General features: G+C 39.8%; 1 protein-coding gene across 6 annotated transcripts; it reads left to right on the top strand.

Moving 5' to 3' along the window:
• Nucleotides 1-79759: 79759 nt before the first annotated feature.
• Nucleotides 79760-239944, top strand: STOX2 (storkhead box 2). Of its 6 annotated transcripts, none has more exons than XM_016144008.2 (5): nucleotides 144014-144093; nucleotides 212864-212983; nucleotides 224149-224301; nucleotides 228031-230296; nucleotides 235632-239944. In XM_016144008.2, exons 2-5 carry the CDS (start codon nucleotides 212959-212961, stop codon nucleotides 235825-235827), a joined length of 2640 nt encoding a protein of 879 aa, XP_015999494.2. In that variant the 5' UTR covers nucleotides 144014-144093; nucleotides 212864-212958; the 3' UTR covers nucleotides 235828-239944. The 6 variants fall into 6 exon arrangements, with proteins under 6 accessions (XP_036084568.1, XP_015999491.2, XP_015999494.2 ...); XM_016144006.2 differs by lacking the exon at nucleotides 144014-144093 and adding an exon at nucleotides 203950-212578 and having other exon boundaries at nucleotides 212664-212983; XM_016144007.2 differs by lacking the exon at nucleotides 144014-144093 and adding an exon at nucleotides 203950-212757.
• The last annotated feature ends 48414 nt before the right edge of the window (nucleotides 239945-288358 follow it).

Raw genomic sequence — 288358 nt, 5'->3', positions numbered from 1 at the left:
AAAAGGTGCCTGGGGAGCTCATTTCACTCCACTTTTGGCTATGTCTGAATATTTTCATGATAAAAAAAAATGAAAGATTCAAGGTAGAAGGGAGCCACAGTGGCGGTGATTGTAGGGTGTGAGTGAGGAAGCAGCAGTGAGGCAGGGCTTTCTGCAGGAGCGACGCTGGAGCTATTTCCATATTCGTAATAAAATTATCCTGTGTGTTCCTTGTATGGGAATGCATTTCCATCATCCTTGAACAGATGATGTTATTATGAGCCGAGTTTCGGAGGACATATAAATGTTCGTAGAATAAACAAATCAAGGAAGGGCTTTTCAGGTGATGAAGGTTATGCTGGCTGGCACCCATTCCTGCCAGCCCTGTGGCATGCCACGTGCTTGTACATAGACAGACCTGTCCACTGCTGAGTAATGCTAGTGTTGTTGTTTTTCCTACCTGCGATAAAAGAATTAGGAGGGGGATGAAACTCATTTAAAATTGAAAGAATGTTTGCTTCTGTCTCCACTGCTGTTTCTGGAGAACAGAGCTTTTTCTGTTGGAATTGGAGGATTTGGGGATGAAGTTTGTCTTCTGATGATAATGCTCATCAGATTGGAGAATTATTGTTTGAAAAATGTTTGATGTTGGGTGATAACAATCATTGTCTCAAAGGACTGAATCCCAAAAGCCAAATATAACAGGAGAAAATAAGCCCTATCTTGAAGCTGAAATACTGAATTTTTTAAGCACAGGACAGGAGGAACCCCAGGATGGCTCATTTTTATCAAAAGTGTTAGATGCTGAGACTGCATTTACAATATTCTCTCCACTTCTGATTGCTCTCCTTTATTGCATTTTACATTTTATTGTGAAAATTTCCAAACGTACACAAAAGTAAGGACTGTCACACACTTCCACGCTTGTACTCAGAACTTCAGGAGCCATTACGTTGCCATCTCCAGTCTTGTACCCACATCAGTTCTCCACATCAGTTTTACCCATAAATAAAAGGACTTTTAAGAAACATAACCACAATGCATTATTAATAAGTTACTAATTATTCCTTAAGATTGTCTGATGCACAACATTAAATTTTCCTTATTAAGCAGTGTTTTAACAGTTGGTTTTTTTGAATCAGCATCCAAATAAAGTCCATCATTATATTTATGTCTCAAGTCTTTTTAAAGTTTCATTTAATGTAAGATAGGCCCCCTTTTTATCCCTTATCACTGAAGTCAGTTGTCTTATAAAATATTCCACATTCTGCTGTTGGCTGATTGCTTTCTAGGGTGCCAATGAACGTTTTTTTCTGTCTCCTATATTTCCTATGGACTGAGAGTTAGAGTCTTGCCTTTTTTTGTAGTTATATCTCATAGATCAGCGGTCTCAAACCTTTCTGGCATCAGGGACCGGTGCTCGTATGAAAATCTAACACCTGCTCATCTGAGGCGGAGCTAAGCTGGTGATGCTAACGCTGGGGAGCAGCTGCAGATACAGATGAAGCTTCACTTACTTGCCTGCTGTATGGCCCGGTTCCTAACAGGCCATGGACCAATACTGGTCCGCGGCCTGGGGTTGTGGATCCCTGTCATAGATGATATGCTACACATCCTATTTGCCACACATAGTGTCTGGTTGCCTCACCTTTAGTGATGCTAAGATTGATCACTGGATTTGAAGGACGGCAGCCTAATTCCTTTATTATAAGGTTCAGCTAAACATCCATCTGACAGTTGTCTGAATCAATTACTTAATTAGAAGTTGCGAAATGTAATTTTAAAATTGTGTTTTTATTGGCTAGAGTTATCTCCTATAGGAACTTTCCCCTTATCCATGAGGTCTATTTAATTACCCTAAAATATAGTTCCTATAGGAAAGAATATTTAATAACAATTCTTTTCTATAATTTTCAGAGTAATGAATTGGTGCCTTTAGCGATCTCTAATGTTTCTGAGGAGCTTTGGTTTTTGTTTTGGTTTATCTTCACCTTTTTTCTCCTTATTACAAATAATCATGTAATTGAGAGGCTGAAGGACAGGATTGTCAAGTCGGCGTGACGGCTTTCTGCCGTTTTTGGTAGCAGCTGTCGAGTTCTCCAAAGGAGACCAGTGCCCGGCCCATCCATCTGTGCCTGAACGGGCTACACACGCCAAAGCCCACCTGTAAACAGCTCCTGCTCTGAAAAATAAAGTTTATAAGGAATCATCCACTGTAAAGATAAAGCCAGCAAGATAATTTCTACAGACCGATGATGTCAGACTTTCACTCCTGCAAACTTTTGTCAACCACATACTTAATATTACAGAAGTTCTGAATGATTACTTTGGGAAATTAGTACAAGAGCCTGACGTGAAGGAAAGATTAAATTATGTTTAATGTATTTTATATATTTTGAAAACAGGTCATCATTGAATGATGGATATTTTATCACACACACAGTTAAAAATTATTCAGGACACTTGTTAAGGACGGTGAGGCTGACTTTACTGGGAACTCCCTCGGAGGGTGGGGGGTTGCCGAGAGAGATGGGACTCGACTCTGACTGTAACAGGGACTAGTGGAGGTTTATAGCCAGGAGCAAGGAGGGGTCAGTGAATGGGAGGGAAATGGGACAGAGGAAACATCAGAGACGGTTCTCGCTGAAGTCAGGCCCAGCGTCTTCCGAGACCAAGTGTGGGGATTTCCTCTGAACTGATTTAGCAGGATTCTCGCTCAAACCGGATTCTCCAAGGATAGAGAAGGAAGCCCAGGTGGCGCCTAGTGGGGCAGAGGGCTCAGAGGAGCCTGATTAAAGTTTGGTCAAAAAAGAGAGTCTCTGTCAATACACGGAACTATTAACCACAACATTTTATATTTCGTGTTAATAATTCCTCCGCCTCTGTCAGGTACTTGCCCGTTCTGAAAGTCAAGTCTGAGCGTGCTGGTAGGCAGAGCCTTTCTGTTCGAGTGTGTCTTCCCTCTCCCTCATAGGAAACGAAGGCAGGCTGCCCCCTTTAGAGAAGCTGGGTGAAGCTCCCATGCGTGCATAACACCAGCTCACCACCCAGTACGAAGTGGGTTGACTGAATGACTCCAGGTTCTGTGGAGCAGAAAGAAATTTCTTAAGTGGTCAGACAGGCTGGGTGACTTCAGGACAATAAGCCTTTATGGCTGAAAATCAGAACCCAGCTGTGAAGGAAAAGGTTTTCCTGTACTTACTTAGCCGGAAAAAAAAAAAACAAAAACCGAAGCCGGTGCTGGTTGAGTGCGTCCCTGCTCCTGCCACCCGGGGTGCAGCTTTCTTCTAGTCACGCGTCCCAGGGCCCTGCCCGCTCCACCCACGCCCGGGCCACTGGGCTGTGGTGACCCAGCCAGCCGCTGGCGGAGGCAGCTCCACTGAGCGGCAGTGAGATCACAACCCTCAAGCACCTCCAAGGCACACGTTTGCGCTGCCGGCGCCTGCCTCGTCTTCAACATGGTGCAGTAACTTCGGGAAAGCTGTCCCGGCTGCAGTTCTGAGAGGTCTCATGGCGGATCCAAGGCATGACACAAAATGCCTTCTAAGGATTTGGCAAAGCCCACGTACGAGGTGAAGCAGCATTATGTTTACCGTTCTTTTTCAGAAGGAAACGTGGTCCAGAAAGAGACAGAGTGTGTCTACCTTAGAGCCTCTCACCTTCTACAGGTATCTGAACACCCTCCCCTCAAGAGTTCCCCTCACCACCACCGGCCCCAGATGCCCAGCTGAACGCAAGTGAAGAAACTGTCCAGAAGACAGCGACAAGCGTCTGAAACGCAGACAAGGGGATGAGAATGGCAAGCGGGTTGCAAGGCCTCCGGGCAAACTCGGAGGCATCTCTGGCATTTCACTCACCTATGTGGCTGGCCCACGACCCAAAGCCCTTTTCTGCGTGACTTGGCAAATCTTCAGAGCTCTCAGTGGGTCCTGATAGACAAATCTTTCTTTGTAGGAAAGGCCCCCACTGCTGGTGAAATCACCTTTATTCCAGGTATATAGATTTGGCTGTAGAGAAATATTTAATAACATGGGGAAATGGTTGCTATGTACCGTTGAGGAGAAAAACAAGTTACAAAATGGCATGTGTCATAGGATCTTGTTCTGTTAGACAAAACAAAACACACAGACACATACTTAAAGGAAAAAGACCAGATGTATTCACACCAAACACTATTTTTGGATTATTAGATAATAGGTGATTTTAATTTTCTTCATCTTACCTGAAGTGTTTTTGTATAGTAAATGTGTTTTTTCCTAACAAGAAAAAAATAATGTTATTTTTTAAAATGAATATATCAGCACCAGTAGGAAGAGTCAGTGGATGGGTTCTCTGCATGACCTTGCTCCTCCGTGACCTATGACAGTCACCAGGAGATAATAGTGTGTGACAGCTGCGTAATAATATTCTAGGGTGAGGATGTGATTATCTAGTTTATATTTGCACACTGAACTCTTTCTTCCTGTTTGAGAAGTTCTACTCAGAGGAGTTAACATGAGCAGTATCATTTGAAAAGGTTGTACACATCTAGAAATGTAACCCTGAAATTTTCTTCGGGTGAAAGTATCGTTCTACTCAACTCTGGCACAGATATGTCTGCTCGTGAGCTGTGACTGCAGAGATCTGCCCCCTCCCCCACCCAGGAGCACGCTGTGTAGGTGCACGGCCGGCCGGCCGGCGAGGCGGCCACTGGGGGCAGAGTGTGCAGGGATGGAGACCAACAAGAAAAGACGAAGATACATTTTTGAGGGCTCGTTATTGTCCCTCTCAAAGGCCAAACTTAGATGGTCCACCTACATTCCAGTGGCCAGTAGAGGCAGGGAACTGCCATCTTTCTGAGCCCCAGAAAAGAGAAATGGTGTGATAGAGACACAGAGCATCTTCTTTGCCACAGGGTCCCTAGAAGGCTCAGCTGCATGTCCGCGTACCCCACCACAGTCTTCAGGGGGTGTCCTGTGATCCTCCAGACTCCTCGAGCATTTTCTGTATGGGCTGTCTATCCTGTGACTTTTTAAAGGACACATTCTATCTCCCAACTGGATGGAAGCTCTTTGTTCTTCACTTCTTTCCTCTCTAGTGCCTAGCACAGGGCTCAGAGGGGACACAGCTGTAAATTGCCAGGGGGTGACTTAGATGCTCACAAGAGTGTGACTAGTGCTGTCCTTGCACGTGACTAAGAACAGACAGTTATGTAGATGGAATACCAAAGCAATCAACCAATTTCTTGTTAACTCAGTGATTGAATTGGGTATAGAGAAGAGAGGGAATCCAAAAATAGCTATCTGATTGATTTAGTGAGTAGGAAGCAAGCACTCTCAACCAGAGCACCCAGAAGTCCAGCTGGATGCCTTGAGGAACCTGTGTGCTGGAAATCAATGGGTCATGGATGTAGGTGTTTTGTCAATGATAGTATTGCTTGTTAGAGTTGAACAAGGATTTATTTACTGATTAAGCAGGATTTTTTCTTTTTTTAAAGAAAATGTAAACATCCTGCCAAGAATGGAATTAAAAGGCAGCTAATCTTTGTAGTAATTGCTGATTCTATGCCTGAAAACAAGAAATATAAAGATGAGCTTGGAACATTTTGTCATACTGGAAACCAAGGATGTTACCAAATATTGCTGGGGTCATGACAAAGTGTCCTACGAGCCAGCCTGAAGAGGCTCCCAATGGATCCATGAGTTCGTAATGGCACTCAAAGAAACACACAAACTTTATTGGCATAAGATGTTAAAGAACCATTTTATTATATTTAAAACAGAAAAATGAAATATTTTTCCTGCCGTTTTTAAGTAAATTGTGCCTTAGGTTAACCAAATAGTTGATAGAATAACTTTTCTTTACAGGAGCATTCCAGCTCATAATGAACCTTAGCGATGATCATTAATAGCCTGTGACATCAGAGAAGGAGAGACAACCTGACACTACGTGCCGCCTATGGAAACACACAATGCTATGAAGTTATTTTGCCAAAAACTTGAACATAATTCTGATAATGCTTTTAAATCTAACTACCAATTTATATAAAATACTGGGAAGTATTTAGTGACACTCTTAAGAGTATTATCAGCAAAATAAAGACAGTAGGTGACTTCAGGGTACAAACGATCCTCCAACTGTGGTCTGAAAATATTAAATAGAAAATTCCAAAAATAATTCCTAAGTTTTAAATGGCTCACTGTTGTGAGTAGCGTGATGAACTCTTGCACACCCTGGTCTACCCCACCCGGGACGTGATCATCCCTTTGCCCAGCATCTCCACGCCGCAGACGCTCCTCGCCCGTTAGTCACTGAGCAGCCATCCTGGTGATCAGATCCACCGTCCTGGTATCTCAGTGTTTGTGTTCAAGCCACGCTTATTTTACTTAATAATGGCCCCACATCAAAAGAGTGGTGTTGCTAGTGGTTCAGTTATACCAAAGAGAAGTTGTAAAGTGCTTCCTTTAAGAGAAGAGGTGAAAGTTGTCAATAAGGAAAGAAAAGAATCATATGCTGAGGTTGCAAAAATCTACAGTGAGAAGGAATTTTCTATGAGTGAAATTGTGAAGAAGGATGATGAAATTCATGCTAGCTTTGCTGTTGCACCTCAGACTGCCTAAATTATGGCCACAGTGCATGGGAAGTGCTTAGTTAAGATGGAAAAGGCGTTCAGTTTGCAGGTGGCGGACATGACATCATCATAGTTCAGTGATTCTCCTGAGAGATCATCGGAAGGTCTGTAGTATCCTAAAGCTATGTCACAAGGCCCTGTCATTCACCTCCCTTCATCTCATCATGTCGGTCCTGTGTCATCTCACATCATAACAGGTGTACAATATACCTGTAACAGTCTAAAAACAAGAATACCAATAGTACTAAAACACTACTAACTATGTTTTTTGTGTCCTAGATAATGTACAGTAAAAATTCTATTTTAAAATCCCACTTAAATAATTGCTTTCTATATATGTTATGCCTCCCACTTTATATGTAGTCGCTCATTGTTTCAGGATTTTTTCCCCATTTTTTGATTTTGCTTTATTTTTGATGTTTAAATTATGTAAATCATTTGATGTTTCTTAAGTTCAAACTATACAACATGGCAAATTTTACATAAGTCTCGCTTCCATTCCAGTCATCTCCAATGTTCCAACCTCTGCCCAAATAGGTAACCATTTTTATTAGTTTTGGGTTATTTCTTATTTCTTGGTTTTTGTTTTTACAAATTTAAGCAAATGTATAATTATATTTATGCTCCATTTTTTATACAGTTTATAATATTACTTTATAATATGTAATATAATAAAAATTATATACTTTCACAATGCGTTGTGTTTTTTGTTTGCTTTTAGTATCTATATTGCTTTTGATATTTATGAAGGTTTGCATTTTTGTCTAATTGTTATCTTCATAATAGTATCTTTGTTTAATATGATTATGGCCCTGTTTTTTAGATAGTGTCTACTTGTCCACAACTACAGGTAATAACAAAATTAACAAATATAACTTTTTCTCTTTCCTCTCCCTCTCATCCAGCACCCACATTAAAGTGAGATTTTCTTGCAGTTAATATTTGTGACCAACTTACTGAGCTTATTCTACTTTCCAAGCACTTTGTTCATTCTCTGTTTTTTATTAATCATATTATATCTGTATTGTCAGCTTAAAGTATTTGAAATATCTTCTTCCATTTTTATTCCCATTAGTTCTTAGTCTTAGTTCTATGGACAAGTATATTTAAGGCTCAAAAATTGTGTAGTGAAGCTTCTCATGATTATTTTGAAGGGTTGTCTAAAGCTCATTTGTATAGATTGTTTGGAAAGTCATGTAGGAACAATAGTATCTGAAGTCTTGCTTGTTTATGACTGTCTGTGACCTTTATTCTTGAAAGATGTAAAATTTGCCTCAGTGCAAAATCTTTGGCTCACATTTTCTTTCCTCGAGTCTTGTAAATATATTGTTATGCTGTCGTCTGTTATGAAGTGTTTTTGTCAGCAAGTCTGATACAAATCTAAACTTTTCTCCATTATAATTGATTTCATCCCCCCTGGATACCCAAATGAGTTTTCTTTATTCTTCAATTCCAGTAGTTTAATTAAAATGTGTTTCCGTGTGGACCATTCTGGCTGAGTTTTTCAGGTACATAGTATGACCTTTCAATATACGGATTCAAGTGCCTATTTATTTCATGAAAGATTTCTTGAGTTAGCATTTGTTCTGAACTATTGATTTGTTTTCCTTCTTCAGGAAATCCAGTTGTGAGTTGTTGGATTTTCTTTACCAATTTTCTACATCTATCTTTTTAGAAAACCTTTTTTCTTTATTTTTGGTTGATTTCTTAATTTTCTCCTTTCTAATCTCAATTTCCCTTGCTCTGCTTTCTGTGATGTCTATTTGTTCCTAGGTAACTTCTAGTGTAGTCTTAATTCATAAAATAATATTTTTAAATTTTTTTCTGAGTTCTCTCAGCTCTTACTTGACACATCCCTGTTGTTTAGCTTTCTAATTTCTGAAGTTTACATATCATATTCATGCTACGTTTCTGCAACCTCTTCCAGTTTTAAAAATTATTTTGAGTTCATTTTATATCAGAAACAATTTTCATCTGCTTTGTGACCATGTTTTTCTGGTGTATCTTTTTATCCGTTGATTCAGTATTGAGTTTATTTATCTCTTTTTTCTTAAAATATTTTTTATTTTGGGATTTGATTACATTTCTTTTCTAATGTTTATACTTATGTCGGACTGGTTTTTCTGTAATGTAAAAACGATTTTGTCATGTCTGGAGTCGGGGATAGAACACGGTAGCTTTTTAGCTCACAGGTTCCCGTCTCTGTTGTCACTTCAAAGCATTCCATTCCGTGTATTCCTCCACAGTCATAAGATCCTCGTTTGCACTTTCTCTCTATTTACACCAGAGCCTTGTTCTGATAAATTTAGATTCTACTACCAGAAGTTTTGTATACTCAAGGTAGGTGTTGTTCCTCCTAGAAGAGAGTTTTTATTGAGTACTTATGAGATCCTTGAGGAGTGAGGTCTCACAGGTTTCCTCTCACAGTGGAGTCCTCTTGCGCTTTAAGGCTCTTACAGTGGTTCTGAGGTTCTGATCCTAAAGCTCTCAGGTTACACTGGCTCCTAAGACTCCACTGTGGGTAGCTCTGCCAGGTCTGCAGTAAGTGACGTTAACTATGATGTAGCATTTATACCCTAAAAATCAGCAAACACTACAAGTCAAACTAGTTTCTGAGTTTGTTTTGTTTTGTTTTTGAAGAGCTGATTTACCAGCACATCACTGGATCCTGCACCATCAGAACACCTTTCATCTGCCCTTAAGATTCCTCATGCACGGTTGCTAACCCTCCAAGCCTTGCAAGCAAGTTTCATTGATAGTGGTGGTTTGGTCCTATCTACAGCTATTCTGCGTTTCCTAAGTAAACCTTGTCACCTAATTTTATTTAAAATATTGTCTGAGGGTTTTTTAAATGTTAGTGTCCTATTGCTGTGTGGATTTGGAAATATTTATAATGGTTTCACCCTGATGGAAGGCTCCCGGAAATGCTTTTTAATGTTAACAATGTTCACGTCTTTATTTAATAGCACTTTATAGTTTACATAGAGTTTTCATGTAATCCCTTTATGAGATAGAGTGAGCACACATATTTTTATTTTGTGGATGAGGAAACTGAGGCTTATGAAAGTCAAATGATTTGTTTATTTCTAGCTAAAACATGGCAGAGCTGGGGTTCAAACTTGGGTTTTCTAACTCAAATTTAGTGATCTATGTTAAAGTGTAAACACATTTGCTGAAAATGCTTAAGGTGAGCTATGTCGTTAAAATCTAGGGCAGTATTCAGATCTCTGACCTCTCAGGGACTAAATATCCAAATATTTGATTGAATTGTTTCAGTAGTCATCCTTACACGGAAGCAACTTCTCTCTCTAGTTTCTCCATTTCTGTAAATTGTGCTGCACTCTCCTGGGCACTCGAACTTAAAACTAGGAAGTAGGGCAAAGAGGTGTTCCCGCCACATAAAATTCAAGAATGCCAGAAAGTTCTCTTCCCCTTTCCTCATGCCCTCAATACAAATTCCTTTTGGTTCACTGATGCCTGAAATTCCATAATTTATTGTTTTGGCTTAATGCCAGATGAAGGAAAAGGGTGTAAATCTCTTTTCTAGTGCTGACTATGTGCCAGGTACAATCTTATTTCCTCTCCACATCAGTCTTATTCACTACACTCTTTTATAAATGAGGAAACTGAGAATCAGACAAGGTCACAAACCAGGTAAAGATAAGAGATTATAACTGAACTCAAGTTGGGGGGATGCCAAAAATCTGTGATTTATCTACTACTCTAGGCTAATATTTATGTTGATGTAGCACTGCATTAAATATTTGTCTCATTAGATATGTATTTTGAGAGTAAGTAAGTTTATCTGTTTAGCACCCAATGCAAATACCCTACCTGTATCTTCTTACACCTTATAGTTAGTTATAGCACACTCTGCAGGACTTACGATGCTTGGGTTCTTCCTTCGACTCCAGAGCCTGTCTCCCTGAGAATGTTAGTATGGCAGACTAAAAGTACAGGAGAATTAACTCCCTCACCCCAACCCTGGTAGCCCTCAACCAATGACTGATAAGAATGGTGTACGAAAGCCCAAGCTCCCTTGCTCCTTGAGTGGGCTAACCGTACAGTGACTCCCAGAATTTTCCATTGAGATTAAGGTCCAGTTGTCCACAAAGTGATGTGCTTGATAATAAACTCCTACCCCCCACCCCACACACACTTTTTTTTTGGCTGCCATCTTTTCCCTGTCTCAGTTCGAAACTTACAATAGATGTTTCCTGGGATCCTTTCCAAAATAAACTACTTGCACTTGAATACTTGTCTCAGGGTTCCCAGACTCTGCTTCCTTGGAACCCAAACTAATATAATCAGCAACTGTCCTAAATACAGATTTTTATAAAGAGAAGAGTCGGCAGACCTTGAGATCCTCAGACATCGGAAGGAACAGAAGAACCATGCCAGCTCTTATTTGTTCCCAAGAATTCTTTACAAGGGCAGATATTTATTCCTTATTTCATTAACTATACCCAGGGAGTTGGAGTCATATCTATCTATGAACAAATATTATGCCAGTTCTAGGCAATAGGGATAAAGCAGTGAATAAAATGGATAAAATTCCCTGCCCCTTGTAACTATATGGAGGTTATATTCTAATGGCTGATTTTTAAAAAGAACCAAATAAATCTTCTTGAATTAAATAATACATATCTGAAATAAAACATTTATTGGGTACACTTAACTGCAGAAGAAAGGATTGGTGAATTTGAAGACAGATGGATAGAAATCATTCAAGCTAAAGCAAATAGAAAAAAGGACCTTTTTAAAAAAATGAACAGAGCCTTAATGATTGTTGGACAGTATCAAGCTTACCATCCCAGAAGTAGAGGAGAGAGAATATGGCAGAAAAAATTATTTGAAGGAAATAATCACACCTTCCCCTCAAATTTCTAAGCCTGATAAAAAGTATTTCAACCTATAAACCCAAGAAGTTCAGCAAATCCCAAGCAGGATAAATTCAAAGAAAACTACTGTTAGGCAAGTCATCAACAAACTACTAAAAACTACAGATGAGAAGCCAAAGAAAAAGGCACATTACATATAGAGGAATAATAATCGAAAACAATAGAGGCAGGAGACAATGGAAAAACATCTTTAAAGTGCTTATAGTGGGGAAAATCCTGTTAACTTGGTATTTCATATCCAGTAAAAATATCCTGAATTATTGAAAATGAAGCTAAGTGAATCATTTGGATTGTGTGATGTATGAAAACACTGGTTGGACGATTTGATCTGCTCCAAAGTACATTATATGGGCAATGGTGAGTGATTCTGCAGCCAACCTGCCTGGGCCCAATTCTTAACTCCCAATGCTCACTAGCTGAGTGAACTTGGGCGAGCTCCTTAACTTCTCTCTGCCTTATGTTATCATTTGTAAATGAAAATAAAAGTAACATACACCTCACATGGTTATTGTAAGGATTAAATGAATTGTTTAATTCCCAACTATCTGGGGATTTTTTAGATATCATTCTTTCTGTTATTGATTGCTAGTTTAATTCCATTATGGTCCAAGAACATTTTGCATGACTGCAATTCTTTTAAATTGTAAAGGTTTGTTCAGTGACTCAGGATATAGTCTATCTTGGTGAATGTTTCAAGTGCAGTTACAAAGAACGTGCATTTTGTTGTTGTTGGGTGGAAAGTTCTATAAATGTCAAGTTGGGTCCAATCGATTGATGGTGTTCAATTCTTCTAAAGCCTTGCTGATTTTCTGACTACTAGTTCTCTCCATTATTGAGAGAGGAGTGTTGACGTCTCTAACTAAAACTGTGCATTAGTCCAAGTGTCTTTTAAGTTCTATCAGTTTTTGCTTCGTATATTTTGAAGCTCTGTTGTTAAGTGCATATTCGTCTAACCTCACCATCGCACGTGAGCTGTGACTTGGAAGATAAGATGCAATTTAAACTATGCCAACAACAGGAAGAACGTTTCAGAAAATAGGAGTAACTGTTGCAAAGGCACCAATGAATAGCATGACATGGTCAGTGAATGAATGACAAGTATCATATTGCTAGAGTAGAAGGTAAGTGACAGAGAATCACCAATTAACCACAAAATTCACATTTTGTTTTGCCGACTTTTGATCTGAATTATCCGCAATGAAGCTAAGTGAATTATTTGGATCATTTACTCTATGAAAACAACTGGTTTGGATGATTAATGTCTAAAGTGTATCACATGGGCAGCAGAGCATGATTCTGGAACCAATCTGCTTAAGTCCAATTTCTTATTCTAACATTCACTAACCAAGTAAACTTGAGCAAGTTTCTTAATGTCTGTCAGCCTCATATTCTCATCTGTAACAATGGAGCTTCAAAATTTTCTCATCACAGTACGATCCACCTCAGAAGGTTATTGTATTGTAAAAATTATGTGAGTTGACATAAAATGCTTAGAATGGGGTTTGGAAAATGGTAATCACTCAACAGACCACCTCTACTTATTTCAAAAGCTACTGTCTAAATCGATTGAATGAACCAGACAGAATGGGACCTTGTATTATATTTTCTGGGGGTGCCAAACTAACTACCACAAACTAGGTGGCTTTAAACCACAGAAAGACACTGTCTCAGAGTTCTGGAGACTGGAAAATCTGAAAGTGAGATGTTGGCAGAGCCATGTGCTCTGTGAAGTTTCCGAAGAGGGTCCTTCTTCGCCTCTTCCTAGCTTCCGGTGTTTGCCGGAAATTCTTGGTGCTCCTTGGCTTGTGGTGGCATCGGTCCAATCACTTGTCTTCACATAACTATCTTCTCCCTGTGTGCCTGCTTCCAAATTTCCCTCTTCTTATAAAGATAGCAGTTATGGAGTAGCACCCACCCTAATCCAGTACGACCTCAGCTTAATTTGGTTACATCTGCAAATACCCTATTTCAAAATAAGGCCATGTTTACTGATTCTGGGAAGACATGAATTTTGGGGAGACACTATTCTATCCAGTATGGACCTCAATTGTCCACACCTCCTGACAACTTGTTGTAGATAACCAAGTTTCTGGGTTGTTTTTTTTTTTAAACTTTGTTTGAACAAAATATTTACAAACTTCCTTGCTTGCTTTTCAACATTTTAAAATCGAAGTACAATTTGCAATTGTACTTAAAATTTTTTAAAATTTATTTATTTTAATTAGTTTTAGGTATACGGTATGTTGGTTAGACATCTATATAGTTCATAAAACAGTTCCCCTAATTGCTCCCTCCATCCCCTGACCCTCTGCCTAACCAGTGTATTAATGCTAACTGCATTCCTTATGCCATGCTCCCCATCCCCATGACCATCCATCAGCTACTAATTTGTACTGCTTTAACCCTTTACTGTCTTCTCCCAGTCCCCCGACTCCCCTCCTCTCTGTCCATCACCAAAGTGTCCACTCTATATGTGAGTCTGTTTTGGATTAGTTTGTTATTTTTATTCCTTAGATTCTGTATATAAGTGAAATCATATAGCGATTATCTTTCCCTCTCTGGCTTAAATACCTTCTAAGTCCATCAAAGCAATATCTTTTTCCATCCTTTTCCTTTTCATATGTAGGGGTCTTGTTTTCTTATCCTTTCAGCCACTCTATCTTTTGGTTGGAGCACTTAATTCTTTTCCATTTAAGGTACTTATTGATAGGAATGTAGTTGTTACTATTCTTTATTTCTGTTCTTGATATATGTTTTTTCTTCTTAAAGAAGTCCCTCCAGCATTTCCTGTAATACTGGGTTTGTGGTGATAAATTCCTAAATTCCTTAGCTTATTTTTGTCTGGGAAGCCCTTTATCTGTTCTTCGACTCCAAATGATAGCTTTGCTGGATAAAGTATTCTTGATTATAGATCCTAGGTCTTCATCCTGTCGAATATTTTTTGCCAAGCCCTTCTCTCCTGCATAGTTTCTTTTGAGAAATAAGCTGCCAGTCTTATGGGTGTTCCCTTATAAGTAATTATCTGTTTTTCCCTAGCTACTTTTAATATTCTTTCTTTGAATTTAAACGTTGGCATTTTAATTATGATGTATCTCTGTGTGGGCCTCTTTGGATCCCTGATATTTAGAATTCTCTGAGTTTCCTGGGGTTTTATGTTCATTTCTTTCACCAGGTTAGGGAATTTTACCATTATTATTTCTTCAAACAGCTGTTCATCATCTTGATTTTCTTCAGTCATGCCAATCGGATGGATATTTGGACCCTTAATAGTGTCCTTTATCCTCTTTAAATTATTTTTATAGTCTTGGCATCTTTTTTCTTGACATTCTAATTGAGGTCCTTTGCTTGCCCATCCTCTAGGTAGGGCATTTGATCCTTTTCTTTATTCACTTTGTTTATTCCATTTAATATACTTCTCATCTCAGATAATGTGTTCTTCATTTCATACTGGTTCCCTTTTATAATTTCCATTTCCATTTTTATGTTTTTTATCTCTTTGTTGCAGTGCTCTACACCTCCCAAAAGTTCATTGAGCATCTTTATAACCAGTATTTTGAACTCTGCATTTGTTAGATTGCTTGACTCCATTATTCCTGGATCTCTGTTCTGTTCTCTCATACGTTTTCTGCTTCTTTATCTTCCCATTTTGGCTGCCTTTCCATGTCTGTTTCTATGTACTAAGCAAAGCTCCTAAGTCTCCCTGGTCTTATTAGTGTGGATTTGTGTAGTACGTGTGCAGTGGCACAGTACTGAGAGGAGTTCAGCTGCAGGCCAAACTTAACCCAAGCCTCTACTCCTCTGGGGCGAACTGTTAAGATTTAGCAAGCAATCCACAGATGCTGTGCTTATAGTTCCCTCAAAAGGCCACACCAGAAACCGAGGCCAGCTGCCTCCAGTGTGAGTCTAGGCACTACTCTGCAAGGAGCACCTGACTCACTGAGGACACACCTGGATGTGACTTGGGTGGGGCTTTGGGTTAGGGAAGGCGGAGTTTCAGGGAATCCTCTGGATGGAGTGACCTCTGTTATCTGGTTTGATAAAGTCATGGCGGTGCTGTCTGTGCACTGGGAAGGGTGAGGGCTCAACAGGGAACAATGGATACCACTGGCACTTCTGTACAGAGCGAGTCTCTCCTAAGCCCTCACTCCAACAATGTTTCCCTGTAAGTCCCTGGTGTTCCCAGAACACAGCCAAATTGGCACTGGTGCTCAGAGTAAGCAGGACCATCACTGGGAAAGTACACTCGCGGATGTGGCCTCTTTAAGAGGCATCTGCTGCTGCAGCCTCCATCTCACTCAGCTGCTGGAGACCAGGCAGCCCCACGTCCTCACCCTGTCCTGTGTCCTCGCCCCATTCTACCTTCTGCCATTGCATGGTGATTTCCTGGACTTCTCCCTGGTTGTATGGCTTGTTCATCTTTATCCCCAGGCCATTTGTCCTTGCTGCTGGTCCTTATTACCATCACAACTTTGATTTGGTCACCAGAGGGATGAACAGAGCCTCTACCATGTATGCCATTTTTTTCCTCCCTTGCAATTGTCCTTTTTTTTTTGGTAGACTTTGGCCATCACTGGTTTGTTACAGAGGTCTGTGATGAGGTTTGAAGTTGGCTGTGCTCTTTGGTTCTTGGGTTGGCACTTTAGAGATTACTTATTTCCTCTCCCCTTATTGTTATTACCTGTCACTTCTTGGTGATGTTAGCTTTTGTGTTTGTATAGATCCTCTCTCTCTTCTAACTTCTGTAAGCCAGACTCCAAGTTTGTTGTATCTGTAAAATTTAGCCTTAAACAGTCATAATAACAGACCAAGGGACTTGACACTCTGCCTATCCGGCTGTATGTTTCTCTGTCCCCCAGCCCCCAACCCAAGCACTGTTTTCCCAATGCTTGTAATCTTCACCCCATTATGAGGCCCCTTTTCTGCTTTCCCAATTCCCGCTTATGCATTTGCTGTGTAGTTGGATTATAGATGAGTGAGGTGTTACTGTCTTGACTTAGTCTGATAATGTGTAGAAGCTCAAGTGATAATGGAATGTATACTTCTTCTATTCCCGAGCCTTGGCTTCACGAGTCCATTAACCTCTGGCCCCTTTCCTGGCAGGATTCAAAAAAGGAGAAGTCAAAAGTTGAACTCTGGAGCAGGAGGAAATTGACTGTGTAGATGTAGATTCTTCTAGGCAGTAAATGAAGGCCCTAATGCTGACCCCATCGCTGTCATTTTCTGAGAAGAAAGTTGGTAGGCTGTTTTCATTGAGCATATTTTTAGACCCTTAGCCGTTAAATCCAGTGTCAAGGTATAGACCTAGCTCTAGGTAAATCTGTAGTTATGGTCAAGTTTGACTTTGCCACCTTCACAGTTCGCATCTGATTCCTCCTCCTTCTGGACAGGCCCTTCTCTATCCCAGGCCCCTACTGAATCTCGCTCCCTTATGCAGCTCCTCACGCTCCAGAACTTCCCATCTCTGTGCTACGTCCTGTTTCCTTGGGGCTGAGCTAGACACTGAATAACACGACACAGAATTCTACAATTTTTAAGCTGAAAGAATGCTAGAAATAAATTAGGTTAATTTATTGAGAGCACGATAAAGGATATATATATATAGATATATAGACAAATATATGTATATACATGTATTCATGTACACATAAATATATGTGTTTCACACCCAAACACACATATACAATATGGAAATAATATAGAATAGGGGTGCTTTTAGGGAATTCCCCCCAGTCACTCCCTCAAAAGACAGCTGAAATTTTCTTATCTCTTTGGGTCAATGAGCTGAACCCGAGATATTGCATTATACCAAATAGAAGGATTTAGTGAGCCATTATCTTCCTCAGGAATTGTTCCAGTGAGAGTCACTTTTATTCATAAAGCTACAAGTCTCTGTAAAATTTTGGAATTCAGTAATGTTCTTAAATTAGAATTTTTGTTTTGAGATAATCACATGCAATTTTAAGAAATGCATTCAATACTTTTTTTTATAGTTGAGGTATTATTGACATATAACATTATGTTAGTTTCAGATGTATGACATAATCATTTGATATTTGCATATATTGCAAAATGATGACCACAGTAGGTCTAGTTAACATGTATCACCACACTTAGTTACAGATTTTTTTCTTATGATGAGAACTTTTAAGTTCTACTCTCTCGCCAACTCAAATATGTGATACAGTATTATTAACTATGGTCACCATATCTTCTATTACACCCTCAGGACTTATTTATTTAGATCTCGAAGTTTGTACCTTTTGACCCCTTTCACCCATCTCCCACCTTACATACTGCAGATATGTTCAATATACAATCGTTGATGGATAGACTGATAAAATAACTATAACTCGTGTCTTACAAGTGATCTCTTCAGGGAAATATTGTTGGAAATTACTGGGCCCAAGGATAGAAAGGAAATCTGGATCACTCACTGGCTTGTGTTTTGTTCTTATGCATTTCTCATTTTTAAGGATTTTTTAATTTCGTTTTTACACGTACAGTATGTACTTCGCTTCATTACGTGTTGCTGTCGTTAGTGAACGTGATGGAATCTAGCTTGCGAAAAGCTAGTCTGTTCTTCACTGTGTTGGTCAGGAATGAGGAGCAAGCAGAGGAGTGCAGTGTGGGTAGAGGCGAGACCCGCAAGTCTTCTCTGGTCCCTGCACATCTGGGAAGCGGGAAGCGGCGCGGATGGAGGGTATCGTTCTCACAGCACAGAAGGAATCACACTTCCTTTAGATCAAACCTACCCACTGTGAATTCTATTTATCATTCTTTCATCCCCTTCTAGAATCCTGGCAGGCAAGAATGCTGCCCCAGGGCTGCCATGCGGCAAAGGATGACAGCCGCTCTCAGGGAACCATAAATATTTGGAATTTGAAGTGGATTGGGAATTAAACAAAATAAAACTTCTTAAGAAACTAAAGTTTGGGAATAAGTTAGCCAGACCCTGGATTCCTTGAAACGCATTTGATAGGCATTGCATTAAAGCTGACCTCTTTGCAAGACTTTCTGAAAAATGATGGTTAGTGGGTTTTTTTTTTTTTCCTTTTAATGTGATAAAAATGCACTTTGCCAGCTGAGCATGTACTACCGGGGTGAGGGCAGGTTACTTTCTCTGTGGGAGAGAGAAGTGTTAGAGTGAGGCCCTCTGGGGGAGTTTGTGGTGCTGGCTACAGCTTTGACAAAGGCTTAAGCTGAAAGACACATCAAGTTTGAAATACATATTTTACAAGCAGAGGGTGTGGGACGGTGTCCTGGATTCCATCAGGCGTGCACAGAGCATCCTGTCACGCAAGGCAGAAAGAGAGGCTGAACTTACTGCTCAAATCCCATGAGAGGCAAGACCTGCTCTCTCATCCTCAGGAGCAAAGTCCCGTAACTTCTCTCAAGAACTAAGATAATCAAAATTTCTAATTCTGAGGAAGGCAAAGAATGAAGTTGCACAAAGAAAGAAAGAACAAAAGAAAGAAATTATTTGGCTAAGTTGTTTGCTGAGGTTTTAAAGCTTTCTCCTTTATGATCTAATAGGAAAATCCTAGAGCAGTTACAGCAGTGGTTTATCATGCATAGATCAGTGTTTTTTTGAGGCCATGAGCAGAATGGACTATAAGGGCAAAGGCAGAACCTTGGATCTTACATCACCATGCCCTTGAGGGTAGCTAACATGAGTAGGGATGGCAGTCAGGGCTGGGGTGTAGGCAAGGTCGGGTCTGGGGCTCGGGGTTGTAAAGAGCAATGTTGGCAGATGTGAAATCAAGCTCTTTGGACTTGTACAGTAAAACTGCTTTGTTTCTTCAAATCGCATTCTCCTATCCCAAGACCATTATCACTACCAAGGCCAGCCCAGCCTGAACTGCAGGTTGCAGGCTAATCACACTGTATTACTTATCCTTTCTTTCTAACATTTCATAGAGGGAAAATCTGGGGACTACCAACATCGAGGGGAGATCTAAAAGGAAATAGAAAGGCAAAAGGTAGCATAAAGGCCAACAGGTACAGAAGGCAGACGTCCAGCTCTGACTCTTGGATATTTGTGTGTTTTGTGTATTTGCCTATTTCAGGTCCTTTTTACTACCAACTGGGGCACCAGCTCTTTCTCCATCCTTTACCTCTGACTTTTGTCAGCTTTTCCTCTAACTCCCCCAATCCTGTTCCCTTCAGGATAGTTCTGACACCGGGTCTCCAAATCCAGAATGGCAAATGCTGAAAGTACCAATGAGATATAAGAATTCTAAAGAGTGGCTCCAGGGGTCAGTTTAGACTTGAGTCTGGGATTAAAGGACAGTCCTTGGCCTTGTACTAGGCAAAGTGATTCCCTTCTACATTGCCTTATGATTAGGGTCGCCAGATTTAGCAAACAAAAGTACAGGATGCACTGTTACATGCTATAACATGGATGGACCTTGAAAACGTGTTAAGCAAAAGAAGTCAGTTACAAAAGATCATATGTTGTATGAGTCCATGTACATGAAATGTCCAGAAAGAGCAAATCAGTAAAGACAGAAAGTGAATTAGTGGTTGCTCAGGGCAGTGGAATACAGGGGCAGGATGGAGAGTAACCGATAATAGCAATGGGGTTTCTTTTTGGGGTGATCAAAATATTCTAAGATTGGATTGTGGTGATAGCTGGAAAACTGTGAATGTACTAAAAACCATTGAACTGTACAATTAAAGTGGTGGAACTTTAATTTTAATATATGACAATCTTAATAAAACTGTTTTAAAAGTACAGAATGCCAAAATAAATTTGAATTTCACATAAGCCATGAAAAGAAATTTAGTATATTCTATATAATATTTGGGACATAGTTATGCTAAAAATATTTTCCTTGTTTGTTTGAAATTTAAGTTTAACTTGGACGTCCAGTATTTTATATGGAGATCCTACTTATGATTCAGCTAAATGCCTCAGAAAACACTAATCCACAGCAAAAAAGTAAAAAGAAATAGCTTATGAGATGTCATTTAAATGAGATTTAAGGGGACCCTTACATAATTTAAGTATCAAAATGCTTAACAATTAACCAAGACCAAGAACTTCTTGATTTAATGATAATTATTTTTAAAAATTTAATTGTAGCTGCCAAGGCAGAGAGACTCAGGAAGAAAAGAAATAGTGTTTAAATTCTATTATTAAAATTTTCTAAAAATTATAGAAAATGTTTCAAAGTGAGAAGAACTGGATATTTTAGAAGAAACTTCTAATCTTTACATTTTATGAATCTTGCCATTTAATTAGAATATTTCGAGGGAAATTCACAAGTCTAAATCTTAAACATTTTAGACTTGTTCAAGTGTATAAGAAATTATTATAAAACGTTTATGACATAACGATTGCTACACAATGAAATTTATCATAAAGATTGTCATGCTTTATAAAAGAGAATGAGAGCACCTTTGAGTAAAGGTGATATATGTGTGTGTGTGTGTGTGTGTGTGTGTGTGTACATATAAAGGTGATATATACACACACACACACACATTTCTGTATTTGTTTTAAAGGGATGTCTCAGTTTGCAAATTCTGGTAGGCAGAATTCTTTGTACTTGCATAATTGTTATCTTTACAGAATGACCACACCCCTGCTTAGATACAGGAAAATCAACATAAAATTGCCAAAGTAACATAAATCAGTGCAGGATTATTAAACAGTTAAGTAGCAGGGCGCGCCTGCAAAGCTCTGTTCATGCTCTTAGTAAAATGGTAATAGCAGTCAATATTATCTTTCTTTTTTTTTAATTTTACAATTGGAAAATATAAAACTGCAACAAATTGCTCTGAATATAATAATTTGATAAATTGGGATTAGTATATGTTGGAGTTATATGGTATAGCATTTAAGTAAACTTTAGATTTTTTTAGATTAAATATTTCAAATAAATAATAGGTATTTAATTAACACCCTCACAATTTTATAGCCCAATTTTCTCACTATGATATTGGTGCGATAAAGGATAATTTTTTTGAAATAACAATAAAAGTTATATATTATAAGAAATTAAAATTAAATAAAAATGGCAAGTTCCATGTAAGTTTAGAGAAAGAAACCAAATCTTTCCCTTTGAATAATTTCAAGGAACATGAGTGATGTCAAATAAGCAATGAGTGTTATACATGATAAATGTTGAGAAGGGACTTTTTTGGAACACCTGCCTTTTTCTATTTATACCTAGACTTAGAAAAAATTATTCATTTAGTTCTCACAATAAAACTTAGAGTCTTAAGAGGCCAATGCATAATTGTTCTCCTTTTGAAAATTTCTCTTTAAGGGCTAAGATCTTAAAAAGAAAGTATGTGATTCTTTTTTTCAAAATAACAAGCAGGATTTAAGAGTATGAAGAGCATTTGGGGACTGAATCTGCTTAAAAAAAGAAAACTTCAGGTAGCTAACTTAATTCCTTAGATTCATGAGGGCTTAGATTTCGAGGACTGAAGTGTTTCTGGGGACAGGAGCAGGGAGAGTGCTGAAGCTCCCAGAACTGGCACTGAGCTCAGGTACCTTGTTTGTCTAGTGTTGGCTGATACAGTCTGCTGGATTCTGGCCCCGTCCGTGCTAGTTAAAGACACAATACAAATGAAGAAGTTCAAACTTTCTTAGCACACAAAGACAGGGAATAGGGAATTTGGTGTCATAACTGAAAAGTCCCAGAACTGGTGGATTCTATAGTCCTGAGAATGGAGAGAATGTTTGTTGGACTCCCAAAGGGACTACTTGGTCCTTGGGAAAGAGAGAAGCTGGAAGGAGAGGAACGTTTTCGTGCTTAAATGGCTAAATGATTGAATTAGAATATCTCATTAAAATTAAGCACATCTCCCAGACTTTAGTAGGCAAGAATATTTGCAAACTGTAAATGGTATGCAAAGCCAGGGATAAAAATGACCCATGATGTTCATAATTGGAATTAGTGTGCAAAGCAGAGATTAACTTGACAAGAGCCGAGTCTCTCAGACCCACGTAAGAAAACAACCCTCTCTTTTTCATTCCTTCTCTAAGACTGAACAGCTTTGAAACCAGTAATCTTCTGTTTATTCTGTACCAGAAGTTTTCTCTTTGCTATTTCTTTAACATTTTAGTGTCCCTACTTTTGGGTCCAGGTTTCAAGCAATCAAACAAAGAAAGTGTTCGAGCTGCTCCCAGCCACTTGAGCTAACTTGTTGAATCAAGAACACATTGAATCTCTGTTTCGATTTATATCCTACAACACACATTATTAGATATTTATATAAATAAATTTAACCCAGTCCGACACTATGTTCCTTCCACTGTGATTTATTGTCTTTGTTGGATTCCCAGACATGTCCTCCAGGTTTCTGTTGATGTAAATTTGTTCTTCTGGTGTATACAGCATCCTCATAAGTCATATTTTGTACCTGTTGGGGCCTCCTGGAATTGTTCAAAAAAATTTTTAAGTTTATTTTTCAATTACAGTTGACATAAAATATTGTATTAGTTTCAGGTGTACAACACAGTGTTAGACATTTATATAACTTATAAAGTGATCACTCCAATAAGTCTGACACTGTACATAGTTTTTACAATATTATTGACTATATCCCCTCTGTAGTATTTTACATCCCCATGACTAATTTTTATAAGTGGCAGTTTGTACTTCTTAATCCCTTTCGCCTTTTTTACCCATCCCCTCAACCCTTCTTCCATCTGGTGACCATCTATTTGTTTTCTATATCTATGTCTGTTTCTGTTTGTTTGTTCATTTGTTTTCTTAGATTCCACATATAAATGAAATTATATGGTATTTGTCTTTGGCTTATTTTACTTAGCATAATACTCTCTAGGTCCATCAATGTTGCAAATGGCAAGATTTTATTCTTTGTTTATGGAAGAGTAATATTCCATTGTATATACGTCCCACATCTTTATCCATCCGTTGATGGACACTTAGGTTGCTTCCATATCTTGGCTATTGTATATGTTGCGGTAAATATAAGGGAAGACAATATTGGAAATACAATTCAACGTAGCAAAATTGATACAGTAAAGTAACCATAGCAGCAAAGAATCAGTACTCTCTGTTGTTATGGAGTTTACATTGTAGTGAAAAAATTGATTAAAAATAAATATATTACTCAGCCATAAGAAGAGATGAAATGCTGCCATTTGCAACAGCATGGATGAACCTTGAAATAATCATACTAAGCGAAATAAGTCAGACAGAAAAAGTTGAAAATCACATGATATCACTTATGTGTGGGATATAAACCTAAAAGCAACAAATGAACAGGACAAACAGAGACTCATGGACATGGACAATGGACTAGTGGTTACCAGAGGGTGAGGCGAGGAGATGGAAGGAGGTAGATGGGGAAAAAAATTTAATAATTTCTTCAAAAAAAATTACAAAAATATTGCTTAAAAATAAATTAATTACAAATAAATTAAAATATATAAATATACATATGTGTGTATTATTACAACTCTTTGGGATAAGTACTTGTTTTATCTTCATTTTACAGATGAAGAAACTAAGGCAGGACAAAGTATTTTGCCCTAGGTCCTAGCTCTGGACCAAAGCGGTTTGCAATCAAAGCCCATGGCAATGACTGCTACTTTCTTTTGTTTATGTTGCATAAAGCCCTCCTCAAACACTTAAACATTGTTTTTAGTTGGTAGCTCGGGTTCTAGCACTTTTTTGCATATATGCTGTTTTGTCTTTTAACTGTGTTGTACTTATTGATAATTATCTTCTTCAGTAGGATATAAAACTCTTTGAGAGGTAACACGACAGTTTTTTGCATGCTCATTTCAGCTGCCAATGATGTACATTCGGCTGGCATCTTGTGACTTCCTGTTCTGTTGACTTAATCCCTTGGACAAGCGTGTGTACCTGTGGTCTGAGCACTATTAAATCTGAAAGAAATCTATTCTAAGTTGCTTCTGTCAATTCTTTGAAATGTGCTGAAGAAAAGAGAAAGCAGTCAAGGCTCCTTGGAAGATCCCATGTGCTGGCCTGGTGATAAACCCGTAACACAGACAAGTGAGGGCAAGGAGCAGTTGAGAAGAGAGAGGGATCAGCGCTGAAGCCAGTCAGATGGCGCTCAGCAGCATTTAGATCTGCTTCGAAGGAGGATCTTTCCAGAGGATTATTAAATGAATTCCTGTAGTTCGTTCAGCCGATGGAAGGTCTAAAAGACTTGAAACTTTATGCCTAGATCCTGTGATTTTTTAATGCCCCAGAATGAAAAGGACCTTTGTTGACTTTCGTTTAGCTTTATTTCACGTTCAGCCCACAGAAAATGGAAGGTGGTGTACCACACTGAAGGGAAACAGGCCCCCACCCACCTCCCATCATTTTGGCATTACCTGTTATGGGCTCTGATAAAAACATTGGAAGGGAGTTTGTTTTGTGGTTGGGTTTCCTTTCTCGTTTTTTAAAAAAACATCATTACAGTTAGATCTGCAGTATTTCCTCAAATATGTGAGGGGAAGGGAGCGGTAACTTCCTAAAGGAAAGTATTTATATTTTTAGACTGAAATCTGCTTTTACAAAGCTTTTCTAAAAAAAAAAAAAATGCATAAAAAGAGAGTTCTGACCAATGTAAAATATTTATTAAACTGTAGTTAAGTCATTTTCACTTATAAAATATGTTTTAATGAGAAAGAGATGAGCAATTTTGTTTTAAAGGATGACCAAAAAAAAATAATGCTTTTGGATTTTAGAATATCTGCTTTGACTCCACTTCCTTCTGAACTTTCTTGCTTTATGCTCACATGTCAGCAGTCAGGAGAGCCATTCCCTTTGGAACAACAGGATCCAGTTCACACTGTAAATAATAGGCTGGGAGGAGGGAGTGTGAGTGGGGAGAAGGCAGAGAAGGCATGGGAGAGATGCTCTCCTGTGATGACACAATCCACACCGTTTTGTCAGTTCTAGGGAGTTCTAGGAAGTCCTAGAGGTCATCTAGTCCTGTGTCTCTCGTGCGTTGATTGCATATGCCAAAAGTTGGGGCCCAGGAGTCCACATGCAGCCCAGCTGAGTTAGTCCAATGCACAGCTGGTACAATGGCCTATTTCACAAAGGAGCAGTCAGTGATCTAAGAGGTAATGGCACCCAGACCAGCGGCCAGTTTAAAGCAGAACCCATTGGAGACATGTGCTTGTAGAGTGACCCTGTGCTGTGCAGATGTGGGTGTAGACAGGTAGACATAGCCTCCACGATTAGTGTTTTGGGGCTTTCGGGAGACATCTTTCTTATTTCTCCATCCCTCTCTCAGGATTTCATCCCAAAATCCATCAAAGAAAACACAAAATCTTTATGTCGCAGCTGGAGACAAGAAGTTAGCACAAATATATCAAAAGCTAAGGAGATGTGATAATTTCCAGGCAAATTTTGATATTGAAGAAGAGGTGTCGTGAAATTGCATAGGACCTGAAAGAGAGCCCTGGATGGAGGGAAAGTCACAAGTCGACCAGTGAAGACTAGCTGGAGGATTGGAATTTTGCTTTCTAATTTTTCGTTATAAAAGTTTTCCAACATTCAGAAAAATTAAGAGAATGATATATCAATTACTCAAATATCTACCATTTATATTGAAAAATTTTAACATATCCCCACATTTGCATCATCTCTCTGTATATCTTTGTGCGTGTGCGTGCGTGCGTGCGTGCGTGCGTGTGTGTGTGTGTGTGTGTGTGTGTAGTCAGGGATGAGCGTTTCTCTGCGAATACAGAATGCAGGATAGGGAAAACGACAAGATGCACTGCAGAGGGGATTAGAATTTGCTCCAGGTCATGGAGTCGGAGAAGAGGCACGAGACCTAAGAGTGTGGGCATCGCAGACTCTGCTCTTTCCACTGTACAGCACCTCCTGTTACTAACTGCGATGATTCACGCCTGACACTTTGATCGCACTTTTGAGTTTCAAGTTGCTTTCACATAATGCATATTATTTTCAGTGTCATTCTATCTAGTGTTAAGGAAGGAGAAATGAATGGGGAAGGGGAGATGACAGAGGGCACAGAATGTCCTGAAAGCAGAATATTTCCAAGCTCAAAAGATGAAGTGTTTTTCTCATGCTGAGCTGTAGGTTTCTTTTGAAGTTTTGAACAAGAAAATTTGGAAAAATTAATTCAGGGCTTCCTATTCATAAAGAAGAGCCACAGTACTTCTCAGGGAAAGAAATAAAACAGTGCCATCTAGCACCCGTGCTTCCTGTCCTCTCACATCGGCCTTGAGGAAGATTTACCTGCTTACACTCTTTGTTTCAGCCTTTTCTCTCTGCCCTAGGCTTCTGTACATGTTGTTTCCTCCTTCTAGAATACCCTTTTCCCCATCTTTTCAACTAGGGGTGTCCCTCACCCCCACTGCCAGTCTCTGCACCCCCACCCCACCTAGGGCTTAGTACTGTGGTTGCATTTTCACTCTGAGTTATAATTTCCTGTTTATTTATTTGTTTCCCCAGACTGAACCTCGGACTTCACAGTGGCTGAAACTGTGTCTTAATTGCCTTCGTAGTCTCAGGACTGCCACTCGTAAACAAACAATAATATTTGTTGAATGGATGACCAGAAAACATAAACTTACAAAGATTTGGTGTAGTAAGTTTTAAATGAAGGTGGAATAAAGCGTAGCAGGATTTGCTTTCATTTTATTTTGTGGTTTGTTTTTCAAGAGAGGCAAGTGAGAGAGTTTGGCAGGTATCTGAGAGGACGAGAGGAAACAGACCTCGATGTGGTTAAGACAGAGGCTTAAGCGGGTTGGAAGGTAGCCTAAGGGAATATTTGTGGAGCTAATGACCCAGTCTTGGGGACAGAAAATATGGATTTTTTTTTCAAAAAAGGAGTTTTCTGAGCTCTGTGCTATGGCCAGCAGGGATGAAGGGTACAGCAGATGGAGAAAAGGACCAGGACCAGAGAGGAAAATGGGCGTGGCTACAGCCCTGCTCAGGGGCAGCCATTGCAAAGCTTGGTTTTCGCAAAGGGCAAAGGTGAGGAGTTCAAAATAAGCTATAACTCCATGTACAGCCGGAGCAGGTCTTTGCTAGTCTCCAAAGGAATCTGGCTTCCAGAAAATTTCTAAATATGCATTTTAATTTAAAATATATATAATGTAAAATTTATCATTTTGCTCATTTTAAAAATGATTTTTAAATTACAGGGAAATAAACATAACATAAAATTTACCATTTCGAGCATCTGCTAAGTGTGCTGTTCAGGGGCATTAGGTACATTCACGTTTGCTTTCGTCTCCAGAACTTTTTTCATCTTCCCAAGCTTCGCACCCCCTGAACACTAGCTCCTCATCTGCCCCTCTCCCCAGCCCCTGGTCACCACCATTCTACTTTCTATCTCTATGAGTTTAACTACAATAGGCATCTCATATAAGTAGAACCATATGGTATTTGTGCTTTGGGGATTGCCTTATTTCACTTAATCAATAATGTCTTCAAGGTTCATCTATGTTGTAGCATGTGTCAGAATTTCCTTCCTATTTAAGGCTGAATAATCCTTTATTATATGCAAATATCACATTTTGTTTATCCATTCATCTGTTGATGGATATTTGGGTTGCTTTTTGGCTATTGTGAATAATGTTTCTATGAGCATAGGTGTACAAACATCTCTTCGAGAATCCACTTTCAATTCTTTTGGATTTATACCCAGAGGTGAAATTGCTGGATTATATGGTAAATCCATTTTTTAATTTCTTGAGGAATTATGCCATATTGTTTTTCACAGTGGCTGCAAATTTCCACCAGCAGTGTACAAGGGTTCCAATTTTTACATTCTCACCAACCCCTGTTATTTTGTTGTTGTTGTTGTTGTTTATTTGTTTTGTTTTTAATGGCATAATCCTAATGGTGTGAAGTGGTAACTCATGGTGGTTTTGATTTGCCTTTTCCTAATGATTAGTGATGTAGAGCATTTTTTCATATGCTTATTGGCTATTTGTATATCTTTGTTGGAGAAATGTCTATTCAAGTCCACCCACTTTTCAATCTGGTTGTATTTTTGTTTGCTTAATCATAGGTATTCTTTATATTGCAGGTATTAAATTTCCAGAAGTTTTAACCAGTGTTCTCTCAGTATTGCCCAAGGGTTGATCTTGATCAGTTATGTCCATTTCTCCTTTTTGCCCAAGGAATAAGTCTCGGCTCATCAGTGGGACATTATCAAGCCTTCCATGCCGACTTTAGTCACACCAGCTACTCATAGATTCCTGAAGATGTTTGCATTTTCATTTATCCAAGGCTCTGCAGGGCAGCCTTCCACCTGGACCTCCTTTCTCCAGCCAGCTTCACCCTGCCACGTTTGACTCACTTTTCAAAATCCATCTCGAATGCAAGTGTTCTCAATATCCATTCAGAATTAATAATTTTTAAAGTTTCCGGAGTAGTTGGTCTTTAAACTTTTTGATAAAACAACTCCTGAAAAGATTTTGGAAAACCATTTAGGCCCAATTTCTTAAAGTCTAAGTTTAAATAGTTGCATAAGATTTAATTTCCTGAGTATTGTAAAACTGATAGTTTAAAATGCAGCGATTATATTTCTCTTTTAAATGTGTTCAATGGAATCTAAATAGCATTGCAATTTGATCTCCACCTTTAGCCATTAAAAAAATACAAGAAAGAGTTTTTCCTTAATAAGAGTAGGATGAAAGCGATAGAAAGCAATGAGTGTAGATTTTGGTCTGGGGCAGCAGCAAAACCCAGACATGTTTGTGTGTCAGAGGACAGAGAGAAGGGGTTCTCTGCTCTTCTGGAGATTCCCTGCCCTCCTTGCACCTCAGGAAAGCCATCAGATCCTGGAGAAGAGATGGCTATGAGATGGGTTAGACAGTGGCAAATAGTTTCCTACACCCCAGCACATGCCACAGAACCAGTGGAATGATTCCTGGGTACACACAAAGAGCCTGGGGTTCAGGGAGAGAACCCCCAAACCAGAAGGAGCAAGTGGATTAAAAGAGAACTTTTTCTGTGATTACCTGTGTAGACCAAAGACCAAGGGCCAGGCAGGCAATGTGTGTTTAAGCAGATGCCTGTGTGGACAGGTGGCAGAGTGGGCCTGGTTGACTCCCCTCCCCTCTGGCTTCCTTGGCATCATACACAACCCCTGCTTCCCCCACCAAAACCTAGACACAGCCTTGGGCAAAGGGTTGAAGGAGATTTAGTTTCTACCACTCTGATGTAATGGTAATGTTGTAATGAGGCAATGGTGGCTTGAAAGATAAAATACTGTGGGTTAAAGAAAAATAAAGCTTCATTTCTTATACATCTGGAGGTGCCAGAAAAAATATGTCAAGGTATAGACTAGTTACAAATGTATAGAATATTTTATTCTTGCTCGTCTAATTAGACTTACCTTGTTCCTGATCCTCTAATTAAACCTAATTCTGGCTCCTAGAATGGGAATTGTATCTGTATTAAATGTAAAATTAAGTGCTTTGCACACTGTATTGATTCTGGAAAACTCAACCAATATTTCTACTATTCGATTTGATCAATTCATGCCTTTTTGGGTCTTATTTTGGAGTCACACTTAAAACTCCTGCATCAGTATTGGGAAGAAAGCATTTTTACTGAGGAAACAATGAATTTAGAAAGTAAAATAAATGGAAAAAAATTGGAAATTAGAGGAGATTGAGCAATACTAATGAGAATGAAGGAATTCATGAGAAAGATTGCTACCATTTGAGGAGACTGAAGGAAGTAACAGTTCAGCTCAAGTTCACTGGGCCATCAGAGAGCCGCCCGGAGAGCAGCCAGACAGGTCTCAAAGCAAGCACAATCCAGGAGTCTAAGGTTCTTAGATTTAAATGCATTTCATAAGTGGGCCTTCAAATCCAATTAAATGGGGCCAGAATTATAACAACTTCAAGTTAAGCTTTTAGCTGAAATTTGAGGCCTGAAAGTTGACTTATTCATGTGCTTTTGATTAAAGCATTAGACAAAGCAAAGCAACAATAAAGCAATTTTATGACTTTAGAATCCTTGAGCAGGTGAGCTTGGCCTGCCTGGGGTGAAATTATTTACAATGCGCCAACCTCCACCATTTGTTCTCTCAGGTTTTGAGTTTCAAGAGAGCACTGTGCAAAAGCGCCGTGTAGAATACTTGAAATAAGGTGTAGGACTGATAAGCATCCTTGTGTTGGAAAGGTGCCTGGGCAATGCAAACAGAAGGAGAACGCACTCACGGGCTTGCTATTACACTCTCACGGGGTCCAGGTGATGGTAAGAGTTTCCTCCACCAGGAGAGGTGAGATGCCAACAAGTTCCTCAATCACCCACAGCTTGTGCTTCCTCAGATTGACTCAGAAGAGGCAAGTGAGGTTCTGCAAAAGCGTCCAATGAGAACCGGTTACAAAGAGGTTTTCTGGGTGTCCATTTTCTCTGTATTGTAAATGATGTAAGAGCTGGATGGTAAGGTAAAAGAACAGAATGAATTGATATAAATTCTATGTAGTTTGTCATTATTATAATGATCACATTAAGGGAAGGTGAACTGATGTACATATATGTTGTGGTCAGTAATGTTAACATCAAAATGATAAAAAAAAATGTAGAGGATGTCTGTAGTAGATTTTTTAAAGTCAGAGTAATCAGTTCTTTTCTCTAAGGGAAGATTAATATTAGGTGAATGTTTTGGTAACTCTCTGAACATAGGCAGTGTAATGCAGGAGCTCCAGGCTAGGAACCTGCACCTGGGCCGCGCATATTCTGAAAAAAAAGCACCTGGAGGGCCAGCAGAGTGAGATGTGCAGTTTATTACTCACAGTACAAGGAGGCTTCAGCAGCCGACCAAGAGCAGTCATGGTTTTATATGCAAGCAGAGGGTAGGGGGATCGCCTCATCCTGGGGAACTAGGGTCTTCCCCCGCGGATGAGAGCAGGACGTGCTGCCTAGCTAGTCCTGGGGAGGACCTAACAAGCGGTGTGTCCTCGAGCGGAGCAGGGAGATAATGTCCATGGGAGCCAAAGGGGCAGATAGTGCCCATGGGAGCAACGGGAAGTGTTCTTGGGGGCAAGCACAGCCCGGGAACGCTTTGTTCGTTGTCCTCTTTGGGGCTGCTGACCCAGAGTCCTCTTTGCCTCCTATGTCTGTGGAGCGGCTATGTTTGAATTAACCCCACAGGCAGCAACTCATTTCTGCTCATCCCAGTAGGAGAAATATTGGTTTAGGGGTTTTACAACACTAATGTGAAAGTGTGTGACCCTTTTTGGTGCGGTTGTTGTTGCCGCCGTCTAGAGTGGACTTCTTGCCTTTTTCCATTTGTATATAATCTATAGGAGATCTTCCCAGAACCAGGTCTTTTTAGAATGGTATGTGTCTGTAAGACTTCTTGTATCCTTGTCTGTCTTGTGAATTATGTGGTAGGCTGACTTTCTCCAAAGAGCATTTTTTAGTCACAGAGCATCATCTGCCCCCAGTTGACAAGACATTTATTTATTCATTGCTTCCAGAACCAGGTCCAATTCCCTCTACTCAGCTCTAAGACTTTCTATGGTAGAACACCAAATGTAATTCCTGGTCTTGAGTCACATTTTGGAAAACAATAGTCAAGACCTGGAAGACCTGGAAGTTGTCAGGTGCTGGTGGGTGGATATATAGATCATCAAGGTGCAGTGCAGGTGCACTATCCTCCAATGCTATGAGAGTTCGGCTCATCTCCTCACCGGTCCAGCTGTGTTCCTACTCACCATGCTTCCTTCATGCGAAATATCTTGCCCTGTCCGCACTGCTATCTTTATCCCTTAGGACCTAGCAAATGTTTCTCTTTGTCACAAAACTTCCTCTGGCCACTTTAGTCCTCATTGAAATTTTGTTCTGAAGTTTGAAAGTAACTGTATTTTCCTCCACACAATTAAGCAAGGTCATACCATCATCTTTAATGTTTGCTTTTATTTCAAATATATTGATCTCATATCTTCAATATAAATTGTAAATCCCCTTTTCCAACAGTGCTGGACCCGCATTAGACATTTGTTTGGTGAGTGATTATGGAAGACGCCTCTTTAAAGCAATCAAACAACACTTGCTCCCCTGTCTAACGAAGCAGCATTTATTCCTCTTCTTTACTGTAGTTTTAGTGAGATTTGGGAAAGATGTGTTCACTCAACCATCTTTATTCTTAAGTCTAGGTCACCTTTTCAACATTACCAGCTTTTAAGTGGTGGAACCAGGACCTAACCTGATATTTGGATTCCAAGTTTAGTGTTACTTCCAACACAGCACATATTTTAAACAGAGTGGTTTTGGGGAAAATCTCATTCAGGTGTACTGGAGTGTGGATGCTTCACTAAATCTCCAGCAAATACATCTTTTCAGAATAATTTTTTTAGAGCAAATAGTAAAATATTATACCGTTTAATTTATTTATCCTCGGCATCAATTTTAAAGTTTTTTTTTTCTCGTAAGTCTATACTTAGTGATGAATTTCAATTTTAGAGACTGAAAAACAGATTTTTATCAATATAACACAGGTACACACACTTCAGGCAAGTCTTTATATCATATAGAACAAACCTGCCATGTCTTCGTCTGAACTTCTTCCCATAGTGACAAGAAATAGGTACATACCCTACATGTGTTTTATTATGAATGATATTATTTATTTACTTTTAGCTTAGTTTAGCTTGTGTATATATTTAATTACCGAAGTAATACTTACTCATTTTACAATATAAAAACAAATGCGGAGCAGGATGAAATAAAATGTCAAACCTTTATCAATTCTTCCCAATTTCACTCACCAATGGTAGCTTCTATTAATTGCTTGGCTCTTGGCAGAAAAGAGATGGCACTCTCAGAAGGGGTAATGAAAGGTTTTATGAAGGAACTGTTTACAAGGGAGTGGGCAGGGTTCAGAGACTCTCACAAGGAGTAGCAGAGCATCCTGGGGACTCCGTACTACTCTCATAGGCCTCCTGGAGCAAGGTCAGGGAGTGGCTGCCCACCCAGCAAGACCGACCATTGTAGAAAAGGGCCAGAGAGGAACCACGGCCTTGGGGTCGAGGAATACACTGTTGTCCATCCTGGAGTCTGACCAGGAAAGCTGGGGGAATAAGTACCCCATTCTTTTCTACTCCTGGCCTCTACGTCTTGCCAGTTTCTGCCGTTGGCCAGATCTAACTGTATGTAAAAGGGCAAGAGAAACCTTTGACGCTGTCAGGCTCTTGGGTGGACAGCAGGACAGAGGAGAATGGAGGAGTGTGGAGCTTACCCACAGCCTCATGGCTCCCAGGCAAAGTCGGTGCATTTGCAGATTCCGTGGGTTTCCTCTCAGAGCAGGGACAACCTCTGTGGAGGAGGAGGAGGGCTGTGGGGTAGATAGGCGCCTGGGGATCTGAGCCTCCCAAACAGTGAGCCTCCCAGCCACAAAAGGACAGATCTGAGCAACAGATGTTGCCTGCAGCAATGTTTTAATATTTAGAGTCTGACTCATCAAATCCAGGTGGTAATCACTAAGATCCTTGGGCCACCAAGCAAAGATTTATGAAAGAGCACTTAGCTCTTCATTAATGAATGATTCAACAGAGAAGCGTTTTCTCTTTCTGGGAACACAATGCTTGGACTGGTCTGACCGTATTCAGAACCACAGCATTGCTTTTGTCTGTCTGTAATACCTTCCCCAACGTCACCATGTTGTAATAATATTATATAAATACCAGGCAATTCTGTATAAATGCTGAATTATACTAAAATTTTGACCAAGTAAGTTTATTTTTCAGTTTATTGTTCTTTAATTTTACCCACAGAATTGATTAGGGTAGACTAAAGGGGTTAGTGATTTATAAAATGGACCACAGACCTGTATGGTTGAGTTCCAGGAGTCAGGAGGTCAGCAGTGCACCAACAGAGAAATCACATTTTCATAGAAAGCGTTCATCCCAGCTGTGGCTAGAGTAACCAACACTTGTCTGTGGTCTTCGTGGAAAAAGATAAATCACAGCCTGGGTTAGGAGAGGAATCAAGACAGTGATTAGAGCATTCTGGAGGATGTGGAAGTAAATTAAGTGTTATATGTTTTCAGCTTGGAGTTCATACACTTAGCTGTGCCACGACTCCCAGAAATCCTGAGTTAAAAAGATGGCCCCAACCCTTTGCAACGGAAAGGCACAATGCAGCTGCCATCAGCATGATTATAACTTTTCTAAACCCTATGCATTTCTCCCACTCTCTTCTTCAGGATCCTTAAGCCAGTCACCCACCTCTCAGTGCTTGGTTCCTAGAATGAACACAGCATTGTGTGTGTAGTCCTACTAGTGACAATGGACAGGCTATTGCTAACACAAATGGAGACACTCACCACACACTTAGCTATTCCAAGCTAATAAACTATTAAAATATGTTCTAAGAACATTATTCAATTATTTTTATCTTGTTTTATCTTCATTTTTAATTGCATCATTGAGATATAGTTTACATAGCATAATGTTCATCTTTTAAGTATAGATATTCAAAGAATTTTAATTTATTTACAGAGTTGTACAGCCATTTCCACAATCTAATTTTAAAACATTTTCATGACCATAAAAAGAAACCTCTTGCTCAGGAGAAGTCAGCTCCCCATTTCCACTCTAGCCCTAGGCAACTACTAATCTACTTTTTATCTCTGTAAATTTTTCTTTTCCGGATATTTCATATAAATAAAGATATATAATATGTGATATTTTGTGTCTGGTTTGCTTCACCGAGTATCATGGTTTTGAGATCCTTTTATTGTTAAGCATATATCAATACGTCACTCCTTTTTATCACCAAATAGTATTCCATTGCATGGATACACAAGATTTTGTTTTCTATTCACCAGTTTATGGACACTTCAGATGTTTCCACTTTTTTGGCTCTTTAGGTGAATAATGCTGCTATGACCATTGTGTACAAGTCTTTATGTGAACATATGTTTTTATTTCATTTCTCTTGGGTAGATAGAGGTGAAATTGTTGGGTAATATATAAGCCTGTGTTCCATTTTTTGAGAAACTGCTAAACTGTTTTCCAAAGTGGCTGTACCATTTGACACTCCCATCAGCACTATGTGAGGGCTCCAATTTTTGCACATCCTCAACAACACTTGTAACACTTGTTATTGTCTGCCTTTTTTTTTTTTTAAATCATACCCACCCTAGTAGATAAGAAATGGTATAAGGTGTCTTAAACCCATGTATTAGGTTCTAAATTCAGAGATTTTACTTTCCATTTTAGAGTTTCATTTATTTTTTTAAAAAAATTCTCTTTTCTGGTAGCATTCTGTTGTTTTGTTTTGCTCCATCTTTTCCTTTACTGAACATATTATAGTTATGTTAAAATTTTTGTCTGCTAAGGGTCCGTTTTTGTGTGTGTGTATATGTGTGTGTGTGTATGTGTGTGTGTGCATGCGTGCGCACACATGCGTGTGTGTTTTATTTTCTGTAAGGACTCAATAGACTTGATATAGTCCTTTTTTTGAGATGCTTTGTACTTTTTAACCGAATGCTGTGCATTGTATATAAAATATTGGAGAGGATCTAGATGATATTGTCTTTCTCCAGAGATGAGTTTCATCCTCTTTGCTAAGCAGATTGAGAGGGAGTGGATCACTTTGGTTCAGTCTGAGACTGAGCAGATTTGAGTCTGGGTTGCAGCCTGGCATAACTCAATTTACTTTTGGTTCATCCCTGATGTCCTCTAGGGCGTTCAACTGAGAATCTGATGTGTGTACTGGAGCTCCTCTCCCTGGCCAGTTATGAGCTCCAGTCATTGTCTCATCATTACTATGCGGCTGCCCAAACTTTGTTCTGGGTTTCTGAGGCTTTTTACCCTCCCATCCTTTGCAGCTGCCTTGAAGGGAAAACTGTCTTTGTGTGAGAGCTTTCAATTATGTCACTCTAGCTGAAGAAAACTGCCCCAAAGTCTGCTGGTTTCTCTAACAATCAGAAGCAGCTCTCTACTTGGGCAAAGCCTGGATTTTTGGCTTCTTGTTCATACCTAGGAACTGGGTTAACTGATTTTCCTTGTGAAGTGGCTGCAGAAGGTCAAATCACTGCTTCATGGGGCTCCACTCTAAAATTTTATTACTCTTTTTCCTTGTTGCTTCAGCAACTATGTGATGTCTTTAAGCAGGCAATGTTTATATTTTACCTAGCTTTTCTAGTTATTCCTGGCAGAATCCTTGGTCTACGTAAGAGACTGCATCCTACCTAGAAGCATAAGGCCAGTGCTAGAGTCGGTATTTTTTTATTTACATCTTTTTAAAGTGCGTATATTGAGAAAATTTTAGAATATCTAGTGTGCTCTATTGCTAGAAATGGGAAGACTAACTGTACTTTTTTCTTGATAATATGTTTTCTGTTAAAACACATTGTCTTTACTATATGTATATATTTAATTATGACATGAAATATTATTTAGACGTGGTGCTTAACTAATCACTTTTTCAAATTCTATTTATACTTTTTAAAATATTTAAGCAGAATAAACAAATTAAAAGCAGTGACCTGAAAAGATACCAAGATTTGCAATAACTGTTACAGACAGCAGAGAAGTCTTGTTGATGACGGGCCACTTAGTTTGCACTTCTAAATTACCAGGACAATCTCCACTGACAGAATAGGGGAAATGTGAACAAATCGCAAATAAAACTATGTCTAGTTTTCTTTTGGAAAATAAAGACATCTATATTGTTTCATCGAAAACAAATAGACCAAATATTTAGAAGTTAATGACTTTATTTTGAATCATCAGGAGTAACCAACTACATATCACATTTTTCTAAACTCTTTGATTAGTCACATTTCTAAAGCAATTAAATATAAAATAGCATAAGAATTTAATTTCATTTATAATTGAATGCCCAATATAGATTTTGAAGTTCCACCTTTTAACAACTACAACATGAATTAGATCACTAAGTTTTCTTTTGTGAATGACTTTTTCTGCCATTTAAAATGTTTTGATATCTGCATGTTTCAGATAGCAGTTATCTGATTAACCAGAACATTTCCCTAAAACTCTATTTTTAGCTGGCCTTTCCTTTGCCTTTGGAGATCTGCCATCTGCAGTGATCTCAGGGGAGGGAGGGCCTATTTACTGGAGAATTTGTACTTCGGGCAAGATGGCAGGGTCCTGGCAGCTTATAATTTCCACTGTTGGGGATCTCAGACAGTCAGCATCCGCTTCCTTATTTTGGAGGAGACATATCCAAGGCTGGAACTTGGTAATTAGAATTTGTTCTTTTTTTTTTTTTTTTTTAAGTCAACAGATAATGAACTGATTCCATTTCAGCGAGTAGGAGAAAATAGATGTAAATGGTTTGTTTTGTCATGTTGCTTTGTTATTAATAACGGCGATTGTTATTTCTCATGAAGTAGCAACAAGGTGTTATATATATTCACCCATATACTTATAAAATTAACGGCAGTATATGTTTTACAGCAGCACTTCATCATGTCCCCCGACCCCCACCATAGCCATCATGAGGCAGGCCCTCATTTTCATGAGGGACACGGGCCTACAAATACTGGCTGGCTGGGGAGTTGTGATTCCATCCCTTTTCTTTTGTATCTAAGAAAGACTAGCAGTATGTAAAGGACTAAGAGTAAACTTATTGGAGGAATTTTAAATCTACCCTAATTTAAAAATTAATGAAAGGAATCAATCCCAAATTGATACTCTTTTGTTAATAACCATATTTTTTTATATACTTCCGAGAGATAGATACTCACCAATGGATCGTGTCTCTTAGGTTAGAAAGTGCTGTATATAACACATCAACATCATGCAATAAGTAATTATCTTTCCATTGTTAGCTCATATTAACCACTGCATGAAATTTTATCCCATTCTCAATGTCACCCACATAATGTACCACTCCTTCCTTTTATCCCCCTCCCTCTTTTGTGCTCACGTGTAGTCTGCACATGATTCAACCATTGCATGATTTCATTTTGGGGGCGATTATTTATCTCCTCTTACAAACTGTAAGCTCCCTCAAAGTAAGGACTATGTCATATTTATTTCCTTGTGTCTGGTACTCAGCCTGCCACCTGGTATATAGTAGTTGTTTGATATATGATCGTTAATGAACAGGAGCAAGATTTATTAACCTACAATCACTCAGAGTGAAACCCTGAGGCATGCGTGCTAATGACATGGGCATCTAGTATTGTAAAACATTTAATAAAAGAAAGACAATAATTTGGTGGGGCTGACGAAATTTTTGTTCAAATAAAAATGAGTTTTAGCATGAAATTTGGAGTGTGTTGAGTTGGGTTTACAATAACAGGCAGGAAACGAGTAAAATATTTTAATGAGGAAAAGCATTACTCTAACCTGGTTTCTATTCTTAATTGCTTCCATGCACAGCTACAGGAATTGAACACAAACGAACCACTAACAGAAACATAAGACCATATATATGACTTTATCTTGAATTATCAAGAGTAACCAACTACATATATATGTATACATATATACATATATATATATTTGTACATTGCTCTCAATTATGATGGCAATATTCAACTTTGTCCTAGAAAAGCTAATTCTTAGGGGGAAAGCTGAGTGAGAAATCCGAGTAGCATCTAAGAGCACTTTGAGTCTTTGAGGAAGTGTTTTAGGCAGTCGAAGATTTTCCCTGTAAGAAAGATCAATATAGATCTTGACTAAGGTATCTTTGGTAGGCTGTCAGGAGAAGTGGAGTATGTGATGGACTTTTTCAGTCTTTTCAATATCAGATTAATTCTCAACCATGAGATAGAGCCAAGAGTCTCAAGTAAATGATTCACACATGTGTGGCTGCAATAACAAGAGGGTCACTAACTCTTTGAAGAGGAGTGTAGGGGCCATGCTGTGTAGTTGTTAAAAGCTCAGGCTCTGAAACCAGACTGCCTGGCTTGGTGACTTAACATTTGTGACCTTGAGCATGTTGCTTACCTTCTCTGTGAATCAGTTTCTCATCTTTAAAGTCAGGATAGAAATGGTATCTACCCCACAGGATTGTTGTATGGATTAAATGAATGAATATATATAAAGTGCTTGCACACTACATGACACATAAGAAACACCATATAAATGTTAGCTGTTTTCATTATTAATATGGCATAAGCAATAACAGACATATAATTAAGGGCATCAATAATCGATGTTATTCTTTCCAGCTAGCAGGTAAGCATGTAGTCATAAGCATCAAAATAAATCACTAATACTGCATAACTGATGTGACACAATTAGGAGTGTGGTTGGATCATCCCTGAAAGAATCCTTTATGAGGCTTTCAATTAGAACAAGTGGTAACCCCATAGAAGCCCCGTGGAAATTGTGGTCTCCTACTGCAGCAAGGTGTTATTGAGTGTTGTGCAGATGCCACCATTTCTGACACATTAATCAATAGGTGCCTTGAATTATGGATTTATGAGTCTAAATCTACATATAAGATTTGCGATATAAAAATAACAGGAGGACATTTTTTTTTTCTTTCTTAAGTCGACTTTCCAGAGATGCCACAATCAGGATGCTGTTGAAATACTATTATTCACCTGGATTCTTATTCATTAGACTTCTGCAAGAAGCATGCGAATATTGCAAGGGCAACAGTGGTCCAATTATCTATTTTTTTGCAACCATTTACCTCAAAATTTGGTGATGAGAATTGGCTTCCACTTGACTATACTCACAATTCTGTGGGTCAGGAATTTAGGCAGGGCAGAGTGGGGATGGCTCGCCTATGCTACGCAAAGTTGGAAGCTTCAATTGGGGTGACTTGAACGTCCATAAATGTCTGGGGCAGCTTGACTGGGGATACCAGCCTGGGACCTCAGTTCTTCTATCCTAGGTGTTTTCTGGGGCTTTACTCTTGTTTCTGGGCAAGGATGGCAAGAACAGCTGGGAGTTGGCCAGCACGGCTCGCTTGCTCTCTCTCTGTTTCTCTGTCTCTCTGTCTCTCTCTCTCCCCACACCCTCTCCGTGTGGTTAGCTTGAGCTTCCTCACAACATGATGATTTCAGGGTAGTTGGATTTGTTACATGGTGGCTGACTTCCAAGAGGCAGGAGGTAACACTATGAGGCCAATAAGGTCTATGACTAGAACTGGCTCAGCATCACTTCAGCTCTATTCTATTGGTCAAAGCAATCCCAGGGCCTGACCAGAGTCAAGGGAGTGGAAAGAGAGACTCTGCCTCTTGAGGGAGGAGTGGCAAGGTCATATAATAGAAACGCATGCACATGGGAAATATTGCAACAGCCATCTTTAGAGAACACTATCTGCTCAAACAGAAATTCTAAACTGAAGGCCCTTAGGCTGCAATGTACCTTCCTGAGTGATGATTGTCTGAGTTTCTGCTATATCCCAGAGGACAACCAGCAATTAATAAGCTTGGATCAAAGCAAGTTTAGCAAGCCCTCTTTCCCTACAAGAATGACAGGCAGTTGATTGCAGACAGTGTGGAGAAATTCTGACACAGAATTCTATTCACAGTACTCTTTCATTCTGCACAAAATTCCACTCAATCTTGCACTTCGGTGCAAGTGTACTTGCACTGAAGCAAATGTACTTCCCAGGGTGTTTGAGTTGAGTTTAATGGTTTCTTCTTTGATTCGATAGTCAAGAAGTTCTTCATTGTTTCTCCCGAATTTCAGTAAATTTATTGTTTCTTAGTAAATCGATGCAAGAATGAAGATAAACACAAGTTTGTCTTTTAGGTTCTTAGTTTCTTTGGAGGCTGCACTGTGTGCTGAAGAATCATGGGTTCTGGAGTCACAGATCCAGTTCAGATCTTGGGTTTTCAGCTATTAGTTGCTTGACCTTGAGAAAATTACTTCCCATCTGTGATCTTGGAAAAATTAGAATGATAATTGTTCCTCCTTATTAAATTTTGAAAGAGTGAGGAATTTGACTATTTTTCCTTGGAAAATAATCAGGAAATCTTTCTGCTACTTGGGTCAATATAAAGGCCTTGGATACCGAAACTAGGGAAGGAAATACTAGTTCTTTGCCAAGAAACATTTGCACTTTCCTTTGTGATAATATACACAGCTGCCTCTCTGAAGGGGATGTAATGCACAGCAGTTTTTCTAGTGACACCAACAGTGTGACATTGCAGTCTTGGTAAGTTGGGCTCCTACTCATCCTTTGGTTTGGAGTAAATGTCCCCTCCTCTGAGAGGTCCTCCCTCAGTATCCTATCTAATGTAGGTCCTCCCTGCTTTTTTCTGTCACTGTACCTGTTGGACGCCTTCAAGGTATTAATCTCATGCTATAGCTATTGCTGTTTATTTGGTTATTCCTTCTCCTATATTTATTTTTCCCTGACTAGTTTTTATTTTATCTTCATAACAGCATTTGAAGGAATGCTCAATTTATCTCCGTGCTAACTCCCTGCTACTGCAGCAGCTGGGGATGAGGGGCTGCAAGAGGACACTGGGCTCGGGGAGGTGCGATGAGAGGGAAAAGAAAGCTATATTCTTGAGAAAATCTTGGCGAACTGACATGGAGGGGAAACAACTGAGTCCATGGATGGAGGGTTCTGTGGGACAATGGGAACTGAGGATTATTGAAAATGAAAATGTTAGCTTATGTATCTCAAAAATATATTGTCATTATATCTATCGTCTGAAAAAAGATCACGGATAATATCATCTCATATATAACGTTCTTAGCACACTGCCTGGCATTTAGTGAGTAGGCATTAAATGGAAATAAAGATGTTAATGAGGTGATAATGTAGATGATTGTTGGTACAGTTTCATGACTGGTTATAAATGTTGTGGTAGAAAGCCTCTAAGATGACCTCAAATGACCCCTACCTCCTTGTCTTCAAACCTTTGTACACTCCTTTCACTTTAAGGAGGAGTTTGGCTTTAGTGACTCACTTCTTGCAAATAGAATCAGCAGAAGTGTTGGGATGTCACTTCCAAAATTAGATTGTAATTTCTGACTTGGATGATCTAAGGAAAGCCATCTGGCATGTTGTGAACCACCCCGTTAAGAAGTTCATATTGCTAGGAACAAGGCAGATCTCCAGAGAGTGAGGAGCTAAGGCCCTCAGTCCAACAATGATCAAGGAACCAAGTCCTGGCAACATCCATGTGAATGAGCTTGACAGTGAATACATGCCCAGTTGAGTCTTCAAATGAGACCGCAACCTTAGATTGAGAGACCTTGAGCCAGAGGCACCCAGTTGGATTGCGCCTGGATTCCTGACCCGTATAAGACAGTGAACTTAACTGATAAATGTGCATTTTCCGAGTGCTCCATCAACATGCCATTCCCAATTTTTCTCCCTCTCCTCAGGCCTCCCTATTTCCCAAAATGCAATATGAAATTAATTCCACAATGGCCTCTAAGTGTTTAAAGGAAAGAAAGAGTTGCATGTCTCTTACTTTAAATCGAAAACTAGAAATGATTAAGCTGAGTGAGGAAGGCATGTCAAAAGCTAACACAGGCCAAAAGCTAGGCCTCTTGTGCCAGTTAGCCCAGTTGGGAATGCAAAGGAAAAGCTCTTGAATGAAATTAAAAGTGCTACTCCAATGAACACATGAATAATAAGAAAGCAAAACAGCCTTATTGCTATGAAAAATTTTTAGTGGTCCAGATAGAAGATATAACCAGCCACAATATTCCCTTAAGCCAAAGCCTAAACCAGAGCAAGGCTCTAACTCTTTTCAGTTCTGAGACAACTCAACTCAGAGGTGAAGAAGCTGCATAAAAAAAGTTTGAAGCTACCAAAATTGGTTCATGAGGTTTAAAGAAAGAAGCCATCTCCATAACATAAAAGTGCAAATCAAAGCAGCAAGTGTTGATATAGAAGCTACAAGTTATTCAGAAGATCTAGCTATGATAATTAATGAAAGTGGTTACAGTAAACAAGAGATTTTCTAATGTAGATGAAACAGACTTATATTGGAAGAAGATGCTATCCAGAACTTTCATAGCTAGTGAGAAGTCAAGGCTTCAAGGCTTCAAAGGACAGGTTGACTCTCTTGTTAGGGACTAATGCAGCTGGTGGCTTTAAGTTGAAGCCGATGCTCATTTACTATCCTATAAACTCTAGGGCTCTTAAGAATTGTGCTAAATCTACTCAGCCTGTGCTGTATAAATGGAACAACAAAGTCTGGATGACAACAGATCTGTTTACAACATGGTTTACTGAATATTTTAAGCTCACTGTTGAGACCTACCACTCAGGAAAAAAAAAAAAGAAAAAACTTTCAAAATATTACTGCTCATTGACAAGTTACCTGGTCACATAAGAGCTCTGGTGATGTACAATGAGATTGATGTTTTTATGCCTGCTAACACAACAACCATTCTGTAGCCCATGGATCAAAAAGTAATTTTGAATTTCAAGTCTTATTATTTAAGAAATACATTTTGTAAGGCTATAGCTGCCATCAGTAGTGATACTTTTGATGAATTTGGGCAAAGTATACAGAAACTCTTCTGGAAAGGAATCACCCTTCAAGATGCTGTTAAGAACATTTGTGATTCATAGTCAGAGGTCAAAATATCAACATTAACAGGAGTTTGGAAGTGGTGGATTCCAACCCTCTTGGATGATTTTTAAAGGTTCGAGACTTTAGTGGAGGAAGTAACTACAGATGCAGTGGAAAGAGGAAGAGAACTAAAATTAGAACTGAAGCCTAAAGATGTGACTGAATAATAATAACAATTTAATGGTAAGGAGTTGCTTCTTATGGATAAACAAAAAAAATATTTCTTGAGGTGGAATCTACTGGTGAAGATTGATGAGATAACAATAAAGGATTTAGGATATTACATAAATTTAGTTGACAAAGCAGTGGCAGGGTCTGAGAGGATTGCTTCTAATTTTCAAAGAAGTATTACCTGGGTAAAATGTGGTCAAACAGCATTACATGCTGCAGAGAAATCAATCATTGATGAAAGGAAGAGTCAATGGATGTGATAAGCTTTATTGTTGTCTTATTTTAAGAACTTGCCACAGCCATCTTAACCTTTAGCAGCCACAGCCCTATCAGTCAGCAGCCATCAACACTGAGGCAAGATCCTCCACCAGCAAACAGATTAGGACTTGCCTAAGGCTCAGATGGTGGTTAACATTTTTTTAGCAAGGAAATATTTTTGAATTAAGGTATATACATTGTTTTTTAAATGTAATATTATTTCACACTTAATAGACTACATTATAATGTAAATAACACTTTTTATATACACAGGAAACCAAACAATTTGTGTGACTTTTTTTTTTTTATTGCAATACTGGCTTTATTGTGGTCTAGAACTGAACCCTGAAACACCTCCAAGGTATTCTTGTATAGTCCTTCTCAAAGAAAAATAAGCAAAACAAAGTCTCGTAAAGAAAGAAGCAAAGGAAGGTGGTTGTTGTTGTTTTTAAAGCATAATCATGATCTTTCCTGGTAAATTTCTGCATCCTCTTCCAAAACTGGGTGTTGTACAGACAACGCTGGGAATCTCTGGGTTTCTTCTATAGCAGGAGCACAATATTGGAGATGCGAGAGCAGAGTTCCATAAGTGTTTGGAAGGAGGACCTGATAATTTTTTCGTGGTTGACTAAGTTTTTCAAAAAGCCACTTCCAAGGGCACATCAACCAGTCAGTGAATCCACTTGTTCCAGCAGGAGGTGGGAGGAGGAGGTGGGGGTGGAGCGTGGGGAGGAGCGACACTCACAGCCGGGAATCGGTGCCTTTCAAGTGTCGCCCTGCGTCGCCCACGGCCTCCAGGCCTCCCCTGAGCCACACCAGCTAAACGCACCCCCCGCTTGGGCCATCTGCGCCGCCTTGATCACCTCCTACATAGGACTGCTGGGGGTTCTTTAGCCGAGTTCGGCCAAGAGAGTTCCCGGGACTCGGCGCAAACTGCCCGCCTCCTCCCGCGTCTCCGCCCCTTGCCAGGGCCGCTGTGCGCCGACGGAGGCGAGGGTGCCGCGGCAGGAAAATGATTGGTGCCCGGAGCGTGGCCCGGAGCTGCAGGTAACGCGCGCCAGACCTGGGTGGGAGCTGGCCGCGCACACCTTTCGTTTCCCCTCTTGGCGAGTCCTGCGCCTGTCCGCAGGCTGCGCCCAGGAGCAGCGCGGTGCGTCCGGGGCGGTTGGGGCGCAGGACGTGTGTGGGGGTGGGGGGCGCGGTGAGCCCCTGCCGTGGGGGGTGCACTAACGCTCCCCGCTTGTTGCACAGCGACGTTCCCGCGACAGTTCCCTCCAGCGGCGGGTGGCAGCGGCTGCGGTGAGCGGGGTCCCTCGGCCGACGTCGATGCCTCTGAAGATGGAGAAATTTCTTCAGATCGCGCCTCACTCCCTGGCAATCGTCCTGGGCCCGGCCGAGGGGTCAGCGGGAGAGAAGTCCAGGGCCGCCCAGCCTGCGCCCTCGACCCCGGCTCGGCAGCTTACCCGGCACCACATCGGCTACGAGATCTTCGCCGACTTCAAAGCCGAGAACATGCAGCACTTCTGGAACAAGAAGGTCACGGCCGCGGTGGCCGAGACCTTCTTCCTAGGCTGGATCGACGAGCAGGTCCTGCTGATCCAGGGCAAGGAGGAGCATCTGGAGGTGCTGCGCGAGGGCTGGACGCGCCGGGCGCTGCGGCCGCCCTCGGGCTTTCACATCCGCTGCCTGGGTGAGTCCGGCCGCCGCGGGACCCCTGTCCCGCGCGGAGCCCGCGGCAGGCACCGCGGAGGGGACGGGCCGCTCCCCCGGGTGCTGCGCGCCTCCCTCCACCTCCGCGCCGCGGCCGGGGGAGGGGCCGGTGGCCCTCTGCGAGCGCGAGACCCGGGAACTTCCTGGCACCTAAAATGGGGATTTGTGCCTTTCCCCACACGCCTCCCGGCCGGCCACCCGAGCCTCCTTGACGCGGGCGGCGCGCCCTGGCGGGGCGGTGCCGGGGGCTGGCCAGGTAGGAGGCGGCGGCGGCGGCGGCGCGGGAGGCTCGGCGGGTTCGCGGCAGCTTCGGGGTCTGCGAGTCTCATCTTTTGCGCAGTGCTCGGGCCGGGGCAATGCGTGCGAGCCGGAGAGAAGTCGAAAGAGAGGATTCAGGTAGCATCAGGTGGCAACGGGCTCTACCGCGGGAAGCGGCGGCAGCTGGCGTTTCAGGTGCTTGGCCGTCCCCGGACGTCCTTTCCAGGGCGGACGCGTCCGGCGCTCTGGTGCTTAGTTGAGTTTTAAGCCGGCGTTTCTGTGCAGAGCAGAGCTGTAGATTTCGTTTTAAATATCCTGCCTAGAGCACTTCAGGTCATTTTGTGCGTTGAAGGAAAGAAGGGACAGGAGGAGGAGGACAGAAGAAAGTCTGATCCTCAACAAAAGAGAAAACAGTGTGCTGGAGAAGAGGGCTCGATAGGCGCGCACTCCCAGTAGTTCTAGACTAGTTATTTGTTATTGCACTAATTTTTACATATTTTCCTTAATATGTTTGCATCTCTTTTAGAACATACTTCTTAGTTTTGTACCTTGGACCCGGTGGCTAAACGCGTATATAGTAAATAGTGTTTTATGAAACGATTTCAAGAAAGCATTCTTTCTAGTCTCAAGGTTTAGAAATTCTTTCGTGACATTTTGGGAGGAGGTCAAAAGTTCAAAAGCTGAAAGACTGTAAGCCGCCTTTTTCGTTACCCACTGTTGCTATGCTGCCTTCTTTTGAAGGATTAGCTTTACCTGCTAATGTGTCTTCCTCTATGTGTATGACAAATTTAGAACATTTTTTATTTTGTTGTGTTTTGTCTGTTTTTGCATAGCAGAAATCTTTACAAAGCTTCTCTTGAATCAAATAGACAAAAAATAGTAAGACTTGCATCTTTTGTGTTTTGCAACCTGTGCTGAATTTCAAAAGGTGCCTTAATTCCCTCTTTTTTTTTTTTTTTTGACTTTAGCAAAAACTTTAATGACATCTCTGTAATTAAGCTGCTTTAGTAAAGGGCCAAGATAAATGCCTCTGAGACTTGATCTGCTTTTGTACTGTGGGACTACAACACATGAAGTAAGAATATATTTAGTCATCTCTATGTACTCTGTAGATTGCATTTTAATTGTTTTCTTTTAAACTTGACTTCATGCTTATTTTTTACTTTTAATTTTGGCAAATTTCAAACATATACAGAAGTAGTATAATGCAACAATATATTGAACTCCCATGGACCCCTCCTCCAACTTCAAAATTTATCAGCACATGGCCAATCTTATCTCATCTATACCCTTGTCCCCCCTCCACCATTTTGAAATTCTAGACATACTATTGATATCATTTGATTTGTAAATATTTCAGTTGTTCATATATATTTTTTCATTTTAGCAGAATCGGTAAACTCATAGGCATTGGTGACCTGTCTGTCATATTAACCAAAAAGAAGTATTTTGGCAATCTTAAAGGTTCCAAATTGCTGTAGGTGATTAACTGTTGCCCTGATCTGGTTAGACAGCCTAAGGTCTCAAGATGACCAGCAGCTTGTGGGTGTGGCAGCTGTATTGCCCAGCTCAGCCGTGGTAGGAAGCAAAGGGACTACCCACTAAAGTGGAGGCATCAGACAGAGGAGAAGGAGTGAAGCCTGCTGGGATCCAAGTGGTAACTTTCTTTTGAACTGCCTTGGGGGTTCAGACTATCTACCAGAATTATAATTCTGCTTCAGTAATAATGGTCAAAATCTGAGTTGTTTGAGAGAGTTTATCTACCATAAAAATTTTCTAGGAGAACTTCGGTGTCTGCTGTAAGGCTTCCTAATTCTTTCTTGCAAGATCTTTTATTGAGCTTTGAAATTCCAAAGTGTGGGAGCCACTGATGACTTGCTCACGACCTTTTATTCTGAGCCACAAAAGATGTGTTGACAAGTTCAATGGTATATTCAGAGAGTGCTGTAACTCTGAAAAGTGAGTGGTATTATCATAGGAGTACGCTTGAATCTGTCTAATTTATATGTGAAAGCAGGAATCACTGTCTTTGTCACTTTATTATTAGTAATACATTTCTTACGGCATACCTTTCGACTGATCCCTTATACTAGTACTACCTATACTACTGTCAGGTACTTTTGTGTTATTTTGTGATTTTGGCCAAATAATTTCATGAGTGAGAAACAGGCAGAAAACCAGACACATAGATAAGCATTCCAGAAGGCATTGTATTCCCACTTGTTGAACCTGAATTAAAGTCATCAGTCACCTGTCATCCTCTTAAAATAACTCGTAGGCAGATGCCAGTTTAAATTTTATTCTTATGGTAAGTAAGAATTCACAAAATTTGGTTCTTTTCAAGGTGGTTTCTTGGAGCCCATCTTAGAGGGTGGCAATAAAATTGTTCCGTTAGATCCTCGCAGTGAAGGAGGAAGAGGAATGCCTTTGAGTTATTTTCTCCTGGGCGTGTGCTCCAGCATAAACCCCAGAGGAGAGAGGCGTGGAGGAGGTCTGTGCTGGGCCCTTTTCTGCCTGTGCTGCAGTGCAGCGGGGACAAGCCTACTCTCCCACAGCAGGATTAATAAGACTTGGTATTTTGTTTTGTAACTTGAAATATTTATATCGACGCTGCAAGCATTTTGGTGACTGTAATTCCAAAAGTAGGTGATTAGAACCAACTGTAAAGTTTCAGGTGAGGGTTGGACAGTGAGATGATTACTGGATTCAACAAGAAGCAGGGACTTAAGCGACTCAAAAAGGAAATGGAGTTTTGATTTGGAATATTCAAATCCACTACTTTGGATTTCCAGGACCCTCAAAAGGGATATATGTGTGTAGGGAACTAGTAATGGTTTAAAGTTGCACTGTATATTTTGAGTAAATATCTTAAGTTAAATCCCATACATGTGTGTTGAATGTCTACTAGTGCCAGTCTCTGTGTCGCGCTTCTGAGATTATAAAGACTGATGAGGCATTCAGTCTCTTTTGGGATACCTACACAAGAACTGAGAGTGTGCTAAGTGCTTTGAGGACAGTAAGCAAGAAACAGTTACTTCTGCCTTGTGAGCTGGTAGAGAGGTTCCTGGACATGAGGCTTGAGCTAGGCCTTGTGCAGATGTGGGTACGAATTGTTCATTCAGAGCAGGAGAGCTTTCGTGCCCGGGTTAGCGCATGAGCAAAGTCCCAGGGAAGGGGTGTTCTTGACATGTTTGGGAACTGGCTGGTTTGGGTATGTCGGGGAGAACGGTGTGGTAAGACGATGAAAGGGGAGGCTAGGGCCAGATGGGAGAGGAGTGACGTGATTTGATCTTTGGTATAATGAGAATTCTGGGACCAGTGAGGGTAATGGATGCGACAGAGCAGGAATTAGACGCAGGCGTACCAGCTAAAAGTCTATGGAAACGGTTGTGGGAAGAGATGAGAAGTGCCATATGAAAGCATTTGCTCTCTCGTGACCGTGGGTACATCCTGCCATCAAGGGTTATTACTTTAAGGAAGATTCTATTGCATCCAGGTTGAACCATAGGCCTCTGTGTGAGCCCAGGTCCTCCTCCCTCCTGGGGCTTACGGGGCTTCATGACCATCAGCCTTAGACTGCGGTCAGCCTACATAAGTTCCTCTAACTCAGGTCTCAGAAAGCATGGGTTCGTGTGTCTGTCCCCTACAGTGGCTCTTTTTTATCCTTTTCCAGTTTATCCTTCGATATTTAAATACTTAGGACAAAATATGCTTTTTAGACTTGAAATCAGAACTTAAGTTTTACATTACAAAATTGCTTAGAACACATGGGCATCAAGACTTTATTCCAATATCTTTATTATTTTCATTAAAAAGAATTGTTTGCTTAAAGTGGTTTCTCAAAGTAGTAAAATTTTAAGAGGGAGTTGTTTATTTAAAAAAAAATGTGTACTCTAAAATATTTTGCATGCACTCCCCAAACAGTTGACTTAGTTACCTTAAAATTGAATGATGTTCTTAGACTAATGTCTGGAATTGCTAAATGAATGCTATATAGGGAGGTAGATAGGGTAAAAGGGGTCAAATATGAGGTGACAGAAAGAAATCTAACTATGAGCGGTGAACACACAATACAATATATATATGCCTTACTGTTGAATTGTAAACCTGAAACTTGCTGGATTTCATTAACCAATGTCACCATAATAAAAATAATGTTTTTAAAAAAGCATTTGAATTAATGATATTGATTTATTAAACAACTGGAACACCTACCATTTTCTGGGATTTGTTCTGGGAACTGGAGTGGAGAACAAGTCAGACAGTCTTTGTGCTTTTGGAGGTTGCATTCTAATGGGGCAACAGACATTTCAAAAATTAAAGGAATAAGAATATTAGATAGTTATAAGTGCTATAAAAATTAAGCAGGTTATAGAATAGAGAGTTGGGAGAAATGAGATCATAGCTGACTTTTACCAATCATTTACTATTTTCAAAGTACTTTATTTTTATAAACTCATCTTTAAGATACCTATACTATTTAGGTATCATTCCTTTACCCATTTTACAAATGAAGAAATTAAAGGAACAGGAGGACAAGTTCTCCAAGGGCATCTAGTTAGTAAATGATAGAGCTGGTATCTGGACTCGGGCAATGAGGTGGTAGAGCCAGTGCTTTGAGTGACCGCTCAATAATAGCTGGTTTCAGGTAGCACTTGACTGATGTTCAGTCGGCCAGCAACGACCAAGGAGCAGATGGAAATCAGCTTGTCTCCTTGGAGGAACAGAAAGGAAAGTCAGGGGCCTGGGGCTTGTTGAGCCAGCAGAAGAGTGAAAGGTGAGACAGGGGCTGAGTTTAGAGGGGCTGACCGACTGACTACAGGTCATGTGGGGCCTCATGGGATTTTATTCTGCCGTAACAAGGCATTGAGTATCCAATAAATATGGAGCACTGGGTTGATGTCTGTAGAATATCCAGAGAAGTGTCAGACATAGGTCTCACTTTTAGAGAAGCGTACTTTTCATATTAAAATCTCAGAGTTAAATCTAAACAGTCAATAATGTTGCATTTAAAATTTTATTAATTTCTAGCCAGTCTTAAAAATATTTTTACGAATTACCTCACTCTGGCTCAAAGATATTTCCAGTAAAGGTATGTCAGTTTCATTGTAGAAATGCATTTAGAATGAACTTCTGAGATTCGAGGCCTTGTTGTGCTAACTGAGAGGCTTTGCAAAGATTTATAAATTTCACCTCGTCTGGCTTATTTCTGATCTTGAGCACGTTTGTTTCCCTCTCCCATTAAGAAGTAAATTTACCGGGTATCACCAAATTCTTTTTTAAGGGGCATAGAACTGAAAGGCTGTCTGTCCGTGTCTCTTGTGCTGTAGCGAAAGCCCTGGGGTGCTCTTAGTCCTGACGTCAATCACGTATTTTGGGGTAAAAAACTCAGAGAGGTTTGTTATATACAAACTACTTGCTACAAATAATTTGAAACATTTCATTCGGCTTAAAACATCTCACATAGTGATGTGCGATCACCTCGAAAATAGAATTTTCAGTAGATGCGGTGGGCTTTAGCGTAGGCGTTGGAAGCTTGGAGGTTGTTCTTGCGTCGCTGTTCTGCTCACTTTATACATTTGTGAAACACGTTTCGAATGCTGCCGTTCTGTTCATAGTTGTACACACACTATAATTGCAGACCCTTCTCAATTGGGGAGAACTAGTTATCTGATTTATAGTTTATCTCAATGAGGAAGTTAAATGGATTATTGATAAGATATAAGCTGTGAATATATGTATATGTGTGTGTATATATATATATATGTCTTTAAGAAGGTCATATACAAAGATCTTTTTAACAAACTTAATCACTCTGGTGTCAGAGGATGTTTAAAATAGTTCTTGATAATTTGATATCAGTCAATCTCTTTTGATAGAGGATTGTGATTTTGGACACTGTTAAAGGCCAGAACTAGAGGTATCTCTTTGAAGAATTTGAAAAATAACAGAGATAAAGAGGTAATGGGATTTGTCAGAGTCTTTGGCAGTGAAGGTGACGGTAAACGCTCGTAGGAGGGCAGATCCAGCAAATGACAAGTCCATAGGGTGGTGTGGACATCACATGGAGCAGACATCAGGTTTTAGGATGTCCGTGTGATAGTAACAATATGAAAGCATACCTCTGTGTTGTTGATTTTACTTTTGAGCCTCAAAGAAATGCAACGAAATTCCTCTATTTTCTCAATTTCTTATGAAAGCCATACATTATGATTTTCTAAAATGAGAGCCTGTCTCTCGATATAAAATAACTTGTCTCTGAAACTAGGATGCCCCCTCCCTGCTCCCAAATGCCGAACACGTGGGGGCGTATGAAGTCCCTCAGTCTGCATGAATGCGAGCTGATTAGTAATATGTACAGAATAACCCCATTCTCATGAATCTGGGGGTATCTGCAAGTCCCTGAAGTCTTACCATTGTCTTTAAGGGGTGGAACTCAGTCTAGTGAGATCCCATCTTCCTGCCCCCTCAGCTTGCCGTGGCCTCTGTCTTCACAGTGAACCAGGGTGCTGAGAGGATGCTGGCTCAGAGGATGGCTGCGAATGCATTGGTCCTCTGCTTACTTCCTGGGGAGCATTGCTGTATCTTAGCATTTTCCTTCTGTGGCTGCCACCTTTCCTCCAGTGTTGTGTCAGACATCTTCCTCCCTCCTTCCTTCTCCCCACTTTCCCTCCAGGGTTTGGGCAATTTTTCCTTTGCGATTTTTGCAACAAAGATTATGATTATATCTCTGCCTTTGTACTTCTAAGTAGTTTCCTCCTAGAATTTCTTTGGAAACTAAAGGTGTTCTCATGTGCCTATTTCCAGGATAATAGAGCTCAGCACCTGCTCTTCTAAGGAACATTATCTTCAGAGATCCCACGCTACCCCAGTCATCACCCTACCGTCCTTGGAAGTGACTTTCATGAATCCAAGATAGTTTTCTGACATCTTCATTGTGAAAAAAAGGAGAACCTTCTACCTATTTAATTCCTTAGAGGGCACACCACTCAGATGTGGTTTTCAAAACAAAATCTTATTTACAGATATCCCCAAAGCTTTGGTTGTTGCTCCTTTAGGCTGCTTTCTACTCTGGGCCAGTCCTGCAGTTCTAAGCCACCTGTCAGCCGAAGCTGCTGGCAAGGCCACCCCGGGGAGCGGTCAGTATCTGCAGCTGCTCCTGCACCCGTTCTCCTTTTCTGCCCCTTGAATTCCGCTCTAAGTGACACTTTCTCAAGGTGGCGGTTACGCTTTATTCACACAGTCACAGACCCACCAACCTTCCAGCTCAGTTTCCTAGTGCTTCCTGCCTGTTTCTAAGTCCTCAGTGAGTGGAATGAGCTGAGGGAAGCCGAGCCTGGGCAAGGCGCGATGCCCAGTGTGTGTGACAGAAGGCGAGTGAGGGAGGAAACAAGGTGGGAAAGGACGCGACTGACACGTGAAAAATGGCAAGGGGGAAGGTAGAAGAGAAATAAGGCGATCGCTTGGAAGCATTGGAAACTGTCTGAGTTATGTGAGGCACAGGACGGTTTCTCACTTAGAAAGTCTTTCTGCAAATCAGACCCTATTCCTGGGAATTCTGTCTACTTATCCGACAGGGTTGGAGGTCAGGCCAGGGCTGAGCTCTGTGCTCTCTCTGCAGTCTCGCCAAGGCTAGGAGGAGGGCTTCGGGACGTAATGCGTGGTCCTGCAGTAGAGGGTTTTTTCCCTGCTGTGGGAAAAGAGCATCCATCTACTCTGAACAGTTCACCTTGTGTTTTTGTATCTGGTTCTGGCCCACCAACCAGGTCCTCTGGACCACTCCTGAGGAAGCGAAAGGATGATACCGCTCAGTGAACACTGTTACCTTCTGGAAAGAAATTCTAGTTCTTTATCTCATCGATTATAGTCCCATTGATGCCATAATCTCATTATCACAATCACACAGCTGTATCCCACCAAGTGAATATTGCCAATATCCACCCAGATCCTTCCTCAGCCCTTCTTCCTCCAAAGCATCCTCTGGCCTGCTGTGCCCTTCCCCCTCACTTGGTTCTTTAGATTTGGGTCTTGATAAGGCTGGGAAGAGTTGGAAAGCTTGCTGACTTTGGAGTTAATATAGAATCTCAAGAGAGACATGAATGATTCTGTTTTTGTTATGGGGGACTTTGCGATCAGCATAATTTGTCTAGGTTGATCACTTTCTTTTCATCAGAGTCTGGTTACTAATTTCTTAAAAAAAAAAAAAAAAGGCTTTAAGTCAGTAGACTGTGAAGCACTGATGTAGAAAAATGAATGCGGTTTTTTAAAGCCTCCGTCTCCGGACGCTCCTAGGTAATGGCGTCTTTCTCCTACTCTTTCCCATCCATATCTGTACCATTTCCTCTTATACTGAAGAAGGAGCAAGCAGTCTTTATGCCATATCTCCTTCATTTTATTAATGTTTACTGGCTTTCCTTCAGTTTGGGGGAAGAGTGGGTGGAGAAGGGAGAGAAGGAAGAAGAAGAATGAACTTTTTAAAATGTCTACTGTACGCCAGGAATTTTCTAAGCACTTTAATATATTGTCTTATTGAACCGTAACAGAGGTAGTGCTGACATTATAGTGAGTCCTCAGTCCTGAGATGCCTAGAAGCCTTAGGAACCTAACTCTTGTTTATATCAATTAGCTCATGTTAAAATTGGTTGCCGTTTATGTCGTTTTTGTTTAAAGTTGTGTAATCTATTGAGGACAGCAATTGAGGATTCATCATATTTTCCTTTTGTAGAAGAGGAAGCTGAGGTTCAGCGAGGAACCGAGGAACCGTGTTTGAATAAGAGATCTCCAATTTCAATGCAGCAATCTGACTCCAGAGTCTGACCTGTTAACCTTTGTGTTTGCAGATTCAATGAGTGAGCAGAGTATTAGCTCTATTTTACATAATCTAATTTAAAGTCATTGCTTCTTCTTGTCAGTTATTTTTATTCTCCTAGTCAGGTAAATAAAAGTTACACCAAGAGTTACACCAAGAGTCTTAGGTCTTGAATTTTCCTAACTTAAAAATTAATTTGATGTGATACAGTATGTTTTAATTACTTTTGGCTATGGTGCCAGCATTTTTCTTTTTTCTTTTTTAAAAAAATTAACAACATAAGCTATTGTGTGAATGAATATATTGAGTAGTATGATTTATATAGAACATGTGTGATCGTTAACATATAAAATTTTCACGCTATGAAATTGGAGTGCTGTTGAACCGTGCATGCACAAGAATGCTACACTAACCTACCAGACAAGGACATCACTTTTGCTCACTGTCATCGTCCTCAGTGTGTGTAGCATATAAACCCTTCCCTGTGCTCAGCATCTACCTTCTTCAGTCCTACCTTTAGAGCCTGGGAGACGTACAGGTGCTATAGTGCTTCTGCTGCTGAGTTGAGAATCAGTGTCCTTTTTTTATCTTCTGTCCCTATCCCCTAGAAGGTCTTAGATATTGGTGGCCTAAGAATCAGCTTATTAAAAACACAGATTCCCTGGCACCAGCTCTGGAGATTTTAATTCAGGTATCTGGGTTTTTATCAACCAAGCCATGTACTTCTGATGCAGGACATGTGAAGACCTTCCTTGGGAAAGGACAGCCTTGCTTAGGGAAGCTTCTTCCCAGTAGGGCAGTGGTGAGTAACTCCAGCCAGAGAATTCTACCTGAGACTATGAGTCAGAAGGGGCATTGCAATAAATGTTTTTTTTTTTTTTTCCCCCTTTAAATAATAAGGGCTTGCATCTAAGAGTTCAGTGTAGTGAGCGTGGAAGCTTTTGAGAGCATCATTCAAAACATTGGAGGTCCCTTGTGGCAAGCCAGCCCTATTGCTGGGGATTGCAGAGAAGCAAAAATGGATGCTGCAAAGCTGGGTATGGCCTAAGAAGCACAAACAACTGTATCCTGAAGGGCTTTGCCATTGAGCTCCAAAAGAGAGGAAAACGAATTAGGGAACAAAAAGGAGGTAGTTGTTAGTGCTTCAGGAGAACAAAGGTAGGTAGAAGGGCTGGAGGTGGAGGCAACTACTATTTACATATGTCCTCTTCACGCTGTAGAGTGTGCCTGTGCCCCTAGCCTGGAACCCGCCCTGCCGCTCTGTCACTGGATGGCCCCATGGGGAGCAGAGTCTTCTGCACACTGGAGACAGAGCTGAATGGCTCACTGTTCTCTCTGGCTTTCCACTGAGGGCTTTCCTGTTTGCTCCATCTGCCTTCACACCGGATTGCTCAGCATGCTGCAAAAGTGGCAGGTCCTTTAACTCTGGACAGTAGCATGACTCCTTGAGCTCATCAAGGCGGCTACTTGGCCTCAGTTTTAATTTTCTGCATCTGCATTCTACACTTAATAGTAAAGCAGATCATTTAACTGTATTCAGACGTTACTTTATGTCTATTTACTTACGTAAAAAGATAGTAAGGATAAAGGATGAAGAAGTACAAATTAGTAGTTATAAAACAGTTACAGGGATGTAGAGTACAGCACAGGGAATATAGTCAATATTATTTTAATGGCTGTGTGTAGTGCCAGATGGGTGCTAGAGTAATTGGGGTGTCACTTCATAAATTATATAAATGTCTAACCATTGTACTGTGTACCTGAAACTTTTATATATATATATAAATATATATGTTAAATATATATTATATATTAAAATATATATATATTAAAAAAAAGAAAAAGAAAAGAAAAGTTAGCTCTGTGGTTTGGAAAATGTCATGCCAATAGATAGTAGTGCTGTAGAATGAGGTAGATTCTTCCTCATGGAAAAGAGAAGGTGAGGATGACTCTTTAGAAACAATAGAATCAGTATTCAAAAAATGAAATACCCTAAAACTATTGACAAATGTAAAAAAAAGTGGCTTGTTTTCCAGTCTGGAACTCAAGATTTTAAATAAGGAGTTCTGTATGCAAAGATGACATTATGAAGCTGTGTGGCAGAGGGATTGTTGATTGCTTTGAATAGTTTTTCTAGTGATAGTGATAAGTCTGTGCTAAATTCCCAATTGAACCTATTTGTAAACAATAGGGCGCATTTTAATTTTGTGAAATTAACTACTACATGCATCGTAGAACTGACTTTTATTTATTTGAAGAAAACCACTTCTGGAGAAATTTGGAGATTTGTACCTTACTTATATACCTGACTTTCTAGAAAACAAAACAGAAAAACATATATACTTTTAACATTACTGTTGTAACATTACTGTTGTATCTTTTCCCTCAGCATACTTTGCATTAGCTATTTTTGATAAATTATTTTAACGGTTAAATTTTTCCCTCTGAAATACTTTAAAAAATCAAATCGCAAGCATTTTTTATTCTCCAAAAAGTAAAAGATAGCTTTTATGTGGAGGATCATACTGTATCAGCTTATTATAAATCACGTACTTTAAACCGAAGTAGTGCCGTGTGGCTGTCAAGTGGTCTCTGCCGTTTTCACAGATGAAGAGCCAAGTACTTGCTTTGCCGCTTTTCTGTTGACCTTGTATGTAGAACAGTGGTTTGAAAATCTTAATATTCTCTAAACTTAGTAAACCCCAAATTCTCTACCGTTGACCCTAAGGAAGTGAAGTGGAGAAAGAGCCGCAGCTACTATCTTGCAGTTGCGGGGAAGGAGCCAGCGTAGACATGAGTTGGTAAAATCACTTCTGTGCCTAGGCAATTCCTTGGGACAGGGTTGATTTGGAATAGATGCTGTTGAGGATGCTCCTGTGTGATCAGGCCTCAGGACAGGGAAGGGTGATGGAGAGCACACAGCAGTGACACCCATTTATTCTAAGGAGGCTACATCAACGTCATTTGGAAATTGTATTTTTGATTTGTTTTGTCTTTTTGTTTGCCAGTTTATACTGTGTGGGTACGGTTGGCTCTCCCTATGCATGGGCGTTGCATCCACAAATTCAACCAACTTTGAATCAAAACAGTATTTTTTTGATGGGCCGATGGTATTCATTTTTCTATACCATTTTATATAAGGGACTTTAGCATCCTCGGATTTTGGTATCCTTGGAGGTCCTGGAACCAGTGTCCCCACAGATACTGAAGGAGGACTGTGCAGGTATACCTTATTTTATTTGATTTATTGAACTTTGCAGATACTGAGTTTTTTATAAATTGAAGGTTTTTGGCAATCTGCGTTGAGAAAGCCTATTCGTACCATTTGTCTAACAGACTCAGATGATGGTTAGCATTTTTTAGCAATAAAATATTTTTTAACTAAGGTATGTACATTTTTTAGATATAATGCTGTTGTATGCTTAATAGACTACAGAGTGCTATGAACATAACTTTTTCATGCACTGGCAAACCAAAAATTTGAGTAACTCATTCTGTTCCAGTGGTCTGAAACCAGACCCAAAATGTCTGCGAGGTATGCCTGTATCTTACATCCAGGATCTAAAAGCAGTAAGGTGAGGGATCCTGACAGTTTTACTGAGTTAAACTGGCTCACAAAGCAAGCAGCATTCTCAGGCAGTTCTAGAAAGAGATTTTAAAATGTTACCAGCACCAGGTCTTTGGTCCAGGCCCAGGCTGTGGAGTGTGATGCTGTTCCCTTTGGGTGACAGTTTTGGTTGTCACTCTCCTCTCTGTTTTAAACTTCCATCCCCTTCATGTGGAAGAGATTGACTTATGTTTGAACCTTCTCATGCCAAAACAAATAAATAAAGGCAGAAAAGAATAGAAGTTTCTTGGAACAGAAGCAAATCTTCAGTTTGTAGTCCATGAAGGCAAAATTGGGTGGAAATTGCTGATGGCATTAACTTAGCAATATAGGACTAATTTGATATCAAAAGTTTCCTAGGAGAGAAAAGTTTAATTTGATATATTTTTTCTCCTTTTTCTTCTTTAAAAATGAACATTTTATATATTTCTTTGACACAATGGAAGACACAAATCTCAGAAAACCCCCTAATTTTGTTTTTTAAGATAATAGCGGTTTTTTTTTTTGTCCTGCAGTATGTAGCCATCTTTGTAGTGAGAAATGTATAAGCAAATTTAGCCAGAAAATTTACATGTAATTTGTGTACATTATATTTTAAATGTTTATGTATTCGAACTGATGATTAGTTGATAACGTACATTGTACAGAATACCTTTTAATATGCCTAAACTACTTAAGTGACTTTAGATCTGTAAAAAAAAAATGTTGTGCCAAAATAAGTATTTCTTTTTTTTTTAAATGACTTTTTCTCCTCTCCTCCTCCCCCATTAAAATTTCTGGAAATTTATTAGTGGAAGAGAAAGGGATCAATCACATACTAACAGGATATAACCTGAAGTTGTTTCTAAAGGGTGGTTTGGTGTGAATTGGTAAATCCACGTAATTTCAATGACTATTTTTAAGACTGACTCCCCTTTAGAATGTAAATCTGCACTGAACAATCTGAGGGTCAAGAGTATAATCTATTCAAAAAACACTTTTACTTTCAAGGAGAGGGATTTAGAGTATGTACATTTGTGCAGGGAGAGAATGTGAATAGTTTTCTCTAAGCTTGACCCTATGTACTCAAAAGTTCTGATGACTCAAGCATGTGAACTGAAATGAGTAAATGTGGTCCTTTGTGATATCGTTAGCATATTTAATATTCCAAGTAGGTAGGTCATTGTGCTGACTTTGTCCTCATGCCAAAAAGGTTGTCCAGGCATTGTAATTAAGATATTGCCTTCTCAAGTCGCAAACATTGACAATGATTACCATTTATTTGGTAGGAGATATTTATTATATGCTCCTTCTTTTAAAAAGTCCATTCTGAGGGTGCCAACTGGGGAAAGTAGAATTATAGCCAAAAAAGGCATTATCTTGGCAAAATATTACAAAATATATCAATCTAATTATGATTACAATTGTTAACAGCATATGTTAGATTTACTTAAGTTACAACACCGCCTTTAAGACTTAAACTAAATTGAAAAAAGTTAGATGGTATATTAATTATATTTCAATTGAAAAATAAATAATTTGGGTAATTAAGAAAAGCTGTGGAGAAACTGGTCTGTTTAGCTCTTCGACAACAAGAGAGAAAACCATGGTCACAGAATATTTTCATTGTCAAGGAAGGGGAAAGAGTTCCTTTTTTCTCATAGTTAAGAGGAAAGGGTGTGAAATGAAATCATAATTACAGGAAATAATGGACGTTATTGTTAACGTTCAACCATGTGACACTGGCTTGGAGAGGCAAACATAGGACCTTTTAATCAGGTCTCTGTAACACTGCAAATTGCCATGTTGGGTCACCGGGAGGCAGGAATAACAATGTGGTACTTTAACGTAAAAGCAATGCTGAGAAGCTTCTAATTTTTAGGAGGGCAGAGGAAGATGTCAAAATTAGACAAGTTGTATGTTACATGCATTGACTAAAAAGAAAGTGTTCAAAATTTACATTTTTAGTGTAGATTAGATTACATGAAATTATCAAAAAGTTTGCTTCCATGATTAGATGTCTGGAGTAGCCTTAGCCTCAAATGCTCAGCTTCAACAATCTTCAGAAATCCTGGCTCAGTACAGAAGATGAATAATTTTATGAGGTGTGTGTCACATGTGGATTCATAAGTGTATATTGTAAAGAATAAGATGCACGTTGTATATAGTTTTCAAAGCTGAGTAGTGATGTCATTAAGCCTTACTCATGAAAACCTTATTTAAAAAATAGTGAAATTTTTTTGTCTGAAAAATTTATTTTCTTCTATACATGCGATCAGATGGAACTGAAACATATTACCAGAAATCCACAAAAGCTGTGAAAGTTTTTTTATTAGACAGTCTCTTAATTGAAAAGAAAAACGTTCCTATTAAAGATATCTCATGAAAACCAGCATTGTTGCTTCTGTCAAAATTTCTTAGAGAGGAAGTGGAGAAGAAATTCCATATAATGTCTTTGTCCAACTCTAAGGCAAGCACTGAACTGATAACTCAGTTAAAGCTATTGACTTTCCAGTGTAGCCATGGATCAAACGTCACTTTGGCTGTCAGTTGTGATAACCAAAAGTGTATTTTCCTGGTCTGGGTGCAATCTATATCTGAAGTCATAGTGGAAAAAAACCGGCTGGTACTGTTTTCTCAAGGTAGAAGACCACCACTAAAGCTTCGAAATGGCGTCGACATTCTTGGGAGCTAGTGAACTGAATCGAAGGAAAAAGAAAACCTCCAGCTATTTGGGGGCTGAATTTCAAAACACTGGATTCCAAAACTGCTCCGTAATCTAGGAAACATCAATCCTTACTAGGTGGTTCACTGCATCCAAAGGGTGTGCTGAACACCAGAGGATGCTCCTTGCTTTGTTGACCTTTGAATAGTGATTACAGGGTCCATCCTGGGATGGGTCAGCAGAGGGACAAATGCTGGATGGATTTGTGACTAAAAAGACATAACGGCCCTACTTTGGGAACACCAGAGAAAAGACCAACTTCCTTGTACTTATGGACAGTTTTCAGTTGGAGGATTGCAAATTTGGTAAAAAAAAAAAAAAAAAAAAATGGAAACTCTGAATACACCAAAATTGATACTTGAAGGGATAAAGACCAACATGATAGTCCATACATTTATAGATAATTTTTCAAATTAAAATCACCTCTTTATTTATTTATTTTTTTCTTGGATGACATGCTCACGACTTCCTGTAAGTGATTTATAAGAAGTTACATCACATGCAGTCCGCTGAGTGAATTAGGCAATCTGCTCTTGATACTGGTGGGAAGTCACATCTGTGAACTTATGAGGAGAGATCTTCCTCCCTGGTGTTCTTGAGGAGAGAACTCTGGAGAGGCCTTTGGAAAAGGGATTTGTTTTGACATACTTTAGGGATGGATCACTGTGGCAATCTCCTTATTTGCATTGAAACAGCAAACATGCTTTTCTGGGTATTGTCTTATTTCTTTTATTTACATTAGCTAGTCTGTTTTTTTCTCTTCACTTCTGTCTATGAAAATAAACAGCAGAACACTCGATTTTGAAATGACTATCACTGTACTTTTAAGTGAACAAGGGTCTTCAGCATTCTTTAAAAGTATTATGTGATGAAGAAAAAAATATGTGTATTTCAAGGTTACTAAATTTATCTTTTGAAAATATCGTGTTGATATTTTTCATTGCTATATTTGATTTTGAAACTTCAGGTAAAATTAAAGAAGAGCCTGAGACTTTTATGTTTATCAAAATAAGACATGAGTTGAGAAAGCTTGAAAAATATTGCCAGAGTAAATCACAAGTAGGAGAATAAAGAAAGATCTTCCTCCATTAGACTTGCTAACTGTGTTTTTTCCCCATTCAAACTGCCCCTGGAAGAGAAGGTGGCAGGGTTATGCTCTTAAATAGGGTAAGTGAAGGTTCTAGAAAATAGTTTTGCAATACAGTTGAGATTCGGAGTGCTTAGAGAATGTGGATTATGGCATGATAAGTTTCAGAATTAAAATGAGACACCAACCGATAATAGTGATTAAAAATTATTTTGCATAGCTTCCTCATTATTCCGTTTTTGAGGTGTGTTTTAGTTGCAGTTAGTAAAATCTGAAAACTCCAGGTTATTTTTATTTTGTTACTAAAAGGATGTTCTCTGTTCTTGAGGCTGATAAACTGCTTGTGCTTACGTCTCTCATTCCAATTTTTTTTCTTTTTTCTCTTTTTACCACTCGTCCGTATTATTGGGCCTTACCTAATAAGGAGATGGATCATGATCCCTTATGTTATCGCTCTTTTCTACCCTCTGCGGAATGACTTCAGTTCCTGGGCGCAGTCCCTGGAGCCCTGGATTGGATGGAGGAACGCCTCTGCCAGAGGATCCACCTGGGTGTCCTGTCAAGACCTCTGGGTGCATTTGCCAGCTGCGGGGTCTCAGAGGTCCCTGTTCTATTGGGGGATCAAATGAAGTAAAAACATAAATGTTACCCTTTATTCTTTATCTTTTTTGGTTCTTTATTTGTTTTTGGCCTCTTTATATATAACTGCATTATTAGGTTATCACGTATCTTGCGAAGGACTGAATTTTTCATACTTGGTTTTAGAGTAAGCTGATTGAGCTGTTGGTAGAGTAAAATTTGGCTAATTTTAATTGTGGTTTTTGAGATGCTCAAAGTAACCCTGAAACTGGAAGATAAAAAAATTAAGCTAGAGTTTTTTTCTGCTCACGGCCCTGTTGGCATCCTGGCCCTCCTTTCCTGACGCTAATCCAATATAGTGTAACGACCTTTTTTTGCTCTTGAATTGTGCACAGAGGCTTGGGTAGAGCCCTCCCCTGGCTGGATGCCCATGTGTAACCATATGGTACTTCATGGAATGCAGATAATGGCTTCATTTTCCTCTCCGTTTTAATAGATGGAAACCTGTGCTAGCAGGTAGAAGAGCTTTTATATAAAGTACAAACGAAAGCATTACACCAGTATTATTCATGCCAGAGCAAAGCAGACTGTTAATCTGTTCGGAAAATTGTAATTCTCTTCTCACCACCTTCTGGGTATTTTCACCCCTGACTCTGCAGAGAATTGAGGGTGATCCTGACTCTAGCGTTAAAGGTCAGAGGTCACAGCTTAATGCATTTCTGTATCCTTTCCTTTGAAGTCACAGGTGTTGGGCCTGGGGCCTCTGAGAGAGGCCCGTAGGCCAGGATGAGGAGTTTTGGCGGTGCCTCCTCACAGCTGCAAGGCTGCAGTCCCCCAGCTCAGTACCCCCTCCCCTTGTGTCCAATCCAGCCCCTGAGTAGAGGGAAAGGGAGGCACCCTGTTCTCTTCAGGCAGCCTCTGCCTCCACCTCCATAGCGGGCAGAGCACCCCCTCCTCGTCTCTGTCAGGCTTGACTCCACTGTTGCTTCAGGGGTCGTGAACGAGTAAGCCTGAGGTCTAGGTTACAGAGTGGAAGCTTAGGGTGTTGGACCCAGACAGGAGCTTAGGACTCAGTGGTCCATGCCCCTAACCCGACCCGCTCCTGCCCTTCACCAGTTGGGCACTGTAGTGTAGATCCTGTAGAGTCTCACAGTCAGGGTGTCCCAGAACCAAGGCCAACGTCCGGGGTCAGCTCAGGACTCTTGGCTTTGCCCTCCAGTGTGGGATGTTCCTCCGACTCCCTCCCCTCCTGTCCCAGGTGGCCTTTCAAGCTCTGGACTGGGGTGTCTTTGCCACCCACATGCTGGTAGTGAAATGCTTTTCCAACACTGCTCTAGGTGGGTCAACTCCATACACTGTGAGCCTGGAAGGATTCCCCGTGCCTTCCAGAGGTGGCAGGCCCCGTCCTTGCTTAAGAATGAGCTTGAAAAAAGCTATTATTAACTGAATACTTGCTGTATGTTGGATTCTGAAGTAGCTCATTTATATTCACGACTGTATTTAATATTCACAGAAACTCAACAAGGTTCTTCTTCTTAACTCTATTTTACAAGAGGCTGAAATTCAGAGCAATTCAGTGTCAGACAGGTAGAGTGGCAGTGCTGAGACTTGAACCCTGACCTACTTGTCTGCACGGTGGAGTTTTCACTTCAGGGCCTCCCGCCAGGGTCCATTCCTTCTCACACACTCACCTGCTTCTGATCAGGCCACTCTTGTTATCCTGGAACTTTCAGGTGCTCCTCAAAGCTAATGCGATCAATTTTTTTTCATTCAATATAAATTTTAACTACAATAATCTAGTAGAAGCCCTCTTTCCTTTTAAAACTATTATCTGGAGGCAACGGCTGTCTAGAAGTAGATCGTTAAAAGCAAATTGTATAATAAAAGGCTTTCCTTCCCACCAGCCTATAATATTTCTTAGTTTCACAGACCTGGAAGATGAGCAAATGTGGAATTATACCTCTCTGGTCTTTCCTTCCTAACCATGTTGTCAGACGTTTGACCCATAAGAGGTTACAACAAAGCAGGTATTCATAGTTCTCAAACCAAAGAGACAGCCATGCCTAAAGGAATTTAATGTCCCCAAGTCCGTCTGGTGGACAGCTTCAGCCAGCTTGAAAACTTGCCTGATGAGCAAGCTTTTCAATTTCAGTGACTTCTACAACTTTCCTGGGGTTTTCCCTGGCTTTTCCCATCGGTGCCTCCAGACTGTAAATGCTCCTGGGCAAAGATTTTGCTCTTTGGCACATTTTAGCTATTGTAAAGGGCGGTGTTCACTGTACATTAAAAAGGGCATAACAACAATACAGGCTTGTCCTTCGAATGCAGCCTCGGGTCTCGATCTTTTTCCCAGATATGCAGACATGTATAGCCATGTATCTTGTAAAATCGACTACCACGCTTTCCATGAGAAGTGGTTTTTAACAAGATACGTTTTGCCGTATTCTTGTAAACTCGAGAAGGCATCAAGTCTTAAAGCAATAATTTGACAGTTTTCTTTTATGGTTTTGTTGTGCTTCATCTTATAAACTGCCACCTACTTAAAAATTATTTTGGATTAAAATAATCATATAATAAATTCAGACTGGCCTGGTTAGGCGAATTTAAGCAGGGACACTCTCATATTAAATTTTAACTTTTTTTTCTGGGTCACAAAATTTATAAAATAATCTTACCACCTCCCAATGTTCTTCATATTTTAATATAAATTATTTTTCACCTACATCTTACTTTCATTTAAACTTATTTTATTTTCCTTAGCCATGGGAATTGGGTAATTTTCTTAGATAAATATGATGTGAAAAAGCATACTAGAAAGAGTTAAATGGACAACTAACCATCTTGATAAACTTCAACAGCTTCTCAAATAAACAACCACAAAAATATTATTGCGTGATTATTAAAAAAAATTTCTCAGTTCTTGACGAACTGGTTGACAGAAGCTCCATTTATTTGACTGGTGATACAAACTTTAGAGGAAACAAAAATGTACATTTATGAAAATAACAGTATTTTAACCAACTGAGCGTTTATTTCATGCATATTATGCAATGCACAGACACTAGGCACCTTAGGAGAAACCAAGACGGCACGCATGTGTCTCTAGGGTCTTGTGGCGTCACTGGGAGCACTTGGAACAGTGGACTGGATGGCGGTAAAGAGCCAAAGCCTAAGTTACTGGGCAAGCCCCATGGTTTCCTGGAGGGGGATAGGTCAGTACAGCTGGACTAGGGTTCTTAACCCTGGACTACTGAGTATGGGATCCCAGGTAGGCTTCCTGCCTGGCCTGCACATCCAGAATGCTCTCCACGTCCCCTCTCTCCTCCCGTGGCTGTGGCTTGGGGACGAGGAAGAAATGTGGTGGATAAACCTTGGTTCTTGGAGATCAAGGAGGATGCACATCAAAGACACTTGCTAAGGAGAGGCAGGGGTTGGCCTGAGGGTCCAGGATCACTCGACGGTGTCGGGGGGGTTAGGGGTAGATAGTCCAAGGTAGCTGGGACATTCTTTGCCACCTTATGATGCTTCGAAGATCTTAAGCTAATTATTTGTGGAGGTGGAGAGGCTGTTGGGAAGGAAGAAGGGGACATTCTAAAGAGGGAGCTGAAGTTTGCAGAGCAGTGGGGAGCAAGGCGGTTCCTAGGGGCAGCCACATCCTTCTGGCTGTGTTACCCTTGTGTTGGGGATGGCAGAGGTCAGCTCCCAGCATTTACTAGCATCCTTGTCTCAGTGAAATGTGCTTGCATTGGGCATCCAGGGCACCTGAGGTGGAGGGGGAGGAGGCTTCATCCCTGGGCTGTATGTCTCCTTTGGGGGCTGTCAGTGCCAGGTAGCTACCTTCATTTTGCAAGTGCGTGTATTCCAATGCTTCTGCCCTGCTAGCATGGGTTGAAAGATGCCACCCTCTTCCTTTTTGTCTTCCTTTCTCTCCAGGCCTCACTGTAAAGCCCTGAACCCTTGCTACCATTGCTGTTCTCTGAGGAGAAGTTGAGGAATAAGCCTCGTTGCACATTAAGGAGTTAGGCAATTGGAGGTCTATGGGGCCTGACTTTGTCGAGGGCGAAAGCAGGCTGCGGAGTTTTGTTTGACTTGATGTGGTGAGCAGCAGCAAGCTGCTCTGGGTGCCTAAGCAGAGGTGGGGCATGAGAAAAGCCATGTTTGTGGATGATTTTTCTGGCAACAAGGTGACAAGTGATGCATCATTGGGCGTGAGCTGAAAACTGACATCATTTTCAGTCACCGAATCCTTTGGGTAATCTTTGATTTCTCCTCGGAGGTTTGCTATCTAACCTAGATGTTCTAAGTTTTCGTGCACAGCGCACTCACCCAGGGAAGGTATTAAAAACACAGATTCTGGAGCCCCACTCTTGGAACTTCGATTCAGTCAGCCAGGAGTGGCCCGGGGATCTGCATTTTTAGTTTGCATTCAGGAAGACTAATGCGGTGGATCTGAGGACTGACTGACTGCCTTTGAGAAAACTGACCCAGTTCATTGATGTCGAATTTGATTTTTTTTTTCTTTCCTGTTGAGCCCTTCTTTCTGTTCTCACTGCCACTAGTTGTCCTGACCCTCAGCTGCTTCCTATAGTCTCCGCGCTCACTATTCTCCTCAGCGAGCCTGTGCCCATCAGAATGGCTTGCTTCTTTTCCCCATGCATACCTTGGGAATCCATCTCATGCCTCTGTAAAGTAAGTTGGACAGAGGAAAACAAATGCCATATGATTTCACTTATATGTGGAATCTAAAGAACAAAATAAACAAACAGACAAAACAGAAACAAATTCATATACGCAGTGAACATTCTGATAGTTACCAAATGGGAGGGGGTTGAGGATGGGTGAAAAGGGGGAAGGGATAAAGAAGTACAAATTAGTAGTTACAAGAAAGTCATGGGGATGTAAAGTATAGCATAAGGAATATAGTCAGTAATATTGTAATAACAGTGAATGGTGTCGGATGGGTGATAGATTTATCAGGGTGATCACTTTGTAAGTTATATAAATATCTAATCACCACGCCATACACCCGAAACTAATATAATAGTGTATGCCAACTGTAATTGAAAAATAAAAAATTATTAAAAAAAAAAAAGCCTTCCTGCCCCCATCACTGGCCCTGAAGACTCAGCTCTGTTCCTCTTCCCGAGAAACCTGGCCTTCTGAGCTGGGTGGGTGGTGACCGCCCTTCTTTCCGTTTCTGTTATCTACACGACTTCGTTATGAAGAGGTGGAGGCTGCCAGCTTGTCGAAGGAGCAAGGGCTTTGAATCAGGTAGCCCGGTCACCCCGGGCAGGTCGCTTCATCTCCTTCAACTCCGCTTCTCCCCGCTGTAAACTCTATCCTGTGGAGTTGGTGAGGCATGAGTAAGAGAATAACACTTAAAGAGACTTCACTCAGTGTCTAGTAAATAGAATGTTTAGGTAAAATTTTTTTTTTCCTTTCTCTTATGTGTCCCGAATCTCCAAAAGACTGGACCAAAAGACTGTCAAAAGAGAAAGACTGTGCATTATGTTCCTCTTTTTAATGCAAATATATACATACATATATATATATATATATATATATATATATATATATAATAGTAGTGGAAGTAGTAGTAATAGCAATAGTAAATTTATAATGTACTTGTGATGAGCCAGACATTACATATAACTACTCATTTAATCTCAACAAAGCTTGTTGTCCAAAGTCACCTAGCTGCTATCTAGTAAGCCAGTATTTGATCTCAGAAAGTTTGGCTACAACCTCTGTATGCTTATAGCACTTAGATGAGAGAAAAGCCCATTTTATTATTGTGAGAATGTTTATCATATGCAGAAATAGAAGGAATGATATAATGAATTCCCATGTAGGCAGCTTCAGTGATACCAGCACCTGGCCCATCTTGTTTCTTCTATAACACCACTGGCTCCTCCATCTCCACTTTGGGTTCTTTTGAAGCAAATCCCAGGCATCATATAATTTCAGTGTAAATACTTACCTCATGTATATACCTCTAAACAATGGCTTTTTGAAAAATATGATCACAGTGCCATTATCACACTTAAAAAAAATATTGTTGGTTGTTCCTCAATATCAACTATCCAGTTTGTGCTTAAATTTCTCTGATGGCTGCACAAACATTTTTTTTTATAGTTCGTTTGTTCAAATCAGGATCCAAACAAAAGATAGATTATTTTGAATAATGATTTTTAAAACAAAGTGCCTGAAAATATTTATCATGTGCCTGTGTTTTGCAAGGCACAGTTTAAGGATGATGAAAGATATTTCCAAGGAGCCGTCTTGGTGACTGACTGTGGTGACTAACTGGATTCAGAAAACGGCAAAGGGTGTTTGCTCATTTTGCTTCCAAGTGTGAGTGACATAGAAGTAGAGATCTTGACTGAGACAGGGAAGGTGGAAGGAAGAAACAGCTCCATGAAAATATGATGGGTATAGATTGCGTTTGTATTTAGGAGCTAAAATCATATTCTGTCCTATGTGTATGTGTTCTGCATTCCATTCTTTGTCTCTACTTTTCTACTTGATTATTCTTTCAGTGGCAACTAGAAAGTCATTACGTTGGCTTTTTTTCCTTTAAAAAAATTGGTAGAAATTTGAATGTGTTTAATGATGACAGTGTTTGAATAAAGTAAATAAGTGTGGTGAGGTAAAGCTATGCATTTTGGTAGCATAATCTCAGTGGTGACAGATGTAAGTTTTAAGATATATGTTTTTATTGTTCTGCTTGGCACTAATGTACTGGAAAATGTCTTGTCAAATGAGCAAGTATTCAGAGAACTGGAAAAATGGAATTTTGTGAAATATTTCTGTTTGCTTTGAAATTATTTATCCCTTTGTTTTGGGGACCTTGCTAACTTCAAAGTAAAGTGTTGTGATTTACCTTGAGTTTGATGGAATTTTTTCTGTATTTAACCAACGCCACACTTTGAAACTAGATGGAGAATCATGTGTATGCTATAAAAATCTACAGCTGAAACCTGCCGCTGCTGGCATATGAGTTCCATCAGGTAGATTTGAGTTGCAACAGGCATAAGAAAGCAGGCGATTTGGCCTTGGTGCCAACCAGGAAATTAGAGTAGCAATTTGCTTATTTCAGCTTTTTTAATAGCAGCATTTATAAAGTTGACTAATTTCTTCCACAGATATTTTGCCAACTAATGTTAAGAAATTAGAGATTTTAGAAATAAACTTATACTCTTTTCCTAGTCAAAGAGGTAGTTTTCAGTTTTTTAAAATCTGTTATCTTTTTCTTTGGTCTTAGGATTTTATTTATGCCTGAATCATTTTTTTGTGCTTCTTAAAGATTATTTTCAAAACTGAGTCATGAAATTACTAGTTTTTTGGCGAGACAGTTGCTTAATCTGCTGTGCTTTGAACTTCAGACATACAAGTTCTTATTTTCAAAATTTAAGAAAATAATCTATATTCAATGCTCTTTAATACTACTGTGCTCTTAAAGACTGCAGGTGGTTACGAGACTCATTGTGGTGATCACTTTGTAAGATATATAAATGTTGAATCACTATGTTATATACCCGAAACTAATATGATACTGTATGTCGATTATAATTAAAAATAATCAAAAGACTGCTGTGGGATTATGAGTTGTAGTGGTAGCAGAGAGAAAAGAAGAGAAAACATGGAAAAAGCCTGTTTTCATTACCTTTCTGTTAAAACGTTTAGTCCATTGTCGTTTTATTGCCTATCTTTCTCACTGTTATAGATCTTTCCAACCTCTAGAACCCACCAGTGCTGTATATAACTAGAATATTTCTTTAAGCGAGAAATTATTTGTCAAATTGTTTCTCATTTTTTTTCTTGTATTTTTGGAGTAAGCTGTAAAACGCTAGGGTAAGTAACAGTACACGTTTTAAATCTTGGTCTCTGGTCACGTTGTCTGCGCCACTGGGTCATGCCTGCCCCAATTTCGGCCCTGCCTCTGGAGTCTGCAGTTTCGGCTAGCTTGACTTGGGTTTTTGTTACTTGCAACCAAAAGAACCTAACTTACTCTAATTGTAATGAACTGTAAAACAGGTCTTCTGTTGTTGAAACAGAGTAATTCTCCTCTCTGGGCCAAGGAATTTATACTTCCAAAGAGACATGAAGAAAATGAACAATTATTGAGCACCTGCTGTATGTCAAGCACAGTGCCTGTTTACCTGCACAGTAATAATGTCTATATGTTCATGCAGTTATGAGTGATTTAGGTGGAATTGCAAGTCCCGATACGCTTTTCCCATAGCTGCTGGAGTATACTGACTGTGAGCTGTTGATGGATTTTTAGCTAGTGTCTGCATAAGAAGAACTAAACTGGCTTATGCCCCTAATAAGGTAGGTAGGGCCGCCTGGAGCATTCTTATTCACTTTTATACCAACTTGTTTTCTTTGCACATGGTAGAATATTGGGCCAAATATAACAATGTTCTGACTCACATTAAAAGATTTTCCTTTCATTGGTCAAATGTAAGCAGATGTGGTTTATTAAATTCTCATTTGGCCGAAGTACATTCTAGATGCACTGAGAGATTACTACTATGGGTGATGATATTGTTTTCTAAATTCTGCAGGGCAGTACAATGTAGCAGTCTTTGTCTGCTTCCTATTCCTTTGAGAGAGAGGAAGATGTCCGGTGAAGGCCTAAATGCCAGGGTTGGGAGAGGCATTAATGATGGATGATCCTCATGCTCTGACCTTGGAACTGCTTGACCGCACTCTCTCAATGTGTGTAGTGCTAGTCTGGCCTGGCCATTGGTCATTCCTCATGTGGAGGTTAGATGAGGGGATTTGAGGGTGATATGGGGCATATCTGTTGGTTGAAATTAGCTGGAGTGGAAAATGTATCTTTCACAGGCCAGTGGCTCATTGAAAAGAAATTAGTCACATGCTTCATCACAGCTGAAAAGCAATAATTAAGGGTGCTGCTCCAAGAATAGGAAATTTGTTATGGTTTTAATGTCACCCGATCCACCATCAACACATTGGGGAAAGTCACAATGAATAAGAATGCTCTGTAAAACATTTTAAAAGTTGCTGTAGCAGGCAAGTCTGCATGTTTAGAAAATATTTCTTTTTGTTGTTAGCTGCACATAATTAAATTGTTTTCATTTTTGAAGTTATACTCTCTTGTGGTGAGATCATTCTTAGGCCGACCCTAGGAGAATCATGGGCTCTAGGTCAGGCCTTCTCCATGGAGATGCCCAAAACCATTGGCTGAACTTCAGGCCTAGCAGCAGTTTGGAAGGTGTTGGCTTTTTTTTTTTTTTTTTTTCCTGGTGGAGGTGGGCCGTAAAGGGATGGTGGATTTCAGTGGGAGTTGTTTGCTGCTAGAAGTCGACAGGAGAGAAGAGGATATGAGAGGCAGGATACAGAAGGTTGCAAAGGTTGTCCTGTAAAAAATACACCCACAGAAAATTATACAAATGTAAAAAAAATGTTTGACAGGAAAGGTTTTTTTTTTTTTTTTTTTTTTTTTTTTTTTGCCTACATTCATTTCTGGCCCTGGTTCTGCCTTGAAATTGGAATCTTTCTTTACTGTCATTGCCAAATCGCAACTCCTGTCAGGAAACAGGTGGTTATACAAATAATCGTGTGGGTCATGAAAATTAGTTTTTAATGACCCTGATGGAAAATTTAGAAATATGTAATGTTATGTAAATATTAAGTTTAAATTCTGGGCAAAAACATGGTCTAGAAATATATTGTGAGATGTTGGAATTTCGTGGGGCAGTGAAGAATTAATCTGGTCACATAAAAGTTCTACAGTGTTGTAAAAACGAAAATTTTAATAAATTACGTTAATCTCATTTTTTTGTCACTTTCTCTCTTTATGGCCCCAAACACCCTGTCCTGACTTCTGAGTCCTTGCTCTGCCTGTTTCTGTACTGCTCTGCCCAAATCCTACACATTTGCCAAGCTTTAACCATTTTCTCATTTCTCCCTGAAGCCAACTCTAGCAATTCTGGAGCTTGCTGATTTCTGTTTGTTTCTGAAAGCAATGGCTATAATTATCACTACCACCTGTTCTGACATTTAATCATCTTCTTTCACCTTTTAGAGAAGACTCTACTGAAATTATCTAAGGAGTATAAGAATTTATCCAGTTTTTTAAATTCCAGAAAACTAGATTCTGTAGCTCTTTAGTAGTCTCTTGCTAGTTTATTACCTTTATTATCATACTTTTTTCCCTCTGAATCTTTCCTCAATTAAAATGAAGAAAAGGTAAACTTTATATATAATACCATTACATATATTTAAGGGACAGTAATAAGTCTTTTTTAAACTTCACCACTGCAGACCAAACACTGTAGCTTTAGTTACTTAAAACTTTCTGTGATGTCACGCTGCCTTTTTACAATCTTCAATGACTTTGGAATATTAGTTCATTATTAAGAATATTTTGCTAATTTGTTACCAAATTTAGATTATCCAGCGTAATGGTGTACCTAACTCCTCTGAAGTGAATGTGGTTCAGTATGTTTTAACACTGATAAGCTTAGTTCTCAATACGCTTTCTAAATTTAGCTAAACTTCTTTTTGCTGCATATAATAACCGGCTGCCAAAGTCAAGTCCAGGCTAAAGGGCCAAAATCCATTTTTGACTTTAAGGGTGCTTTGTAACCTGGTACATGTTTATAACATGACCTATCAGGACTGTTTTCATGGTTCCTCAGCAGAGCACTCAGGTCCAGAATCATCAAAACAAAGTCAAAATCTGTTTTGGTGATGACGAAGCCGGTGGGTTTGTTAAATTGTTCTTAAAAAGTTGTCTCCCCAGGTAAGTTCACAGCATGGGTGTTTTTTCCACAGAATAAGATCTTTCGTCAAATGCTCCTTAAACTCTTCTCTGTAACCCAGCCTTTAAAACCTTCAGGTTTTGTAGGGAATATCTTGAAGAAGTCCGAATACACACGATGGTGTCCCAGGGAGAATTGTTCCAGGGTGCCACAACGGAGTGCTATCGCGTGGGGGTGGAGTGAGAGCTAATGAAAGCCTCGTAGGCAGAGGAGAATCTTGGCATTTCTATAGGATCTTTTTTCATTCCAGGAGTACAGCAGTTTGACCAAGGCCGGTAGGAAGAACATGAGAATGTGTCGTCACAAGATCCAGGCACGAATGTACTTCCTCCCCCTCCGCCCAGCTGAGCCTCCTCAGGCAAGCCGTTTGATCTCTGCAAGTCTTAGCTTTCCCATCTGCGGAACGGCCGCAATAGCGTTATTTGCTGCGCAGGAGAGGAGCACTTACTAAGCACTTAAGCATTCACTGGCCTTTGTTTTGTTTCCCTGTCATAGCCTAGTGTGGTACCAAAATGTAATACTCAATGTATATTGAATTAATGGGTTTTTGAATACTTCAGATGTTTCCTACGAGCCGTTTTGGATCTCTGAGGTTTTCTACAGTGAAAGCTGTTGTCCAACCCGTGACTCCTTTGTTTGTGGTTTATTCCGTCTGGGCCAGGAACAGCCTGGATTAGCTGGCAGTCTTTGGGGAGAGAGGCTGGCGTGCTTCCTACAGTCTGCATGCCAGAGGCAGAGTGGAACCGGGGGAAGTGGTGGAGCTGCTGTGTCCACCTGTGTGAGTTAGCTGCATGAACATCCAGGTCCTGTGCAGTCACACAGAACAAAGGCCGGTGGCTGTAGAATTTCTTACAGTCCCTCATTGTCTTTCGAATGATCATGAGGATCTTGCCGGCTTGTCTTACAATGACATTAATAGAGGGCAAAGGGAACACTTAGTCTCTTGAGCATTAGCTGCTTGCTGTGAATTTCAGTTTGAGACTTCATTCATTCATTCATTCATTCATTCATTCATCAAACCATATTTAGCACTTAACTCTGTGTCAGGCACTGTGCGAGGGGCTGAGGACCCAATCTCAAGGAACTTCGAGTTTATGGTAGAAGAGACAGTGATGAACCCATGGACGAACCATGTGTCTTGAGGTGTTAAGGCTGGGGTGGGTAGGAAGCATGCACAGAGGAACTGATCTTCAGCGGTTGATGCAGCACAGTGGTGTGGAAAAGAAACGTGCACCTAGAAGCAGAACATAGCTGAATTTGAATTCCGCTTCCCCCTCTTAACAACTGCATCACCATCAAGCAAGTTATTATTTTTTGAACCTCAGCATTTTCATCTGAAAATGGGCAAAGAATATAATAAAGACCTTGGCACAGCATTTGGCAACCAATAGGCTTTTAATATATTAATTAAAAACTAATTAATTAATGTTCATTTATTCTTGCTTCCTTCCTCTTACTGTCCTCGTCATTACTGGAGGAAAATTATTATAGTAGAAAAAGCACTGGAATTGGTAGATTGGCGGTCCTGGCTCTGCCACCAGCCTACTACTGTGTGACACGAGGGGTGTGGGGCCAGTAACGCCCATCCTCAGAACTTCTGTGGGATCTGTGAGAGTTGTTTCCACTTTTCCACTATAATGAGCATTGCTGCTATGAACATTTATGCACAAATTTTTCTGTGGACATATGTTTTTATGTCTCTTGGGTCTGTCCCTAGGAGTTAGAGCACTGGGTTGTATGGTGACTCTGATTAACATTTTGAGGAACTGTTTTCCAGAGTGTCTGCACCATTTTACATTCTCACTAGCAATGAACGAGAGTTCTGATTTCTCTACATCCTCACCAATACTTGTCTATCCTTTTGATTTTAGCCATCGTAGTGAGTGTGAAGTGTTATCTCACTGTGGTTCTGATGCTGAGAATTAATGATGCTGAGCATCTTTTCATGTGCTTATTGGCCATTCATATATTGTCTTTGGAAAAAATGTCTATTCAAATCCTTTGCCCCTTCTGAGACTCAATGATCTTTAATATCTGTAGGCAACATGGCAGATCCTGTTCTTCAAGTTGGTGGATCTGGTGGTGGTATAGGGCCCCCAAGAGCAACAGTGCCTGAAGACTCTCAGAAGTCAGCACAGGTAATGTTTCTGCCTCAGTCAGTAGGCTTATTATATAATGAAGTAACACACGATCCCAGAATCTCTGTGACTTAATACTTTCAGCTTTGTCCACCTTCATCTAAACTCCATAATCCAGGCTACTTCAGTCTTATGGCTCTACTCTGCTTTCCATTCTACTTTTTCTAGAAGGTTGTTCAGAGACTTTTCATTGCTTCACCTGGAAGTGATACACATCAAAAGCTGTCGAAGAGACCCATCATACGGCCTAGTCCAGCATGGAGGGATCTCAGAAGTGTGGTCTTCCATGTCCTAGGAAGGGGAGACCCAGTATGAGCGAACACCAGTCATGTCTGTCCCACAGTCACCAGCTCTCATTCCATGCAGGAGTCCATTACCTCTTGTCTCATAAGATGAAAAAGGGGGAATGCTTTTACATTCTAATATTTTCTGAAAATATCTTAGTTGACCCAATGAAACTAGATTGTTCTGGGATGTTTGCTTCTGATTTGATCAAGCAGCTTCACTAAAGCTTTGAATGGGCTGCTTTTTCTGTCTTTCATGTAATCATTTCTGGAAAACATTTCCGTGAGCATCTGCTATGTGCCAGATCCTGTGCTGTGTGCTGGAGACATGGGGATTGATTAACGCTCATCCCTGTCTGTTAGGACTCATAGTGAAAAAGTAGAGACAAACATATAGTCAAATAACTATGCTGTTGAGTGATGGATGGTATGTTTGCTTTAGTAGCAGGAGGAAGAGCCTCTGAGAGCAGAGAGGAAGGAGTCCCTGGTGGTGCCTCTGGGGTAGGGCAAAGCATCCCGAGGCACTCACTTTTTATTGTGATAAAATATACATAACATAATATTTATCATTTTAATACATTCACAGTGTCGTTTAACCATCACTGCTATGTATACCTAAAACTTTTCATCATTGCCAACAGAAACTCAGTACCCATTAAACACTAACACCCTCCCCACCATTCCTCTTCTCCCAGCTCCTGGGATCCCTGTTCTACTTTCTGCCTATGAATTTGCCTCTTCCAGGTACCTCACATGAGAGGAATCATATGATATTTAGCCATCTGTGTCTGTCTTATTTCACTAAGTGTAATGTTTTCAAGGTTTATTCATGTTGAAAGAAGTGTTAAAATTTCATTCTTTTTATTGGCCAAATAATATTCCATTTTATATATACACCAAATTTATTAATCCATTCATCCGTCGAGGGACACGAGTTGTTTTACTTTTTGGCCCTTGTGAATATGCTGTGAATATGGATATACAAATATCTGCTTGAGCGGCATTCACTTCAGAGAAAGATAAATATCATATGATTTCATTTATATGTGACGATCTAAGGAACAAAAAGAACAAACTAATCAAAAACAGACTAACAGATATAGAGGACAATCTGATGATGGCCAGAGAAGAGGGACGTTGAGGGGCTGAAAGATTAGGGCGAAGGGTTAAAGAAGTACAAATTAGTAGTTGTTAATGGTCACAGGGATGGGGAGCACAGCATAGGGAATGCAGTTAGCATTAAATGTAATGGCTAGGTGGGGAGCCAGAGGAGAGAAAGAGCAATTAGGGGAATAGCCATGTAAATGTCTAACCAATGTACTGTATACTTGAAACTAATAATAAAATCAAATTAAAAAAATAAAAATATTTTAAATTATGAAGTAATATGTTCACTGTGGATCATTTAGAAAATAAAGACAAAATTAAAATCACTCATAATGTCATTATTCAGAAATACATTTAATGACTTTTTTTTACATTTAGTGATTTTTTTACATTAAAAAACTATTAAATTTTGTATTATGCTTTTTTCTTTGGACATTTTGTGATCATTAGAATTTAAAATACTTTTGATGACTAAAAAAGATCACTTTATGGGTGTGTCAACTAATTTCATTATTTTAGATCACTTTGAGATTTAATATAAGTTACATTGAAAAGAACATCTGTATAAATCTTTGCTGATAAATGTATTATTTACTTAGAAGTAAAATTGCTGCATCAAATATGAACATTTTAAGGAGCTTATAAATGGCCAGATTGCTTTGTCAGGAGTTCTCCATAGCCACAGCAGAGTGTGAAGAGACCCTGTCTCTTCAAGGCCAGTGCCGGTAATATTCTTGCTCAAGAATGTTCAGAGGGTTTGGCCTCTCTATATGCTGCCCCCACTTGGGACAGCCTATTGTTGACAAGTGCAGACTGACTCATAATGGAGATGGGAAGGACAGGCACCTGTTTAATTGTGTTATATGAGAATTGTTCTCAAGCTTTTTTCTGCCTCCACCCACTTTACACGAGTTACACACTCTCATCCTCATGTCTCATTACTTGCAGAAATCTTTACTTAGAGAGAGAGGTACATGAGCATTTTCTGGGAAGCATTCGAGAATCACTGATTGCACTAGTTAGGGTTCTCCAGAGGACGTGTGGATATGTATGAGTATATATAGGTGCATGTATATATATGTATACATATGCACATGTGTATATACATATATGTACATATATAAAGAAAGGTTTATATATATATTTTTAATTTTAGAAATTGTCTCACACTATCGTAAGGACTGGCATATTGAGATTTTGCAGGGCAAGCCAGCAGGCCAGAGACCCAGGAAAGAGTCGAGGTTGCAATCTGAGCCTGAAGGCTGTCTGGAGGCAGAATTCCTTCTTTCTGTGGGACCTCAATCTTATTCTCTTAAAGGCTTCTACTGATTCGATGAGGCCACTCCCATTAGGGTAATCTGCTTTACTCAAAAAATCTGATTAAATATTAATCTCATCTAAAAAATACCATCACAGCAACACGTAGACTGGTGTCTGACCAAATATCTGGGTGCCATGGCTTAGCTAACACGGCACGTAAAATTAACCATCACACCGATCTAAAAAGTTTGGGTATTATTGAGTTTAACGTTCTCCTACGTACATGCAAAAATAAAAAATTTAAATCACTTAATTTTTCTTGGGAGCCACTAGGGGGCACTGTGAACAAGGGAAATGGAAGATGTGGCTCATTTGTTTTCATTTAGAAAAACCAACACCAACCAGCACTGCAAGGAACCCTGGGGATTCCTCCATTCCAGTCCTTAACTTTGCAGCGAGAAAGCTGCTTTCACCGTGAACAAGTTTACACTGCAAGGTTACATGGCAAATTCATGATAGAGGCTGGAGAAAGAACTGCGGCCTTTTGACTTTGCATTTCAAGTTCTTTCCATTGTAGCGCATTCTAATAGTTTATATTAATTATATAATAATCATTATTTTAACCATAAACAATGGATACATTAATTATATAATAACTAATATATATTAAATATAAATTATTATTAATGAGTTAATGGAAATAATTTGAAATATATATTTTGGTCTTATAAAATAGATGAAGTGGTAACTATATATGATATAGATTGCATGAGTAAAGAGTCCATGTAACTTCGAAGTATGAATTATGAAATGATAAACTTTTTGGATACCCAAATTGTGTTGATAGCTGGTCCATAGCTAGTTTTGGTGAGCACTGGAAGGTTCTGTTTGTTTTTTTTATTTTTTTGTAAACTATTGCCTTCAAGGTGAACACAGAAGAGTCTTGTGGCACATGAAGACTCAGCAAGCAAAGATTCTTTCTTCCCTGGTGTGTGTGTGTGTGTGTGTGTGTGCGCGCGTGTGCGTGCGTGTGTGTGTGTTTGGGTTGGGGTGACTAGGGGAAAGGGGAGGGGTGCCAAAGATAATTTTACTTTTGGAATCAAGTCTTTTTGTACCTAGATTGGAATGTTCTAACACCTTATTGTTAGAAGTAGGTGATGTGTATGAAAGGCTGAATTTTTGGAGAATGGATGGGTGATTTAAAATCATAATTCCTAACCTCTGGAAAATTCTGCGTTTTGTTTACAGCCAACTCTTGTTAGCTAAAGGATGAATTCTCTGACTCTTTTTGTCTCCCCCGTGCCGGTTGGCTCAGGTTTCGTGTCTCCACCAGGGGGCAAGCGAAGAAAAGCAGAATCAATCTGATTTGACTTGGTCACTGCAAATGTTTGGCAGTGACACTTTCCTAGCTTGTGCATAGCAATCAGAGGTTTTATACGTGAGTGTTTGTGTGGGGCTAGTGGGTGGAGGAAGGCATTATTTACTATATTTTGATTGTGTGAAATTGCCGGATTTTCCATTTGGCCTTTTAGAAATCTGTTCAAAATGATAACATAGCAGTTTCAATGGAAGTTCTAGTGTTATGGGGTTGTTTAATATGCATATTCCAAACTCGCCTGAGCCCTCTTTCATGCTCTGAGATTGGTCTTCATCTATTTATGTGGCTACAAGAATACTTAGGAGTGTGATTATGGTATGTTCTTAGAGACATTGCATACTGTAGATCTGTGGGAGAGGGATTTCAACATAATATTATGAAATAATCGGAATCCTATAAAGCATGCTGGCTCCTCCCCAGTCTTTTACTGGCCGACGTGCTTCTTATTTGAAGGTGAGGTTCTTTTGGAAGTTGCCTTGCTGACTATTTTAGAACATATAAAACTTATTTATTTAGTTTATTCATCTATTTATTTTCAGTTTTATAGAGATCTAATCAACAGAGCACTGTCCAAGTTTAAAGTGTAACTGAACTTGTACATACTTGTCACATAACTTCACATGCATACAGTGTGAAATGTAGAACAACTTATTAGAACAAATTAGGAGTTTAGAAAATAGGGGCAGGAAAAATATATGACTCATTAAGGCATTCCAAAATATATACCAGATGATTGTAGAGAACAGCTCTACAAATTTTAAGAATTTACTATTGGACAAACACTGAAAAGAAACGCAGAGTTGGTCTTGCGTTAATCAAGGTACTGAAAAATAATGGCTAAGAGAAATACTTAACGCTGGGAATTTTATTTTCCCACAGAGTCATAAAATTTCAGAGTCATTCACATGGAAAAAATTGGGCTGTGGAATTATGAATACTTGCATTGCTTTCAGCAAGTGCTCTATTTTTGCCAGTGTGTGGCTTAAGTAATTAATTTCCTCATCTAATCCTGGTAAAAAACTTAGGTGGATAATGAAGTCACTTGATATTTTCATGCTCATTACAATGTACGTTCATTAAAATATAACATACAGGTAATTCCCTATTTCCTTAGCAGTTCTTGCTGCCTTTATTGACTTGACTGTTTAAGGAGCCAGCCTTGACTGCCCCAGGCATTCTGCAAGACTCAGTCTTCTTATGAACGTATTAGAGCTGCCTTTTAGATGGAACCTAGCCGATATCGGTTTACTAGTTCCATGCTACATGACTAAACTAATTTTTCAGATGTTTTGAGTGGAGTTTAGAAGACTATTGCTTTACTAAAAAAGCAAACGTGAAAATTCCAAGCCTTACAGTCAGCTCCTATCAATTTCCTTTTAATTACCCCTTGAAGTACCTGTTAATGGCTCATTACTTATAAAAATAAATTATAGGTACTCTGCAACCCTGTTTGTAGAGTTTTTGATTTGGCTACCACCGGGAAAATGGGTGTGTGACAATAATATGGCCATATGAATCAAATTGCTTTGTAATTTTATATATTTAATGAAGTATATTGCAGGGCTATGTGCAAATGGGGTTAAGCTGAGGTGGAAAAAGGTGCTTTATGACAAAAATCATGTCTTCTTATAACATACCATGTCAGCTACCTACATTCTGTTGCATACACATATGCTTAGCAAATAGAGCTGACTGATTTTCAGTCCTGGCTTGTGGGGTTTTATTTCTCACAGATCACAATGAGTTTCACTCTTTTTTTTTTTTTTTAAACAAAACCCATTTTCCGATAAAATTACACATGGCATCCCAACATATAAGTATGAAAGCGAAACTACTCTTTTTGGGAGGAGGGGTAAGAATCTTAGAACCTTGCCCAAATATCTTCCAAAGGGACACCACCCTGGCCTATAGGACTCCCCAGGATTCAATGTGAGAAACACTGAAACGAAGACGAAATTGTTTCTGTATTTAAGTACTACATATTTCCGCTCACTTTTTATGCTGGTTCCGTCACCGTGTGTACAGAAGCATTTGTGTGCCTTCGTGGGAACTGAACTTTAGATCAGGGATTGGCCAACTTTTCCTATAAAGGGCAAGATAGTAAATATTTTCAGCTTTATGGGCCATATGGTCTCTGTCACAGCTACTCGGCCTGGCCATTGTAGTGCAGAAGCAGCCTATGTAAATGCGTGAGCATGGCTGGGTTCCAATAAAACTATTTATGAACGCCAAAACTTGAATTTCACATAATTTTCACATGTGATAAAATATCATTGTTTTGATTTTTTTCAACCACTTAAAAATGGACAAACAATTCTTAGCTTACGGGTCAGAGCTGGGAGGTGGATTTGGTCTGTGGGCCAGAATTTGCTGATTCCTGCTTTAGTCATTCTATAGCTATTCTTTAAAAAAAAAAAGAAAGACAGACAGACAGAAAGACAGACAGACAGAAAGAAAGAAATTATATGTGTTTAGCTGAAGTTTACATTGGGCGTTTGTAATTTATTTCAGCTTCTCTGAAACCTCTTCCTCTTTTCCTCAGACTACTGTATAGGTCTGCTTTGTGTCTCAGAAGCTGCTAATTCCTGATACAAACGTTCTCCAGAGTACACTGTGCTTAGAGGCAGTTAAATATAGACTACCATGATAGGCCACCGACTTAGGTTACAGCAAGGCTAAACTGCTGTGTGTAACATTAAAAAGCTATTATTTTTGGTTTAATATTTGATTTCCTCCCAGGGTCTTATGTTTCCTTCCTAATAGGCATTTTCTTAGAAATAGATGTCAAAACCCAGACTAGAGAAATGTATGTTGTGGTCTCCTAGGTGTCTCTCCCTGGCCTCACCCATTCTTGTTAAAACCAGTGCGTAAGAGGTGAAGATGTGTGAGAAGAGAAGGAGATATAGTTAACAACAAAGTGCATGAGCGATAAACACAACAATAAATCATGCGTTCGTGTCCCTTGAAGAAGCCGTGTCAGGCCTCTCCTCCCCGTCTTTTCTCTGCTGTCCTGGAGCCCTTCTCTGTTTGAGAGTGTGAGGGAGGAGGAGAATGAATGCCTGAGAGAAGATCGTCTGTGGACAACCCGGCTTCCTTCATTTCCTTCCTCCTCCTCCCTTTCTTTCAAGGGCTTCCTCTGGGGAAGAACAGTCTGGAGAGTGTGCAAACATAGAATGAGAAGTACTTGGCGACCCCGAGGCAGGGCGGCCTCCAAATGAGGCACAAGGAGTTACTGGTGGAGCCTGGACAGATGCGCTGTGTCTGACTAAGGGGAGGAGAGTGGTGGCTGGAGGCCTTGGACTTTAAAGTGGAAGTGATGGACAGATGGGAGCCACTGTGGGCTTTTGAGCATGGGAGTGACGTGAGGAAATAAGATCATGCAAGGAAACGGATTCTCCTGGTTCTTAGGAGATGGGTTACAAAAGCAGGAGGCACGAAGATCAGGAGGCTGTTTTTGTGACCCGGTCTCTATTAGAAAGAAGTTGTAAGTGAATGAGAGGATTTTAAGAGAGAACGGGAGAATCACAAGAGGAAGAAGAGAAGCCCATCTGGAGGCTGCCATGGCTTTCTCTTTTCCAAGTAAAGACAACTTCGTTTTCTGGAGCGGGCATTGTCTTTGAAGTCAGATGCTCTAAGATCTCATCCAGCTCTGCCACTCACTTTCTCTTTATCTATAAAGTGGTGATAGCACAGCTACCCGCCTGCTGAGTTCCATGAGGTTTTCAAAGATGTCAGCAAAGGGTATGCATTTCACTCTGCCCTGCCCTGGGCAGAGGTGGGCCCAAATCTCTGCATCCTCACACTGGCAGTGCTTTGAGCATTTAGTTTCTCCCACTGTCCAGTGGGGGAAATGATGCTACCTCATAGAAAAGCCATGAGGGTTAAATGAGATGAAATTTTCAGTGCTGTTGGTAAATGCTCGCTGAGAGGCGGGTAGAGAGTAGGAAAAGCATGGGGCAAGCCGTAGGCTACGGATAATGCCAGACTCCTCCCCTTTGAATCTTCCCTGTTAACAATGGCCACTTTAAAGCTTAAAAAAAAACCCAAACAAACATTTTCTATTATTTTTTTCTGCATCGTATCTCTATTATTTTGCTTGAGCTGCCATAACAAAATACCTTAGACCGGGTGGTTTAAACAGCAGAAATTAATTTCTCACAGTTCCGGAGGCTGGGTGTCTAAGATCAAGGCGCGGGCATGTCCGGCTCCTGGTGAGGCCTCTCTTGCTGTCTCGCAGAGGTCCACCATCTTGCCGTATCCTCAGGTGGCAGGAGAGTGAGCTCTGGTCTCTCTTCCCCTAATCTCATCATGAGGCCCTACGCTCGAGACCGCTTCTAAACCTGATTACTTCCCAAAGCCCGGGTCTTCAAGTACCATCACCTGGAAGGGGGAGTTAGGCTTCAACATATGTATTTTGGGGGTCACAAACATTTAGTTCATAACACTCCAGTTTCCTTATTGCCATTTTCATGAGAAGAGCAAAATAGAAATTAATACTCTCGGCGGGTTAGTGAGTTCCTGTATTTTTTTCTTGCCAAGACTCCAAATCACCTGTGGCCACAGAGTCCAGTGCCCATTTTTCTCTCTCTGACCTGAGCAGCGGGTTTTAAAGACTGTAAGAGAGATTGAAAAGAAGACACAGAAGCTAGGAGAAGAGCTCAACTTAATGAAATGCGGGCTGAAATACTTTACTTCTTCTGTCATTAAATACCCATGCCAAATTTTGCCTCTTAATGACTTGTTATATATTCCTCCTACCAAACCATCCCAAGCACAGTGCTATATTCCCATAATGGCAATGATTGTTCTCAGTTGTGTAACATATATGTGCACGTGTGTGTGTGTGATAATTGCTTATTTGCTTATTCACCAACAACCCTGTAAAGTCACTTGGTCAGTGTCGTTATGGTGGGAACCTTGTGGAGATTAAGGCCAGAAATGTGAGGAGTTGAGCGCACTTGCCCAGGATCACGTCACAAGTTAGTGACAGAGCTGAGATTGAACCTGGGCCTGAAACTCAAGTCCTGTGTGATTGTCACATCGGCTACTTCCTACAACCTCCTGGCTAGTTGAAAGCACATGTCTAAAGCTTATCTTTGAGGCTCGATAACACTCCTGTTTCAGCTTCCTGTGTCCTGCAGCTCTGTCATATTTGATTAGTTTGCTATTTTGTGTCTCAATTTAAATGTTGGGGGAAATTTGAGGGAGTAAATCCTTTTTCCTTTTTCTAGGGACCATTCTGTCTTAGTGATTTAATGCTAAATTCTCTAGGATGTTAAAAACAAGCTTATATATAGTTAGGAAATTAAAACTGATTCTTTGGTGCATTGGACGGATTTGTCTAAAATAAAGGATTTTAAAATTTAAATTTGCTTTCTCAAAATACTGCTTGAGACAGAAACTTGTGTAGGAGAGTAAAAAAAAAAAAAAAAAAAACCAAAATGGCTGATAGAAAAACAATTTCTTAAAAAGCGAGAAATGAACAAATCATTTTCTAATGACAGCAAATATTCAGGATAAGTATTCGGTTCTCTTTTAAGACTTGTATCTCAAGAATATCTTCACATTTATGAAAGAATTATTTTATTGGGCTGTAGCTTCAGACAGCGGTTAGAGTTTTGGAACTGCGTTTGTAGAGCTGCTTCCTTTGGGTCAAGTGTCTTTATCTCATCAAAGTTGGAACAAGGCGTCTGGGCACTGAGGTGGCTGGCTGGCTCCTGCAGTTTGTTACAGGGAAAGACAGGGAGATACTGGTTTCCTTGGTTTCCATGAGCTGGGAAGCTGGACTACGTGTAGGCTTTGCGTTCTTCTAGAGGTTCTAGGTCCATAAAAATGGTTGATATGGGTCCCTAAGAATTGATTAAACTTCCTGAAAGAGGACCCCCTGGGCAAACGACAGTCCTGGACCTAGATTTTTTTCAGCCCTATCACTCACTGCCACTTATTACATGTAATCTTCATTTTTTTTTGTGCATGAAATGAGGATGATAGAATCTGACAAAAGTTTGAGGATCAATGAGAACATTTATGCATTTCGTGGTGTGGTGACTGGCACAGAGTAGCTGTTCAGTAAAAGGCAGTTCACATTCTCCTTCCTCCCCATCATCTCTCCGCCGTGATACCGGGCTAAAGTGGCCCTCGAGGACAAAGGAGGCCAAAAGGCCCCAGCACTGGCCAGTGAGCCAGGGGCGTGGGGTCAGCTGAGTCGGTACTGGTCCATTTCTGCCTTCTGAGGTGGCGCTGGATTTGTGCTAAACCCAGATAAAGTCACCCAGTGAGCAGGAAAGTTGCAGGAAACCTGCCACAGAAATAAGTGACTGCCTATATCTGACTCTGGGCTGGTCCATTAACATTGCGAAAACCAGTATTTAAATATCTAGGAGTTATAAAATTAGACGCCAGTATCACTCTACAGGTTTAGTACCTGATTATCATTCTTGACTATAATTGCTTATTTAATGGGCTATCCTCCCATGTGACTGTAAACTCTGTGAGGTAAGGACATGTTAATCTCATAGAGAGACGATCGGTGCCTTGTAAATAGTCATGGGGATGCCCGGTGGGTGAATGAGTGCAGGACGCATGAGTGCCCAGAGCTGGGAATATAATATGGACTCAATTAATGCCCGTTGAATGAATACCTTTTTTCTTACTTTTTAATTGTGTTTATTTAAAATTTGAGGGCTGACATAATAGTGAAGTACATAAACTGCACTAACCTTAAGGGTACGGCTCAATGATTACATATATACATGTATACACACACATACATATATATATGTATATGTATATATATATACATATACATATATATATGTATATATCCATCCATATACCCATATAACAACAAACCGAATCAAGATATAGAAATTTCTGGCACCCCGTAAAGTTCATTTTTAGAGGGAAGTGTCTGTAGTATACATTCTAATTTTAACATTAAAATTAATTTACTCAGCTATATTTTCTAGAAGACTTACCATGTATATAGCATTATGCTACATACCAAGGTGGATACCTACAAAAAATAAAATACAGTCTGCCCTCAAGAGCTTTCTGATCTGGTTTGCAAGACAAGACTAAGGAGGAAATAATCCAGTAACCAATCGTTTGCCAAAATTAGCGCTATAGACCCATGGTTTCTGGATTTTATTTTTATTTATTTTTTCAATAAATTAAGACTTCAAATTAAGACTTACCTGGAGCCTAGTATATAAAATAAAGAAGCACGGGAGTGTTTTGGTTAAATTGGAGTAAGGCCTCCCCCCACCCCCCCATCCGAGAAGGGCCTTACGGCAACCACCATGAGGAGTTCAAAGCAGGGAAAGATGGCTGTGGCTGGAGCAGCTGGGGAGGAGCCCTGACACTGGAGGTGAGTGGTTTATATCCGGGGGTGGGAAGATGAGGGTAGTTGGAAGGAGGAAAGTGAGTTCCAGCCTGGGAGAGGAGAAGCACAAGAAAGCGGTCGGCTTCCATCACAATAGCGTGAGAGGTTGGTGCCCAGGAAGGGTGCTGGGCCCGGGGGTGGCGAGGACCCAGGAGCTGTACCTGGAACAGCTGGTGTGAAAGGAGAAAGGGTCTCGAGGAAGAGAGTTATTCCTCGCCCAACATTACATTAGGCTTCCTCATGCATTTCATTTAAATTTTGCTCCAAACAGAGAGACATCAGCTATTTTTCTTTAGATAGCCAGACCAGCCCTGGAAAATAACTTAAAGGAGAAAGAAAGTGAGTTACATCAGTGGTCCATGGTGGGGTAGAGAATCTATAATACCAGGTGATACCATTTCCTTGAGCCGTTTGGAGACTTCAGGATTCTGAACAAATGGCTTAGGACTGTTTAAAATGGGAATTGCAAAGAATGAATGCAGAGACTAAAAAGAAAGGCAGAGGAGATGCATTTATATTTATAGAATCTAATGACACAAGTGATGGTGTGAGTACTGAGAGTACTCTTAATTATAAATAGGAAGGCTGTTAAAAGGCTCAAATGTACTGAGTCTTTTTCTACCAAGGCAAAGAGAGCTATTGTTCACCTCTTGGAGAGGCATTTGCTCCCACAGGTGAATAGGTTGTCATTAAGTGCAGTTAAATGACAATTTACTAAATGGATCCTACTACCTAAAATAGTTGTACTTTGCAAAGACCCCGGTATATCGCCAAGTTGAGTTATCCCACGCTGATTAAATGATGCTCTATCTGGCTCTATAAAAGAGCCTCCGAGTTTAAGAGATTCAGCTTTAGAAAGTACTCATGAAAACTAATCTTTTTGTTGTTGTTGACAGCAAAATTGATAACATTTCTATTTGCAATTCTTTGACTGCTAAATTGAATCTTTATGTGATTCTGTTCTACAGATTCAACAAACATGTGACGAACATTTATTGAGTGCCAACAGTATACCATGCACTTTACTGTGAGGCAGAGCACAGCAGTGAACAGAATTGCGAAAGTTTTTGTTCTTCTGGAATTACATTATCATGTGATAATTCCAGTGTTTTCCCACAGTCTTAAGAAGGCAAAAGCAACTCATTTGGCTGAAGTCTGGGTGGGTTTTTAAGTATTTAAATTTGGGGAATGTAAAGATTTTAAGAAAAAAGTAGATAAAAAAGTGAAATCCAACACAGCATATCAATACTCAGAGATGTCTACTATTTAAGTAGCATTATAGAACTTTCTCTGTCTTACTATTCCAAGATAATTCTTTTAGAATTATTAACAGATATTTTTAAGTATTGCATTTCATGTGGAAAATAAATATAATTTGACAGCCAACAGCCAAAGCCAAGTACATAAGTGGACAAAGTATATAAATATCAGTGATGAGAAGTTTGTAATCTGAAGACCAAAAAGATTTTGGGTAGCTTTCAGATTAAAAAAAAAAAAAGTGTTTCTTAACCATTTCTTTTATGTTTAGCTGTTGGAGTAAAGATGTATCTGAAACCACTAAACATAAGTGACATAGGAATGTCGCTGGGCATTGATGTTGTGGTCCAGTGGTTAGATAGATATTCTTACTCTTCTGATTTCTTGAGGATAGTGAAGGAGCAGAAACACATAAGCAAATGAGAGGAAATATGTCTCGTTGGGACACTCTACCTGAAGATCAAATAAAGTAAACATATTAAAATAATCAGAGCACATGTTTCTCATTTACAAAAAAAAATGATGCTTAGAGAGGGTTATTTTAAAAAAATGATAATCTTTTCTATAAATAGAAAAACACCAATATTAGAAAGAAAAAGAAAAGATTAGTTTCCCAATGTTTGTTTTATTTGGAGTTTTACTTTAAACCCAAGAATCCTCGATTGTTTCTAAACTTGGGGCTAAGGAATTTTCCTATTCCAAATTAAAAAACACAAACCACGACTTATCAGTTCTTTCCATACTTCTAAATTTAAATTCTAGAAACAATTTAGAGAATAACAGTGCAAATAAAAGGCAATAACTGTTTATAATGTTAGCAGAAGAAAAGTAACATTCCTAAAGGTTCCCTGCAAATATATTCATATTATTTGTATTCAAAATTGGGCACAGAATGCTAATGCTGTCTATATTCTAATAACTGTAATTACAGTTGACCCATAGTTCTGTACTTTTGTTTTTACTCGGTTAATGCCTTTATGTATAATCAGTTTTGCATAGTGTGAGTATAAAATTTTTGAGAATTGTTTAGTTCTTTAATCTCATCTATACATAGTTTCAATTTCTTTTTCTTTACACAAAAGTCAAGATTTAAGAAATTAAAGAATTTTTACTAATTCATCCAGATCATTCTTCAGTGAAACTGGCATATATTTCTACTGTAGTGCATGATGGGGAAGAATGTGATGACTGCTAACTTATGATTTGGTGCCACTGCCTTAATTTGTGCTCAGGCATCGGCAGTTTTAACCTGCCATTGCTTTCGGGCTTGTGTCAGTGCAAAAGTCAACCAAGTGAAAATCCAAATACTATCTTAATATTTTTATGAAAATAATTTTTCCATCTTTGATCATCTGAAAGGTTCTTAGGGATCTCCAGAGGACCAAAGACTGTACTTGAGTAAACACATTTCCAATTTCTAATCTAAAAAGTTTTGTTTTGAATAAAAACACAGTCGTTATTCCATTTGGTTAGTTTGTATTTCTTTGTATTCTGAAACGTAAATCTCTGAAAAAGACACACACACATACACATGTCCTCACAATTAGTTATTAGGATGGCAGTCATTTTTTTCTCTGATTCTTAACATGGTCTTGGAGAAATCTCATGTTAATATTTTGGTGCTGAGAAATGTCTTCATGGAAAGCAGCAGTTGATTTTACAGAAAAATAAATCTGTGATCTGATTTCCCTCTTTAGGTTGTCTGACATTTGTAGATGAGTGAAACCAAAGTGATTAATTGTTTCTTTTTTTTTATTGTAAAATCTTTACAGTAGTTTTACTCACTTAAACAATCTTTTTGCATTAAGAATCTTTTAAAAAATAAAAACTGGGTATACTTTTGTTATACCTGATCAAACGGTTTTCTTTTTCTCACTTTTGACTATTCGAATTATCAAATTATGAAAAATAACCTGAGTTCAGAGAATTCGTGCCTTGACGGATACCAAAAAAGTCATGTTAGTAGTAAAATAATCCATTACTTGTGTTAAAACTAAAGACAAATCATTTAATTGCATTCATTAAAAAAAATCTCTTATTGTTTATAAACTGTGGTAGAGATTGTGGATGAGATGCTAAGATCATTAATAAAAATGCTTGTAAATTATTTTAAAGTATTCATCTTCATCTCATACAGAGTTAGCACATTTATTCATGTCACAAAAATTTACTGAGCACCCTGCCTACTATGTGTTGAGTATTTTGTTAGATGTACAAATGTGACTAAAATATGGACTCTGACCTCAGGCTAAAATGTTACTTCACAGTGCACTGAACTTTGCAGATAACACTGTTAAATTCTCATGAGAATCTCAAGCAGGTATTGATTCATTTTTTAAGTGATGAAACTGAAATGTAGAAAACAGTCTACGCAAGGCTGTCTTAAATGCAATTTCTTAGATTTCCAGTTAGGTGATCTTTCCAAGCTCTAGGGATGACTCCCTGATAATCTAAAAAGAACAATAAAAAATGTTCATCCCAGCTAAATATGAAATAGAAAGCAATGCCTACAATCGAAGAAGAACAGCTAAAGTGGTACAGGATTCCAGATGAGGGAGAGATGGCTTCTGTGAGGGGGATGAATAAAGGAATGTCACTGGAATTGAGCTGGATGGACTTTATACTTATAGAGATGGGGAAGGTTATTCCATCCAGACCTGGAAAAATGTCAGTAAAGCCTCAGTCGGGTAGGGGATGGATGGGAAGATTGGAAATAGGACTAGTCAACAGTTCAGTTTATCTTAAGTGTAGGATGTTCTACACGGAATTATTAGAGATGAACCAAAAAAGATGTCAAAGAGACCCATATACCAGGTCTTTGATACCAGACCAAAAAGTTTGAATTTTATTTGCTAGGAAATTGAGTACCATTTGAAGATTCTAAGCAGAAATGTGATTAATCTGGCAACAATTTTAAACACAAGAGTTGCAAACCCAAATGCCTGTATAGACCAAGCAGGTAGCAAGCAGAGTGGAGAGGATGTGGAAAAAACAGGATGTCTTTTCTTGGTATTGTCTTCTAGGTTATTGTTGTCATTTAGTGCTTTAGGAATGTGACCTTTTACCCTACTGCAGACTTATTGTTCTCTCGTGTACATGTGCTTTATTGTCACAAATTACATTTTTATACCCCGGGTGCACATTGACATAGAGTTATAATTATTGTTTTATGTAGTTGTCTTGTAAATCATAGAAAAAATAAAATAAATAAATATACATTAATACTTTTATTTTACCTATGTAGTTACCTTTGCCAGTATTTTTACTTTTTTACATGGATCAGGCTATTGCTAGTGTTTTTTATTTTCACATGAGGGACTCTCTGTAGTATTTCTTGTAGGGCAGATCACTAGCAACAGACTCTCCCAGTTTTTGTTTGTCTGGGAAGGTTTGAATTTCTCCATTTTTTGAAGGATTGTTTTGCAGAATATAGAACTCTTAGTTGATAGGTTTTTTTTTTCATTTGGCACTAAAAATCAAATTCCACCTTCTGGCCTCCATGGTTTCTAATGAGAAATCAACTATTAATCTCATAGTGGATCTCTTAAATGTGGCGAGTCATTTTTCTCTCTCTGCTTTCCTGATTCTCGTTTTGTTTTTTAATACTTGATTGATTACAGTGTATTCCAATGTGGACCTCTTTGAGTTTACCATACTTGGAGTTTGTTGAGCTTTTTGAATATGTAGATTAATGCTTCAGCCATTATTTCTTGTGTTCTTTATGCCACTTTCTCACCTCTCTTTCTGAGGCACCTGTTAAGCATATGCTTGGTGGTATCTCATAGTTCTCTTTTGTTCTGCTCGTTTTTCTGCATTCTTTTTTTTCTTTCTGCTGCTAAACATTGGGTATCTCAATGGACTTATCATAAAGTTCACCGATTCTTTCTTCTGTCTGCTTAAGTCTGTTGTTGAACTCTGTATTTCAGTTATACTTCCTAACTCCAGAATTTCTATTTGGTTTCTTCCTACAATTTTTGTTTATTGACATTTGTTCTTTGGCTAGACATTATTTTTATTGTTTCCTTTAGCTCTTTGTACATGATTTCCTTTAGTTTTTTGAGCATATTATAAATAGTTATTTAAAGTCTTTGCCAAGTAAGTGGAGTATTTTGATTTCCTCAGAGACAGTTTCTATTAATTTTTAAACTCCTGTATATGGGCCATATTTTCTTGTATCTTTACATGTCTTGTGATTTTTTTTTTTGGTGAAAACTGGATGTTTCGAATACTGTATTGTAGCTACTCTGGAAATCAGATTCTCCCTCCTTCCCAGGGCTTGTTGTTCCTGACTTTTTGGTTGCTTTTATTAGTTTGTTCAGTGAGTTTTCTGATCTGATTTTGTTAAGTCTGTCTTCCTTGTCATGGACGACCACTGCAGTCTTTGTTTGGTTAGCTTAGTGATTAGCTGGTGATTTGACAGATATTTTCTTAAACATCTCAAGAAGAAGAGGGCAGGGATGGAAAAGGGGAATGAATAAAAGAATAAAATCAGAGAACCAGTAGGCTTGGGTGTTGGGTCATGCATTCATCACTCATGCAGCTAACTCTGCCTTAGTCTTCACTTTCTGCTTGTGCAGTGCCTGAAAGTCAGATGGAAGTGAAAGATTAGGGCTTTCTCAGGTCTTTTCTGAGCATATACCCTGCTCTGGGCATGTGTATGAGCTTCTAGAGTCCCAGAATTAGGTGAGAGCTTCACAAAGTTCTTATTCCTGAAGAATTCACTGCGAATCTTTCTTTCTACCCTTTCGTATATCTGTTGTTTGCCCCAAACGGTATTCCTTTCCCCAAGTGGCAGCAGATAATTCATTAGCTTTTAAGCATTTTTGACAAATGCCTCTTGGGTACTCACCTCTTCAGCCAAGGAGAGTTATGAATTATTTGGAATAAAGACAAGCCCTTTGCACCAGTCTTTCAGGGAACTACCAGGCAGGTCAGAACAAATAATCACAGTTATTTGAAAGGTCTGCTCTGCTTCTTCCAGCACCAGGAACTGTCACCAGGGAAGTGGGTTGCTGTCTTCAACACCATTATCGATCTGGGCAGTGGGGGCATGGGATCAGGCTAAGTTAAATGCCACAAATCTCTCCTACTGATATTTAGCTGCCTCTTTCTTGATTATGTGTTCGCTTGGTTGATGTAAACCTTTAACGAGTTTCCAGATTTCAGACAATGTTGATTCTGACAGTTTTTGCCAGTTTATTAGCTGTTTTGTGGAGGGGCCGGTCCATGGAATTCCCTCTTCCACTATTTTCACTGACATCACTGTGTGCAACGTGTGCTTTAAAAATACCATACATGTGAAAGAAAACATATGCATGAATAAGTGCAAAACGCTACCTTTGCTGCAAAGCAAAGTGGACAGGAGAGAGATTGAATAAGAAGGGAAAAGGAAATGGAGAGCTATTGATCTGCCCAACTTCAGGCACCGAAACATAGTACAGTCTTCTAAGAAAGTTATGTTGTTCGTGTGTCTGTTCGATTAGGCGAACAGTGTTTGGTTGCCTGTTACATAAACCTTGGCTAATACTGGCTCAAACACGCAGGAATTTATTTGAATCACATAATAAGAATGTTGGGATGGACTGGAAGGGGCTAGAGAAGTAGCCCAATGATGCTGTCAAGAACGCCAGCCCTATCTGTCTTTTTCCTTTCCTGTCATTAGTGTAGTGGCTCCTCTATGCTCTGTTGTTGCCTTTTGCTCTCAAGATGGCTGCTGCAGCTCCAGATATCTCCCGCACATCAAGGCAGAGAATGGGCAAAGGATTTTTCTTGGTGATTTTTTTTTAAGTTGGCCCAGAAAACCCTCCTCATAAGACTTCTTATATTTAATTAGCCACGAATAGGTTACATGGTCACTCATGTCAGTCACTGGCCAAAAGAAATGAGATTACCATGAGAAGTTGTGGTTCCTTTCTTAGGGCTAAGGAAGTACCTGCCTTCAAGAGATCAAAGGATCAGGTTCTGTAAGCCAGGGAGAAAGAAGGAGGATAGCTATTAGGTAATGGACAGCGGAGACCATAGGCAGAAACTAGGAGAGATGGCAGATAAAGGTGGAGGTGGCCGCTTGGAAGGGTGCCAGCTGGTGGTTTTATCCTCAACCTCACCCAAATGAGATCAAGCTGTCATTATTGGAAAGGGGGGGGCAGGTAGAAATGAGGGTCAGAAATATATTATGTACAGTCATACAATAGAGGTAAACCAGAATTGTCAACTGAGAGCCGAAGTAAGCCAAAGCCTATGGCATGTCCAAAGCTGGACCAGGAGCACAGAGCCCATGTCAAGGCTCAGACAGAACAAATAGAATTATGCCTAGTGCCTGATTTCTGGCCCTGGTTTTTGCCTGGTGGGAGTTTACATTACATTTAGAGCTGGCAAGCAGTTTCTGACAGGTGTGGCAATCTCCAGGCCCTGAGACAACTGGGTTACCTGTGGGTATGGACGCAGTGTGGCAAGGGATAGCAGGTACCAGCATTGAACTGGAGGTGAGGGAGAGGTTTTTCAGGATTGACATAGGAAATTGGCAAGTGTCCCATACCCAGGAGGAGCCCAATTTACTTAGCAATTACCAAAACAGGAGCTTGGGAATAAGGCACAGCAGTGAAGCCCTGTTATTTGACATTGGAAAACAAGGTAGGATTAGAGAACTAGGAGCTCTTTGATTAAAACTGGGACTTGAGGGAAGGATTAGCAGTCAGTGTTACCTGATGTGAAACCCCAGTGTGGAGTTGGCACAGGTTAAATTAAGGGTCTCCTGTCTCGGAATGGGATCGGTTGTGGGAATTGAAGATGAGGCTGAGCCTACTGCAGATGGGGATCAGGTAGTCCCAGCTGGGGAGGGAGAAGGAAGGATGTGGCCTCATAGGGGATAGATACAAGAAGTATTTTCAAAATAGCATTTAGAAGACTTGGCAAGAGGAAGACAATGTTGCGGTTTAAGCCTAGGTGGCTGGTTTTGTCAAAAATATGGAATGTCAAAGCAGCAATCATTTTTGAAGCTAAAACCGCTAACTAACATCTCGGTAGGGGTGTCAGTAATCGATTATATGAGACTGGGCTTGGGAGAGAGAGTACTGGTAGAAATCAAGGCTGGAGTCATCCACATCAGGATGATGGGCTGAGATTGGGTAGGAAGAGGGTATGGGGGAAAAGGTTCAGCACAATGTTTGTTTCTGTACCGCGAAAAAGAAGCCATTTCCTCAAATGGTTGTGTTTGTTTCCTATTCATTTTATTTCCCCATGAATTCTTGTTTCTAGATCCCTTCTATTTCTGGTTGATTCTTCTTTCCTAAGGTTCTCAGTTATACCCAACATCCCCAAATACATGTATTTTATTATGCCTTAACGGTTTATTTAGATTATTCAAGGACCAGCAAATAAGAAACCAAAAAATGAACACCATCTTCCCCATCCCCTAGACATAGATTTGTGCTTATTAGTCTTCATGATTTCCATTTATAGTAATTAATATTTGTGGATAATCCACAATATTCTTTAGAGAGTTCTCTTTAAAAAAGTTCAAAAGAAGAATATGTTGTAACTTTCACCTTCATTCTGTAATCATGCAGTAAATGAGATAAAGGCAGATGCTATCTCGTTACACTCACCACAGAATTATTCTGGATTGAAGCATGTGCCCCACCCCCCACCTTGAAAGGAGCATTTCTTTAAGTCAGGAAGGATTCTTTCTTCTGTCTTAAGTTAGAGGAGGGTTTTTTTTTTTTTTTAAAGATTTATATTAATAAGGAACGAGAAATAATTAAAGACTATATGATAAAATGAATGGTTTCTGAAGTTGGTGTAAGAACACCTGAGTAACACGTAAGAGAAAGATGTACGTTCTTAACAGTCGGAATGCCTATGCAGTTATTTGAACCTGTGATTTTGAGGGTAGAGGTGTCAACTAGTTTTTTAACACGCATGGCATACGTAAAGAACTTTCCAGATGAGGTCAGAGCTATAGATAAGATAGCCAAGTACTGATAAATCCAGGACACTTTCGAAAGTGAAAGGCACTGTTAAGAATAATTATGCCCTGGGACCGCTCTGGGTAAGACGGGCCTTCTGCTCACCCTGATCCTAGACCTCAGTAGTGGTTCACAGTTTACATCCTTCAAGGTGAAATGAAATGAAAGTAAGTCATTTCCTCCTTGTTCTGGCCTCTATGTTGAAGTACTGTTTTGTTGTATAAACTGCCGGTGGTTCAAGGGGCCAGAAATGCCAGGATGAGATCGTCTAAGTTGTTAGGCTTTTCTGGTTGCTTTTCAAGTCAGATGAAGGTGCTTGGAAACTGTGCTGAGTGGATTCAGGGCCCAGCCCTGTAGGTACTTAATGACTTCAGTGTGGGTTTTTAATCTTCCTGCCCAAGTGTTATCTTACTTGCCCAGACAAGCCCTTCATCATTACAGGAGAGTGTGGGAAAATTAACACTGCCTGAGCAACCAGGGAGGGAAAGAAGTGTCTGAGGGTAGAAATGAATTTCATTAGTGTTTATTTTAATGCAGTCTGGAAACGTACAACTTTAAATCTCTGTGCTGCTTAAGGAGAGCCCAGCACCTTTCCATGGAGGGAGAAAAAAGAAAAAAGAGGATTGAAAAGTATACAGAGCATGGCTATCTTTAATGTTGAAGTTAGCTATCAGGAAACCTAAAATGCTGAATGTAATAAAATGTTGACAGCAGTTTCGCTTAACATGCGGTAACTCTGGAAGAGAACGACGTCTTTGGCATTAAAGGAAATCAAGAGAATAAAAGCAGCAGTCATCAGGATTTGAAGCAAGCCACAGATTATTACCATCTGTATACTTTACAAACCTTTGCAAAACCAGAACACCAGAACCCAGACTGGAGAGTAAGTATATTGAACTCTGGGGTACGTTGTTAGACAGAAGAAACTGGTGTGAATTTCTAAATATAATACTTTATAAAACCTGACAATGATTTTCTGGCGGCAGTGGTACTAATGGTTCGTTTGTCTACAATCTAGAACGTCCAGCGTTATTTGTGTGCCTCATGTGGGAAATACTGTTACCATAAACTTTTACTATACCAGGCCCTCAAACTTTCATGATTTCTCTGTAAATGGAGAATTATTTGTAAATTGCTCTCCAATTTCAGATTGTTCTTATACGACGTTTTTGTGTTCTTTCCAGAAACTTGTGAAAGGGTCATCTCAAAACACATCTAAGTGTTTCAAATTGGCTTTTCACTGTCATAGATAACTTAGCTTGGATTTTTTTCTGTTTACTATCCAAAGGGAGGTACTTTTGGGTGAGCCTGCATTAAATATCTTTAGATTAATTATTTTCCCTGTGTTTGATTGACATTATAATTTTGGCTAATAGCTAGATTCTCTACAGTTGAGATTTATATAGAGACTAAAAACAGAACACAAAAGTTTTTATATGTGTGTGCTTGAATCAGGGCTTATATTTGTCCAGAGATCTTACCTAAAATTATAACTCTTGCCCTTGAAGAACTAGATTTACTGGGGAGCTAGGAGTAATGCTGGGAAGAGGGGATATGATATTATTCTTTTTTTTAAAAAAAGAATATATGTTTTAAAATAACAAGTAGTGAATGAGTGAGGCCCATTTATCTAAAACGTTTACATAAAAAGAGTTAAATCCCATATAAATGGGACCATTAGGTAAATTATTTGACATCTCATTGAGCAATAGAAACTTTCTTATAAATGAGTTTGGTATAGAGCACTGAAAATAAAATGTAATGGGGTAATTTTAACTTGAAAATAGCAATTAATGACAGATTGTGAAGTCAGCCAACTAATTGTCACTTAACTGCTTTTCTATCTGACACATATGGAAATTGTTTATAAACAAGGAATGCTTTTTTAGTATGCATACGAATTTAGTATCATACTTGGCAATTGTTGGCTAGTTTGGCAACATTAAAATCTTAGATCTTTGAAACTTAGACTAGTCTCCTGAATATGGAATGTTCCATGAATAGACTTGTTCTTTCCTTGCAAGCCCAGAAATCTTAATGTTTAGCAAGAAACTCTTCACCCCAACATTTTTCTTTGGTAACTTAAAATTCTCAGAATAATCCAATATGTAACACTTGGCCAAATTGAAATGAGGAAAGGTGGAAATCACACAACGAATTCCCACACCTGTTGACCACTAGGTTAGCAAGTAAGTTAAATTGCACACATTAGCTTAAGTGTTTAATTCTGAAAATTCTTCACCCCAACTGTTCACTTTGCAATTAAAGCATGTATTCGCGTCTTTCCTACTGCAGGATGCTCTCCTGTTAGTACAGCCCATTCCATTTCTTTAATTAATGATGCAGAGCCTTGGTTCTTAGACTAGTCTTGGGGGAGTAATTTAGTGTATGGGAAAGGGGCCATGAAGCTTTCTGGACACTTGGGTCCTGTTTGATAAATTATTGCTTCAGAATATTTAATGGACCCCAGTGTCCTAAAAACGTTCATATAATTTCCACATGTTCACTTTTTCTTGCTGGAAAGTGTAACTTATGGCAGGAGTAGCTTGGAAATCCAAGCTCATTACTGAAGGAAAACTAATGGTCATATGTTTAGCATATATTTTGAAAATATCTCAACATGGAAAAAATCTTTGGTGAACTTTATTATGCATGTGTTTATAATATAATTTTTTATGTCTGTTGAAGTATCTTAAAGCTTGAGAAAAAAAGTGCTAAATAGGCGTAGTCGATTTCTCCAATTGCAAAGTGTATGTGAGCAAGCAAGCAACCGGGTTTTATTCAGCAAAAGGTATGGTTGGAATTCCGTATTGAGGAATGTTAATGGTTTGTCTGGAAGTGTGTGGAGGTAGCGCAAATGCGGGCCCTTTGCCTCCGTCCTGCCTTCTTTTTGAAGCGACATTTGGCATTTAAGCTTCATTGCGGTGCCCGCTTGATAGGAATCTCGAGTTCATCACACGAATTCTGAGAATGCTGTGGTCTCAGCTGCTCCGGCGTGGGTCAGGAGCAGGGCAGCTGCGCTGAGGCCAGCAGCTGCCCTGGCAGGCCTGTTCTGAGTCAGCTTCTGGTCTGGTTTCATCCTTCGTCTCACTGGGGGCTCCCTGAGAAGCTTCAAAGCCGTCCTGCTGCAGGGATGTACCTCTCACAGATATATCCTAAGTGCTCACGCTGGGATCCTGACCAGGCCAATCACAGATCAGTCTCCATCCGAACTAAAAGGCAGCCCCAGGATCTGCCAGAAAAGGCCTTGACTGAGGCTTGGCTACTGCTCTCAATCCCCTCCCCGTGGCCGACTTAGCTGATAGTAAGGTGGTCCATGTGAATGTTGCCTTGCAATGAGCTGGCCTGGACTCTGGGGATGATCTCTTCCTTGCCCAAGTATAATAGGGTGTTTCACTGTGAGGGAGAGAGAGAAAGGAGATGTCAAAGTGCTACTTTAAAAATAGTCTCTTTTGCAGTCGTGTCTTTTTAGAAGTTGTTGCATATGTGTTCCTGTCTGTAGCTGTATTCTCTTTGGCACTTATTCTGTGGGATTTAAACAGTCAACTACCAACTCTCTCTGAGAATTTACTTGAGAAAATCCCAAAGGTTCGGGCCGTGCCATCTAAATGAGGAGCGAAGACATACGAAGCAGCAGTGAATGATGTGAGTTACAACAATTAGAGCTAAATTGTGAGGTACAGGCTGGGAGTGCTGCAGGGGTTGGAGGACAGGGAGATCAAACGAGCCTTCCTCTTCCTTCCGAAGGGTCCTCCTCTGCCTCCCCAGAGTGGTTATCCCTCCGAGGCGAGGCCCGCTGCGCCTTAGACTCCGCCTTAGACTCCTCGCCCCCTGCTTGCTGCCTTGCGCGGGTCCCCTCCCTGATTCTGAAGAGGTTCTGCCCCGACTCGGCTCCTCCCGAGCCTTGTCGTTTTACCTCTTTGCCACGCAGCTGAAAAGACTGTCCTGCTTTCATTCATTTTGTTTTCCTCCTGAAACTGTTTTCTCCCGAATCATCAGGATTCTAGTAATCGATGAGCTTTTCTTTCAGCCCTGTCTCTTCCAGCTTCCGGCCTCTTCCCTTCCTTGGTTTCTGGAAAGTCGTGTTGTCCTTTCTGTTTTGCATTTGATTTGCTGGCCGTGCTGCTCCCTCCTGGGCCGCCCTATGTCCCAAGTGTCAGTCGCTGCTCCCTCCTTATTCTCTCCCTCTGATGCCGCATCCACTTTTCCTACTTCAGCAGCCTCCTCAGAGGATTCAGTAACTCACTCCTGTTATGCACCGGGCATCGGCCTAGGGGTTGAGGGTGGGATGATGACCGGACAGATGGTTGTCTGCCGCCTGGAGTCAGTGGTCTAAAGCCTGAAATCTGCCCCACTAGGAGGAATACACCTTCTGTGGGAGCCCATGGAGAAGCATCTAACCTGGCCCGGTTTTGGGGTGACTCCTAAATCCACAGCTACCTCGAGCCCTAACCTTGAACTTTATTCTCTCTTGAAGGTCAGTCTCTCTTGGATGACCTATGAGCACTTCAAACCGATAATGTCTAATAGGAAATTATCTTTTCCTCCAAGCTGACTGCCCCATTTCTGGCAACTTAGCTAGCATTTCCCTCACTTACTTGGGCTGAAAATCTGGGAATCACATTAGATTTCTGATTTCCCATTAAATCCTCACCCAGCAGTCACCTACTTCTGTCAGCTCTTGCTCTGTAATTGCTCTCAACTCTGCTTCCTGCTTTCTGTTCGTGTTGCCACTGCCTGCGGCCAAATCCTCGCCACCTCACTGCTGCACTATTTAATATTTATAAATGGGCGATTTACTTATTCAGAGGAGAGATATTTAAAAATTACCCAAGTGGTTCATGTTCATGGTAGAAAAAAATTAGAAGGTACAGATAAAGAGAAAGAAGGAAAGAAAGAAGGGAAAAATTATAATTTCACCACTTAGATAACATCCCTATTAACACTCTGATATTGAGCCTACTGAACATTTCCCTATCCATCTAAATATATATCTAAATATTCTCATATATAAAAATGTGAAAATATCTTACAAATTGTAATTTTATTATCTATATTGTTTTGTAGCCCACTGTTTTGAGCTTAACCTATAAGATTGCTTTTCCACATTCATAAATATAATTATTTGTAATAACTTTTCGTGACCGCATAGTAATTTGGGATAATTAGTACTTTAATCTATGCCATTTCAGTGTATTTATACACTACTGCCAGGTAATCTTCTTAGAACATTTTTCATGTTTGCTCTTCTTCTGTGGAAAAAACATCAGTGGCTCCCTATTGCACGTGTACACACTCGTATGTCTTTCAGGGGCCTTGGGGTGATGGAGGGACACGGCACCTTAGGATGTCCACAGCACCTCGCTTGCCCTCTCTGTCCATTCTCTCTTTCTCCACATTGCTGTCCAGGTGTGACCAAGGCACCTCCAAGCTCTGGCTTCAGCAGTGGGAGAGGGAGCCGGCTGCGTGAACAGATAAAACGCAGCAGGGCCACCGCGCTGTGGGAGCAGAGGCTCCAGAGGGGTGACCACGGGGCTAGTCTTGAAGTGCAACCTTATTAAGTTGGCAGTGATCAGAAAGGACAAGGGCGGGAAGTCCACAAAATGGGGTGCAATGGGTAGCCTTTGGAAGGAAGGCGGGGGCCAGGTGGAGAGTGTTGGTGTGGCCGTGGCAAGAAGACAGGTGTCAGGTCCAGCGGGCGAAGGCCTGTATGGGGAAGGCTCCCTCTACCCAGCAGACAGTTTCGATCAGGCAAAGTAAATGATGACGTACGTAAAGCCAGCATGGTCCTTGCTCCCAGGAACCCATAATCGAAACCAAGATAAAGGTCTGTGTTTTTATGATTTTTATATTATAAGTTAAATTCTGAAACCCAGATGTTACTGGACAATCCAAATTATTTTATTGAACCGAATGGATTTTTTTTCTTCCAGTGTGCCAAAAGACAAGAAAGCCTATCTGATATTAAGGACTTTATTTTCATTGTCCCAATATTTCTTCTATCAGATTAGCTCGTGTCAGTTACTTTCACTGATATAAAGGCAGATTAGAATGTGTGAGTGTATTTACATATTTGTCAACATATTAAAGCAAGGCAATAATATAACTGTACCTCTCTAGGGAAGAAGCAAAACACCTTTTTGCTGTTCAAAGGTAATACATAATTCCGCAATTAAATATCTGTGTTCCTTTAAAGTTGCATTCCTTTCACTGATATTTATACTTATTTTTTACTTAGTTCATTGTGAATTTTTAAATCAAAGAACATAACTCGCTCCAGTTTTTGAATAAGGGGGCAAGGAATTATTCGAGCTTCACAATTAGAATCACAGGGTTTTATACTTTGAGAGACTTTCCATTTGGTGCAACCTCCTTATTTCGCTGAGAAGGAATTTGAGGCCCTCAGAGGTGATGCCATTTGCCTAACATGACACAGCTAATTAGCAGCTCAGCTGAAACTGAATCCAGGACTTGTGGCTTCCAGTCCTGTGACCTTCCTACCACTCTGTGTGGCCATCCTAGTTAAGAAACAAAAGAAAAAGGAAAAAAAAAATTGGAGAATTGAGCTGACATTTTGCTTTAATGCTCCTATTTCTTTATAGAGAGGGGAAAATCCTGATGTACTTTAAAAGAAACATTTAAAAATGTATCTAGACTTGTAAAGAAGATCAGGAATATTTGTGATATGCTAATTAGAAAGTATCTCATTATGCAAGACACAGGAAACTTGGCAGAGGGAGATGCTATTCAGAGTAACTTAAGAAAACTTCAAAGGTAGGACAAAAGAGTGTTCTCTTTATTTATTTGATAATGTGTGGCTGCCATCAAATTTCTGATAGGGTCTGACACCTTTATAATAAACCCCATAGAAACTGGGGGAATCTGTCAGACACATGGAAGGAAAAGCAAACAATTTCATTTCCATCTGAGTTTCCTTGGGTGTAAGTCAGGGCCTTTCCCGCAGTAGTTGCCTGCCAAACTACTTCCTGTAGAAACTTGTCAGTGCCACCATTAGCCCTGTGCAAAGGGATCGTATTTTGGCAGCCATGCTAATCATTCCAAGGTGACCCTTCGTTTGGAGAAACAAATCCTTTTCAGTTGTCGTTACAGTACACTAATCCAGTGATGCAAGCAGTTATTTTGGGGAAAAGAATCAAAGTGTATTTTCTCCCCACTACTGCTTATTCCCCCAGATCTCTCCTAACCAGAAGTGCTCTTTCTTCCAAAGAAGTTGTAAGTGACATGGGGAAAAGCACCAGGACTTGGTCAGGTTGACTTCAAATTCAGGAGCAGACACGAGCCCCCGGGTCAGCAATGAAGCTGCCCACTGTCTGCATTTGTACCGAACTAGACTGTTTCTGGTGTGTCCACTGCAAAGATGAAGTTTGTCTGGCCATAGCATTCACAGGGACCTGAGAAGGTTCAGAGTAGGGGGAAGCATTCAGCCGCTCTTAGCCTGTGACAGCCCCTAGGTAGAAAAGGTCATGGGGAGAGATAAGGGTACCTCAAAATACCAGTCCTGACTTCAAAAGTGACTTTTAAGCAGGAATTTTAGTAGAACACATGTGAATTTTAGAAATACAGCAAACTGGTTTAGAGTCCCAGTTTTGCTTACTAGTTGTGTGAGCATAAACAAGTTACTGTTCTCTGTGCACCTCAGTTTCTTTAGCTGTAAAATGGGTTTTGGTGATTACTTACAGGATTTTTTTTTTTTGAGGGTTGATAGAATGGCATAGATGAAGTGCCTAGCAGGGTATAGACCTCATCGTAGGTTCTCAAAAATAGGAACAATTATTCTTTTTGCCATATTCATGATTATATGAACACTAACACATCAAAAACCATTTTGGTTTGAATAAAGACCTCAAAGAGAGCCGAAATATAAATTTCCAGCTCGATGAATTATCACAAAGTGAACAACCCATTAACCACCATCAAGTAAAAATGAGAATATTAGCAGTATCACAGGAGCCTCTCCATTCCTTCCCAGCAGCATGACCCTCTCCCCCGCCCCCATCAAGCTTCTCTAAACTTCTGGCACTCAGCAGATGTTTAGTGAGGGTCTCCTAGATTCCAGGCATTAGAGCACAGGTCCCTAATCTTTTTGGCACCAGGGATCAGTGCTCTTCTGAGAATCTAATGCCTGATGACCTGAGGTGGAGCTGAGGCAGTGAAGCTAGCGCTGGGGAGCAGCTGCAAATACAGATGAAGCTTTGCCGGCTCACCTGCTGCTCACCTCCTGCTGTGCTGCCTGGTTCCTAACAGGCCACAGTTGGTACTGGTTCTGGCATGAGGGTTGGGGTCCCCTGCATTGGAGGACAATGAACAAGGCAGCCAGGGTTCTTGTTCTCATTCTAGAGGGAGGAGCTAGACAACAAAATATATATGAATAACTTAATAAGATGATTTTTGGGGGGGTTACGAAAGCTCTTTTATAAAGCCATTTTTAAACAAAAGTTTACAAAAGACAAAAAAGATACAGAAAAAGAATAACTTGCTTCGTATGTCCTCCCCCCACCCCCCCCAAAAAAGGAAAAAATAAAGGAGACAATGCCAATATACTCAACAATAAAGGGTTTTCTTATTTTTTTTAATACAAAACACAAGCTAAGGATACACATACTTAGAATAGAGCTCAGGAGCACTCAGTCCTGGAAACCTTTCAATAAAAGAAAGTTGGAGTTTATATTCTAGAAGCAGGAGCCAGACAACAAAATATATATGAATAAATTAATAAGATGATTTGAGATAATGCTAAGTGTTATAGAGAAAATAAGATAGGTTAATGGGCCGGAGAATGTCTATCAAAGGGTCTTTTTGAAAGTGTGGTCAGGGAAGGCCCTTCCTAAAGAGTGACATCTGGGAGGCCCATGTTGGGACAGCTCATGCGGCAGTATGAGGGCTGGAGGTAGGAATGAGTCGGGGATGTGTTCGAAGAACAGAGAAAAGGCTGGAATGGCATCAGAAAGTGGTCCTTGAGAGGGCAGGGTTCACATCATGAGAACCAGATAAACTATGGGAAACAATTGGACTTTGTTCCAATCGAAATGGGTTTTAACATCGACTGTAATCAGTGCCATGAGAGAACAAAGTGCGGAGGAAATTAGAAGAGGCAGAGATTGCGACCACTCCTCTCCCTTCTAACAATGTCCTGCTGAACACTGAATAGCGTGTTTTCCTTTTATAGGGTCCCCTGATACCTCGCAACCACCCTGTGAGGTCCACCAGAAAGGTATGATCACTTCCTGTCAGAGGTGCCACGATCGAAACCATGCGGGCTTAAGGCTCGTTGCAGGACCCTCTTTCCCACACCAGGAAGCCCACCCAGCCCCGCATGTGGATTATCGATGTCATAATGGCTCACAGTCTTCCTGCCTAAGAAACTAATTAACTCTTGCAGGGGTCAGGTAGTCTCATATTTTCGAAAATGGTATTTGTGGAACATCAGTCAGGTATAATACTCATGCAAGAAGGGGTCCCAGTTGAGTAAATGTGGACATAGTGCACAGCTTCTTAATGTAAAATATTGTGAAGGCTCTGAGAAACTCTGCAGAAATAAAATATATTAACCTCACCATTTCCCACAGCTGGCCACGGAACCCTTTTTATATATAGCATTCTTTGACATCTCAAGGAATATAAGTTCTAGAAATGCCATTTCGAAAATACCAGCCCAGAGAGTTGCTATTTAGTGTTTACTAAATGGTCTCTTGAAAGAATTAAATTATTAACTGAGCCTGAAACGCCTCTCCATGAAAGGATTAGAAACCACATTTGTAAAGCACTTCCATATGCTTAGCATGAAGAACCTGGATAAATGGAGATTCAAAGTGTGGAAAATCGTAAGTCCATTCCTGTTTTGAACACTAATGTTAATTACTTTGCCCTTCGAACTCACAGTGTTTTCATCATAGTGTGCCATGATTGGCTTATACTTCTAGATTGATGTCCAAGATGCAGGAACCAGTTTTATCTGGTTTAAAAGATAAATTCACTAAACCACGCATGGCTTTGATTTTAGATCGTTATCTACAGGGCATATATTTACATAAAAAAGAGTCCATTTATAGATCACTTGCAATCTTCCATACCTGTGTCCATATGGATTCCTCTTTTTTTTTTCTTGCTCTTACCTAGGGATTCACACAACTGTATCTGAACTTGCAGGAAATGTTTTTGATAGGTGTTCACAGAACTCTCACTGAACTCTGGCAGAGTTTGTGGAAAAGGGCCCGATTCACTACTAATGTCAACTTTATAATTCCTCACAGATTTTCACATCTCTTTAACGCCTTAGTTTCTCTCCATTTCCTGGCTCCTGCTCCGTCTGTGTGTTGTCTTCTTCATTTTCTTAACTCTGTGGTCTACACTTTTTAAAATGTGAATGCTACTTTATTTTAATATTCTGCATTGCCTGGAGTTCAGCGTTTCCTAAGTTAGGTTCTCAAGACAAAATTTTCAAAATATGTGGAAACAGAGGTAAATGGGGCTCTTTACTTCAGGAGTTCTCAGTGCCATTTTTATTCTAATATGCATTGTTCATCTTCGGAAGGGAGATAAAATAGTATTTTGCAAACTTATTTAACTAGCACAACTCTACATCAACCTCTCTGATAGCAACTTGTAGGAACGTTATTCTGTAAATCCCATTTTGGAAAACGCTGTCCTAGGATCAGACCCAAACCTCTCGACCTGGATTTTCCTTAACCATTCCTCCAGCATTATACCCCATTTGGTTATCTGTTCCAGCAATTGTTTATAATTTCCTAAAAAACTTTTCATTTCCACACTTTCAACCTTCCATGATATTCCCAGTCTCCTATTCATGGACCCAGTGACCTTGCCTAGTAACTCTGGAATGCTGTATTTTCTTTTGCCTGCGCCTGAATGAGAACCCAATTCTTCAAGGCCCAGCTCCTCTGGGAAGACTTTCTCGACCACTGCAATCCATCTAGAACCTCTTTTATCTATACCACACCTTTAGCCGGTGATGGATTTTGAATGTTTGCTGCCATTTTGTTCACCGTATATATACTCTTTCTGCTTCCGGAGGTTAAAACCTTTGTGTGTGTGCGTGTGTGTGTGTGTGTGTGTGTGTGTGTGTGTGTGTGTGTACTTAATCTCTAGTTGAGCTCTGTAAGCATTAGAAACTCCGCTGAATGGAAAGGATAGTTTATATTTTGTTTCAAAGGCTGATGATTCGTCCTCTCCCTTCCTGGATACACAGAGTGGAGTGGGGTGGGATTGTTGGTTTACCTGCCTCTTGGTCCTTGAGATGGACGGAGGCTATAGCAAAGGAATGATCACTTGCTGTAGAAAATGCAACAGACAAACATTAAGTGCACGGAAGGCGCCTGGCTCTGTGAATAGAAAGCACTGTTGTTTTCCCTAAATGAGTTTATGATCTGTTGGGGGAGATATACAATTTAATGAAAATGCTAGTCTTACCCAAACCATTATAGGAATATAGAATCAAAGATGGCTAGTGTTGGGCGAGGAGGGCTGCAGGAAGGCAGGTACAAGGAACTTAAGGGATGTAAAGAAAAAGGTTTACTGAAGAGTAGAGATGGTGATTTAGGTGGAAGCTATAAGAGGAACGAGGTGTTTGGAAGGCTGAAAGGAAGGAAAAGAGTTCGAAAAGAGTTCCCAAGCCGGGGAAAAACACAGCATAAATGAAGATGGGCAGGCAAGAAAGCCTTGCAGTGTGGGCTGCATGGGAAGCATTGTGGAGACAAAAGTAGAATTTTGGGGGACCAGATTATGGAAGGCTTTTAACCATCTAGACAGTGGAGTGGCCATTAAAGTTTAAGGCAGTAAGCGATGTGACCAAATTTGCTTTAGGAAAAATGAAAGAGGGCGTTGACCACAGACAAGAAAAATGAGGGCATGGATTCAATTATCTTGTTGTTCCCAGCAGATGTGGGTATAAAGAGTGGAGAAAACTTCCAGCCTAGTTGGAGGAGAGAAGGACACGCACACATTCTTTCAAGGGGACTTCGGTTCCCTGGGTGAAGTCAGTAGTGCAGGTTTCGCTGTCTGTCTTCCAGTGGCCACGCCTGTGAATGCTCAGCCTCTTCAAGAGGACAAGCTAACCCTGAGCATGTTCCTCACTCGCCCAAAAACCTGACTGCCGCTTTCCCCCACGGCCTTTCTCTCCAGATTTCTCTAATCAGCAGCCTCCAAGATACCAAAGCAAGAGAGGAAAGAATGTTCTCCATGGAGAACCTGTTCTGACACTGTTAAGATCGTGTTTCTCCTGGTGTTATGAGTGGGATGGTTCAGTCTTCAGAGCTTCAGGGCATGAGTTAAGAGCCATCTGTTCGAATCAGGCATTTTCTGCGATTTATGGAGACGAGGAGGATGTGGGGGGAGGTAGCTAGAGTATAGTATATTCTCCTAATTAGATCAGAACTATTGTGTAAGTGCCAGAGGCCCAGGCAAAGATATGTTTGTATTATCTGATGTGTTGTTGTTTTTCCTTTAATTGCTCTTTAGCTTAAAGTTTCGAAGCCCCTTGTTAGTGTTTCTAAAATTGTAACAATTTGTATTTTGGAGCTCTCAGACTTTGGTTTTTTTACATAAAAATTACTGAGTCTTCCTTACAGCATTTATTTTATGCATATATGACATCCCTATGTGATAAAAATAGTTCACTGTTTTATAGCACTTTACCATGTTCGAGGACTTGTCCTACATGCACTCATATACAAACTCATCTAATTCTCCTGGTAACCCACTGAAGTAGATGCTGGCAGTGGTACCACCATAGTACAGATCAGCACACTGAAGAAGAGAGGTCATGGTCACAGAAGTGGTACCATTGAGGTTTGAACTGGGTAGTCAAAGGTATGTAGTCTAAGTATGCTGTCTGTGCACATAAGCATGCATTATATTACCTTTCCTCAGATAATTTTCACATTTGCTGCCATGTGGAAAGATGCTGCTAGTGCCAGTTTTGTAAAAGAAGAAATATAAATATATATTAACGTTCCAGATAGGAATGATGTCTTTCTCACTAAATATATCCCATTTCTTCCCAGAAATTCTCGTGGAAAATACAAATGACATAAAAAGTCACAAGATGATCGTGATCCTTTGGACGTGATAGAGTTGGTGGGGTGACTTGAAAGTCAAAAGAAGTGTGTTTCAGTTTTAGCATTGACTCAGACGAGCTGTGGGACCTTGCACAGGTTACTTTTTGAGCCTGTTCTCTACGTGTAAAATGATTTCAGCATTAAAGTTCTATGAAGCCTTAACACAGTAGAGAGAAAGGTTTTGGCTGCCTTTGAGAGAGATGCAGAATCAGGGCTGAACCATCCTTTCAGGATGATGAGACCTTGTAAAACTTTGCTGGAAGGTGTGGAGCGAGGTGGAGCAGGATGGAGGGGTCTCCCAAAGAAGCTTCATCTGTCCCCCCCCCCACCCCCCCGTGTGTTATTTGTTATTTTCATAGAATTATGTTTTTTCCAGATTATGAGTGACTGCCATTTGGAATTTTACCACCGTTTCTTATTAGCACAAGCATAATGATCCCTAACGGAAGGAACAAAGGTTAAAGGAGTTTACATTTTTGTGTGTTGTTAGTTTTGTTTATGAATCAGATTTTACCTGAGCCCAACATCTCGACAACACTTTCTGTTTAACTGATTGCGCTCAATGACGAGAAGGTTAGAGTAACTCTGACTTTTGAATCAGATTGTTATTCCTGTGCTAAATTTAATATTTGATAGGTAAGATTTCTCTTTGGTTTTTCATAGCATTGTTGACTGAAACATGTTTCTGTACAAAAGGGATTTGAGAATTTGATATTATTTGCACCAAAAAGACTCATTTTGTCGTATGCCATTTTGCACCTTCTTTGCAACCCCTTGCTTATTGCTCATTCTAAGTTTAATTTTTCTTTGTTTGAAAAATCTAAGAATAGATTAAAATTAAGGCATGTGTAAGCATTGAATCACCTAGGCCTAATTGTCAGTAGTAGAAGTCTTTGAAGTTCGTTTTCTTATGGCTGGTATATTTGGGCTGCCAATTTGGTTATAAATTAAACTTTTCTCACTGCTGACTTGATGAACTCAAATATTAGGTACCAACAGCTAGGGGGAGGTGAAATAGGGAATATAGATCTAAATATAGTATACAAAATGATTGGTATATTTTATTTTGTAGGTCGACATGACTAGAAGTTGAAGTGACTAATTTGATATCTGTAGTATAAATTAGAGGAAAGAAAAAAGCTATTTTTTAAATTGACAGTTCCTTTTCCCATGACTGGGGGCAATTTTATGTGTCGAGGAATTAGTGGCTAAACTTTCTGCCACTGTTTTTCACCCCTAGAGCTGCCTAGAAACAACAGTGTAAATTTGAGTAGGTGGAGACATGCTCACCGTCCACACGTATTTTGTGTGCATGTTCCCCGAGTGTTTAGCAAACAGTTTTCCTCTAAACTTTCATTTTCATTTACTGACAGTACTTTAGGAAATTTCATGAAAATTCCCAGATTGTCTTTAAAACTTACTGAGGCTATTTACTGGGGGTTTAAAGAGAGATTCAAAAATATGACATAGGAAGAGAGTGTGAAAGAATGGAACTTGTTGTGCTCAAGAGCCCCAGGAGCAAAGGCCATGATGGTGGCATGTCACTTCCTGGACAAGGCTGCTCAGGGTCGTGTTGCCAAATGAGCTCTCAGTGAGTGCTATGTCTCAGTTTTTTCTTGGTTGGATCATCATTAAAAGCAAATCGACTCACAAACAAATTTGAGGAATGATCCACAATATGAACTGTGTTCATCAGAAGCCTATTTCTTGGCCACAATAAAGCCTGGAATAAACGCATCACAAAAAAAGCAGCAAGGAAAAGCAATCAGTCTCCAAGACTCCCTTAGACTGAGAGAAATAATTTTTAAATAGCTTATCAATGGCTTCAAGAACTTCCAAAGAACGGTCTCTAAAGTAGCTTTAAATAGTCACCGATTGTTTCTATTTATACGATCACATAACCTAACGAGCCTTTCATTAAAAATAAATCTTTTTTTTTTCTTTTCTGCTCTTGTCCATGAGAATGTCTTTATTATAATACAGTCAATACCCTAGAGTCTTTTTTTTGGTTTATTTGGTGTTTCGAGGATTTTCCCAGGTTCGCTTGACTTTTCTGTTAATCCTCATGGTAAGACATGAGAATGAAGCTCTCGTAAATTTAGATTGGTTTCTGTAACTTTAAATACTGATTATGCGTCATGTGCTAAATGAAGGTTCTGGCTAATGAAATTAAAGTTTACCAGTGCAGTGTGATGCAGGCTGTTTTTAGCATACACGACAAACGTAAGAAAGCAAGCTCTGCTACCTTATGCCACAGTTTGCCACCAAAAGGAAAGAAAATGGACAATATAGAATGGGAACCACCACTTAATCCTGCTGTCGGACTCATTAAATGGGACTGGTCACGTGCCATCATTGAAAAGTATTCAGAGTCCGCGTCTGTTATCAGTGGTGCATGTGGGCTGACGGATAGAAACCTGTTCTCAAGGTTTTTCTGAGTTCCATATTGACTGTAACCAGAGGAATTCCATGAAAGGTTAAAAACAATTACGTATCACGTTTTCAACTTACTAAGTTATGTTTTCATCGTTGGAAGTATTTATATTTACCACGTGATTACACAGTTTAAAAATAGGAAACGTTTTCATTCCTTAGTTAAATAGTGAAGGTGAAATTCAGCATAATTGTCAGAATACTTAGAATAGTCATTTATCACACTATTAACTTTATTAACTCAGGATTTACCTTTATTAATTTTTGTCTCACAAATTTTAAATTTTGTATTTATTTGGATAAAAGCTGGATTGACGTCAATTACCATTTATAATATTGTTTCTTGAGACAATTCATTCTATCGTGGATTGTGGTTTATGAATTTTTTAAGTTGAAGAACACCTGAGTACATATTTGAATTATAAGAATGATAGTAAACTCTAATAATAAGAATCTTTATATTTACAACTTTCAGATGATTCTTACAGCATTTCTATTGTTATAAGGTCTTTCAACATCATAATTGTGAATTTCATTTATTACGCTGAGCAGGGTAGTAAGAGTTTCAGTTATTACTATTTTGAAGGGGAAAGTGCTAGTTAATAGAAACTTGTTTGTTGACAGAACTTTATCTTTAAAAATACAGAAGTGTATTTTCTAAGGGGGTTCTTTATTCCACAGTTTTTATGAATTCCAGGAATACTTCCTCTAGCAAGCCCACATTCGTGGAGTTTAGTGAATTTAAAAATGTTCTTGCTTGAAATCTTATGTGATTCCATTCTGAAAAACTGAAGGAACCTAGAAATCATACAGATATTGGTTATATGCGACTTACCTGATGATTGCCTAAAACTTATTCATGAGCTTTTTATTTCTTTGATTCCCTTATCTGCTTTAACTTACATGGGGTCACGGTGATTGTTATTTTGGTGAGTGGACACCGTTCCTGGCTGAGTTTAAGAGAGGCCATCCTCATAGGAGAACCACAGTCCTTAAACCTCAGAGTCAGATCTGTGCCAGGCATGCCCACAGTTTTTTGGGTTTGGTTTTTATTTTCTTTTTCAAATGTCTTTCTTTCTTCAATGACTGTGAAATCTCTTTTGGGAATAAGAAGTCTTTGCCCTCTTCTTGGCGGCCCTTCAGAGGGCATGCCTTTTTTAAGTGCTTCTGATAGGCATTTCCTATTCTGTTTTCAAATCTTGCTTAACTTGAAAAAGTTTTTTGAACCTTGAGAAATGTGTATCCTGATCTACTTTCAGTACTAATGCCAATGAGTAAAATTACACTAATTGCTTTTAATCTCCTAGTCACTTTAGTTTTGGTATGAGAACATTATGATATTTGTGAACAGGCTTGTGTGCCAGAAAAAGAATATAAAACCATTGCTCAGAAAAAGAGTGCCATTAGGAGCCATCAGCAGCACATAATAATAGCAATTAATGACAATCAGGGGCCAACTTACTGCCTGCCATATCTGACATTGTTTTAAAGAGGAAAGCATATGAAGTTTATTTTATTATTTTATTTTTTACTTTGTGCAAGTATTTTTACATCTGCTTGTGATTATTCTGCCTTGTAACTACCACCTCAGGCCCAGTTCTTTTTAGGAGGAAAAAATGAATTCCTCATGTAATAAGTTATCGTTTGGAACTTTCTCTGACAGCCCATGAACTCTTCTTATAAAACATTCAATAGAAAAAAAAGCAGTACAGCTATAATTCACTACAGAAATATGGGTTTATAATAGAAAGATAGTAGATCTTATGTATCCATGTTAGTTACTTTTGTAAGGATGAAAATTTGTACCTCATATATTAATGTAATAATGTAATATGAAGTGTTGCAGGATAAAAAAAAACCCTATCATATGGATAAACTCTAACTCGTACCAAGACATCATGGCATCAAGGGGAGCCATTTGGATCTCATTCAAGATGACTTATTAGAAATATCTTCAGTTCAGGCTTATACTGAAACATGCACTCTAAAGGAAGAGTTATAGTCAGATTGCAGAATTCCAGAGTACATAAAAATATTATATGTACTTTAAAAAACACTAACACATTAAAATTTTTTAAATAATAAGGAAGAGCTATGAAGGCTATGTGTCAGAGACTTGAAATAGCATATTTAACGTTAATAACAAAAGAGACATCTTGCAGATTGTGAAGTGATAGTTTTTAAAATTAGAAGCCTGGTATATTGTAACCTAAGAAGCATATGATATAGCTGTTGCTAGGGTAGGGGTATTGCTTTTTCCAAAAGCTCAGTAAACAAACAAAATAAACCCACATAAATTGATGGCTCTGGTCCTCATAACTCATTGACCATCTGTTTATTTTATTTTTTTAATCCTGTGTTTTCTCACCCTACAATATCTATGTATCTGACACTTTAGAATTCAGATCTGCTATAATGAGATTAGTCAGTCATCTTTGCAGTTCTGCTGTTTGCTTTTCAGCGAAAGTTTGAAGAACCACGAAAACCCTGGAATCAACCGTAAGACGTAAAAATTTCAGAAAGTCACGTTCTGAGACTTGTGTATAAGCTCTGACTGTTACTTCTCAGATTTTTTAAGTGTTGCTTATTTTTTTTCAGAAGCTGTCTCTTTTAATATAAAGGGAATTCTAAGTCCTTTCTCTACATCCTGTCGTATCCTGTTGGCACATTCAGATCTGTCTATAAGCATTTTGTATTGTGCACACATAGAAATTTGGAGGATTCGTTTATTTCTTTGGGCTCTCTGTTCTAGATTTCTAGGAGGATGTGGATGACTGCTTTGACAACTGTTAAACAGTGACTGCTAGTACCACATACGGCATGCAACCTTTCTTCCGAAACTCTGTGGTTTGGGACATTGTTTTCATAGATACTGCGAGTTTGACAATACCGCCCTTTGCTATTGCACAGGTATGTTGAAAGAAAAAGCAAGACAGTGTATGTGAACAGGCTTTGAGTTCCTTGCAAGAGAGGTATTTAAATCAGGCATATAATCAGTTACATCACCATTATCATTTGTGCTTTTCCTAACAAGTGCCCAGGGACGGTCCCCCATAATGCGTTGTTGTTGTGAAAGCACATAGCCACCAGGGCTGCCCGGCGTAGAAATGGCTTCATTTCCCCAGATTGTGACTGCAGTGCTGTGCCGTGGGCGTGAAGTGACATCTCAAACTGGAGTGCGTGGATGTACTCTGTCCCCCCGGCTTGCTGTCCCCTCCTACTAAAGTCCAGGCTTGTGCTTTTCGTTACACAGGAGCCCACTTTTTCTTCCATGTGGGCCGATGTCTGAGACTGTTTTGCTTGTGGCTCCTATTAAGTAAATGGCGAGTGGACGCTCATCCCATCTTTCTTAGAGAAGGGTGTTCTGACTCAGACGTGTTCGTACCAATGTCCTAGCAGATGGCAGGTAACAGATTGCAGAGACTTGCAGGAAAAAAGATGGCATGTTTGGAGCGACAGCTCCAGTTGAGATATTTCCTCATCACTGACATTGTGGGAAAGTCTTCAGCCCCTGGGAAAAGTGACCCTTTTGTAAGTCATTTTTCTTTGAGTAAGCCCGAGTGTTTTACTTTTTTTTTTTTTTACCCCAGCCCTCCTTGTAGCTGGAACTCAATAACAGAGTATTTTTGCATTTACTGTCTCTTAGAGGCCAGGGAGAGCCATGTGGCCTGAGCTTAGGTTTCCAGAATTCTCTTTAAGCAGCTGCGCTCTTGAGTTGACTCCTGGAAAGCTCAGAGAGTCTCAGGAGGACTGAAGATTATTAATCTTCAGAGCTTTTATCACTTTGTTGAGTGTTTTAAAATGTACTTATTATTTGAAGCAATTGTACAGAATGCTCTCTAATAGCATCTTTTTCTTGATTTGTAGAACTGTGCACACACATGTGAAGAGACTTGCAGTTTTACAGTGTAATTAAATCGGCATGTTGTGGGATGGCTTCGGTTTCTGTGCATACTCAAGGGCGGAGTCACAGACCCGTTCCTCAGACTCCGAGTGGTCTCTGCTGTCTCTCGCACTGCAGAAACGTTCTCCCCAAAGCGATCGTCAGCAGAGCCAATATTAGGGGCTCAACATGACAGGGATTATGGAGAAACTGAGCTCCAACTCTGCTTTTAGTTCTTACTCTCTTAAAAACACCAAGGTTCTTCCGATCTCTTTCCTTCTTCTCTTCCCTTTCTGTGGATTTCGGTCTTAGGTAGTGGTGGGCACCGTGGTCAGGTTTTCAGAGGGTGGAGCAGAGGAAGAGGCATCGTGTTCTGTTTTCTCCTCCTTATGGATCGCACTTTGCGGAGGCTCTATCGCTTTTCTTGGGAGGCTCTGCGTTTGCCCCAGGCCTGCCCCAGGTTGTGTGCTGTGGAGCTGTGCTGCCGGAGAGGTGCCCTTCGCATGCCCTGGGAGCCTGTGGCCCTGGAAAGCCAGGCTTCCAGCCTCCACATCTGTTGGCTCTTCCCTTGCATTTCACACAGCAGTAATGGTGCCTCTTTGCAAAGCTCTCTGAGAAATTTGAGTGACAGGATGCATTTTGTCAAAAGAGGGATGATGAGGAGGGTCACCTTAAAACCCAGCTCTTGAGAGAGATGCAGTCTTGCTGATTTTAGTTTTACATCAATACTTCAGATAAGTGTTGACCCAGAGAACCTGAATCGGCTAGAATTTTTACAGGAGCTTTTTGCCCATGTTCACCTTGAACTTCAAGTGCTTCCCTAAGGGTACAGACCTCCTGTTGACCCTAGTTCTGTTTCTTGGGGATACCTGAGCCCTGTCCCTGATGCACACACCTCTTTGACAGAGACTGTGTCTATAATTTGAACATTAAAGGGAGACTCCAAGTAGTCCGAGTCATTACCTCCGACTTGGCCAGGCCCCAAGCTCTTGGCAACCTCCCAGACGTGCCTGAAGAGGCTGTGTGTGCTGCCCCTCCGAGAGCGTGCGGCAGGCCTGGCAAGCCCGAGCTGCATTTCCTCTGGGGAAAACGCCGGCTTTGGCTCAGCAGCCTACCTGGTTGGCTCTGACCAGTAAGTGGATAACAAATAGGCGTCTTGGTGTTTCTTGTTTATAGTATTAATAACCAGAAATGGAGCTCCACCAGAGAAGAGATTTTTTAAAAATGAAAGTAGTTAGTCACGTTAAGCTGGGATGAGGAGGAGAGGTTGCCAACGCAAAGTGATTTGAGAGGTGCTGGAAGACCCCACCTGCATGAAGGCAACCCCCTCGGGCCATCTGCCCAGCTGTGAGCAATTCTCAGCATCTCTTAGGGAACCTGGGGCCTCCCCTTCTCTCTGCTGACCAGCTTGGTCTGAGCCAAGTTGCTAAACTGCTGTGCTCCCCGCCCCCCACTTTCTTGTCTTTAGAGTGAGTAGAGCAGATCAGGGGGTGCCAAGCAGGTAACGTAAACGAGTAAAGTGGCCAAATGGACATTCCTGTCTTCTCTTTCTTGAAACACATGGCCCTCTGAGTACCATTGTGACTTGGGAATTGAGAACTGTACTCTAGGATGAGAAAAGCTTACAATAACGCATGCCCCACAGTGCACAGCCACTGACATTCGGCCTTCGTGTTGGGGAGGACCATGGAGCACTGAGGCAGGGAGAGTGTGTGGTCCATCCATGGGCCACGGCTCAGCTCCGGCATTCGTTGCTACTCAGGAGTAAAGGCCTGATGCTATGATAGCTTCAGCTTTTTTTTTTTTTTTGATGCTGGAAATCTGTAAAATTTTCCCAATTTCTAAAAAACACTATGAGGACCACAATAAAAACAACTGCGTGTGAGCTGAATTTGATCAGTTTTCCATCTTTGTGATAAAAACCAAAAAATCTCTAAGTTCTCTTTTAGCTCCAAGTTTTATGGATCTTTGATTTTTGTCACCCCTGAACTGGAGCCCTGCTACTCAAAATGTGGTCTGTGGACGAATGTGTCAGCCTCTCCTCTGCGCTGGAGAAAAATGCACAATCTCAGGCCCTTAGCCCCTTGCCACCCCCTCCCTCCGCCCCCCAGACCTACAGGATCTGCATTTTAGCAAGATCCCAAACATTACAGTCTGAGAAGCACTGAACTAAAATATCATTTTAGAAAAGGTCTTACTAAAATGTGTTGAACTAGGGGAACATGTGAATATTCACCACTGTGTCAGCATGAATCTAGTCTTTAGATTAATTACTGGCAGAAAGAATGAATGGGTCAAAATATGTGGCAGTTAGCACTGATGAAAGGAGAAAAATAGGGCCTGTGATTTAGATTGTGATTTTGTTTTGCGTTCTCTGGGCAGTGTAGCGGGATGCATGGAAGTGTTGAATTTCTAGTTAAGGAGAGAAGGTTTTTTATAAACTTTAAAAAATTCTAAGCACCTACCTGATGCCAAACTTTGCTTAATACATTCACATAATTGATTCGATTCAGTCCTGCCAAAAATATTTTCAGGTAAGAATTATCACTTGAATGTTTCAGATGAGGAAACCGAGTTGCAGAATGCTTAAGAAACCACACAAGGCCACCCGCTAACAGGAGAAAAAGCTGTGTTGTCACCCAGGAGAGCTGGATCCCCAGAGACCTGTCCAGTTCACGCTTCTTTTACATATCTTTGCCACTGTTGGAGACATTGTCAGAGGTAGTGACCCTGACTGCTAAGGTGCCACTTGTAGAATTCTCAGGAATGAGGAAGGCTAAAATGCAGGCCTTATAATGCTGCTTCAAATTTATTCGTTTGTTTTAATTTTTGATTGTTTGGGGGAAAGGCCAGTTCTTAGATTTTCGCTGGTGGGTTTGCCCCCCCAAAAATGAGAGCAGCTCCAAAATGAGAAATATTTGTTTCGTCATAAGGACCAATATTCTGTTTTAACAGTTGTTTTCTGTGCTTAATCCAGGAAGTTGGTTCCTGATTTTGATTTTGAATTAGAATTCAGACAATAGCAAATTGGGGAATATATATGCAGTCTCGGTGTTGAAAGAAAACTGAATGAGCGTGAATTTAAAAAGCATGTTTATGGCGAACCTTTTATGAAAAATTTTCTCTATAACGACCTCTTCACTTTCGTATTTAACATTTCAAAGGATGGTGAGTGACTCTGCCTTCTCAAAAGTTGCCAAGGGTTTTAGCTATTGTCATCATTAGACTTCAAAGCGAAACTGCAGGCTATTTGAAAGCCAATGCTTTTAATCCTAACATTTGTATTGAGATTAGGAACAGAAAGGATAGCCCATAGGGGTAAGCCAAAATTTTTTGTTTTGTTTTGCTTTTTTTTTCCTCCGAAGAGTTACAAAGAAAGCTCCACTCTCTGGAATTGTCATTTACTCATTGATAGATTTTTTTTTTTTTTTTTTTTTTTTTTTTTAGTTCTTGACTATGATGAAGTCTGCACAATGGTTTCTGTCATTAGAATAATAGAGTAATGAAAAGGCTTGGAATTTATAGATCCACTTTGTGTGTTCACAGCCTGTTTTCATAAAAGATAAAGAGGCATAAATCGCTCTCAAATTATCTTATATGTGGCATTATTTCAGTGTTTGAAGGGTACGTATGTAGATGGGGGAGGGGTTGGTATGAATTAACAGTAGTGCCTCAAGCAGCCTCAGCTCAGCCTCCACTGACGCTTTGCCCAAGAGCCCCTGGGAGAGCAGCTGCCATCTCCACTCATCCTTTCCCACCTCCAAGGGCCCTGCACACACCACCCACACACCTTCCTCCTCTCAGCTAGGACATCAAACGCGAACGTATTGCATAGTGTCCCCACAGAACAGACACTCCCCAGAATCATACCGTGAAGGAAGCCGCAGAACTTCCTCGCTGGGTGGTTTCACAGCATGCATGAGTTGAAAATGCGGCTGGAGAGTGGGATCACGTTAGAAGGTTAAAGCCACTAATGTCAGTAAGGCTTGTGTAGCCAAGTTAAAGCGAGATATGTCTCCAGCCACAACCTTTCTCCTCGGCAGTGTTGAACCCCTTACATTCGTGCAGCACTTTTCACCATTTTCCCACGGACAGCTGTGTAAATCTGGGGCACGGTTCTAGGAGTTGAGGGAGAGGTTAGTGGGAACCATTCCAGGTGTGCAGCTGGCACCACAGGAGGCAGGGATGGGAGCAGGATGATAGGGAGAACAGGGATCAGTTATACTTGAGAAGAATGGAGGGTCATGGAAACGAGGGCTGTGGAAAAGTGTCGCAGGACATGGTACAAACAGCACAGCCTTGGAAGTCAGGGACCTGGCGCCTAGTCCACTTTGTGCTGCCAACTAACTGCATGGCCTTGGGAAAGTCATCCTGTGCCTCGCCTTTTTTTTTTTTTTACCCGTATAATGCACGCGTAGCAGCAGATACTTTTAAAATAAGTTTTCTCTTCCAGCTGTCAGACCGTTTGATTCTAAACTAATGTATCCAAACTAGTCTACCAGTCACCCAACAACCAACCAACCAACCAAACCAGCCAAAGGTCTGGATGCGGATGCGAAAATACTGTGCTAATGTTGTGGCCAGATTGAGCACAAAGATAATTTTGCCACATCTACATTAAATATGTCCAGAAAAATCTGTTTGGAGGCCAGGAAAATGGAAAAGACAAGACTGAAATGTTGAGGTTAGAATTTACTTGTTGCCTCTACCCACTAAGGAATAGAGATGAGGAGAAAAGGATAGGTCCAGAGATTGTAAAAGAGACAACGGAAAGATTTGACAACATCTCTGCTCGTTATTTTCCACTCATTTAAAGATTTGAACAACCAAAGTGTGAAATTTTAGCATCTTACCTCTAACAGATAAAGAACGTCATAGGGTAAAATTTTTGACTCTTGGGTGACTTATTTCTAAGTAGGATTTAGTGTTTGTTGTTGTTGTTGTTGTTGTTGTTGTTTCCATCCGTGTACAGATTTGCAGGAGGAAATTTTTCCAGCGAATACATGTTATTGTTGGATATTTAAAATTTAGGACACTGTATATAACAGCTTTGTCTCAGTGGCTGGGTTATTCATTTTTCAGACACCAAATGAAAGAATGAAGGTGAAAACATTCTCTAAATATAACAAATGATACTTTGGGGATGGGACAGGACTCTAAGATCCTTTCTGCCTTCAATAGGACTAAAGTAAATTGTCTTATCTGCACTCCGAGGATTGCTTAAGTTACCTATAAGCTCAGAGATTGTCCAGAAAAGAAGTACAACCTCAGGCATCAAGAGGGAGAGGAAATCTTAGACCCAGTCGTGTAGAACAGGAAAAGGCTTGGTCAGTGAATTGAAAGGACATCACTGTGGCACATTTTAGGCTAAGTATGTGTTAACTAAGTAAAATTGTTGTTTTTTGAAAACTGGAATTCAACATAAATTATTATCTAGGGTATATAGAAAAAGCCAATAAAATATTGAAATCTCTGTGTAAAGAAGAATTTTAAGCAGAAATACACAAAAGAATAATTTTTCTATGTTTAATTATGTTATTCTGATCCCCACTCAAACCTATTTCATACTATGATTTAAATTTTTTATCAAACTTCATTCTTTGTGTGGCATGTGAGTCATCATTTGTGTAGCTGACATATAATGACCAAAATTATTATAGATTGAGACATTTTAGGCATCCTCCATTCTAGAGGTGGAACTTAATTTGAACTAACAGCTTTAAAATAACTTAATTTAAACTGGTTTGAACTTGAGCTGACCTGGAACTGAACCGATTATATGTAATGAGGGCCCCAACTGAAGTACCATTCTATAATATGCTTTATGACCAACAGTACTATGCGAGAAGGATGGGTAAGTGACAGACATTAAGACTTCAGGTCTAATGTACATAAGTACCCAATTCATTGTTCTAAAAAATTAAAGTGAAAATATTTGTTGCAAATATTACAAAGACTGGAATTTGGGAAACTGAGTCCCTGAGATAAAATGACGTTCCTTCCATCCCAGTTACACCCTTCTTTGTTTTTCTGTACGTAGAGTTTTCTGTTCTTTGACTCTTTACTCTGCATACACGTTGATCTTTATGAGTTCCTGAGTGTTACGTTCTCTCTTTTTAAAGCAATTATAAAAGAGAAAACGGGGCATTTCCCAGACATAAAACTCTCATTTCCCAGTGGGTCATTTAATCCTGGGATATAGCAAGAGTTCAGTGAAACCTATTTCAATTAAATTATACCACTTTATTCTATCGCAGTTCTGGAGTACACCTCTGGCTGCATAAAGAGGAACAAAGCCAAGACTTCGGATGTCAGAAAAATATCTTTCTTTCAGCATTTAGGTGGAACGCTTAGTTTTGGTAGTTGAACAAATGGGCTGTAGAATTTTAGCAGCTGTTAGGATTTACTATGCCTGGGTTGCACTTAAAACTGCTTGTCTGACATATTTTGCTGCTTATTTTTAAGTGGGCTTCATATTTCATAGAATCTCGTAGCTGGAAGAGACCTTGGAAAACTTCTGGTCTGACCCATTTGTTTTAGAAATGAAGCAATGAAGCCTGCAGAAGTCAAAAGACTTGCTTAAGGTCATAAAGCCATAATGACCAAGCCAGGCTGGAACCCCAGTTTCCTAACTTCTGCTCCAGTGTTTCTGGTCACTTATTTTTGAATAGGATTTAGTGGTATTTTTCACTTCTGTCCAGAGTATGGAGGACAGTTTCTCAAGGAATACATGTTATTGTTGGGGATTTAAAACTTATACCATTTTATGCAGCTGTTACTTTTTTTCCTTTTTGTTATGCACAATTTCTAATGCATACCAAAGCGAAGAGACTAGAAATACAAATCCAATAGCCAGTTTCGACAATTACCAATTTATGGTTCATCTTATTTTATCTATATCCCTACCTATTCTTCCACCCCAGATTATTTTGAAGCAAACCCAGACATCATATTATTTTACCCATATATATTTCAGTATGCAGCCGCAAAAGATTAAAATACTTTTAAAAAAACATAGGCACAATAAGATTAACCTAAATAAATTAGCAGTAGTTCTATAATCTTTTAAAAATCTACTATAACAATTATGTGATCATTTTATTTTTAAATATATTTTCCCCCCTAAGGGAGAAACAAACTCTGCTAAGAATGGTGTATATTTTAGGTCAATGAAAAGAGAGAGGAACCATGAATCACTGTGAACATTGCTGATAAAATGTACCACGACTTCATTGTCACTGAGGAAGTTACTAGACACTCGCTCGATCTTGCAGTGTTTTAATTCTCCTTTCTAGCTAAACTAGTAAATTTTAATATGGTGTTTTCCAGAGACATTGAAGCTGTTCTTTTTGTATCCCTTTAAGTTAAATATCAGTATATTAAAGAAACTCGTCACCACAGAGAAGGAGAAAGTCGTCATTATTTTTGGTGGCAGGCCTGTAACTGATTTTTTTCCTTCATGTCAGCAGATGTGAATGCCCTGAGCTCCTAGAGCTCTAGTTTACTAGCACGGGATATAAAATGTTTTATGTTAGAGATATGTTCTATTCATTACAAGTTATATTCTAGGAAGGGAGAATGGAGAAGGGAGAAGGGGTGATCCAATTTCTTTAGTGATAGCAGCCAAGAGCAGGTTTTAAGTGAATATTACATCTCATTAATACATCCAGATTGGCATGGAATTTCATGTTGCAGGATATAGAGTACAAAACAAAAATTTCCTTCTTCCTCGTCTGCTGTAATGAGAAAGCTGTGAAATATATCTAGCTGGCTAAAACCAGCAATGTTCACAGGAGACATTTTCTTCCTTAGATAAAAGTTAAGGGAGAGTTGGGTCCTGAGAGTGAGAAGCAGGAAGCAGGATTTTCCTGAGAGCAGCAGTCATTAAAGTGAACACCCCAGTGGATAAGCCAGCTGGTAAAAAAAGAAAAAAAAAAACGGCCATGGAAGCATAGCCGAGTGCTGGGGTGCTGTCTCATGCCATCTCAGATCCAGAAAGGTGTGATCTGAAACTAATTTGAGACTTGTTCTTTCTAGGCCAGCCTGACTTCTGGGACATCCAAAAAACCGGTGTCCTGTGGTGATTGGTGCCACGGGCACAGCTTGTGATTTGCTTAACATTTTTTTTTTTGCCACTCCCCCATCACAGTCATTAGTTGTCTCCCCACAACCTTTCCTAATTTGGGGAAAGTCCTTCTTCCTCAAATTTCATGTAGTGCTTACTGTTGTATGTGGTCGTATATTTTATCTTTTCTCTCTGCTATTGCTTGTGGTTGATCTAAGAAACACAAGTGTTTCAGGAAAATAAAAGAGAAAAAGGAGGAATCACATAGCTGACACATCCTGCATCTGGAACAGCTGTTTTGTGACTCGGGTTCAGCACTTGGATCTCCAGAGGCTGGCTCTCTGTGATCATCACCTCCTGTCTGCAGCCTCCTCGGCGTGTTTGAGTTATGGTGATTCTCGTTTTTGTGTGAGGAGACAAATGAGGCTTCTCCATCTGTAGAGCTGCACTGGGGCTGGCTGAGGAAGGAAGAGGAAACGCCTCAGCTTCTGGAAGCTAAACAATGTGGACATCCGGCCTGATGGATGAGTAAAGTTTCTGTATCTCCCTCACTGATAGTCTATTTATCCAGAGTCCTGCTCTCCAAACCTGCTGGTGGGTAACTCTGACTGTGGGATTCGTAGGAAGACCTCCTTTAAAATTGCTCATTTCTTTGAAGGTCATTTATTATCATTGGCTAATAGCCAAACCAATAGAGAGCCCCCTACAAAGGGGGAACCGTTGCCTCTTTCTAACAATGTTTGCCTGGAAAAGTGCTTTATGAGTTCCCATGTGCGCTTCCCTGGCCCCAGAGATTGGGGCCCAAGTGACAGGGTGGACATAGATGATTCTGGAAGGCAATAAGGAACAGGGGGCAGAATCAGGGAGTCATGCAGAGTGTGAAGGCCAGAAGACCGTGACGGGGTTTCAGATAGCTGCCAGACAGATACAAGAAAAGGATCATTAGAATTGATTGTTGCAAAGCAGAAAAGTTGGAATAAGAGAAGGCATCCTTGGAGATGGGCCTCGAGCCTAAGAGATGATTCGTAGATAGAATACTTCTAACTGGGACACTGCCTGGAGTTTTCAGTAACACAGACTTTGAGAATAAATCCTGCCTGCTGTCTGTGAGTCCACTGAGGATATTTGGGGACACAAGAGAAACGGGACAAGAGCTAATGCTTGGGCAGTTATTTTGTGTCGGCAGCTCTTGGCACTCTGTCGCAGTACTTCCCAGGTGTAGAATGAAGGGAGAACCAGACCGGAAGTAATCAAGTATTAGGAGGGCAAGATACATAGTAAAGGGGAAGCAACAACTCAGTCTTTTTCTTACAACCATCTTTCTCTCAAATACCCTTTTATCCTCCAAACAGCACTTCCCCATCTACCGACATCTCATCAGTTGAACACAGAACAATCACTAATGACAACCCCACACCACTGTGAACCTCCTTTCTCCTCTGCTTCTCCTCCTTCTATAAATATTCATTAAGTACCTTCTATGCGCAAAAGTGATGCTAGGTACTTGATGGACACATTGCTATCTGTGTTGAGACCCTTTTCTATGTCTCGTCACCTCAGGACCACTCCATATACAGTCCTGCCCTATACAGGGATGCCATAGCCAGAGGACATCCTTCACGCCAGGGGTTTATACACCTGTACGACAGCTTTTGGAGAGATGAAGTAATGTGTCCTTAGAAAGGCAACTTTCCCTAGTTGTCATGAAAGCACTGTATAAGTTGCTAGAGGCCCCAAATCTACTTGCTTTTCCTCCTTTTTTAATCAGACACATTTATACTAATGGTTGAACACTTAAGTAGTAGTTAGCGGCCACCCTGCTGAGCACTTTCCTTATGTTTTCATATTTATTCTTCACACGACATGAGGAGAAAGCTATTTTTCCCATTTTACCATGGAAGATATAATGGCTCAGCAGAGATTTTGGATTTTGCTCAAGGTTATACATCTAATAAATGTTAGATCCAGGCTCTAAAGCTCAGGTTCCTTTTAATTCCTTAGAATGGGAGGCAAATACCTTAGATCCACCTGTATCCTCCTACCCCAAGGGAGAAAAACATGGTATTTGATACTTCCATTTCTCTTTTATTCCCAAAACTTCATTTTTCAAAGGGCAAGTCTCCAAGCAAGACCCCCCCACCCCAAGCTTATAGCCCCACCAAAAGTAATAGTAGTAGCTAACATTTACTGTGTTTACTCTGCACCAGGCATTGTTCTAAGCAGTTCATGTGTTTTAATTTATTTGAGCCTTACAGCAGCCCTAATAAGAGTTCTATTATTACCCCCATTTTATGGTTGAGGAAATTGAGACAGAGGGATGCTCAGTGGCCCAGTGCATTTCCCCTGAGCTGGATGGCTCCAGGTCTCGGAGGCACTGCCTTTCTGACGTGCAAGGTGCATCCCAGGTGTTCCTGAGGCCCCACGCTGTTCACTTTCTCTGGCCTTGGAGGAGCCTGTGCTGCCTTGTGAGTGAGGCCCGACTGCGGGTCTTGAGACAGCACAGCTAACTGAGATCGGGACGTGTTCTCTTGTCTGCTCTTTGCTAATCTTGTGGTTGCTTCTGGTTTTGACTTGCTTATTCTGGGCCCCTGGGACTTGGCAAGGAAGAAGCTAGAGGTTCACACAGTCTGCAGAGGAATGAGACAGTTCTTGCTCCTGTTAATGAGAGCCGAACATCTCTAGTGCTGCATTTCTCCCACCCCTTTCCCCACTTCCTTCTTTTGGACAGTGCTCAAACCCCGCAATTATGCCAGTGGCCAGAGGCAGAGCAAAGTTACCGCTGTTCCTTCGGCTAATCTGGCTCTGTGTCAGGGGGAGAGGCAAGCGCTCCCTTTTTTTACAGCATGGAAGACAAGTTGGCTTCTTCTCTGTGTAAGTGATATGCACAGGTTTACTCAAAAGGGAGGTTGTGATTTAATAAGCTGCCAGAGGAATTCTTGAGGTATTGTTGGGCCATCTCTCAGAGTTTATTTTTTTTCTTACTGAATCCAGCTTTGGTTTAGGAGTCTGAAGGAGTCAAAGGATTGTTGCCGACACCTCTGTTACGGGGAAAATCATGTCCCCTAGATTCTTATGTTGAAGTCCTTAGCCCCGATACCTCAGAATGTGACATTACTTAGGTAAGGAGTTGTTGCAGATGTAATTAGTTGAGGTCATACCCAAATAATGTGGCCCCTAATCTAACATGACTGGTGTCCTTATATAAAGGGGAAATCTGGACACAGAGTCCCACACAGGGAGAATGCCATGTGAAGATAGGGGTGATACAGCAGAAGCCAACGAATGCCAGGCATTGCCCGTAAACCACCAGAAACCAGGAGAGAGGTGGAAACAGATTCTACCTCTCAGCCCTCAGAAGGAGCCAACCCTGTCAATACCTTGATCTTGGACTTCTACCATCCAGAACCCTGAGACGGTTTCTGTTGTTTAAGCTACTCAGTTTGTGGTATTTTGTTATGGCACCGTTAGCAAACTAAGACAAATTCTTACCTTAAATGAACAAAACAAAATAGTAGAAATGAAAACATAAAGTTAGCAAAGTTCCATGGACCTGAACCCTTTGGAAAATAAACTTTTCTCTCAGAATAAGACTTTAAGTATTAATCAAATAAATACTTAGTTAAAATCCTTGACTTTGCTAAGTTTTACCCCATTTGCTCATCTTTGATGGCAGGGACTTCCTGGGTGTAAGACTAAGCTAAGATCTTACATGTAGTTTCTTATTTAAACTTACCAATAACGTATTAGTGTTCTCATTTTTCAGTTGAGAAGACTGAGGTTTATAGAGGTTAAAGAGGTTAAATCATTTGTCCGGGAACACAGAGGTAGTCAGAGGCAGAGCCAGGACTTAAACTGGGATCTGATTTTAAGTTTTTTGTTTAGTGTGGAACTGGCATAAGCAATAGTGTCAAATTTAGCAATTTGGAGTTCCTAAGGATTTTTTTTTTTTTTTTTTACTATTCCTGTTGTTCCAAAGTAAAATTTTACCATGACTTGTTGTATTATTATTTCAAAATCACAAAGAAACGGAAAACGTCTTACTCTTTATTACTTCAACTCTTCTCTATAACAGTGAGGTATAGTGCTTTGCATAGACTTCAAAGTATGTTTATATTTATTATCTCCTAAGAACATGTCATAGCACTTAAGGGACTTAGCAGCTGTCGAGTGCACTCCCCACCTTTGCTAACGGAAGATATCGAGACTCATAGAGGTTTTGCGATGGACAATTAGGAATCCTTAAAGTCTGGCATGGAACTCAGGTTTCCACAATTCCACTGTGTCGCTCTGCCCCACGCTTAGTGTCCCACGCCAGAGCCCTCATCTTCCCCAGGACCTCACTGAGGCTAGTGGTGAAGAAACGCAGGTTCGGAGAAGTTCAGTGACACTTGCTGAAGATGGCAAAGGAAAGTAGTAGCAGAAGTGTAAGAGCCCTGATTACCGGCCTGGCGTGCCTTCCGTCACTGCCGCCCCATCGACCTAACGCTTGGCCTCCTCTGCTGCCGGAGGCTGCCCTCTCTTAGGTCTCCGTGGCCATGTTGCCTTAGGCATTGACAAGGAAGGGAAGGTGGGATGGGAGAGGGAGAAAAGAAGGGGCGAGAGATTGAGCTTGGGCCATAACCATGCTTTTGTTCCATGAATGCATATGTGTCTCTTTCAATGGTGCCTATTTTTCTTTTTCTGATGAAAAAAATCGGATTTTATAATAATTATTTCTTAAGAGATTCTTCCTGTTTAGAGACAAAAAGAAAAAATTGAGCAGCTTGCTTCCATTTCCTATAATATAGCAGACTATATATCCTGAAAAGCCCCAGATTAAAAAACAAAAAATCTCTAAATTTCCAGGTGAAATATTTCATAGTATTTCTTGGTTCTTCAGTCTCATAAAACACAAATCCAGCTCCATTCACCTTTCAGTGCCATTAAGCTTGAAACTCAGACCTAAGGGACGAGTGAGGAAACTGGTAAACAGAATGAGTCTCAACAAAGTTTGACTATTTAAAACAGTAATGAATGGAAGGAAGGAAGGAAGGAAGGAAGGAAGGAAGGAAGGAAGGAAGGAAGGAAGGAAGGAAGGGAGGGAAATGGAAAAGAAGTAGGAGGATGAGGAAAAGGTGAAGAGGGAAGAGAGGAAAGGAAATAAAAGACTGGACAAGAATTACCTGGGAGCCAATATGTGTTTGTACAGAGTTGAGTCATTCTAAGTCTTTGTGCTGTTTGGGAGAATATGGAGATAGGGAATAATTTTAGAGCATCTTGAACAATGTACAAATTTCTGTTAAAATATCAGGATGATCAATGAAAGACTGGGAGGAAGAGATAAAATTAAGAGAGTGCTTGAAGTATTTAATGTGGCACAATAAAGAAATTATCTTGGCAGTCAGTAGTTGTCCGTGTGTTCAGCCCTGGATCAGGTAGGTATAGGATGCTCATTAAAAAAAAAAAAATTAAATTAACATTTACTGAGCCACTAATTGCCAGACCCTATGCTAAACTCTTTACATGTATCTCATTTAATCCTCAGGACAAGCCCATTAGGTTGGTGCTTTTATTTCCCTTAGAGTTAGAACGGATGAAAAGAGCATTTCTAGGACGTTCACGTTTGCTCAGCTGGGAGGTAGAGATGCTGGGATTCTAACACTCACAAACATATTCTAGAGCCTTCACTTTATACTCCTAAACCATATTGCCTTAGCAAAATCCTTGCAGGGAAATCCTTGCCTTAGCAAAATTATGGAGGGGGAGTCAAGAGAACTTTGTCCTTTGAGATGGCCCAAAGCCTCTCCCTCTGTTCTCCCGTCCAAATGAGAACAGTGTGGAACCCTGTGCCTTGATTTATGGGTACAGCACAATGCTTCAGTTCTTGAACTCTGATCATTCATGAACTCTGAGTGCAAAAAGTCACTTTCTCCTAGACTTTTATATTTTAGCTGCTGAGGTTGTGGTGGTGATTATAATAGACTGTAATGACATGTAAAAGCAAACTGGATATTTTCATCATTGATGTATACTTAGGACATATTTAACTTCTCATCCAAGCCAGTTATTTTTCAATTTTTACAGGATCTAAATATAAAATATTCTTGCAATGCTACCTAGTCAGTAACATTGAATACATTTCTTTGTCAGTACTGAACATGGATAAATTTCCTTATGCCAAAAGCTTAAGTAATTTAGGGTTAAAAATGTATAGTGACGCTGGAAATGTCTGCAGAAGACTTGCCTCCAAGGACTTGGGAAGCTTAAACACACAGTGTCTGGAGCCGGGAAGCCAGGTCAGACATCCTCTGGAAATCAGTCCCTGAAATTTTGGAAGAAAACTGTGTCACGAACTGTGTCCCCTACCTTATATCTGGGTTCAACTTTCTCCTTCCTTTATTGTCTTCTGTCTCTTTCTCATAGCTTCTGATTTGGGTCTGGCCTTTTCCCATTTCTAGGATATTTTCCCTCCTTTCTCCTGAGAAGCCACAAAGATAGAGAGGTAACAGCTTCCTGACTGGCACAGTGGTGTGTTCACAGGAAACCCAACTGTAGGCCGAGACTCGTGGTGGACTGTTAGATCTCATCTAGTTTGTGCTCGGAAGTGCTTTCCATGTGTTAGGACTTGGCGCTTGTCCCTCTCCTCTGCTGCCAGTGTCCTCAGTGGACTAGAGGGAACCACCACTGACTTCTTAAGAATGTAATCCCTCATTCCCTGTGGGAGCTGGGGAAGTGATAGGGAAGAACAATCTGGGTAATACAAGTTATGCTGGATTTCACATTCTTGTTACAATGGGCCTTTGCCGTCATATGCGATTACCTGAGCCAATTTTATTTATTTATTTTTTGGTAAATGGGGTCAGAGCAGAACCAATTTAATATAGATCTTCTCCAAATTCAAACTTTTGCCGCAGATCTTTGAATCTTCACATCTCTAGTCAGAGGAGAGAGAAGAGCAGATTGAGATACCCCAAAATATGACCGTCTTACATTTAAAAATGTCTGATCTTACTGGAAATTTTTCTTGTCTCTCCACTTAGATTTCTTTGTTCCTATTGTGAAGTAAAACATATTTTTGATGAGCCTCCTACCACTAAAAGTAGGGTGACCATATGTCCCCATTTGCTCAGGAGGAAACTGCTTTAAGTGTTTTCCCCTAGTGTAATCAATAGCATCCTTTTTAACTTTAAAAAGCATCCTAGTTGCATGATGAATAATATGGTAACCCTAATAAAAGCTACTGCAAATTATTGTTAGGGTATAGCTAATCCCTCTGTGTTTGAAATAGAAGTTCCACAGCACCTTTAATATATCAAATGAATAATAATAGGAAGATTAAAGATTATTATTCTTAAGCCTAATTACTTAAACTCCTAAATATTGAAAGAAAGTTTTAAAAACCCTTTCAAATGGACTTAGTAGAAATTATTAAGTAATCACATCTGTGTATTTCGCATTCAATCTGAAAGTTAAAAATGTTGTTAGTAATTTTTAAATTATGTCACATAAAAGTCTTATAATTCATTGGGGCTTAAACTAGTTATTCTTAAATAGAGTCTGGAATTTAAATATTTGGGGCTGTTTCTCTCTCTTTTTTACAATTATTTTAATTTGATAGAATAAGAAACTATTGGAGCTTCACTTCTTTTTTTGATATATGATTTCAGTTGTTCATGTATAGCATTTTCTTAAATTACAGGAAACCACATGTTGGAAAAAAGACCCATCCTTGAAAAAGCCATCTGTGTTAAAGTATGGCTTTCACTGGCTTGGGAAGTGGGTCTGTGGTGACCTGCAAACAGAATTAAGAAAAGAAAACTTTCAAGATTGATTAGTCTGAAGGAAGCATGTGGATTTAACTCTAAATCTTGGGCACCATCTGTATAAACCCACCGAAGGAGTAGTTTGAATCATCTGAAGAAATTCGTCTTCTAATTTACATGCACATATATTCATAAAATATTAAAAAGATAACTTAGAAATTTGGGGACCATTCTAGCAATATAAAGGTTTATATAAACTTCATTCATTCTACACAAAAGCAATTAACAAATAACCCTAAATCTGCTGCTATCAGTCATTAGAAAGGCGGCGGGTGGGACAGAGAAACATCTTGGACCAGGAATCTCAAGAATGGAGTTCTGGTTCTTCCAACTCTGTGTGACTTTGGGCAAATCACTTACATATAGCCTTTGAGCCTTTATCTTTTTCTTTTTTAATTATGGTAACTCCTGCCTTGCTGACCTCAGATCTTATGAAACTCAATAAACTGTAAAGTCCTAGGCAAACATAAGGCATTATTTATTATTTCTTAGCTGCAAGTGGATCTGAGAGAAAATGAAGTAGATATAATGTTAGTTCTTTTACTCTCCCAAATCACTTTATAAATCTATGGTAATTTGTTGTGCTTCTGCTAGGAACACAGTACTGAAGAGGGCCTAAAATTAGCACATTGTGCACACATATATCGAAGGCCTACTCTTGGAAAGGCACGGGGCATCAAATGATTAATAAAGCAAAGTCTTCCCTGGCCACCCATTTTAAATCACAAACCTTCAGACTCAGTCTTTCTTTCATTACACTTATCGCTATTTTATCTTCTATATAACTTACTGATTTATTTGTTTATTGTTATATGCTCCCACTGGCATGTAGACTCCTTAATGACGAAAGATTTTGTTCTTATTGCTGTTATTTTGTTTTGTTTTTAAATTTTTAGACTCCAGAACTTATGGCCATTATTAGCACATAGCAAGTGCTCAATGAACATTTGTTCAGAGAACAACACGGCCTTTGATCTGAAGGAGCACACAAGCCAGGGAAGCAGCTGGATGTCTCTGTATGGCATTGCATGATATTACCATGTGGAAAGGACGCCTATTATGTAGATGGAACAAGGACTTCTAGTGCTGCAGGAGTATGGAAGGGCAAAGAGAGGGAGAATGTGGGATGTTTGTTAGAGTGCTGGCTGCTACTTGCATCTTGAAGGATGAAAGAGAGTTTTTCAGAAGGACAGGAGATGATAGGCATATTAGGCAAGCAGGACAGCTTCTAAGAAGGCCTGGAGATGGGAAATGACATTGCTGAGAAATGGACAGAGTACGGTAAGTTGCGTACATGGCAGTGAGTGCCCAAGGTGATTCGTTGGGCCATCGGGAAAAAGCTCCCAAATGAATGCATTACATGAGTGTGTCAGGGCCATGTGTCACTTGGGGGTGTGTGTGAGTACACCAGGTGGAAGCCATTTCTGTGTGCCCCTGTGCTGTGTTTGACTTAGAATATGACTCCTTTTAGTTTATCTGTGCTTAGTAAGTGGATTTTCAGCTCACGTAATCTGCACGATTTTGACATGAGATGAGGAGTAACCATGAAAATATTTTCTACCACATGAAAAGTCCACTGGTTATCTTGTGGCAAATATTTCAAGTTGTTGTTCAATATAAAGATAAAGTATGCATTTTTCTTTCTAAAATGATGAAATTTACAATTTTGCTAATCTTTTCTGAATGTAACTTTTCTGAGTCACTGAAAACTGAGAAACCCACCAATACTGGGGTTTTTAGCTGGTCTTTTGTGGTTAGTCAGTTATTAGCTGAACAAAGACATTCATTCATGGAGAATTGTCTTAAGTTGTGGCTGAGACCTGGGGTGGTCCAGTAGAGAATTCCTCTACCTAGTGAAGCTTGGCAGTAGAAGCAAAAGTTACTATTGTGTACACAGGGTCAACCTGAGATATACACGAAAAATGGAAAAAATTACTTAATGAATTAACGTGGTCATTCTTGTAAATCATAAAAATCTAAATTTCTGCTTTTCTCCCCTCAACTTGGGAAGTGGTTTGGTGATTCAGTCAACTATTATTTAATCTGAACCTTATTGGATTTCATCTGAGGAAGTCCATTATTCATCTTTTTGGGTTTCAGAAAAATATTGGATCCTTTTAGATGAAGCATATTCTCCGTGAGGTTGTGCCTGGTTGCTCCTGGCTTTGTAAGTGACCATGTTTTCATGCTATTCAGTTACTTAAAGCCTTCTGAGTATAACTTTAAGTTCTTCACATGAACAAATATGGCTGCAACAGGTGCTAATTTCCGAAGCCAGTTTTTCAGTGCAGATTAAAAGAGGAGATTGCGAAACTGGCCTGAAGTGCTGCACATCGAGGTTGTGGTGAACTGGCTTCTGTCAGTTGATTGAACAACCTCATTAAAACTCTTCTGATTTTACTGAAATGATTTTAACCATTTTGAAGAGAGACTTGGAAGCTTGATGAAAGAGCCTCGTGGGTATTTTCCCAAAGAAAAAGGCAGTGCATAGTACTAAATATGTGGTGTATCCAGAATAAAAGCAGATTCTGAGGTTTACCTTAGGAAACGAAGTTTGTCGAACAGAAGTCAGCTACTTCATTGCCAGTGTCAAAATCTTGTGAGAGAAGGTGGTTAGATATTTTTATTATTTTTAACTGCATTCACTTATGAATCGAACTTCTCCATGGTACTCACTATAAAGGCTGAAACATATAATTTTATTATACATCATGATTTTTCCTTGAACTACCTAATATCGAACCAGATTACTAATTATTAATTTCTGTTTTTTAATTGAAAACCTATTTTGAAATATGCATTTAAACAAATTAATCAGACCTAGGAGTACATGCATTTTGTTTTAATTTTTAATACCTAATGTTTATAACAGTTTTTTTTTTTTTAATTTTTTAGGTTACTCTTTATGTGCCTTTGGCAAGTGACATTAGGTTTTCTGTTTATGGCTACCCTCTCCTTCCTCAATGCCTTGACTCAGGCCTTCAGGATATATAGGAAGGCAGTAGAAACACAAGAATATGGTGACTAATTGAGTGTGATGATGGGCGTGGGGTAGATGGCAGTTGAGCAGCGAGAAAGAAGAAGCAGATGAGGACGATTCCTAGGTTTTTGCTTTGAGAGACTGGATGGGTGGGAGTGCCTTCACTGGAAACGTACTTCAGCAAGCCCAAGGTTGGGAGAGTGGGAATAATGATGATTAATTTTGTGTAATGGGCAACTTGAGTGTTTGTTGGTGGAGTATCTGGAGTAAGATGCAGTTGGCATTAGGAAATAAGGATTTAGAGATCAGGAGAGAGGTCCAATGGTGAGAGTTTTTGGAAACCTTTAACTTAGAGGGGTTGAAACAAAGAGTGGATGTGGCCGAGCTAAGCCATTGAGACTGTGGACGTGAAGAAAGGGCAAAGGGGGGTGGAGCCTGGTTCGTCCCCATATTTAATGGGCAGAGCAGGTCTGAGAGGCAGGAGGAGAGCTGGTGGGGAGGGACCATATAACAGCCAAAAGAGGGAAACATTTTCAGAGGAGAGAGTAGGCAACAGTGGCAAGCAAGAAACCAGGTAAGGGCTGAGGTCTTCAATGAACTTGGCAATGGATAGTCAGTCTGTCAGTTGTATCAGCAAGTAGAAAAATGTGGGAATTATTTTATATCGGACAGTATGAGAATAAGAGCCACAGTAAGAAGCATAAGTAATAAGTATTTAAAAATTCAGAAAAGGGCAGGATCCAGAATTAAAACAACTCCCTGGTGTCTGTGTGTGGAGTCCCCAGCCCACCATCAGTGGGGACATCTATTACCCTTTCTCCTTTGTCTGCCCTTCTTGCCCATCCTCTAGGAGAAACTGTAGGTCTACAGGTTCCAGCCCGGCAGTGTTTCCTGTCCACTTCTCCATTCTCTTTGCTAGAATTCAAATTCCGATTTGCATCATCTCAATTGCACTATTGCAATAGTGTCCTGACTAGCCTCCTAGCTCGGGTCTCTTTTTTTCCCAGATCATCTGCCACTCTGTGGCTGGGTTCATTCATTTTTTTTTTTTTAAACAGTGTTATTGAGGTATAATTTGTATACTATAAAACATATCCATTTTAAATGCTCCATGTGTTTTAATAAATTAAACAATTGTGCAGCTATCTTCACAATGCAGTTTTAATAACATTTTTATCACCAAAGAAAGCTTCCTCATACGTATTTGCAGCCACTTCCCACTGGATTAAATTTTCAAGTACATACTAGGTCTCTCCTTTGCTCAGTAATCCCAGCACCCCTTCTTCTTTTGAATTATACACAGATTAATTGGCTTCAAATCCCAACTACTCCACCAACTATCTAATATACCTTTCTAGCCTAATTGCTCCCTATTCCCATACCATTTCCTGAACCTTCAGCCAAACAAGACTATTTAGGGCTCCTCCATTGATTTCTGCCCACTGTGTCTTTGCTCAGGCTACTTTCTCCAGCTGGTAGAAGCAAAGTGTTAAAATGGAGTATTCATTAAGGTAAATTTTAAAAAGCAAAAACTTCAATGTCTGTAATTTTTTTAAAATATTGAAATTATTTTCTTTAGATCTTTACAAATTCAAATGCATCCTCGAAAGACCCATTTTCCAGTACGTGGGTGGAACCTGACCCTGCCAGTTTGCTTTAGATAGAGCTTGGTTTATGTTCACGGTCTACCTGTTATAGCCTTGGTTTTTGGGGATGATAAAGGAGAGGACATGTGTACCTAGCTTGTGCAAGTAGAAAGACCAGCTCCCAAGAGCTTGTGTTCTATGCACTGTAAACATGGCTGTGGCCATGGCTTTGTTTCTTGTACTCTATTCTTTTTATTTTTTGAATTTTGATAAAATATACTTAACAGATACTATTTTAATTATTTGAACGTACAGTTCAATGGCATTAAATGCGTTCTCATTGTTGTGTAGCCATCACCATCATCCATCTCCAGAAGGTTGTCATCTTCCCAAACTGAAACTCAGTTCTCGTTAAATACTAACTTCCCTTTTCTCTCCCCTACCCCCCAGGCCCTGACAACTATGATTATACTTTCTGTCTCTACAGATTTGACTAGTCTAGGTACCTCATCTAGTGGAATCATTCAGTTTTTGTCCTTTTGTGTGTCTGGGTTATATCACCTAGCTGAATGTCTTCAAGGTTCATTCACGTTGTAGCATGTGTCAGAACTTCCTTTCTTTTCAAGACTGACTAATATCCCACTGTATGTATAGACTAGATTTTGTTTATTCATTTGTTGATGGACACTTAGATTGTTTCCACCTTTTCTGGACTCTATTTTTGATCCCAGTGATTTCTTCACTTTAATCAAGGTGTGCTGGGCACCACTGAGTGCCAAAGCTCCTGGGTACACTCTAGCTGGGCTGTGTGTTTTTTTCTTCTTTCTGTTTTTGAAACCCAGTTTATGGATGCTGTATACTTTGGTCATCCAACTCAATAGCACCAACAGTGTCAGTGTTGCTAACTGGTAGTATCCTCGGCCTCCACTGGAATTCAGCTTGTTTTGTTATTTGATACAAAGCAGGGTTCATAGGTTAACAAAAGGATCTAGAAAGGATTCAAGGTTTTGAAATGTTTTCCTAACCTTAGTGATCAATGGTAATAATAAATTGGCTATTTTTTATTGATGTCTTCTACTTGGCAGCAGTGAACTGGGACATTTATATATTTACCTCAATTCCCTACTACAACTCTTTAAGAGAGTTATTATTACCATCACAATTGAAAAAAATGGAACTCAAAGACTAACTTTTCCCAGGCCTTCAACAAAGATATGAGTGGAGGTCTCCTTGGCATCAATCACCATACCTCTCTGCCCTCTATTGCTCTGACTGTGATTAGTCTGGCCTGGAGATGGATGTCACGGTCCTGCCAACCTATGGCTCAACAGTCTTGGAAGAAACTCAGGCCCCTCTTGAGTTATTTCTCCTTGGGGAGTCTCTCCATCCCCCAACTTTGCTTTCTTTGGGCGTAGAATTCATAGACGACCATTACTCATTACAGCCCTATCTGGAGTGGATTATAGGCAACAGTGTACCTTAGTAGAGAGACTGAGAAAAATTCGACTCAGATTTTATAGAGATGAAAAGAACAATATATGTGCATTCTCATCATTCTTAGGAGTTCTCTTAAACTCGTCATACCCTATGGATTTATCGTCACTCAGGCTGTTTCAGTCGCCACCTGTCTAGATCTGTTTCCCAAAATGTGCCCCAGCAACAAGTGGTCCTATGATTAGAGCTTCATTAGCATTTTTTGGTAGATTTACAGGGTAGATTAGCACATTAAAGGCTCTGAGAAGTCCAGTAGTGCCTTTTAACTTTAACATATTTCCTAAACTTCACTATAGGACCCTCTTTTCAAGTCACATTTGTTAGCATATCTCAAAACAAGTGTTCCCCAGAGCACATTATTGCTAGCTGCAGATCTAAATGCTGAGGCAAACACACCGGTGGTCTGCACAAGGAGAGCACATCTTCCAAGAAAGACTGTAAATGTTGGAGCTTTCTGATAAAACTGCAACTAGCAGTTGGGAGGCTGGGTTAAGGAAGCCAAATGTATTTTCCTAAGTGCCCTGGGGACAAAGCTTTGGTCAGCTACTTCAGTTCGCAGCTTTTGGAGGCCAGAATATCCCAGGCCATGTGGATGTGCATGAGTATATACATATGAATAAATGAGTGTAGACGTGTGTCACAAAAGAACTTCCCCTAATTTTCTACCTCACAAGGCTCTGAAAGTGCTAGTCCTCCAGGGACATGCTCTTTTCCAGAATCCGTTTAGCTCTATAACCAGGGCCACATAGCCGCCCAACTTCAAGGTGTGTGTGTCTATGTGTATTTCTTTTGACTAATCAACATATTTGTCAAATCTAACTATTCATATCTTTTGCAAATCATGTTTTAAGAAGAAACAGAAAGATAAATTACTATCATACTCAGAATTATGATTTTTATTTAACAAATAAATTTTTATTTTAATCACAAAGTCTGATGTATATATTCCATATATACATAAATACATAGACACCTATTTCTCTTCTGCATATTTAGTTCTTTTACCATACCAAAGTTATACTTTGGTAGAAAAGTCAGGCCATGGGCAACTTCGGTTGTAGTTTGAATGGAATGCCCCTGAATCTGATGAGTTTAACATACTGATAGAAGTTGCCAGTATCATATCAATGGGTGTCCCTGTATCCCAGGATAATATGTGCTTAGGAGGTCCTGGATTAAAATCCATCTTCTCTAGGCTAACAAGGTCAAGGCTCAGGCCTGGTACCTCTCACATTTAGATGTTTACAATTATTTTTCACTCACAGCAACCTTTTCTTTACTCATTTCAGTCATTTGGTTTCTCTGATCCATTACATCCTTCAGTCTATATAGTCAGTGTGGGCCTTTTAATGTCCGAGGGGGGCTTTTTGTGCACAGCAGAGATCATTTACAGATATTTAGGTCTTGAATTAATGTTAGAGATACCAATTCAAAATACCAATTTGAACAATCAAATTTTCCTTTACTAGAGATAAAATTTGAAAAATCAAAATTTCCTTGTCTTGAATTCAATTCATTCTATTTGTAAATTTGGTATTTTTAAAATAAAAACTGTAGCTCTCAGGAGGGCCTTTGGAAAACATTTGATCCACTCAAGTTGAAGACTAAAGTCCCTTGTGTCAATAGTTAGATCCATTTTGAAACACAGTTAGATATATCCCTTTAAAAACTTAAATTGCATTTGTAAATTTGGTATTAGATTTAAAATGTAAAAAGCACTAAGTATGTCTGACTGAGAAGGCTTCAAACCCAGTCTTCCAGAGTACTTAATCAGACCTTATTAGTCATCAAATATATGCCAAGCATTGCTAGCTACTTGAGATACAACTATGAAAAAGAGCAATGAATGGCAATGCCAAAACCAGAAGATATTCCTTCCCTTCATGTTGTTTACATTCTTATAACTCAAGTTTATTCAACTCTCGTAAATGTAATAAACCAAAGTTTTAAATGAGAATTTCAAAGTCAAAATTCTTTTCCATTTCAACTTAAAATCACAAGTCTAAAACCAATTATACATTTGAATTAGAATCGCAAAGCAAATGTGTCTAATTAGTGTCTCTAATCTATCTCATATGTAAATACCAAGTGTACAAATTATTCTTAAGCCTGATTTAAAAATACTAATATTATAAAATTGATTTGCTTTGTCATTTTTCTATTTCATTCTAAACTTCCCTAGTACTGAATACTGGGATTGTACAAATGAGTTTCCTTGATGGACGGTTTATAACCCAGATACATGATTGTTTCTAGTAGGTTGGGAAATTTGAAAGTAGGAGTAGGGACCTAGGGGTTGCATGTTTCCAGTGAATTTTCCCATAGGACAGATGGACACATGGAGTCTGATTTTAACAGTGGCTATAATAACAGGAAGTTCACATCCACTTTCTTCATATAAGATTGGTCTCACAAAATGCTATTTGCTAGATTTAAGCCTTACCTTCATAACCTCTTTGGATATCATCTGATTTGGATGGATACATGACTTAACTGCTCCTTCCTCTCCTACTTTACTCTCTGATCCAATTCGGCTACCCCAAGCCATTTATTGCCTGATTCTTTTGTGTCTGGCTTTTTGGCCTTGGTGCCAAGGGCATCTGTTGAGAGTGTGGGCACTGGATGATATCAATCCCCTGCAAAGCCTTTGTTCAGAGGGGCTGAGTGGAGGTGTAGCTCTCCTTCCAAAATATCTATCACCCTCTCTTCCCTGCCACATTCTTTCATATGAACAAAGTATTTTCTGTTTTAAGTCAAGTGCAATTCAAACTTACTCTGCAGAAAATTACTGGCTTACTACCCCTTTCCCTTCAAACAGATTCCTTCCTTTAAGCCCTTTTTATACAGACATTCTAAACATTGATTTTTTTTGTTGTTCTTAAAACCCTTCAGTGGTTCACACTGCACTTAGGACAAAATACAAAACCCTTAACATGGCCTGTGTATCCCCGCATGAGCTGGCTCTCACCTTCTGCCATGACCTCATCACACACCTTTCTCTTATGCTCCAAATCCATCATACTGACCTTCTTTTACTTCTTCCAACAGAAGCCAAGATTCCTTCCTACCTCAGGGCCTTTGAGTGCACTGTGCCCACTTTCTGAAATATAATTTTCCCTAGTCTTTGCTTGTATGACTCCCTTGTCCTGTAGGTCTCAGATTAACTGTCATTTTCCCAGAGATATTATTCTTCTTTGTAGAACATAGCACAATTTGTGCATTTATTTGCTTACTACTTAGACCATAAGCTGCATTGGGGCCATGTGGTATTCTGTTTGCCCAGCACCCATCCCAGTGCTGGCATATACTAGACAGTCAATAATTATGTGCTAAATGAATAAATATCACAGTTGCCACAGCAATCACCATTAGCCTTCAGTCATAACTACTGTAATCATTCACAGAACCACTTTAGGCTCATGGGAGGTACTGACTGTTTTTCAAATTGAATTGAGATATCTAAATGTCAATATCTTATATATTCATTAACACAATTTTTTTTTTTATTACCTTTGTTTCTTTATACATTTAGTCTTCTATAGCTACTAAAGCTGTGGTCTTTCTGTTCTTAGTAGTCATCTTACAGTGAGGAAGACATTTTGACAAAATGTGCCTTTTGGAGGGACTTAGAAAGAATCACTGATGTGTTATTAGCTAATTGGTTTATAGTCAGTAATAAATTTTGATTAGTGTAAATATAAGTTTCATATAATACTTAGTGATTTTTATTTGTTTGCTTTTATACCCCCGAGTATCCCAAGAGATAGATTAGTTACACTAGTCTCAGGTTACAGAGGGCAGCCTTGATCTATTGAATGGGAACCTCAAGTTCTGGATTCTATGCTGCTGTGGCTTAAAACCTGCCCCCCTCTGCACGGTTTCCGGAAAACCTCCCTACTCCACCCCCCCAACCCCCGCCCCAATGAATTCAGGCCTTGGGATAGTACCGAATTGTGCTGGAACTGAATCTTAACCATTTAGAATCCGCTGGTTTTTTGGTTGTTTTTGTTTTGTTTTGTTTTGTTTTGCAGTATCAGCTTGATAAGATCATAGCCCCATACATTTTGTTTCCTCGTCTCTGCACCATGGCACCTGAGAGTATGAAACAACGGCATAAAAAAAAATTTTTTTTGACGTTGCATCATCACACATGAAAAAAAAGCACAAAAATGTAAAATAAAGTACAATGTCGAAAAGAGAAAAACCGGGTTTATTTTTGTTGTTTATAACACCAAAGCATTTTTGGAAACCTAAATGAGGAGATAAGCGTTTTTGAAGAACGAGTAGCAGCTCAGCATCTCTGGGGTTCGCAGCAATGTGGCCGCGCGCCTTTAACTCGTGTGACCTCCGGGTCCCAGGCCCGCGTCCCGGGCCTGCGCCTCCGCGGGGGCGGCGCAGCGCCCCCTCCTCCCCTCCCGCGTAGCGCGCATTGTTGTCCTTTAGCGATTGGTTGTTGGATCAGAAAGAGCTGTGCAGAGCCGTGCTGTGTCCAGGAGCTGTGGACCTGAATGCAGGTTAGCCGGCTGGTAGTGACTCCTACCGCAGGGTTCAACGAGAGAGGAAGAGACAAGGCCACCTCCACTGCGTTTTCCAGGCTGCGTAGACCAGGTGCCCGGTGTTTGCGGCTGTCTGAGGATCTCCCGGTGGTGCCGACTCTAGCCGACTTCGGGGTTGATGCAGGTGGGAGAGCAAGGCACCGAAGATCTCCCTGTTTCCACCGAGGGGTTTCTCTCCTTTTCAGTGAGGGGGAGGGACCATCCCAAAAATATGTAAATATCCAAGCGCTGACTCCAGGCTGGGGCACGGGCCAAGGTCTCAGCGACACCGCAGAGCGTTTCACAGGAAAATGAGAAGCCTGATGGCATCGGCACTCTAACTTAAAGGCTGCTTGGTGATTAGCATGAGACTGAGAGGCTGCCCTGCTTCCTGCCCTTCAATAGCCATTCCGCTCGCTGGCGACAGAGCTGCGGTGCCACCGTGCGGGTGTTGATCGTCAGGCGCCGCATCCTTGGCAGCCATGGCTCCCATCGCCGCCTTGGCCAGTAAGTAGGAACATGCATGTGTAGGGGGCACATGCGTGTCGGGGCACACACACACACGCGCGCACACACACACACGCGCAGGCACGCACACCACCCCGAGCCTCGGAAGGAGCAAGAGTGACGAAACGCTGCAGCCGCGAGGACTCCTCCAGCCCGGGGCAGCTGCTGTCTGCAGAGCCTGCTCGGATCCCTGTGCACACGCGTCCCCCATTTGAACCTCTGTAATGAAGACTGCCTCCCAAGGACTGCAGGGGAGGCAGAGCCCGCCCGCGCCTGGGACTGCGGGCCGTGCGGCTGGTAGGCCCAGGGGGACACGACTTGGACACTGTCATCGCTACGCCTCGCGCTGAGCCGCCTGGTGCGGAGGGTCTGCCGCCGCCCCTGCGGGTTCCCGGGCGCCCGATCCCGGGTCAGCCCTGCAGGCCTCGGCTCCCTCATTTGTTTGGGTCTTTTGTGCCGGGGCTCACAGTTGGCTAAACACTCCTGCGCTGAATTGGGCCATTGTCTGCGCTCCCATTGCTTTCACGCTGCAAGTCTCGGCGCCCCCACCCCGCCCGCCCCTCCCCACCTCCTCCTGGCCGGGGAGCCTCCTAACGTGCCTTTCCCCCCAGGAATCTGGAAGCTATAAGCCGGGCGGACTGCAAATGAAGTGTAATGCATTGTGGGACGTGTGTAAAATCGGAGCCTTCGCCGTGGGGGTGTGTGGGGGCGTGGGGAGGGCCGGACCCGCCGCTGGCTGTGTAGACGCCGACGAGGAGGGGCTGGGAAAATGTGCGCAGAGTCAGCCCGGGTCGTGCCCGCCGTAGACGGATGAAGCCGCGCGCTGCGCCCCGGCGCTGAGGCCCCAGGATCGGGGCAGCAGGTCGCCCTCCTCACCATGAAGAAGACCCGGAGCACAACCTTGCGGCGAGCCTGGCCTAGCTCGGATTTCTCGGACCGGGCCTCGGACCGCATGAGGTCCCGCAGCGAGAAGGACTACCGCCTGCACAAGCGCTTCCCCGCGGCCTTTGCGCCCCAGGCTTCACGGGGCTATATGACATCAGGTTGGTAACCGCGTTGCTGCCCCCGAGCCGCGGGGCGTGCACGCCGCGCCGTTGCCGGGGTGCTGGCAAGGGAGGCCGGGCGCTGATGGATGCGATAAGTTATGGGAAAAGCAGGAAAAAATTAGCTCACATCCACCATTTTGTACCTCCGCAAGATCCACAGCAGGCCCTCTCAATATGGGGTTTGAGAGCTATTAGTTAGGTAAAATAAGGGAGGGGGACGTGCCAGGCATTTGGGCTGCAGGGAGATAAATGACTGCAAGCTCCGCGAAGCAGCTTCCTTGAGGGAGAGCCTGCGTCCGATGTTGCCTGCAGTACCGGGCTTGCTGGCGCCTGCATTGTGACCAGTTATCCCAGTGGGCATTTACACAGCCCCCTTTTCTGAAAAGGGAACAGGTTCTATTAACAGTTCTAGATGGTTTGAGTCAGGGAAGAGCTCTGCATGCATCTCCGACTTGTCCGATTTGTACACAGAGAACTCTGTTGGAGCTCAGTGAATGCATTCTGTGGGGTAATGGTGTGTATGCGGATTGAATGCTCCCATGATTCGGTGTGGATTTAACATATGTTGCTCCGAATTAGGTTGTATGGAAAGAATGGAGGCTGTATCGTGTATTTGCATGTCAGACAGGAAGGACAAACAAAACGGTAGATGGAAACGAAGGCCTCATCTCAAAATGCAGTGCGATTCAAAGCATTTCCGAAGGAACCAGCTCCCCTTGGAAATACAACGGGATGGCTTTGGTGTGTAACTTGGGAACCCAGGAATAAAATACTGGAGGAAATGCTGAAGGAGAAAAAGGCTGGCACGCTTTCCTTGTTTTCTCCTTCCTTATTGTTGACCACTTGTATGTAATCATGCGTTAGACATCAATTTTTGCTTGTTTTTATCCTGAAAGAATTTTCTTCTAAACACAGTATAATGGAAGAACCAAGATTATATGTGAGAGAGCACATACTATACCAAATCATTCTAAGTCCTGTCTTAACTGGGAAGATTGCTTTAAGCTTGCGGTTGGTACTTATAGTCTAGCACTACTATCTTTCTCCTAAAACAGCAAGTTTTAAAAACTGAAGCCAGTGTCTCATGCTTTAAAAATGTCTTGTGACCACATTTCCATGAATATAAAACCTAAATAAAATAACCATCTTTTTTTATTGCAAAATCTGGCGACATAAGGGTGTTGTACTATTTTGGCAATAAGGCGCCTTTGATTTTCTCTTTCATGAAAAGCCAAATTTGTAAAGGAAGTGACAACTACAGTTTATATTTCAGTAATTTAAGTCAATCACGGCTGTGGTTGCTATATTCTTCAGACTTGTACAGTAAATTTCGAAAGACACCTAAATCCAAATCTAACCTCAAAACACATAAACCTGTGTGTGCACAGAGTGTTCAGATAATCCCAGGTTTCGTATGCTTAGAGTTAGAATGTCTTAATTCCACACTGAATAGTTCCCCTCTTTTTTGCCCCTCTTCAGTACAAGTGCCAAGCTATAGGAGGTCAGGTGGCCACAAAATCTTCAACAGACCTTCAAGACTGTGATGATTTCAGGCACATTCCCATGGAGCCTGTTTTTATCTGTCTTGGCATGGCTTCATTTTGATCACATTTTCATTCTCTGCTAAAGAACTTCTCTGTCATCGCCAGTTCTGGGAGGTATTTTTGAGAGCTTGAGGAAGCTTTTAATTTCATTTGATTCTCTTTTCTATTTCATTTCTTGACCTATGAATGGTAAGCTTGTCTTGTGATATTGAAGGATAAGCTGTTTCAGGCTGTTGATTTTTCATGTAAGTTTAATGTTCGGTTACTACTGAGAACACCAAAAGGGAGGGGGGTAAGAAGAGCTATGTTCTTCATTCAATATTTTGTGGAGTGCCCCCGAGAGCAAAGTGCCTCGCAAGATTCTCATAGGGCTACAGGATTAGATATAATATGACTTTGTCCAGGAAGGGAAGACTGTTATTTCTTTATTTTAAATGTCCACTAATACATGTAATAAAGAGGTTGGTACCAAGGGAAGGAAATAGTAAATGTTCAAACACCTGGAATGAACACTGGGAGAGTTAGGTGGAATCTTTTTCATATGCATCTTTTTGGGGAGGTGTGGGGGTAGGTTATCAATTTCCTTTTCAGACATGGCTCCTTTCCAATTATGAGTGTTGATTAGAATAGGAGGTGTAGTGAAATACTTTGAGATCATTTAATGTAGTTCTCTCCCTGCTAAATGTAAAGGATATCCAGTGTATCAAGTTAGTGACTCTGGATACAAACAGAGCCTTTGTCACATAAAATGAAATAGAAAATGAAGCAGCTTAGAAACACATGGAGCTTTTCATATTTCTTCTTTCTGTTTGTCTAGTCATTTGGCATAATAACTACTGGTATTATATACTTTATTTTAAGTAAAAAGAACTTTTTGTTGTTGGGTTCAAAGGATAAGATAAGCCTCTTTGGAGATTTTCTAAATAAAATAACTTCAGCTGAGACTACTTTTAGAAATTACTACCCCCCCCCCCGCAAAAAAAAATTATTCATAAAAATAATGGGGAAAAACTTCTTTTAAAGCCTTTAGGAAAAGAGAGATCCTTGAAAATTTTATTGATAGCTGTCTTGTGGTTTGGTGTACCTATCACACAGTGGGTACTTCAAGTTTTACTCTGTTTATTAAGGCAGAATTGCAGGCATTCCATACTAGCTTTCTAACGAGACGGCACACTTTGAAACAGTCTTTGCTCCACTAATAAGTAATTACCAGTTTGAAATGTGATTTGCAGCCATAGCCTTGACATTTAGCCTGGGCTTTTTTCTAGACCTTAAGGATAAGCTACCCTTAAGATCAAGGTTAGAATAGGCATATTTAAAACTTAAAGAGATCCTGCAAAAGAGAATTCTGAAACTTTAAATCTTGAAGACCATGCCTTTTATGACTGTGTAAGCCCCCGATTGATACTCCCAAATCTAAAATAATCCTGAGAATTCACAGGCTTCCTGGCAACCAGCAAGTTCACAGGCCATGAGATGAGTTCATTGTTCATCTTGAATATTAATTTCCTAATGGTAATTTCTGGGCAGTAGCAGGGGGCAGGGGAACTTTGCCTTTTGTTCAGATCAAGATGAATAATAAAATGTGTGTGCATTATCTGAGGAAAGAAGAGAAGGGTTAGACCAAATGGGTGTGGGATCATCCTTATTTTCTAAAGCTAGAAATTATAATATTAAATAACTGGAGATAAAACTCTCCACAAAGAGGGAAATATCTGTATAATCTTTAGTGCTTTATACATGAAAACATATTCATGTACCTTCATGAAATGACTTTTGAGGCCCCCAATTTTTGTTGATGAAGCTATCAGAGCCTTTTCAGTTAGAACTGTGTGAACTATGACCTCTTTGCACAAATGATACTACTAATTTTAATTTTCTTCACTCGCCTCTTCCCCAGCCCCGAGGATGGATTCTCCTTTATGTTCCACATGTAGTGCCACCAAATTTGGGCATTCTGTTGATCAAGATTGGAAAGTAATTTTTTCACTATAAAGGTTCTACAGAGCATGTTCATAAAAGGTGTTGCTTATGAATGAGACATCCCCAAAGTCATGGTACCTTTAGTGTGATACTTGTCACTTGAATGAACAGTGAACCAAACATTTTTAATAATATGGCTTTAAAGGATTTAAAAAGAAAGATAAAACAAAAGCCCCCAATTTGACGTCTTGAGAAAATTTAAATCGGTTTTATCTGCCTATCTAACTAATATAATCAGTAGGGAGAACTGGCCAGCACACCTACCTTGATTAGTTTACTAGTTTTTGTTTTATAGAAACTAATTCTGGGACACAGTTGGATGTGTCCCAGTTCGTTATGTTCTGTTATTTTAAGAGACGTCAAGAGTTTTCTGGGAGCAAAGAATGGACACTCGAGGTTCTAATCTGGGCCTGCCACGAACCAGCTATGTCCTTGGAGAGTAACATGACCTCTGTCCCATCTGTAATGGGTCCCCTCCTGGTCCACACTTCCGTTACAGAACTGGGGTCCGCAGTGGCTCTGTAATGAGCGAGCGCAGGATATTCGAGCACTTACACAGAAATCGTTAGAAAGGACCTTTGCCCTTTCTACTTATTGGAGTCATGTGCTCATTTTGCAAGCGAATCCTCTTTCCTGTCATCCCCAAATGTTACATTAAATGTCTGCATCTTAGGGCTTGTCCTAGTGACCAGAGTGATGGGGGCGGGGAGACGACGGATGAATACCTGGCTAGTTATCATCACACGCAAGTTTTAATAAACGGCATCCTGTTGCCTTCTTTTCCCTCTTTGCAGAGATCCGTTTTCAGCGTAGCTGCTCCAACTGTGTTTTAATTTGAAACTACCTGTGTCGATTCCTTTCAGCAGGCAAGTGGAGGTGAGGAATATTACACTTGGTGGTGAATGACTTTATTCTTTATTTCCCAGGAGAACGCGAATGTGCTTACCAAAGGTCGCCTCTCTTGGTATTTCAATATCTTTTACACTCTTGTGAACGTTTTTATTTGAAAAAAGGAATATGAGTATATTGTCTAAAACCCTTAGCATTTTTACACCTCCAGAGCAATTCTGGCTTGAATTCCTTGTACTCCAGAGAATCAGGACAGTTCAGACAGTGGTATAGTCTTTGCTACGAGATTGCTTATGTTGCGTGCAGATCTAACTGAGGAGCAAAACACAACTGGTTAGACCCTTGCTGGTGGGATAATATGTGGACTCTTGAATTTAGGACAGGCTTTTGTACACTAGTCACAGAAACTGTGCGATGCCTAATCTGTAAGGTGTACAGCAGAAGTTCTTGTAGTTTGTTAAGAATATAGACTATGGTCAAATCGAAATTAACCTTAGCCACAATAATGTAAGAAAGAGATGACGTGGATAATTTTTAAAGTAAGTAATAAACTTTCCTTAAGTAGTTAATCCCTAGACTACTTTTATTTGACATCAGAATGCACAATCAGTTGGTCAGAAAATCCTATTGATGTCTACCTCCTAAATATTTCTAAAATCTGCCCCTGCCTCTTCATCTCTGTTGTTTAAACCTTCTATTCTATTAACAGTATCTTCTAATGTGATCTTTCTTTTAGTCTATTTCACTCTCCATGTGTTTCTAGAGGTTTTTTTTTTTTTTTTTTAATCTCTCCTAAAGCAAAGCTTGTCCTCTTACTTCCCTTTTCAATGTCTCTAATGCCCATGGATGACGACACCCTTAGCCCAAGGCTGTCTATGGCATGACCCTCCCTTTCCACCACCTCTTCTGTTCTGTCCCTACCACCCTGTGCCCCAGGCTCTGGGGACTCTTTACCTTCCAGAACCAGCTCACACAGCCCTTCTCTTAAAGTCTTCCTCTAGATCCTTTTTAGAGTGATTCACGCACATGACATTAGGTGGGAACTTGTGTTGTGGCACCATGGTCTCATTGGGTGGCAATGAGAATTTACATGTGTGCCTTGTGTACTAGCTGACAAGTTCCTCAAGGGAAGTTTGTGTTTTATTCACATTTCTATTTTGCCAGCAACTGTAGAGCTCGGCACATATCAGGCACTTGGTAAATGTTTATTAGATGCGTGAATAAAATATGGGTTCTCTTATAAAGTTAGATGAAGACCTGTTTTGAACTCCTAATATAAGTCGTCCTTTAATAACTATGGAAGATGTGTGTATGTGTGTGTGTGTATCTTTAATGGAAAATATATATGTATTCCTGCTCATCAAGTACCTCTTATCATGGTAGGTAGACAGGACTAGCTCTCAACAGTTGACCATTGGAAAGCAGTAAGTAATAACATACAATCAAGAGTCAAGTGAGGTGGTTGATGTGGTTAGTAGAGGTGAAGTAGGACTTCAGAGAAGAGAGGGTTGTCAATTAGGAAGGCTGCCTGGAGGGAGGACTTGCTTGCATCTTGAAGGACTTGGGAGGATTTGAAGAGACAGAGAAGGAGAGGATTGGGGGAGGCTGTGGAAGCAGTACGAACCCATGCATGAAGCTGGAAGTGAAAACGTCTATGTGAAATTGGTCCTGCTGGAACTTTGAGATGTAACTAGAAATAATGCATAGCTAGGCCAGGCAGGATCTTGAAGTACAGGTAGAATTCAGAGTTTAGGGGATAGGTAATAGATTGGAAAGTTTGGGAGATAAATGATGAAAGGAGCATTTTTGGAAGAGGTGTCCAGTTGTGGTTTGCAGGGTAGATGGAAGACACGAGTCTCAAGGCCAGGAGACTAGGGAGGTGGTGAGGGGGCAGGGTAGCGATCAGGCAGCAGGTAATGAGGGGTCCCCACAGAGCGACGTTCCCCAGCACTGCTAGGCGTTAGCATACTTCCTCGGGGTTTTCTTAACCATGTCCATGTACCACCTGTACTGTTATATACTGTTATTTACTTCATATTTTTCTTTAACGTGACCTATTTTTATTAAAATGAATTTGAAAGATAAGTTTATCTGTTATGTGACATTATGGGTTTCATTTGATAATTATATTTTCTAATCCCATTAAAATTAGCATATTACTCTTTCAGTTAAAAAAAAAAAATCAACCAGGTACCACCTAAAATGACCTCATGCACCCGAGTGGTACTTCTGCCACATAGGGGAAAATCTGTATTAGCCGAGGAAGGAGGGAGGGGAGTGAAGGGGGCAGGAGAATCTCAGAGAACAAAGGAACTGACTATTCCTTGCAGCTGACTGGATTTAAGAAGTGTGAGAAAATGAAAGGTGAATCAGAGATTCTTGCTGGAAGGATGCAATAAATGACCAAGAAGCTGGGGGGGAAAGGAGCCTGACGAGTTCCCTTTTAACGTAACAGGTTGGTTGTCCCAGCAGAGGGATTCTCTAGGCAAGTGAGCAGTGAAGCTTAGAGATATAGTTTAGAGGCCATCCATGTATCAGTGTTAGTTGGGAATATGAGAATAGCTTATTTTTTTTGTATTTCACATTCCACTTCTGAGAGGGGAGCAGATGACTGACTCATTTTATTTCCAGCAGATGGAGGGTTGGTTAGATTCCCTTAACTTTGAGTCCTAGTTGGGTGTCTGAAAACCCGACAATCAAGGTTAAGATTGCTTGGAGATCGTCTGCTCTCCTGTTTCTAAAAGTAAAGTGCTTTTTAATTCTTGGATTTGTTTTATCAGTGTTTGCATTTATTCAGAGGCTATTGTGTTATTAATAAAAAGGATATGCTTTTAATATCTATAGTCAGGTTTGAAAAGAGTTAGAGCTATACAAGTAGCAGCACAAAAGACTAGACCAGCTATGTAAATAATGTATATTTCAAACATCTGTCACATACCTATTTAGTTGAAAAATTATGGCTTAGGTAACTCATACACACAGTTAAAATCTCCATTTATCTTTCTACTTAAATCCATGATAGGCCCCCCAGGCCAAGTTTTCCCTTTTTGAAGATAAAAGAGAGCATTCGAAAGATGCCTGTTGGGCATGAGGGGGAGAAGGTGCCGTCCTTCTGATGGGTGTGGTGTCAGAGGGAGGCACCATCTACCTTTGCAATTAACCACCCCCACTGCACCCCAACTGCAAATTCCTGTCTGGCAGATTCCCCTAAGAAAGCTATTAGACCTTTATTGCTTTCGGCATATCCAGGATTTACTTTGAAATCACTTCATTGTTAGATGAAATGAAGGCCCGCATAACGATTGAGACACATTGGATAGTTGTCATTTTTTTGGCTGCCCATCATCGGAACCTACTTCCTATGTCTAATTTCCCACTGACATGGGTTGACTATGTCCTCCAAAAAGATGTTTAAGTCCTAACTTCTAGTACCTGCAAATATAACCTTTTTTGGAGATAAGGTCTTTGCAGATGAAATTAAGTTAAGATGTGATTATCCTGGAATGGGGTGGCCCCTGAATCCAATATGACTGGTATCCTTACAAGAAGAGACACAGATACAAGACAGAGGCAGAGATTTAGTGACGGGTCTATAAACGAAAGACGACCAGGGGTTGGTTGCATGCAACTATCAGAAGCTGGGAGAGAGGCAGGGAACGGATTCTCCAGAGGGAGACACTCCTGCTTCTGACTTCCAGCCTCCAGACCGAGAGAATAAATTTCTCTTGTTTTAAGGCACTTAGATGTGGTACTTTGAGTCAACCGCCCTAGGGAATGGATGCACCCACCTTACGAACTCTGATGAGAGGCAGAAACCTCGTTTTTCTATGTAGATGCCGAATGTGCCAGGGAATTGCTTTTTGGGTCACCTGACATTGTGGGCATGGGCATGTGACCTAGGTCTTACCAGTTACACCCTCCGTTCTAGATTTTGAGTCGGGAGCTTGTAGGGCACGGTAGTGGGGCTATGAGCCATATTCCATGAGGTGATGGTGGTGCTGCAGGAAGATGGCATTCCAGAGGCAGTGGGGCCAGCTGGTAGGGGGTGTCCCATGTGGCAGTGTTGATGGTGCCAGCTGCAGTGTTCGTGCTTTTTGGTGGCTGCCAAGGAGTCCTCACTGAAGCGACTCTGCCTGCGGAATTCCAATCCTGGATCTCCAGGCCTCCCAGCAATCTTCTGAGTTACTTATACTTTTCAGTAAGTCCCTTTCCTGAGAGGCATGTAGCATAGTAAATCAGAGCAGAGACGCAGGCCAGATGGCTTCATCACTAGCTGAGTAAGCTTAGACTTATGACCTATTTTGTCAGGGCTTCAGTTTCCTTATCTCTGAAATGGGAATAATAATGGTACACACGCATTAGATTTTGGGTGAATTATATGCATTAGTATATGTAAAGCACTTAGAACAAAGCTTGGCACATAGGAAGTATTATATTTGTATCACTTGTCATTAGTATTATTAAAAGAGCTAGCATTGGTGTCCGTCACGTATGACTAAGAACCCCAAAGGACACAAATAAAAATCTCGACAGGATCTCAGTGGTCATCCCTTCAGAGTGTGTGAGGAGTAGATTGCACGTGAGCTGCACAGGAAGTGCAGTTGCGTTTTGCTTTGTGACCATGTCTCTTCCGCTTTGCGAGCTTCCAGAGCCCTTTGTTCCTCCCTCTGCAGGATGCCCAGGGTCCCTCTCCTTTGCGTCCAGCCACCTCCTGGTGGAGAAACCCAGCTGACTGGTTAGCTCTTGAGGAAGCCTCTTTGGCCCGTTGGGAAGACTGAGCGGCTCCTCTGTGGTCCTGCAGCACCCTTTGTCCGTCTCTGAGATAATTTACACGCGGGTCTTCATTTTCTTGTCCGGTCCTCCCTCTAGATTGGAAACTCTTTGAGAACATGGCTCAGGTCTCCCTTGGTTCTGTTCTAGCAAGTGCCACCTGTGTACTAGGGACGTAGTAGGAGTTTAAACGTGCAACTGTGGAGACCTGTTGTCTTGCTAACATTCCTGATAGTATCTGTGAAATATCAGTTGGACTTCTGTGTTTCATTTCTTTCTTTAACCATATTCAGAGTCAGTGCCCTGGGGGTTGATGATAAGAGGCCTCCAGGGTAATTGTGGCTGATCAGTAATCTTGATCCATTTACACTGAGCCAAAGAAGTGAACTGGAGCAGTTTAGATATACACAAGCTTGTACATATATAAGCTTCTGTCTTAGGATTTAAAAAATTCCAGCATGGATCTTTGGTGAAATTATAAAATAATAGATAGCTTTTTGGATCCCATCAAAATTCTAAGATTAATCACTTCAGATTAGGTGCTAGAGTTTATGATTATAGTGGGGTTTCCTGTTAACCTAGTGAAATCATTTCAGTTATCATTTTGATTTGTTTTAAAATAATGGACATTTTCCCCCCATACTTGCTGATTGGTTATTTATAATGCAGATGATGGACAGCTGTTGATAAACTTTAAAAAATGCTTTTAAAATTTCTGTTTAGTCACAGAGTGAACATTTCTGAAAGAGTTGAACAGTGAGAATGGTCATGGAATCAGATGGGTTTTTCTACATTTGTCATGATGACTTCAGCCTCAGGTTCTTCAGTGCCTTTATATAGCAATAGAGCATTGTGACTTAGGGCTTGAAGGCAGATCATCATCGTACGTTGATGTCTTGGCACCCACTTGCTGGCTGTGATATCTTGGCATTTTATGTGATCATTCTATCCTATTTCTCGTCTGTAAAATGAGGATAAAATTATATTTTGCCTATAGTTGTTATGTGGATTAAATGAGCAAATGCATGCAAAACAGCGTGGTGCCCGTCATGCAGTAAGAACTCAGTGTTTGTTATTATTATTTATTTTGGGACATAACTGCAGGATTGACTCATTCTTAAGTGTTTTACATTTGAGGATATAGAAGAAGGAAGACAAAAGCCAAGTTGTCCAGGTCAGGTAGAGTTAAAAACAAGTAAAGTCAAATCTGATTTTTAGTCTTGGTACTCATTTAGTCAGAAATCAAATATTCCATTCCTTATTGATTTAGGTATGAGATCTTTTAAGAAAGCTACAGAATTATTCATTCACTTAAGTGGGCTTGCTTGTCCTTGAATTTCCATCTTAGTAAAAATGGTAGAGAATCGCTGTGAATTCAATATTCCTGTGAGATATAAATCTAAGAGAACTTGGTGTCACCGAAAATCAGGGAAATAGAGCTCTGTATAATCAGACACAGTTTAATCTGAGATTCTTATATCGACATTTCAGTTGAAGGTACAAGAAAAAAAAGCCTCTTTGGAGCTGAGGGTTGAGCTGTGTGTTTGTATGTTTTCGTGAGCACGGTAAAAACGCTGTCACTGAAATGCAGCATGAGAAAGGAAAGCTGCAAGACCGAGGTCTGTCTAGAAAGCCCAGTGGCCTCTCCTCAAACCAAGTGCGTTTCCCTCCTTCGTAGCGATGGCCCCATGGCATCTCCGGTCGGACTGTCCTTCGGGTTGGGTAGGAGATAGAGGGGTCTCCTTTTCACGTGTTCCTGTTTCAGCAGCTATTTCCCAAGAGCAGATGGTTTGGCAGCAGGACTTGAGGCTCTGGGACAACAGCCTGAGCTGGGGGAGGAGAAAGAGCTTCCGTCCTCCGCAGCTTTCAGAGCTGCTGCCACCTCTGTCTCACCTCGCTTTCCAAGCAGAAATGGGGCCGTGGCCAGGAAGGATCTGGGAACTGGAAACTGCCCACTTTTCCTGTGTCCACTTCCGAGTTTCCATTTCACCTATTCATGTTCAACACTTCTCTCCCTCCGCATTGTTCCTTCATTAAAGTCAAAGGAAAAGTACCTGAAGAATAACTAAAGGGTATTGAGTAGTTTGCTTTTACATCGTTATAGCCAATAATTGAACTTCAAAAGCCTCCTCTAATTGTCATTTCAAAATGCAACAAAAACACTGGCGTTTGTTGGTTATGGTATAACTTATGGAGACTGCAGGTCTCGTTTCCCCCTATGTTGTACCCTGCTTGGTGTGCGTGATTTAAACAAGTGGAGAATTTCAAAGAACATTTGCTTCAGATGCCAAAGGCATGATAGGTGGTGGTCAATACCATCCTGATCATAAGAGCCAGAAATGGAAGTTTTCACTGTCAAATGCGGACAGAGGTGTGAAAGCGTGTTCTCTCCTCCTCAGCCCTGTAGCGTGTCATTGGACTGGGATTGTTGCTGTGGACTCGTGAGATGTGAGGTTAGTGGTTGCGCGGTGTTTGTTGTGTAGTCAGGCCCTGCCGGGGTTCTGCTCAGCTTGGTGGTGGGAAGCCAGAGGTCAAAGGGCTTGGGACATAAGCACAGGTTTCCTCTCTGTCTGAGAATGTGCTTCCTAACAAGATAACAGAGTTCCCGTGTGCTCCTGAAATATGGCTATTAAGAAGGAGCCGTTTAACCCTCAATTCCCTTTCCTCCAGGGATGGGAACCATTATTTATTAAGCATGTACTTCATACCAGCCAACGCATAAAATGACTTCATTCAGCTCTCAGAACAATCCTGGAGGCAGCTAATTAATATTTTAAGTGGCACAGTTGACAAAACAGATTCTTTACACACACTCACACATACACATACTTTAAATCACATGTGTATTCGACTATCAGGCTATATATTAAATATTAGTAAAGTTACTTTCTGATTTTTAAGCAGATATTAAATTTTTTTCCTCTACTCCAGGGGTTCATCTTGTGCTTACACTAGGGACTCCACTTGAGATGTCTATATTGTACTGAGAAGAAAGATTTTCAAATTCCCTGCATATTTCTCACAAGTCCAACCTCAAATATTTGTGTATGTTATTTGAAAATAATCTCTATCAGCTGAAGTTCTAAGAGTTACCTTGCCTTGCCCAAAGAACAATAAGAGTCTTCTAAAGCTGGCGGGGGACTAAGGGGTCGGGGTGGGGACTATTGCTGGAATATTTCCTTGCCACTGTTTCTTACCCTTCTCTTCCAGTCACCTTTGAGTGGGTTTCTCCAATGACTCTTATGAGCTCCTCAACTATCTCAATAGGCCCAGTGTTATCAGGAGCTGTCAGTCATGCTGTGAACAGCCTTGGTTCTTAGAGGAGATGAGATAGTTGAGATTGCACAATTCCTAGGGCTTAACTTGTTTGGCACAAAGGTGCCCGACAACAAAGTTTGAAACTTCAAATGGAAAGAAGTCCCTCACATAAACATAATTTCGTTCATTTGTAAACCATTTTCTTCTGTTGACTCATTTTCTCTTGTATTCCTCTTTAATTTTTTAGTTATGAAAAATTGCTGAAGAAACATTGGACTTAGTTGCAGTCTAACTTTTGCCATCTGTTGTTTGAAGAGTTTAGACTGAATATTATTCTGAGCATAACAATGGGCCGGGATCCAAGTAATTGAATGTGACAGTACCCAACACAATAATTTTAAATGATGGGATTTGGGGACAAAGACGGAGGAGTTATATGGGTTTAAATGGTGTAAAATAAGATCAAGTACAAGGTAATCAAGAAATTAATGAGCTAGGAATTTGTGAATATGATAAAAAAAAAAGTATAGAGTGTTAAAATTGGGTATGGACTCTACAGCTTCGATAAAATCAGTTAACCGGTTTGGAGTACACCAGATATGTATTATGAAATCTTCAATTTGGGGGAAAAAGAAAAAAAATGTGTTCTTGCGATTCCTCAAAGGAGGGTCACTGTTTGAGAAAATCCTTAACAGTTTCTTCCAGTTTTTCCGTGGTCAAGGAGGATGCATTCAGTAACCCATGGCAACGTAGTGAGTGTGAATAACATGAAAAACGTAATCTTCATTTAGTACATCTGCCGGTAGGAGGTCTTGCAAAATCGAGCACCCACATGATCCTTGTAGCGTATAACATTTAAAATAATGCAGATAAAGCAAACTCCTCTTCTTTAGAGCATTTAACAATAGTCACAAAGCTTTATGAGATACAGTGTATTTTAAAAAAAATTGCTTTTAAGTACTTCGTAATAGTTAACAATTATATCTCTTATGAACTCTGTTTTGTGGCTAGTAACTAGCCAACCCTTAACTTCTCTATATATACTAGACTTAAAAATACTAAAGTATAACACAAAGTTGCCAGCTCCTAAATTAAAAAATGTGATTTGTAATTTCTCGGTATTTTTAACTTTAGAATCAAAGCACCAAAATAGATAAACTCGCAGAATGAAAAAGGTCAAATTCATTTGAGTGCAATTTCCTAAGATTAGAATTTCTTAATATTTGCACAATTGTTGTTTTAACTTCTTACTGCCAGGAAGGCAGTCTGGGAGAGATTTGGTTAGTAAGTGGCTTCTTAAAAGAAAAGGGTTTAATAGTATGCAGCAAATTAAATGTATGGAAATTACATTTATTTGAACTAGAAGAATTTTCACAAATCCATTGTGCCCTACTACTTTGAGAAGATGAATAGTTTGCTCCTCAGGTACAAGTATATTGAACTCTATAGGCTCATTTTTAGTCATGTATTTTTTTTTTTACCTGTTTTTCCCATTGTGGTAAGGTACACATAACATAAAATCTACCATCTTAATTATTTTTAAGTGTGTAGTTCAGTGGCATTAAGTGTGTTCCCACTGCTGTGCAACCATCACCGCCAGCCGTCTACAGAGCTCTTTTCATCTCGCAAAACTGAAGCTCTGTTGTAGTTAGCATTAACTTCCCATTTCCCTCACCTCTCAGCTCCTGGCCACCACCATTCTACTCTGTCTCTGTGAATTTGACTATTCCAGGTACCTTGTATGAGTTGAGTCATGTAATACTTGTTCTTTTGTGACTGGATTACTTTACTTAGAATAATATCCTCAAGGTTCATTCATGTTGTAGCATATGTCAAAATTTCCTTCCTTTCTAAGGCTAACTAATATTCCACAATATGTATATATGTACCACATTTTGCTTATTCACCCATTTGTTGATGGACACCTGGGTTGTTTACACGTTTTGGCTTGGGTGACTAATGCTGCTATGAACGTGGATTTACAAATATCTGTCCCAGTCACTGCTTTCAGTTAGTTCCTTTGGGCGTATACCAAGATGCGCATTCGCTAAATTACATGGTGACTTTATGAGGAACCACCGTGCCATTTTCCACAGCAGTCGCCCCTTTTTCCATTCTCACACGGGTTCCACTTTTTTTGCATTCTCATCAGCACTCATTCTGTCCCTCCCTTCCTCCCTAAAGTTGGAAGGAAATTGGAGTGACTTCTGTGTGGTCATGTCCTCCGCAGGGACATGTAATGAGTGTTGGAGTCTCTCTTTATGAGAAGACCACAGTCTCCTGGTTAACAAGCACAAGCGAAAGGTAAAGGTAGAACTAATACAACAAAAAGGTTCTTAGGTTCTCGTGCTTTTATTTGAATACTATTTTCTTATTTTTTCCCCTAATGAGAGACATACTTCAGTACAGGTAAAGTCAACTTCTAATTATTTAAAGTTATTCCTGTTTGCAGTGTATGCTGTGAGGTAGTACTGTGGAATGTCAAGATTTGAGCCCTTATCTTCGGGTTGCTTAAAACTTACTTGAGAGCCCAGAATATACTGGGAGGTCCACTGCAGAAAACAAAATGCTGGACATATACAAAGTCACAAGCCCTAACCAAGGGGTAATGAGAGGTGTGGCATGAAGCTGTCATGTACATTTGGCAGTATGAGCATTGAGTTGTTACTGTCCTTACATTGTAGATGTACTCACCCAGAGGCAGCCAGGATAGGAACATTCTGTGTAGACTGGTTCCTAGACACCATCTGTGGACCAGGGTTGACTTGGTTCCTTCTGCAGAATCATCCAGGGAGCTTGTTAAGCAGATATACTTCTTGGCCTCATTCCTCAGTATTCAGATTTGTAGGTTTGGGAAAAGGCCCAGGATTTTGTGTTTTTAAAAACTCCCTAGGTGATTCTTTTGTACAGCTAGGTTTGGTACCCACTGATTTTGCATTACTTACCTTGGACAATGAGCCTCTCAGTTTATTCATTTATTTACTCACTCACTTCCTCTCACATTCAACAAACAGTATCAGTTGTTTGTGTGGAGGCCTCAACTTGTTTTAGAGAATTAAGATCATTTTTGCTTACAAGAATCCCTCAATTCCTTGGAGTCATATGGGAAACTGTAATGCAAGTTGTGATGAACCGAATAAGGGGTGCTGGGGTACAGCAGGAGTGCCTAACAGAAACCAGGGTGATTGGCAAGGACTTTGGAAGAGATGCAGTGAGCCTTGAGTTGGCTCATCTAGGTTTATTTAGAGAGAACCTTCAGCTGGGCAGGGAAGAAGAGCTAAGAGGAGACAGGCTGAGGAGAAAGGGGTCACAAAGGCTGTTCTGCCCCTCTGGAGCCTAGTTGGAAGTGGAGAGAGATGATGGCAAAAGAAAGTAGGGGCCAAGCTCTAGAAGGATCTTAAATGTCAAGCTGAGGAGCCGTAGTTTTATTCTGAAGATAATGTGTCACAGAAGAATTTTAAGCAAGGGTGTGATGTGCTGGGATTTCCATTAGAGAGAGATCATCCTGGCTCATTGGAGAATCAAAGTTGAGAAGAAATTGATAGAAGAGTGGATATAAATATGCGTATAAGGGTAATGGACCAGAATGTGCAGAACCTTCAAACCGACGGTGTCTGTCACCTCCTTGAAGCACGTAGTTACCATCCGTTATGAAAGGCGGAAGTGGTGACAGGCAGATAAATAGCTGTATTGGTACTAGAAGAGGGATGTGTAGATGGATTGATGAGCAACTCAAAGAGCCCAGCTGAAGACAGAGACCATGAATTTGTGGTGGCATTTAATTTTAAACTTAATTTGACTTGATTGAGTTATTTTCGTAACTGATACTCTTTAATCTGAATGCAAAAGTAGAAAAAACAGACATTCAGATTTTTCTAGGATTAGCAGTTAGCCAGGATCAAGAGTAATAAGGAAGTTGAGGTCCCTTTTCTCCTTGTGTTATAAAGTGGGAGTGAAGCCAGAGCTGGACATCTCATTTGGGGTTGTGATCTTGATGGAAGCGCAAGTGTGGTGGCTTACGAGAAGGTGACCCATGGATTCTGCTTAATCTTCTGGATAGTTCTCTGATGGTAGTATTCTGAATACTAAAAAGGTGACTCTAAATTAGAAAGAAATACAGTAGACAAAAATTGGAATCTTGTTCTCAAACCAAGTCATCCAAAATTCACTTTTAAAGTTTTCTCAAGAATAATTCAGGTCTGAGTATAGAATCATTAAGATTTTTTTTCTAAAGGACCACCAGAGTTCTTCTGTAGCTCTAGTCAAGAAAAATTGATCATCTAATTAGGCCTTTGTCAGTTGGGACTTGCTATGTACATAATGTTCCACTAGACAGTGTAATAAATATAACTAGAACTAGAATTGCACTAATTTGGGATAATTAGGAGGAAGACTTGTCTAAATAAGTGAAAGATTTAAATTTTATAGAATGTTTAATGAAATGGAGTCATTCCTTTCATGTCCTTAGGCAATCTAAGGGATGGATAAATTATTTATAATTAGCATATCAATTGTTGCAACATAAGAGATTGCTCCTTTCGTATTTGAAAACAGGTTTTTTCCTTCTTAAATAATTGATATGGTCTCTTGAAACCTTATTTATGCTACTTATTTGTAATAACCAAAGATGACCTTCAGCCTAGCCCTATCTATAATCCCCAAACTCCAAATTGGTAGAGTTCAAATTAAAATGAAATTTTGTTATATGGGAGATAATTCTTCATCCTTAAAGACATCTTGGGTCTTCAGCTTTCTTTCTAAAAAGAAATATATATTGCTACCATCTATATGAGAACAGATAGATTTTTTTTAATTTATAAATAATACATTAGAAATCATAATACATACATATTTGAGATAAATAAATGATCCAGTTTAAAAAATAAAATGAAAAAATATGATATTCAAGATAAAATTAAATAATATAATTAAAAATAAGTGACATATTTAAGATAAACATTAAAAAATGATAAATATCCCAGAAGAAATAAATAATGAACATTATTTTTCCCAAAGAATATTTTAGAACTTATCATAATAATGTTCTTCATTAATCAAGTGCCTCTTAGATGCCGTTTACATTCTTTCATTTACTACAACAACCAATCCCATGAGGTTCGTGTTATCAGTTTACTGATGAGGAATCTGAGGTCGAACATTACATAGCTAATAAACGTCAGAGATACCATTCAAATCCAGATCTTGCATTTTCTTATTAAAAACCTTTAGCATTTCATCCTTCAGTTTAGAATCAGAATAAAGCGAATCGCGTTTTTAACCAAATCGGTAAGAGAAGTAGGAGGTGGAAACCAGACAGGGATCAGTGTACTATTAACGGAAAGGAAAAGAGTGGTATTAGTGCAAAACTGCAGTGTCCCGTGAGGATCAGAACTGTACATCATGACGAGTATTAATCATTGACCCCGGTCTTTTTCTATCCAGTTATCAATTCTTTGCACACACAGACTTTTCACTTGGTTTTCAACTGAAAAAAAAAAAGTAGAGTCAATGCCAACTATTGACTCCGGGCCCAGGTTTGGGAGGGACCTGCTGGAGTCTGATCACAAGCTCTACTCCGCTGAGTAGCCTGGCCTCTCTGTGTCCCATGTGTAAAATGGGATAATAACAGCACCTACTCATAGGGTTATTCTGAGAATTAAATGCCTTAATAAATGTAAAACCTTGAGAATAATGCCTGGCACGTAATTTGTGCTCAGTAATAGTTAATAGTCATTATTATTAATAATAAGCTTATGGTCTGAGTAGGGCAATAAGCATCTTTGGGTCTCTAAAAAAGGGTCATTTATTTCTTAGAACTATATCCTGTTTTTTTGTTTTTTGGTTTTTTTTTTTTTAGTGGTAAGAAAGGCTTAACTGCCAGTAATTACCATCCCCATGACCTCTATAGGGAGCAGTTTTAGATAGCGTGTTTAAAATAGATTGGTTTTGCAGGAAAGACATGGTACTTTTTCAGTGCACGTGTTGCTGATCTGGAAGTAGCAATTAGGACTTAATAGTCATAAGGTTGCCAACTGATGTTTTTGATAGGAGGTAGGAGTGTGCGTGTGTGCTGGTGTGACATCCTAATTATTGCCTTGTTTTGCCCTTTCTGGGAGTTACCCAGGGCTCTACATCTGTGAGGAGCTACCATCAGTCTGTTCTCTCTTCTCCCTGAGGAGATACCCTATATTCTATCTGCAGGTAAATGAACAGACCCCTCAGCAGGGCACAGGCTTCCCACCCGGTCTCCTAGAAACGAACTTGGCTCTGTGCTTCTCCTTGCTGTTGCCGGATCGTCTTGCAGAGGATGTGGTAGGAGACCAGTATGGCAGCCATTGTATTCTACGGAGAGGATGAAACTGCATATTTGTTCCCTATGGACCCATGGTGTATTATTTCAGTGGTTTCATTTTGTACCGTTTGCTTACCAGCTTTGTGGCAGCTTCTTTCTGACAGATTCTTTTTCAGTTCAGGTCATTTACCTTGAGCGCCTTTGCTTCGTTTACCGGGGTTAGGAAGGGAAGCAGCTCCAACAACGGGACAGTTTTGTATCTGGTGTTGCCCTCCTGCTCATCGCAGCATCTTCGTAGTCGCCCACTAGATAGTCCCAGTTGCTGCCTTTGTTTGCAGAAGACAAGCCTTTGGGATTAACAAAAACAATAACAAAACACATAGATGTAAGGCTGTTTCAGAGCCTGAAGGAGTTCGAATTTTTTCCTCCTAAGAGTTTTGAGAAATTTATATTTCAGGTAGAGAGTGCTGTGGAGAGTATAATAGAGGAGAGCCGTGGGGTTCAGAGATTTGTTAGAAATTTTAGTTATTAATGGGTGATCAGGAAGAAGCTCTAGAACAAACTTGTAATTTTGCTGAGGCACAAATTTTAATCCTGCATCCTGTCATTGTGGGTGTCGGCTCCCAGCCCAGTGAGTGGGCTGAGCCTATCACCAGCGTCCAGCGCAGTGTGGCACTATAGCTCTATTCCTAAAGTTTCTGAGACAAGAGGGAATTAAAAACTCGGTGTCCTTTTGGAAATGGTCCTAAAAAGAATGCCAATGACTACTCTCAGCGATAGGAATTAAAAGAAAACGAAGAAGTCTGAGAAAGCTGGAGTTCTTATCCAGAGAAAATAAGTTTGGATAAAGTGTCAAGTACAAAATTTGGTAATGGTTTGGATCTGTGATTTAATTTAGGCCCAGAAAAAGTACCCCCTGTAACCATATTGAGAATGTCCTCAGGTGAATATATTTTAATTACTGTCTTAAGTTTCCTACAGTCTTTAAAGATTTAAAGAGGTAACTTAACATTTTTAGTTATTGGGAAAATTACATGGAATATAGCTATATTTGAAAATGTAGAAATTTGCTGAAATCTGGGGACCTATCCATTACTAATGATTAGTTTCTTTTGTAGAACATATAGGGTGAGATCAAAAGTCTACAGAGCTGTAACCGGTATATCAAATAACTAGCTATAATTAAGTCAGATATTTTGTGCTATTTTTTGATGCTCTAGTAACATTTGCCTCTCCTCAAATAATCCAGTACATATTTAGGTGCAAATGTTTTAGGAATTCAAGGAAAAGAATGGCGGGTTTGGAAGAAATATGTATTCTCTACTTATACTACATTAAGTGAAAATGTATTGGGCCGTTGCCTACTCGACTGTAATATTGAGATATAATTAATGTATATCAATAATCGATTGTTGAATATATTTCAAGTATATTAAATAGAGTCTCTGGCCATAGATTGTACCAGGTTCTTCTGAGCCTTTTGTAAACATGAAAACAAATGAACAAAGAAATTCTTGCTAAGGATTCATAACTCTCAATTCTCACTCCACACCCACATGTACCCAAAAAAAGACCATTTAGCAGCACTGTTGGGTAGAGGGCTGTGGCATTGATGAGCTCGTAGTTAAATGTATTTATGAGGTACAACAGCTGTCTTATTGGCATTTTGTTCATTGCTACCTGATTATTTTTATATATCTATTTACAACTAATTATCCTAGCTATATAATGTTTGTTTTTAAAAAGGAAATTTATTTTCAGTAAAAATTTTTAAAGCTTAATAGAATATTATGAAGCTATATATTTTTTTTTTCCTTCTCTTTGGGAGGAAGAGCCATTTTTCTAATGCCATCACTCAGTATTTCTGAAAACATGGTTCAAATACTGACCTAGATCTGTTTTCTTTTCTTTCTTTCTCTCATTTTTTTCTGCATGATAGTCCAAGAAACATATGTGTTTTCTATATATGTCTTCAAATCAAAGACACTGAGCATAAGCCATAAAATTCCATGAGAGGATAATGATGTGTCTTTATTAGTATCAAAATAGCCCTTAAATATATTCATCTAGAAACTAGACTTTGTTGTTGAAATGATTGTATTAAACCCAAACCCTAGCTTGCTGAGTAACTCGTCCTTTTAATTTCTCTTGAAAGATTTTTTTATCATTCTACAGTATATTTATTATGGAGCTACCATATTTCTGGTACTCTGTTCTCTTGGGTTATTCAATGATATCTGATGTCTAGATGTAAACAGTATACTAGGCTCTAGGTATCTAGGGATAATAAAATATACAGGCTTCTGTTCTTATAGAGTTACAGACTACTGGGAAAGCAAGAAGCCAAAAAAAACTTTACTACATCTGGGAGGAAGTATGCAAGGTAAGGAGAAACCAGAACTGAGTTTGGAGAGTAAGGCAAATCAGGAAAAGCTTTACATGCAGGGTGACCCTGTAGTTTATCATCCTAACTTGAACACTGGGGCCAGTGAAAGGGGGGCACTATTAATAAATACACCAGAATAGCAGGCAGAAGCTGCAACTATCTCAGACAAACCAAGACACATGGTGACCCTACTTAACAGGGTTAAGGAACTTGCATGCTATTCAAGAGGCAGTGAATAAGGAGATGTGCAAAGTTTCCGTGTAGAAAATGATGCGATAAAACTTTGCATTGTGGAAGGCAAAAGGGGAGGCTGGAGACTAAGTAAGGCTGTTCCAGGGACCCAGGCTTAATAAGGTGATGACTGGGAGCTTGTGATGACAGTGGAGAGGTAGAGGGGTGGACAGGTGTGAGATATACTTTGGAGACTCAACTGACAGATCTTGGTGATCTATCAGGATACAGCAGATGAGCAGGGAGGAGAAGGCAAAGATGACACCCAGGTTTCTGGGTAGGAGGGTAGCATCATTTACTGAGATGGAAATGCATGAAGGAAGAGAAGATTTGGGGTAGGGGATGTCGGTGAGTTCCATTTTGGATATATTGTGTTGAGATACTTATCCAGATGATAAATAGAGATGTTTGATAGACATTTTCCCCCTTACGTGTTAACCTGAAAGTCAGCCCACATAATATGGTGCTTGCGTTATGTATGACTTTTATTCCCCATAAAGATATTGGGTGCAGAGATTTGCCTGGTTTCACTCAAGGGATCATGTCAATCTTGAATAATCTAGTTACTGTTTTGACCCTTCAGAAAAGCAGTATGGCTGCTCCTCGTGAAGCAACTTAAATTTGGCTATAAAGTCGGGGAACCCAGCTTCCTACAGCAACAGAGTTCCCCAACTGCCTGTCAGAACCGTAGAAGATGTGGGTGTTCTGCAGCTTTAGAACTAAAGAAATGTCCTACATGAGAGCTCCTCATTTGAACAATATTTATAGCCTCTTGCAATATACTACTTTAAAAATGCCTTTTATTTATTTATACAGCTCTTATTCTAAAGAGCTCGCCTATATTTTTCTACATATTCTTAGAACTTACGTATGAAGTTGGCAAGAAGCAGGTTCACTTTCTAAATGACAGTGAAAAAAATATAAATATGGCAGTACTTTCTGAATGCTTTCTTGATTAATGTTTATATTATTCTAATATTTATATTTTGCATGTTGCATCAGTTAAAGTTTTCTCCTTAAGATCCTGGGTCATTTCAGAAGTGGACTATTTGGTTCCCAACCGACACTTATCTGAAATTGTGGACAAATACAAATATCATACCTTTCCCCAATGTATTTTAAATGATAGCGATTAATTTTAAATTTAATACTGTAGATTTAGCAAAAGACATAATTGGAAATGGCTTTTCTTAAGTATGTTTAATCTTATTGAAATTAAAGTGATTACATGAAAATCTGTACAAAAATACAGGGAAGTTTTATGTTATAATACATTGTGCCCGACTTGGGTATTACTAACAATTTCTGTTTTGAGTGCAGTAGTTAAAATTGTATCTTATGTTTGGAAAAGCATTTGTTATTTATTTATACTACATCTCATCCTCCTTTCCCAAAAGAATTTGAGATGTCTTGGGTAGATATTTAAATATAATATAATTTAAAAATTAAAGAAATGGAAAAACGGACAGAGGAAGAATAAAAGGAGGAAAGTATGCTGAAGGTAGGGTGTTTAAGAATTCAAAAGAAGATGTAGCACTGGAAGCAACAAGAAATTCAAACTGGATTCCAACCTATTTAAAGATTAAAATATAAATAGGCTACTTAATTGAACAATCTCTGCCTCCTTCTTCTGAATACCTGCTCCACTCCCATTCTCTTAAATCGGAAGACTTATTCAGGCACCTTGATTTAAATATATAGTCATCTTTTATTTTTATAGAACCTATTTTTATTTCCGTCTCCTTTACTGATTTATGCAGTTATGCAGAAATTAGTGACAGAGTTAATTAAAACAAATACTGTATCCACATTCTTTAATTTAGCAATTTCTTGATTTAGAGCAGCGGTTTTCAACCCACTTTGCCTCAACAGACCTCCTTTTTTTTTTTTTTTTTTTTAATAACAAATACTTTGGTAATGCTTCCTTTCCTGTCCGGAAATATCATCTTAACCTACACACGTAGTTTCAAAAAAGTCAATGTGTTACCTCATTGTAAAATAAGTGGGACGTAAGAAGAATGTTATTTATAATAAAGTAATGTGTATTTTAATATATAAATGCTAGGATAGGGCTTCATTAGAATATATGAAGTCATCGGATGCCTGTACCTATCAGGGGCATCACCACAGGTGCAAATGCAGGCCAATCGAGCAGGGCTTCATGGGTGGCTCCCGCAATAACCACCATTGCCACTGGAGACGCAGTCTTCTGAAATGAGCAATAGCAATGCAGCGTTTCAACAAAGCCGAGTTTGTTCCCTGTCTAGTTATAATCCCAGAAAATTCAGTGTTTATTAAAGCTGAACAAAACAGTGTGGTGTTAATACGTAAAATGAAATTCTGTTCTAAGTGCAAATAATTCCGAATAAATATTTCACAAAGTGCATGTTCTTTAGGACATTGGGAGGCCGGAACTCGCATTCCGGGGTCTGCCTCGTGCACTGCAGAACCTCCAGCAACCCCGGAGCCTCAACCATTGGCTACAATGGCACCCTCTCAAGCGTTGTGGCAGACAAAATTGGCCTCACAGATGTCCAGAACTTCTCTAATTGGTGTCATCCTGCTGAGCGAGAAGAAGAGGAAGATGCAAAGAAGCAATTGCAAGTTTATATTTAGGGTTGTCTTTCCTTTGGGCCTTGAATGTAGCATTAGAGAATTATAAGGGTAAATAAGTATGTGTCCCTGTTCCAGAAAAAAATAGAAGGGAAACTGAGATGAGGGGTCAGAGGCAGGGCACAGAAGAGCCAGAGTAGTTTGGTAGCTTGAAGTCAAACCAAACTGAATCCTAGCCCTGGCACTTGGTAGCTGTAAGGTCTAAAATGATCTTTTTAACTTTGAGTCTCTTTCTTCAGCTGCCTCACAGCTTCTTATGCCTCATTTCTAGGGTGGTTATGGGAATTAATGGGTCAGTAATATATTAAAGTAACTGGCATTATGCCTGGATCCCAGAATGTACTTAAGAATTGCTGGGTTACTGTGCTCCTCTCTTCCCCTACAGAGATTTATAGTGATGGTGTTTGCATTTCCAGGGGGGATGTAAGAGTAATAATTAGGTGAAATTTTGTCTAGGTTTTGACTTTTTAGGCTCTTAATTTTCAAGGTAGAAAACCTGATATACCCTGAAGCATCCTGAATTTTTGTTGAAAAGAGCCCTCTGCATTTCAGATTTAGATTTTACACTTTGAAAATTCCTTAGCAAAAAAAAAAAAAAAAAAGTTATTTTAAAAAATGACAAAAGAAATTCTTTGCTGTAGGAATTTCAAACACTGCACTTGTAAATAAACTGGAAATCCTCAACACCCCAGTCCAGCTCTCTGAGGATACCAATGCTGACAGAACTTGAACTTAAGAACTGCTGCAGTCATCCTCCTCACCTTGGCAAGGGCTGTTCTTCCATCTGGAGTCTCTCCGCTCTGTTTCTGCAAACCCTTCTCATCTGTCTTCTTGAACCATCTGAGAATAAAATGCCCACCTGATTCTCCTCATTCAAGTTGCCCCAGCCCAGCTCTTCCTTGTCCAGAGGGCTGTGACTGCTGCATATTGCTTCATATTTCTCCTGTAAGGGTTTTACATATCTTTTTCTTTCACAGTGGATCATGACTTTATTGAGTAAACTATTTTACTTTATTTCATTGTAAGGCCTAATGGTGTTTTTTGTTTTGTTTTGTTTTGTTTTTAACGAGATAGTTGCTCAAAAATGGAAAATCTGGACCAAAGCATTGAAATTGTAGTTTTAGACGTGACATTCTATGGTCAGAACTGTGTCTGAAGACCATTAATGAAAAACACTAGATTATGAGAAACTTTTTTTTATTTACACTTAATTGTAAATAAGTTTATTTAAAGAATAAATATAGGGGCATGAAAGTCTAATATTTAGCATTACCAGCCTTCTTATATTCCTAGAGATGTGGGATGAACAACTCTGGACTGCACGACAGTTTGTCTTATTCCATAACTTCATGCAGTATTCTCTCTTATAGTCACTTACGTGTTATGTAATTGCTGGGCCCCCTATTTCTGTTATAACTAATGATTGAAAAAGCTTTGTAAGCATTATAATTCTTAAAATATTTAGAGATGTAATTTTGTGGCCAGAGGATTGATGCTTTTGTGTTTTATGAGTTTTCTTTACGAAGGCTTTATTTTATTAATTTTAACAGAATTTCAATAGGCATGATAAGTAGGGAGGGAAATAATCACAAAAGTGTCTTCAATTTACGCATGCATATATTTTCGCACACTCAGATTGAGGCGTGGGTGTCTTTGATGCACCTTGGTGGGAACTCTGGTCATCTCCATTCCTTTTGATGGACATTTATTGGACTTCTTCTTCCCTGTGACACAGAGAAACCTTAGTAGCATGCAAGGAAAATCCTTGACACACTTTAACTATTTAACCTGTGTGATGGTTCAGCTGAGATAAAAATGTGTCATTTAAAAAATTATTAATCCAGAATTCTCCTAGTTAATTTCAATCCCCCATTTAGACATAGCTGTCTGGAAAGGCTGTAATAAATTCTTCGTCTGACAGAGTTTCCAATGGAGAAAGACCCTCCTCTTGCCTTACTTCCCACACACAGGAAGCCGTATCCCCTTCCTTCACTGAATGAGGCCATGGCGTTTGCTCAGGGATTGCTCAGCATTGGTTCGGGAACTGCTCAGAGTGGGGTTACTGACAGGTGGGTGAGGACTTACACACTCAGGAACTGAGAGTAGGCATGTCAATTGTACCTCAGTAAAGTTGAAATAGTCATTTTTTGAGAGCAGAACTTGAAATTCTGTTAAGGCCATCTGAAACAGTACCTTATCTCTTGCCATATATATAACTTTTTACTCCTTACTTTGTGAGTTACATGCCTACAAGCTTGAAATCAAAGTTATAAAAATATCCATCACCTAAACAAGTTTCCTCCAGTCCTCTTTATCTGTTATTATTTTATATGTGCATACTAAATATATAATATAGAATCTCCCCTCTTGGCAGATTTTTAAGTATATAGTACAGTGTTGCTAACTATAGATATTAGGCTGTTCCATGGGTATACTTATCCAAAGTCATCAAGTTATATACATTACATACATGCAGCCTTTCGTATGTCAATCATACCTCTCTCTCTCTCTCTTTCTACATATATATATATTATTTTATATGTGTATTATTTTATATGTGTGTGTGTGTGTGTGTGTGTATATATATATATATATATATATATATATATATATAGAGAGAGAGAGAGAGAGAGAGAGAGAGAGAGAGAGAGAGAGAGAGAGAGAGAGGGGAGGCATCTAAAAGTTAATAGCGAATTGGACGTTTGAGTAAGTCCAAGCACGTTATTAGTGGGCTGGCTGTCTCTTGGGTTCAGGTGTAGTGTGAGCTGCAGATAGTGGGACGTCATTATGACATGCTCTGTTTCAAGATTAGTTTCTGTAACCCAAAAGGCTATAAACTCTGGAAACTATTTATTTTGTCAATAGATGATTTAAACTCAGCTCTAACTTTACTGGATAAATTATTAGCATTGACTACTGATGAAAGATTAAATATGAATTTTGAAAGTGCAGCATCTCTGGCTTTATTTTGAGTAAAAGTTAAAAAAAAAATGCAAAGCTTGCTGAAATTGGTTTAAAATCTTCTTCCATTCTCATTAACATACCTTTTGTGAGACTGGTTTCTCTACTGTGACTGTTATTAAAGCAAAACACAGAAGCATTTTAGATATGCATTATCCCTTGCAAGTAGCATTGCCATCCATCAGTTTAGATTAGTAAATTAACAAGCAAGAAGCAAGCTCATTTGTCACATTAAAAACTTTATTGATATACTTAGTTTAGTCAGGGTGTGTGTATAAACATTTAATATGGTGAATACTGTTTCTCATAAATTTTGTTTCATGACAATTGCAAAAAGACAAAGAATTACAAGTATAATAGCATTACTCTAAATTAATTGTCTGTGAACACACTTTCAATGAACGGTGTGTAATATCTGCCTTTTCTTTTTTTCCTGTTTTATTTTTTCTGATTATATTTATTGAAATGTAGTTTTATATCTGCATACAATAATAAAAATTTGGAAAAATGAAATAATTTAGGTTTGCTTTTTTTCTTTCCTTTCCCCCTAGTAATTCATTTTTATTATATTTTACAAAAGTAACCTTTGCCATAGGTAGTTTGAGAAGCAGCAGTACAATTAGCAGACATTTATTTGGTTTATAAGCATATCTTTAAAAAATTTTTTAGTTTTCAATTATAGTTGACATTTAATGTATTAAAGTGTACAGCATAATGGTTAGACATTTATATAACTGACGAAGTGATCACCTTGATAAGTCCACTATCCACCTGACACCATGCATAGTTTTAAAATATTGACTATATTCCATCTTATAAACATTTCTTTCTCTAGGAGTTTTAGGTGAATGCTTGTACCTTGTGATTTTCCTATAACATGTATGGTCCTACCATTTTTTTTTTTTTAAGATAAATTGTTTCCTTTCAAGTTATTTTCCCGTCAGTTTGTTTACAGTAAGAATCTATTTTATTCCCAGGGTTTGTTCTTTCAGATGCCATGACTTTTGTGTGATAACTTTGGTTTCCATAATTTACCGTTACCTCGGAGACATCATTCTGCCTAATTTTCGGTTGAGTGCTGTGAAGTGCATTTTAGATTTTTTTTCTAGCCTTCAACTTGTAATATCAGTTACTATATTATATCAGCTCTGATTAAAAATGCTAGTCTCATAATAGGCTAGTAAGTATAAATATTTTTTCCTTAAATGAATTATTCTTAAAGTGAGAACCGTGTCATAAAATTGATCAAAAGAGCCAGCTCCTTGGTATATATTGGATAAAAGGCTGTTTTCAGATTTTGGACTTGTAAAAGCTATCGGTGGTTAACCAGATACCATGGCTTTTTAACAAACTTAATTACTCAGTGACTTGGACCTAAGGATGGTGTATTAGTTTCCTAGGGCTGCTGTAGCAAAGTACCATCAACTGTGTGGCTTACAACTACAGAAGTTTATTCTCGTATAGTTCTGGAGGTCAGAAGTCCAAAATCAAGGTGTCTGCAGGGCCTTGCTCTCTCTGAGGGCTCTCAGGCGTGACTCCTTCTTGCCTCTTCCAGCTTCTGCTAACTCCAGGCCTTCCTTGCTTATGGCTGCATTACTCCTATCTCTGCATATCTTCACATGGCCTCCTCCTTCCCTGTGTTTTCTCCTCTTCTGTGTCTTGCAGGACACTTGTCATTGGATTTAGGATTTATCCAGCTAATCCAGGATGATCTCCGCATCTTGAGATCCTTAACTTAATCATGTCTACACAGACCCTTTTCCAGATAAGGTCACATTCACTGGTTCTAGGGGTTAGGACTTAGACGTGTCCTTTTAGGGGTCACCACTCTATCCACTACAGATGCTAACAGATTTTTTTTTATTACTGAGCATCTTTTGAGTGTTGTATGTAATGTGTTCTAGTGGTTGCTGAGAGCTTGATCCGTGGTAGAGCGAAGAGTGCCAACTTAGGGGTAGACAGGCCTGGGCTGGAATTCAGGTTTTGGTGTTCTTCTTCAGCATGTTTCTTAACTGCTCTGCATCCCAGCTTTCTCATATGCAAGATGACATGACAAAGAGATGTTAATATTCCTGAAAATTCTGAGCAATGTGATAGATGTGTCATAGAGATCATAATTATGGTGTTCCCCTTTTTGAAGATGTACATTTTTATCATTTCTAAGATCAAGGTGCCCCTTGAAATCAACCACCGGTTCCTTGACTTTGTGGATTCATGGTCCCTTTTATGCCTCAGTAAGTTTTCATGACACTCCTAAGGCAGAAAACCCCAACCAAACAAAATATCCACCTTGTTCTGTTTAATAATTCATTAGGTTCAGATGACTAAATAAATATTCAAATGATGTCCTAAAAACTTAGTAGCAATTTGAAAACTATTTTATTCTGAAATAACTCCACAGTTGCTGAGGAGATGGCGTGTGTGTGCCGGGCTCCGCCGACTTCACAACCCTCGGAGTTGGGCGCGGCGCGGCCACCCTTCTTCATGCTCCACACTGAGTCGTGCTCAGCGCTGCCCTTCGTCACAGTGCCCACCTGATGGATGTTGCCATTACCAGGAATGTAGCGCAACGTCATCTGAAACTATACAGTGACCCAAGCTGGTTGTTGGCATGATGTCTGACAGAGGTCAAGTGTTGTTTTCTAACTTGGTTAGACTAAATGTACTCCCTGATCAGAAATGTAAAGGTCTGACTTTAGTTTTCTTTAAGAATTTCCTTGCCCAAATTAACCAAAATAGTTTTTTTTTTTAATGTATTGCTTCGTCTAAATTTCCAACCTCATTTTTATGTTTCAAAATTTTATTTTATAATGCCTACATACAATAGTTGTTCTGTAGATGCTTGTTGATGAGTGCCAAGTCAAAGAAAATGACTTTTCATTCAAACTGACAGAGATGAAACATTCAGGAGACACAAAATTTGCTGTATTGTTTCAATCTGGTATGGCTAACCAGCCTCTTTTCATATAACACGCTGTGATCTAGCTGCTTTTACATAGGCCATAGACAGGGATGATGAGTTAGTAAAAAAAACATTAGGTCATCTTTAGTTTGTCTTTTCACGAACCAAATTACTCTATAAGATGACTGTACTGAACTATGGACTCAATGTACTGATTGAGTCTTTGAGTAATATGTTCTTTGTTCATAATATTCATTCTCATCCATTCTTCTGGTTCTCCTCCTACTCTTCAAATCTTTCGTTGATTCAGTAAATAGTTTTCAAGCACAAATACTGGGGATTCATGCTTACTGCGTATGCTGAACATATGGTGACAAGCAAGACAGACATCACATGATGTGCTTAAACTATTCAGCACAGCACTCGACATATAGTAAGTCATCAGCAAGTGGTAGATAAAATTAATATATTAATATTATTAAGTGTACGTATTATACATTAAGAAGTTCTGCCAGAAGGAACATAGAGATGAAATATAAATCAATAGATCGTGACTATTTTATTGTAAACTTTGGCTAGAGAGAGAATGCAAGACTTCAGTATGACAAGAGACAATGATTCCCTCATTGACATTTGTCACATCATCATGCCTGGCAACCCATTATTGCTCTTCAGTTATTAGATTGCTCATGTGTTGAAGGATCTGTCCTCAACCCATTAAAAAATACATATGGTCCTCAAGGGTATTTAGTACATCAAAAGTGTGTAAAGCCCTCAAGGATTAGTAAGTAATTAGCCTACGTGCCTGATGTGTAAATAGCAGAGGACTCTTTGATTTGGGCTCAGTCAATGTAATTTTGATGTTAACAGATCAGCAGCCAACAGTTAAATAAACTTTGACACTGGGAGTAGACATATCAACAAAGGCACAATCCAATTTATTATCGATTGATCAACCAGCTAATTTCCTTTTAGTTTAGACATTTGTAAAACACTTTTCCTCACCTATTTGTGATATGCATATGTGCAAAGCTTTTTGCTTAAGAAAACTTAGTTAACTTAAAACTTAGAACACTCAAGACTCAGCCCAGAGTCTTGTTAGATCTGCATTTCATGTATCAGAGGCTTGTGTATCTGAATGTGTATCTACAAGATATTTAACTCTTTCCTCTTTCATTTTTATAATCTACTTACAACCACTTCTGGTCCTCCAGGTCCCCTTCAGTTATATTCCTCATTTTCTAAAAAAATTTTGCATATTACATAATTTACTTTTGTAAATTGACATTTTAGGCACTCCAAAAAGAGAAATAAAAAAAGCTCTTATTTGTAAAAATATGAGTCAACTACTGTTTCAACTTGAGAAAACAAATCACAGTCAGGATCTTTGTAGAACTGCAAAGCTAGTGCAGATTCGAATGGAGAGACAGATGCCATTTATAAGGATTTTTATCACGTGGTTTAATTTTTTTAAAATAGTTAACTTTTGAAAGCAATTCTTATGGACCTGAAATTAGTTATAATTACTTTTCTCATCACATATTTTCATAAAGAAATAGGCCTGTTTCTTTGTATTTTGATAAGTAATATTTAACAGTTCATCTAATTGCTGGGGTTTTGAATTCTAATTCTGGCAGTAGTTAAAACTTCTAGGAAAAAATCTGGGATGCAGTCAGCTTTTAGAATGGTATACAAAAGAAACCGTGAGATTCCAAATTTAATAAGATTTGTTATTTCAGATGAAAGTTTAGTCTGGAAGAGTACAGTGAGTCTTCTTTTTTTAAATATACTTAGTCATATAACTAGTATTAATTGTTGATATGGGATATTATGGGACAATGACCCTTCCTGTATTGGCAAAGGTGACAAATCAGGAACACTCTTCATGAACAGGACCAGTAGCTACTTGTTCAATTGAAAAATTTAGCTAAAGCAGGGAGTCACTTTTTTAAAAAACCTGAACTATTTTAACTGAAAACAGCTTTTTGATGTAAGGCCATAAACTCTTCTTTGCATACGAGTTTGTATAGTTTTCTTGAATAAATCATGTCTGTAATATATCATCTATGATTTCCAGTTTCGATTTCTGTAAAGAGGGATGAAATGAGTTAATTATGAGGGCTTAGGGATGAGTACTTGGATGTTCAGTATACTATTCTGTCAACTTTGGAATATTTAGAATTCTTCATGCTAAAATTATTTTAAAATAAAATTGTAGAGAAATAATGTGATCAAGAATTTAAACCATATGAGGAAAAATGGAAGTGTGGAATTATTCTTGAGTTTTATAATATTTTAAAAGTCTACCCAGGAGTTCCACTTCTATAGCTACTACTGAGCATTGAACTAAGTGCTGTGGATTCAAAGATGTCTAAAAATCAGTGCTACCTTTGAGAAACTCATGGTTTGGTATACAGAAGGCAGACATGTAAGCCTAAACAATTACGCTGCGGTGTCATAGATGCTCTAACAGAGCACATACACAGAGAGAGGAAAGAACTAAACCTCCCTAGGAATTTGGGACTACATCAAAAAATAGTTGACAATACTAAACCAGAATGAAGTAGCAGCTCTGTGTTAGTTCATCCCAGTTGCAAAGTGTGGTAGCCAGGATGTGTATAATGACAATAGGACTGTCCCTACTCCTCCACATCCTGGGAAATAGCCCTTTCTTTGAGCACCAGTGCTTAACTGGAGTAGTTCACATGTTACTGATATGAGAGTCCGCCAAACGTTAATGAATACTCAAATGCTACATTAAGGTTATCTCATTCCTCATCAGGTATTTATTGAACATATGTTTATTTTTTTAATTTTAAAAACTTATTTATATTAAGGTATAATTGACATTAACAGTATTTTTAGTTTTAGGTGTAAACAGTGATTTAATATGTACTTACATTGCAAAATGATCACCACAAAAAGTCTAGTTAACATTCATCACTTCACATAGTTACATCATATAAAAAAATTTCTTTCTCGTGATGAGAACTTTTAAGATTAACAGTTTTCGAATATGCAGTACAGTATCGTTAACTATAGTCACCATACTGTGCATTACATCCCCAGGACTTATTTATGTTATAACTGGAAGTTTATACCTTTCAACCTCCTTCACCCATTTTGTGCGCCTCCCACCCCCTGACTCTGGCAACTGCCAATCTGTTCTTTGTATCTATGAGATTGGTTTAGTTTTTGGTTTTGTTTTTTTCAGATTTCCCATATAAGTGAGATCATGCTGTATTTGTCTTTCTCTGTCTGACTTGTTTCCCTTAGCATAATGCCCTTGAGGTCACGATTTTATTCTTTTTTTATGGCTGAATAATATTCCATATGTATATAGGGAATAAAACTTTTTTTAAAAAAATCCTTTCGTCTACTGATGGACACTTAGGTTATTTCCATCTCTTGGCTATTGTAAAGAATGCTGCAGTAACAAATGGGGTCCATATATCTTTTCTAATTAGTGCTTTCATTTTCTTTAGATAAATACCCAGAAGTAGAATTGTGGGATCATAGGGTAGTTCTACTTTAATTTTTTAAGGAGCCTCCATAATGTTTTCCATAGCGACGGTACCACATTCCCACCCACAGTGCATGAGGTTTCCCTTCGCTCTACATCCTCATCAGCTTTTGTTATCTCTCCTCTTTACATTCTAATAGGTGTGAGGTGATATTTCATTGTGATTTTGATCTGCCATTTTCCTGATTATTATCCATGTGGGGCACCTTGAGAATACATTTAAAATGGGCAAAAGTGATTTAAGTTTAAATTCTCCATTCGCGTTTGAGTACCAAGTCATCTACTAGTAAAGAATGTTTGGAAGAATTTGTTTAGTCAGCAAATTATGAAACTGCCCTATTTTAAACCTAGCTTTTCTTTATTCAACAAATATGTATCTAATGTCTACCATGTCTTGACCTTGTACTAAATACTGGGCGCATCAATAGAAAAGATAGACACAGTTACAGAACAGTACAAAATATGATACAATTTAGTAAAATCTTTTATATTATACCTAAAAATACCAAATATCATTTGCGCATAGATTCACATTTGCAGAACTGTTTTAAATGTATTGGAAGGATTGACATCAAGTTCATGAGAGTGATTTCCTCTGGGTATGGAGACAGTGAATGCATCACCTTTATCTGAAAGATTTCATTTCTTCTGTAGGAAGATCATGACAAAATTTTAACAATTGTCAGTTTGAGGTAGTGGCTATGTAGGTGTTTGTTATTTTTAAAATTTCTTTCATATTTTTAAATTTAAAAAAATGTTTTAAATATTTAAAATTTTTATATTTCCAAAAAGAGGAAACACAGGAGCATCCTTTTTGCAGAATTTGGGTAAAGGAGATGGGAAGACAGAAGACAGAGCTTGTTTTAGCTGAAGAGAGAGCTGTGATAGTACAGCTAGCCATTCACTGATGAGAAAGTAAGAGCAACATGACTTGCTGATTATTTATTGATTAGAATGTTGTTGTTGTTGTTTTAATTTAGAACACTATGTAATTTTGTCCTTTAGATTTTATAGATCTTTTCAAGTTACACCTGCATTTTGAACAAAAGTTAGTTATGCTCAGGTTAGGGGCATAAGGTGCTGTGTGTGCCAATAGGTCTGCATTTAAAATGGAACCCGTTGCATTTCTCTGAAGGAGTTTTGTGAAAGCAAAGAAGGTTCAGTTTTCTCGGGGGATTATGAATGTTGCAAAAGGCTGAGGAAAACCATGTGTAACATGTACAGCAAAGTTGTTTTACATCCCTGAAGTCAAAGCACAACATCTTAGTGGCGACTAAAGGACACCGTAATGCAGATTCTAAGACTTTTAGAAATGATCTCTTGTCTTCCTTCAGTAGTGTATTCTCTTTTATCTTTGGTTTGTTTTGCTAGGACACATCATTTCCTCTTTCCTTGCTTAAGAACTTCAGTCATCTTATCCTCTTTTTAGTATGTATTTCTTTAAGCTCTTTAAAAAACTTCAGTCATGAAATGCTTAATGTTCTGAATCTGAGTGATATTTTTTGAAGGTAGCTACATAGCTCCATTAGGATTACAGTTTTTTAAATGGAACAGTTTAAAATATTTTCTATGTAAATGGGCACTCAGGGTGAGTGATTTTGGTAAGAATGCAGTAATGTTTCCCAAGTATGACTAGTCTTGTTCTAAAACAAATATGAGGTATTGGCTGAATTCAAGGTAACAAACAGTTTTTAATTGTTTCAAATGACCTGCCATTGTTTAATAAAATAGCAGGGGAGTGTAGTGGTTAAAATGAAGGGCTTTCTAGACAGACTGACTTGATTTCAAATCCTGAGTCTGGAGTTTATTTGCTGTGGGACCTCAGGAAAATTTCATACCTTTTCTTAGCCTTAATTTTCTCATTATAAAACAACTATTGTAAGAATAGCTATTTCAGAGATTATCGTTGTGAGGATTAAGATTATGTGAAAAGTGCCAAGCACACGGCAAGAACGTAATAAGTAATACCTAACTGCTAGTCTCATCATTTACTGGTATGTTAATGGTGCAGTTAGTGAGGTGGGCCTGTCTTTTGCTTCTCATACAATATACATCCCATAATATACCTTTTTGCCTTAGTTCTTTGCTTAGACAGAGAACTCTACTCTTCCACTAGCTGCATACATTATTTAATTATTTCTTTGTGCTCCTCTTTCCCAGTCTGTAAAAACAACAATAATAGTACCACTTTGTTGGTTTTTGGGAAGATTAAATAAAGTAATAGTTGCTTTGCTCTATTTTTTGTACTATTCTTTCCTTTGCTCAAAATGCCTTTCCACTTGACTCCTTGGTTGGCACCTTCTCTGTTCTCCCAAGCAGAGCCGAATGTTCCTCCTTGTGTGTCCCAATACCGTTTTGTACATATTAATATTATAGCAGCTGGTGCATTGTATTATAGTTAGTTGGCTTTTTACTCGATTCTGTGCTGCCCTAAGTTGTTATAACAAGGCTCTGTCATAACGAGCTTACATTTAGGAGTAAGTAGAGAGTGATTATAACAAATATGTGGGGCCTTGTTGCCTTTCAAAAGTAGAAGCCAATAAATACACTGTTTTTAGGTTACACGTTTATCATTTGTCCTTAAACTGATATGCACCGTTTCGAAATTGGCAGGTTGTGTATTTTCCAATTTAGCTCCACATTAGTCAGTTTAACACATAGTTTGGGGGATAATCATTAGGCAGGGGGCCAGGTGCTCTAGGATTGTTTCTCTAGGGACTGTGTGGCCTCTGGACAAGCTATCGACATATTAATGCTTGATTCTTAAAACTGAGATAATGAGACGTTACTTGCTGCGTTGCTGTTAGGATTAAATGAGAGAACATCTGAACTTCTGTCCCTGGTACTTTGGTGGTGCTCAGTGAATCTTAGATCTTTTCTTGTCCATATTCTCAGTTTATCCATCGAGGAAGTAAGGTGCTAATTTTCAGAGATCAGGAGAAACATAACATAGTTTCTGGCAACTAAAGCTCAATGCAGTAGTGGCATTAGAGTTTAGATAATTTTTTGAGTGTCCTAATGAGGAAATCGAAGTTACTAGTGTCATAGTTGGGGTGAAGCAGTGTTCACAGCCACCAGCCAGACCTAAAGATCAGGCACCAGGGAAGAAGAAGAAACGTAATGATGAGGAGAGAAGGAGAGCTCAGAAATGATCTCAAGTCATAGGAACTCAGGAGCCAGATTACTAGACAAATGCTCAAATAGGCAAGTTTTAAAAGAATCACAATATTAATTTTTTAAGGATGGGAATTCAAAGCTATCATTTTACTTCTGTTCTCCTTTCTCTTTAATTTTAAGAAACTGCCATTATAGTCCTAGTATTTTGGATTTATGATTTGCTATACCTTCTTAATTTTAATATCAGATTTTTATATTTTGAGTCGTATTTCTTTATTGAGTTCTTGTTGTTTCAGGCTGAGGGTCTTAGAAACTTAGCCAAATTATACTTTACACTTTGAGCTTTCATTTTATTTATCATGTATGTTTCACCTCTGGCCATGTTGCCTGTCCCCACTTTTCTCACATAGTGTACCTCTGAGGGGTTTAAGGTCTCCCAATGATAGTTTATAACCTGAATTAAAAATCATAAAATTTTCATTGTAGGCATGCTCATTTCACCATTGTACAGCATTTTTATGATATTTGATTAATGTGCTAACTGCATTACACCTATTAAATCGCATTGCTATTTCATAGAAAGGATAGCTAAAGCTGAAATTCTTTTAGTTTTTGTTTCTCCAGGTAGATTAAAACGCTTAAAAATGAATTCACTCATATACTCAGCACACCTTTATGGTGACCCCTTACAGCCCAGGCAGTGGTCTACATGCTGGGCATTTATTTCAAGATATCTGCTGATGAGCAAAGGCTCTTCGTGGACCCACAGTTTAGTGGGAGAAGGAGAGACGGAATCGAACATGAAAGAAACTAAACAGGCTGTTATGAAACAGAAGAAGGAAGCCTGTCCTAGGCAGGGCACAGAAAGTCTTGGGAGGGCCAGTGTGGCTGGTACTCACGAGGGCCCCGTGGAGGCAGGATGGAGAGAGGACTGAGTGCCACGAGAAATCACCAGTCGTCCTCAGCAGGCAAGGGGCCTCCTAAGTCCGAGTTTGTAAAAGATCCCTGAGGAGATGGAAGGGCAGGCAACAAGATGGTTGGGGTCATGATAGTGAGTAAGACCTAGTAACCCGAGGAGCTTCCAGTGCCTGGGGAACCCCAGACAAGTAAACCAGCAGCCTGTGGAAGGTCCAGAGAAGACTGATGTCAAGAGCTCAAAGTCCTGCAGGAGCACGGGATGGGAGGAGAGGATGGCTATGAACAGATGTTAGCTGGTGGCATAGCATAAAGCACTTAACAATCCTCCTTAAAGAGTTTTTAGTTTTAAGAAGAGCAAAGGGGAGGAGTTGAAAGGCTTTTCTCAAGAGTGACATGACCATACTGAGGCAGTTCAGGAAGTCACTTTTCCTTCAGTGTGGAGAAGGGACCTGGAGTGACGGGTGAGGGAAGAGGAGCAAGACCGTTGAAACAGAAATCACTGCTGTCTCGTCACAGAGTTTTCGTCAGTAATTTAGAGGAAGGTAGTCTTTTATCCAATTTTTAAAAAGCAGGGCATTGACCATTTTCGCTGTCCAAGGCTTCTCCTATAACCCTTTTTTCTTTTTACACATTAAATAAGTTTTGTGTTCTGTGAGGTAAACAACACTGGATTTCCAGCCTTTTGCTCAGAAAATTTCAGTACTGAAAGAATGTATTTATGAGATTTCTCAAAAGGCAAGAGAAGCAAGTGAATGTAAAATAATCCAAGTCATGCCTGTTTCAAAACAGGAAAACTGCAGGACCCACGTGCTCCTTTTTTTTTTTTAAGGTGTTTCTACAGGGGTCTTAAGATGCAGGTTCATTATATATACTTTAAAAGCTGTAACATCCCATTTCACAAATTAATCATGATTCATAGTATCCTTCTTCTATATACAAGAGTAAAGAATCGATTGCTGATTTTGCCTTTGTTCTAAAATTTTTTATTGGAGCTTTTTCTTGGTTCTGAATTATTTGAAATCAATTATATGATCATTTTCAAAAGTATATACGGATCTCATCAATACAGAGTCCCTTTCAAAAAAGTAATTTAGTTAGTGGAGTTTCTATTCAATAATATTTTGGCTGCTTTAAAAATTTGTAAACTTTCAAAAGTGTCTAAATAATTGGGGTATACAAAAAGGGAACGTAAAGGACTGAACTAGGAGGAGCAGAAAATGAGTTTCTTCATCTTGACAGTTTCACGATCTATGGCAATAGTTCCCAGAGCCTGCGTGAATGGAGGGCTAGTTCTGTGACAGTTTTGGTCCTCTATGGTCAAATTCATTTGGGAAAGACTGGATTAAACAAAGTTAAACCATTTTCCTTATTTTAGGAAGCTTAGAGCCATAAATATGCTAATGTGAGCTGTAACTCTCCCAAAGGGGGTATAACTTGTAGTTTCCCAGACTGATATGACCACAAACCTTTTTTTTTAATAAGTGTTTTCTGGGACGAGTGTTTTCTGAAGTTTACTTTGGGAATGCTGATCTTTCCTGCAGGGGTGCTCAGGGGAAGTGGGGCACTTGAACGTTATCTCCTGACCCCATGCGCCTTTACCCCTTTGAGGCCTTACACTGTAATTGCCTATTTATTGCCAGGAGCCCTGGAAGGCAGGACTGTCTTGATCATGTGGTTCCTGAGTAGCAAGCCCAGGAATGAGTAATGGTTTGCTTGATTGAGTACTTTTTCTGTGTCACATGCTGTTAGTGAGATGTGTATGTATTATTATACCTATTTTACAGACGAGAAAGCTAAGACGCTAGAAGGTTAAAAACTCGCCCAAAGTCACAAGCTAGTAAGCACTGGGCCCACAGGAGATACTTATTCTAAAGGTATGACTAATGAATGATTTCTGCCCCTCCCCAGCTTGCACTTTTCATTAGTTTTGTTGTTATAATATAATTTTCAATTTTTACTTTTACAAAGGTAATTATGTATATGGTTTAAAAAGTCGATTATTGCAACTCTTATAGTAAATACACACCTGTACACACACACACACACACACACACACACACACTCTTCTATCTGACGTAAGGAAAAGTGTCAGTCAGCTGTCACCTCCATCCCCCGTCATTTCTGAATCCCACTTCCCAGGGGCAGTCACTTTCAGTTGTTTCTTCGGTATTTATTCATTTTCTAAATAGTGTACTTGAATGCTGTATCTTGATTTATCAATTTTGGATTTTATCTGTTGCTCTCCCAGTAGGGTAAATGTAAATTTAGCTTTCCTTATGTAGTCACTTCCCCTGCCCTTATCCTCTCAATGCAGTTATATAAGAATTTAAAGATAAATCAATAATCAGTGTTGATATTCTGATGACTATATAACTTCTGGTTTTTAGAGGACCATATATTTTATTATGAGTACATTAACTTTCTTACATACCATTTGTTTTGCCTGGAGTTAATGATTGTCTTATTTTTTAAAATTTTATAGATTGTTATGTATCTTTAACTTTTTTCTCCAAATGCTCCATCAGATGTGCCATATGCCCACCACTATTTATTTTTTCAAAGAGCTCTAATATTTCAAATAATCGACCCATTCCCCTATTTTCTTGGGGAAGTTCCTTTGGAAGCACCCTGCCTTCCCTGTCTCATCTGGACCAATTTCTTCTAGGCCAGCTAACAGCTGTTATCTGAGTGTTTTCTCCTCATCGCGCCAATGTTGGAACCACTGTTTTCTAGTCTCTATGTATGTCTTTATAGTCCTTGTTACCTCATTTTGTGCTGGGCCACGTCTCCACGAGCTTCCTGGGAATACTAATTTTAGAGGCTTGGTTCTTCTGCTCTGTGCCTTGTCTCAGTTTCTTTAGAGTTCCTTTTCTAGTTTGTGTTTTGTTTCAATCTCTAGAGGTGCTAACATGCTATGGGGAGGTTCTGTGGGGGATGGCACTTGTCCCCCGTTGGGCCTTTCCGCGGAGCGATCTGGAAGGGCCACAGTGGGCCTTCTCCAACAGTTTGTTTCCCTGGAAGAGGCTGCCAGTGTCCAGAGTGGCTGCCAGCATTCTAGAAGCTGAATGAGCTGTGACACTTTTTACATAATCCTGTTTTATTTAGTACCTTATTACCTCCTTCAGCTATACTTCAGCTCCCCAAATTAAAAAGCTAACTCATTTAACCTTTCTGGAAAGTAAAATTTCTGTTGTCTGCCTAGGTTGAGAGGTAGCTGTATTAGATAGAGGAGTGGGACTGAGTGCCTAAATTCTTCTCATAAAGTTTTTTTTTTTGTCCTTTACATCATCATTTTTTTTTCCTTATAGAAAATTACCCAAATTTGTTTCTATTATTTTTTATTGCAGTCGACATTCAATATTATTTTATATTAGTTTCAGGTGTACAGCATAGTGGTTTGATATTTATGTAATTTATGAGGTGATCCCCCTGATTAATCTAGTACCCACCTGGCGCTATGCATAGTTATTACAATATTATTGACTATATTCCCTATGCTACACTTTACATCCCTGTGACTATTCTGTAACTGCCAATTTGTCCTTCTTAATCCCTTCACCTTTTCACCCAGCTCTCTAACCCCCTCCAATCTGGCAACCATCAGTTTGTTTTCTCTATCTATGAGTCTGTTTCTGTTTTGTTTTGGTTTTGGGGGAGTTTTCTTTTTTGGTTATTTTGTTCTTTAGATTCCACTTATAAGTGAGATCATATGGTACTTGTCTTTCTCTGCCTAACTTATTTCAAACAATAGTCCTCTTTCAGTCTGTTACATATCTCACCTTGAACAATACCTGGGTTCTAGAGACTATCTAGATTTCTCGCCCCTCTCCAGCTTTTAATTTATTTCTTGCAGCTGTAAAAGTTATACAGTAAATGAAATGAATACCAGTATATGCTTCACATGGACTTACTAATTGTTAACATGTTGCCACATTCGTTCCATCCGTTCATCGTTCATCCATCCATGTATCTTCGGCACCATTTGAGAGAGTAGGTGCAAATCATGACACTTCACCTTCAGGGGTACAATTCTCAAGAACAACGATATTCTTTTACATAATGAAATTAGAATTACCAAATTCAGCTAGTTGAACATTGATATAATGCTATTACCTAATGTACAGTTTATATTTAATTTTTTTTCCTGTTATCCCAATAATGCCATGTTTTTTCAAACTCTTATTTGTAAATTCCCGGCTCCATTCGAGCATGACATGTTTGTTGTATGTCTTCAGTCTCCTTTAAATTGGAACAGTTTTCTAGTTCCCTTTTGTCTCGTGATATTAACTTTCTTAAGTATTACAGGCTGGTGGTTTTGCAGAATATTTCTCAGTTTGAAGTTTGTCTGGTTATTTCTTCATGATTAGATTTGGCTTAAACATTTTTGGCGCACCCATAGATTATGTTGTGTTCTCGTTAGTACACAACATTGGGAGACACCCTGTGGCTTTTTGACTCTTTGGAGATGCTAAGTTTGGTCTTTTCGTTATGGTGGTGTACCATTGTCTTTTTCCTTTGACAGTTAAAAAAATAATCTACTTGTTAGTATTTTGAGCCTGAATGAATAGTTTGTTTCCCAACAATCTTTTACCCTATGGTTTTATCATGCATCAATAATTCTTGCTTAAATCATTTTTTATTACAATGGTGGTGACAAATGTAAATTCTAATTATGTAATTCTTCTGAAGTTTTGGGTTGACATTCATTTGTGGGGGAAAAAAGCACAATCCTTCCGCACACCTTGTATTTTGTCGTCGTTGTTTTGTGTCACAGTGCATGCCTGAATTCTTTTCTAGTCAGCGTGTTTGGTGTTTTGCATACGTGCTGTTGGACACTCACCCTATTCCTTGTTTGGCCCTGGAAACACCTTCATTCTGGTTAACCTGAGTCTTTCAGGTGTCCCCGTCAGGTTTTGAGTCTTTTCTTGCTTTTCGGCACAAAAAAGATGTTCCTGGTTCACTTACACCTTTTCTGCATCAGATCTGGAATCAGTAATTTCTTTAAGGGATTTTTTTTTTTCTTTTCGAGGAGTAGCATTTAGAACCCAAGATCATGAATTGTGTGTGGGCTCATTGCTGCTGGGGTCGCATAGCTTCTAGAGATTTTGAGGAGACAAAGCTAGCAAATCAGGAGTTACTGGTACAACAGGGTTCTCCCTCCTTTTCCAAAACACATTTGTATATTCCTTCTCCCACAACATATTTACTAATTTTCTCGATCTCACCGTACACACAACATTGTTTCAGAATTACTACACCCACACCACCATCCGTGCTTTGCTTTTCCCCTTGTATGTATATTTAAACTTTCTTCACTCTCTTAATTCAGCTCCCTCTCATCCATCTGTTTTTCCAGCTTCTAGAATTCTTTGGCGGTTCATCTGGTTTCATCTTTTCTCTCATTCTCTTCTTTTTTCTTCCTCTTACTGTCATTACAGGGGGAGTCAGGAGGTACTGTTTAGAGTCTATTATGTTTAACCGAGAGCCTCCCCATAGGTGTTCCTTCTATTTGGTGACTTGAGGTGAGAAGACAGGAAGAGAGTAAACACCATTTACCCTTCATACCTCGAATAGCTTTGCTGGTCATCTCTCCTTCACTGTTGCGGGCCAGCATTCATCCCAATTCCCTCACAGGCAAATCAGAATTCTCTATGCTTCTTTGACGTTTCTACTTCAAATCGTCTCACAGGGTGGAACTTCTTTTCAGTGGTATTTGGTAGTAGACCTGAAAAGTCAGAGATGTGAGAAGTTCTGGAGGGAATATGGCCTGCTGTTGTGATTATATCCTGCACTGTGCTTGAGGACTGACCTCTGCAAGTCAGGCAGTCCTGGATGACTTCAGACAGAAAAATTAGTAGATCCGCCTGGGGTAAGCAGAAGCCAGGCTGCTTCTCCAAACCCTTTTTTGATATCATATCTTGTTGTTATTTAATTGAAATTAGTACAGATTTTTCCCATAAACTGTAACACTTGGATTTTTAAAACCACTTTGATGTCTGTTTTCTCTACTTATTCACAATGAACATAATTTCAAAATTTTAATTTCTTTCTACTCTGTGAAATAGGTTAAGTGCAAAGCTGAAAAAAAGAGAGAAATTTTTACCTTAAAATCCTAAAGATGCCTTTGGTTTCAACTCCAGTTACAGGTACAACTGGGGTTATAACGGGCATTTTTTAAAGGATGGTATATGTGAGGCAGCCATCATCTCTGAAACCGTTTGAGAGATTTAATTGATTTCTCTGTGCTTTGGTAAACAAAGGCTGGCATTTCCTTTCTGAGGGTTTTCTACTGCAGAGCTGCTGCTTCCGTCCTGCCCAGCAGTGGTCCATTTTGGTGGTCAAATCTAAAACATATGGCAGGTTCACAGGCATGCTTTTCTCTGGCACCTCTTTTAGCACTTGCTATATTGGCAGTTTTTATAGGATCTTTTTCTCTGTGCTTTATTTAGTTATTTATTTATTTGCTCTGCTTGCGTTGTGGAATTATGGGTAAAGCTGCTTTAAATCAGAATTATGTTAAATAAAAATATTTAAGGAACATTTTGACCAGGAATAATGCGAATATTTCAGCATAAATCATCTATGCTGATTGGCTTATATATTTCAAAACAGGAAGAACATCTTTAGCGATGTTCATGGTTTGGTTTTGCTTTGCTGCAGATTAGGTTTAGCGACAAATTCCATCTGGCTGTAGCTACATGCAGTCTCTCTATTGATTGGTTATATTGGGACTTCATGGGAGTGTCCTTCAAATCGCTTTTCCCAGCATTTTTTAAAGCTCCATTGAAAAAAAAAGAAAGAAAAGCGAAAAAGGACCCTGCATTGTTTCAGTTTGCATCCAACATGCAAAACATGGTCCTAAATTTTTAATTAGCTAAGTGAGTGGTGAAAAGGAAAAGTAATATAACAAGCCTCGGTGAGCAGCTGGGATGTGTTGCCATGACGACAAGTTCAGCAGGCTGCCAGCAAGCATGTCAATGGGTAATACTGGGAGAGGGCTTTGAAACAGTGCCTGCTAGCCACAATGTGATTGGTCACGCCTCTGTTGTCTTTGTGTGAACCAGAGGATGCTGGGTAAGACCTAGAGTGAATGCTCAGCTTGTCTCAAGGCTGCAATGAGGTAATGCTTCTGAATCTTTGGGGATTATGAGCTCCTGCCTCCAAAAGACTGCAGTCTAGAGTGTTTTCATTCCTATTTGCGTTAATTACTGACTAAAACATATTAAGAAGTTTTACAGCTGCTTTTATTCATTCTTCTATACGTGCATGTGTATATTAGAGATAACTTAACACGTGTGTATGTTGCATATAGAATCTCAAGCGTATTCTAAAAAAAAAGAGATAACCCACCATATTAGTCATTCTGCTTAGAGTCAACATTTCTTTTGATTGCTGGCACCAGTGACAATAGCTATTGATGGATAAATGATATATTAAAGTGCATTTATGTTGGGTAAGCAAACTTGTTCATTTCTACAGAATGTTTTGGCATTGATTACTTTTTAAAGTCTTTTATTTATGATAAATCTTTTAATAGCTATAAAGGGGGTTGTAAAGAGTATCGGATTTGCTCGGTCAGGAGGTTTAGTTCATTTTAGATTTCTTGAAGTTGGCCGATTTAGATCCTAATATTGATCTTAGATAGTTTTTCATTAATTGAATGTAATATTTGACTGCTCCAAAATTATCTGCCAAATAATGGTTTGACAGTTGAAACTTAAAGCTCTAAAGAGAAGCTGTATTTACCGATGCAAAGGTCTAAAAATGTGGGTGGGTGGTTTGTGAAACAAATATATCAAGGTGCTGATGTGACAGAGACACATGAGCTGAACCCTAAGCCCTAACTCTGGTCCTCTGTGATACGGTGACTTGGATTCTCTCCAGGGTTTTTTTCGGGTGGTTAGAGAATGTTTCATCACGTTCATGAACAGTAACCTAGTGCCCTGGAAAGGTTAGGGCATCTCCAGATGCTGTACGGATGACTAGGGGAGAGGCCAAGTGGATGACCTGGTTCATCCTGTCACAAATGGAAAGCTTGTGAACTAGCTTTTAGACAGAGCTTGTCGAGCTGTCATATTGCCATCCTGTTGTATTTACCTCACAAAGAGTTCATAAAAATTTATAAGCCTTTAAATGGATAAACAAAGAATAAAAACACCTTGAACAATAACGAATGGTTTCTGCTGCTGCTGCATAGTCCAGTGAACTCTGCCAGCTAACCTTGCTTTATTTGAGGTCAGGCCACAGGCAAGTGGTTGAAACTGGAGGATTGACCAGGCCAACCATCACAATTCACAAAATACGAGGCCATGCAGCAAGAGTCGGTACCTGGTCCTGCTGCAGGACCAGGTTCCTTTATTCGTTTAAAGAATTTAAAGCCTGCTTTAAATTTACTCATCTGTATGATTTCCATTTATAAGTCTTTGTAGAGAAAGACCTTACTGAGGATAAATAAATATGATCACGTATCTAGGTTTTAAATAATTGATTCAGAATACTTGTGGCACAAATAGGATCTTGGGTTGTGACTTTTCACCACCATGTTGATTCTATCTAGTGACGTAAATGTCAGAGGCAACAACCTGCAGTTACTCCATGAATGGGGAGGCCCCGGGAGTAAGCTGGCATCCTTTGTCTAAAACAAAGCAGAGGGCAGTGACCCTGTGAAGAATGCAAAGTAAAATCCACCTGTTGGTAAGACAGACACTTTTCCTCCATGAAAAATTGCATGTTCTGTTACCTTCATTTCTCTGGGGAGACATTGTTTAGTTTCAAATCTCAGGCATTCCTTGCTAATTTAAACAGTTTTCAGGTTCATTAATGATTCAGTTTTCATAAGATCGGATACTCCGTAATATAATCTATTTGTTACTGTCAGGATTTGTTACATTTGTTTTTTTGCAGGCTTTAAAAAATCCTTGCTTTAAAATTTAGAAATGGTATTTATTAATCCTTGTAGGAAGGCATCTTTATTTTGGGTAACTATATGCTAACTTGTTTCTTTTAATCAAGTAGCAAAATTTCAGATCTTTTATTTAGGTGATTTAATATGTCCCTGTGGATCAGATCATGATCTTGTAAAATCTTCATTATTAAGTCATTTCAGAGCATTTAACATGTGACACATTAACATGTTAAAGATTAAGTAAAATGAAAAGTAAAGAAACTTTCTGTTTAATTTACTGTTTCACAAGCTTTTTACTAGTGCAGAAGCCCTCTTGAAGAGGAGGAATCACAAGTTCCAACTAGCAAGAGTCATTATATCCTGTGACAGTTTCCACAATAAATGACTTCTGGCTGAGGTGGAGCCTGGCGCTCAGAGATTAATGGCAGATACAATATTGCAGTTCTTCACTTTCATCACTAACATTATCAAATGAAGCTAGTAGCTTAGCAAAGGGCTTTGCTCAAAAATAACATGCAATTGATAATACTGATGGTTTGTAAAGTTTTCAAAAATATGCCCTTTGGAGAAATCTAGAGCAAAAAAAAATATGCTTTTAGATAATTTGAGGGATTTGGGAAACTTTAAAAAAATACTTTCTTTAAAAATGTACTCTTTGCAAACAAATCACAAGCCCACCACACGTAAAATAGGGTTTCTTGAGCAGTAGAGGCAAAAGTTTTTGCAGGAAAAGCAAAACTATAAAAGAAAAAGAATAAAATTACAGGCTCTGAAAGGTAGAATATCAAAAGTATTAAGGCTTTGGAATAAGACAAAACCCTAATTGTTCTGTGTTCCTCCAGTGTAACTTCTGGTCACTTACCCTCCTTCAGTTGATCCTTCTCGCATACTCAGCATTCACAAAGGTCGCTCCCCTCAAGGGTAGCAGTGAGGGGACCAATGTGCACACCTGGGTCTTTACTCCAAGGAATTTCCTTCCCGTGGAAATATGAGCTACAACTGAGAAAAATGTGGTCTCCGTTCTCATGGACTTTATTATGACATCAAAGAGTTGTATTTGTATAATGATTAGCTTCATTAATAAAGTGCCATTAAAATAATTTTTGTAAGTGGCACAACTTTTTGTAATAGGGAATTCAGTGTTACATGTTGAGTTCATCCATTTAAAAATGTCATATTATTTCTAATGTGATAAAAAAGAAAACCTTACTAATTCAGAATTTAGTAATTGAAATAAGGACTAATATGAAATGTACTTCTCTTTCATTCATAAAGAAAGGGCTTTGTAGTTGAGTTAATGGCACTAGAGAATATGCAAAGGAGACTATCTGTTCTAGAGAATAAACTCTGTAAGTCTCTTCAGTTATTCAGATAGGTTACTAATTAATATTCAAATGTATGTTTAGAAAGGACTTTTTCATATTTTTGTGACATGGACTCTCCTTTATTATGGTATAATTTACACATTTGTGTGGTTTAAATATGTCAAATCTTTTTGTAGGTGGAGCTGTTCTTGCTTATATCGAATAGGTGGTGAGGTTGTGTGTAATAGTTAATGCTGGAATAGCAAATGCTGCCTGGATCAGTATCATATCTTCATCTCGGCACCCCGAGTTGATAGTTCACTTGTAAGATGGTATCATATCTTTGTTTTCTTTTGATCCTCCTAGTACCTCGCCCAGTGCTAAGTGTAAAATAGGTACCGATACATGTAACTTATCTAGTTGTTAAAAAAAAAAATTGGTGGGTTTTTATGTGAAAAAGTTACTTCTGACCTCAGACACAGGAAATGGAAGGGGTCTATGAAATCTTAGATATGTTGCCAGTGAATTTTCTTATCATCAAATAGTTTCTCATCTTTACCCATTTCCTCTTTCATGTAACCTAAAAAGCCTTATATTCTTGAAATATGAAATTTACACATAAAGGAAATCTTGTGGTTAGATTTAAATTAAAATTAAAATAATTATACCACATATATGAATCTTTTAGCCACTCATTCTTCTGCAGCTTCCACATCTTCGTGGTGAGAGAGGGGATGTAGGATGGTGGCGGCGGTGTGGGATCAGAATACTGGACAGAACCACGTTTGAATCCCGGTCGTACCAGTTACTTACTGAGAGATGTAGAACAAATTATTTAGTCTTAGCTCTTTAAGTGCAGCTTATCCCTGCATCACAGGCATGTATTAAGGTAACCTATATAAAGTACCTGACACATAGTACCTGCCAGGTAGTAGGTGCTCAATAAATGTTGGAACTCTTTATCTCCTGTTTGCATTTAATTGCAACAATGACCAAATTCTTTTAGCTTTTATGGGATATCTGTCCTGCTGGAATAGGAGAAAAAAGACTTGTTCTTCAACTTTAGTAAGTTTAATAGGAAATTTTTATCATTTGTATTTATGTAAAATTCTTGGTTTATCTGCTCGAAAGTAGGGATGTGATTGATATGAACATATTTAGAGCATTTGATATTGCTTATACCCCTGTTTTCAAGGAGCGAAACCAAGGATATTACATCAGTAGAGGAGCATCAAACTGGAAGCATATTCTGGCAGTCATGCTTAGGATGGGTGGGAGAAACCAGCAGGAGGTTCTCTAGTGGTCCAGGTGAAAACCAGAGAGGCAGAGATCTGACCAACAGCAAAGCAGACTAAAGGGAACAGATTTAGGGACACCCGGAGAGTGAGTAGACTGGCTTTATTGGCTCTTTAGATTATGGGGCAGGGAGATGGTCAGCAAAGAGGAGGCAGGCATCTGACATTCATCAGTCACAGGTCTATATCGATGGCAGTGTGTAATCCAAGCTCAGAGGTAAAAGAGGTAGCAGGATTTATGGGAAAGATAACAAATTCGATTTTGGTTATGTTGAGTTTGAGGTACTGGGGACATCTAGATAGAGTTGTCTGTCAGGAGAGAAGGAAGAGGGGTGGGTCCGGATGTCAGGGGAGATTTTAGGACCTGAGAGGGTGGTTTGTCCTCCATTAGCTATATGTAGGCGAAGGTTACAACTGGGCTAGTGGATGCAAGTCACTGCTGGCGATGTAGGTGGAGAAGAAAGAAGAGTCGAGGTTGGAGCCCGTGTGAGCGCTCCTTTCTAGAAGCAAGCACAGGAAACTCAGACCCTAGACATGAATTTAGAATCTAGATTTTCTTTTAATAATTTACACATGACTAGCTTCCCCAAAGAAATTTATAAATTTACTATTTGGAACTGAAAAGCCAAAGCTGGAAAGATTCACCTCTTTTGCATTTGATTGACAGGCTGGTAGGTCTCCCGAGTCAGTGGGAGACCTTTCTGTTTTATCATCCTACACCCTCCCAGTAACAAAGAGCCACTTTCTGCAGAAGCTGTACTCAATGGTGGCTATGTACTCAGGCCAAACTACACAATTCACACTCATAAAATAAAAGTACTACCAATGACTGCGGAAAATAGAAGAGGGTGCTAAACACTAAAAATAGAAACAGAATTAAAAATAGTTTTTACCCATCTTCAGCCTTAGTGCATAATAAATAAATTTATAGTTAGAGGGAATGATCTAGGACTAATGTGGATACTGTGACTTAGTCTTCTAAGTTCTTTTGAGAGCAATTAAATCAAGAAAATTGTTCTTTGCTTTGTTAAATTTTGCTTCAAAATTTTCCCCTCGATACAACTATATGAATACCATAGTTATTATGATTCTCTGTCATTAAAGCTGTTTATTAACTGTGACCTTGGGCAGGTTACCTAACTCTCCTGGATTTCATCCATAAAATAGCGATAATAGTATCTATTTCAAAAGTTCTTGTGACAATTATGTGAAATGGCATGTGTAAAGCTCCTTTGATAATGCTTGGTACAGATAGGTACTCTGGGAAGTATAGATATTGTTATGAATAGGAGGAGGGAAGGGAGAAATTTTCTGAGGTACTGGGTAGGCATTAGAAGTGAGAGGAACATAGTTAAAAATAATGAAGGGAGTGTGCGCACAGTGAAAATGCTTTTAGTGGCATTAACAGAAGAGTAAAGACAAATGAAGGATGGGTGGGAAAGAGGCAGGAACATATACCGGCCATCCAAAGGGGTAGTCCGTACCTGACAGCTGGATGTTTGGGACCCAAGGTGTCTCTAACCTAGGCAATTTGTTGATTGCCTTGTGCTCTAATTGTTTTGTTTGTTTTGTTTTAGTTTACTGAAATCAGACATAGTTGAATTGTAAGATATGGTAAAAATGGTGATATGAAGCAGGAAAGTAGTTAGGACCCTGTTTTGGATTAAAAAGATCGTCAGCTTTGGATCATGTAATATGAAGTGCTGAAAAAGTATAGAACATTAAAATTTATAAGCCAGTGACTTAGTAATGTCAGTCTTGGAAATGGAAACTTGGCAGTCCAATTTTTTAATAGCAGAAGTTAAAATGAAGAAGACAAAGCTTAAGGAAAAACAATGAAGTGATTCAGATAAATAAGTTGATTGATACACACTGATTAAATAGCTGGAAATGATGTGTTTCATTAATCAAGAAGCTATGAGGGTCAGTAACACGTGGCTTTCAAAACCCTGGACATCACAAATGGTGTGGATGGTTACGGGATGTGTGTTAGGACTGTAAATACCTCTGCCCTTCCTCCTGCCTGTCCGAAATCAGGCTTCTCGGACCCTGGGATTTCACACACCAAAACATTTCAATAAAATTTGTATGGACTACATAAGATTACCAGCTCTCTTAGTTCTGGCAAGTGAGGACTTTTAAAAAATAGCATCTGTCATCACCATAACAGAGAGCACTGTTAACAGTAAAAACGAGGACATTTCTTGCACACACACACGCACGCATGCACACACACACACAAGAGCACAGTAAAAGACAGTTTTTTAATCAAGTAAAGCTATATTTATGAAACATTTTCTATGTTACCCTGATTTTTCCTTCTTTTCATTGTGGACCTGTTGAAATAATTGGCCGCACAAGCACATATGTGACCGGATTTGGAAAGTACTGGTTCAGCTGTCATCTTCCCAGCTCCCAGGTGACCAGCCCAGGGACAGCCCGGGAGACAGAAATCCTGCCACCTCTACTGCTACAAACCCAGTGCTGAAAAGACTAATACTTTTTCTGGACCACTTCGTGCCCCCAAGCCGATTTATCAAAAGGATCTTTGTTGCCAGGGAGTTTTTTCTTTCTTTCTTGAGACTAGGTTGGGTTGGGGAGGGACTGGGAGTGGAAGGGATTAAAGGTGACTAGTATAACGCAAGATGGTGAAATTTTAAATACTAACAGGATTAAGTATATATGACTTTGAGCTACATAGGCAAGAGTGTTAGATTCAAGCATAAAGTAATAGTTTATAGTATCTCTATGGATATAATGTCTTTCTTCATCAGTTGTTTGGTCTTAAAATGGGGCGTGGAACTTTGAAAAAGGCAGTTTGCTATTCCTATGAAAATCGATTCTGTTATTTCAAAATATGAGCATGGTCGATTTTTTTAAGTTAACAGAAAAATTTACTAATCCGAACAGATCATTAAGAGTACAGTCTCCTTTACGTATGTGTTACTCAAAAAGAGACATTAGCAAAACAAAAAAAAGATGGTAAAGTTTGAAACCTTGGTATGGCAGTGATCTGTCAGCAAGGAAAAGGATAAAAGTTAAAATGTGGAAGAAAAAAAAGCACCATGATTCTTTTATTATAAACTTATAGATAACTTTTGTTGGTAAATTTTGTAAATTTAGAATTATTTTATATTAGCTTAATATTCAGAAACATTTACTTTTTAAAATTAGTTTGATTTGTACGTATTCCTGGTATATGAACTCTGATTTTGTGATTTGTGGGGTTCGCAGGTTTCAGGTGTTAATTTTATGTATCTTGTGTTGCAGAAACTTTTGATCTAGGACTATAGATCTAAACAAACCGAAGCCTGAAGGAGCCGATCAGCCGCCCATCCCCTTCTCAGTATAGGCTGTACGATGTTCTTTGCTCAGACATGAGAAAATACTTTTAACCACCTTGTCAGCTATCTTGTTCTAACAGCGTGCGTGTGTGTGTGCGTGTGTGTGTGTGTGTGTGTGTGTGTGTGTGTGTGTGTGTATGTATGTAGTTTCAGCTGAATTTTCTGTACTGAGTTTGGGGTAGAAATCAGATTTTACTCACTTTATAATTTCTCGCCGTTTTAGTAAACCGTGGTGTTGAGTATATTTCAGACAGCTTCTTTGGCCTTTGCCTTCTAATTACCTGTTGGAGATGGCCACACCTTAATTCAGTTTAAATGGTTCCCCAACCATAAGGAGGACAGTGAAAGCTATGTGTTTTCAGGTAGGTGGGGGAGCTCCTCAGGGCGCCCCGCTGTGCAGAGCAGACTGAGCACAGCTCGTCACTCTCTGGGGGGAGGCCCCTGGGGCCCCATTCCCTGACCCAGGTCTCATCACTCTCCCACTAGACCCTTGCCTCAGTGTACCCCTCAGGTGTCATGGGGCAGTCATGCAGAAGGGAGGGTGGTACTTCCAGTAGCCAGAATTAAAAGTCCCATTTGGGCTGAGTAGTTAACTTTCCATAACAAACCTGCTTCTGCCGCAGGTGTGACCTAGTTTTCGCTCTGTAATAGCGTAGCATTATATAAATATACTTTGCCCACCCGTCATGCTATCCACTGAAGATTTCTGCTCAACAGGTATTTGCTGTCCTATGACTAAACCTCCCTAACTACTCCATACTGAATGCTCTATGTGATATAAACATTGTCTCTATAGAGCTCTTTCTGATGTAACCATTAGATAATACCTCTCAATGAGAAGAGCATTAGAGTTTTTTTGGGTCAAGTTATTTATGGACGGGAGCATAATTGTTGAGATGTGATGTTTGAGAGTTTTGCTTTTGGTAGAATTTTTTGAGATGATAGAGTACACAAGCTAGTTATTTTCATATACCGAACAAATTTGAGTGACTGACGTACCTCTGGGGACCACAAATGCCAACAGTTTGAACTAGGAGGACCGAACATACTTGAGTAAAAGCATCAGGCCACACTTGTTCCTCCTCTCACTCGTAAAGGCCTTGGCCAAGCCTAAGGTGGGGGTCTTCGAAGCACCCATTACTCCTCTAGGTGTAATGTAGATAAAAGAGAGAGGGTCAAAAAAGGAAGCAATGAACACAATAATTATGCTTGATGCTAATAATCTGGTTTGTGGTACTGTGGGTGCCCGTTTCTCTTGGTCCATCCAACACCGATGACAAAGCTTGTTAGTCCTTGTGCCAGAAGGTAGACTTGAGGAATGAGAGCGTAACACTCATGTTGATCGCTTTAGTTTCTCATTAGTAACTCTAAAGAAGATATTATTCCAGAGAGTCCAGGACCACAACAAAGGGAATGAATTTTCGTTAACCATGTGTGTCTACCACTATCACAGAGGTGGAACAGGGGGAGATGTTTCATGTGTAGGAAATAGTGAACTGAAATGGTATCTTTTTGAAACAGAAATAAAAAACTTTTTACCAACCTTAATTAAATATGCCCTAAAATAAAAGCAAATCTTTATAAAAGGAAGACAAAGACCAACGTTAACATATTTATGTGTATTATCAATAGTGATCATTTATTGATTATTATGACTATTTAAACGGTAAAAAGTAGTAATTGCAATTAAAAGAAGATTCCACTTCTGAAGAAGGCAGAATGAGCACACTCCACCCTTTCTCTCTCACTGAACCCCGATAGAAGGCATGGAGCAGCTCTCTGAGGACCCTGACAGGTAGACGGTAGCAGGCAGAGTGGAGAAAGAGACCAGAATTCACAGCACCACCAAACTGGTTGTGAGTTTCCTGTTTTTCCTCTCTCTGGTATCGCCTGGCATAGATGCAGAGGTAGTCTTAAACCCAGTAGGACACAGCGGTGCGGACAGGAAGATCTTCCAGAGAATTCTCCACTTCCCGGCCTGAGGAGCAGGAAAGGGGACTCCTACATTCACAGTGAGTGGAGGAAGTCACCGCGTGCTCTCTTCCTTCTTTTTCCATTCTCTCCCATCCAACCCAGACTCAGTCCCTCAGAGGCACAGTGGCAGTTGGGTTTGGGCAGTCATCTAAAACTGTGAAAGTAGGGGAATCCTTCTCTCTGATGAAAGGAACCATGCTCCCAAGAGTATCAAGTGAATTCTCATTACTTTTTTTTCTTTCTCTCTGTCCTCCCACCACTTATCACCAGATTGAGACACAGTTGTTAGAAGTATGTGGCTGAGCAAAGAAACTAAAGCTTCAGCCTTCTAGTAGAAAGACCAAGAAAGGGGGACCCAGGTAACTATAAAGTGTTGAGATCATGGAGCGGGGGGACTCAAGAGAACTATGATATCAATTATCATATGAACCCCTGGGCTCACTGTTGAACTGTGCATGTGTGGATCTCACCCTAAGCAGCATTCCAACCTCTTCGAGACCCAAAATACAAACTAGACCACCACAAAGGTCTCAGATTGATCACTGAATGGTACCACATGGGACAGATCCAGATAGCATTTTGAACACACTGATATTCAAATCACACCTCGTGGAAGGTGGTTTGGAAATTGTAGCCTGAACTAATCGTTAATCTCCTTTAAAACTGTTAAAAGAAAACAAAAATCAACATTACCCTTAGGATTTAAAGACTCAATCTCATAACATAGTAATTAACATGACTCAAAATTATTCAGCAGATGAAGAATCAAGATAATCTCGATTTTTATGAAAAAGAACAATCAACAGTTGTCAATGCTGAGGTGTTACATGTTGGAATTATTAGAGAAAGATTTATAACTTATGGTTCAAGAAGTGTGATTAAACACCCTTGAAAAGAATGATAAGTTAGAGTGGAAAGGAATGGAAGATGTAAGGGAGAACCACATGGGGATTTTAGAACTGAAATATATGATAAACAAAATTAACAATTTATGGATGTGCTCGATAACGGAATAGAAGGAATAGGAGAGTCAGTGGACTTGAAGTTAGATCAATAAAAATTATCCGGTCTCAACAACAGAGAATAAAAGATCAGAGAAAAACAAAACAAAACAGAGACTCAGGGTGTATGGGACAATACCAAAAATGTCTAACATTTGTGTCATCAAAGCTCTGGTGTGATTTGAAAAAATGTTTGAAGAATTAATGACTGAAACCTACTAAATTTGGTAAAAGATACATAATAGAACAACAACTTGAATTACTACAGATTTTTCATTAGAGACAACAAAAGCTAGTATGAATTGGAACAATATTTTTAAAGTATCCAGTAAACATATCTTTTAGATAAGAAGGTGAAATAATAACATTTTCAGATAAAAGAAAACAAAAAAATTCAGTGCCAGAAGGCCTGCTTTCTGAAAAAAAATGCTTATGGGTAGGACATGATAACCAGAGAAAAACCTGGAAGATCGGAATGAAAGAAAAGCAAGAATGGTAAATATGTGGGTAAATATAATTAACCATTCTTTTCAAGTTCTTTAAAATATAAATAATGATGGAAAACAAATGTAAAACAAAAAAAAATGGTGGTGAGGTTTATCACTTGAAGTAGTTAAATATTAGCTCTAAGTAGACTGTGGAAATTTAAGTATGTATACTGAAATGCTTAGAGCAACATCTAAAAATACTGTTCAAAGGAATATACTAAAAAATCAATAAATAAAAATAGAATACTAAAACTATTCAAACAATCCAAGCGAAAGTAGGAAAGGAAAACAGAGATATAAAACAAATAATAAAATGGTAGGTCTAAATCCCAACATATAAATGACTACATTTAAATATATATCATCTTAACATCCAAAATAAATAGCAGCTTGTCAGAATGGACTTTTAAAAAATGACAAAAGGATATGTTGTCTATAAGTAATACATTTTAAATATAATGATATGAGTAAGTTAAAAACAAAAGGCAAAAAGATGTACCAAGTTAACATTAATCAAAAGAAAGCTTGAGTGGCTATATCAATGTCAGAAAAAGTAGACTTCAGAGCAAGGAAAGTTACCAAGGGTGAACAGGAACAATACATAAAAATAAACAGGTAAGTTCACCACGATGACATTAAAAGTAACATGGCTCGTATACCATACACAAAAATCAACTAAAAATGGAATTGAAGACTAAGCATAAGACACCCACCACCCAAAACTATAAAACCCTTAGAAGAACACATAGGGGAAATGCTTCATGACATTGGTCTTGGCAATGATTTCAGTGATTTTCATTGGATATGACACCAAAATCACAGGCTACAAAAAGCAAAATTAGACAAGTAAAACGACATCGACTAAAAAACTTCTGCACGGGAGAGGAAACAATCAACAGAGTAAAAAGGCAGCCTGTGGAATGGGAGAAAATATATGTAAACCGTATGTCTGAAAATGGGTTAATTTCCAAAATATATAAGGAATCCCTATAGCTATGGTCAAAAAAACAAAATAGATAAGAAGCGTTGGTGAGGATGAGGAGAAATTGGGACTCAAAAAATTAAAATGGAACTACCGTATGATCCAGAAAGCCCACTTCTGGGTATTTATCCAAAAGAATTGAAAGCAGGACCTCAAAGAGCTCTCCGCACTTCCGTGTTCTTTACAGCACTGTTCGCAATGAGCAAGATGTGGAAACAGCCTCAGTGTCTGTGGACACATGAATGGATAAAGAAAATGTCGTATGTACATACGATGGAATATATTCAGCCTTAAAAAAAAAAAAAGAAAGAAATCCTGCAATATGCAACAATATGGACGAACGTTTGTAAGTGAAATAAGCCAGACACAGAAGGAGGAATACTGCAGGATTAACACTTATATGAGGTAGCTAAGCGGTCAAACTTAGAGAGGCAAAGAAGAGAATGGTGATTGCGAGGGGCTGGGAGAGGGGGAAATGGGAGTTGCTAATCAACGTGTATAAAATTTCAGTTAAACAAAGACGAATGAGTTCTAGAGATCTGATACACAACATTGTGGCTGTAGATAACAATACTGTATTTGTACACTTAAAAAATCTGTTAAGAGGATAGACCTCATGTTAAGTGTTCTTACCAAAAAAAAATTTTTAAAGAGCATATTAAAAGTGTATGCACCTAATAACAAAGCTTCAAAGTATATGAGGCAAAATAGAACTGAAAGGAGTAATGGGTGAGGTTAGTTGGGGACTTCAACATGGCTCTCTCAGTAACTGATGCCACAAGTAGCTAGAAAACCACATGTATATAGAAAAACAACAATACTATTAACCAACTAGAGTTAATCGACCTTTTATAAAATATTCCACCTTAAAATAGAAGATATACATTTCTTTCAAATCCTCAGAGAACATTCACAAAGATAGTTGATATCCTAAGACATAAGACAAACCTAAACACAGTTAAAGACTTTAAATAATCCAAAATATGTTATTTTACCATAAAAGAATTTAACTAGAAATCAACAACAAAAGATAACCTATAAATCTCGAAATACTAGAAAATTAAATAATGTGCTTCTAAGTAATCCATGGATCGAAGAGGAAGTCTCAGGGAAAGTATTTTGAGGTGAACTAAAGTGAAAATACAACATATCACAATTCATATGAATCAGACAAAGCAGGGCTTAGTGGGAAATATATAGATTACATGCTCATGTTAGAAAAGAAAAAAAGATCCAAAATGAACGGTGTAAGCTTTCACCTAAAACAACTAGAAAAAAGAGCAAAATAAGCCCAAAACAAGCAGAAGGAAAAATAATAAAGAGCAGATATCAATGAATTTGAAAACAAAAGTAATGTAGAAAACCAATGAAGTCAAAAACTGGTTCTTCAAAAATAACAATAAAATAGATAAATCTCTAGCTAAATTGACAAGGAAATAAGATACAAATGATCAATATTAGGAGTGAAACCATATATCGTTACAGACTCTACAGACATTATAATAAGTGAACATCACAAACAGCTCTCTGCACATAAATTCAACAATTTAGGTGAAATGGACCAAATCTTAGAGCAGCCTATCAAAACTCAGTCAAGAAGAAATAAATTACCTGAATAGTCCTATATCCTTTAAATACATTTAATTTATAGTTAAAATTTTACCCCAAGAAACCCAAATCAAAAACTCCAGTTCTAAATAGTTTCACTGAAAAATTCTACCATACATATATGGAAAAAATAACACCAATTTAATAGGATCTTTTCTAGAAAATAGAATAGGATCCAACACTTCTCAACCCATTTTATGAAACCAGCATTATCTTTATGCCAAAACTGGACAGATAGAACAATAAAACTACAGAACAATTTTCCTCATAAACATAGACGCACAAATCCTCCATAAAATTCTAGCAAATTGAATTCAGCAATATGTAAAAAGAATAATAAACCATGACCAAGTAGAGGTAAGCCCTGAAACTCAAAGCTAATGCAGCATTTGAAAATCAATGTAATTTACCATATTAACAAACTATAAAAGGAAAATCACACAATAATATCAATCGATTCAGAAAAAGCAATTGATAAAATTCAACATACATTTACGATAAAAGCTCTTAATCGAGACATAGAAGGCAGCTTCCTTAACCTAGGATAAAGAACATCTAAAAAACTCTGCAGCTAAGATTGTACTTAAAGACTAAATACCCTCTTAAAATTGGGAACCAGGCAAGGATGTCTACTTTTACCATTCCCATTCAACATCATACCGGAGTTTCTAAAATAAAATTCCTTAAAAAAAGAACTGAAATACAAATTATAATAAAACTGTTTCTCTTTGCAGACAACATGATTGCCTGTGTAGAGAAACCCAAGAAATAAACAGAAAAAGGTCCTAAAACTACATTGCTGGTTAGATTGCAAAATTTTATTGCCAATCCGGAAAACAGTTTAGTGGTCTCTTCTAAAGGTAACTCCACCCTTACCATATGAGTCAGCATTCTCGCCTGTAGTCCATGCAAGAACATAAGGAATTTCAGTAGCACTGTGCTCGGTGAAAGGAGCCAGTCTCAGAAAGTTATGATTCCATTCACACGACAGTCTGGAAAAGACAAAACGAAAGGGACAAGGAACATATCAGTTGTTTCCAGGGATTAGGGGTATGTAAGGAGCATCCTGAAGGAGTTTTGGGGGGTGATAGAACTCTATCCTGATTTGATGGTGGTTATACAAATCTACACATGTGTTAAAACACAGATTTTGTACATCAAGGAAAGCATTGATTTCATATATGTCAATTTCTAAAAGTATGTTTTTAAAATTATAGGCTTTATGGTAAAAGTGAATGACACCTAATGTTCTTGTGGTGGCTTATTGATTAACTAGATCAGTACAGTTTAATCAAACTTTCCGAGGTGATAGAAACGTTCTATATATGCTGTGCCAAATGTAGTGAATATTAGCCTGTGTAGTTATTATTGAGCATTCGAAATAGAGGAACTAAAATTTTCATTTGATTTAATGTAAATTGACTTCAGGTTAAATAGCTACATGTAGCTAGTAGCTACTGTATCGGACAAAGCAAATATAGATGGTTGTCTAATCACTATGATCCCAGATATTCATTTTATTTATTTTTAATTTAATTTAATTTTTAAATTTAATTTTTTGGGGTGACATTAGTTAATAAAATCACATAAGTTTCAAGTGTACAATTCAGTAATACATCATTTGTATATTGCATTGTGTGTTTACCACCTAAAGTCAAATTTTCTTCCATCATTATGTATTTGACTCCCTTTACCCTTATCTATTTCCCCCACCTCTTTTTCCTCTAGTAACCCCTAAACTGTTGTCTGTGTCCATGAGTTCTCATTTATTTATCTTATTTGTTACTTTCTTTCAGTTTTATATAGAGACAAAAAAGAATATAACTGATTTGTATTTTTTGACATCAGGATGTTATGATTTTTTCCCCTAGTTTTATAAACACTTCCTCAACAAACAGGTATGTTCTAGCACCTATGAGATGATGTGTGGAGATGCCACAGAGGAATGGCCTAATATCAGCGAAAGAGGTCAGTGGACAGGTAGAAGTTTGTGATAATAAATAGGTAGAGGATATCGAAGTCCAAGTAATATTTTTTTTAGCTAGTAATTATTTGACTGTTTTAGGTGCCAAAACTACTGTTTTCAACCACTATTTGGGGTACTGAAAATACAGTCTAGTGAATCCTATTCACATTCTAGTCAGTGAGAATAGAGACAGAATAGACTTTAGGGGTCCAGGGTGCACTGAAATGCCAGGGGAGCAGCACATTGGAGGTCACTCCACTTCCCTGAAGCGTGGGTTGGACTAGATAGAGACACCCTTCTAACAGGGTGCTGCTGGGGCCTGTAAGAAATACAAAGGCAGCCCCGGCATGCCACGGTCAGCATTGTGCCGGAAAGCTTTGGCCAGTATTTCTTTACTTTGCACTCTGCCTGGACTTAGTTTGCAGCAAGTTTTCTCCTCTTATTCATAGTTTTTGGAGAAGTACTGTGATACCTTCTTTTCATGTGTGTTTACTTTTCATTCCTTAGTTAATTGGAAGCACCTTGAGGTCAGAGGTTAGTTCTATAGATATGCCTCCTTTTAAAAAATATGGCAGCCTTTGCAACTTTCATATTTTTTTCCTGATTTCATCTTACAGAGGAGGAATGCAACCCACACAGAGACTAACTTGGCCATAATTAAATAAGCCGGTGATAAAGTAATTCAGTTTCTCTGCTCTTTGACCTTCTAACTAATTCCAGCCAAAAGAGCTTTTAGGACTCAATAATGGTGTATCTTTAAAGCTACAGAAATACTGATGATAACTTTGAAAACTAATCGGGAAATACCACTTTCAGGTGTGTTTTCAGATGTAGTAGTTACTTCTTCAGTTGGGGGCATATTTGCCTCCAGGGACTAGGGCCCTACTCTGCAGGTTTATATGACCTCAGGATAAATGTGGATGATCTGTCTCGAGCACTAGTTCACTTGTAAAGTTTGGAAAGTAACGTTGAATTATGTTCGATGGAAGCAATTTTTAAAAATTTTGCCGTTAAGACAAAAAGCAGTGTGTTACAGAGTGTAATGCATAGCTTGTGTGAATTTCAGGAAGCCCTCAGAACAGAATCTTTTGTGTTTTTGCCTGCTTATTGTGGGCTTCCTTGGGCATACCATCACTGTCTTCTGCAGTGGGAAATGCTAAGTAGAAATATCTGAGATGTACTCGGTTGTGTTTTCACCCAGGAAGTTAGACATGACCAGTTCACAAATCCAAATGCTAATGTAATAAAATTATAACATAGAGAGGTAACATCTCATCTCCCCATGCTTTCTCATAGTTTTCCTCCTTTTTTATATCAAAACAGCAAATTTAAAATCTTATCTTTTTAACTGAAAACTCACAGGCTCTCAGTTTTTCTCACTTTACTTTCATCTTTTCCTTCCTTCTTTGGACATTGATTAGAAGAACTGAGGGAAGAAAAATAATTTATGCTGTAGTATAGTATGGAAAATTGGACATCTGCTTACTTAATTTATATCTTATCTGAAGTGCATCTGAGAAGCCTTAGAGTTTAATTTTCTTTTAGTAAATTTTACCAGGTATTGTGGAGTGATGGAAAGATGTCTACACTGAGAATCAGGAGATCTGCATGTCAGTTCTAACTTTGTGACTAGCAGCTCTTTGTAACTTTGGGCAAGTCGGCTTCCCCCACTTGGACCCTAAGATTATCTTCTATCAAATAGTAATATACTAGATGACTTTCAGTGTCTTCTGCTGCTCTAAAATGTCATTATTCTATGTTTCTAATCCTATGACAATTGATCTGATCCAAAGACTTTTGAGAAGTTTAGTAAGTAACATAGAACATCCCCGTTCTTTGCTACATGTTCGTATTGATGCTCTCTAATACTTCTAGGGCTACCAAGGATATTTGGTCTTTGCTTAGTTTCCTAGTGTATATATGTTGCACATAATCAAACTCGAATTGAAATTATTTCTTCTACCATAACAAAAATGCACTTAACTCAGTAAATCTTGGATTCTAAAGGCCTTGAAAAATCTGAAACTTTCTGCTTTTGAAACCACTTCTGTTGAATTTTTAATTTGCACCTTTTTATCAGCTTTCATGCAGCCAGGAAAGTCTGATCTGTTATTTTGTGCCCAGGGATTCTGTTCAGAGGAGTTCTTCTCCTCTTCCCTTCATTTTTCAATTTGAACTACTTACTCTTCTACCCTGAGCACTACTCCAAATGTCAGACTCTCATCATAGCACAGTCAGTCTTTTAGGTAGATGATGGGCAGGGAGTGTTAGCTGTACATGATACTTCTGGAAGTGCATTTCCGATAGCATCCTGAGATTTCGTGCTGGAAATTTTGGACAGCCCCTTTGTGAAACAGAACAGTATCTCATATCTCTGTGCTCCAATATGTTCCTTGTTTAAGTATTCTCTGCCTCTTGTTCGGTTTTTCACAATAGCCTCTTCCTTTGTCTCAATAATTATCTTCTCTCTTTGGATGCATCCTATACCGTGTTGCCAGAGTAACCTAAGTTTACAGCCTCGGTAGCATCACTCCCTTGTAAACACCCGGAGTGCCTTTCTCCTATAATTTCAAAATCTTATCTCAGCTTGACTTACTCTTTGGCTTAATCTCTACCCTTCTCCTTCACATATTGTACACATGCTAGCCAAGCCAGGTGAACCACCAGACATTCTCCAGAATGTCTTGTACTCTCCAACCCACATTATCTTTTCGCTGCCTGGAAAGACATTTCCAACTTTTCTGCCTATCCCCCTCCCCCCGCCCTTTACTTACGTATGTTTGGGGTCCATCTCAACTGACGCTGCTTTGCCGAAGGGCTGCCCAATTCCTGCCATGCTTCCTTGCCATCTCTCTAACAGTAGTAGTCATCTTTCTTTGTTCTTATGGTACTCTCTTCCTCTTTCCCTAGAATGACTCAGAGGATGACTCAGATGTTGATATAAAACTGTGAGGATAGATGCTATAACTTCTTCATTGTTATTCTGACTTAAGCAACAAGAAGAGTGTTGTATTTAATAAATGTTTGTTGACTTGAATGACATTGAATTAGGGTAGGTTTATTATAATATTGTTACAGAGTAGGATTTTTTTCTCCCCTTTTGCTCCCTTTTTGCAAAGGGGATAGAGTCTTGGCATTACAGACTTCTGCGTGGTGAGGGGCAGCAGAGAAGTCCCCGGGGGGGAGAAACGTTGACCAATCAACATACCTCTAATGAGCTGCCATAAGCTTATAAATACTTGTTTTTGGAGAATGTGAAGCTCATGAAGGGTAATGCTTCTTAGGGAGGAGACTTACTAATGGCTGTGATAAATGGCAAATGAAATTCATTGCAAATATAAGGTAGGTTATTTTCTTATCTATTAAAGACTGTCCTTACTCTCATCTTAGTCCACCCTTGTCTCCTCTCTCTCCATTCCCCAATATGAACCTTCAGCCCGAGGCAGGCCCACCTCCTGTTCCCCCACCTCCCTCCCATCAACACCTTTATACCTTGGTTCATGCTTCCTCTCTCCAGGTCACTCACTTCATTCATTCATTCATTCATTCATTCATTCAGCACATATTTATTTAGTGCCTGCCATTGGCTAGGTACTTATCAGGAACACGTCTGTAACCACAGAGAAATTCCTCTCCTCGTGATGCTCATGTTTTTACTCATGGTATGCCTTTTTTCTCTCACCAGATTCTAGGACAAGTTTGTCTTTCCCTTGAAACCGTTCCTCACTGCTTCAGCCCAGGTTCTTCCTCCTAAATTCTCAGGGGTGCATATTACTTGTTCTTTCTTTCGACAAACACTGTCTTGTATTTTTTGCACTTTTTGTGCGTTAATATCTTATCTCCTCAAATGCATTATAAGCCTCATGAGAGTCTAGACCATGTCATTGCTTCATGGGAAAGTTTGTATGCCAGTGTGCATATACAGCATGATCTCCAGTGTCTTAAACATTTGCAGTTAGGCACCTGATAAATACTTTTAACTGATATAAGGGCGTCTATTGCCTTCCGCTTTATCAAGTACAGTAACTCCAAGACTGTGCTACACTATTAGTCATCAAAGCATTTTCTAAAGAACCTGCATGACTGTGCCACTATGTAAATACTATTTAATCTTTTGCCAAGGAACCAGTTGAGTGCCAAGCACAAACTCTGCTCATACATCATCAACTGAGCAAATCGCCTTTGAGATATTCAGTTTGTAAGTCTTTACTATAGTACTGATGCTATTACTAAAAGGAACAAGAGGCACCAGGAAGAGGAAGATGACTTCTAATTATGTCTATAGTTGATTTTTGAGCTTATCTCTCCAACAAAGACTGATATCTAAAACATCAGAGTGTCTTTCTCACCTTTATTTCTGAGTGGAGGCTAATGGCCATCCATGATAAAACTCATCTTGTTATTGGTAGGACTTGCAACATGAACTTATAGTTATGGTTTCAACTGATCAATACATTAATTTGCATGGTCATTTAATAGTAGTCTGTGGCGTGAGGTCGGAGGGCAGCCCATCAGGGGTTGTAGAACTGGGCACACACTGCTACTAATGGGACCCAGCCTATGAACTTAACCTCATTTGGATTATGTGCTAACAAAGTGAATGAGCTTCAATTTAGATTTAAAAATTAAGCCATAAATCTAACAATTTTTTTTGTTTGTTTGTTTGTTTCAAGTGGTTATTTTATCATAGTTGAGAGGCAGGATGTACGGTGATTAAAAACAGACTCTGGAGCCTCCTGCCCCAGACCGAAATCCTGCCACTGTCGCTTACCAGCTGTGAGAGCCTGAGGGAGGCAGTTAAACTTTTTTTTTTTTTAATGGGAATAATAACAGTACTTAACTTATTGGGTCCTTGTAAAGTTTAGATAAGTTTCTGTATGTGGGCATAGTAGGCTCATAAATAGATGGAAAAATACATGTTCGGATATTAGAAAATTTGAATACATTTTTCTTTGTATTTTTCTATCCCTTGTCTTTGAGCATTTGGTTTTGTTTTTCTTTTTTCTTTATCTACTTGTTTAACCTTTTCTGTATTATAGAGGAAACTTGAGTTTTTACCTGTCAAGAAGTGGTCCAATGACCTAAAGTTTCCCCAGAGGTTTTTGAATTGCCAGAGCTATAAATATCTCTAGTTCGATCTTCATTTTTAAACCCATTAGTTATATAGTTACATCATTGCAATCTTATGGCGCAGATGTTTCTCAGGCACACTTTCTGACCTTATAGCCATTAGACTGCGCCTGATAGGAATTGGTTGAATTAGGTGGATTTAGGTGGATTTATAAATAATGACACAACCAAACTCAAAGAGAGTTGAGTGAAGCCGAGCTGCCACGGTCAGAGGCCCTGGGGCCGGGCCACACCTTCTCTCTACAGCATGGCTGAGAACCTAGGTGGCCCATCACATGACAGGAAATAATGCATTGGAAGGGAAAATCGAGAGCAAACCATTTCTCATAAAACATGTGGGGCGTAAGGGTTTTTTTTTTTTATGAGGTTTTGTTTTGTTTTTGTTTTTTTTTTCTAAGTCGTACAAATGAAACCCGATTTAATAGCAATCCATGTGAAGAAGTTCTCGGGAGATTGACAGTGTGACGCAATAACCGAAAACCTACTGTTCTCTCGTGTTACTTTCTGGGGACGTGGGGACAGACCCCGTTCCCTTGCTGTTTCAGCGTCTCGAGGCTGCCCCCTCCCGCCTTCTTCAAGGCCAGTGACAACAGTCAGTTGAGTCCTTCTTACATCTCATTGCCTTGACTTCCCCTTCTAATTCCCTCGTCTACTTTTAAGAACCCACGTAATTCCATTGGGCCTACCCGAATAATCTTACTCTTTTAGAGTCAGTTGATTAGCAACCTTAATTCCAGTGCCAACCTTAGTTTCCCCTTTGCCGTGTACTGTAGTATTTATAAGTTCTAAGAATTAATGTAGGGACATCTTTGGGAGACTGTTCTTCTGCCGGCCATTTCTGGCTTTTAATTTCCTTCCGTGATGCTGCATGCTGTATGATGGCAATCTTTCCTGAATTTGGACGGTCTCAGCCACATGTACTTGAAAAATACAGATGTTTTAGCCCATGTGCAGAATTGACCTTGGCACATTATGGGAAAACATTTGAGGCCATTAAAAATACAGAAAGTGGAAGAAAAAAAAAAAAAAAACCCTACCACAGTCTCAGACCGTGTGAATATAGAGTCCAGAACGAGGAAAGTGATACTGCCCTGGGGAGAACACAGCTAGGACATATTTGGTTCTTCAGACAGCATTCGAAGAGGTAAATTGATATGCCACAGCAGGAGCAAATGATGGAAACCAGGAGGGCAGAGGATTTGAAAAGTGTCAGATGGTTGCAGGAGCCGAAGAAGATTTATTTAACGTTGAGACCAAATGTATCAATCAATTGTTGAATGAACGTAGGGTATGCATGCTTACTGAGTGTCCTGAACTGTGCACGACTAGAGGCGAGATGATTTGGGGCATAAGGACTGGGTTACTGTTTGTAAATATAGGGTAAGTTATCCGGCAGGAGAGGGTTACACATTTTTTTGGCTTTCCGGGGGGTAGAATGGGAATCACTGTGTAGGGCTCAACAGAGGATGTACGTTGGCTCGGAGGAGGTGCTGAAGACAGGCCAACTGACAGAAGTTAGAGAGGATGTGACTATGGTGAGATCTTAGCCTGGAGGAGATTTGCGATAGTCTCGCTGAGAGATCCGTTGCATTTTTGCCCTTCCCAGCTCTGGTCGTGCCCTGCACTTTGTATTCATTGTAACTTAGCTACTATATTCATGAGGATGTGGGAGAACTGTACAAACATCCTCTGCTAGCAAATCTGCTTAGTTTCTTTGTGTGGGTTAACTTACCAGTCACTGTGTCTGCTTGGTTCCTTAGCGGAGGTAGTGAGAGGTGCCTGCTTGCTTTAGTATTAGTTCGTTTGGGAGAGTTCGAGCAGTGTTATTAATGATACAATAGAATTCATTTCTTTCTGAATTATTCTTTTCCTCCCAGACTCCATTTTTTTTTTCTGCTCTTAATGTGATTGCTGATATTCCTATCTTTCTTTCCTCTCTCCCAACTCCTACCCTTTTCCTTCTTGAAATGTTTATGTGTTCTTTCTCGTACCCTAGAGATAAATCCTTTTCCTTTATGATTGTACCGAAATAAGTTTCTCTGTGTGGACATGTGGCTGTGTGTGTAAGTACAGTATGTACACGTGTATATGCAGGAGTTATTTGCTGTGGTGCTAATAACGAGTGTGACGTGGTACAAACAGTGCAGCGAAAGGACATTTTTACACAGATACGCAATTGATTTTTTTTTGCCTCACTGATCTTAGACATAGAAATGTTTTAAAAAGGCAGATGAAGCAGCGATATAAAAAATCCTATGAATCATACCACTCCGTGGATTTCAGCTGTGTTGTGAGCTCAGGAGAACCTCACGCCGAGAACGAGTTCCTGACATAGTGACCTCATTCCCAACGCCGCCTTCCTCGGCGGCAGCAGAAGCTGCACTGGCTGATGGCAGGCTGCAGGCTGCCTTTGCTGCAAGCCTGACAGCTGCGTGTCGGTTATGAGGAGACCTAGGCTTGCAAGGACTTGCACCGCAACCGGAATTTATGACAAATAGCTCACTGCAGCTAAACTTTGATCCAGTGTACAGTAGAACCTCCTTTCATACACGGGAGGGAGATCCGTTCTTCATTACAATGAAATGCCAGCCTTAAAAAAAAAAAAGAGAGAGAGACTATGTAAGGTTTATAATTACGGACTGGTGAGTATATGACGCTAGATCAGTTTTAATGTGTGTGCTTTTTTTTTTTTTTTTTTTCCAAGCATCCGGAGGTATGTGCCCTTTTTCCTGTTTTAATCATTAAAAAATAATAGCTGGTGCTTATGCATGTGAGGAGACCTGGGCCCCTCGGAGAGGAGGATGTACACCTTGCAGCCCTGGGCCTGGGGTACATTCCCGGCCCAGCAGCTCTGCAGTACACAGACAAAGGAGCCTGCACACGTACCAGAGGCTGTAGCTTTTCTTGGAGCGATGACTCATTTCAGTTCACAAAGGATTCTGGGCAGGGTAGTGAGAAGTCAGGTTGGCTGATCCGTCCCTATGACTTCACTTTGCAGAGAACAAGGCAGAAGAGGAGTGACACTGCAGATTCCCGAGGCACTGCAGTGGGATGTTGGCTCAGTGCAAGTGGCTGTGATATATGGGTTAGGCATGGGACAAGATTCCAGCTGTTCCATGCAAATAGGATAAAAGAATGGTAAAGAGGATTTTTTTTTCCCCCCTAAAATCGTTACCAGCAAAGTACATTCACAAAGCCTTTTTAAGGTGCTTTTTTTTGCCAGCTTTTGAACTGAACTTGCACCTGTATCTCAAGCCCTGAATTGTAAGAAGAGCTGAGAGTTCTGGAACTCATTTTTTAAAAGTAGATCTACGAAGGTAAAGTACCAGATTCCTGTTGTGTTCCATGGGCCCTCAGTAGTCAATCTGAAATGCTCATTCTGGATATTGTTACTTGGAAGTTTACTCTTTCTTCTTATTCCAGATTCTAGGACATCCGTTTCTGTTACTGGCTCCTTCTTGTGCCTGGATGCAAACCCCTAGCATGCACCAGGCTTTAGCATCAAAGCTACCTGGGGGATGGAGCCAGTCCAGAAAGGGTCAGGTAGGTTGCCCCTGCTTTTCTTTCAAGACTTGTTGTGTGCAAGGAAATCTGGTAAAATGTCTACAACCCCTTTGATGAGGGTGCCCTGTCCTCTGAAAAGCGGTCTTGCTGTTAATCCCCCGCAGCCTCAAGCTTGAGCAGTCGAAGTGCCCCCTGTAGGCTGCCCTCCAGATGCGACCTCCCCAGCATGATTCATCCCAGAGCCGTCACCTCAGAACCGAAAGTCAGACAGCTGTAGGATTTGTGGATAGGAAATAATTAAACTGCTTCAGATTTTCACCAGTTTTAATATCTCACTCCTCTCATGGAGGCATTCAATAAATATTGTTTGAATTTTTTTCCTTCTCTACTAATCCAGTCCCCGAAAGATGGCGTGTTATTTGGCCCGTTAACCTACAAGCAAGGCACTAAAATCCAAGAAAGCCTGATTTATCTGCTCAGGGCCGTCTCCGGCACTACTACCATCATGTGGAGGCTGCTCTTTAACCACTAGGGAAGTAAAAGTATTTCCGCATAGTCTGCTTGAGGAGTCAGATGACAGCAGAGCTGTTTTCTTACAACATCCATGGGCTTTTCACACAAAAGCTGTTTTGTTTTGTTTTAAATCGTGGATGCTAAAGTTTGGTCCTCAAAAGTACATTACATGCTATGCTTCCAAAGTGAAACTTGGCAAATCTAAAAGCATGGTTTTACCACCTCGTCAAATTTATAGTTTTAGCACTTTTTTATTGAAGATATTTCTGAGAGTGTTAAATCCCTTATGTAATTTGTGATAATAATAATATTTAAAAATAATGCAAACTATATATTGGATAGGTCCCTTGAACATCTCTTCTTCTCTTGGCTCTCATATCCATCCCCATAACTCACCCTTTCACGGATGGGCAGAAAGCATGTGTCCTTTCTTCATTGCCAAAGATCTCTCTTCTTCAGACATAGCACTTTGCATCCTCAAAGCAAAATTGAGGAGGTCGAGTCAGTGTTAAAGGATGTTTGGTCATGAAAAATACAAGTATAGTATGTTGAGAATAAAATTGTATGTTGTCCCTGAGTCCATCAGTTCTACTCATCCTTAAAGACCCTATTTAAAGTCTCTCCCAATTACTTCCAACTGGAGGTCATTTTTTAGTCCTATTGTAGAATTAATTTCTCTCTCTTTGTGTGTACATGTGAATGTGTGTGTATATATGTATAATTTATATGTATTAATATATAATAAATTATATATAATAAATTTCTGTGATATAATTAATTAGCTAGTCATTCATGTATTTCCTTGTTCTATCTCTTCTCAGGGTGTTTTAAACAGTAATTCGAATATGTTATAATTGCTTATGTTTTCACGCATTTATATCCTGTTTCCCACGTAAATTATAAGCTCATCGGAGGCAAGGATCAAGATTTATGCCTTTTTCTACGTCTCTGAGCAGTTCTCTACACATAGAAACCATTCAGTAAATAGTTAAGAAGAATGGCAGTTTAAAAAGTGTGAATTTGTCATAAAGAGTGAGAATGATCTGGTTTGTTCATTTTAAGAATTTGCATGGAATAAATTGCTAGGGTTGACCTCAGGGGTTATGCACATAGTGAGGAAATGGTGACTGTCCTTACCTTGAGTTATGGTCTGGGCAGCGCCTGACACAGTTTGTAAAGGGTTGTTCTTGTTAAGAACAAATGTCAAGGTGAGGCCCTTGGCTGTGGACATCGCTTGTGGTTTACTTACTTGGGAAGGGTAATATCGGACACACCATCCTTGAGTAAGGAGTACATGAAATTGTGAAAGCTTGTGTGGACGTTGTTTTGTTTCGTTTTGTTTTTTGGAATCCTACAAGGTGTTTTTCTTAGAAGAGAGAATTAGAATAGCTGTTAGCACCCCAGGTCCCATGCGAAAATATCTAACTCCTAGCGCACCACTGATCCTTAGTAGTAAGTACTCAAGTGCTAGGTTTCCCTATTTTTTTAGGTAAAAGATGGGCCCAGCCAAAATTTTAAGAGGCCAACTTTCTTTGATATTTTTTATATTCTTGTAACTCAATTCATATTATTGCTCATCTTCTAGTAACCTTCTCTCTCCAAAGTCCCTAAGTAATGCATGTTTCCTATTTGCTTTAAGACCATTATTCTCTCCTTGCCCGGTAATACATCCCAAATGCTGTGTCTATGTGTGTGTATGTATCTTAACTTTTCTGCCTCCCAATCAAAATATTCCATTCATTCAGTGGGCACGCTCACAGCTGAGAATCAGGAGGTGAAAAATATGATTATTTCATATTAGTATAAGAAAGACCATTGCCCTCTTAGCCTTTCCACAGATATCTGTTTTTTAAAAAATATTTATTTTTAGGACCAAATGATTCCTTGGTAGAAATTCAAACACCATAAAAGCGTAAATTGAATAAATTCAGATAGTCATGGAGAAGATAAATTTAATACTAACTACTATTTATTAAATACTTGCTAGGTTTCAGGGGCAGTGTAAACACTCATGTCTATTATCTCATTTAATCCCCTCAATAGTTCTATGAAGTAAACATCACTATAGGCACTTAATAAGGGAAGAAACTGAGACTCAAAAATTAAATAACTTGCCACAATTCACACAAGAAGCAAGGAGAAGAACTGGGCTCTGAACCTAAGATTTTGACTACATTGTTCACAGCCCTACCACTGTCTCGTAATGCTGAGCTTTGGAGAGAAAAGTTACTTCTCAGTACAGTGAGTTGGGAATTTTCTTTGTATCTGTTCTGCACTTCGTGTTCTTTCATTGCTATATGAAGTTATGTAGTTTTTTTTTTTTTTTATAACAGCCTCCATGGCAGTTTGGAGGGGTGGTAGGATGTTCACTTGTTGCGGAAACAGTAGCAGTCATTCAGTGTAATTATATTATAGTTTGGGAACCAGCAATGTGTGTGTGTGTGTGTGTGTGTGTGTGCGCGCGCACGCGTGTGTGTGTGTGTGTGTGTGTATTCAGACTATATTTAATTAGGCCTTTTTGTTCTATTACTATTGTATTTTACAGAAATAAGTCACAGTATAGCCGTGACACCTAAACTGATGAAGCAAAGAACACAGTTTTGAGAAACAGCTGTGGTGATTCTAACTTATGAAGAGGGGATGAGAATGACCCTGGAGATGGGAGACTAATTTATTAACCTACGTTTGAAAAATACCATCAATGGAAATTGGAGCGTCTAATATGTCTCTGGTGTTTGGCTAGGTTCTGATGTAGAAAGGAGATGGAAGAGAAGTAAAATAGGAATTTAGATTTCATTCTGTGTGATGCACTTGTTAGCTAGGTGCCTTGCAGAATGGCATGACATCTGAGGGATCTTAATTGTTGTCAGCTAGGACTGATGTTTCATTATGATTTTACCCCGGTGGTAAATGGCTTTAACTTAGCCCTGGATGTGGGACTAGAGAGCAGGGCGGCAGATGGGGATGCAAAGCATCTCGGCAGTTAGCAAGGTCTTACCTTGCTTTGCCTATGTGTGTAGTACTTGTTTAGTCAACAGACCTGAGTGTCTGCTGTATGACTAGCACTCTGCTAGGTTTTATTCCATAGTGCCTAACACACACCACACTTGCGCAGCCTTAGCAAAGCTTTGAAGCATGTAATTGGCCTGATGGCTCATATTTCCAACCTAACTTTTCCACAAAAAAATCTATTGCAATAGCAAAATTATCCAAAAGTGTTTGATGTTTATAATTAGAGAAGATGCCAGTCATCATTCCGGTGATGATGGAGTTGGCTCCCCAGCTAAGAAGGTATCACCCATCACGTTGGCTGCCTTTCTTCACCTGATCTTCTACTTTTTCTGGCTCATCTGTCTCTGCTTATCTTATGACAGTTGTTTATCAGTGGTCCAGTCGCAGTAACAAGAGAAATAGCTATCAGACTAAAGAAAACTTGTGAATGGGGAAGATGATGAGTTTCTTTTGTAAACCAATGAGCCTATTGACTTGTCATTTCACTTGGCAGCATTAGACATCTCTCTGTATTAGACAGACTGATAAGCAAAAGGAGTCAGGTGATGTGGTGGACACAAGCTGTGTGTGTGTGTGTGTGTGTGTGTGTGTGCGCGCGCGCGCGCGTGCGCGTGTGTGTTGTGCACGCACACTGGTTTGTGTGCATGCGCGCCATGTACCACCATGCTAGCTTTTGTTTATCCCTACTCATTAGAAATTTCTTAGTAAGTCATAGAAAACAAACACCATTAACTTTAGTATTATTAATGAGAGCCTCTTACATTCTCTTTTGAATTAGAACAATTTATTCAAATAATAGTTTAGGAACTGAACCTTCTTTAAGACACCCATCAAGCGTTGAAATAAAGCATTAGCAAAGCTTACAAGAGCTATTATAGAATTTCTAAATATTCTAAAATTCCTTTTTATGTCAGCTTTCCTTCCATGGACTATTGCAATGAGGGCTCAGCCTTAAATTTCTGAAATCAGTGACATTCAAACTAAACATACCATAAACCAGTAAAAGTGCCAGTTTTCTCTTAAATCTCAAATACAAACATTTGGAAGTCAGGTATGGTAATTTGGTTTCATAGGAGAGCTGCTTAAAATGTAGCCGCCTGTGAGTTAATGGGCGCCATACGCTCTGCCCTGCCGTTAGCGTGTCGTGGTCTGAGAGAGTACGTAGAAGGAAGAATGCAGGGTTTTTTTAGAACAACTTAAAAAAAAATACTAAAGTGAAAAGAACTGAACAACATTTATACATAAAATTGGGGTTAATAAATTGAACCAAATTGTAAAACGCAAGATTTATCCGATGCTTTGCATTCGAGTTGCTTACTTAACCTCAGAGAACTTAGGGTTTCCCCAGGCCCAAGGGTATTTAAGATAAAGCTTGGCACATTAGTAGTTCTATGACTGGTTTGTTGAAAGGAATAGAGTTGTGTTGTCGCTGTGCCCACTGTACATTTTACAGACATGTTGGACCATTTATGAGTCCCAGTATCTACTGCATGTAGTAATTTTATTGGCATCTATAATTTTAACTTCAGTGTTAATTTTGGCAGTTCAGAGAACCAGAAGAGGTCACTTTAGTCCCAAGGAGCAAAGCTGAGCAAGACTTTGAATTAGAAAGAGTAAATTATGAAGCCTTTGTTACAAGGGGGAAAATTAATAGCCAATATATCTTGCTATTCTTTTTAAAATCAAAGGCTGCTTTCTCAGATTGGATGAGCATTAAAATAGTTTATCCGGCAAGATGTAAATAGAGACAGACATGAATACTGTGTGGTGCTTTTACGCCAGAATTCTGCTTCATTGACATAGCATCTTAGAATTTAAGAGTCTGAAGGAATCTTCGAAATCATTTCATTGAAACTCTCATCTTATAGGATGGGGAACCAGAGGCAGAGTGGTAATTGTGTTTTGTTTTAAGAGACTGGGCATTTATTAAAATATCTCCTGAGTGCTTTTTTACGTGGGGAATTTTTCAGTTATAAATCAGTACAGTTTCAGAACTGCATTTGTAAGTTCAGGGAGGTTGCTTTGCTTCTTGGACTTCATCAGGGTCAAAGGTCACTATTCAATCAGAGGACAGAGTAGACTGATATTTACAATAAAAAATAGTATTTAAAAATAAACAGGAAAACAGAATAATTCAAACAGAATGCTGATGCTTAAAAAAATCAGATTGTTTAAAGAAGAGTAAGATAGAAGATGAGGTACATTCGAGATTGTAGTTTATCATGATGTGTCTCCCGTAGAAAAATCATGGCTTCCCTTTTCTTATTTGTATGAAGATGGGTACTTTCAATGGAAGAGAATAGATTCACATTTGCATTTCTAGTAGGTGTGTCTTTTAGAAAGCTACAGATATCATCTGGGAAGGGATGCCTGTAAGATGTCATGAAGGTCACGTCTTAGGAGTGGTGTTGTCCTCCCTCACATGCAAAGGTTGGCAGGGACAAAGAACCTACGTTAATGACTGATGAAAAAAGAAAATGGCATTCATAAAGGACAGAGCTTTATTGCAGTGTGGTTTGTGATTTTTCACCCCTGCGAATAGAACCAAGATGGGAATAATTTGGGAACCTGAATGCCTGAAGGTATTGAGCATATTACTGGCACTCAGATATATTTCTTGAAAGAATAAATTATGTGAGAGTTTTTTGGAATAATTGCAGCTAAAGTAACTGGCCAAAAGTTGGAAGAGAGAATAGGTAGAGGAGTTTAAATAGTAAAAATGTGTGTGCATGATAAAGATATTTCTGAGATGGAAGCAACTAGCTGTAGACAATAAAAGACAGAAAGTCAGCATCGTTTGATTTCCGCTGTTGTCCAGACCCTCCTTGTCAATTACCTGGGTGATTGTAGTAGTCATAGGTTTGTTCTCCACAGTTGCACAAGATCGATTTTGTAACAATTATGTTATATAATCCCTCACCTGCAGTGGTTCCCCATAAGCATCAAGAGTAAGGCTTCTGGTCAACCAGCATCTCACCACCAGCCTGTTCCAATGGTACCAAAATATGCCTCAGTTCTCCCAGGCTTAGCATTGCTGCTCCATCCTCTGTACATGCTCTTTCCCACCTCTAGTGAAGAGTCTTCATCCTCCACTCCACTCATCACCACCGGGCAAATTTATTTTTGTCCTCATTCTTCTCAGCTGACTAGTACTTTAAATGAAACCTGTCCAGGTATTCACTAAAGTGTTTTAAACTTAATGTTAAATGCTCACAATCAAATAAGTTTACTTAAAGTTGTAATATTTTCATATCTTCTCATATTTTAAATTCACTTACCAGAAACTTATTGAATGTGTAATTTGTCCAAGGCATTGTGCTTGGTTTTATCTGAATCGTTCTGCATTTAACAAATGCTCCTTGAGGACTGGACTTAAATGGATGTTTGTAAGAAAATACAACTGAAATAAAACCTATTTACCCCCTTTTTTTTAGAACAATAGGACAAAATTATCATAGTTTAGAAAGAATTTGTTAGCCCACAAAGTAGTGATGAGCTTTTAGATGTATTGCTTTTATGAATATGTTCAGAACTAATTCTGACAATAGAAAAACTTATCCTATAAATTATAGACAAGTAGCAATTCATAGTTTCTGCAAAATGTGGTAGCTTCTAGGGATTATAGTGACTAACAATGTTTTAGCAGTATTTACATTCCCTTGTTTTCTTTGGCTATAAATGTGGTCCAGTTGGAAGAATTTTCTAGTAGCATATTTTAATAATGATTCTTTAAGCAGGTCTGCTATAAGATCCACAGAAAATCATGGTAAACTTGAGTAATGTGTTATGTTGTTTGAGAGGTACCTATGATTCCTTTAGTACAGATCTTAGATGCATGCCCTAACCCTCACTTAATATATAATTATTTTTCTATGGTAATTGGGGAGTTTGGGGGATTATTATTTATGAAATTAATGGGGGGAGTCCTAGAAATTGCATTTAAGTCAAGTATATTTTGTCTCTTCTTAAATTTTCTGTTTTGCAATTGTTTAGTAAAATATATGAATAAAATCACAATCCTTTAAATACCCTGAGAGATTCTTTGGCTTATAAAGTTATAAATAGATATTCATTCATTCAACAAATATTTATTGGGTGTCTGGTGTAAGCCCTGCATTATTCTAGACACTGGGAATGTGGCGTTCATGCTTCCTTCTGTCACGGGCATGTATTCTCGTGGTGAGACAGACAGTACACCAGTACACACAAACACACGTGCACACACTCAGAGAGTGAAGACAGTAACTTGGGATGAGTCTGGTACCAATTCCAATGCATGTGGTTTTTCCACGCCCCCAAGCAATTCTCCAACACCTGGCGGTGAGCGGTGGGGGGATGGTCCTAGTGGTGGGAGGACAGACCCCACGGGCCATTAGAGGCTGGACGAGGAGTTTGGATCCTTCTAGGAGCAGTAGGCGGTCACTAGGATGTTATGCGGGGAAGCGACGCATTTTATGCTTTTCTAAGAAGGCCTGGCTGTTCTGTGGGTCAGAGAGTGTCGGGGCAGGAAGGAAAACTGCGAGTCATCTAGCCATTACGGTGGCCGAGGTGAGAGGTGACGGTGGTTTGGAGTGGAAATGGAATGGAGGGAATAGATCCAGGAAGCATTTGGACTTAGAGTAAACGGTTGGGCTGGGGGTGGGGAGGGAGCGGAAAATAATTTATCTTAGTGCAGCATGAAAACGAGGTGACGTGGAGATAGTCGTTTAGAGCATCCAAATTCCATTTTATCTTATATCCTGAGTTAAAAGTTATTGCACATATTTATTATTATAGTGGAACCGAGCTTTTTCAAAGCAAATGCAATTCAGACTCTTAAAGCATGCTGCCTCTCATATTTGGCTGCAGTGAATGAAAAGAAATTAGCTCAGAAGAGGGCAGTTAAACGAAACGATTTCAGCTAAAAGCATAAGGACAAACATGACCTAAACAAAGTTGATTTCGCTAGTAGTCATTTGTTTTTCACAGAGAGATCAAGTTCTCTGTAGCCTATACAAAATCAGAAAATAGACCTGCATTAAAAAAAAAAACACACACACATATTTAGTAATTTTATAGTTTCGATCTTCTGAGAAGCCCTTAATTATGATAGGCAAGCTTTAGAAGGTAGTGACCTCCCAAATGGCACACAGATCCAAGGACACTGGCACTGCTCTGATGTCCCCCTTTGCCAGCTGACCTCGCCTTCCTTGGCATCTGATTTACAAAATCGTTCTGGGTGACTTTGCAGTCCACATTGCTAACCTAGCAACTCATCAGGAAACCTGGCCTCGATGTCCTCCTCATCCTCTCCTGTAGAAACTGGAGGCAGAGAGAAGGACTCTCACTTTAGAGTGACCGCAGCTGAGCTGCGGGCCCCCCACCCCCGCCAGCGGGGAGGGAAGAATTGAGCAGGTGTATCTCCGGACCCTCACCTGTCCTCAACTCACCACCACCACTAATTCGTCTTTTACACATTAGGCCTTAGGATAATATGTGTTTGAATCTAAGAGTGCAACAGGTTTCTTTTTATTTTTCTTTTTTTTTAAAGATTTAAATAGCACTCTTTGAGGCAGTAGCGCACTTACCCAGTGAGGCGGTCCCAGCCCACATAATTCTGTCATTTTTTGAGTCACCTGTATGAATCGAGCTTCACCAGCCAGTGAATGAAACTCACATTCACAATAGCAGCCCAAAATTCCATGTCGTAGCTTTTATCCAACACTACCCCACCAAATATTTGCAAGAATCTCTCAGAGGCCTTCTCTTTATGATACTTATATCCCATAGCCCCAGAAATTTGTGGGTTCTAAGTTAAGTCAATTCTCGGTTTCAGCTTATTTTTATGTCTACTGACCTTTTCCTGTTCTTTGAGTATTCCCCACTCCCTCTGGTTGGGGTGGGGTGGGGGGATATGTTACCCTTCTTATACCCATTTTGCAGGGAATGGAGCCACAGTGGAGCTAATTGGAGCCCCAGGAGATGCAGGAGAAAGGAGAGCACTAAGCTGAGCTGGGCTTGTGTAGGGAAGGTCAGGTCTCGGGCACTGAGGTCCTGCTACTTTGTTTAATGCCCCTGTCAGACTTATCCCCTTACCTCATGGTTTTCATTCCCAGGTCCTGTTGCCTGGTCTCATCCATCAACCCATTTCCCATTCAGTCTATCAAAGCAGGGTTCAAGTTCTTTCCCCAAAGGACTCTGGACTCCAATCAAACTAGGCGTTGTGGCTGGGCACAGCTTTAACTGTCCAGTGTACTCAGACGCCTTTCAGGGAGGGTGTTACTTAATGCCACAGTCTCAGATCTGGCTAGCTGTGGTAGCTTATTACAAGAGCAAAGTCACATTAGGAAACAAAAGAGGAGAGGTTACGTAAGTACATTTGAGAAACACACTTAGGTGCTCACGGATATTCTCCTCTGTTGATAATTTTCACCTTTTCTGTAGGGCATTTTCTCAACTAAAATCTTACAGAAGCTCAGACGATGAAACAGGGGGCACCCACGTGTCCGGAGAGATCTTCCTTGCTCTCTTAGCCTCGCCCCTCTGTTGGGGACGCCCGGCCCCAGAAATCTTCCAGAGAATTCTAGGAATCCTTGCAGCAGAACTTAGATGTAAAGATCACAGGAGTGAAGGCAGATATTTGCATTGCATGTTGACACTTCCTCGAGAGCCACTACAGTCAGTCCCCTCTCTGCCCTGCCGGGCCTTTAGCCTCTACTGCCTCCATTCGCTCTCATAGATGTCACCATGTGCGGGAAGCCACCAGCCCTTATGGCTGTAATCTGCCGTCTCTTGCTCCTCCAGTTCATTCTCCACTTGGCCACCAGAGTCATGTTTCTGAATTCACATCTGACTGTCATTCCTTAATTTCCTTCAGTGGCTCACTGTCCCTCAGAGGATGAAGGCCTTGGGCTCTCCATTTCCCTCTGGATGTCTCTACATACCTGTGGGCCTTCGCTCATACTCCCTAGAAATGCCTGCTTGTAGATCCTGCCACCCCCTACATCCCAGCCACCAGACACACTCCTGCTTCAGCACTGGGTTCAGGCTTTTCACATCCTCGGTAAAACCTTCTCACACCTGCTTTTTCTAAGCTCCACCTTCAACCCCATCCTCCCCTCTCTGCTCCAGAGTTGGTGTTCGGCCTTCTCTTGTGCACCCTGAACTTTGGTCTACGTGTCTGTCTCCTCCACTTGAATAGAAACTCCTCAAGGGAAGAGATGTTTTGAGGAGGGGGCCTTATTCGCGTTCCCAAGCCCCCAACAGACGCTTGACCTGTAAAGGGAGCTCGCCATTTGAATGAATGAATCGTCAAGCTACCACAAATGCATTTGTCAAGATGTAAATGGCAGTTAATAAATAAATCAGCTCCACGTGAATAAAAACAGAGATCATTTTTCAACGTCTCATTGTAAGCCTTTCAGTAGTAAATCTATTTAAGTGAGCACTCAGGTTTTAAAAGCAAGTTTTATTTGTCGAGGCAACGGAAGCTTCCACTGTTTTGTGGCAGTCTTTCTACCTGATTAGAATGGACCATGGTTGTGTGAACAAATGTCAGTGTTTGGAGTTGACTGTATTCATAATAACAGGGAGTGGGTGAGAGCCATGAGAGGGACGGGACGTGTATGTGTGAAGGTGTGTGTATGAGAAACGTCTGGGTCCTTTAATGAACCACTCACTTGAAAATTGTCTTTCTGCAGGTGATGTATCACCAATCAGTATGTCTCCCATCAGTCAATCTCAGTTTATTCCACTCGGGGAAATCCTTTGCTTGGCCATCTCAGCAATGAACTCGGCACGAAAACCTGTCACCCAAGAAGCACTGATGGAGCACCTGACCACATGTTTCCCAGGTAATAGGAAGAGAATGTAGCACCTTCCAAAAGGATGGTGTGCTTAGACTGCTCCTGGGCTATAAAATATAAAAGGACAATTCTTCTCATGTTTAAATCTCATAGAAAAAAAAAAAAATCTTTGCCAAAATCGAACAGAAATTTTTCTTAGTTCTGTAATTAAAAAATTAAGGCACCTGTGTTACTTCAAAAATAATTTGCCTTCCTGAGCTTTAATACTTGTTTAATTGGTACCAAGAAAAGGAAATTAAATCAGAATCTACAAGGGATTCTGGTAAAACGATTTTGCCAAGATTCCATTCAGCCTTTGCCACACAAACATTCTTTAAATACATAAACATCATGATTTCATAGAAGTGAGTCAGAAACAACTGAAATTTTTAGTCCTAAGGGATTAAACTACAGACAGAGTAATGTTAAAAATAAACATATCTCGCATGCTTATGTCATGGCCTGATGAATTTTAAGAATATCATATTTGATACGTTAGTTAAGATTTCATTTTAAAAGAATAAAATAAAATGTTTCACTTTCTCTTAACTGTTATAAAAAGAACACAATAGCCCAGCTGCTTGTGTGAATGGTGTTTGATGTCTCCAGTGCTAGAAGATGTTAGGAATGGCGATAAGGTAAAGAATGCATGCCCCATCTCAAGAGAGGCAGCCCACTACTCAACTCCAGGGTAGTATTCCATTCCCCTTCCCCCCAAAACGTAGGACCCTGCCAGAGTTGCCAGATTTCATTTTTTAAGGGAATCTAGAAATTCACTTTTTTTTTATTTTTTAGGGAATATTTCTAGTTTTTTTTTTTTTTTTTCAAATTAAACATTTGACTGATATACTTGCAAATCTAAGGCATAAAAATTTTAAATGTAAATTCTCTATAGAAACTTTCTCATTCCTTCATTTGGAATGATCAGAGAGCTTATTCTTAATGATTCTTATGGAATGATTACATTGTAGTCATGATTCTATATAGTTTTGAAGATCATCACTTGAAAGGCCTACAATCAGCAAGATCTATAATATGGTTAAATTTTGGTTTTATAGTAATAGCGATTTTTATGAATTACACCTCAGCTTTCCTTTATTATAGCAGTATAGTAAACCCAATCGTGAATTTATATAGGAGCTGTACCATTTTTTGAAAAACTGCTTTTTGTTATAATACTGATTGAAAGTATGCTGCCATGTAAGATACACTCAATTTTAAATATGGGTTTGTAATCTAGGCTGCTGGGCTGCACATCTCCAGTGCCGTCATTCATGAGACTACAGTGTGAATAGTATTTCCCTTCAGGAGCTGTATTCTGTGTGAATGATGCCTCCTGGAGGTGTTCAGCAGAAAGCCCTGGCTGTTACTGGGGCTTAGCAGCTCTATTAAGTTGCTTTTCTCATGTGTAAGCATTATTTGCGTTATGATGGCTCTCAAGAATTGCATAGATATGGTTTGGGTTATATCATTAATTCAGTTGGAATTTGTGGGGGTTTTGTGCAGAAACTCTCATCAAATTTAAGAAAAATATTTGTTATTATTCCAGCCTCGAAATAATTTCCATAAAACTAAAATGTTTCTCAAGAGTAGAGCCTTAGACTAAAAGAAAACCATGCAGGCCAAAAATTAAATAATTACATTAAGCAATATATATTCAGACTCAGTGTTAACTTTTCTGCTTTGGTCACTAAGGACGCCTTCTTGAAGATGGTAACACAAACGGGTATGTTTGTCACATTCATGGGGTTTCTCCCCTTGAGAACTCCAGGCCATTTCTAATGCTCTCGTATCTCACTCCATAGTACTAGAAGAATGGGGAACCTCAACTTCTCAGCTTACCCAGCTGTTCTAGGTTGCAACACAATGTTCTTTGAAGGTGATCTGGGTTTCCATGAGTCTTGACCCAAAGTTGAGACTACTAGTAGCTAATATTTATTGAGAGTTTGCTATGTGTCAAGCACTGTCATACATACATTAAACTTATTTAATAACCCAACAAGGGCAGGTATGATTATGATTCACATTTTGATGATAGTAAATAGAGAGTCCTAGATGTTAAGTAAGTTGCCTAAGGTGATACCACTGTATTCATTTTCTAGAGGAGCCTTAAGGAAGCACAGGTGGCTTAAACTATATTGTTTTACAGTCCTGGAGTCTAGAAGTTCAAAATCAATGTGTTGGTAGAGTTTTTTTTTTTTCTTCTAAAGGCTGTGAGTGACAAATCTGTTCCAAATTTCCCCTTTTAAGATGGATGCCAGTCATATTGGATTAGAATCCACCTAATGATCTCATTTTAACTCTATTATCTCTATAAACACCTGATCTCCAAATAAGGTTACATTCTGAGGTACTAGGGGTTAGGACTTCAACATATTAGAATAACAAGGGGTCCAGGGTCAGGGAGCATAATTCAACCAATAATAGCAAATAACAGTGATGGATTTCAATCCAGCAGTCTGGCCCTGGAGCCCAGGCTTTCAGTCTCTACTGAAATTGTTATTTTTGTGGGTCAGACACGATTGGATATTGGCAGTATGATTCAACCTGACCTATTTCCAAATTAGTCATGCACCACACATGACGTTTCTGTCAACGACAGACCATATATAAGACAGTGGTCTCATAAGATTATAACGGAGCTGAATTTCCTGTAAGAAATGGAAGGATATGTGGTTCAGGAGGAATTTTTTTTTTTCTGACAGTAGCAATATCTGTGGGGCCTGGCAATAGATTATCCCTGTTAGCACCTCAATTTTTAATGCACAGATTACATCCCAGTCAGCCGCTGACCCGTTTCAGCACAGAGGGGCCTGTCCACCAGAGCTACATATTCAGAAGGTGCCACACTTCTCCCATATGCAGCCTGTCGCTCTTCAGAGTACATTGCTGTAAATTCCTCGTTGAGGATCTCAGATCCTGCACAAGGACACAGGTCCACAGGAACTATCTTAACAAGTTTTAAGTACCACTGCCACGTTAGTAGAAGCTTTCTGTGGCGGTGTGGAGCCAGCCTGTCCCTGTACTTTGGAAGTGTTTTCAGGTTATAATGATGTAAAGCATTGAGAAGTTTCATTTCTTTTGTCATTTCTTTTGTGCCAGATAAGGTCATTGGAACCAAAAACAAATTTCCAAAGTCATTTAAAAATATTTTGTCTTTAATGATTCAGTTCAGTAAATGTTTGTAACAGTAGTAACAACCTAACTCCATCTACCCATCTCTCTCTTCCCAGCTCTTATATATTCCCATTCTATCAGTAATAATATTCATAAGCATCATCAGAGAAAACAAGAATTCACTTAAGGAACACCTTTGAATCCTGTTTACCTTGCAAACAATAATACTTTGAAGCTTAATTAATAGGATTCTGCCTTAGTCAGTTTGGGCTGCTGTAAAAAGAAATATCATAGATTGGGTGACTTCAACAAGAGACATTTATTTCTCCCAGTTCTTGAGGCTAGAAGCCCAAGATCAAGGCACCTGCAGATTTGGTGTCTGGTGAGGAACCTCTTACTAGTTTATAGACAGATGTACCTTGACCTTGCAGAGAGAGAGGGCTCTGGTGTCTTCTTCATAGAACATCCCATCATGAGGGCTCCACCCTCATGGCCCCATCTAAATGTAATCACCTCCCAAAGGCCTCAGCTCCTACTACCATCATATTGGGGATTGAGGCCTGAACATAGGAATCGGCATGTTTCTTCTTCATTCTCACGAATGTGTCGTCTTGATTTTAGGTGTTCCCACTCCAAGCCAAGAAATTCTACGGCACACGCTGAACACGCTGGTACGGGAGAGGAAAATCTACCCCACTCCAGATGGTTATTTTATCGTGACTCCACAGACTTATTTCATAACTCCTTCTCTCATAAGAACTAACAGTAAATGGTACCATTTGGACGAGAGGATACCTGACAGGTCTCAGTGTACCTCTCCGCAACCCGGAACCATAACGCCCTCTGCCTCAGGCTGCGTCAGGGAAAGGACATTGCCCAGAAACCACTGCGACTCTTGCCACTGCTGCAGAGAAGACATGCACAGCATGCATGCGTCAACGCTGCAGAGGAAACCCGCCAGGGACTGCAAAGACCCTTACTGCCCTCCTTCCCTCTGCCAGGTGCCACCCACTGAAAAGAGCAAAAGTACTGTAAATTTTTCTTATAAGACAGAAACTCTCTCAAAACCTAAAGATAGTGAAAAGCAGTCTAAAAAATTCGGGCTCAAGTTATTCCGGCTAAGTTTTAAAAAAGACAAGACCAAACAGCTAGCCAATTTTTCCGCCCAGTTTCCTCCTGAAGAGTGGCCCCTGCGAGATGAGGACACGCCAACTACTATCCCTCGGGAAGTGGAAATGGAAATCATTAGGCGTATTAACCCGGACTTGACCGTGGAAAATGTCATGAGGCACACTGCACTAATGAAGAAGCTGGAAGAAGAAAAAGCGCATAGGAGTAAAGCCGGGTCCTCTGCCCGTCACAGCGGAAGAAGTAAAAAGAGCAGGACTCATCGAAAGTCCCACGGGAAGTCTCGGTCACACAGCAAGACACGGGTGTCGAAAGGAGACCCATCGGATGGTTCGCACCTGGATATCCTGGGTGACAGAGAGTACGACTTTTGCGACCCTCTCACCAGGGCCCCCAGGGAGGGCTGCTTCATCATTGAACACAAAGGAGAGAACTTCATCATGCATAGCAACGCGAACGTGATCGAGCCTCATTTCCCTATGACGCCAGAATGGGATGTGTCGGGGGAGCTGGCCAAAAGGAGGACTGAGATGCCTTTTCCTGAACCTTCCAGGGGGAGCTCCCACTCAAAAGTGCACCGAAGCCACAGCCATACCCAGGACCGACGGTCCAGGAATGAGAGGTCTAACAAAGCCAAGGAGAGATCCAGGTCCATGGACAACTCCAAAGGCCCTCTGGGTGCTTCCTCTCTGGGGACGCCTGATGACCTGGCCGAAGGCTGTAGCCAGGATGACCAAACCCCCAGCCAGTCCTACATTGACGACAGTACTTTAAGGCCCGCACAGACGGCCGGTCATCAAAGGGCTCACATTTTGTCCACAGGCTATAAAGAGATGTGTATTCCAGAAATAGTCAGTGGCGGCAAGGAACCTTCCAGTGCTTGTAGCCTCTTGGAGCCAGGCAAACCCCCCGAGAGTTTGCCATCCTATGGTGAACTCAACTCGTGTCCACCAAAAACAGCTACGGATGACTATTTCCAGTGCAACACCTCCAGTGAGACGGTGCTCACGGCGCCATCCCCCCTGGGCAAGAATAAAGAGGACCATGACACTCTGACCCTGGCAGAAGGGGTGAAAAAGCTGCCTCTGTCCGATAGGCAGCCCCCACATTCCTCTAGGGAGCCCGTAGGGCACAAGGAGGAGTCACCAAAAGGGCCAGGTGGGGGCCCAGCTGCTTCGGGTGCAGCAGCTGAAGGGATTGCCAATGGACGCCTCATCCAGCATCACAGTGCCGAGCCCAGCAGCCTGGACAAGAGGAAAGAGATATTCAGCAAAGACACACTGTTCAAACCTCTTCACAGCACCTTGTCTGTAAACAGCTATCATAAATCCAGCCTGTCCCTCCTCAAATCTCACCCGAAGACACCTGCCGACACACTGCCAGGCCGATGCGAGAAACTGGAGCCGTCCCTGGGGACGTCGGCGGCACAAGCCCTGCCAGCTCTCCAGCGTCAGCAGGAGTCGGGGGGAAACCAAGAAGCCTCTTTTGACTATTACAATGTCTCTGATGACGATGACTCTGAGGAAGGGGCAAACAAAAACGCCGAGGAGGAGAAAAACAGAGATGACGTAGGCACCATGCAGTGGCTCCTCGAGAGGGAGAAGGAAAGAGACTTGCAGAGGAAATTTGAGAAGAACCTCACCCTCCTTGCCCCAAAAGAAACTGACAGCAGCAGCCACCCGAGAACCACGCATTCGGCACGCCTCGACAGCATGGACAGCAGCAGCATCACTGTGGACAGTGGATTCAACTCCCCACGGTAGGGAGAGGCGTCTCTGCACACACATACACCTACCGGGGCCTGGGGCGTTATGCAGATAACTGAGAAGCTTCTGACTTCACAGTCTCAGTTCTGCGAATGAGGGTTAAGAGTTGTGTGAGTTGTATTTTTAACAACCTGTTTCTGACTTCTTTTTCAGGAATTGAAACAAATGTTTCTGCAGCTGTAGAGATCACCAATCTGGACTGGTGGGTTGGCTCCTTCCCTCTAACTCACATCAGACCAGTCTAAGACCAGCATTTCCCAGTATTTTTTCTTCTGTGTTTATATTGCCACCATACTGATATAGGAAGGGTTTTTTATTAAGTCATGCAAAAATAGTAACTTTTTGAGTAGGCCAAATAGTCAGTGGGAGGTATGGTAGGGTTGGGAATAAATTGATTGACTCAAGGACAGGAATCCCACTAGTGAGAATATACAGTTGACTCTTGAACAACTCGGGTTTGAACTGTTCAGGTCCAATTATATGCAAATTTTTTTTTTTTTAGTAAATACTGTAAATATATTTTCTCTTCCTTATGATTTTCTTAATAACATTTTCTTTTCTCTACCTGACATTACTGTAAGTAAACAGTATGCAATACAGATAACATACAAAATATCTTAATCGAATGTTTATGTTATCAAGTAAGGCTTCAATCAGTGGCAAGCCCTTAGTAGTAAAGTTTCGGGGGAGTCAGAAGTTACGCAGGCTTTCAGCTGCTGTGGGTGGGTGCACCTAACCCCTGTGTTGTTGAAGGGTCAACTGTAAAAGCAGATCTCGAGTCCTCTCCGGTGGCTCTGGAAGCTTGTCGCCATTTCAGTTCCGACTTTGTGTGTGGCCCGGCCCCCTTGCTCTTACACCTTCCTCTCACCACCCACCTACAGAGAAGTGGACCTTGTTCCTCTCACAGAAAGACTGGGGCCCTGTGCCCTGTTAGGGCAAAGCACGTGCCAGCACTGTTCTTTCTCTCCTGCAGCACTGATACAGCCCAATCATAGTCCCTTCTTTTTACTGGGTGCTGGTAATTCGGCAAAGGGTTGACAGCTGAGATTATGTAATGCCCCATGGTCGTGCCCAACACACTGAAGTGGTTCAGGGGTTAAGAAAGCAAAAGAGAGTCTATGCAACTTGCTATTTTTCTCCTTAACTCTTTCTTCTCCTCAAAGAGCAACTCGGGACCTAATTATCCTTTGAAATTCTACTCCAGATTGGTGACTCTGAGATGCAGAAATACTGTTGAGAGATTGACATTTCTCATTAGCCGTGATTCCCAAGATTTTACAATATTTACACTTTTAACAAGTATGCAGATATGATCATGTACTTCATATATTTATTTTAATTATTAAGAATTAAAATTAGTTCTATTGTGATCATTTCACTCTATCTCTGCATAATTTTGGGACAGAGCATCCTCAAATTAGAATTGGGAGTCATTAATCTGTTTGTCCCATATTAGGTCATTATTTTTTAAAGGGCGAGTTTATTATTATTAATTATTATTGCTATCATTATTATTATTATTGTCACGTAACCTTTTTCCAAGTTAACACATGTGGAAGTCCAGTGTCTAAACAGACCGCAGAGCTGGTACCCTACTTAAAGTTGGTGAGAGACCAAGGCCCCAGATCTCCTCTGCCTGTCCCTGGAGGAGCCCTACGAGACCTCAGGGAACATGGCGTCGGTCCGAAAACTACCGGCCTATTAAGTGACTTTTCTAAGAAATAATTTTTACTAAATATTTTTCTATTCCAAATCAAATCTAAACTTATTTGCCTGTTATTTTTGTATGTCTTTTCGGTCTATTTTTTCTTCTACTCTCTTTTCTCCTCTTGAATTCCTAACAGTGGATACTATGTAAGCACAGCTGAAGGTCTATAATTGATGGTAGAAGTTCAACACCATTGCTTTATCGAAGGCGTGGTTTATTTGCCTGTACCTATTGTTCTACTATTTCTTATTATACAGACTCTACCCACCTAATGTTTTTCACACAACAGTTTCCAACCCGTCACATTGCCTCCTGGCCCCTGGACCTCCACAGAGGGAAAGCTGCAGTGCTCCAGAGATAGTCACTAAGGAGATGCTGAGAGTAGCTTAATGACCTCTCACTCAAAAACCTACCGCCACATGATATGAAAAGTTTTTTGTCTGTTAGGGAGCAAAGAAACAGAGATATTCATGAAATAGTTGAACCAGTCTCTCCACAGACTATATTTTCTTTCTAAATTTAGGGTGCAGAATATAGAATTTAAGAATGGGATTTTTTCTTGAGATACGTTTTTTTGTATTTCTATAGCAATATACCTAAGGTTATATGCTTTGTCATGGTAGAAGGTGAAAGGTCATTCTGAGGAGACAACCTTTACAGATTAGCTATGTGTCTGTCCAGTTATTAGTAGAATTTTCTCTGTAGAAATACATAGATCACCCATAAATTTCATGCAGTTATACATAACAATTCTGTATTGTACACCTTTCATATTTAAGATCCATTGGTTAGAAGCTAGATGACAAACTTATTTTCTATACCTATTTTTAAACTATATTTTCTGTACACCTCAATAAATTCACTAAGTTGCCTTTCTAATGCATGAGGATGGTCTACACAGGAGAATATTTGAATTATAGGGAGTTTTACTCTTCAGCATGAGGAGTATTTTAGCCAAATAGCATTATCACGCTGACACCTCCCCACTGTTGTGAGGCACAGGAATCTTAAGTGGGCCATTTATTTGCACTTTTCAGTAACATTCACTGAGCAACTAAGACCCCACTGGGAAAAAAAAAAGAGAGAGAGAGAGAGACCAAAAATGGTGATCATCACACTTCAGCTCTCAGTGCTGGCTCAGAAGTCACGTTTAACCATGTTTCCAAAATTCTTCAGTCCCTTGTGCCTAGAACTAAAGGGTGTTGAGAAGGAAAAAAGGTGGAAAGTTAAGCTATGCCATAGACGCGAAGAGCCTGCTATTCCAAATGTGAGGCCCCAAACTGGTTGATAAACATAGTATGAAAATCTGAGGGACCGGAGGCAGCTGGGGATGTGTGTGCCTAAGATACTGCGTGACATGTGCTGCTGAAGGCGCAGAGCCTCGGGAAACAAGTGCACCAGGAAGATGAGCAGCAGAGCTTCTAAGTTCATTTCTTTTGCCTATAAATCCTGAAATCTTAATTTTCAGGTTGCACTCCCTTAGCACTCTTATTTAAAAAATAAGAACTTTTTAAATTCGAGGAATATTTTTACTGCTAACACTCCATCTCCATTAACTTTTTCATCGCATCCAAAGCCTTTCATATGACTGTCACATGCTATACTCATTGTTAGAGCAATAACGAAATATATCCTTTTCGAGAAACTGGAGTACTGTATGTATTTATCACTGTTAATATGGTGGCTGTGGTCAAAAGAGGCATCTTAGATGACCTATTGCAATGATATGTGTTTACAGCCTGGCACAGTGTCTGGCACACAGCAGGTACTGGATAAATGTAAAGCCCATGTCTTAAAAGCTGGTTTAAAAATGGGTCCTCTGGACCATCACATGCCTTTTCCCTTGGAAAAGATGTCATCAGCAACGTATAGATACCCAAAGCAACCCAGAGTAGCTGCTTCATTCATCACGTGCCAGACGCACAACAGAAATAGTTTACATTTGTCTAGCTTTTTGGTGTACAAATTCTTCATCGACACTTATTTATTCTTCACAGTCACTCTGTGAGTAGGTAAATCACAGAACTCTCCTGATTTTAGTGATGAGGAGGTCAAATACCATAAAAAGGTACTATCTTGACTAAGAATGAAACCAAAGGAATGTGTCATGAAATCTCTGGAGTTCCACACGTTGATCGCCTTTCTTCCGTCCTCCACCTGACCCTATGCCTCAGGTGTGCTGCTGGCAAGCCACTGATGAGTTTTCTCAGGGAAGGTGTGAGGCAGGTAAGTAGGTTTAGCACTTTCCATCCTTTTAGTAATGATATGTTGAGTATTATTTAGGTATGCCCAAATTTTCCTTAGGCGTAATAGAAGAAATGGACTTCTTTCTAAATGTATTAACCTGCTGGAGGTACCCTCTGCAGTCAACAAAGGTCCAGTTGACTTTCTGTCAAAATTTGTCAATGAACAAATTTTCTTTTGAATAGTTAACTCTTGGCTCCTTGGTGAAAAGCTAACTCAAGGCCACAAGGCGAGTAGGATGAAATAATCTGTATTAAGGGCTGCCAAGGTGTAGGGTTCAGATAAAATGGCCATCAGTTTTGGATGGTAATGAGAAGCAGCGAGGATGTCCAGGTTAGTACTTTGACCTGTTGACCAGCTTCAGCAGGCTTAAATCAGTTACGGGGACCAGCTCTCCTCAAATAATTTATGAACTTTGAATCTATCCAATAGAGCGGAGGTTTTGAGCATCATTATGGCTTCTTCAGTCTTTTTTAAGCTAGTAAGTTTCTTACCATTTTGAGGACCTTGAGCATGAAACCTCTTCAGTTCCCATGAGTCAGGCCAAGTAATCTTATTTCTGCTGTTGCCCTACACATTTGAAATGTTGAATGTTCTAAATCCCTTGGACCAATAAAGTGGATTCAAGTATTTCTAACTAAGAAAAATTAGGAGAAACCAAATTAGTAAAGTCTTTAAGTCACCTCTATTCTATAAGAATTCTTTAGGCATATAAAATATTCCTACCAAAGTAGGGGGAAGGGTATGGATAAGTGTAAACTTCACAAACGAATGGGAGCATCTACTATTCCTTATCTGAAAATACAATGTTTTTAAACTAAAGTGTTAAAATTTGAAACACAGGTATGAAGGTGTTTAAAAAGAATTTCATTCCCACCAGTGTGGCAGATTAGCCAGTGGCATGCTTGAAGAACACCAGAGTCCAAGTCTGTTAATCAAAGATGAAAACAGAATCATTATGGTACAGTTATTGCATTTATTAAGAAGCAGTATATTAGTGAATTTCCAGAGAGAAATGAAATCATTACATATGTATATTTACGAGTATTCTTTTTTCAAACTAATGCGATAGCTACCCATCACATTAAATTTTGAAGTGGTTTCCATGAATGTGAAAGGAGGGGGAAGATATTTAACATGCACTTAGCTGTATAAAAACCTTTATACAGTATGCTGCTAAGTATTCATGTCTGTGAAAACTTCTGGAGCCATGTTTGAGGAACATATGTGAATAATCAGTATGGGATGGTATGTATATGACATTATGAACCAACAGAGGAAATCCATTAACTACATCATTTGCTCTTCCTCTGAAACTCACTATATAATTATTTATGTTCAAAAGAAAACAAAACAAAACCTTTTTACTCTTTTAGCACTCGAGAGAGCCTGGCTTCCAACACGTCAAGCATCGTTGAAAGTAACCGCCGTCAGAACCCTACCTTGAGCCCGGCCCATGGTGGAGCTGGCCCGGCCTTCAACTTCCGAGCAAGTACGGACCCCCCAACAAACGAAGCTGAGAAATTACAGAAACCTTCCAACTGCTTGCAAGCTTCTGTTACTAGTGTGTGATAGTCGTTCTGCCTCAGATCTCCTGTCTCATTCGATACAGCCAAGTTTACGACACTGGGACTGATGTTTACATCTTTGGAAAGACAAGCATCTCAACCACAGTTTTTGTGTTTACTTAAACTGTGCTGCTAAGTAGGCTAGAGCAAAACACAAAAATCTTTCTTTCAGAGTATTGCTTTTCACATTTATGGCTCTGTAGCAACAGAATAGCAGTAGGGGTGATATGTGCACTTTTGCTTCACTAATCGTAACTGAGCACACACAGGGAAGTCTACACACTGTAAGTGTAATACGCATTTTCAATGTCATGCAGTTGCCAGTTCCAGTTTTCAATGCCACAGATGCGTGTTGCTCCCAGTCTGTGGGCAGATGGTGCCACAGAACTGATCCTTGACACTTCCAAAAAAATAAAAATAAATTAAAAAATAAAAATAAGCCACCACAAAATGTCAAGTGCAAGGGCCCACCTTGAGGGAAATTAATGCCAAACTGACTAGAAGGGACCCCAGCCTTTTGTGTGTGAATTGTTTATGCACCCGTCGTTTTTCACTGTGAGTTTTCGTGATGCGGTTTTGCAGGAGCCCATGGAAGTGTGTCAGAAGGGGGTCATGATTGAAATACTGGGAGTGTTTCTTTTCAGGATTTTGTTTTTAGGTGTAACAGATGCTTGTCTGATTTTTAACCTTCCATAATCACGAACAGGAATATAGGCCTTTGAATCTGGAGTGGAAATAAAAGGAAGGGGGTCCCCAGCCTGGCTGGGGCACAGCACTGAGTGATGGGAGGTAATGTGGACTTTTAAAAGGTGTTAGTCAGATATGTAAGGAAGATCATTTCCTCTTTGGGATACTTATGGCGATCCTATCTTAATATAATAGATATGATAATTAGTTTGTTTAAAAGCAAAATGTTCTTTGTGATACAAATGAAGAGTATGGCCTGAGGATGTTATTCTTTCTAATGGAAGGACATAAATCTATTTTATGTAGTTTTAAATAGAATGCCTAAATTAGGCTGTGGGAGATAATTTTTAGTGGTTATAAGAAAGAGCAAATTTAGGGAGAGTTGAACTTCAGGCCTTTTATTCCTGGGAAGATATCTATAGAAAAAACTTTAAAATAACTTTTGATCAGAAATATACATGTACCCATGTAAGTAACAACAGAATGTGCTCATTCTGCAAGTGTGGTATAATTCCAACTTGTACTCCCCTAAAATTTACCAGAATAACAATTATGCATTCATGAACTATGCCAGAGTAATGTTTACAGATACTTTGTAACCAATTTCAGGAGGCATTTTAAGGTGGATGTATGGTTATTAGCCCAACTTGTTTCAAAATGGTTTAACATTTGGCTTTGGTTTACAATGACTTGTTGAATACAGAGAAGCCGGTCAGCAGCAAAGGAATTACATAATCAAGCTTCAACTTCTAGGAAAGAGACTTTTCAAAGTTCCCATGTTTTATTTTATGAGAACAATGGAATAAATCTGTAGATAATGGAAAATTATTTGCAAAAGGGTCACATATGACACAAGTACATGGTCTAACAAAAAGTTCTATTTAGTGGCATGTGATGTTTGGAGCCATAAACTATATATATATATATATCCAAAAATAAATCTAAAATATTTTCTCAGATTGAATCAATGACAAAAAATTTGTCAAACACTTCTTCAGTATTAAGTTTGATCACTAGCAGTCTGTTTAAAGAATGCAGTCATATATGTGGCTGGACTGATTCTTGAAACTTTTGGGTGCTTCCTTATGCTTTTTCAGATATTTGAAAGTCGCTTTGGGAACTGAACTCTTCAAGTTTAGTATAGATTGCTTTCTTGTGCTTAGAGTGAAACATGAGCACATTTCTTGGTGAACTCCCACACCACTAAAATGCTTAAGTCAATTGGCTTTCGGTGCCATGCCGTATTTCCTCTAAGGCATGCCTTGATTGCTCAGAAATGCACTATTTTTCTCATTGCTTAAAAATACATCCAGAAGGAACGGTAATGTGTCTAATAGACTAATATGAAGTCTGTTTCCTTGGGGAGTTGTATACCATACGGTCACTAAATTCTTCTGTCGAAATTCTTTTTTTTTTTTTTCCGAAAACCTCTCAGATGTTTATCATACTGTCAATTCATAAATAATATAACCATTGAAACAATACATCAGCCTCTAGTTGATCCTCTGAAAGTAGCCATTATAATAAGTGCTGTGTGAACAGGAAAGGAAAGCATTACCGTTAGCAGCTTTAAAATATGAATTTATCGATATTTCACAAGAACTAGGTTTACAGAAGACATTTAAATAAAATGTGTACATTATTTGCCTGATGCTATGGGGTACATGATTTAAAAAAAGAACTCCCTTAGACCAGCAGCCATTAGCATAGAAATGGTGGACTCTAAAGATGATACAACTTAAGCAGACGTCCCATGTAGAAATATCCCCATGGGAATCCATTCGGGGTTCCTGAATGGGGGAGGAATGGTGGCAGGAAGCACATTACTGACATGACCTAAGATGGCCTAAGATAGTGAGGTTCTCAGTGACCAAACTCTCAGGCTGCTCCAAGCTTCGCCAACATTCTTTCCCTCCAGTGAAATGATAGCTTTGTGTTACGTGGCTGCTTATCTAGTCTTCACGTAGTTTATCAACTGAAAGGTTTACAAAACTGAAATCTGGTTGAATCTCTGTGTAGCGTTCAACTTTAAAGGGTCAACCCATCTGTCGGCATTTTGCACACTTATGTATTATTATGATACAGCATATTACTTTATGGTAATTTTTATTTTTACATATAACTACCTCCATAAATTTGATGAAGCGGCAGCAGTGCGTCAAAGTGTATTGTTCAGAAAAGCAGAGTTTAAAACTTTCTTGTCATTGGGCCATGGCGTCGTGTATGTGTGTCAGTGATTGCCTACGTGGACTCATGACTTTTTCATCGCCATGGTTTTCTTTTGTGGCATCATTTCACTTTCAGATGTAAACCTGTCTCTCCTTTCTTCCCCACAGAAGCGCACTTGATTTTGTTATGAATGATAGGAAGTTGAAATTTCTTGTCTCCCCCGGCCCGCAATTCCTGCTAGAAATTGCCCCCTGGTGAAGAGCCAGTTGGTAAACATAACTTAGCAAGCTATTTACTTCTATAAAAGTCTGATTTAAATTCTAGGTTTTCAGTTACAGAAGACACAAGAAATTCAGACTGCCAACTTGAAGCACTTTGGTCCTCTGCCTTCACTTGCATGCTACCATATCCAGCCCAAACTTCATTTGAATGGAAAGAGCTGTGCTGTGTATTCACAACTTCTGTTAAATAGTTCATATTTCATTTTATATATTTTGCACATCTCAGGGGACCTTAATGAGCATATGAAAAGGGGGGTGCCATCAAACAGGGAAAACAAATAGAAGAACTGAAAGGGGATGAACTGGATAAAAATAACAAATGACTGCTTCTCCGATGTTGCGAAGCTCAAGTTCAGGGAGCATAAATTGAAAGTTAATCTGGAGTAACGATGACCTAAACACCAGCTGTTCCCAAATCTCCCTTTTTCATAACCCAACCAGCATTTCTAAAATGTAAATTTAAATTATATTGCAGTCACCTTGGGGAGGGAAAAAAAAAAAACCTCTCCAATAAAATGAAAGTGTTGTTCCTTTTTTAGGTTAGCACAGCTTTGTAAAATTCTACCGAGGATAAACCACTTATCACCACAAAGTGTACTTGAAAATAAAGTTTTTAACAAATTATAGGCATATTGCTCACAATACAGTAGTCATCATATTTTGAAAAGTCTCATCATTTATAACATGGGCAGTATTTGGAGCTTGATTAGAAATCAATAACCTATAATGACTTTGCAAATTCATTTTGGGATCTCAAAAGTGCTTCCAAAGCATTCAGATTCACAAATAATTAACCAAGCAGGTCATATTTGTAATACCCATACTTGAAACGAATAAACAGAAGGAGTGACTTAAGATTACCGAGAAACACAGTGGCAGCTATCAATGATCTGTTTTCTATCTGTTTGATAGACCATCATGAGAAATCACTCAATACAATGCTATTTTTCTGATGTGTGCTAATAAAGTCAAAGAAAACAAATACGACTTTACACCTTTGTCCATTTTCATTCAAAAAATTCAGGGTGTTTGGAATTTACACCTCAGTACGCCTCACTGGTATCGATTTGTGAAGTGGGAAATGAACAGATCCACTCAAATGCCCTTGTGGTCAGAAGCAGATACAGACATACACCCCTGTTTACAATGTCATATTGGGCTTCTCTAATTCCTGTGCTAAAATGCCATCTTTCAGGAACATGACGTTCCTGGTAGTGGAAGGTGCTGTAATAAATTTTAATTAGAAACTTTATCAAGTACTCTTCACTGTGCTGTTTAGCACAACAGAAATTCAGTACAACATGTCAAGCCCTACTTTGGAGAATCTGGATTTCGGAGGTTGCTGATCTAGTTCTAAGTCTTTTCTCAAATTTGGAGACACAAGATCCTGGATGGGGACCTTCATTGCCACAGGCCAGTCACAGAACCAGCTGGCAGCATGCTGTCAGATGACAGCGGACCCCAGCAGAAGTGATCCTTCCCTCTCCCCAGCCCCTAGTACTGTCCTGCCCGTCAAGGCACCCAGTACTCCTGTTCCCGAGTGACTCTTCCCAAACAATTTTAGGGCTCGAGGAAGCTAGAACACAGGAACAATGAATGCAAAAGCCATGGAAAACATTGTTTTGCTTTGCGTTAGCAAAATATGGACAGGAAAGAGGGCCGATCTTTGCCAAGTAAGATAAAAGAATCAGCTGTCACTTCGTCATTCCCAGAAGGGTTTACAGGATTAAGGGTACATCCAGTATTTTCCCATAAATTTTTATTTAGGAGACATTTCATAAATTATATATATGAAAAAAATCATTATTAAATTCCCCGGTATGTTCGAAAAAGACGTTGGCATCTCCCTGATTGCGTTAATTTAGCATCTTTTGCAGCATCGTCCCAGAGACATTCCCTGGTGGTGGCTCCCCTAACACGTAATCCTGTGTTTTCATGGTGTTTCAGTATCTTACAGTTGCTGATTTGCAAGGTTCAGAATTCTACAAGGCTCAAGGGGGACTAAACCTCCTTCTCATGATTGTATGTTATCAGTTATTGGGCTTTAATTGCTCCTGTTGGCTTCAAATGCGAACACACACACACACACACACCCGCCGGCGAGGGAAGGGGCTGTTTCCCACGTGAAGCCTGTATAAGGCTAGAAGCTTGGTGGGTCCACATGCAGCTGCCTACCTCCCTATCCAAAGGCTGACTTTGGCTCCCCCGTTCCCTCGCTCCCACCAAAAAGAGGTACCAAATCCGAGATCTGAGATCTCCATCATCAGTCCTCTGTAGTTACAGGAAATGCATCACGAAGTACACACTCAGCTCCTCGCCTTCCTGTCCTCCAATGCCCTCCCTGCCCCCTTCCCAGTCCCCACACAGACCCCGATATACCGCTGTGGTTTCCACATTGGAAGGGCAAAACAGTGTGTGGTGGTGGGCACGCATGATGGGTTAGCACTAGCGCTGCCCTAGGGTCACCTTCCTGTAAGTATTGACAGCTACAAATTAAGGTCCTTAGAGTAGTTGACATAGATACGACTTTCTAGCAGAGAATTAAATTTCAACGTTAAGTTTAAAGGGATCATAATTCTGCAGGTATCTTTCTCTGAGTGACTGAATGTGACTATTGCATTAGGGTAAATGAATTAAGAAGTGCAAGTGGGATTTACTGTATGTTAGAAAGGAGTTTTGCAGCCAAGACTGCCTTGAATAAAATGTGTTTGCACTGAAAAAAAAATTTTAAATTACTTGGTCTCTGGTTGCTGTAAAGGTCATCCAAGATGGATGTTCTGTTTATATTGTATAGTATTTCATATGAAATAATTACAGTTCATGAAATGTCTTCCCTAATGTTACTGATTTATAACAGCACATTTGTAACATGGTTTTTATCGTGTCGGTGTACCATATTGTAAATGATGATTACTTGTCATGCTTAGTATAATAACTTAAAAGAAAAAAAAAGCACAGGGATTTTTGTAAGTCTATATTTGAAAGTCCCTCCATATGGTAATATTGTGTTCATGTTGTTTATGTAGTGTTGTGTGAAATATCCATTTTGGATTGTGTTACTTTTTAAGATATTAAATAACATTTGGTTATATGTCTAAGTGGATTTTCTTTGGTATGTGAGAGAAAATACTTTAGGCGAGATCAATTAATTTCTCTCCCCAATTAACATGATTTTATAACAAATTGTTATTGCACAATCTTTGGTATTGGAGCTATTGTATTAAAACAACTAACAATGAAAATTCCTGATCAAAACCGTTTTCCAGAAACGTCAAAAAAAAATTACATCTTTAGCGAGCTGTTCGAATTTAAAAGGATGAGACAGAGATGCATATAATTAAGTTATCTATATGAAATTATAAAGTAATGTGGTTAGATTTTTTTGTTTTGTTAGCACAACTCCTTTTCCAAAAAATACGTGATCCAATAAACATTCGGAGGCCATTCACATCTTCCAATAAGGTACTTACACAAGCTTGGAACACCTGCATGTTTAATTGCCTTCAGAATCTATTAAATGTTCTTTTGACTCACCTCAGTGGTGACAAATCTTTGTCCTGGGAGAATGAACTCCATTATCTTAAAACAAAAGTGGTCTGCTGTCAAGCAGACGATTAAGCTAGGAAACAGCAATTCTAAGTCAAAAGCAATGTGGAGCTATAAAGTTGAGCCTGACTTCCTTAAAAAGGCAATGCCCCGAGCGGACTTCCCAAAACTGTTTCGAACAATGGCCAGGTCATTTAGATACATGTGGAGAACCCAAGGAGACTCCTTTGAAGGACAAGTCTTATTTTAGTTAAAAAAAATATCTGTCTACTTTAAACTGTCGCAGACACCTCATTGTTCAAGAATGAAGTTAGGAAGACCGAGAATACTGAAAGCATATTGTGAGTTTTACGCTAGGACCAAAAGCTGCTGTGCTACAGAAGAGGAAATTCCATGTGTCTTTCAGAACAATCCAGTTACCTAGACACATGGAGGAAAAGTGGTGACTTAATAAGAAGGTGGAAGTCAGGACTGACTCCTTTGAGAGAATGGTCACAGTTCATAAAAATCTTTTTCTTTCCCAAGGAAATGGTATGGTTTTAACTTATTTTTAAGTGTTTAGAGTGGTGGCAATTTTTTTCTTTCATAAAGAAAATCCAAGCAGAGTACTCAGTATTTGCCCCTACACCATTACAGCTATGAAATTGAGAGCCACTGGATAATAAAAAGAAGTTATTCACCTGACTTCAATAATTTATCTAACTGTGAAAGCTTATCCCTATCGTAAGAATACTTGGATTTAGTGATATTCCCCCTCTTTAGGCTCAGTGGCTCCAGACTTTTCCTGTAAAGCAAATAGTTAATCATGTGACACGTGGAATAAATGAGTGTGTCAAATATTCGCAGAACATATTGCAACATGCAGGAATTTCAAGAAAAATCAAGGCACCTGCTGCACTCGAGATAGGCTGGGTAAGGTTTTTGGTGACTCAAAAGAACTGCATTAGAAGTACGATGTTAAGAGTGAGTGAGAGAGAGATAACATGTTAGAGAAGACAGGAAAGGCCAGAGGCGTCAGTTTGGAATTCAAAGGGCAAAATGCAACCGATGTTCAGTGAAGAGCACAGTCTCTCCTCAGTCAGATCTGGGACTTGGGCTGGTGTCTGTGGCTCATATGGAGGGAGTGTCCTGCACCTTGAGCCAGCCAGTATGGGCTTGTCTGGGTGACCACTTAGATGGATTACCCAGGCAACCCCAAAATTCCACCAGACATGTTCCTCACAGGTCATCTTCCTTCACGTCCCTTGCTTCTCTTACTTTTTCATAAGGTTTTGTGCATTATTTTTCTTTTCTGTTACTTTGGGTTTATTTTACGTGACTCTTCATATAAAACTCGTAATTTTTGTTTGCTTGTTTCTTTACTGTTTGTTTGTTGTTATGCTGTCTTGTCTATTATTGTGTGGCCTTAGTCCTGGTCTCAATTATATATATAAAATAAAATTTATTATATATTAATATATAGTAATAATATAAGAAAATAATAAATATAACGTATGCATAATAATTATGTAAATAACTAAAATCAATTATCAGTATTTTAAATTTCATATTTTATTTTGTCTTACCTTCTTTGTCTCCACAGGTTACTATCTACTCTCGATCTCATTTTCTCTCACCTTTGCATTAAGAACTTTTTGTTCTCTAACACTTGTTTAGAAATCTACCAGCTGATTCACCAAAGGCCTGAGAAATCACTGGCAACTTCCAGAGATGATAGTTAGATGATAGATGATGATGATAGATGATGATGATAGATAGATGATATAGATAGATGATAGAAAGACAGATAGATGATAGATAGAGATAGATAGATATAGATAGATGATTGATAGATAGATAGATAGATAGATAGATAGATGATAGATAGAGATAGATGATAGAAAGATAGATAGATGATAGAGATAGATTAGATAGATAGATAGATAGATAGATAGATAGATAGATAGATAGATAGATAGATGATAGAGATAGATGATAGATTGCATTAGAACAAAGATCTCTGTATTGGTATAGTCTATATGTGCCAGTGAAACAAGATGTCAGGTGAGAAGATAGACTGTGCCTCCCTTTTAATGATGCATTGAAAATTTGTTGGGAAATTAATTTCAAACCTTTTTATATTAGTGTTTCAAGCCAGTACCTGCCATTCTTTACCATATTCTATACTGTGGGGGGAAAATATTTATCCCTAACAAGCACCTCCATTAAAGGTAATAACAGCTCAATGGCTTTAGCATTTAAAGTCTCATTCTTGAATACTTTCCACAAACATAACATTTCCCCATTGCCATCCATTAGATTGTAAAAGTAGCAGTGGGTCTGTCCTGCATAATACAGCCTCACATTGCTTGTCGTTGTTGACAAAACGTGTAACAAATTAACACACCTTAAATGGATTAGTAAAGGCAGGGTTTTCTCTCTCTCTCTCTTTTCCCTTCATATGTTATTTGATGGCAGTTCATAAGATGTCTGTACTGAATGTCAGAGGATTGATATTCAGGCTGGGAAGGTTTCAAGACTCTCAAGGATAGAGCAATGACCTGGGAAACCAGATGCCATTTTCATTGTTATTTTCCTTCCATGTCTCCTTCCGTCTTTAGAAGGGACCTAATTAGGTGGATGAGGGTCTCTAGGTGGCCCCATAAGAAGTCAGGCAAATGGGCATAATAGAGCTTATCCTTTACAATTGACTTTTGCTCTAGTTAATTGGTAAAACTATCAATACTTAAACTCCCCTTAAGATTTCAGCAGTCAGAATGTTTTGTAGAGAGCTTATTGGGAATAAAGTACTTCCAACTTCATTTTTAGAACAAATATTTTATAAGTTTTAGAAATACAGAAATATCGACAATAGTACAGAGTTTCTGTACTCCATGCCCAGTTTCCCCAATTACTAACATCTTACGTTTGTATGATACATTGATCACAATTAATCAACCGATATTGATCCATTATTATTAACTAAAGCAATTCTTCATTCCTATTTCCTCAGTGTGTCTCTACAGTCATTTTTATGTTTTCAGATTCCATCTAGAATACTACATTATATTTAGTCATTATGTCTCCTTAGTCTCCTCTGGTCTGAGACAGTTTCTTAGATTTTCCTTGTTTTTGATGACCTTGACAAGTTTTGAGGAGTACTGGTCACGAATTCTGTACAGTGTTCCTCAATTTGCATATATTATGCTTTTCTCATGATTAGACTGAGGATGTGTTGTTGAGATGGGGAATCACAGAGGTAAAGTGTCTTTCTCACTATCTCATCCTCTCATAAGTAAATACTATCAATATGACTTAGCACTGTAGATGTTAACCCTTGGTCACCTGGCTTAAGGTAACGTTTACCAGGCTTTTTCACTATAAAGTTGCTCTTTTTCTCTGTTTCCATGCTGTGCTCTTTGGAAGAAAGTCACTAGACACAGCTCACACTTAAAGAGTTGGGGGTTATGCTCCATTTCTTTAAGGGCAGAGTATCTAAATCTAAATAGATTATTTGAAATTCTTTTGTACAAGAGATTTGTCTCTTCTTCCCCCATTTATTTATTCAATCATTTACTCATATATCAGTATAGACTCACAGATGTTTATTTTATACTTTACATTATAGTCCATCACTGCTTTATGTTATTCCTTACATTTTTCCACTTTTACCCTTTCGGTTGATTCCTGCGTCCCTTTGACGTACCCTCATCATTGTGGTTGTTCGTTCATTGGTTTATGAGCACTTTCTAACTGGCACTCCAAGGTGCTCTAGGCTCACTGTGTATATTTCCTGCCCCGTCTTAGAGTTAACTACTCTTTTAAGGAGCTCTGGCTTCTTTTACATGAGGACCTAGGTACTGGTATGCCCTCTGCTCCTGGAGAGCCATCACTTCTAGGCCCTCTCAGCTGATAGAGGAAGGAGATACGTGTATGTATACGAAACTGTGCATATATACATGTCTATAAATATTTCCATATGTAACATCTGTGTCACTAGCAAGCTCAATGTGAGTTCATCCTGGTATATCCGACGCTAATCCATTTCTACATAGACCATTCTAGCCTCCTCCTCCTGCTCGTCTGTAACCTACGCCAGAAATGAGAAACCTGGCTCTCAACACCTGCCATCCACTTACTCAATTGTCCAATTGCAGTATATATGTATACGACTTCATCCATTGCATTTTATAAAACTGATTAGATAAATATGGTTAAACATGGAAGTGAAAAAAATGCAAGTTCTCTCATCCTAGGTAGGTGGCTTGCTAAATGTGACAGAATGGTGAAGATCATAAACTTATTCATGGACTTATTTGGTCCTAATGGGATTTATTTTAAGGTTCAGAAGGAAAGGGGGTCACTATTAATATTATTTAATGTGTATCTTTTCTATGTCCCACTGTCGGTATTCGGAAGTTGGCTTCACAGTAATATACCATATGTTTGGTAAGCCCCTATTTCCTTCTTCCCACTTCCGATCTTGGCATATCTAAATTTTAAACATACTTTCCGGTCCAGATCAAATGCTTTTCTTCCCCAAGGGCTTCTCTGAACACCCTTTCCACTTCCACACCCTTGCAAAGTAGGGCCTCTTTCCTTCCCTTATGGGACGACATTTATCGTTTCCAACCCTGTGCTCTCAGCTTTTGTCTCAAAGTCAGGACTTCAGACTGCTGCCCAAGACCGTTCCCTCACCTAAACAAGTTTTGCTACTTTTGTACTATTTACTGGATTTCCTGGGGCACTTCCTCTTGTCATGTTTCTCAGTGGCTCTTGCAAGCTCTGAAATCTTCAGTAAATCTTCAGCAGTCTCGGCCGTGCAAAAAGAATGGGCCTGATGTGATGGCTTTGAGCGGGGTTTCAGAAAGGTGGAGTACTTTGCTCACACCTGCTTCTAACCTAAGTAGCCTTCTAGAAATGTGCTTAGCCTGGTACCCACCCGGTACTATACATAGCATACTGTTGAAAATGCATCTTCCTTATTACAAAAGAAAACCAGTAACTAGGGTACAGCTTCTGGAATGTCAAAAAAAGTTGTTACAAGGTGAAAGCTGAATGGGGACCCTTAGTCCCTTCCTCTGTTTGCTCTTGGGCTGGGACTCAGGAGGAACTGTTTCTACGCGGCACCCCTCAACGTGGGTGGGAGAGGAGGTAAAGAGGGAGTAAAAGCCCTTGAGCGTGCAGGCCAGGAGAAGCCGAGGGCACGTGGAAGGGCAGCCTCGCTCAGTGGGGTGTGCACGGCCCTGTGTGGGAGGGGAGCCACTGCGTGCTCTGCAGGGCCGCGGCCGGGGGCACTTTTCCCCAAAGTGGTGCGTGCTCCTCCCACAAAGACTATTTATGACTCTGGTCACAGTATGTTTCCTTTTAACCGTATCTTAAATCTCAAGACAGCTAACTATTGTTTATGCAAACATTCCATAAAAGTATAACAAAAAATTTACTTTCTCTTGATTTCGTGTCCCACCCTTCCCCCCCCATCTTAGCCACATGTTTTTTCTTCTGTTTCTGTCAGTTCCCCGCCCCCCACCCCACCCCAACCTCCTGCTCCTTCTCTGTGAGATTTTGACTACAGCTAATTTTTCATTTTAATGTTCTCATTTCCCCCTCCCCCCAACCCTGTCACGCACTTTGCGAACAAGTCCTCGATTCTGGTTTCTTGAGCATCTTTTTTTGTATCTTCCTGCAACAGTGTCTCCAGCTAAGGCTAACACATTTTGTAGCTGGAATGTGACTAGTCTAAAAGCTTAGCCAGGGAGTTTAACAAACTACTTGCTACGACTCCCAAACACTCAGGTTAGCTAACAAATTTTTTAAAAATTAAAAAAATAAATAAATAAAGCCTTGCTCTGGGTTCACAATACCAAAAATCCCCCCAAAGCTCCAGTTTACCTATGGTATTGGGATCAGTGCATTCAGCAGGAGTGCTAGAATGATGTTATTCTTGTGGTACCAAGGTTCAGAAATGGTGATTGGGATTCTGCCCTGGGATGTGGTTGTGGGTCTAGGTCAGGGTGAACTGAATGACCACAAAGTTGAATTTCCACTGAGAAATGTGGTGTGGAAGGTAAGTGGAAGAGAGGCGTCCAAATTCACACTGCCTGAAAGTGTTGCCTCTGTGAAAATGCACCTCTTAATTTTAGTTTTCTGTATGTGCCAATTTTTTTTTTATAATAAGCATATATTATTTTAAACTCAGAACACTCTTTATGAAAAAGTAAACTGTTTAAGAATACAATAAACAGAAGAAAGGTCCTAAATCGTGATGGAGTACATCCTGTTTTAATACTCTTTGGTTAGCTAAGTCCTCCGTTCTCCATAGCATTTTCTGGCCACTTCACCTCTGATGGAGCCTACTCTGAAGCACACAGATTTCTTTTGCGTATAAAAAGGCTTATTAATTTTTTAAAGTTGCAGGTAGATGTGCTTCCTTGCTTCCAGTGCAAAGATATTCTCCTGGTCTCGAAGTGCAATCCAGAATTTCTTCATGTATGGTAGGATTAAGGCGGGAGGCAAGATTAAAGGTAGGGATTGCTTCTTCCTTTAGGCACAGAGTAAAAGCCGTCATGTAGGGAGACAGATAAATTATTTGAAGCCAGTATAAGCTGGTGCTCGATTTGGTCTCCTTATTCTTTACATTAGTACATAAACATTCTTTCTAAACGATTCATCATAACTAATTATTTCCCCTCAGAATCTAAGTGAGAATCTTTAGGTACTTCCTACCATGCCCTGAAATGCAGCGCTTGTCAGTTCATGTTGTGGTTAATTTATCCGTATCATAATTTATAATAAGTATATCTAAATCATGGCTTTAAAAAAATATCACCCCCAAAAGGTGGTCCATTAAAGAGGATGACGTTTTAAAATTCAAGACCTCATTATTATATTCAGTTTTTGCAAAGCCAGATAGGTAAATGAAGTTTAAATTTGATAGTACCCTGAATACTGCTTTTCTAAGTTCAGAGATTAATGATATATCATTTGAGTGAGGAACTGAAGTCAACAGAAAGATTATACACTAATATACTTGAGTGGATGGTAATATCGTTTAAATATTCATTTGATACAATGGGTATTTTAAGCAACAAATGTGCAGTGCTTTTCTCCTGACTGCTAGGCCTCTTGGTAAGTTCTAGGCACACAAAGTAAAAGTCATGATCATTGTCTTCTAAGGGTTCAGAAGAGAAGGTCAGCCCCACACCTGGAAAAGCAGCAGTGCGACTGAGGTGCACAGCGCTCGAGATGGAATGGGAAGGCGCACCTGCCCGGTGCAGCTCCGAGCTCCGGGGCACGCCCTCTGCTCGCCACCTCTGGGGCCGAGCAACCAGCCTCGCTCCTCTGACCTCTGAGGCTCAGCCTTACAGTCTGTTACAAAAATGGTGATGGATTTCTGCCATCCCCGCTTTACGATGATGTCTATGATGATTACATGAGACCCATAGAAATGACACACATTGTAAGGTGCAAAACCAGTATTGTGCTATTGTGGGGGTTCAGGGGAGACTGTGCACTATCGTGGTACTGTTGTGGCAGAGGTATTCTTACAGACAGTTAGGATTTAAACTGAACCCTCAAAGAAGCTAAGGTCAGAGAGGCCTGAAGAATATTCCAGGAATTGATAACAGGGGTTTAAAAGCAGGAGCAACGAAGATACATTTGCAAGACAGAGAGAGAATATATAATTCATCTTCCTTTAGACTTCATGTTTATCGTCGTAAATGCTATAATGTGTATTGGGGGGAAGGGGAGCTAACATTACACATAAATTTTCTAACACTTTTGCTACAGAATATTAAAAATAACACACTAGTAGTATGTCACACTGCCTTATGCCTGTGTCTGCAGAAGGAGCCCCCACCCACCTCCTCACCTTCAAGTGTCGTCTTTAGTCTAACTATACACAGGAAGTCGTCTGTCTTAGCCCATCTCCCGCCAGTCATTGTAACACTCTTACGTTCTTTGCTATTCCTCCTTTTCCCATGTACATATTATGTACCCCCAGTTGGATTATAAAGCCCTTGAAGTTGAGAAGGCTGTCCCATTGTGTCACCTCCTGGAGCCCGTCAGAGTGGCAGGCTCCAGGTTATGCTGCTGAACAGTTCTTCCCGCTTTGCAGCTCTGTTGGTAGGTTTCATTCACAAAGTATCATTCACAAAGTGATACACTTGTACTTGGGTAGAGGAAAAACCAAACGTATTTTTAAGACTTCAGAAACGCCTATAATTTTGTTCTGCATTGCATACCGTGGTCATCAATGTAAAGATGGCATGGTCTTGGCATATTTTACATTTGGTTTGAAATGGTTAAATACCAAATTTGATTCTGAACCCAAAATACAAGTCTAAGTATATTACTCCTTGCTTAAATCCTTTTAATGGTCAAAATTAGGAAATTAGATCCAACTCTTTACTAGGACATATAAGGTCCCTTCTGTCCTGGTCCACACCCTTATCCCTCCACCCTGACCTCCCTTCCCTGGCCTTCCAGTGCACCGGCCAGAGCCTCTCCTCAGGCTCCTTGCAGCCTCCAGATCATCCCAAAGACTAGTGTGCAGAACTGCAGCCGTCTCTCCTGCCCCATCATAGCACCCATCCACTTTTCAGTCTGTAGGTTTCACTGACCGAGATTGCAGGACATTTGCTAGGCTTGTCGGACCTGGAGAAGGAAGGGGTTCTGTTGTGGGTTTCCTTCTCTCTGGCACTTACTACTCAGAGTTGGGGGTTATTTCTTCTCATAGCCTAGGTTCCCCGTGATGTAGATTCTGAGATGAAGAGTAGTTGAGGAAGAAACGCTCTTGAGATCGGTCCCATGACAAGAGAAAAGGGAAAGAAACAGGCCTGACTGAGGAGAGGGTGGGCTGGGTCAGTGCTATTCAGCTAAAGGCCACAGGATCACACCTGAGCTTACGTGCCTTGAGTCTATTGCAGAGAGAAAGGAAATACACCTTGGAGAACCATGGGCCTGTCAGCAAGAGCGTTAGAAAGAATTTTGTACAGGACTTGGGCTTGGGCTTTGGTAAGGTAATTCAGGGAAGATCCAAAGTTCACTCTAGATTAGATACTGCTAATCCAATCTAGAAAAAGAAATGTGGGAGTACTTCTATGATGGGGCTTCTCAATAAATCTTACCCCTGTGGAGGGCAGAATGGAATGAGGGCAGAGCTGTGACTGGAAAAGAAGTATCAGTCACTCATTCTAGCCAAGAAACGGTGGGTGAGATTTTGTTATTTTTCTAAGTGGCACAGTGACCTTGTCTTTGTTCTTAAACAAAATTATGAAGACACCTTGCTTTTTCTTGTTTTTGTCATGGTCTCAGTGTAACCTTATCTGAGGTGGTATTTTGTGAAATCGTCAATGTCCAATAAGAGAATAATGTGGCTAGCTGCGGTTGTGGGGGGCAGGGCCAGCTCTTTTCTTCTTTCCTGGTTATGATGCAGGCTCATCAGCCCTTGGCTGAGTCTCTGAGGAAGCTCAGAACCTAGGATGATCCTGCGGAGTGGTGCGCAAATGGGGTGAGGGAGTCAGACCTTTCTGCACCCACGTCTCCAGGTCACTGGATGCAGGCTGCCTCTGGGCATCCCAGGCAAGGTGGTCCTTTCAGTCCTGACAGTTCCTGAAGGATGCTCACCTGAGGCCTGACTGACAGCAGCACTCCCAGCAGCTCAGCCTCTCGTTCCAGAGGCAGATGGGGTGGTGAGTCAGCAGCCATCCACATCTTTACTTCACTCTGTTCTATTTGACAATAAGCTCTGTGGTGACCAGGACCACAACTCTTTTTCTCTTCATTGGACCTGCATAACCTACACAGGGCCTGGCCCCTATCAGGTCCTCCATAGGTCCTGTCACGAGGTCTTGGTTTTCCACTTGACTAAATGTTTTACACCTGGTCTATGCGTGAAACCTTTTCTTTCCAGTGGACAACTTATTTCCTGTGAACTGTTCGTGCACCATCTAGAATGTCTACAGCAAAAGCCCTCATCAGCAGACGGGCAGCGGCATGAATTAGTTACAGGGGAGACTTCTTCAAAGTATACATGTGTGTGCCTAAGGAGATCTTCTCATTCAGGATTCCAATTCAGTTAAGTCTAGAGTGGTGCCCAGGCATGGCTATACTGAGTCTGTTTCCTTTACCACCTGCCTTGTCTTCCCAACCCCTGACCCCCCCCCCCAAAACAAGTAGCTTGAAGTCTGGGGGTGATATCTTCAAATGACCTTCAGGAATCAGGGAACATTTTTCACTTTTTTTTCTGCCTCTTCAGACATAGTTCTAAAAAGCCAAACACGAAGTTATGTCACCGCCAAGCTGGGACATTCTATAAACCACTCACATTTTTCAAGGACAAGAAATCTTTTGAAAAATTCCTTCTTACAATTATAGAATTCTATTTAAACTGTAAATCTCATCCTTAGGTTTTCTAATGATTATGTGGAGGTGCTAAGGTTTCTACTACATATGAACAACGTGCTGACCCTGGCACATTGTCTCCACCAACACAGACCTCTGGAACCATTGCTTTTAAACTTGATGTCACATTTACCCTTTAAATGTGCTTCGATGGAAAGAGAAAACCACACCCAAGGCCGCCCCTTGGCAAACACGGGAAGCAGGTGAATTTGGCTTGAGCTACTTTTCTGTGCCCCGTCCGTCAGTTCTGTCCTACAGTCCTGTCTCTTGTGTCTGGGTGGAAAGCCGGTAACTACCCAGAAAAGTTCTCTGTTCCAAACGTGTTCATAATATAGAAGAACCTATAATAGGAGGATGTCGGTGAACATGATCTTCTGCATAATTTCATAACAGCCTGAGTATGAGTTTTGCTGCCCCGTGAGTCTGTAACGAGCTCCTTGAGGGGAGGGGCTGTGCCTTGGTCGTCTTCGAGTTTTCTGTGCATAGATGTTTATTGAATGACTGAATGAATGCATGAAGGAATGCGTGCATGCAAGAGGGCGGAAGGGGGAATGCAAGCATTTGGGGTCGGGCGACCTTCGGCAAAGTCACAGATTCATAATAGTCACCGGCACGCCTTTTATTCTGTTTTGTTTTGAAGTTTGAATAGCTAAATGAAGAGCCTATGAAATAGAGGTCATTCTTTCAAGAAGCTTCTAAGTGAAATCTGTGGCTGTGGTACTGGTATGTTCTTGGGCGGGGGGGCATTCCTATCAGTATACCTAGGGAGGCATCATTATAAGTATTTTTTAAACCAAACAACTGCTATTTGAAAAGTATTTGAGATAGAACATATTTGTGTATTCGGAAAACAACTTGAGCAAAATTAGAATAAGCTTACAATATGAATCTGTCCTAAACCTTCTCTAGCCTTGTCTTCGAATTACTGACCCCTCCTCTCAGCTGACAATTGCACTGTCACGGCCCAAGAGAGCTCAGCACATGTGTGGATTCGCACCTACGAACAAGGCAGGTGTTATTGCGACATACCGTATTTCCTTTTGACATTTTGAGTGTCAGATTGGGACCATATAGTTTTGACTATTTTGCAACCTACCTTTTCCCCACAGTTTTCGTGTCCTTAAATATTCTCCGCCGCTTTACTCTAGACGGCCGCAGAGCGGCTCTTTCTTTAAATCATTTTCCTTCCGTTCCTCATTGTTGGACATTTCTTTAAATGTGTTCCTGACTGAAGTTTTAGGTTGGAATGAACGTCCTTCAAGGAATCTGAATGTTTCCTGGAGTTAGAATTCCTAGGTCAAAAGCCGTTTGGATGTTTAAGGTTTTTAAAACATATTGTCAAGTTCCCCTTTGTAATTTGTGGCGTCCACTTTCACTTCCTCCAGCAGTTACTGTAAAATTTATTTTCTAACACACTTAAAGGTCGCTTTCCTTTTGGCACTTTGCAACCGTATCCATTTCTCTACTCTTGCATTCGAGGTTTGAATTCTGGTGTGTAATCTGTGAAATTCCTCTGCCTGTTGATTCTTTAGCAGGAAAGGTACCACACGTCTCCTAATTAAGTTTTAGTAAAACAGCTTTATGATAAAGGATTTTTTTTTTTTGCTTTTGCACCTCTAGAAGTATACTACAGGAAACTGAATTAGTCATTTCCAGTTATAAATATTTTGAGAGAAAGTAACTATTTTGCTTATATGTCTTTTTCATCTGGATGGCCAGGAACAGCATATTCAAATTCGAAATTGTTCCCACTTCCTCACTCTCTAGTGCCCAAGCACAATGCAAGCACAATTTGGTCTCCAGCTTGGTAAGGCAACATTCACAATACAGCCCAGATATTTTCATCCTGTTTGTCCAGGTTGAATAAAAGCATTTCTAATTTGTGTGCGGATGCAACCTCTCATATAAGATGTTTTTCATTTTAGCCCAGAGTGAAAGCTGCATAGAAACTACTTGACGGTATTCTTCTCTGTTGGTGACATTAGATTCCCAAGATGCAACAGGTTTTCAGATTTATTATTCTCCTATAATGAAGAATCTCAAGGATACTTAAACCAGGAGGAGCTTTTTATCTGACATCTTTCTTTCAAGGTAACAGCTCTGCTGCAGTTTGTTTTGTGTGTACCCACTTATTAGCGGTAGATTTCTGTGAAAACATGATTATCAAAAAAGGATGATATATAGTGAAGAGCAGCTGCTCCGAATCACAAACTATTCATAAATAGCTTTTTCCCCCCTAGCGTGAGGAGGCCCTTTATTCTCAAGTTATAACAGTCAGCAGAAAATCAAAACCCCATAGGATGATAAATAGTTTAAAAACTATTTCTCCCTAGTGTTTTGAATATCTTGTAATGCAGTGCACTTTCACTGAACCAGAAATTGTCTGTAATAAAAGAATATTGGGGAGAATGTTTAGATTCTCACTAAATTCTGGAACTCAGAAGGAATGTTCCAGTTTCGCTGTTAGAGGTTAATAGCTGAGTATGTGTCATAAGCTTCAATAAAATGAGAGTTTTTGGTCCCGTGCCCCCAATAAACAGTTAGAACTTTTAACACATCAAAGTTGGAGACCTTTTTTCCTAATTTAAAATAACAGTGCAATGAATTTCTTGGCCAAAAGCAAATGATTGCTTTTTAAAAATCCTATAAATATTTCATTTTAAAAAGTCATCAAAAAGGGAAGACCACTTCTTGCAGCTCCCTTTCTTATAAAAGGAAATCAAGGCATCACAGAAATAATTCCAGAATTTTCTCAAGACATGTCGAGATCGAAGCGAACTCTGAATGACGATAGTAAATTCAACTATGATAGTAAATTCACCGTCAGTTCCAGACAGTGATTTTTCTACTTGAACCATTTGTTTCCACTAGAGATTAATTGGATGTCAGTCTTTCCTGTAAGTGACTCTTTTCGAATTATTAGTAATCATCAATATCTACAGAGGAGAATGTTAGTTATAAAGAGACTTCGTTCTTACTCTAGCTACCCAATGTCTCAAAAGTCCTTGAAATTGTATCTGTTCTTTTGAGTGTACGCACAGAACAAGTAATGTGAGCTTGTTTTGCACAGCCTGTCTTCCCTAGAACAGAGGAGGTTTGTGCTTATCTGGATGGGGAGAGTCCTGAGGACTCCCACCTTGACATTGCAGTGAAAACTTTCCCTCAAATCTCTAAATTCTCTCATCTGGCACAATAAATTAGAAAACCCTGCTGTTCCCTTTGGTAGGCTCATAGAGTGCCCCCATATTAGATTAATACCCAGAAATCATCTCTTCTCTGGTGTAGCAGAAGGCAGATGATGAGTCCCAGATGTTTCTACAGGACTGTCATTGCCAGACATAGTAGATCACACAGGAAAACCAACAATAAGGAGATATGCACTTTTTTTCTCTTTTGTTCATCCTTCCTTCCTTCCTTCCTTCCTTCCTTCCTTCCTTCCTTCCTTCCTTCCTTCCTTCCTTCCTTTCTTCCTTCCTTCCTTCCTTCCTTCTTTCCTTTCTTCCTTCCCCTTCTCCATTCTCCCTCCTCCCCCTTCTTTCCTTCTTCCTCCTCCCTCTTTTTTCTCCTCCTCCTCCTCCTCCTCCTCCTCCTCCGCCTCCTCCTCTTCCTCCTTCTGCCTCTCTCAAACACACACACACACACACTTTTTTTGTTCTTGTTTTCTGAAGAATTCAGAAACTTGAAGGTTAACTAATAGCCCCGTGTTATGAAAGAATTTGTCCACGTCTCAGTCACTGCAACTTGCTCTGAAGGCTAGAAGATGTTTGATTGGTTGGAGAAATTTCAGATGTGGCAAACTCGGACATCACATAGGAACAAGGAGGGGACTGTTGGATGAACAGCACCTCAAAGCAGTGGCCCACTGGCCATTTCAAGCCTTCTTTATGGCTGAGCCTTCTGCAATTCTATTTTGTAGATAAGAGCTGTGGTCGATTCCTTCCTGCTCACTTTTCTCTTGTTGACTAAAATCATAGGGAAAGCTAATAGATCCCTTTGGAAAATTCCAGCAAGGCTCCAGCCTTAAGGAACATGAACTTAATAATAATTGAACCTTCCTTATTTCTCCAGTACTATGCTAGGCACTTGTTTATGATGAGAGATGATGACCTTCAAGACGAATTCATTGCCCTGATTTCCTAGACGAGGGGTCAAGATTTTTGGAGCACATGGTCCTTACTTGTGGCATAAAGCTAATAGGATTGGGAATCCAGGCTACAAGTCCAAACCTGTCTAACTCTAAAGCATGAGAGTAGCGACCTGTTGGCAGGAAGTACTCCTAGCATGGCTGATTTCAGGCTATCGGCAGACATCACTGAACCCGCAGAGTTGGGAAAAGATGTGCGCAGTCAGTCGCCCTTCAGGACTGTAGTTGTGGGCTTTAGTGCACGCCCCTGTAGCATCAGATCCCACAAGCCTCCTCGGGACATGGTAGGAGGACATGGGCGAGGACAGCTTTCTCGTGGAGCTTTCTTGTGGCTACGAAGTTCATAAAATATTTTTCTAACCTCGAGGCTGTCTCTTTTATTGCTCTCAAGCTTCATCCACCTGGGACATGCTGGAGTTTATCTTTCTCAAGTTAAGGTGTTTCCCAGACTAAAGTAGAGAACAGAGAGGAAGGGAAGGGCTGCACTGGCTTTCACTAGAGTAGATTTGCTTCATGATCTCACAAACCTGTAAATGCTGCTTTCCTGCATGTAACTTCCCATCGGGCTGTAGGAATATTAACAATGACTGGAGGGTCGTTCGCATCCAGAATTGGATATAACCTCCTGAGGAACTGGGGCTACAAGGGAGGCGGGAGGAACTTACAAAGATTCTCCTTACCCCTTTCTTTCACCAGCCCCAAGCTGTGCTCACGAGTCAGTCATAGTCTGTTGGGCAGAAGGTGAATTGAGACTTTGATTCTCTTTCTTGCTGCTAAAAGTAAACAGGAAACCTGGGAAGTTGAGCCAGCCTCTCGTTCCATCTCCGCCATCTACTCTCCCTTACCGTGTGTGTATCAAATGGATGTGGAGTTCCAGCGGTGAGCTCGGTACTGGCAGATGAGGCTCTCATACAACTCACAACTTTGAGTTATTTCGATCCCACTATAAAGATAGCATAAGGCGGTTGGCATCCTCTGCTTTTCAAGAAGAAGACACGTAGAGTTGGAAGTCAGTCGTGCCTTCCAAAGTCATATGGCCAGCAAACAGTAGTGCCAGGACTCAAACTCCAGCCAGCCTCACCCCAAAGCCTAGATCTTTCAGTGACCATGCTGCCCTGTATACTTATAGATCAGCAGAAAGCCTCTCATTTTGCATTCTATTTATATGACTGAGTCAGTTACAAAGATCATGATTCCAGTGTCTTTGGTATATAATATGCCAAACCAGGCTCGTAAAGGGTCATAACACATGTGTCCACAGACTCACCATAATGTTGCTTACAGAAGACAGTCTTCAGAGCAAAATAAACTCCACGGAGCATGCCGAATGCATTTCTATGGTGCTAAGCCACAAGGAAGTTCCTTTTTAAAATAATATTTAAATTTTTTCCTGTTTATAAAAGAAATGCATAATCAGTAGGAAAAAAATTTAGGAAAATATAAGAAAATAACCATTTGTAATGTTACCATTATGGCATACATTGTTTTAATGTTACAATTATGTATCTATTAATTATAAAATTAAACTATATGTCTATATGTATTAACTATATATAACCATATGTATTTATATCTTTTAATAAAATCAGACTACTTATACATACACAGTTGTGGGTTTTTTAAACCATGACATTGTTTCTGACCATATGGCCGAGTGTTAGCCACTCCAGGGATCAATGCTGGGTCTTAGCCCAGGACATCTCCTCTTACAGATAAAGAGCCACCCATTGTGGGGATTTCTCCTCCCCACATTCAGGGCTACTCCCAGTGGAGTTATAATGACTGCAACAGTCCACTTTGGGCTGGTGCTGGCATATGGTACAGAGCCATCTAAATCAGGCTTGAATTGTTTTTCCTCTTCAGACAGTTGATCACTGAGATTTTGTCAGGAGGCCTTGAGTATGGTGAGGCTGCCAGTGTGGCCAAGGTAAGCATGCTGGCTGGGTGAGGGACTTGCTCCTGGACCTTATTTATGCCTTCTGGAACTGTTAGGCTTCGACCTGTCTATATCACCTTTCTGTAATGGTTGAGCACTTCTTGGAATTTCCAATTTAATGGCCAAGTGGATCAGATAACACTCAGTTCATGAATATGAAGTATCAGGTGCCCGGTCAGCTGGTGGCCCATGGTCAGTTGTTTCCCCCAGGATCCAGTGGCAAGCCAGGAGCCATTACCCTCAAAAGGAGAAGAGTTATTTATTGGAGGTCAACCATTACTCATATCTTAAGATCCGTCACTTTTGATGCTTCAGTGAAGCTTGCGACAGGCTCTAAACAGCCTCTTGACATGCCTGGGTCCTTCAAGCACCATTGCGTTTCTGGAGACATGAGGTTCTAGCAACAGCGTCCCTGATCAGCATGAGAGTTTTTCCTGGCTCCCAGTCTCATCCAGCAAGGCCAGCAATTGTTCATATCGCCGGATATGGTTTCTTTTCATTACATGTACATTAAGTTTTTCTGTATTTTTCAACTTATTTTTCATAAATCATCAAAGTCAAGATTATGCATTATCTTCTGATTTCACCAATACGAAATGAGGACGTTAGCTCACAGTTCCCTATCTGCTATTTCCTTCATCATCAGCTTTCCAGGCTTTGTTAATAAAAATTCAGCTTGTTGTATCTTACATTGTTTTACATTAAGTATCTTCTTTAACTACAAAAAATCTAAATTTCATTTGCACTTAACTTATTTGCAATTATTTTTTTGAGAGAAAATGGTTACTTGTTTTAATTTTTTTATTCAAGAACTCCCAGATGCTGGAACTGAGATTATAATTACCTTTCAGTCTGTTGCCAATGTATCTTTGGATAAATATTTAAGACAGGTACAAAGATGATAGATTTTCTGAGTCCTTCTATGTATAAAATAGTTTTTTTGATGACTTCACAAAAGAAAAATAATTTCTTGACTGAGGATAAAACTATTATGCCATAATTATATTACCCTAAACATCTATAATTATAATTTCATTTCTTCTGGTACATAATGTATCAAAAAATTCTAAGTTCTGTTTGATTTTTGTTCTCTTTTGAGGGAACAGCTCTTTTAGGACTAAATATACTGAATTCTTTTGTTGTTTGTTGTAAGGCTTTTATAGATTCTTTTTATCTTTTTAAAAATATTTTTGTTTTAAAATTTATTTTCTTATTTATTTTTCCTTTACATGGACTCATTTAAATGCATTTCCAAATATAGTCTCCCTGGAAAGTACAGATTTGGCACCAGATAGATAGACCATTCTCTTGCATTTTATATGAATAAAGAATAAATTATTGGATAAAGAATGAATAAAAGATCACTGACCCGACATTGTCATTAGACAAACCCCACTGGACGAATAGGACTATATGTCTATAGAAAGGCAGAGAACATATCCATTAGTTCTTAAAATCAATGACACATACTGAATATGTGCATTTTATGCGTAAACACGTGCCCTTTTAAAAAATATTTTAAACTTACACAAAAGTTGTAAGAATAAGGTTAGTAAGAACACCCATATGCTTTTTACCTAGATCCACTCATCACTAATATTTGATCCCATTTGTCTTCGTTCTCTCTCTCATCATAAACACACACACACGCACACACACACACACGTGCGCACACACGCCACACACACGCACACACGCGCACACACGCATACAAACACACGCACACACACACGCACACACGCGCACACACGCATACAAACACGCGCACACACACGCACACACGCCACACACACTTTTGTCAATCAGTTTCACTTTCTAGATTTCCTTGACTCCATCTTTCAATTATTTCACTTTGTCTTTCATATTACTAACTTGTAAGAATTTATATTTGTTTCATACCTATTCCATTATCAAAACATCTTGCTTTCATTTTATAGACAAAATGTAATTTTCAATGCCTTTGAGAATGACAGGGTTTTGTGTTTATTTTGTTTTTTTCCTAGTTTCTATATTATCCCATCCTTCTAGGATCACATTTTCCATTTGTTTATCATGAATTCTCTTTTTTATATTCTTTATTGCCAAGATTGTTCATTTATATTTAAGAGTAAGATTCTAAAAGTGGATTGGGAGCTCTGTGTATTTGGGTAAAATTTTGTTTTAGGGCTATGAGGCAGGGGAGTAGCTGTTGTGCTGAGGATCCACCAAAAGCCAGAACATGGAGGTCTTTGGGGGGTGAAGTGGCTATCTAATTTTCCAAAAAAGAAATCTCTGAGTCATTGGCTTTGGAAAGCCTGGGTCATTGCATTCAGTGTAGTAGGCCGAGGACATCGATTGCTTGATGTGCTTATTGTTAAAGACCCACTTGTTGTCAGCCGCATGTTTCAGTCACACTTTGGCCACACTGTGAAGGCTCCAGTTCCCGAGCCCCTGAGGAGCCCTGGAGGGCGAGCCGCCTCTCCCTCCCTCTCCTAGATTTCCCTCGGTGAGCACCGTGTGGCTCTGCCTTGTGCCTCGCACAGTTCGTTCATCACTTGTCCACTGGCTTTCTGCCTCGCGGAGTTTCGTTGAATCACTCATCTGCAGATAGTCCCTCTCTCAACTGTTTAACATTGTTGGTTAGTATGCTTTTTAGTCTTTTACTATCCTTACATTATGATAAGGGTACCTCAATAGAGAGCAGATCTTTTTTTTTTCTTTTTGCTGTGGACTTCACTTCTCAATTTATTAATTTTTCTCAACTGCAAAATGATCGTTTCTTAAGTCCCTTATAATTTTAAAATTCTGTTGTAAATCTCTCCCCTACATATGAGATGGCCTCATATTCCAAAAGCCTGTGCTTTACCAATTGTCAGCAAGTCTCCTCAGACTTTAATGTTGAGTGAATAATTTAACTGTTGTTTTTTTTTCCCCCTAAAGGGACTGATTTATTTTTACTTGCTACATGATCTGCCTAGAATGGCTTCGCAGAAGCATTAACCATTATTAAACAACTCCTCTCTCACCTGGGTGAGCCTGCACAGAGTTACTCATGTGAAAAGTAGCTTGGAAGCAACTCAGTGTCTGTAGTTAGGAGGTGACTTGCAGGTTAGGGCTTATGTTCAAAACGTCTGATTTTCCCTGTCAATAGCATCTTAATATTAATAACACGTCTCTCTTGAATTTCGGTCATAAGTCTTTTGTTATATTCGAGTTTCTTCTGTTCTGGACAAAGACTGCCTGTTGGTTTTAATAAATATTAAAAACTTCACATTGAAGTTTCCTTTGGCACTTTCCCAAAGTAAATTTTGACCATGTCACTGATTCTATATTTAAGTCAGATCATTCCACATTTGGTGAAAACCTGTCTGGATTTTTTTTACGATGCAGATAGGCAGAATTTTTATTTTTATTTTGATTTATTTTTATTACATTGATTAATACAATTTAAAACCAAGTTAAAGTAATATAATGTATATCTAACAAACAAATTTCTAGATGATACAATAATCTTGAGAAGAAATATAGCTAACATGCAGATAGTTCTCCTATATGCCAGACACCGTTTTAGGGAATTTGCATTAATTAATTCCCTTTGTTCTCACATACCACATAGAGATAGTCACTATCACATTGTACATATGAGGACAGCGAAGCTGGGTAGAAATCCAGGCTATCCAGCTTCAGAAAGACATTTTTTGCATAAAGCTGTTTTCTTTTAGAAATTGTCCAGAAAATGCCTGATCCTAAGGAAAAGAGATGAACCCTGGAGTTATTTAGATGGAGAAATCAGAAGAAGGATAAATGGTTATCTAGAAACCGGAAGTTGATACCCTAGTTTGTTAGGATTTATGAAAGTTTCATAGAAAGAACCAGAGAGAGGAAATCACCAGAACAGAATGCGCAAAGAGACTAGGCCGTCTCACTTTTAGAAGTAACGCCCCAACCCGAATGTTTTAAAATTCCATCATAACTTGCATTAAACGCCACTTTTTGATGTATTCTTGAAAATGTTGACAAGAATTTTGTACTTTCAATTACTCATCTACTCATTCATTTAACAAACACTTACTGAGTGCCCACTGTGTGGCAGGCTTTATAGACTATGAGAGGGGGATACATTTGTGAACAAGACGTGGAGCTTACCTTGAGCGGGGAGTGGGCAGGTAGGAGCACATCAGTAATGAACATATCACATGGAGAATGTGTTCGAAAGCTGGAAGGGCCGGGGAAGGAAGGAACAGCAGAGCACGGCAAGGGAGGTTTGAAATGGCCAGAGAAGAATGACAACAGTTTCAAATATGGTGGTTGGCTAAGTCTTTTAGAGAAGGTTAGATTTGAGCTGAGACTTGAAGGAGGTCAGGGAGTTAGACTTGCCCTATCTAGAGGAAGGTTGTCCCCAGCAGTGAGAATTAATGAGGCAGGAGTACCCCGACATGTTGGAAAAACAGCAAGGAGGCCCATGTGACGGGCGGTGGGGAGAGGGGGCTGGAGCTGAGCTCCAAGAGGGAGCAGGCGGCAGAACGTTATGGACTTTATAGGTCAGTTTTGGGCCTTGGCTTTTACTCTGAGTGAAATGGAAAAGCACTAACAGGGTTTAACATGGTCTGACGTACATTTACAAGTACTTCTAGTACCTCGGAATGTGGCTATTTGGAGATAGGACCTTTAAAGGGGTAAGGTAAAATGAGGGTATATGGTAGGTGAATCCAATATGACTAGTATCCTTCTAAAATGAGATTAGGACACAGACATGCATGCAAGGAAGAATGCGTGAAGACGCAGGGAGAAGATGGCCACCTACAAGCCAAGGAGAAAGATCTCAGAAGAAACCAACCCTGCTCACACTGGGATCTTGGACTCCAGCCTCCAAAACTGTGCGAAAACATATTTCTGCTGTTTAACCCATTTCCCATTTGCCCCAAGAATACTTACCTTACCGGTGGCATTGCGGCTGCAGAGTGTACCCCGAGATAACTCGTGGATTAATGTCCTAACCTCGCCCCCAAAGTTTGCCACGAAATAGCTCACTTTTATTATTATTTTTTTTACATCGCTCTAGTATATCGATAGTTTTTGGGAACAAATGACATCATTCTATTTATAGCATTATGTTTTTAGTGGTATTTCCATTTACAAAATATGGTAATTCTCAATCACTGAAAATGTCAAACCCTAGAAAACGTAGCGTTCCTACACATGATGTTAACACAATTCTCGAACAGGTGTTAGCCGAAGATTCATTTGATGAATCCAATTTATGTAAACATTTCTGTTACATTAGGATTAGGGACAAGTTCTGTTTAGAGAAAACTCCAAGAATAGTTTTTATATTTTATTTTCACATTGGAAACCATTCAGATTTGCTTCAGCCTCAAAGAGTGTGTTTATGTGAAATTAACACGAGCAGCTAACTACCCTTTTTTTTTTTTTTCAAAACAAGAAATGGGTTAAAGCAACTCAGCTGTGGTACTTTGTTGTGTGTTAGCAACAAATACAATAGATAAATAATCGGACCTGAATCAATTTCAATTATGTAGTATTCTTTTTGTATTTTTAAGGCAGTTAATTATTCTTTGAATCTCTCAGTGTTTTGCAAGCGCTGAAATACACATAGGCTGGGCGCTGTGCCTACGGCTGAAAGGGCACTGGAGTCTGATAAAGGTAGACACCCTTTAACAGAAGGCTCGGAGGTTTAGACTTTCCTCACACCAGGATGGAGCATCCTGGTTTTCGATGTGTATCTATAGTGATGATACCTTTGTGTTTTCTTTATTTTCAAGTTCTGCCTTTTCCCTTCCTTCCTGTCTGGGTGTTGACTTTCAGAGGGAGTGCTGAGAACAATTACTTTTTAACTCCGCTCCTTTCAGAATTAGGCTTTATTAGCATATTTATCTTACCAAAGGCTAGGAAAGCCATTGTAATTTGATATAGTTTTACCCTCAATCTGTTGTCAGGGTACTCTGTCAATCTATATTGTTAAAGATATTGTTAAACAGTCGTTACGAGATTTAACTTAGTGAAGTTAAGAGTCTGGCTGTTGGGAGCCTAGCAAGTTTCTGCCTGTTAATTACTCACAGGTAAACAGATCAAGTCACTTTGTGATGTGCTAACTACCATGATTTGATCAGTGTTGTGGAGCTATGAGAGAGAATGCGGTCAGCTGGGATCCTTGCCCGAAACTGGCCTTGCAAAGATCTGAGGATCCAGAAAACTGGCCCGGAACTGCTGCTAACATCAGATATTCCTGTAATGGTGGGTTCCATTCACAACCAGAGATAAGGCTTAGAATGGAACTAGCTGGGGGAGGGGGCGTTCACCAGTGGGAGGCTCTGCTCCTGAGGGTGGGCTTGAAGCACCATGTCATAGCCTCCAGGATGTTCCCTGGAGCCTGGAGCACAGTAAGCCTTGGATATGTTTGCCGATTAAGTAGATCTGACTTTTTTTTTTTTCTCAGGAGTCGGTTTTGTTTGGAGGTAGGAAGAAAGAGCCTGGAACATAAGACCCACATGAGACAACATCCAGAACCAAAAATCAAAATCCAAAATCCAGAATCAACACTTAGACCCAGAAGGAGAACCTCCGTGCAGACAGGGACAGCTGGGCTCTCTGCGCTGAGGTTTCGGCTTCCCCTGGGCCTCTCTTCCGGGAGCCCTGCTGCTGTCCCTGACTTCTAAGGTCAGTGGTACATACTCGAAAGTTCTTGCCCAAACCTAGACACCATCACCTTCTCTGTGTTCCTTTTAATATGGCTACAGTAGGCTGGGGCCCTTCGTGCACTGTTCCAAAAGGTAAAGCAGATGGCAAATAAAGCATAGCCCAGGTGAGCGTTAACACAGCCCCTGCCTTCAAAGGCTGAGCTAACTGCTTTCCAGCTCCGAAGACCTGGTGCCAGCTGGGGCACCCTGTCAGGATTCTTGAGTCCCATCTCTTGTCTTGTCTTGAGAGAGCACACTCATCTATCAAGATGAGACCCAGAAAACTAGAAACCCTCTCCCTGTCCTAATTGAGGCTTTTCCTCTAAATTCCAAATTTGAATTTGAGAGATGGGCTCCCTCCCCTGATGCCTGACCCCCGCGATAACACTTTCTCCAGATGGACCCTCCACCCTTATTTTCAGAAAGGGGCACATGCCAGCACGGGATGTAGACGTCAATACCGCATGACCAGAGCAGCATCATAGAAGCGTGTATCCCGCACAGCCATGGGCCGATTTCCACCACTCTTCTGGGGTCACGTGCAGACCCCAGCACATTTAGAGATGGAGAGGAAAGAAACACCATGAAAACAGTTCAGATAGCGGCAGCTGGGGCCACCCAAGAAACTAACTGCCTGCTTTATAAATTCGCCCCAGGCACCCTTGACGTTTATGATATTTGAGCTGGTAATCTGAGGATTGAAACTGAGAGATTGTGTCTTTAAAGTGGTCACAGGAATGTCAAAAACAAGTAGCAATTTCTTTTTAATGGTTTTCCATGAAGAAGTAGGCAGCCTGGCTCCAGGCACCCAACCTCCGTGTGTCCCTGAACCTGGAGTCAGGGCTCCCTCCTGTGAGGGGAAGCCTCTCTGGAGGGCAGGTGAGTCCAGTTCTTCCACTCTGTGTTGGGATTTTGTGTGTAAAACTCTGAAAAAACAAGGCTGGCCTCTCACACCTGTCGTGCCTCCCCTCCCCGCGCTCAGCCTGTTTGTTTTGTTTTTCTATGAGCTGTCATTGCTTAACGGATGCCAAGTGCTTTTATGTTCTAATCCCCCTCCACTAGCTCTTCCTTCAGCACCACATCCACCTTCTCAATGGGCCTGAACTTGCCGTTGTCCAAACATGAGCTACTGAACTGAAAGCTCAACTGTATGATTTAATGCACAGGGTTTTTTTTTTCCCCCTAAGAATTTTAGCTGATCTCAAGCAGGTTTTAGTTTGCCATTATGCTGCATGTAATGTCCTTATATTAATCTTCCTTCTCACTCCCTTAGCTTTGGTTTACATCAGTTATGCCTTGTTCAAAAATACCTATTTATATTCTGAATACTAATATTTCAAATAGATACAGACAATCTCATTGAAATGGGTCACAGAATTTTCACTTGGCCAGGTAAGGTACTGAGGAGAAAATGTCTCCCTATAATTTGTAAGACACAAAAAATACTTTCTTGAGTTTTCTTTTAGGGAAGTCTTAAGAGGAGGAGGGAGGGATTAGGGAGGAGGGGGAGGAGAGGGATGAGGGAGGAGGGTAGGAAGTAATTACGTGAAGGAATTACCTGATGGATCCTTAAGGGTATGATGTATTGATCGTTTTTCTTCTTACTTTTTTCTTCTTTATTCGTATTTTCTCCATTCCTTCTCCTTCCTTCCTTCCTTCCTTCTTCCTTCCTTCTTTTCTTTCTTTCTTTCTTCTTTCTTCTTTCTTTTTTCTTTCTTTTCTTTTTTAAAGGATGACTTGGGATATACTTGAGGCTACTTGAGAGTTTGAGTATATTCTTAGGATAAATCTGCTTTCCTCATAGTCTGACATTTTTATCTTTTACTATTTCCTAACTCAATTTTATTCTGGGTGGGTAAAAATGTCAACATGAGAGTCAAGCAAAAAGTCAACTTTAATGTAAGTCAGCAGTGAACTCTTTATTCTTCAAAACATAGGTGAGATGGGAGATCTTTCTCCTTTTCCTTCATAGAGATAGCATCTCCTTTCTGAAAACCACTTAATACCATGGAGTCTTCTTAATCACGTGTTTTTAATCATTGTAACTTTTAGTCTAAAAAAGTGAATACCTTTGACTTTCAGTCATTTTTGAAATGGGGAAACCATGTATATAGTCCTTCTGTGGGGTTTTTGCTATTTTAGACTTTTTCTCTCAAATTATGACTGTTCCTCAGTGAGTCTTGACAATAATTTCCAAATTAACCCTGTCCGAACTTGTGTTTGGTATTCTTAGGTATTTAATTGCAAGTGTCATAGATTCCTAGCATTTTCAGTGCAGGTGTCAGATTAAAAAAGACAGTTTGACATTCTCATTGTGTGGGACATTGCAGTCATTTCTTATGCCAGGAGCAAGGTAATTAATATTGCTTTCTCATTGCAAGGCAGCAACTTTCCAAACATTATCCTTCACATCTGCGGACTCTGTCTGTCTAATGTGGTACCACAAAGGATACTATGGTTAGAAAGCTGTACTGAGGAAGGCAATGAAGCAATTCTATCTAGAAAATGGCAAGCCAAAGCGAATATACCGTAATGTCTGCTGAAATGTTTATTTTATATAGTCACTGAAAAGTGAATGGAAACCATGCTTTTTATGTGGATGTAGAGAGGTTATGTTATGGAGGAAATCGGATTCCCGAAGTGTTCAAAGGAGAACAATTTGGAGCGTAGAGTCAGACTTTTTGTTTTTCTTCATCTTTTTACAAATTGCTTCCCATAGTCAGGAGCTGGTTTTGAAATCAATAGGAGTTTTGGATGGAGTATGAAAAGAAACATCAATGAGGAGATAGAGATTTCTGGGTACTGGCTCTGAAGTTGTTTCATGGTTAACGTTTTTCAGTGTTTCCCAAATGTTTATCCCTTTCCCGGGATCAGAAGGTTCGTGCTCCCATCACTTTTCCAGCTGGAATTTCACCTGTGAATTCAAATAGGCAATCAGATTGCTTGGTGAGCAAAGAGTTCAGAGTCAAAGGAAGAAAATTGTTTTAGGAGAGGTTGCATCCAGGCGAAGGAGTGATACCTGTGACTCACACCTGCAGACTGTGCACTTCTTCTGACTAGATCTTTGTCCATTGATTCTGTCTCTCTGCATGGATTATACCCCATTAATTTTGTCAATTTCTGGTTTCTTAGCCTTATCTTTTTTCCAGGTTCTGGACTGTGTGTTCATCCTTTATTACGTTGAGGTATGTTCTCTATATACCCACTTAGTTGAGAGTTTTTTATCATAAAAAGATGTTGAATTTTGTCATATGCTTTTTCTGCATATCTTGAGGTGATCACATGATTTTTTTTATTCTTCGTTTTACTAATGTATTGTATCACATTGATCAATTAGTGGATGTTAAACATCCTAGCACTCCTGAAATAAATCTCAAGTTTTGCAAAATGTGAGCTGCTGGGTCCAAGACAAGTGTAACTCATTCAGAATATGATCCTTTTATGTACTATTGAATTCAGTTTGCAAATATTTGTTGAGGATTTTTAGATCTATATTCATCAGGGATATTGGCCTGTAATTTTCTTTTCTTATCGTGTCCTTGTCTGGTTTTTGTGTCAGGGTAAGCCTTACAAAATGAGTTTGCAAGTATTCCCTCCTCTTCCATATTTTGGAAGAGTTTAAGAAGGATTAGTGCTAATTATTCTTTAAATGTTTGGTAGAACTTGCCAGTGAAGGAATCTGGTCCTGGACTTTTGTTCGTTGGGAAATTTTTTGATTACTGATTCAATCTCCTTATTAGTAACTGGTCTATTCAGTTTTTCTATTTCTTTTGTGATTCAGTCTTAGAAGGCTATGTGTTTTTAGGAATCTAATTTTTTCAGATTGTACAATTTATTGTTGTACAGTTATTCATAGTAGTCTTTTATGGTCCTTTATATTTCTGTGGTATTGATCTGAATATTCCGACTGCCATCGGCATTCAATATAGCTTCAGAAACATTTTAACCATGCCCCTACACCACCACCACAAAAAAGAAAAAGAAAAGAAAAAGAAAAGAGAAGAAAAAAGAAAAGAATAGAAAGAGAGACATATTAATGTAATTCTTAGATAATGAGTGTGCTTTAAATATGTAGAAGATGCCTTTGGGGCCTACCATACCTGTAGCCTTCTGGAGAGTTCAAAGAAGCAAAGCAGAAGCAGTTAGCAGAGCCTCTAAGCAGTGGAAGCCTTTGATAAGAGACCGAAGGAAGAGTCTGGTTATTCAGCGATGATCTTAGAATGGCTGGGTCTGCAAAATACCAGAGCCCTACCAAGCCTAGGGAACCGTGGGCAAACCCACCAATAGGACCAGTGATGGCATTTCTAGACATGTGTTACTCCCTTGCCTCTCTGCCAAGGCTCGGTAAAGTCTGGCTGTGTTTCTGCTGACAGTGTCCTGTTCTGTGTCCCCATCCCAAATGTCCAAGGCTGAGGGAACTCAAGTGTGTTTGTTCCTTGCAACATGAAAGCGCTTATCACCCAGCAAGCATCAGGAGCTTCAGGAGATCAAGACCATAGGAGGGTGGCTTTGCCTGTGCTGAGCCCTGCCCTGTCACTGAAACTTCTGGGCTCACTCTCTCCTTTATAAGGTAGCTTTTTGAGGAGGGCTTCTCATCTGTGGACAGCTCACTGAGTGTGAGGCACAGGACCTAGTTTATCTCTTTCAATAGCTGTAGCAGCTTTCCACTGTGGGGGTTATTGCTGGCACTTCACAGGTGAGGAAGCAGAGGCACAGAGAACTCAGGGACTTGCCCAACGTCACTCACTCATGAGGGACAGAGCCAAGTTCTGCAGCTTAATTCGATTAAATCCAAAACCAGTGTTTCTAATCACTGTGTTGGGCTACACTTGTCTTGTGCCCAGCAGCTCACATTTTGCAATGCTTGGCATTTAAAGAGTAGCTTTATTAAATAAAGATTGGAAGTGGGTGGGTGGAGGGGAGAGTTTGGAGAGACAAAAAAGGAAGATTTCTCATACCATCCAGTGAATGTGATATTTTCTATTCCAACTAGTAAGTTTAGTACATCCGTTTATGAGTCACAGAATGATTTTGATAAAGACTGGCAGAATGGTAATAGAAGAAGACTAAACTTTTGATGGCGAGCATGCAATAGAGTATATAGATATCAAATTATAATGTCGTACACATGAAATTTATATGATGTTATTAACTAACGTTACCTCAATAAATTTAATAAAAAGACTGGCGGAGAGAATCACCGAACCGTCTATAACAATGCTGCATGTGTTTATGTCGGAGTGTGTGTGTGTTCGATGCCACTTGTACAAAACCATCACACCGATTCCCATGGGGTTCGTCTTCCCAGGAAATGTGTGGCAAGATGGGAGTCATAGGACTAAAATAAGTATGACTTTTCAGGTTTTAGAGTTGGTGGAGAAATAAATTTGCCTTTAATTTGACATTTTTCTTTTCTTCCTTTTGAAACTAAAAACATTACCTCGTAATCATATTACGAAGATAATATGTCTTCATTTGAGCTAAATTGGAAACTATAGAAAGCCCGAAACTCATACAGAAATAAAAATCTTGACTTTCATTCTCCGTCCCTTTATTTTTCATCTTAAGACCGCATAAGAAATTTTCAAACAGATAGAATGCCCAAACCTAAATTGAGCCTTCTCAACACTTGCCTCCCTGGAGAGAGCTGACTTCTTGCTCTCCATTGGCCCCCGCTTGCCAAGTGGCAGCAAAGCTCTGGGTGGACTCTCTCCTCCCTCCCTTGGCGGGCCCTCCTGGTTTCAAATATCACCTCTTGACTTCGAAATCTGGATTTCCAATCCTCACCTTCCATGTAATTAATCTTCTACAAAAAAATGTAATGTTCATCTCTACTTTTCAGTCTCTTCCTATCACACTAATGCAGCTCTTATTACCAAAAGCAAGACGTTACAACATCCTCTTAACTGGTCTCCCTGGCTCTAATGCCTTTTCCTCTTAATCCAGCCTTCATACTGGGATTAGTTTAAATTTCTAAAGCACACTTTAAACGTTGCCCTTCCCCTTGGGCCTCTCTGATGCCTCTAGGGTAGTATACTAACGCTTTAACCTGGAAATCAAAATGTGTTGCAGCCTTGCCCTTATTTACCTGATCAACTTATCTTTCCCATGATAGTGTAGGTATGACAGAAACATTTAGCGTTTACTGAAAATCCATGTGCTCTCCTGCATTCTCCAGCCTCCCTTACTGTTACACTGGGCCCAGGTGGCTGAGTTCTGACTAAAGAGATGTGCATAGAAATAAGGTTTTTCACTTCTAGGCCTGGCCATAACAGCACTTCCGTGGCCCTCCAGTCTTCTTTTTATATTTCATGGTGTCTTCAGAGGCCATATGTTTCAGAAGGTGTAGCTATAAAATGATAGAGCCTCCATAAACCTGGGCAGCCTCCTTAATCTGCACATCCTAAACCTTTGACACATGTTTGTTGAATAAATGAATGAACAAATGTCTGAATAACCTCATCTAAATGATGACGCCCTATTGTCATGCTATCTTGCATTAGAAGAAAGCTATGTTAAGTGTTTGAGATTTTTGTGTTATGGTTACTTTAAAGGGTTAAAATTTCCTTATTTCCATCATATCTAACAATAACCGACTGCCATTTTAAGTCTAAAAGAGTATCTAGCAGTTTTTCATTTGGGCTTGTTTTTGGAGCTTCTGCTTTTTGGAGCATCCTTCTTGCTGGCACATTATAGAAGGTGAATTATAAATAATGTCTTGCTCTGTTTTGAAAATAGGTGCCATGCTCAGTTTCTGCCATGCTTTCTGTTATTTTTAGTTGTTGTTGAAGTCACTAAAGATTTTCAGTTTCACCTTGGCCTGAACCTGAAAATGATGGCTTTCTCATCCCAATTCCAATTCTGGTACTTAGATGGAATGACAGAAGAGGGAGCTCTGAGTTAGGTAATAGTGGGCTATTAGTGGGGAAGCTTTGCCTTGCTTTAAACCCTAATAATAAATGGTCTAGTAACTCTTCAGAATGGAGAAGAATCCAGGAGGGAGCGGGTAGCAGTATTTAGCACCTCCCCCTAGAATAGTCCTACATACTGAGGAAGTAACTACTTGTGTGGTAAGAAGGCCTCACCAACCTGCCTCAGAGCTCCCTTCTGCCAGCATTCCAGCCTCCAACCCTTCAGCATTAAGTTACCTCCCCAGCGGAGGTTGATCCATCCATCATCACTCCGCATCATCTATCCAGAAAAGGGCATAAGGAGCAGAGAGAGGTGAATGGTAATCTCTGGATCACCCAGCACCTCTCCCCGAAGACTTTAGTTGTTCTGAGAGGCAAAGAGGAGTAGGCCAGGCCAAAGCTGGGCCCCAGCCTCAGAGCACATGCCTTAATCTTCTGCCAGCATCTGGAGAGGCTGACAGAAAGCGAGGGAGAGCCCCCCAAACCAGGCATAAGATTAAATTTGCTCCCATCTTGTCTCTTTGAAAACTGCCACATCCCAGACCCTGTTGTTATGGCCTAAGTGCCTTAAGAAAGTGAGGAGACAGAGCCCTGTTGCAAGTGCACCTCACACATTGCACTGCATGGCTCCCCTGCTGGGTTCACAGGAGGCCAAAACAATGGGTCAGTTTTAGTCAAGGCCACCAGCAACTCTGTCAATTACCTGGCTGCTGGCACCAGGCCCCTTCTCTCCTCTCTCATCCCTGCTAATACGCAGGCCGGTCTCTAAGATTTTGCTTGTGAATCCTTGAATATTTCTTCCTGGCGGGCTCTTTGAATGTTCACTCCGACCCTGTGAGTGCCAGAGCCAGGTCTGGGAACTCTGGCCCGCCCCTGTCCCCACCACACCCACACCAGTCCGCCCAAAAAATGTTATCCTGGGGCCAGATCCCCTTTTTGACTTATAAGTGCTGCCTGATATTTTTGCAAATGAAAATTACTTTTTTTTTTTCCTTTGGTCATTTACAGCTTTATAATAATGCTAAAATAACATTCAGAATTGTGACAAAGAAATGGAAGACAAACAGAAAGCATATCATGTTATTAATTATTTTCATTGTCATTATCACATTATTTTATTGAAAAAATTTTTAAATTATTAAATTATTTTATTATAATTAATTATTTTTGATCAAGGTAAAATTCACTTAACATAAAATTAACTATTTTAAAGTGAACAATTCAGCGGCGTTTAATACATTCACAATATTGTGCAACGATCATCTCTATCTAGTTCCAAAACATTTTCATCATCTCAAAGGGAAAACCCAGTAGCGGTCGCTCGCCATTCCTTTCTTCCTTTGGCCTTTGGTAACCACTATTCTACTTTCTACCTTCTATGGATTTACCTATTTTGGATGTTTCGTGTGAATGGAATTATACAATATGTGAGCTTTGTGTCTGACTTTGTCATTCATTATTTTAAAGAACTTTTTGTACATTAAGAAATAAAGTAAAAAACTTAAAATTTAGTAAGATTGTTAAGTGTTCTCTCCTTAGTTGACTTCTGTGTACATTGGTGTGGTGGTATTTTATTTCTTCTTTTTTTAAAAAAGCAGGACTTTTTCATGTTATAATTGGAAGATTGTACCTTTTGACCACCTTCATTCGTTTTGCCCAACCCTCCGGCAACCACCAATCTGTTCTCTGTATCCAAGTTTGTAGTTTTTTTTCCTTTTTTTTTTCCAGATGCAACATATAAGTGAGGTTATGTAGTATTTGTCTTTCTGTCTGACTTATTTCTCTTTGCATCATACCCTCGAGGTCCATGGAAGTCTAATATATTAAAAAATAAGCATTTTATTTATTCTTGATGCATTTCTTCACCTTGGCAAACCTGTACCATGACCTTGTATGTGTTTCTTTATAATTATTAATGAACTTTATTTTTAGGACGGTTTTAGATTTATAGGAAAATTGAGCAGATAGTACAGAGAATTAGTAGAGAGAATATATAGAAATATACTGTTCTCATGCCCGTCACACAATTTTTCTTATTATTAACATTATATTAGTATGGTATCTTTGTCACAATTAACGAATCCATATTGATACATCATTATTAACTAAAGTTCATAGTTTATTAAGATTTTCTTAGTTTTTCCCTCATGTCCTTTTTCTGATTTAGTATCGCATCCAGAATTTCGCATTACATTTAGATGCCTTGCCTCCTTAGGCTCCCCATGGCTGTGACCATTCCTCAGACTGTCCTTGTTTTCAATGACCTTGACAGTTTTGAGAAGTGTGGGTCAGGTTTATTTCAGGATGCCTCATTATTGGAATTTTTCTTGTGCTTTTCTCAAGATCAAACTGGGGTTATGTGTTTCTGAAAGGAAGGTCACAGATGTAAAGTACCATTTTCATCACATCACATCAAGGGTACATTTCAACATAATTTATGACTGCTTATCTTGACCATGGTCTCTTGGCTAAAGCAGTATTTGTCAGGTTTCTCCATGGTAAAATTACTCTTTTTGTCCTCCTTCCTAGCTTTTTCAATTTCAAAAAATCTTGTTTCCATGACTAAATTGCACTGTTTATGTAACCAAGTGGACGTTTTGTGTAGACACAGCCAGCCTTGAAGGTTTCAATGGCCTTGCTGTCTGTTCAGAAGTGCAGCAGTCCAAATATGGCAAACGTGTTTGGGGGCCGTGTGTACTTAAAAACGGCGGCAGCTGCAGCAATGTACACAGGGCACCACCACATTGACAGGAGAACCAAAGTTCCTCCTGGAGCACCAGACGCATTCCCGTGAAGAGCCAACCGTTCTTTGCTTAAATTCTTTTCTAAATTTCTTCCCAGTTATATCCTCTGTGAAACCACATTCATGCTAGAGCATGAATGCAGTAGCAGATAGCAGGATCAAATCTTCGTGTGGTTATTCAACAAACATTCTCAACGCTGGGCCTGACGTTCACAAAGGCACATCATCTAGGTAATTAAGCTCCCCGTTCCTCGGCAATGTTGCACACAACCCTTAAAAAAAAAAAGGAGGGATTCTATTTAATATATGGCAGAGAATGGAAGCCTAGAAGATATAGCTGCAAAATCTATGAAAATAGCCTTGCTGTGGCTTCCGCAAAAATTCAGGTAATTGAGGGATTAACTCTGGGCTCATGACACTTAGATTTAGTAATAAATTTTTGCCTGGATATTTTCAATTTGAGTTAAAGCATAACAAGATAGATTCAGGTGATGGAGAGATGATGCCCAAGGCTCCCTTCACTATATTTGGTAATGCTTCCAGAGTTCTTCAGTGAAAAATTCCTCGAACATAGTACTTGCCATTAATAAAAACGTCTGAAAAGAGAGGAACATAGGCACACCTCCTTATCAAATAAGACTAAGAGAGAATTAAATAAAGTTAGCTGGGGGACTGGAGACTTTATATACAATTATATGGAAAATAACTTTCTGGGCTGCAAGCTTTAAATGCACAGGATAGAGCATCTAGAAGCATTGCCAGGTAGCAAAAAGGAAGTATGGTTGTAATTTGAACTCAAGAATGCTGCCTTTCTCTCCCCATTGACCCGCCCTTCTGGCTATAAGAGGAGGAAGGGAGGGCAGACCATGTGGTGGAAGATGTTTGGAAGTTGGGCCAGGTAGTTTGGGTCTGGGGGAGGCTGTTCTAAAGCTCATTCAAAGACATCTGCGGCAGGTGACAAGCAGCAGGCAAAAGCCACTGAATGGTAAACACACTTAGAAAGGTGGACAAGAGGGTGTTTTCAAGTAGAAGACAGAAAACACCATCTAGATGATCAATCATCATCACCCTGATCACCACAGTATAGCTAATTTGTACAGGGCATTCTGGTCTACCAAGAACTGTTTTTATCATTTTCTAAATGAATCTTTACAAGTGGGGATTTAAAATTGGTCAGTTCTTTGAGTGACATAACTGTTAGGGACTGAATGTTTGTGTCTCTCCCAAATTCATATCTTGACGCCCTAATCCCTCGTGGCTGTATTTGGAGATGTGATCTCTAAGAAAGTAATTAAAGTCAGAGGAGATCATAAGGATGGGGCCCCGATTCAAAAGGACTAGTGTCCTTACAATAATAGGTATCAGACAGCTTGCCTCCCTCTCTCCGTCCTTCCCTCCCTCTCCCCCATTTCTCTCTCTCCCTCTCTCTCTCTCTCTCTCCTAGTGCACAGACACCGAGAAAAGGCCATGTGAGGGCATAGCAAGAAAGTGGCTATCTGCAAGCCAGGAGGAGAGATTTTACCAGAAACTGAATCAGCTGCAACCTGGATCTTGGACTTCCAGCCTCCAGAACTGTGTGAAAGTAGGTGTCTGTTGCTTAAACCCCTAGCATGGTATTTGGTACAGCGGCTGGGAAGACTGAGAATAACCTCTAGTCACAGAAACATTTGAAGGCAGATGGAGCCTTCCAACTGGAGCTTCGTGCTTATGTTATACTTGACACTGAAGGTGAAGAAATAGGCTCATAGACTTAAATCAAAACCTTCTTACGTTTGGGTACTTTGCAGTCACTGCCCGAGAAGTGCTTCATTCTCTTAGGACAGGGTGAAACGAGCACTGTGTTGGGCTTCCATTAATGTCTCTGGTCCACCCAGGAGGGAGACCTACTTGTCCAGCTTTGCCCGGTTTTAGCACTGAAAGCCCACCTCGGTCCCTGGCAAACCCAGATGGTTGGTCACCCTGTCACCCAGTCATCTGCTCTGAGTATCTTCATTTTAATAATTTGGTTTATGAGTAATCTGGATTAATTTTAGTCTGAAATATTAACTGACTTTAGCTGCATTTCTTTCCCTGCTCTTGTAGGGCATTCTAATGAAGGTTGTAGGCACTAGCTCCACTGGGAAAGATCTTAACATAACAAGGGTCAGATATTTTTCAGGGATGCTGGGTGAAACCTAGAAGGCCATCATTAACACATATCGATCCAGTGACACCATTGTCCTGATTAACTGGTCAGACTAACTCTGGAGAAAGTAAAATGCTGGGAAAGCTGGGCCTTGGGACCAGAGAAATTGTCATAGAAAAAATTGCAAAGCTGCAGGGCTTGTGGGTGAGCAGGGAAATTTCTGAAGAGGAGTTCCCGGGAGAAACTGAATGGCATCAGGGTCCCTGATGCCTGTTTTGGAAGCTCAAAAAAGGAAGGAACACCCTTGGAACTATGAGAGCAGAGGAAGCAGTATTCTCATGTCTAGTGGAGTCTCGTTTGGGACCCTCACTGCTCCCGTGACTCCTAACAGCTTTAATCTCCAGGACGGGCCAAATGAGCCCTTCGATTTTCTCGAAACTGTAGTATTTATTTATGTTTATATCATCTCTGCAGACGTGCGCTACGTGGGTCTCCTCCACTGTGTTTCCTCAGCTGCACTTTCGTAATTTACTCTGCCAGGCTCGGCCTGTCCTTGACATACCAAGCCATTAACTTGAAATCAGAAAAGTTCTGTGAGGTCTCTAAATTCTTTCCTCTGATTATCAGGCCCTATGCTAGCTGAAAATGAAGTCACTGGGCTGGAAGAGGAAAACTAATTGGCCTAAATGGTCATGGAAAAGTCTAAACAGAAGATTTTCTTTCTCTCTCCACTTGCAATGATTTATTTTCATGATTTTATGAGACTTTAATGAGGAAACCTTATCTGTACGCCTGGTAATTATCAGCCAAATTCCCATTTCCTGTCAGAAAATTCACAATAAGTAAAACAAAAATGGTGGAACTGGGAGACTCTTTGGCCTCTGACATGTGTGGCTGAGGAATAACTCATTGCCATATGGAGTGTGTGACTAGAAAGCGTGTCTGTGACTTCTCTCGTATATTATTTCTTAACCTAGATTTCCATCTTCAATTTAAGATAACTCAGTGCAAGTAGACTAAGATGCCATGGGTCCTCTCAAATACTACCACAGGAGGCAGCCGATTTAAGCCAGGGAAAGTACAATTTCCCTCTCTGTGATTTACTGTAGTTTTAGTCTGGTCCAGTTTCTTCTGCTGGGTAAATGAGGTACCACCTGAAGCAACGATCTGACAAGGTGCTATGAACTTTGCGTTTGAAAAGTTGTTTTTCCCCCCATAAATTGCAGCCCTTGCCCATAAAGAGTTACAATTTGGGTAACTCTGCGAAGTCGCCATGGCCACTGACTCAAGACCCATAGATGAATGCCCGCCACCACCTCGGGATTCAAGCAGAGAGCTTGTCAGGCCATGGCGGTGTCTCCCAAACCTCCAGGATGGAAGACGCAAGTGAGAAGAACTCAAACGAGCTCTTCAGAAAGAAGGAGGCTGGTGAGAGTGTGAAAAACCTTTTTAGAATTTTAGGGCGCCATAGCACCCAAAGCAGCCAGGAAGTCAGAACACATCTGAGTCTTTATTTTCAGTTCTAGTTTAGTTAAAAAGGTGAGAATCTCTTTTTCTTACACTTTTCTCTAGGTGTAAAATTTGTCATGCTCCCAAATAACCTAAAAATTTATCTCTGCTTTTTCTGTCTTTTGAAAAGAAATTTGCTAGTGCTTTAATCGTGTCTTCATTGACATCTGGGCCAGTGATAAAAGAACCCATGTAAGAATGTAAGGACTTACTTTAAATTAAAGAAATAGTCTTCAAGCATGTGTCTGAAAGCCACTCCAGATAGGACTGGCTAGGCTTGTATCGGGCTCAAGGTCTACTCGAGGAGAAGGTGAAGTGGCCCGCATTTGCTCTTGCCCTCTCTGGAGAGGGAGTACCAGTTCTGACACTCTGTTCTCCCTTTCCCCAATGGAACTAGGGAGAAGCAGGACATCAGGAGATGGAGCATCTTTATAGCACACAAGTTGTCACCAGCTTTGGACATTTGGTGTTGTTATTATCTTTTCAGTTATTAATTAACTTATACCCTTTGATTCCTTCTTTGTATTGTAGGAATATTTCTGTATAGCAGGCTTTTTGGACTAATAAGTGAGCTGGGTTCTTCTCTTTGTTGAGGGGCCATTACAATTTAATCACCTTGCTAAGATGGCAGTGAAGAGGGGGCTCCGGGCACACCAGTATTATCCAGAAGGAGCACACTCAAAAATCAAGGAATTCTATAAATTAAGACCCAGAAAGTGTATTGATCTAGAATGAAACTGTCTAATAGAAATACAAGGTGAATCATATAATTTAAAGTGTTCTAGTAACCTCACTTAGAAAGGAAAAAAGAAACAAGTGAAATTAATTTTAATCTATAATTAACACAATACTTCTAAAACATTATCATCTCAACCTATAACCAATAGAAAAATATTAATTAAATATTTTAATACATATATTTTGCACTAAATCTTTGAAACCTAATGTGTATTTTATGTTTACATTAAACTTCAATTTCGACTAGCCATATTTTAAGTGTTCAGTAGCCACATGTGGCTAGTGGATATAGTATTAGTCAGCACAAATACAGAATATTTTTCTATTCCTACTAGATACCTAAACCAGGCAGGTACTGTTTGCAGGTCTGGGTACGTGAGTGGCTGTATTTAGTAATGGTGCGGAGTTTGCCCCAGAAATTTTTACTTCCTCTGTCCTCCCCAGTGTTCATTCTGAAGCAAGATTTAGAACTAGGGTTAGAATCCCGATAGGCCCAGCCCATCTCTGCCTTCAGAGAATGAGGCGTCAGTTCACCACAAACCTCCAGACTGTAAAATTTAGACCACTGGTTCTCAAAGTTTAAGATGCATAAGAATCAGTTTCTTAAAATTCAGATTTCTGGGCAGAACTCCAGACTGACCGATGATCATTTCTGGAAGGAAGACCTGGAAATCTGCCTTTTATCAAAATCACTAGGTGATTCTAATAGGCCCTAAAGTTTGAGAACACTGCCACAGACCCTCAAACAACTTACGATGGTTTCTCTAGGAACTTGCAGCTCTTCCTCACTCAGGCTTTCTTCATTCCACAGTTCACTTTCACGCACACCCAGGGTGCCTGGAACCTGTTCAGAAGGCTGCTGATCAGTCTCTGTCCTGTGTTTTCTAGTCACTTCTCTTTAAACCACTTGCATCCAGAGACCTATATAACACCCCAGGAACTGAGAATCTGCTCTATAGTGTATTTTTAAGACTCGAACTCTCTTTTTGAACTTCTCCCCTCTATTTTTGTGTGTGCCGAGATAGCCCTCTGCATGTGCAACACCTTCTGCTTATACAACCTTTTTCCCCAGGAGCCTATAGGGTGTGTATAAACAGCTTCTCACTAATCTTCCTTGCACCCCTACAAAATAAATAACGCGTGAGACCGCCTTCATTTTTCAGGAGGGAAATCAAGGCATTTGGTATTTGATTTGAGAAGAAATTTGGGTCTGAAGTCAGCGGTCGAATCCCTCCTCTTATGGCAACCATCCTTGTGCCTCGACTTTCCTGACCACTGAAATCTGCCGTGATCATCGAAACCCATTTGGAAACATGCTGATAAAAACATTTTACTGAAGATGTTGTGTATGCTACTCCTTGCTCCTGCTTAGCTGGAGAGATGGAGTTATTTTGTCCCAATGTTGGGAGACTTCAGGTGGGAGCTATGTTTTTCCATTTCTTAATTATTCGAAGACTATGTCCTCTGGAAGAAGTTACCTATGGATCCCAATTCCCAGGAACCAAGTGATAAGCGTTTGAAAGGAAAGTCAATGTCCTGCCCTGTCTACACTCTCTTGCTCCCCAATAGAGCTGACAGAACAGTATTAATTTAGGGGTACAGCTGGCTCTGGGAGAGCTTTGAGTCTCAGAGAGGCAGCTCTGGGCCGCACATTTCATGACGTGCTCCCAAGGCCATTTCTGCCTATAGACTTCAGGAATCTTTCTGTTAAGAGAGACAAATGTATGCATAGTGACCTCAGAGAAGCCCTTCTCTAAAAATGATTTTGGATTGCTGTCATCTGGCTGCCTGATGATCCTCTTTTTTTCAAAACATATACTTTTATAATATATTTATTCTTATATGTGTTTTCAGAGCATAATTTTGTTTGCTGTCTTTTTATTTTAAAGGTTGATTTTTTCAATTACGTGTCCATTAGAGAAAATTTATAAAATACAGAAAGCATTAAGAATAAAATTAAAATCACCTACAATCCTCAGAAACAACAGTTAATATTTTGGTCCATTTTCTTCTTCAGGTTTTTCCTTGCTTTTTTTTTTTTTTTTTTTGATACATATTTGAGATGATATGAAATCAACTTTTTCTTTAAGAAGCACTGGTTTCATTTAGTGAGAAGTGGTATTTAAGAATCCACAACCTAGGTACTAGGAACGCTACTGGATGTGTAATTGTCTCGAAGTCGTTTTAGTGGACAGAGCTAGCAAATATGTATTTAAAGATGAAACTTCTATGAGTTTTTACTGGTACTTCTGGCTTGAATTCAAGACACAGAGGTTTCATTGAACTTCTTCTGGTTTATATCTGCATCACCTTTCTTCCACATTGAGAATCCTCGTTCTCAGTGACGCAGGGATGACATAATTAGAACACCCCACGTTAGCTCGCATACTCTAGTCTACAGTACTTATGTAATAGTCTTAGAGTAATAGTACAAGTATTCCCACCACTGAAGAGACTGCTGACGACGGTTAATTTTTTTACATGTTCTCTCCGCATTTCCCTTCCTCACCCTTTAAGAGAGCTCTATCATGTCTGCTTTGTCAGCACATAGAGCCACTGCACGCTGTACTCTTTCATCTGCTCTGCAGTGACTGTTTATTTAATGTTCATCAATAAGCCTTATATCAATGTTTCTCTGAACATTTGGTTGTCTGAAGCTTGTTTTCTAATAGATTCATCAGGAAAGACTCATGGGCTTAATATTTCCTAACTTCTTTCGTGTTGATAACAGTTTGAACCTTCCACACTTAAAAGTCGGCTTTGCTGGATAGAAAATCCTTGGCTCCCATTTTCTTTACATTAGTATCTCAAATACATTAGCACATTTTTTTTGTCATAGAATGTTGTATTTGAAAAGTCTTTTTCATTATAAATCATGTCTTCTTTTTGCTTAGATGCCTGAAGAATTTTTCTGTCTTAAAATCCAGCAAATTTTGATATTAATGGTTCTGATTGATATTCTCAGGTATGTGAAATGTTCTTTCAGTATACATTGTCAGTGTTTTTTCCCCCATTCAATTCAGGAAAGTTTCTTGACATTGTACTTTTAATATATGTCTTATTCCTTTGCTTTCGACTTCTTTTTCTTAGATTCCTATTGCTGTATGTTAGATGTTCTTTGCCTATCTTCAATATTTGTCACTTTCTCTTGACACTTTTCATCTCAAGTTAGTTTCGATTTTTAAAATTTATCTCCCCTTTTACTTCCTATTTCTCCTAAAGCATTATCTATTGTGATTATTAACATTTTATTTCATTTTTTGAGGTTTCATTTCTGAAATTATTTTTATTTCCTATTCTTTCTTGAACATTTTCGTTTTAATAGTTTGATTCATGTTGGGGTTTTTTGTACCTTACATTGTTTTTTTAATGTAGTTTATTTCATCTTGAAATTAAAAGTTATGATTTTGATCTATTTCATGACCAGGTTTTTCTGGCATGCTTTCATCGACTGTATCGAACTGTATTCTCTTTATTTTCATTCTAAAATAGCCTCTTAGTATAGGATTTTATTTCAATAAATTCACATTTTTATTTGAAATTAGTTTTTCTAAACTTTAGAAAGAGATGTGGTTCAGGATAGTTTTTCTAATTTTTTTAGAGTGCCTCCTTCTATTGTGAAGTTATCTGTTAATTAAACATTCGTACAATATATAGTAATCTATGACTTTCATGCAATTATTAACTGAGGTCTAAATGATTTTTTTTAAGTATGAGGATATTCGCCATTTATCATATCTTTTATAATTCTTTTCCCTGCATCCTTTTGTTGTTTACGAATCAGCTTAACTTAATTTTGATTAGTTTTTGACAAGGAAGTTTAAATATTATTTGCTTCCCTTTATGGTTGCTGTCAGTATTCTTAAGCTTTAAAAGTCCATCATCTCCCTCCCACCACCCACACCAGAGTCTGAACATTTGATAACTAACGTTTCATTACTACACTTGCTTGGGTAGCAGCCTTTTGCTGGTATAAAGACAGTCCATGCATATAAGGAAAGAAGTAGCAATGCTTACATCCCATCACGGCAGCCGTGCAGGTTATGTGAGTGACATTCAAAGCCTCTAAAAATGAACTGGAGAAGAATCTCAACACTGATACATCTGTTCTCCGTATTCTGCTGGCCCTTCCCATCTTCTTGGGACTCTACCATGCCAGCTCCCTTAGGCATGATTGGTGCTGGGCCTGCGAGGGAGAATCGCTTCCAGAATGGCCTTCCCTAGGAAGTAAGGGGTCTGAGCTTTCAAGACACAAATGCCCTTTACTGAGTATTTACACAGTAAATTATATCAACTCTAAACACCTCTCGCAATATGAAGTCGTCTGGTCCCTGCTGGACTTAGCTATCATCAATGTTCATTTCATTGCTAGATTGACTTTCTTAGTTCAAAATGACGTTTAAACCAGATGAGACCATTGCCCACAAAGATAAATTAGATTACCTCCTCCACACAATTTCATATCCCGTGGCCCAGAAAAAGGCGTGTTGCGTTCTGTCTATACTGTCCCAAATGGTTTGTTCTGGCTACACCGAAGTATTTGTTTCTTGTTTGGCCCATAGATATTTCTGATTAGGATTTGTTGCAAACAGTCAAAGGAAAGCTCTAAGTAACTTGCAATTCACTGTGGCAAGAGCGTTCACCTCCAGTGTGATCTATTTCAAAACGGAAGCTATTTTCTAGCTGGTTTCTATTACTTTGGTATTTATTATAAAGTACTAAAGAACTTCGAGCATTATGGCTGAGATTTATGTTTTGCAACATGGCAGAATATAATGAATTTTCTACTCTAGATAAATCCTAACAAACATTAAAATTATGCAAACCATACATGATCCCTTAAGATTCTTAAAAAGACCCAATTTCTACAATATTTTTCTTCCTTAATAATTTCTTTCTCATGGGCATTTTTCGTTCCTGGTTGAATATTGGAATCACCTGGGAAGATTTAAAAAAAAAAAATCAATATCGGGTCCCCTCCAGACCATTTGAGTCAAAATCTCCAGTGTTGGGGCCTAGACGTCAATACTTTTAAGTAATTTCCTCAGGCAATTCTAGATAGCTAATTTGGAGAACCAGTGCCCCAAACTAAACTTTAATTTGTTAAGATTATTGCACAGTGCACATAGATAAACAGAGTTTTCCTCTTTAGGAGCTGATAGGGGCCATATGACGAGGCTTTGGGGTCATCAATGGCAGCTCCAGAAATAGTATGGAGGATCATAGGGTAGCAGTTTGGGGTGGGGGTTGCTAAGAGAATGTCTGAAGCCATTTACAAAGCTAGCACCCTGCTCTGACTTTGCTTGCATTTTGGGGGGGGGCAGGAGGGGCATGGGTTGCGGCTGTGCTGCTGATGGAGATTGGTGGGGGCGTGCAGGGTAAGCCAGTGCTGTAATGTTTTCCTTCATACCCAGCGTCACCTGGATCTCTCTTTCTTAGCTGTATGACGTTGAGCAACTCACTTAATCTCTAGGCTCCTTAGTTGTCTGCGATAAATAGAAAATGGTTAGTGTAAACTGCATTTCCAATACCAGGCACCAGGTAAGTGCTAGTTTTGGGGCTTCAGATGCAGAGAGTTGCCTGCATCCTGGGATGCAAATCCTCCACAAGCCACCTACCATTCCATGCAGGTTCCCAGAGATTGCCCAGGGAAATAATGTTTATTACTAACTGACCCCAAGTCCCTCTTACATTGCTGGAATGGACGACGGTCTGGGCTATGATGAGAATGCCTTCTGCCTCTCTTGTCTAAGAACCGACACAATGGCTTCCTTGCCTCCTTTTCCTTGACCCCGCCCCGTGGGAGTGGAAGGGTGCTTCTGAGCACCACCTTGTTCTGGGCTACGGTGGATGCTCAGCTCTCGCTTGACCCCTGATGCCACTGAGGACAGACTTTCCAAAGCAGCAGAAGGGCAGGGGAGAGAGGAGAGGTATAAACAAGGCTATCCTAGGAAGGGAATTTCTCAATACCCCTTTCCTCCCTCTGAAATCTCGTCTCCACCTCCCCCAGCACCCACTCCCACTTCTCAGTAGCAAAGGCAAATCAGACTCAGAGGCTGCGATTCTGAACTCTTCCGAGCCGACGGGAAATGACAGTATGAGCTTGTGTTAGAGTCTTGTTGAAAAGCCAAATTAAACTTGGTGAAGACAGGGCTAATTTATCTTTTCTTCCTTTCTTCCCATCTGTTCCACTTCCTCTTGTTCATGGCTAAAGAGGGTGCCTGCTGAAATTCTGAAAAAGAAACTCTTGCCCCTGGATTCCGTGTCACACAGCTAGTCATTTGTCAAATCCTGCTACTTTCTACAAAAACATTTCCTGCATCTGGTGTTTCTAACTCATTGCTACTACGAGAAGTCGGTCCAAACTCATGTGATTTTCTGACCAGAGTGTCCCAATCTTTTCACTCCATTCATTCATTCATTCATTCACCAGAAAATTATCAACTATTTTTGTGGCAGACTTCGCTGGTGCTCCAGACTTTCTCTGGAGATTCCAAAGATGAGAAGACACAATTTGGTCATTCTGCTCAGTTTACAGCCAGTTGGAGACACTTGAAAAAAAATTATTACAATGCAATGTGACTTGCCTCCTAGTAAAGGAAATAGTAAAAGAATATGAAAGCACAAAGGCTTCACAGAGAATCTAGGCTATGAAGGATAAATAGAAGTTTACTAAATAAGAGTGAGATGGGGCATCCTGGACATAGAGACAATGTAAGAGAGTTGAGAGTGGCACATTTGGGGGCTCAGCTGAGAAGTTTGATATGGCACATCGGGAGATATAGGGAGACGTCAAACCACAGAGATGGGTTGGAGGCATAATTTGAATTTGATTCTATAGAAATGAGAGACAAGTGTGGTTTTAACCAGGTCACTAATGTGACCATCCTTGCTTTTGTTGTAAAGATAATTATACAAGTAGGACAAAGAGCAGGCTGAAGGGGGCGCACATCCAATGGCCAAGGGCAGGGTCCCAAAGGAGGCAGTGGATGAGGTGCCATCAGGAGCACAAACAGGTGAGCTTCCTGCCTCCAACTTCTCTGCTCTAGAGCTGATACCTTCTTTAATTGTGTCACTTCTGTTTTCTCTAAAATTCTCTCCTTGCGTTGCCTGTAGCAATGAGAACATTTTGTTCCACAGAAGTGAGAATTCAATTCCGCTTAACAAAGAGAGAAAATGACTACCTTGTAAGTTCTGTGAGGAAATAACAGTGTTTTTCTCATCTGTGCATTCCCAGCACCTAGTACAGTACCTAGAATGAAGGAGGAGCTGGAGAACTCTGATAAACTAAATTGACTCTAAAAACAATCGGAAGGGAATGTTAGTTTTCAGTGGCTGCTGTAACAAATTACCAAACCAGGTAGCTTAAAACAACAGGAATGTGTTTTCTCACAGTTCTGGAAGCCAAAATTCTGAAATCAAGGTGTCAGCAGTGACATGCTCCCTCTGAAGCCTTTGGGGAGTACCCTTCCTTGCCTCTTTCAGCTACTGGTGGTTGCCAGCAATCCTTGGTGTTCCTTGGCTTATAAATGTATCACTTGCAGTCTCTGCCTCCATCACCAAGTGGCTTTCTTCCGTGTGTCACTGGTTCTTACAAGAACACCAGTGCCATCCAGTATGATCTCATCTTAACTCGATTACTTCTGCAAAAACTCTTTCTAAATAGGGTCACATTCACAGGTACCAGAGACTAGGTCTTAGACATATCTTTTCGGGAGGGGCAATTCAACCCATAACAAAGGATGTGTGTGTTGTGTGCTGCTTTTCTGTCTCTATCAGTCTGAACCTTCTCTGGAGGGACTCATTCCACACGGGACAGGTTGTTCCCAAGGCAGCTCCACTTCAAATGTATTACAGTCAGCATGCTCTTTTTGTAAAAACAAACAAACAACAGCAACAACAAAAAACTCATCCATTTTTCAAATATTTGAGGGCCTAGTATATCTAGATTCCATTCCAAGATCTAGCTATATGGAGGTGAATAAGTCAGATCTGGGCTTGGATTCAATCAAGTAAAATTAATTTATATGACTGTTTTTTTAAACTTGCAAAGAGTATAACAAACTCTGTTGCAAATACATGACTAACAGTTTTTAAGAGGAAAGGAAGTGGATCATTCTTTTGCTCAAACTGAGACTCACAGTTGGGAGAATGTTACTTTATAGAATCATGCCTTACCGAAGAGGATTTCTGGCAAAAATGTGAAGCCCAGTTTGGAGTGTGGCGAACCTGAGTACAGCAGGGAAGCCGGGGAAGCCAGCAGGGCCGGGTGGTCTGAAGGAAGGGCACTGGGAAGTGAGCTGTGTGGAGCTGCTTTCCAAGTACCAGGTTACGGGCAGTCGTCTGTGGCCTCACCGTGGGCCAGGCTTTATTGAATGCTTCCGGGTCACTGTGGTTCCACTGGAAACACCACAGTGAGGCTCCTTAAGAGCATGTCTTGGCCCGGGCAGCGTGCTGGGTGGCACAGAAAAGGTATGCCCCGACTGATATTCAGCATTCAGGGCTAAATAGTTAACCATAGAATGGCTATGGATTAGTCCTAGTGCCTTTTTGGTTTCACACACCATTTGCCTCTCTTCCTGTCATCTGTAGAGCACTTGTAGGTGCAGAGCCTTGTAATGAGAAAAAAAAAAACTATTTGCAAATCATATATATCTGATAAGGGACTTGTATCCGGAATATA

The sequence above is a fragment of the Rousettus aegyptiacus genome, unplaced genomic scaffold (assembly GCF_014176215.1).
Source record: "Rousettus aegyptiacus isolate mRouAeg1 unplaced genomic scaffold, mRouAeg1.p scaffold_m13_p_11, whole genome shotgun sequence".
NCBI lineage: Eukaryota > Metazoa > Chordata > Mammalia > Chiroptera > Pteropodidae > Rousettus > Rousettus aegyptiacus.
Note: the sequence above shows the minus strand (reverse complement) of the source record. Positions and strands in the feature narration are given on the sequence as shown.

Excerpts from the sequence above, each read along its gene's own strand:
- STOX2 (XM_016144005.2), top strand. The coding sequence starts at position 143,928 with ATGAAGAAGACCCGGAGCACAACCTTGCGGCGAGCCTGGCCTAGCTCG. Across the intron at positions 224,302-228,030 it reads CCTGACCACATGTTTCCCAG|GTGTTCCCACTCCAAGCCAA; the intron begins GTAATAGGAAGA and ends TCTTGATTTTAG. Across the intron at positions 230,297-235,631 it reads AGTGGATTCAACTCCCCACG|CACTCGAGAGAGCCTGGCTT; the intron begins GTAGGGAGAGGC and ends TTACTCTTTTAG.